Source organism: Halichoerus grypus, chromosome 8 (assembly GCF_964656455.1).
Source record: "Halichoerus grypus chromosome 8, mHalGry1.hap1.1, whole genome shotgun sequence".
Lineage (NCBI taxonomy): Eukaryota > Metazoa > Chordata > Mammalia > Carnivora > Phocidae > Halichoerus > Halichoerus grypus.
The window spans coordinates 26338580-26626937 of NC_135719.1; the positions used below are offsets into that span (position 1 = coordinate 26338580).

The 288358-nt window shown below is 47.0% G+C and overlaps 3 protein-coding genes and 3 long non-coding RNA genes across 9 annotated transcripts in view; 3 read left to right on the forward strand and 3 right to left on the reverse strand.

Moving 5' to 3' along the window:
- The window catches only part of SELENOS (selenoprotein S), a 9875-nt gene extending 2174 nt beyond the window's left edge, over positions 1 to 7701 (reverse strand). The window contains exons 1-4 of one of the 2 annotated variants that reach the window (XM_036092876.2): positions 7547 to 7701; positions 6702 to 6836; positions 4386 to 4492; positions 804 to 972 (exon numbers count right to left, since the gene is read on the reverse strand). In XM_036092876.2, coding sequence (XP_035948769.1) covers positions 804 to 972; positions 4386 to 4492; positions 6702 to 6836; positions 7547 to 7622 — 487 coding nt within the window. In that variant the 5' untranslated portion in view covers positions 7623 to 7701. Of the gene's footprint in view, positions 1 to 803; positions 973 to 4385; positions 4493 to 6701; positions 6837 to 7485; positions 7508 to 7546 lie in introns of those variants that run through there. The other variant, XM_078078967.1, reaches the window with a different exon arrangement.
- Positions 7702 to 12876: 5175 nt separating this feature from the next.
- Positions 12877 to 27340, reverse strand: SNRPA1 (small nuclear ribonucleoprotein polypeptide A'). The gene is made up of 9 exons (XM_036092880.2): positions 27171 to 27340; positions 24929 to 25076; positions 22703 to 22781; positions 18933 to 18979; positions 18536 to 18638; positions 17860 to 17939; positions 17376 to 17451; positions 16605 to 16698; positions 12877 to 13320 (listed from the first exon to the last, which is right to left on the reverse strand). Exons 1-9 carry the CDS (start codon positions 27250 to 27252, stop codon positions 13262 to 13264), a joined length of 768 nt encoding a protein of 255 aa, XP_035948773.1. The 5' UTR covers positions 27253 to 27340; the 3' UTR covers positions 12877 to 13261.
- LOC118536181 (uncharacterized) lies at positions 27308 to 30603 on the forward strand. The gene is made up of 3 exons (XR_004917538.2): positions 27308 to 27596; positions 29283 to 29435; positions 29694 to 30603. It is a non-coding gene; the product is annotated as an uncharacterized LOC118536181 (long non-coding RNA).
- Positions 30604 to 35866: 5263 nt separating this feature from the next.
- Positions 35867 to 217137, reverse strand: PCSK6 (proprotein convertase subtilisin/kexin type 6). Of its 2 annotated transcripts, XM_078078968.1 has the most exons (22): positions 216853 to 217137; positions 170638 to 170742; positions 156406 to 156516; positions 155716 to 155859; positions 154683 to 154759; positions 152394 to 152482; positions 121124 to 121296; positions 116077 to 116289; positions 110435 to 110535; positions 105814 to 105917; positions 103988 to 104105; positions 93705 to 93893; positions 89728 to 89864; positions 60844 to 61023; positions 60636 to 60674; positions 55041 to 55143; positions 53907 to 54103; positions 52226 to 52313; positions 48530 to 48633; positions 43571 to 43700; positions 38228 to 38340; positions 35867 to 37280 (listed from the first exon to the last, which is right to left on the reverse strand). In XM_078078968.1, the coding sequence occupies exons 1-22, from the start codon at positions 217135 to 217137 to the stop codon at positions 37183 to 37185; spliced, it is 2898 nt and encodes a 965-aa protein (XP_077935094.1). In that variant the 3' UTR covers positions 35867 to 37182. The 2 variants fall into 2 exon arrangements, with proteins under 2 accessions (XP_077935094.1, XP_077935095.1); XM_078078969.1 differs by lacking the exon at positions 60636 to 60674.
- On the forward strand, positions 40297 to 64854 carry LOC144382861 (uncharacterized). 2 transcript variants are annotated; one of them, XR_013450309.1, is made up of 2 exons: positions 40297 to 41622; positions 64686 to 64854. It is a non-coding gene; the product is annotated as an uncharacterized LOC144382861 (long non-coding RNA). The 2 variants fall into 2 exon arrangements; XR_013450308.1 differs by lacking the exon at positions 64686 to 64854 and adding an exon at positions 44231 to 49901.
- Positions 217138 to 217254: 117 nt separating the features above from the next.
- On the forward strand, positions 217255 to 227357 carry LOC118530974 (uncharacterized). Its single transcript, XR_013450132.1, has 3 exons — positions 217255 to 217515; positions 222976 to 224189; positions 226053 to 227357. It is a non-coding gene; the product is annotated as an uncharacterized LOC118530974 (long non-coding RNA).
- The last annotated feature ends 61001 nt before the right edge of the window (positions 227358 to 288358 follow it).

Sequence of the window (288358 nt, forward strand, 5' to 3'; positions counted from 1 at the left end):
TCGGCTCAGGTCATGATCCCGGGCTCCTGGGATGGAGCCCCATGTCGGGCTCCCCCTGCTCTACAGGGAGCCTGCTTCTCCCTCTGCCTGCCACTCCCCCTGCTTGTGTGCCCCTCCGTCAAATAAATAAATAAAATCTTTAAAAAAAAAAGAAAAAAGAATGGGATGGAGACAGACAGCGACCATATCACCTAGAGTGCAGAGGGGTGGGGGTTGCACACAGAAAAAAGCACTGAATGAACACCTGTCCGTGTCTCCTTGAGAAAGTTATTTGCAAGAAACAAGGTGGCCCTGGCTAAGAGGACAAAAACCACTGTGTTCTAGCCCCGTGACGCTCATCTGAAAGATGGGCAAGCTATCCCTCACCCTGCTTACCGCTTCCTTTCCAGAGCCGTGTGGGACTAGGGTGAGCTGCTTAAATCTGAGAGTCATCATGCCAGTTACGCACCGGGTCAATGACTGACCTCCCTTTTCGATTTCTTATTCAATGTTTGTTTATTATTATTATTTTTTTTACACTGATGGGACACTGAGGCCAAGGAGGTTACAGGCCTCCTGGAAGCAGGACCTACACCCACATCCATGCCCTGGGACACTGGACAACAAGGGCATTGGGCTCACCAGGTTGGCGACCGCCAGCCATTAAGGGGTGTTTTGCATGTGTTTCTTTTATTTATCTTCATAATCCCAAACTTAGGAATTAGCTTCAATTTATATATAATAAAAGGAAGAAACAGAATCTTATTTTTAAAAGGTAAACCTACCCTGTAACTGCTCGGAATACTTTAGTGTCTGGTACTCACCACCTCCCCGCAGAGGCTTCCTGTCCGATTTTCGTTTTGGCAGGACCGATGAAGTAGAAGGCCCAGGATTGTCTTCTTCGGGAGGCTTTCTTGCAGTTCCTTTGTAACTTTTCCCTTCTTGCATGCTGTCCCACATTTCAATCTTCTGTCTCCTTTTTTGTTCTTCAAGCTGAAAAGAATTGCACATGTTACAGAATGAATTCATAAGCTACCATTTTTCTCAAAGAAAATGCTAATTCTGATGATTTTTTTCATTTAAAAGTCCTTTAAACCTGCGTTTTCTTTAGTTAGTAACACTGCTGTCATCTAGTGCAATGAGTTTAACTCACAGAAACATTTTTTTTTTTTTAGGATTTTATTTATTGGGGCGCCTGCGTGGCTCAGTCAGTTAAGCATCTGCCTTTGGCTCAGGTCATGATCTCAGGGTCCTGGGATTGAGCCCCGCATCAGGCTCCCTGCTCAGCGGGGAGTCAGCTTCTCCCTCTCCTCCCCACTCATGCTCTCTCTCGCGATCTCTGTGTCTCTCTCTCTCTCAAATAAATAAATCTTAAAAAAAAAAAAAAGGATTTTATTTATTTGGGGGGGTTAGCATGAGCAGGGAGAGGGAGAGGCAGACTCCCCACTAAGCAGGGAGCCAGACTTGGGGCTCAATCCCAGGACCCTGGGATCATGACCTGAGCCGAAGGCAGAGGCTGAAGGCAGATGCTTTACGGACTGAGCCACCCAGGTGCCCGTGTTTTTGTAAACTATTAAAGAAAGCAAAAAGTGTCACGGAAAAAAGAGTACCAATTCAGTTCTTTGGCAACTTGCCCACAGTAGGGCATTTTTGTAACACGGAAGAACTCTGACTTGGGATGGGTGAGCGTGGCTGGCAGGCCTGCTCTGTTGCCGCGTGGCCGAGCTACCCGAGCAAAGCCGCTTAATCCCTCTGCTCTGCAGACTGTGAGGATCCAACAAGGGCAGATGTGAAAGTGTTTTGAAAGTCAAGTACTACTGGAAACATAAAGGACAATTAATCTCAGCAGAAAACTGTGCACGACAATGAGCACCCGAGAAAGCCTATAAGCACACAGTGAGCAGGCTCCCAAGGCAGGAGGGAGACCCAGTGCACTGGACCTTTGCCTCTGCTTCCTACTCCTCGAAGGGCAACCTGCCCGCCAGCAACCAGGTGCTGTATCTTACATGCGCACAAACCTCCGTGCAGTACCTTTCTCATTCCCCATGGAAGGCAGACCCGAACTGCTGTTCGCTCTGGTGCCAGTTAACTGCGATGTCACTGGGATATGTGAGGAGATGCCTTAGTCAGCACATTTCCAGAAAATTTCTCCACGGGTTTCAGGGTCTGCTGCTGCTAACCCCCAATACCTGGCACCTCGTGCTTCCACTGTCTGCAAGGACAAGAGGCCCACGACTTGAAGGCTAGTCTATACTCCTAGCTGACATGCAGAACCCCAGGACATGGAACATGGCGGACAAATCCTGGGACCGCAAACAGGAGAGCTGATTCAGCTGTGGGTCGGGCGGCCTCCATCAGTTGGTTATTATTGCTCTGCTTCTAAGTATAGGAGACAGAACCCCATGTCCTATAACAATCTTAAAACCGAAAACAGGCTTTTGTCCCTTTCCCAGTTTTGGGGGGCTCACACTACAATTTTAAAAAGTGATCTTTTTTTTTTTAAAGATTTTATTTATTTATTTGACAGAGAGATAGAGAGAGAGCACAAGTAGGCAGAGTGGCAGGCAGAGGGAGAGGGAGAAGCAGGCTCCCCACTGAGCAGGGAGCCAGACGTGGGGCTTGATCCCAGGACCCCAGGATCATGACCTGAGCCGAAGGCAGCCGCTTAACCGACTGAGCCACCCAGGCGCCCCAAAAGCGATCTTTTAAAAAGATTATTTTCAGCTACATCAGCAAACTGCAAAGATGATCAAGCTATTTTACTAACACACACAAAAAACTCAGACCCTGAAGTCATCAATTCTGACATGGAGAAGGAACCCAACTTATTCTATGGCTCTCGGAACAAAGCAGTAATAATTAAATGGTTGGAGATCAGCAAAGAAAAAAACTAAAATAGAACGGCTCAAAAATGGCATCTGTGTATACTACGTTGCCATTTCAATGAAAAAAAAATTTTTTTTTAAAGATTTTATTTATTTATTTGACAGAGAGAGACACAGCGAGAGAGGGAACACAAGCAGGAGGAGTGGGAGAGGGAGAAGCGGGCTTCCCGCAGAGCAGGGAGCCCAATGCGGGGCTCAATCCCAGGACCCCGGGATCAGGACCTGAGCCGAAGGCAGACGCTTAACAACGGAGCCACCCAGGCGCCCCCAACGAAAAATTTCTATGTGTGTTTATATACAGATAAATATTTCTAGAAAAATACCTAAAAATCTAAGATGGAATGCTTGGGCAGCAGGAGGTGGAGGAACAAGGAGATCAGAGACTTAATTTTCATGGTACAGATTTTTATAATAATTTTTTTTTTTTTTACTTCGTAGGATTTAAAAAGTTAAGTAACAGCAATGTGGCATTCTAGGTTAGTGATTGCGTTTAAACTGAAAAAATGCAACTGAACAGTGAAGAAGGCTGCCGAGACAGGGTGACCAAAGAGGATGAATGTGTGGAGTAGGTGTGGTCTTATTCTGTCCTTTCCTCCTGGGCTCCGGCCAAGCTGGGGAGACCAGCCACGTACTGGATGACCATGCAGAAACCACAACAGCCTCTAGTGATGGCAGAAAGGCACAGGACCTTGGAAACACCAGAGACACAGGCAAAGCCAACAGGAAGACCAATTTCTCTGCTGCCTTAGAGCATGCAGAGGCTTTCTTCTGAGAGGATGAAGAAGGGCCCAGAAACATCTGGATTGAAACTTCTTAAGAGAGCAGAGACTACAACTTGGTTGTTTCAGTTATACAGACTGGGTCAAATCTGGTGGGTGGTCTTGCTCCTGTGAAGAGCAGCACAACCCACCAGATGCTCCGGTCATTTCCAACAGCTGTCCTTGGTTCTTCTTCCCCCCACCCCTCCTACTGCTCCCCAACCAAACCATGTGCCCTTAAAAAATCTTTCAAAATCTCCTGCTCCCCGTCTCACCCCTGGGTTGAGCCCACTGCTGCCCTCCCCCTGGCTCTCCTTCAATCCACTGAAGAACGGCCCCACCAAGTTAGATCATGAGATACATGGCTTGAAACAAACAATGGAGCAAGAAGCTGAATGTATACTCTGTGTGCCCAGGGGCCTGGCAAACGGAACACACAGTTTTGGGTGAGAATACACTGCGAAGAAACCACTGAAAAGCAAAAAGGTAAATAAAAGAACACCTTTTTAAAGGAGTATTTTCCCCATAAACAGTTAAGATATTGCACAAGGAAAGTGTGCAGACCGATACTGAGCTAAGTGGAATCGATTCTGCCATCATTAGTTGTTCCAGTACCTGCCCTAATGGATGGGGGTGGGGAGGACATGCAGGCAAGCGTGCTTATACACACACACACACACACACACACACACACACATATTCTTTTACCCACAAAGCAGCAAAATATTTAAGACTATGTATTCAAACTAAAACCAGCTCATACCTGTCTTAGTTTTTCCTTATGCTTTTCAACTTGTGCATTTAATTCTTCTTGCATTTTCAAACGAGCAGCTGCTAAAGCCTCCTGTCGTTTAACGACAACATCGGGTTCTAAAATGTCAGGAAAAAATTGGAGAAAAATAGAAACTCTTGAGGGTCCACATTATTAGAAGGATACAGAAGTACCGATGTCAGGCAATGCAAAAACGTGTACTTTACGTGAAAATTCTCCTGTTGTGCATAAATTCTACTGCTTATGGGGGCAGAAGACTGTCCTACCGCCGTAGTTCTTAGCCCTAGTTAAAGATCCAGGGCACCAGAAATCCCTATTAGAAACATGCATTTCTGGGCTCCCTCAGCAATTCCAATTCAGAGAGTCTGGCATAGCCCCGTGACGGACATGTAAGTGGTCTGAGGGGCACCCTGAGACTCCGTTCCACAACCTGGACATCTAACAGCCAGTCTCCAGGCTGACCAGAATTCGAGAAGACAACAAGGGAAGATAAAGTTTTCTGACTATTAGCCATCACGTATTTAGCCCAGATCCATACCACAAAGAGGTAAAGATCCTTAGGCATTTTGCCCTTATTTCTACAGAAAAGGAAAATCCTTCCAGTTAGCATTAATGCATACTAGCTCCCCAGCTTTATCTACGTTTTATCTGCTTTGTAAAAACAAAGCAGAATTGTATAAATATATTGTCACGTTCTCTATCTGCTCATCTATTCAGACCACCATGTTAAGAACCACCACAGGGCAACTACACAGTGGTGTGGCTAATTTTTAAAGAAGAAAACAAAGTAGAACTACATGTTCACATCAGCACTCTCCAAAAGTATAAGCAACCATCACTACCTACACGGTGGTGGAAAAAGAGCACGTAACTGAATCCACATAAACTGGGCCAAAGTATTGTTGTGCACGTAGCAACGGGTGTGTGTCTGGGTGTGTGTAGTGGGAGAAATGACTGGAACTCTATCTTTAGAAACAAAACAAAATTACAGTTCCACTTCAGGGAAATGTAAATTTCGGTAACATGTGTTAACTATCGGGTCATTCTTAGAATAAAATCAAGTGTCGATTTTTTTAACCAAATGTTCCTAACAAAATTGTAGAACAGCACAACATAACACTTTTGACTGCACATTTACTTTTCACAGTGCTTCACGAAAACAATTAAGCCTCTTTAAAAATGTCCAGTCTAGCATCATCTTATAAACCTACTCTTCAGTTGCAAGGGCGGGTCTCCCCCTGCGAGCACTTCACTCGTAGAGATGGCTTCCCCAGGTCACTAACACTGCCACCCTCTTGAAACCCTGCATTTTACGCAAATGTACAACTGTAATTTGTGGCTTGTTGTCATATGTACAGCCAACAATCAAAAAGACTGACAGAATGGCAGGACCACAGTTCCATGGGAGAGAGGAGAGGTATGTTTGAGTGAAGGACATTCTTAAGTCTTTCCACTAGTTACTCCTTTTGTGTTACGACATTTGCTTTTCTCCCCAAACTCAGTAAGTGTGCTGAGTCAGAAGAATGATTTGTATTTATTTATTTATTTTATTTATTTTTTTAAAGATTTTATTTATTTATTTGAGAGAGAGAATGAGATAGAGCATTAAAGGGGGGAAGGTCAGAGTGAGAAGCAGACTCCCTGCTGAGCAGAGAGCCCGATGCGGGACTCGATACCAGGACTCCAGGATCATGACCTGAGCCGAAGGCAGTCGCCCAACCAACTGAGCCACCCAGGCGCCCCAAGAATGATTTGTATTTAATTGAGCTGCCATTCTCAAAACGCTTGACATTTCTTTTAGGTATATCCTCAGAAACTAGTTTCTACCTAACGAAAAGGCTACTGTTTCAGAGGGACTATGTTTTCGAAACAGCCAAGAGTAATTTGAAATCAGATCTCATGAGGAAGTTGTGAAAATCAAAATGTGGTGGATATAAAGAACCAAGGCTGAGTTTCTTGTCACTCGCAATGGTTCTAGAGATTCAACAGGCAGACCCACAAGTATGGAGAAGCTGTGAAGTTTTCCTTTCAATCCATCCTATAAATGAAAAACCATTTCACAAGATACGCAGTGAGTGCTCTACACACCATCAAGCAGGTTTTCCATCTCATTAAAATCTCTGAAATTAAAAAAAAAAAAAAAAGCTGTTGCACATTCCCCAAAATCAATTCCAGAGGCATAAAATGGCTTTCCTTTCATACAGATCAGAATCATGAACTTCTTACTCTTCCTAACAGACTAACTTTTAAATACTACAAGAAACAGGCGTAAAGCCACTGTCTTCTCTTCTGTTACCAGGCACTCACCCACGGCAGCCGCAGCTCGGTCCAGCTGCCTCTGTCGCAAGGCCCTCAGCCGGGTGGAAAGCTTCTGAAACACCACGTAGAGAAGGATGCAGCTGAAGACGATGTACCAGCCGTAAGTGGCTAGCAGGGAGCCCACTGAAAAGGAGAAAACAGTTTTCAGGAAACTGAGTCATACCACTACTAGACTTGTCCGTAAAATTCAACGAAGGCAAAGGAAGCGTAGCTCCTGCCCTCAAAACCCTCCGGGTCTAGCCGAGGAAATGGCCTTCTAAGTAGGCAGTTAAAATAGAAGCGAGCACAATTCAGGGGTCACCGAGAAGGGACTTCTCAACCATCCGGGGAGTTGAGGGGCCAGTCCGGAGGATGGAGGGCGCCGCAAAGCGGGTTTTGATGGGTGAAGGGAAGTTTATCCGACTCAGGAGGGCAGAGGCCTTTCAGACCTCAGGAACTTATAGAAAGGGGTGGCCGTGGGGGCCGACACAGCGCCGGGTATGGAGTGGGAGGGTGACGCGAGGCCTGGAGGAAAATGCCCAGGGCCGAGTGGCCTCAGTCTCCGCAACCCAGAGGGGCTTGCTTCGCATAAAGTAAAGGATTCACGCAACAAAGGGCCCGACGGCGCCGCCCGGAGAAGTGCGGCTCCGGGAGGGCCTCCGCGCGCGTTCCAGGCCCTCCTCCCGGACCTGCGTGCGGCGCCGCCCGGCTGCCGGCCAGGCCTCCCCAGGCCTCCCCAGGCCTCCCCAGGCCTCCCCAGGCCCGGCCGGGCGCGCAGCAGAGGACAACGCACCGAACATGGCGGCGCCCGGGGGAGCTGGCGGTACGAGCCCGCGGCCCGCGGCCCGACTCACCCGTGACGTGCAGGTAGCGCAACCCCTCTGTCTCCAGGGCCGGCCGCGCGGACAACAGCTGCCCGTCCCGCTCCATGGCCGTCGCCGAGCCGCGCGGCCAGGCCGAGTCAGCTGGAGTCTTCGCCTTCCGGCCCGCCCCTACGTACACGTGGCGCGCGCCCGAGACCAGCGGCCCGGAGTCCCGGCCAATCGTGACGCGACCCGGCCCTGAGGCTCGGCCAATCACGGCGAGGGCGTGGCCAGCCGGGCGGGGCCGGGAGAGCAGGACCGGGCGGTGGCAGGCGGCCCGGGGCCTACAGCGCCCTGGGTAGGCGGGCGGCGTCGCTGCTGGCGGGGTTGAATCCATGTGACGGATCTCCGGGCCGGCTCCGTCCGGCAGGTTTACCTTTGTACTGATTGCGCACCGAGGTCACGGGGGGTTAGGGGCCGCCTGGAAACAGCATTTGCGCCCACATCCTTGCCCCGGGCCCACTGGGCAACAACTCGGCCGGCAGAATCCCGGCAGATGAGGGTTGCCGCCAGGGTCCGCCCCCAAGGCGTGCAGATGAAACCCTGGCAGCCTCCTCCTCCAGCTGCCCCGGCTGCATTTCAGGCTAAGAAGTCCCGCCGACCCTCACGGTTCTCCTCCCCTCCTGAGCCAAAACCTCTTGGGAAAGAATTAAAGCGGTGGCGCCAACACGTATCGACTCCTACTGGGTGTCACAGGCAGTATTAGTTGTTTATGATAGTTTCCTGGCTGTTTCCTCGCCTGCAAAGCCCTCCTCCACCGCCTCCACTCCTCTCCCATCACTCCGCTCCCGAGCCTACTTTCACCCCCCTACTAGAAATTTGAGCTTGAGTGTTTTTAGAGGAGGCTTTGACGTGAACACACCTAGCTGTGTCTCTAAAGGAGAGCTGAGAATCAGGAATACGGTCGTGAAAAGACAGCTAACGGGATGACGTCAGAGCTTTTCTTCACCTTGAAAATGGGCTCTAGAAATGGGGAAATGGAGGACTCTGGATTTTGTCAATTAAAGCTGTGAAGACAGCCATTGATGAGTTTAGGAGGGAGAAGTTTTAGTCCCTCCTTGATGTTTTCCTCTCACTTGTAAAAGGTGATGAACCATCACTCTTTGTTTTGAAGTGGTTTCTCCCTCGATCTGGCATCTTGCAGGAACTCGATGTGCTAAAACTGAACTATTTCTTGGGATTATGACTGCAATAGTTGGTTTGGGATCAGCTTTAAATATACCTTGTGTATAAGTAGTGATAACCTAGTCAAGAGATGGGGGTTGCCCCACTTGTTTGGTTATGCTCTGGACATTAGGTACACTATACTGTAGGAGAGTCACTGTTCATGGAAGCAGTGGGTGAGGACCTCTTTTCCCTTCAGAGCGTTAATATCCTGAAAAGGGATATGGCACAAGTTTCGATTAATGCTTGGGACGTTCATTTTCTTATAGTAATTTAGTGGTTAAGATTGCTGGTGGCTTGGGTTGGCTAAGAAGGTTTTTAACAGATAGTTCCCTACCCTGACAAAAGGTGTCAGTTCAAGATGTGAAAGTTTCAAGAATGTTGCAGTGAACATCATTTCAGAGCTCCCAGTGTAGCTCCGGGATTAGGATATTTGGAGTAGCTATGGAGGAAGATCCCACCTCGCAGAGATCCTACCTTACTGTTGCCAGCTTTCAAACCAAGTCAATGAACTGAGTCAACCTGCATATCATAAAAATGCCAAAATGTTGCATCTGGTAAAATGGGGGAGAAGAGTTTGCCTTATTTGCCTTGTTTACCCACCCTGCCCTGCAGCGTCTGCAGGCATGAAGATGGAATAAATTTAACATTCAGTTTCTATCATTTAAACAAAAATAGTGAATAATTCCTGTCACTGAGAACTTTGTGATATAAAATAGAAACCAGCACAAAAGTAATGAAAATAATGCATATTTTTAAACACCAAGAATAAAGTACCTTTGCATACTATTATAAACTAGTGTCTTTGTTGACATATGTATTCACAGTATGATGAATAGTATATTCACCTAAAATCTAATAGGTTTTGAATTACTAGGATGCAAGGATAAAGGGGTTTTGCTTCAGTTCCTAGCACAATGCTGTTTTTAAATTCCCATTGATAGAAGTTATTCTTCCTAGTCAGGCTTATGCGTTACCTTTGTCCCTTTAATCTGGGTGTGTCATCTCACCTAGCTTATCTAGAACCATGTTATTTCAGCACACATGTTGTTCAATATAACTGCTCAGGGCTTATTTGCAAAAACAGGACAAAGATCTCCCAACCAGTCACAGACCATGGTAGACTAAATGATTGGCCCCAATTCATCATTCCTTCTAACAACCGTATCCTTGCAATAGCCTCAAGGTGGAAGGAGTATTATTTGCCCATCCTTTGGCTTTGGACTTGGCCAGGTGGCTTGCTTAGGTTAATGACAAGTAGGCAGATGTAACAGTGAGTCAGTTTTGAATGTAGGTCTTAAGAAGCCTCTAGCGTTTCCTCCTTGTGCCATTGCCCATTTAACTGACTTGCCCAAGAATGATATGCAAAGCTGAGCCACCCTAGTTAACGCATAGACCTGCAATGAAAAGCCGAGCCAGCTGTGAGAATAAATGGTGGTTGTCACTTAACAGCCTGAGTTTCGGAGTGGTTTGTTATGCAGCATTATCGTGGCAATAGCTAACTGATAAATTGCCTAACCTCACCTTTTCACGAAAGTATATGGAACAGGACAGGATTAAAGGGTGTTGGTAGCTAAGGGAGATTACAGAGATGGCAATCAAACAGTAGTGTTTCTCAAACTTGGTTGGCCCTTTCAATGACATTCTTGTAGATTCCTATTGTGACATTTAAAGATTTTATTTGGGGGGGGAGGGGCAGAGGGAGAAGAAACTCCCCGCTGAGCAGGGAGCCTGACACGGGACTTGATCCCAGGACCCTGGGATCATGACCTGAGCTTAAAGCAGATGCTTAACCTACTGAGCCACCCAGGCACCCCCTACTGTAGCATTTATGTTAAATATCTACATCTGTAAATATAGATATAGATATAACTACATACATTTCCTAAATTTGTAGTTCTTAGAATCTCAAAACCTACTAATTACAAAGGCTGTTACAGGATTTCCTTCTTCCGTGCCCCGGTTCTCGATCACGCCACTCCAAAGAATGAAGAGGTAGACAAGATCAAGAGTGGTGGGCAACAAAACAAAGTTTATTGAGTGATAAAGTGAGAGTACAAAGCTCCCGAAGAGGGAGGGGATCCCAGAGGGTTGCCATCCACTTCTCCAAGTCTAGGGGTTTTTATGGGCTTTGTGGGAGGGCTGTTTTAATCTGATTAACCCTCCCTGTGTGGTGTAAAATCCTTCTAAGGGTGGTTTCTTCTTGGGGGGGGGGGCACCTTGCCCCAGCCTGCCTTTCTTGCAACTACCCTTCACCAATATTACAAAGCTATTAATATTCAAATCAACATCTTAATGTAGTTCCACAGAAATAAAGTTTGAGTGTTGCCATGACCGTGCTGCTCTCGTACAGATTTCTACTAGAACATGACAGAAGTTATCATCTCTGGCTGAACCTCATGTTCTACAGAACTTGCACAGTGAAACCACAGGGCTTCTGGGAAAAACCGAGTTGAGGCAATCCCCATTTTTCAGGTCCTGAGACACACAGGTATTAGCGGAGCTCTGAGCAAAGGAGCTCTCGCACTCATCTTGTCAACTTTTGCAAAAGCCTCAGTTGGGACAAGAGCATAAATACTGGAGCAAGGGCTCCTTTTGTTTTTTCTTAGCAGCCCTCAAACCCTTAACCATGCGTCATTAAACTGGTGCCAAAGCGATCCCGTTTAGGCCAGATCCACTCGGGCAACGGCACCCAAGTCTTGTATTACTGCTAAGGACTGCCCACAGGCGAAGCCGGGACCCGAAGTAAGCTAGAGGGAGGGAACGTGACCGGAGGGAAACTAACGGCAACCACGTGGTTATTACTCAGGGTAATGACCAGAGGCTCATTCAGAGTCCCCTTCATCGGTAGCTCATAAATGATGGCAGCAGGGAGCCTTCCGACTAGGATGGCAATAGCTTCCCTGGATCTTAAGCATGGAGGAAACTGGGCTCATTTTAGTTGTCCTGACAAGCAGAAAAGGCAGCCTCATGGCTTCTGTCATGAAAGATGTTGTCAAAGCTAAGTTCTACTCCAGCCCAGGACGATCTCTAAGACCACCCCACCCCCACCCCCAAGGCCTTCTCTTCTGATTCCATGTACATTTAGTAACACTTTGGTGAGGGGGACAGCAGAGCATCAGCTGCAGAGTTATCTTCCTCTCAAATTATATTAACTTCTAGTTTATAAATCCATCTATTGTCTATTTGGGTTAGTTCCTGGGTGCCTAAATGTCCCAGGAAATCATTAAAAAACATCAACCTCCCCATCTGTCCAAGTGAGGGTAACACAGCAGAGCAATGCACCCTGGTTTGGGCCATCAGTAAATGGACTACAGGGAACTGTCCTTGAGGGAGCTGAAAGGTGTCAGGTAGACACTGAGGAAGTGGTGAGAGGGAAGTCTGGAAATCCTGAGGAGCCCTGTCTTCTCATGGACGGCATCAGCCCCCACAGGATCTTGCATTTGAACAAGGTGCCCTGGAAATTCATAGCACACTGGGGTTGGAGAGCACTGGTTTAGGGTCATACTGAGGCAATCTGCAGGCCAAGTTCTCCTGATACCCAAGTTCCATGTCCTTTCTGAACGCTCTGCCCTCTCTTCTACTGCATGGAGGTTTAGCACCACTGTTGCCCACGGTTCCATCTTCCCAGCTAGACTGCCAGTTCCTCAAAGATCGAGTTCCTTCATGGCTTACACATCTTATGCACACTTTACAAGAATGACAAAATCAGCCCAGCAGCAATCACCCACAATTGTTCAGGGGTCTACTGACAAGAGTGTTTCTCACATTTTGTTTAAAAAGAAAACCCAGACCAACACCAGCAGATGAAAAGATGGATGGTGACGGTGCTCACCTCCACCACATTGTTTTTATGATTAGCCTAAATTGGCCATAAAAGGGTGTGAGAAATGCAACGAAGCATCCAGGAGCTGTGAGAGGACATTGCCGTAGCCTGCTCATTGGGCAAGACCACCCCCCCACACCCCTAACCATGTCCTAAATGCTGGAACATGCTGCCCCTCTGCTCAGATTCCAACAAGCAGGAGTTGCATTCCCCTACAATTTTTCAAATCAGTAATTAAAACCTGGCTGTCTTTAACGAAGCTGTTGTTATTCTTTGCATGGGGGAAAAAATGCACCAGATTGCAGAGTCTTACCAATAACCACTGGCAGCACACAGGTGATCTTCAGTTTTATTAAGAATTTAAAAATCTAAACATTTTATAGAGGCCTGGGAAGTCTACCTAGAAACACCGCCCTCGGGCATTTCCAACTTCCACATGTCCGTGTACCTCATTGCGCACCGCGCCCCCCCCCCCCATGACAGACAACGTGGCAGCACAGTGAATGTCGCTGTGTTTTTACTATTTGTAGAAAACTTGCATTTAGGTTTCAAAATTAATAATATTACAAAATTACCAGCAGCAGTCTTAAGCCTTTCGACAATGCTTATGAACTCCACTTTGCTGACCCAAACAAGGCTATTATTCCAAGTTCAAAAAGCAGGACTTGTCCCAAGGAGGCGTATTATACATCCTGCAGATACTCAGGCCACATTGCTCAGGACCCATTTGTGACCGTGTCTTCTTCCATCTCCTCTTCACCATCATCAGTGGGGCCTAAAGAAGAACACAAAGCCAGATGTCATACTGAGCTCAGAGCACGTGCTTCTCTGGATGCAAGTGGCCCTTCTGTGAAGCTACTGCATGCTGGTTCCTGGACTAGGTACCAACCCAACCACAGGAGCTTGGCGTCCAGAGACTACCTGTCTTTGGCAAGTATCAGAAGGGATGGTCAATTCCTAGGCAAAGGGTCACAAAGGTGTTTTATAAAAGTCAAACTCACTGTCTGACATTCAAATAACCCACTTTCGTTGCACTGATAATTCCTTTTTTGTGAAAGCAAAAAGCTTATACTTTGTGTTTTGTTCTTACCGCTACCATAGGCAAAGAAAATAGGAATACTCAAAAAACATTTGAATACCTACTACATGCCAGTTAATGGGAATACTCAGTGACTTATTGTCTCTAAATTAGAGTATGGCAACAACCAAAAGTCTTACACTTGTTCATCAATTTATGACAGATATTTGGGTCAATGTATTCTGAAGAAGGAAATGTTTTAACTCAGTGCATGGGAAAATTATTCTTGTTTAAGCCTACTGCTTCTACAGTTAGCCCCAACATCGGATTTCTAGACACAAAACTACCAGGATAAGAATGTCAGTCAAGTTTTAGTGTACTTAGAAGCCTCGGCCCACTGAAATCTATGGAGTACCCTGAATCATGTCTCCCTTCCTCTTCCCAGTGAACCTCCAGATCACAGTGAAAATCCAAGAGATCCTAAGGCCCAGATAAAACATTTTAGGGGAAACAAATCAGCTCAGTAATTCTGTCATATGACAGTCACAATAAGCCACTGTGATACAGCCTCTTCCCCCACCTGTCACCACTGAGCCTTGAAAACCTTTGACACGGTGCGCCTGGGTGGCTCAGTCAGTTAAGTGTCTGCCTTCGGCTCAGGTCATGATCCCAGGGTCCTGGGATCGAGCCCCACGTCAGGCTCCCTGCTCAGCGGAAAGCCTGCTTCTCCCTCTCCCTCTGCCTGCCACTCTGCCTACTTGTGCTCTCTAACTCTCTGTCAAATAAATAAATACACTCTTTAAAAAAAAAAAAAAAGAAAAGAAAACCTTTGACAGACTTCTAATGCTCTCAGGACATAAGACCGCATCCATCAGTCTGCAGGGTGTGTGGCCTACTGCCTGTGTGGCCTACTGCCTGCGTCCTCTGTTGGCTCACCTCACCACTTCTCCCTGTGCCTTGAACTTCACTCCCACTGGCCTCTTCCAGTTCAAGTGGGCAAGGCTCCTATTTGCCACAGGTGCTTTGCCTGTGTGGTCCCCACTTCCTCCCTAGAATGTCACTCTGCCTTTGTTTAGTTCAGTAATTTGCAAACACTTTAGTTTTAGGACCCAAAGAGCTTTTGTTTATATACACTTACCAATACCATATTAGATTCATCAATACTGTATTAGAAATTAAGATCAAGTATTTAAAAAAATAGTAATTCATTAAAAAAAAGTCTCCATTACATGTTAACGTTTATGTTTTTATAAAAAAAAAAATAACATTTTCCAAAACAAAAATATTTTGTGAGAAGCTTGGCATTATCTTCTATTTTTGCCTCTCTCTATCGTGTCTGACGAACAGCCGTCAGCTGGACCCCGGGACTGGCCTCATCAGTCCCCCTGCTACAACACTTTGTTTTCACTGAAGGAAATGAGGAAAATCAGCCTCACATAGACATGCAGCTAGGAAAGGAAGGAGTATTCTAACAGTCTTCGTAGACTTTTTGTGGCTTTTCCTGTTTGATGCTATGCTAAAACTTGACAAAAGTGGTAGTTTCTTAAGGGTTAGTTTGCATTGTGGAGTCCGAAACCTTATCAATGAACTTTTCATACTCTCTTACTTGAAAAATCCATAGATCTACCTTTTCTTTGAAGTGACAAGTTCGCTTCATGTTCAAGAAGATGCCTGCCTCTCAAATGAAACAAATGTTCAAGTGCATGGAGACAACCAACCAACTAGGGCATGCATTCGTGCATACCCTTATCCTGTCACCCAGGATATCAAAAGATATGCACTTAAAAAGGTGATATTTAATAACATTAATCTCTTTGCTTCGTGAAGGATGATCTTAAGTGAAACATTTTACTGAAAGTGCACAGCAGTTTAGAATGAGGACTACTAATACCTTCTAGGCCATGGCCGTGACCTGTGCCGAGGCCCCAGCAGTTTTACCCACCATTACTCTTGCATGATCAGTGCAAATGTTAATAGCGGTGGAAAAAGCAAGTAACACCTCAGTGTTATCATACAAAGTTCTGACCTCACAGATGCCCAGAGGCTCAAGGGCTATACAGTGAGAACCGCTGATCTAATTAATGTCTTACTCATTTTTAGCTTCCGTTCAGACATGACTTGCCCAAGGGAACTTTCCCTGAGTTGCCAGTCTAGATAGAAGCACCCAGTTACATTCATATCAAAACTCATAATATACATTTTTTGGGTAGTTTTCACTTTACACCCCCAGTGCCCAACATCCTGCCGGACACAGAGTTGGCATTCAGATATTAGAATAGGGGCGCCTGGGTGGCTCAGTCGTTAAGCGTCTGCCTTCGGCTCAGGTCGTGATCCCAGGGTCCTGGGATCAAGCCCCGCATCGGGCTCCCTGCTCCGTGGGAGGCCTGCTTCTCCCTCTCCCTCACTTGTGTTCCCTCTCTCACTGTGTCTCTGTCAAATAAATAAATAAAATCTTAAAAAAAAAAAAAAAATTAGAATAGCCAACACTTAGCAAAAATGTATGCTCATGTCAGACCCTGTGCTAAGTGCTACCTATGAACTCTTACTTATCTTCCCAAACACCCTTTGAGGTTGGTACTGTATGTTATCTTAAATTTAAAGATGAGGAAATGGACTTAAGATTAAGTGAGGATGAAGAAATTCACCCAAAGACAGAGCTGGTGAGGCTAAGATCTGAGCTTCATGCTGTTTGGCTCTGAGGCTTGTATTTCTAACCAACCACTAAGGTATCTAACACGCGTGCGCACGCGCACACACACACACACACACACACACGGGTGAAAGTCCACACGGTTCCCTCTGGTGTTTGGTTACGCTGCATGGCTAGGGAATAATGTATGCTTCAACTTTTACATAAAAAACCCTCGGGGTCCTATGCCAGAATATTCTCCATCAAATAACTTATCCTCAAAGATCATATGAAGGGATTTCGCATCCGTCAGAGGCTAACATTCCTGGGTCCTGGCATCTGAACTGCTCTGGAATCCCTTCAAGTACAACGTTAACTGGGCAGCCTGCAGACAAGAACACCGTGTCCTGACCTGGTCTGCGCTCCCTGCCAGGTATCTGGCCAGACTGCAGCAAGCCCTTCAGCCGCTCCACTTCAGCCAGGGTGGATGCATTTGCTATGGCATTCTGGAGGACAGAAAACAACGGAGACGGACCATTAATTGCATCTAATGATCAATCACCCAGAAAACCCTACAGAAGTCCACAGCAACTTTGGGAGCTAGAATATTAAATTGTTGTGTTGGCGCAAGAATTTTATTGTCACGTTGAAATCAACCCAAAGCCGAATCATAAATTCCCAAAACTGGTAAAGGGGTGTGGACCCGCTTACAAGACAGCCAACAATCACTGCAAATGTCCTAAAATTTTAGTGAATTCAAGCACCTATTTGGAACTATGTTACTGGGTAATTTAGGAAGCAATTATTATGAAATTAGGATTTCCCACTGATCATCAAGCAGATCTTGCAGACAGCAATCTTTGAAAATAAAAACTAAGGCAAACACTGAGACAACACACTAAGGTAACTAACTGTTCAAAATAAAACATACCCTGGGAAAATGAGAAAGAACTAGAACTGCCTCTGCTTTGACTGGCTCATGTAAGTAATTGAAGTCAAAGTCAAGCAATAACTCTATGCTACTTCCTTCTTACACAGAATACAGGCAGGAATCTAACTGTTGCTGGGCGGGGGGGGGGGGGGGGGGGCTGGACTACAATGTTTAGAACTTGGTCTATTACATATTTCATGTCCTAAACCCATGGCAACTCTCTCCAGTCCACGAGTCCTAACACGTTATTACCTTGATTGCTTCTACATCCCCTGGAGACGGCCCACCTTTCTTTTTGTCAGTTGGCAAACCAGCACCTGGGTTGAAACTTGGGAGGGGGAGGGAAGAATGCAACTGTTAAACCCGGACCAATGGAAGTTGCTTCTCTTTTACTTTCAAAAAAGCTTTTGAAAGTAATTCAACCAGTGTAGTATCTTATCTTTGTTAACAAACTGATACAAGAAACTCTCTCCTTCAGAAACACCACCCGGTTCTCATCTTCCTCTAGACAAAAAGCAGGAAGCATACAATGTTGCAGTAAGACTAAACACGGAAGGATTTGCTAACCTGGTAGAAATCTCATGTGATGTGTGGACCATTGTTGGTCACGGGCTATCATCACACAAATTCAATACTGTTATTAGGCACAGGTGTTTTAATTCTGTAGGAGGCAAAAAGCCAGACAGATAGTGTTTCTGAAGGTGAAGTGGAGTGAAGTTGGATATCCGTATCTTACGTTTTGCTTCTCCTGGCAATATCCTTTGCAAGCTGTGCACCCCGTTTGCCCTTGAACATTTTCTCTGCTTCCTGACGCTCCTACAGCAACACCACACACAGAGTTAATGGAAATAGGAATACCACATGCATTTAGATGCATTCCTCAGAAAACACGGAAGAAAACTCTCCTGAAATACTGTGGGCTGGTAAAAATGCCAAAAGCCAATTTCAAGTAAAAGGAGACAAAGGCCTTGCCTTCTCTGGTGAGGCGCCCCGAAGAAAGTTCCCCCTCCTAGTTTTAAGGAGGGGCTCTGGAGGAACTAAGAAGGTTTAAAAAGAAAAAGAAAACAAAAACACTCCCAGGAAAGGGAAAATCACTCTAACAATTAAAGCTGCTGAAAAATGGATTACATTAGCTCCCCGCGGGGCATGTATCTGAACGGTCTGTTGCTGACCTGCTCCCGGTGGCCGACCGCAGGCTGCCCGCACGGCCAGCACTACCGGCCAAGACAGCGTTAGCCCCAAGTCCTACTAAACTCTGCTACGCAAATTACATGATTTAACATTTTCTTTGCCACGTTTTTATTACAAACCAATAGTAAAACTCATTAGGCAATTGAAAAAAATCAGTAACAAAAGTATAAAATAAAACACACGAAACTATAATGACTTACAACCAAAAGAACAATACTTACTTTTAGTTTCACCTTCTGGAAATCCAGTACTCTGACTTGCGGAACTTTATAAATTACGTACAGTCTGTAATGCTTCTTATTTGTTACAGGATTTCTCAGAATACTACAAGAAAAGGAGTAACATAATGCCAACCTTGTTCATAGCGCAGCATACAAGAGGTCCATTTTAATAGCACCAGATGAGTCCATAAACTAAGGAAAAGTTCACATTTTTGCACATTTCGGTGTTATTAAGTTAACATTAGGGAAGCTTTAATAGAGCCCTGGACCTAAAGGAAATATTTTCACTCCTTGTTTTTAAAAGGTCCTTCTTACTCACTGATTGCTTTAAGATCAAGGCTGGTAATGGTGTTATGATAAGGGACTTCACTGTCACCACCACAAATCGTTTCCATACCTTAGGTAAGTCAGTGATTTGAGAGATGCCAGAGGGTCCAGATCACCCTGTAAAAGAAATGGCCACAGGTTAAGAACACGGAAACCACAGGCTATTTTGAGACTCTGAAACGGCAGATGCCTTTGGAGCAAGGACTCCTATCTTATCTTTGATTTTTGTACTGCCCGAGCATCTAGCACAATACTAGCACAGCACAGATGCGTAATAAATTCCCACTGATTAAACCGGTAAGTAGATTTGAGCTTCTTAAACTTACAATCTTAGTCCTAACGGTTTCTGTTGCAATAGCAGAAGAGACAAAAATTTTTTTATTTCCTGTAGCAACCTCCAAAGGGCTAGAATTTAAACCACTGATTTAGAAAAGAGATGTCAATGTTTCTGCAACTTCAGACCAAGTTCTTCACACAGGGAACCTCAAACTGGAGCCTGGGGTAACATGGTCCCCCCACTAATACCTGTACGCGCCTGGTGGCAGCGCAGGCGGCGCATCGTCTTGCGGGCAGGCACCTTTATTCAAGCCTCCCTCAAACTGCCTCAGCGTCAAGGACAAGGAGTATAGTTCAAAAAAAAAAAAAAAAAGGACCCAATTATGGGACAAGGGCAGGTTAGTTTTTGAATCTTCCCAAAGCATCCCATAAAATACAGTACAACAAGGACAGCAAAAGCAAAACCTGTGGTCAACAGCTACAACTAACGGAGAGGAAAAGGCACTGTGGCAGGAAGCCTGGAACAGGAAGACGCAGGGACAGAGCACTGCGAGGGCAGTGCGAGGCGCACGGGCCCAGCGTGTGCACAGGCCGCAGCAGAGGGAAAGCAGAGATGCACGGGACAAACCGAGTGCTCCGAAACGACCGAGAGGCAGTGAGAGCAGCCACCAGCAGATGGGCACATGCCAGGAAGGAGAGCAGCAAGGCTGGGGCAAGGCCCGAGGGGCCCAGCAATTTGGGCGCTCACTCTTAATACTAACCACAAATGGTATCCTTTCCAGGACAACACCCTACAAGGAGGAGAAACTGCTAGGACCAGACTGAAATTGAGCGGGACAGGGGCAAGAGGGACAATGAGGAAAAAGTACCGATAAAAGCAAGAGGGGAACAGAGCCAGGAGTTCAGAAAAGCAGCTGCCATTTTTAAACGCTTCACTAACACCCATCAGAGGGAGCTCTAGAGCACGCTACCTGCATAGCACCACTCAAAGAACTACACGGGAGGACCTAAAAAGGGACAAAGACAGACATCGCATGATCTCACTTGTATGTGGAATCTAAAAAAAAGACCAACTCACAGCAACAGAGAGTTGACTGGTGGTTACCGGAGGCTGAGGGGTGGGGGGAAAGGGAAAATGAGCTATTGATCAAAGAGTACGAACTTTCAGTTATAAGATGAGTAAGTTCTGGAGATCTAACGTACAAGATGGCGACTGTAATTAATAATAATATACTACTTTATACTTGAAATTTGCTGAGAATGGATCTCAAGTATTCTTACCATACAAACAAAAAAGTAAATATGTGAGATGATGGGTATGTTAGTCTGGTAACAGTAATCACTTCACAATGTATACATCTATCAAAAATCACATTGTATACCTTAAATACATACAATTTTTATTCATCACCCATACTTCAATAAAGCTGCAAAAAAAACCAAAACAAAAAGGAACGAAAGGCAACTTTTGTTAAACTCACACGCAGACACACACAAACTGTAAAATATAATGATGATGCCTTGATGGGTTCCTTAGACAGAATAAATAAATATGTTGGGAGGTATGAATTTTTTTTTTTTGAAGTCACTATTGTTTAAGAAACTAAAGGTAAAAAAAAAAGAAACTAAAGGTATTGGTTAAGTTGAAACTTTAATATCAATTTTTAATTCCCAGAATACTAAGAATAGGAATAAGTAATTCCTACACTATTAGTAGGAAAAGAATGACAGAGAGACAGAGAGAGAGAGACAGAGAGAGAATGAACACAGTAAAGGAGAGAAAAAGAAATGCAGAATGGGTGGATCAATAATAACCTCCAGAAAAAAAGACAAACTCAAATACACCAGTAATTAAATTAAATGTAAACAGACCAAATACTTCATTTAAAAAAACGACTTCACAGTGTATTTAATGAAACAAACCTTATCATATGCTGTTTTAATCTAAAATATAAGGTACAGAAAAGCTGGAAGTAAATTTTGGATGGAAAAAAATGATCATACAAATACTAACTAAAAGAAAGCCTGTTTTGGCATATTATAGCAGATAAAATAGACAAGGTAAAACAGCACTAAAAGAGATAAAGAGGGGCACGGCACAGTAATAAGGTTAGTTCATCAGGAAGGTATTAACAATTTAAAATCTTGTATATCAACTAAGAGAATTGCAAAATACATAAAACTAAAATGGACAGAACTCTAGGGAGACTGTCAGATCTACTACCATGTGAGATTTTAATATACCTACTTCAGTAACTGATAGCACAAACTCAGCCTTCATCTTTACAGACAATTTTAAATATAATTACAACATACACAAAAATACAAACAGCTCTGGGCACCTGAGTGGCTCAGACCACGATCCCAGGGTCCTGGGTTCAAACCCCATGTCCGGCTCCCTGCTCAGCAGGGAGCCTGCTTCTCCCTGTCCCCCCTGCACGTGCTCTCTTCTCACCATTCTCTCTCTCAAATAAATAAATAAAATCTTAAAAAAAAAAAAAAAATAGAAACAGCTTCTATCATGCCACACATTTCCTATGAATGTGCACTTTGGGTTGAATACCTCATATATTTTAGAAAAGACAGGGCCTCAGACCAGTGCTTTCTTACTTCTGGAGTCAAGTACTCCTTTGAGAATCTGAAGGAAGCTCTGGACCCAGTCCACCAGGAAAGAAACAATCATGGAAACAGGGAAGGGAGGTAAGGTCATAATAACACAAAATCAAGTTATATAATACAGACTTACACATCCAATGTTTAAGTGAAAAATTTAGGTTACAAAACAATGTATACTATGAACTCAATTTTGTTAAAAATTATACATACAGAGCAGAAACTTAAAAAGCATTAGAAGAAATAGGTCACCATAATTACACCCAAATAGAAAAATAAAACTTGCCCCTTAGCTCACAGGAAAACCAATTCCAAGTGGACCACTGATCTCAATGTGAAGAGTAAAACAAGTTTCCAGAATGTAACTGTCCAACAAAATTTAACATGTTACATATGTAACTGAATGTTTTCTAGTAGCCAATTAAAAGAAAAATACAAGTGTAACTTATTTTAGTAGTATATTATTTAACCTATTATCCAAAATATTATCATTTCAATATAAAAAATTGATAACTTACATTTTTGGGGGTACTAAGTCTTTGAAACCTGATATGTATTTTACAGTTCTTAGTACATCGCGATTCAGAGTAGCTGCTTGTGGCTACCATACTGGACACTGCAATTCTAGAAAACAACTTATGTTTACAGAAAACAACTCTTTCTGTAGTGGAAGCCTGACAGGTCATCAAAAATACTAGCAACACAACAAAAGACTGATAAATTGGACGACGCTTAAATTAGGAACTTTTCTATCAAGACACCCTCAGACTGTCAACAGATGAGCTAGAGTGGAAAAGGCTATTTAACTGAAAGAAGCCCAGATCCTGAATTACGAAAAAGACAAAGGATGAGGAGATCCTTCTTTGGGTTTTCTAAACTGTCTGTAAGAGGCATGTAGCACCTTTAATTCCTCCCCCCAAATGCATTCCCCGCACCCCCCATCTGACTTACCAGTTCCACAAGACTGTTGTTGGTGAGAATGAGTTCTGTCAGACAGGGTAGAGCCTGATCGAGCCCCTCACCTATACGGCTAAAACGGGGGAAGAACAGAGAAAAGACTTCATAAAAGTGAAAAGTAGGTAAGCTAACAATTTTATCTAAGTCCTTGTACAAAAGATTTCAGACTCCAAAGGTGGAAGAACTTTAGAGATCTTTCTTCCAACACCCTAACTGACAGAGGGAAAATGAAGCACAAAGAAGAAACCTATCGAGGGTCACAGGGTTAGTTAGTGGCAGAAGTGGGATGATTTTAGAACACATGCCTCCTGAGGACTGCCTGGGGTTCTTTCCATTACCATTTTGTCTAGTGAAAGCTACGGGCAGAAGCAACTGTGTAGAACCAACTACTTAGCTTACTTCATGACTCTTGTGCGGGTAGCACAGAAATACAAGTCATTCTGCATTCACAGCTCAGGTGCACGACAAACAACCACACTACAAGGGAACGGGTAACTCATGAGAAATACGCCTACTTTAAAAACGCAAGTCACTGGGTCGCCTGGGTGGCTCAGTCAGTTGAGCATCTGACTCCTGATTTTGGGTCAGGTTGGGATCTCAGGGTCCTGGGATAGAGCCCTGAAGTCAGGTTCCCTGCTCAGCGAGGAGTCTGCTTAAGATTCTCTCTCTTCGGGGCGTCTGGGTGGCTCAGTTGGTTAAGCGGCTGCCTCCGGCCCGGGTCATGATTCCAGGGTCCTGGGATCGAGCCCTGCATCGGGCTCCCCGCTGAGTGGGGAGCCTGCTTCTCCCTCTCCCTCTACCTGCCGCTCCCCCTGCTTGTGCTCTCCCTCTCAAATAAAAAATAAAAAATCTTAAAAAAAAAAAAAAATCCCTGCCCTCAAAAAGCAGGAATTCTAAAAAAATATTCTCTCTCTCCCTCTGCCCTCCCCCCACTTGCATCTGAGTGCACGCTCTCTCTCTCTAAAATAAACAAACATATCTTTTAAAAGTAAAAATTAAAAAAAATTAAAAAGCAAGCCCCTACCGAGGCATCTGGATGGTTCAGTTGCTTAAGTGGCTGCCTTCGGCTCGGGTCATGATCCCAGGGTCCCGGGATCGAGCCCCACATCGGACTCCCTGCTCCTCGGGAAGCCTGCTTCTCCCTCTCCCACTCCCCCTGCTTGTGTTCCCTCTCTCTCTGTGTCTCTCTCTGTCAAATAAATAAATAAAATCTTAAAAAAAAAAAAAAGAAAAGAAAAAAAAGCAAGCCACTACCTAGTACTAAAGACATTGTCTATAGACCTTCAGTAACTTTTTTTTTTTTTAAAGATTTTATTTTTTATTTATTTGACAGAGAGAGACATAGCGAGAGAGGAAACACAAGCAGGGGGAGTAGGAGAGGGAGAAGCAGGCTTCCCGCTGAGCAGGGAGCCCGATGTGGGGCTCGATCCCGGGACCCTGGGATCACGACCTGAGCTGAAGGCAGACACTCAACGACTGAGCCACCCAGGCGCCCCTTCAATAACTTTTTTTGATAAAATTTACTCAGAGGTGATGAAAAAGGGTTAAAGAAAACCCTCAATTTCAGTAAGTAATATTCTAAAAATCAGTTGTAAAGAAAAACAAATGGCAGAGGATATGAGGTAGAGACACTCAGTCAAAAATATAATTGTTGGGGGCACCTGGGTGGCTCAGTCAGTTAAGCGTCTGACTCTTGATTTTGGCTCAGGTCATGATCTCAGGAATAGAGCGCCGCATGGGGCTTCACACTCAGCGGGGAGTTTGTTGGAGGATTTTTCTCCCTCTCCTTTTGTCCCTCCCCCTGCTCTCATGTTCAGGTATGCACTTTCTCTCTCTCTCTCTCAGATAAATAAATAAATCTTCAAACATATATACACACACACATACATATATATAAATAATTGTTTGACTTTACCTATCTATTTAATATAATCCCTCTGATAATTACAATTATTGTTTTAGAAGCCAAAATATGTACAAAACAGCATGTTTGTAATTTAAATATCTATTACCATGAATATATAAGTATTTCTGAACAGATGCAAATAAAATGAGACCAATACCAAGTTAATCTCTGGACCTATATGGGAAAAGTGCAGCTTGTTTCTCATTTTAAGAAATATGTAGGCTCAACTGGCAGTTAAGTACTATGGCTTCATCAGGGAACACTGCAACATTCCTCTAGGGGAAAAAAATTACTTTCCACTAACAGACACTTACCATATTCTATTGTTGTTCACTAATAATGTTTTCAGTCTTCTCAACAAAGGAAAACCATCCAGTTTCCTGATTTCATTGTCAGAAAAATCAATAGCATCAAACTGGTCTAAGGTAGCACCTAGATTTTCAATGACAGGAATTTTATACCCTGTAAAATAGAAGGAAAAAAAATACACAAGTATTAATATGGTCAAAAGGTGCATTAAAACCGTAGCAGTACTTCATAGTAATTTGATTCAAAGCTTCCATTTATTCAGCAAGTGTTTACCTAACACCTACACTGTGCCAGACACTGTGCAAGTAACTGGTACACAACATGAGGAACAAGAGTCACATGTCCTAGCTGCCACGAAGCTTACCGTCTAGGGAGTGGACATGAAGATGGTCAAGACAACAAGGGCAAGGGCTATGGTAATGAGGGCACTTAGTAATAGTAATATGGGTAGCTAACATTTGCAAGAGTATTTACAGGGTCCCTCACACTGCTCTAACCAAAGCCCCAGAAATAGTTAAATGGCATGAGAATTTACATTGTAAGCTGCTTATTGTCAGTGTCCAAGTCTTGTTCATACATCGTGGAAGACAGTTCTTAACCTCTTTTGCATCCCCACAGGCCAGGTTCATAGAACTTATCAGGATATCCTCTACACCTCCCCCAGATACAATTCAGACTTCAAGGTCAATGGTTTATACACAATAATAAACCACCCTGTGAACAATTCACTCAAATACTCACAGATTTGTTAAAATGGGCCTAACGACTGTTCTAGGTGCTGGCAGAAGAAAGAAATGAACCCAAGCCACGGTTAAAGTACATAATTCAGAGCTGCAAGGGTTACACCAAAACAAGTATCCTCAACACTCAATGCACTTCAGAGACAGCAAAGATCAATCTGTGCCGAGAGCGAAAGTGGTCAGTTATTTCTGGAATCGAACTTTTCTCTAAACTTAATTTCAACAAAATAAAAGCACTGGGCTTGGGGCGCCTGGGTGGCGCTCAGTCGTTAAGCGTCTGCCTTCAGCTCAAGTCATGATCCCAGGGTCCTAGGATCGAGCCCCACATTGGGCTCCCTGCTCGGCAGGAAGCCTGCTTCTCCCTCTCCCACTCCCCCTGCTTGTGTTCCTGCTCTCACTGTCTCTCTCTCTGTCAAATAAATAAATAAAATCTAAAAAAAAAAAGAAAGAAAGAAAGAAAGAAAGAAATTCAAAAAATAAATAAATAAAATAAAAGCACTGGGCTTTGTCAGCAAGGAATCCAAACCGAAAGCAGAACCCGAAGTAGTGCTACACCTCAGCCGATGTTGTCCCTGTGGAGCCAAATCTCAGGCCTAAATTGTATTGTCTTATTCCCAGAGAAACTGCTCTTCACATTCTTCCTAAAGTCATTTCCTTGAAATGCTGATTAGACAATTGCACTCCCAATTTCTTCGCAAGCCTAAGGTTTAAACGGCTACATGAATTTGAATAGTTCAAAGCTTCCACCACCTTACACAGGGCACTCGTAGTGCAAGCCTCCTTAAAAGAATTTTTTTTAAAGATTTGAGAGAGAGAGAGAGCGCGCGCGCACAAGCAGGGGGAGCGGCACGGAGAGAGAGAGCGCGAGAAGCAGACTGCCCGCTGAGAAGGGAGCCCGATTTGGGGCTCAATCCCAGGACCCCGGGATCACGACCTAAGCGGAGGGCAGACGCTTAAACGACTGAACCACCCAGATGCCCCTAAAATGTTTTGATAAAAGGGACATATAAGACAACTGACGCTAATAACAAAGAAATCTTGCGGAAACAATCGCTTTTGTTCTCAGACTTCATTTCCTCCCTCGCAAATTATAGGTAATTAACACGTATCCTATCTATACTCCCACATTAACAGTTCAACGTATTTACTGAGAACCAACGAGCCGCTGAGCACTAGGATTACAGCTTTTAACATTTTCCCAGCTCTCAAACAGTTCAGTCTGTGAAATACGCCAAGTAAGGCCTAGCTGAGGCCCACGGGTGCGGATCAGGAAACGATCAATCAATCGGCTGGGAGAGTGAGCACAAGCGGGGGTAACTGAAGCCTCAGAAGGGCCTAGGGATGGTTTTAGGGCAGCAACGGCAAGACTCAGCCCCGGGCGGTGCTGGCACCGCCCGGCTTGGCGCCCACAATGCAGGCCTGCTGGCCAAGCGCCGGCCCTCCGCGCACGCGGCGGGGTGCGAACCACCGGGCTGCGCGCGGAGGCCCGCCCACCCCCTAGACTTACCCCGGAGGTCCAGCTCCCGGTCCCGCACGGCGTTGGTGTACTGAGCCGCCTGCTCGATCAACTCTGCCGTCAGTTTCACCATCCTGCCGCCTCCCGCTGCCGGTGCCACGGCCCACCAGCTGTTCCCGCCGCCTCCCGCCCGCCAGACTTCCCGGCGTCCCCCGCGCCCCGCCGCCAGGCAACACCAATCGCAGCCGGCGCATGCGCGTGCAGCTCCACATCCAGGCCGAAGCAATCGAAGAGCCACGCCCCCGACCTCGTTCTCTTCGGAGGTTCGGGCGAGCGCTGAGCTTGTCTCAGGCTCTGGGATTTTCCTTGGGGCGTATCTGGAGGAGGGCCCCTGATTCCAGATGTTTGTGTCCGCAAGTTAAGCAAAATGTGAAGGCACCCGAGTGGAACTATCTCCATGCATCGTTGCAGCTTCAGGTGGGAGGAGACGCGGTGTCTGTCCTCACTCCCCACCCAGGAGGGGCGGGCACCCGTGGGATCCAGTGAAGGGTCCAGGACTTCAGGTTCCCATTCCGGGCGGGTGCTTTGGTCCCCCGGGCTACCACGTGAGAACCAGGGCAAGGTCAATCACAGGGCCACTTCACTGGGATCGTCCTACCGCCCCGCGCGCCAGACCCGGCTCTGCGCCAGGGTCAGTTTCCTGTTAGGCCAGTGATCTCCAGACTTTTAAATATTTAATGGAAGCATGATATACAGAAAAGTGCGCAGACCAGGAATTTGCAACGTGACTAATAGCTACAGAGTGAGAACACCTGCGTTGCTGCTTCCCGGTCCAGAAAATGAACACTTTTCTGAAAGCCTCCCTCCCTTCCCAAGGCAACCAGGAATCGAACAGTTATAGATCAGTTTTGCTTGTTTTTTTGTTTTTTGTTTTTTTAAGATTTTACTTATTTATTTGAGAGAGAGAAAGCACAAGGGGGGTGGGGTTAGGGGCAGAGAGAGAGGGAGAAGCCGACTCCTGCCGAGTAGGAAGCCCAACATGGGCTGGATCCCAGGACCCTGGAATCATGACCCCAGTGGAAGGCAGACCCTTAGCCGACTGAGCCACCCAGGCTCCCCAACTTTTGCTTGCTTTTGATACAAATAGAATCATGCAGTGTGCTTGCCTGCCCGGTTTCTTTGGTTTTGTATTATGACTGGAACCATCCTGTTTGCGTGCAGCAATGGTTTGTTTACTTTCGCGGCTATATAGAATTCCGTTGTATATCTTAACCATCTGAGCCACCCAGGCGCCCCTTCCGTTGTATATCTTATACCATAACTTAGCCATTCTGCTGTTGATGGACATTAGGGTTGTTTCCTTTTGGGGCTATTCTAAATAATGCTGCTATGCACTTTCTTGTACATGGATCCAATGCACACGTGCCTGAGTTTCTCCAGAAGTAGAACTTCTGGGACATAGGGTATGGTAAAAATGCCTAACAGGCCAAGAGGCTGAAATAATATACATACTGTAGCTGTGCGTAAGGGTTTCCATGCTTTCAACCTCAGCCTCATTGGTATTGTCAGTATAATTGTGGTGATTCAGGGGAGCCTGGGTGGCTCAGTCAGTTAAGCATGGGACTCTTTGATTTCTGCTCAGGTCATGGTCTCCAGGTCGTGGGCTCTGCATGGAGCCAGCTTGGGATTATCTCTCTCTCCCTCTGCTCCTGCATGTGCACGTGCGTGCACTCTCTCTCTCTCTCTCTCTCTCTCTCTCTCTCTCAATTAATGATAATAATAATCATATAAAAAATAATTGTGGACATTCTGGTGGCTGTGTAGTGGTATTGCACTATTGTTTTGATTAGCTTTTCTCTAATAAGTAATGAGGTTGAGGACCTTCTCATGTATGTTGTCTATTCAGGTATCTTTTGCCAAGTGCTCATTCAAGTCTCTGGTCCATTTTTTTTCCCCCTACTGGATTGTCTGCCTTTTTCTTATTGACTTATGGGATTGCTTTGTATATTCTGGATGTGAGCACACTCTGTGGCTTGCCTTTGCACTTTTTTTTTTTTTTTTTTTGGTTAAAACTGCTTAAATACAAAAGAATTCACAGACTTGTCCTTGTACAAGTCACCAATGCTGCAAAACACAAATTGTAATCCATTTTGTTCTGTTTAGGATAACATCCTATCCCCCAAATCACCAAGTCAATCTGGACTGCAATTCAAATCAAAGGGCTACGAAGGTGGCCTCCTCACTCATTTTGCAACGGGAACAAGCTTTCACATGGTCCAATTCAAGAGGAGTCATCAGAGGAAGAACTTAGCTCAGGTAGCCCTACCTATTGACTGTCTTTTGTCCTCTTTGGGGGGGGGGGCGATTTCACTGTGGTCATGTAGGTCTGGGACAGGAAAAGTTTTTCTGCTTATTGGCCTTTCCACTCTTAGTGGTATTGTTTGATGACTAGAAGTTTCTAATTTTTATGTAATTCAATTCATCTTTTCCTTTCTGGTTAGAGGGTTGTGTGCCCCCAAACATTTTGTTGTTGCTGTCTACTAGCGGCTTAATCGTTTTTCTTTTCACACGCAGCTCTACAATCCCCCTGGAATCGATTCTTTTTGAACTTTTTATTGAATTATGATATAGTCACAGCAGAATGCAACCCAAGCACACCCAAGTAACTGACATCCGGGTCAAGAACAGGACATTGCCACATTCTAGAAGCCCCCTTCTTGTCCTTTCAGTCACATGCTTGCCCCAATAGTAACCACATCTTGCATAGATTGGTTTTGCTTAATTTTATATTCATGCAGATAAAATTGTACCTTATGTGTCTCTTGCTTAACATTGTATTTGTGTACAGATGTAGTTAACCTACGATCATTGTTATATAGTATTTCGTTGTGTGAATATTCCAGTTTATCCATTCTGCTGTTGATGAACATTTGGGTAATTTCCAGTTTGAGCTATTATAAGTGGTGCACCTATTATCATTATAATACATATCTTTAAGTGAACACATATGCTAATATATACATGGAAATGGAATTGCTGGGTCATAGGGTTAACTTACATTCAGCTTAAGTAGGTTCTACTAGTTTTCCAAAGTGGTTGTACCAATTTACATTCCTGATTAACGTTTGGTATTGTTTGTCTTTTTAATTTTAGCCATTCTGTTGGGTCAGTAGTGGTATTGCACTGTAGCTTTAATTGTATTTTCCTAAGTACTAACACAGTTGACAACTTTAAGAAATATCTTTATTGTCCATTGGATCATTGCTTTTGTGAAGTGTCTGTTTAGGTGTTTTGCACATTTTTCTATTGGGCTGTTCTTTTTTTACTGATTTGTAGATTTTTATATTTTTTGGATATGAGTTCTTGTGAGATATGTATAGTGAATATGTTCCCTCTCTCTGTGGATTGCCTTTTCATCCTCATAATGGTGTCTTTTGGTGAACAGAAGGTCTTAATTTTAATATAGTGTAATTTTTGAACCTTTCTCTATGTGGTTACTGCTCTTTTAAGTCCTTTTAAGAAATTTGCCCACCCCCAAATCATGAATATTTTCTTCTAAAAGTTTTGTTGTTTTGGGGCACCTGGGTGGCTCAGTCGTTAGGCGTGTGCCTTCAGCTCGGGTCATGATCCCAGAGTCCTGGGATCGAGCCCCGCATTGGGCTCCCTGCTCGGTGGGAAGCCTACCTCTCCCTCTCCCACTCGCCCTGCTTGTGTTCCTGCTCTCGCTATCTCTCTCTGTCAAATAAAAAATAAAAAATCTTAAAAAAAAATAAAAAAAATAAAAGTTTTGTTATTTTACCTTTCACATTTAGATTTGCAATCTGTCTGGAATAGATTTTTGTGTATGGTCTGAGGTAGGGATTAAGAATATATTTTTTCCCCATATGGATATTCATTTGACCCAGTTTATCATTTATGGAAAAGACCATCCTTTCTCCACTGCTCTGCAGTGCCACCTTTTTCATAAAATAAGTGTCCAAATATGTGAAGCTCTGCTTCTGGACTAGCTATTCTGTTCCATGGGTTTAGTTGCCTATTCTTGCATAATATCATAATGTCATTTAAAAACTTGACGTTACGGGCGCCTGGGTGGCTCAGTCGTTAAGCGTCTGCCTTCGGCTCAGGTCATGATCCCAGGGTCCTGGGATCGAGCCCCGCATTGGGCTCCCCGCTCCGCGGGAAGCCTGCTTCTCCCCCTCCCACTCTCCCTGCTTGTGTTCCCTCTCTCTCTGTGTCTCTCTCTGTCAAATAAATAAAATCTTTAAAAAAATTAAAAAAAAACTTGACATTAGCCTTAAAAAAGGGCTCACAGTTTTTTTTCAAGATTGTCTTGGTTATTCTTGTTCTTTGCATTTTAGTATAAATCTTAGGTCCATTTTGCATCTAAGAAAGAACACATGCTTTGATTTATATTGTACTGGATTTGTAGATAAGTTTGGAGAATCCATGTGTTTATAATATTGAGTATTCCAATCCATGAACATGGTGTAGCCTTATATTTATTTAGACTGTATTTAATTTCTTTGGTGTTTTATAGTTTTTTGTGTAGAGGTCTTATACATCTTTCACTAGACCCAATTTAGGTATATGATAGTTCTTGCTACTGTTGTAAACATCAAAATCTAAAAAAGCATCAAAAGCTAAAAAAAAAATCCTATGTTCTTAGTTTCTGCTACATTGAAGTATAGTTGAAATACAATTTCAACAATTTCTAGTTGAAATACAATTAATACTAGCATTGTATGCAGCGGTCTTGCCAAATTCACTTCTTAGAATTCTCATAGTTCATAACCGTTCTTTTGGGTTTTCTATGTACATAACCATGCTGAGAATAATGGCAGTTTTATTTCTTTCTTTCCAATTCTTATACTAGTTCTTTATTTTTTGCCTTGTTTCTTTGGCTGGGATCTTCAGCATGATGTTGTGGACAATGCTAAAAACAGACATCCTTGAGCAGGTGGAGGGGTGGGGGGAGAACCCTAATCAAGTGATCAGTGTTAATATCACCAATAATGGAACAAATCAAAATCATGATTCACTTACTAGAATGTGATTAGAAGGACACAGCATCAATTCTGGGAGATTCCTGTCCAAGATGCATGACCTGAATGGAAATGTGAGGAAACCTCAGATATATGCAAACTGAGGGACAGCCTACAAATAACTGGCCTGTAGTCTTTAAAAGGTTTAAGGTTGGGGCACCTGGGTGGCTCAGTCATTAAGTGTCTGCCTTCGGCTCAGGTCATGATCCTGGGGTCCTGGGATCGAGCCCCGCATCGGGCTCCCTGTTCAGCAGGAAGCCTGCTTCTCCCTCTCCCACTCCCCCTGCTTGTGTTCCCTCTCTCGTTGTGTCTCTCTCTGTCAAATAAATAAATTTTTTTTTAAAAAAATTAAACAAATAAAACGTTCAAGGTCATGAAAGTCAGAGAACTGATGAATTGTTCTAGATCGAAGAAGACTAAAAAGACATAATGACTAAATGCAAAGAGTGACCTAAAGTGGATCCTTTTGTTCAGGGCATTATTGGGACAATTCACAAAACTTGAATGCAGTCAGAGGATTAGATGGTAATAATACATCAGTGTTAACTTCCTGATCCTGGTGGCTATGTGAAGGTCCTTGTTTATAGGAAAACACTCTAAAGTATTTTGGAGGTAATGGGGCATCATATCAGTAACTTACTCTCAGATTGTTCAGGACAACATTTCTTTGTACTCTCTTTGCAACTTTTCTATAATTTTACTTTGAGATTGTCTCAAAGTAAAAAAGTGAAATCAAAATAATCCAGAACACTTAATTCCAGAGAGGACCACCAGGTGGAGTCCTTAGACCAGAGAACTAGTTTTACTTGTCCCTTCTCTTTCTGGATTAAAAGAAGGGGTTTCTTTACTTTGAAAAAGGAAAGTTGTATGGATTTCCTTTGCTTCAGTACATGAACAGGGACATAAATCAAACTATAGGTGGTTTTATTCATTGTACGACGTCCCTATGAAGTTGAGATTACCTTTTTAAATTTCATTTCTTTTGGGTAAGTTTTCTTAACCTCAGCACTGTTGACATTTTGGGGCTAGGTAATTCTTCATTGTGGGGTCATCCTGTGCACTGCAGGATGTTTAACAGTACCCCTGGCTTCTGCTCACTAGATGTCCTGTTGTGACAACCAAAAATATCTCCAGACATTGACAAATATCCCCTAGGAGACAGAAATCTCCAACAGGTTGAGAACCACTGTTTTTAGCAACAGAATGTTCTCTGCTCTGAGCACTTTGGTTCCTCTTTGCTCAACAGGGAGCCTAGGAAGTATCTGATTACTCCTAGTGTGGCTGGTACATTGTGTATGTGTGTGTTGGGGAAGAGTGAAACTTTGGGTGGTGGGAACTGAACCCTGGGACCCAGGATTCTGGTGGGTGCTCAGTGCTGTATCACCTAGGGGTGCTGTTCTGTGCACAGACAAACCAAAGAGCCTGGGGTGTCAGGAAAGGCCTTGGGCAACGAGCCAGGAAGGATAAGGCCTGGGCTCAAGGAAAGAAAGCAGTAGAGAAGGCTAGGGTGGGCAGAACCCAGATGCCTCCCAGCTTAATGGGCAGAACCTTAAGATGCTGGAGAATGGCCTTGGTTTCTATTATCCTTGTTTATTCTCATTAAAATGTCCTTTCTGCTTCACTTCTCCACCTCCTTCCCTTTCTATCCTCTGATCTGGACCTCCACCCTTCACCTGCTCCCAGGGGCCCCAGCATACCTCAAGCATTCAAGCATACAGCCCTCTTCAGCCATATTATGGTGATTCAAATGCAGTGGAGGGCAGTCTCCCCAGACTCCAGTGCGCCCTACGGCTGGCCCCCTTTACGCCATGTTGCCCTCCTGGTTTCTTTAAAGTTCAATTCTTTCCCTTTCCGTTATAGGTATAGCTTCTGTAAAAAGTGCAGCTTCCCCCAACCCTTTCGAGAGTTACAAAGTGTCAAGTCAGCAGTGGCCTGGGAGGGATGGAGATGAGCCTGTGGGGACCACTGGGAGGTGCCAAAGAATTTGGGGACAAGGTCAGAGGACTATCATCTCCTGGAAATAAAGCTAGGTTAAAACAAATGCATCGTGGCTGGATTTGGCCAACTACAGAATTAACCCCCCTCCTACAGAGAGCCAGCCCCCCTCCCTAGAGACAGGAAGGGAGCCACCTTGCCAGTGTATGGCCCAACGCAAGTCACTTTACCTCTATGAGCCTCAGTCTATGAAACAACAGATTTAGGGGAGATGACCCGTGACTTTATCCCATAAAGCAAAATCAATAAATATGTCCCCGCCTTTACTGAGTCTAAATATCCTTAAGGTTGGGCCATGTGTGAACAGGCATTTTCTATGGTCGGTCCTTTTTAACAAGGTGGTGTTTTGTCCGTAGGACTTTGTGAACAGCTTCTCAGCTTGCCACCACCCTCAGCAGCCCCAGGACCAGCCAGCCCCGCCACTGCGATGAGGGTCGTGCACTCTGAGGCTGCCTGGTTGGCTTCTTATAGTGGCGGGTGTCCTTTGGTGGGTGTCCTTTGGGAATAAAAGCAATTTATTTCTGATTCAGTCCCAAACATGTTAGACCATAGCTCTCAGTGGCTAAAGAGCTCCAGGGGGCTAAAATGGTGCCTTGCACCAGAGATACTTAGCAATTGCTGGTTTTGATTCCATGTCGGTCTCATGGGGGATGTTGAACCCTTACCAATATTCTGCCCTAGTCCTGGCTACTGTCTCCCGGACACACTCACTCAATCCTTCGTTGCCTCACATTGACAGCTCCCGGTGTCGTGCTCATGGTGGGTAGCTGTCAAGGTTGTGTGGCCGACCCCCACCTTCTGAGAGCTACACAGTGCTCCCCTCCTCTGGCTCTGAGGTTGCTGGAAAGTTCCCTGCAGCCGTGTTCTACTATACAAACTCCCTGTGGCCACAGCTGGTGGGGCTGGATGAACACTGATACGAAGCAGGATAACCAGGGCCAAGAAGCAGATTCAGAAAGCTTACCTAGGGAGTTTGATCCGTACCAGTTTTGCCTGGGAGATGTCAGTGGTCTTGTCATTTGTCCTAACTGGAGAGGCCAGGAGGACAGACTACAGGCAATGAGGGTCCAGGTCACATTTAATGCTGGCCCCAGGGGTCCCAAGGCCCAGCTGCACCCTTCCTGAAATTCCGAGTCAACCCTGGAGTCCTAAAACAGGGCCCCTCACCCACTTTTGTTTTTCCCTAAGTCAGTTCTAGTTGGTGCATTTCCTTTATTTGTAGCCATAAAGGCTGCAAATAAACGCCAAAAATGTGCTGGATTCCCAGCAAGTACAAGCTTCTGAGCTCAAAGAGAGGCCATGGTAAAAATCCCATGCAGCACAAAAACCCGTGGGTACAGGGATTTCAGTCACTGTGCAAAAGACAAGCTGTGACCTAACTAAGTCCCACTTGGCAGCTATAGGTGAAGAGGCACGCGGTCCGGGCTGCGGGGGGCGCCCCCTTGACAGGAGGCGGGCATCCCTATATCCAGCCCCACCACCCAACCGGGCTTCTGTGGCCCGAAGAAGGTCGGTTACCAAAGGACACCCTGAGCCTGGAACTCTGGGAATTTCTCCCGTGACTTCATTACACGAACATTCGCTAAAGCCCGAAGACCTTCCACTTAATGACATCAAAGAGATCCAAAACCATAAATAAAGCCATTTCACACATGGGTCAACCCCCACGTCTCATCGTTTCATCGTTGTGCCTTGGAAAGAAATACGGGCTTCTTTGTCATGGGATGTTAACTCTTTTATTAACTTAGGGTTAACATTGTATTTGCTTTGTGAATTTCTCTTTTGAAGTTGTGGATTCAAAAAACAATAGCTGAGTTCCCCCAGCTCCTAGGGGACAAGGCAAATGCATTACAGTCAAAGAGGGGAGCAGGACAAAAATGGAGAACGAGCTCGAAAAAATTTAAGGCAAATGTCACTCCCATATTGAAGGGAACTGATCAAGCAGGTCTGCATTTCAATGAAAATATATGAAATATTTGTCAAAATAATTAACATTGGTAAAAATTAGAACATGTAGCTTATAAAATGCCTACACAGGTTTGGCAGAAATCAATCCAACCGTGTCGTTAGGCTCACAGAACACAGACACAGGAGCATCCACCTCAGGAACAAGTCTCCCAGCGAGCAGAGGCCAAGGGTATTTCAAAAGCAATTCCACAAAATGGGCAGCGATAGGATTAATGACTCTTGGGCTGGGTTTCCATTTGGGGAAGAGGAATTGCTTAAGTCACTGGGGCTCCTTGTGGCTGGCCCCCCGGGATGCCTCCTGGGGACCCTCCTCAGAAGGCTCTGCGTCAGGTCGAGGTGATCATTCGGACCAGGAAACTCCTGGAGACGCGACAGAACGCGGTGACAAGGTGCGCTCGGCTCACCTCCAGGACAGTGCGGTGGAGAAAGGAAGGGTCTTCCCGTCCAGATGTGGAATGGGACAGTCTAAGACTTCGCTGCAGCTCCAGAAGTAGCTGACTGTGGAGAAACAGATGTCCTCCCCAGTGGTCATATATTTTACGCCCCCAAGTCTATCTTATTTACAGTCCGACCAGACCGTCCCCAGAGCGCTCTGTGGCCGGCGGGGGAGGAGGTACGCGCTGGGCCGGGCGTCCCGCACCGGGAGCCCGGGGCCCGGGCCCGGCAGGTGAGATTCACTGAGGCTGCACGAAAGCACGGGGAGAAGAGTGATGTGTGAAGCCAAGCATCTTGCCTTTCTGCTTTGGTCTTGAAGATTCAGTAAATGTATGGTCCCAGAAGCTGCTCCGAAGCTGGAGCTGTGGCTTCCCGGCATTCCTGTTGTTCCCGTTGGGGGGTCTGCCAGAAGAACGGAGCCGGCAAGCAGAGTTTGAGAGGCGACCGCTGTCTGAGGGACACTGCCTCGAGGCCCACCACCCATCTGGGCCGAGTGCTCAGGGATGCCGCAGAAGGACCTTGCTCCCGGGGAGATAAAGCTGTCGGGTGCGGGGCACCCCTGCGACAGGCTCGGGCTGACAGTGTGGAGAAGAGGCGGGTGGACGGACGGACAGGAGGGGCCCCTACCCCGCCAGGAGGCACGTGCGGCAGCAGAACTGAATGAACAGCTTCCGTTCACAGAGCCGGTTGGACTTCACCATCTCACAGAACGTCTCGTCAGCTGGGGTCCCACCAGGAAAGAGAAAGGCGGGACATGTCAGACTCTGGGGCCTGTTAAGATTGTTCCAACCATCCCCTTTCACTGGCCCCCATGATGGACCGGGCGGGGGGATGGAACCGGGGGTCACAGAGGAAGTGGGGACAGCGCCAGAGTGGCCCTCACCATCTTCCCATGACATGCAAAGTCTGGTGTGGCAGAGGGAGCACCGAGCACGCAGGGGTTCATGCCGCGATAGACGGGGGCGGGGCTCGAGGCAGTGTGGAGGGTGGAGGGGGGGCTGCACCAGTCGGGCCTCAGGGCTCCTGTGCACCTGTCTTTCTAGATAACTGTGGTGGGGGGAGAACTAGTAGGAAGACTCTGGGGGTGGGGGGAGGCTAGGAGGGACAGGCATGGAGGCTGCTCCTGCGTCCTGGGAGCACCCCAAACCAGATGGGATAGGAGGGAGAGGAATGTCAAGGCTAATGGGAAGGGGAAGGGGAAGAGGGAGGGAGGCCAGCCCATCCCAGCTGGCTGCTGGCTTTTGAAGCTGCCTGGCCAGTGATGGGACCTGGGAGACCCTCCTGTGACCACCCCACTTTCTCGGGCTGGATATATAACCTGAGCAGGTGTCATCCTACCGAGGGTGCTTCCTAGCCTTTGAAAGCACACAATTCTGCAAACCAAAGAAGTGACCAAACACCAAGGCAAGGAGGCCATGTGGAGATCGGCAGGGCACGTCGGGTTTGTGCTCGGCCAGGGCGGGGCCAGTGACGGCTCCATGGGACAGAGGGAGGGTGAGAGGCGTCCCTGATGGTCACCCAGAGGAGTGGCCCGCACACCCGTTCAGAGGGTCTGCTGTCCTGCATCTCCTTTTCCTTTCTCTTTGACCAAACACCAGGGAGCTGAGCTCCTGCAAGGGCAGCCCCGAGGTTAACTGAGGTGCCCCCCGCTGCCCCGCGGGTGCTCACCGTTGCTGCACGTGTGGTTGGTGATGCACGTGTTCCCCAGCAGCGTGAAGCCCGTCTTACACCTGCTGCAGTTTCTGCTGGAGCCTTCGCAGCTCAGGCAGCTCTCGTCACACCTGCGGGAGGACACAGGTTCATGCTGCTGCTGGGGGAAGGGACCAGGCACCCCTCCCGCAGCCCCCCTACCCTCCTGCGCAGCACCCGCCCTGCAACTGCGTGAGACCCCAGCCAAGCATCTGCACATCCTTGCACCTGTCTGACTGCACTATTGCCCTGGGGGGGGGGGGGGCGTGCAGTCGGTCACGGCCAGTCGGCAGGAGCCTGCTCGCAGTGGGGGGTTGATGGGCCCAGGTCCCGGTGGCCCAGACTCCCTGTGGCTCACCTGGACACCTTCTTGGACACTGTGGCACCCACCCCACAGCTGGCTCCTCAAGCAGCATCAGCACATGCACCCCTGGGCAGCTGCCCAGCTCGGACGGCCATAGGGTTGGCACTCAGGGACAGGCATATGGCAAACCCGTTCCCGGAGTGGGCCTGGGGGACCGCTGCGGCCCAGGAGGCTGAGCGTCCCTCACACTGAAGCCGACCTCCCCGCAGGGCAGGCGGGCAGGGGGAGGCTCTTCCAGTTCCTGCCCCAGAGATGGAACCCGGGGCTCTTTCTAATGCAGAGTTCCGTGACCCCGGGGGAGGGCTGGCACACGGCGGCCCGCAAGCCACATCCAGCAGCTGCACTGCAACAGTCACCCGCTCATCTATACATCAGCTGTGGCTGCTTCCGCCGTGGCAGAACCGAACGGCTGTGACGGAGACCACAGGGCCTGCCGAGCCCAAACTACTGGCCACCTGGCCCTCTACAGCAAGAGCCGACCGTCCCTGCCCCAGGGCCTGCAGCCGCACGTGCTGCCTTTTCTGAGCCCAGCTCCTGGTGACTGCGTCTCCCGGCGCTCCAGCCTGCCGCCCACCTTCTCCGCCGAGGCCCGCCGCCGGTGGAACCGCCCCGGAGGCGGAGCTCAGGCCGGTGGGCGGGGCATCCCGAGCTCGAGCCTGGCTCCCGCCCCTCGGCCCTGCGCGGCCCTGTCTTTGCTGAGGACACATGCCACCTGCCCAGTCGGCGACCAGATGCCATCAACGAGGCTCCTGTAGGCCTCTCCCCGAAGCAGCCTTGGCTTCTGATTGCGCCTTTGATTCTGCCTGCGTGGAGCCCCTGGTGGGTCACGCCCTCGGCCCGGATGAGAGGTGGGCTTTGTTCTTCTGGTGCAGGATGGCCCCCACGCTGGAGTTCAGGCCCGCAGTCTGTATTCCTAAATGGGTGAATCCCGAAGGCAAACCTGCCCTTCTGATGTCCTCCTCCGATAGCAAGAGCTTGGCCACCGCCCCCCACAGACAACCTGGAGGGGAGGGCGGGGCCTGCTCGGTGGGACCCTGTTTCTGTGCACTTTGGGGAAGCCGCTAGGGTCTGGCCCCCGTCCTGCTGCGCCTTGGGGGTGGCCCAGCCACAGACCCGATGCCACAGCACAAGGGATGACTCCCCCTGGGGATTCCTGGCTTCTTTTACCACCACCCCTGTAGGACCAGAACCAGGGCCTCACCTCACTCTTCAATGGGGGATCAGTCCTCTCAAAGGCCTGGGGCCAGCACTCCCAGGCTGTGGCTGAGGGCTGCTTCAACGTAATGGTGAGTGGCGCAGGCTAAGGTAGAGGAATCCACCTGCTTGGATTTGGAGAAGTAAGCCTTCTTCCACCAAGCTCAGGGGTCTCCCTGCCAGCCCCAAGTGGGAACGCAGGTGGGTCAGTCTTCTATGGCTGTGTAACAAACTACCACAAACCTGGCAGCTTAACACAACCCCATTCAGTATCTCCCAGCTCTGCAGGCAGAGAATCCTGGGCAGGCTCCGAGCAGCTCCCGGCTTGGGGGCTCACAAGGCCCAGGTCAAGGAGTCGGCTAGCCTGGGTTTGGATGTGGAGGTCCCAGCTCAGGGGAAGAATCCAGCATCATGCTGTTCCCGGGGAGGGATGATGCCCCTCCAGGTAACCCCCCTCCTCCCCCCCCCCCATCACCACCACCAACTGCCTTGAGGTCCCTGCTTCTCTGAAAGACCCTCTTGGCTCCCTTCTGCCCCGCAGGTAGTCCTCTTAGGCAGGGGGCTTTCAAACACCTCTGGTTCTGTCACTTTCTATGGTACCGACTTCCCCCACAAAACACCATGGCAGCTTTGCCCTGGCAAACTCTGGAAGTGGGCCTGCCCACTGTAGCCCCTCTTCCCTTCTTCCCCGCTCCACTGTGGGGGCCAGGTCCTCTTCCTTCCTTTCGCCTTTAGGCTGTTCCTGGTGAGAGTCAGCACGTCTTATCACACTTCAGTCTGAGCACAGAACAAAGCCGAAGGCAGGCCTGAAGTCTGCCCCACTGATCACCCGCGAGGGGCGGAGGGAGCAGAGGACAGTGGGGAGGCCTGGGGGCATGAGAGGCTAACCACCCCTCAGGCACGTACCCCACTGAATTGCTCTCTGTCTTCAGAGAGGTCCTTGCTTGCTCTTCTGGGTCCTCTTACTAAGCCTTGGGGGTGTCCAGTGACTCTTTTGAGATCTTTATCATGGACTCTTTCCACTTTGGGCCTCATTTCGCAGGTCTTCTTGGCATCCTGGTTGCCAACCCAGCAGGCCTGATTCCTGGCCTGGCTTTTCCACGGAGCTGTCCCGGACCCAGCAGCCAGGGCTAGCCACGGCACCACGCAGCATCCTGGGGCCTGGAGGAGGCCAGACCCTAAAAGCTGCACAACCAAGCAGCCCAAGTCTGTTCTTCCTTCAGGAGGAATCCACATGGAAGGGGTCTTCGGAGCCAGGGGACTCTACAGATGGAAGCTTCCCGAAAGGCAGGCATTTCACCACCTCAGCGCCTTGTGTGGGGCTCCTCCTGGGGGTGTATCTCCCAGATCTGCTGTATGAGCCCCAGCACTGGACTCCCCTCCGGGCCTGAAAGCTTTCCCTCCTGTGGAAATAAGCACCCAGAAGCTGCTATCCCCTGATGTCAGGGAGGGGCTTGGGGGGCTGCCTACCTCCCGCCTCCTGGGCTGGGGAGGCCATAGTTTCTGGGTGCCCCACGGGGGGCCGGTGGCCACACTCATGGGGATGCCCAGCATCCTGTGGGATCCTGCGCATCTGATGAACGAAGGTGATTATCACTGTTTAATTCCACATTCTCCCCGGGCTGCTGTACTTAGTGTAATTACCCTTGAACCAGCAGGCTCGTTAAAATGAAAGGCTTACTTCAGACACCCACGCCGAGGACCCTACACAGGACTCAGCAAAGCTGGATGAAGGTGGCAAGTTTCCTATTTCAAATCAGCTCAAAAGAGGAGGCTGACTCCTGCCCAGATACATAATCCCTTGGGACCTTCTTTGGTGAGTCAAAAAAGTACAAGGACTTGGTGGTCTCTCATTGGCTGACTGTAAGGTTTTTTTTGTTTGTTTGCTTGGTTTTTTTTTCTTTTTCTTTTTCTTTTTTTAAGATTTTATTTACGGGGCACCTGGGTGGCTCAGTCGTTAAGCATCTGCCTTCGGCTCAGGTCATGATCCCGGGGTCCTGGGATCAAGGCCCGCATCGGGCTCCCTGCTCAGCGGGGAGTCTGCTTCTCCCTCTGCCACTCCCCCTGCTTGTGTTCCCTCTCTCGCTGTGTCTCTCTCTGTCAAATAAGTAAATAAAATCTTTATTTACTTATTTGACAGAGAGAGAGAGAGAGAGCACAAGCAGGGGGAGTGGCAGGCAGACAGAGAGGGAGAATCAGGCTTCCTGCTGAGCAGAGAGCCCAATGCGGGGCTTGATCCCAGGACCCCAGAACCATGACCCGAGCCAAAGGCAGACGCCTAACTGACTGAGCCACCCAGGCGCCCCACTTTATTATTTTTGTTTTAAGAGAATAAATTAGAACCCAGAGCAGTTCTCAAACACAGCCTGGGGAGGCAACCCCACTGTGTGTCCCCATCTGTGAGTCGGAAAGACAGGGCAAGGTCTCCCCAGCCCTGCCGTAGTATGCATCTCCAGGGTTCCCTAGTTTTGAGTTTATTTCAGAGGGAAGGCCCCTCCTCCACCCCCATCATCATTATTTTCCAGTCCGCCTTGCACCACCTCATTATTGCTCTCACCTTGAATAAGACGGGCTGCCCTGCCTGTCCTGGGATCTAAGTTATGAAGTCCAGAGGAAAGGCAGTAACTATTCAGCAAGACAAGAGGACACCCAAGCAAACGGCTTCTTCTTCCACGGCTCATGTCCAATGAGAAAGAGAAGGAAAACTACAGGGCTGGAAGCTACCAAACAAGAATGGTGCATAACGCAGACACACATGGAAAGGAGAGTGAGAGGGCTTACAGTCTATGTACTGCATAGGGAATGGTTTTAGAATGAGGACATTGGACCTAAATTTTCTCTAATGTAAAATGAAGAAAAAAACAACAACAACAAAACCAACCACATGGTTTCCTTAATTACCCCCAGTGTGAATGCATCCTGGGCTGTGGCACAGAGGGGAGCTCCCGTGGAGTCTGCCACGGGGGTGTGAGTACCACCAGGCAGGCACCTTGTTATTCTACTTCCTGCCCCGACCCAGCTACAGAGCACCCGGCACTCAAAACTCAGTAAATGAACAAAGGAATGAAAGCCACCAGCCAACTCGTGACCTTGGCAATCACCAGCTACAGGGGACCCCTCCGCTCTAAATGGGTTCCGGTACCCCACCATACCTTCGGCACCTTCTACAGTGATGTGATGTGGCACCCTCCCCCAGCCCCAGGGAAGAGGCCACCAGACTTGGCCCTCTGGCTGCTACTTCACTTGCACAGGCAACCACCATTCCTGGCAATCCTTTTTTGTTTTTTAAGATTTATTTATTTATTTTAAAGATTTATTTATTTATTTATTTGTCAGAGAGAGAGAGAGAGAGAGAGAATGCACAAGCAGGGGGAGTGGCAGGCAGAGGGAGAAACAGGCTCCCCACTGAGCAAGGAGCCCGATGCGGGGCTCGATCCCAGGACCCTGGGATCATGACCTGAGCTGAAGGCAGATGCCTGACAACTGAGCCACCCAGGTGCCCCAAGATTTATTTATTTATTTGAAAGAGAGAGAGAGAGAGAGAGAGCATGAGCAGGGGGAGGGGGAGAGGGAGAGAGAGCATCTCAAGCAGACTCTCTGCTGAGCGTGGAGCCCAACGTGGGGCTCGATCTCACGACCCTGAGATCATGACCTGAGCCGAAATCAAGAGTAGGACGCTTAACCGACTGAGCCACCCAGGCGCCCCATCCATTCCCCAGCAATCTTGGTCTGAGCCAGGAAGACCGTCTGAAAGGATTGCGTACCTTCGGCACACTTTGTGGGGCAAGCCCGTCATCTCCTCTGGATAGAAACCTTCGCCACAGGCTGACACACATTTCCAGTCTTGGAAGTGCAAGTTTGCCGCACAGTGAATACATTCTTCTCTGCTGGGCCCTGGGGGGTGTGGGACAGAAGCAGATGTCAGGGGCTGCCCACCTGTGACCACGTTCCAGGCCTGCCACAGTGCCCTGGGGATCTGGAGTACGGTCCGGATGCCCCATGTCCATCACCGCAGCTGGGGGTCCCAGGTGCCCACCCTCTGTCTGTACCAGGCCATCTTCATCCACGTCCCCATTTCATAGGGAGGGATGTGGAGGCATGAGCCAGGCTCAGCATACTTCCCACTGCCTGTGCCATGTCTGATGGCCCTGACTCCAAGTATTTCCTTGCCAAGAGGCCTCGGTCCTACTGCTTTTTGCTGGAGGCAGCCCCGTGTGGGTTGGAGGACTTGAAATGTGCTGCACCAAACTGAGACATGCTGGAAATGCAGAATCCATAACACACTGGATTCCAAACACTTAGCATAAAAACAGAATGGAAAAGTGCTTATTTTTTATGTTCATTCTATATTGAAATGATAATATTTTAGGTACACTGGGTTAAATAAGCTATGTTATTATCCTTATTTCTGCCTGTTCCTCTAGGAAATTTAACATCGTATCAACGGCTCACGTTTGCAGCTCGTATATTTCTTTGGGACAGATCACCTTGTAGGATGTGGGAAAAGCAAAGGTAGAGATTTGGAGGGGGATGGTGTGGACAGGAAGTCCGTGTGGACAACCAGGCCATTTTTGACAACAGAGAACAAACAACTAAGGGCTTATGGAGTGGGGAATGGCAACCCCAAAAGACAAAAGCTCAGAAGGAAGGACCAAGAGGGAGAACCTGCAGTTCAACCAAGTAGACTCATCAGCCTGCGGCAGATGTTGGTCTAGAATGAAGAAATTGCTATCCGTCTGTCCATTTGTTCATCCACTCATTTAACAAGCAGTACGCCACGGGAGTCTACTCTGCCAAATGTCGCTGAGAAGCACCTGATGGGGTGGCAGAGACAGCAAGGTGGTCACTGGCTGATAGCTTAGGGGGTTGAACATGGGGAAGAAGTCCTCTTAGATGCGTATGGTGACCACAGACCCTTGTTAAACTTCTTCCTTTAATTCCACTGTGGTCTTTGGTTGAGGCCTGGCAGCTAAGGCAGTGATCTTGGGCTCTTTTCCTGGAGTAGCTTCTGGACTTAGAAGGGGCCTCTTGGCTGTGTCAAGGGAAAACCCCCTTATAGACGGGGGTCTGCAGGGTGGTCCCACCAGCCCCAAGGCTCAGTGCTCTGGCAGCTGGTTTCATCTCTCAGAACCACAACTTTAGGCCTGAAAGGGAATTCTGAGCTCATCCAGCATTGTGAGTGGGATGCAGAAGCAGGACCCCTTAGGGGTCAAGGGCCTCCATAATGAACAACTGCCTCCCCACCCATAGTGTCCATGTGGGATGTCCTCCTTCCTTCACCGCAATGCCCCACAAACGTGTAGGGTTTCTGTCCAGTTACGTTATGTCATTGTAGATGGAAGACTGCTCCTGTGCTTTGGCCACCCCCCCCATCCCCATCATTTATCTCCAGGGAGCATTCGGCATTGGCCACTTGGCCCTTGGAAGCCCAGGGCCTCAGGAGCTGTGCGGTCTCTGTGGCTGTCCCTGCTGGGGGCCTCCCCTGCTGAACCCTGTTACCCACATTCTCCTGCCTCGGTCACTAGGGTCCTTAATGCCTAAAGAGCTTCTGTGGTGGGAAAGAACCCCCGTTTGTGTTTGTATGGTTGACCCTTGACCAACATGGGTTGGGGCCCCAACCCCTCATGATGTCAAAAATCTGCATATAACTTTGGATTCCCCCAAAACTTAACTACTAAGAGCCTACTGTTGGCTAGAAGCCTTTCTGATAACATAAACAGTCAATTACCACATATTGTGTGTTATACGTATTATATACTGCATTCTTAGAATAGAGTCAGCTAGAGAAAAGAAAATGGTTAAGAAAATCATAAGGAAAAGAAAATACATTTACTCTACTGTATTTACTGAAAAAAATCAATGTCTAAGTGGACCCACGCAGGTCAAACCCACGTCATTCAAGGGTCAATTGTATTTATTTTTAAAAGTTCAATTTACTAAACTTGAAAGTGGACGAAGCACATTCAGCTGGGGAAGAGGAGAAAGTTCTGGAAACGGATGGTGGTGAGGTACAATGTGAATGACTTAATGCCACTGAAATGTACACTTAAAAACAGTTAAGATGGCAAAATGATGATAGGGATATTTTGCTGCAACAAAAAAAGCTGATTAAACACAAATTTTCAGGACCAACTATTTTCACAATTACCACAATCTATGAACTTGAGAACCCAAAGTCTCTTAAGGATTCTATTAAGTCACAAGTCTTTACAGGCTTCAGATACTTGCAAAGCATCCACAGATCCTAACACTAAGAGCAAAATGGGGTTTGCTTACTCGGGACCCAATACATCATTTGTGAGGCCTACTACAAAGTGAACACGTGAGGTCCTTGTTCCAAATGCAGGAAAAATGTGCTATTAAGGGTACTAACATATAACGTGCTTTCCTTGCTTCTGCAATCTCTCTCTCCAGCTGTCTTGGAGCTTTTATCTGCTATTTCATGCCCTTCTCCCTTGGGCAGAGGCCTGAGGAAGGGATGCCCATGGGCGAGGGCTGACCCTCACACAGACCTGGGTCACCACCACTCAACTCGTCATGCATATGCTTTACCAGCTGCACAGTCCTGACCAGTGTGCCATGCCCCAGCTGGGGACAAGTTGAGCCAGGCACCTCCCCGTCCCACGGGTCCTCTACAGCAACCCATGGCTGTCAAGCAACCCCAAGGGGTCACATCCTCTATACCAGGACTTTGGGTATCTGGACCAGGATAGGCAAGAGGCTCATCCAAATGCTCTGGGGCACTGCCAGCCCCGGGTGGAGACAGATGCCACCATGTCCCACCCTGCACTTGTCCCCGACCACCACCCTGCCCATGACCATACCCCCGTATCGGTGATGGGCAGCAGTGATCACTGAGTTGGGGCAGGGAGGGAAAGGCTAGGTGGGTGGGCCTGGGGCTTCCAGGGGCTGGGGAGTTGACAGCTAAGAACAGCAGCTTCTGACGCAGAATCACATCTGACACAGAGCAAAAAACCTCCAGGCAACTCAGAGCAGAGAAGTCGGTCCTCTCCCGGGGAAGCTGCCAGGGAGTGGATGCGTGCATGTCAGGAGCTCAGAAGGAAGCCAGGCAGGCGGGCACATGGAGGAAGGGAGACACCCCCAACCCCCCCCCAGACAGCCTAGCCCCGCACGCCCTTGAATTAAATGCCTGAAGTGACAGAAAAGTCACTGGGTTGAGATAGGAGAAACTACGAGCATCTCTATAAAGCTATTTGCCAACAGGCAGCCTGGGGCCGCGGAGAAAGAAAAGTAAATTGAATTATTGAAACCAAAAGCGGTGTAAAGACACATTTCTGAATTTTATGGATACGGTGACTCTGAAATTTAAATAAGTGACATCGGCGCTGCTCCTTAATCAACCTGGGCTAAACAAGGGGACAAAGAAAACAAAGAATAAGAATGAGAGCAAAAAAATAAGAGGGCAAATGGCTAGGAAAAACAGCTCAACTGCCAGGGGTGGAGAACGCTTCCAAATGCTGAGCTCCCGCTACTATGGGGTTGTCCCAGGAAGGGTGTCCCAGGAATGCACATCCCCTGCAGGCTTCTGGGGTGCCGGCCCTGGCCACAGCCTCGCTTCCTGTCCACACCTGGAAAGCACAGCTGATGCCCACATGGGGCTCACGTGAGGGTCAGGAGGAGAAGACTTAACCTGTAGTGTATCCGAGCCCACAAAACCCATAATGCACTTCAACATCTAGTGCAAATAACTCTGCAACAGGAAACCCCATAAAACGAGCACATTCTCTGCTCTTCTGCATAAAAACAGTGCCTGGGAGACATCTGTGCTATCATCTTTGTGGGGAACTATAATACACATAAAACCGTTTATAGAAGCCTTTTCTCTTTGAATAAAATGTTCAAAATAAGGGAAGCTAGGTACAAAGAAGGAAGGCTATGTTTTTTAGAGAGCCTCCTTGGCTTCACCACCGGAATCTGCCCCCACCTCTCGGAAGCTTTATATTCTTGCCTTTCTGCGGGGAGGGCTGAGCTCCAGGCAAAGCAGCTCCTGAGCGGTTCGCTTCCCTCCACGGCCCCCAGAGCATCCGCCACCTGGCTGGGCTTCTCAGGCCGGGGAAACCCAGGCTGGCTCATTCAAAGTGAGGTCTTATGGTTTTTCTTTATTTTGAGTTTTTAAAATTGTGAGGAAAGGAACAGAACATCAAATTTACTGTAGCAACCATTTTTAAGGGTACAGTTCAGTGGCATGAAATACATCTGCACTGGCATGAAGCTGTCCATCACCACCATCCATCTCCGGAACTTTTCATCTCCCCCCGCAACTGAAACTCTGTCCCCATTAAACACTAATTTCCGGGGCGCCTGGGTGGCTCAGTTGGTTAAGCGACTGCCTTCGGCTCAGGTCATGATCCTGGAGTCCCTGGATTGAGTCCCACATCAGGCTCCCTGCTCGGTGGGGAGTCTGCTTCTCCCTCTGATCCTCCCCCTCTCATGTGCTCTCTCTCTCTCTCATTCTCTCTCTCTCAAATAAATAAATAAAATCTTAAAAAAAAATAAAAATAAATAAACGCTAATTTCCCCCTTCCCCCTTCCCCCACTCCGGTCCCCTGGAAGGGCCCCTGTGATTGAATGTTGCAATACCCAGCGAAGCCCAGGGAGTCTTGGGGTTTTCCTGGCTTTGAGACAGTTCGCCCAGAGTCAGTGACCCAGGTTCCAACCGTCGGGCATAATGAAAGCAAGGCCCCTGCACGTGATGAACTCACCCACACAGGTTTGGCAGGTGTGATGGCATTCCCCACATTTGATTAGCTCAGAATCAAAGTAGGTGCCTGGTTCACAGTCTGGAATGCAGCTGCCCCGTGCAAGGCTGTTGAAAAGAAAAAAAAAAAAGAAAGCTTGTTTTCATATCCCTTCCAAAATTCTAATGAAATTACGATCCGCTCTCAATCGCCTTTCATGAGAGGGAAGGGAAGTTGCTAAAGCACGGCTCTTTGTGTCGCTTGAGGTTCCAAGCTAACAAAAGCAGGGAAAGAGTGGTCCTAAGTCAGCCCGAGGCCCCGCAGGAAGGGATGGCCCGGACCCAGAAGCCCCAGGCTCCATCCCCAATCCCCGGGGCCGAATCCTCGGGCTCTCTCTCGGCTCAGGCTCTCTCGTGGTCTCTGCTGGCTTCTCTGCACCGCCATGAACCAAACTGGAAGCCAAACCCCGAGAGGAGAAAGTGAGCTTGTGTGGGTCAGCCCCGGAGGCAGGCTGGCTCAGTCCCAGCCTCCACGCAGTGTGAGCACTGACGACGTGTGAATGGGGGTGGCGGTGGCCAGACAGGTCCGAAAAGCCCGATCCATGCCTGACTCCACCCTGCTGGAAACCTCCGGTCCCTCACAACGACCTGGAAATCACGTCCGCTCCTGGGACCCGACAGGCCCCGCCTGATACCGTTCCTTCCTTCCTGGCTCACCCCGTGGGTGCCTACTTCACCTTGCTCACGATGCAGCAGAACCTACGAGTGTGAGGATTCTGGAATCCTCTCTGGAGCTGGACCGCCCATTCCGGGATCCTGCCTTGGCCACTTCCTAGCTGTGCCGCCCCGACCCCGGGTAGGCCAGCAGGGGCTGTCCCCTCACCTGTCTCCTCTCCCGTGCACTGGGACAAGCACGGCTCCCGCATCGGAAGGCTTGTTTTGAGGACTAAATGAGCAAAGACTCGTGAAACCCTGCAGTGGTCATCTGGCACACGGTAGTGTGTCTGCTACAAGGATTTCTTCAGTTCGCAAGATTACACTGCGTTTGATGCACACGTCCTAAGCTGTCTGCCACCAGGCACGGGGGACAAGTGCTCTGGCGTGTTTGCAAGATCCAGAGAATCCTGCGTTTTGTGGGGAGGTGTCAGGGGGTCTGGAAGCCTCTCCGCATCCACGGTGGGTGCCGGCTCAGGGCTCCGGGGCCACCGAGACTGGCAGTTAAATCCAGTCTTGAGTAACTGATGTTTCCCCTCGAACCCTTTCCAGCATTTATCCCCTAAAGAGATGGATGGCTGCGAGTCAGCAGCTCGGCCGCTCTCACCGCTTTAACGTGACAGCGATGATTTGAAGCCACAGCTTAAAAGGATATTGGGCAATAAAAGGAAGCTTTCTGTGGATTATGGCTGACGATGTTTTCCGAGTTTGGGTGCCTCTCTGCATGCTTGTTGTGCCTGGATCCGCTGCTTCCATCTGGGTGGCTCCTCCTTGGTGGGCATTTTCTGTACGTGACCCTATTCCTGCCCTGAGCAGCTGACCTCCTCTCTCCCACGGGACTCACAGGACCCAGAAACCAGCTCCCTGGGACTCCCCCAGTGCTCCCAAGGCAGGAAACAAGTTCCAGTGAGTTGGACCCCAGAGCCTTTCCCTGCCTCCTCCCAACCGCTGACACCTGCCTGGGGTTTGGGAGCCCAGGTGGGAGTGCCTGTTTGGGGCCCCCAGCTGCGGCCCCCAGCTCAATGCCACCTTTCCCCTTTGGGGACCTCCTTCCTTGACCACTTCATCCTTCCACTGTTAATCCTGCCTTGTCCAGCCAACAGGTTTACAGGACCACGGGCGTGATGTGTGACTCTGGGGATCCTGCTTCCCTTGCCTCTCCCCAGACTCCCGGGAGCTTGGGCCGGGGACCCACTTCTCTCCTGATCTTCCTCTCCCTGATCTGGAAGAGTAAGGGCAGGCTAAGGGGGACCTCACGAAGGCAGCGTCGTCGCACTTCCTGGGCAAACAGTTTCTCTCCCCAGTGAGTAAAATGGGAGTAATATTATCAATATCCTAGGGGCGCCTGGGTGACTCAGTTGGCTAAGCGTCTGCCTTGGGCTCAGGTCCTGATCTCAGGGTCTTGGGATCGAGTCCCACGTCATGCCTGCTTCTCCCTCTGCCCCTCCCCCTACTCACACACACACACACACTCTCTTTCTCTCTCAAATAAATAAAATCTTAAAAAAAATAATATCTATGTCGTAGGTTGCTGTGAAGATTTATTTTTTTTTTAAAGATTTTATTTATTTATTTGACAGAGAGAGACACAGCGAGAGAGGGAACACAAGCAGGGGGAGTGGAGAGGGAGAAGCAGGCTTCTTGCTGAGCAGGGAGCCCGATGCGGGACTCGATCCCAGTGCGGGGCTCGATCCCAGTGCGGGGCTTGATCCCAGGACCCTGGAATCATGACCCGAGCCGAAGGCAGATGCTTAATGACTGAGCCACCCAGGCGCCCTGCTTTGAAGATTTAAATGAGACACTATTTACAAGCATCTGGAAGAAGGGCTTGTAAAATTGTTCTCATCAGTACCTACTCCAAAAACATTCAACTCTACTGGTGAATTTCAGTCCTGGCAGCATCCTCATCATCTGGGAGCCTGTTAGAAATGTAGAGCAGTGGGCTCTGCTCCAAGCCGGCTAGACCAGAATCTGCATTTGAACAGGAGCCCTGGTAATTCCGTGCACACACTGCAGGGGGGAAGCATCTCTCTCAAGGACCCTTCCCTTTCTTCCTTAACATGCGGACCCTGGTTCTAGTCCATGGACTATGGGAGTGTTCATAGCATAGTTTTGAATAGAATGTTTTCTAAGCTCTAGACAGTAACTTGGAGGAACACGTAATGTTTATTTGGTTGCATTCAATGCAATTTGGTTGTGTTCAATGGGCTAAACAAACATTTCAAAATATTCCAATAAAAATCATTAACCCAGTAAAATGTTTTTAAAGCAGACGTGTCCTGAGCTTGGGGGGAGAGGGAAAACCAGGTATCTAAAAAGCAACCCCAGGAAGCAAGCTCCCAGAGCAGGGAAGGAGATACCAGAGCTGGGAAAAAAGAGAAGGCAGAGACTAGAGAGGGAGGGTGGGCTTCGCAATGCCTCCTGCAATGGGAGGGGCACGGGAGTGGATGCCCTTCCTGGTGCCTGAAAGCGGGAGCTCCGTTAGAATCCTCACCTTCCCAGCAGCCACTCTGCTTTACATGGTAGGGCTGATTATTGTTTTCACTAGTTCCCCAAGTACTGCATAAAAGGGGGAGATTTTACCTTTCCCCTAACTTTCTATTTTATTTTATTTTAAAGATTTTTACTTATTTATTTGGAGAGAGAGAGAGAGAGAGAGGGAACACAAGCAGGCAGAGGGTCAGAGGAAGAGGGAGAAGCAGACTCCCCACTGAGCAGGGAGCCCGACGCGGGGCTCGATCCCAGGACCCTGGGATCATGACCTGAGCTGAAGGCAGAAGCTTAACCGACTGAGCCACCCAGGGGCCCCCTAACTTTCTGTTTTAAACATCAATCTCCAAGTGGAACTCTGGTTTCTAGACTCAGAATCTTTACCCTGAAGGGCTTTGGGCCTCTGCTTTTATCTTTTAGGAAAAAGTTGCCAAAACTTGGTAAACCAATGACAGAAACAAACAACAAAAAAGCACAAACACTCTGCTGTTCTTCAGGTCTGAAGGGAGGGTTTTACCTGAATCCTTCTTTACAAACAGTACATTTTTCTGGTTCATCAACGCACTTTTTACAGCTTGGGTGGCATTTAAGGCAATTTTTCTGACCTGGAAAAAAGAAGATGAGGAGAAGAGGAAGGAGAAGAAGAGATGTGACTCAATCCTGGGCAGAGAAGACTCTGGCATTTCAAAGCGGGGTTGATAGAACAGCTCGTCACTGGTGTCAGCCTCCAGGAGGGATGATAGAGTGATCAAATAGCCAGAGGCCACGTCCAGACCACAGGCCCACGTGTGGGATCACAGGTCTCTCTCCTCTCCTTTCGGGAGTAAATGAAAGCCCTTACACAACCTCGAGGCTTTGGAGGGGGGACCCTTTCCAGAGGAGACACGCTCTGCTTCTGTTTGTTTCAACCAGGACTGAAACCAATTCCTGGCTGACTGAGCAGAGATTAATCAGGTGTAAGTCTTTATATATATATAAAAAAAAAAAAGGGACAGGGTTGGAGCCTACAAAGGCCTCAGAGCTGCCCACTGGTGCCTTCATAGGGGACCTTATTAAAGACTTGGTAGTTACAAAGACTGAGACATAAATCTAGGACGCCCATCACACCTCCTGGGGAAATGCTGGGTCACAACCCCGCGAGCTTTTGCCTGTTCTTATCTGGTCTTTCCTTCTGGCACCTCATCATCGCCACCTTGCGTCTGGGCCTGGAAGCTCAGGGCTGTTTGCTACACCTCCGTGCCTCCTCCTCGGGGCCCCATAGGTGGCCTTACACGCAGGCAGCAGCTGTTCAGGGAGGATGCTGGGTCAATGAGGGTGGCTGATTCTTGCTTTGGAAGCAGGGTGGGGATGAAGGAACCTCCACCAGGAAAACAGGCCTGGCTGGTAGCCTAGGGCAGGTGTTTGCAAAGGCAGTGAAATGCATCTTGCAAGATAATGGGTTTTTCCTCTAAAGAGATTCTGGTTCTTCGGTGGCTTTATGTGTCTTTAAAGATTTCCTGGCTCCTTCTCCACAGGAAGAACTGTAATGCCATCACAGGCTGGATCAATAATCCCTCCTGCATAGCAAGGGCCTCTGTGGGAAGGCTTTGACCTACACAAATCGCCAACGTCAAAACGGTAGCTTCTTTGAACTTGAGAACTATCTTCCATCTGTTTAACCCAGACCCTGGCTTTTGCCTCTTCTGGGGCGAGGTGCGTTGATGAAACCCTGGCTTGGGGTCCTGAGTCCCAGAGCCCCCCCCCCCATCCACCCACCTTCCTGGGCCTGGTGGAACGGCAGGACCCCTGGTTTTGCGGCTCTGAGTTCAAGTCCCACCTGTGTCATTACTAGCTATGGGCTTTGTGCCGCCTCTCAGCTTCGTTTTCTCATCTGCAAGACCAGGAAAGCATCACCCACGTCTTAGGGGTGTGGTCACTACCTGTAAAATGTGCCACAAAGACCAGCCCATCTTTTCTGAGCCCAATTAACACTGGCCCAGAGGCTCCTCTTTGTCTTTAAAGGACTGAAAACCTTCTGCCCATACTTGAATCCCGGTTTCAGCTCCGCAGTGCTTCCTAGGAAGGCCTTTCTCCCAATGTTGACTACCAGGTCCATAAGCTGGTGCCAGATTCCCTGGGGAAATTCTCCCAGGAGAAGGGACCCCAGCCCAGAGAGGGGGGCTGACTCATCATGCCTATGCACACAGACATGCACTTACTTTCATCAGCATAAAATCCAGCAGGACAGAATGTCACACAGGTGTTCATCTCCTGATGGTGATAGAACCCGCGGCGGCAGGACAGGCACTGGGTTGGGCTCCTGCCCGAGCAGGTCTCACAGCCCTTGTAGCACCGGCGACAGCGTCTTGCTGCTGTGTCCCCAAAGTAGCCCAGGGGGCACACGCTCACGCACTTCCTGTGGGATCAGGAGCCACAGAGGACCTTTCCAACCCCGCCCCGCCACCACCCTGGAAGCCGGCAGCACTGCTGGGTCCTGCTGAGGCAGGGCACCTAGCTGGAGAGGAAATTCTAGCTGTCCCTCCGCCCCCTAAGTCAGCAAAACTCAGAGGGAGACAAAGGCCCCGGGGTGAAGGTTAAACCACGTATGCCCATGGACTTGGTGAGCACAGCTGAGAGGTTCCTAAGTACACCGGAGAGGGGCCGGGACTTGGATAAGAACCTAGGCTGCTTGCCTTTCAAAGTCTCCCCAGAGGGGGCGCTCAATGGCACCTGGATGATGGTATTTGACTTTTGGAATTCGTAGCTCTGCTGTAACCTCACCGCTGGTGCCCTTGGGGAGCTAGTCTCGTGGGCAGTGAGTAAAGGCAGCAAGCAGGCTGACTGCCTTTGCACGGCGCAGGGTGAGTGTGGCTGTGTCTGGGAGCTCGGGGACCCCACAAGGGTCACGCCCGTAGCGCCGCGTGGCCGCACGGCTGACTGGACATTCGGGGGTGGGAGCTCCCCAGGCCTGGCCCGTGGGGCTTTTAGAACAGCACTGGCCTCTAAAATGACATCTGTCCCTAGTTCCCAAGCGGTCAGCCTTGGCCTACTCAGTCTGACCCACTTCTGTTTAACAAAATGGCTAGAAGACAGTTTCGGAGCACAGATACCACCTCGGATCTCTCTGTCGTGGGCGTGAATTACCTGTGTGATGAGGACGAGAAGTTACTAAAACTTACACAATTCCCAAATAGTTAATCGCAGTGGCATCTCCTTTTTTGGGAGGGGTACGACATGACTTCCTAAGTAGGGCACCAGGCTGCGGGGGTGCTAAGCACACAGCCAGGAACAGGTCACCTTGGTGGTCCTCTGAGGGGCTCCAGGACACGCGATCGGAAGCCGCAGCCCGTTACCTGCTGGTCTTCACACTCCCCAAGCTGAAGTGGACACAGTTCAAGCACTGGTCTGCTTTGGGTCCATCACAGCCCTTGTCTCCACACTCCGGATGGCACAGACCTTAAAGAAACAAGCATTTCCTTTCACCCATAGAGATGCTTTGTCAACCCAATTCAGTCCCCTAAGAGCCTGTGTCAGGGCATCACAGCCTAGGAGGGGCCAGAGGAGCTTCCCGAGAGAGTGGTGGGGCTGCTGGGGCTGGACGGAGCGTCCGCCCCCACGGCAATTTGGCTGCGGCTGAGAGCTGAGCCTGGCCCCGGGCTCCAGCGTCAGAGGGTCTGATGACTCAGATGGCAGCCCGAGGAAGAGGAAAAGAGCCCAAGGTAGGTGGGGACCCACATGCACAAGATGAGCAGCGTGCGATGGCAGGAGAGAGGCCGAGAACCCCCTTCCTCAGGGCATTGCCCTGCATCGGGGGTCGTGATCCCGGGACTGGCCATCGCTCCTGATTCCCAGCATGAAGGACAAAACAATGCAGTATGAGGTGTCAAGGGCATGAGGGAAGCTGCTGCTAGGCAGTGATGATCCGACAGGAATTAAGCAGGAAAGGTGGAGAAGAGGATTCCCTACATGCAGTGGCGGGGGGAACAGGATGGATTTGCAAGCTCAGCACCACGGGGTGCGGCTATCTCTCAGTGGGGACGGGATGGGCCCTTTTCTGCAAACCTTTGCAGCTTCCTTTCCTCTCGGCCTCTGCTGTGGGCCACCCCATCTTCCCCCAAGTCCCCCGCAATCCCCACATTCTGACTCTGGGGCCTGCGGTGGAGAGAAATGCGGGGAGCTCGGCGGCCTCCAGCAAGCCTCACTCTTGCGGGGCTGCCCTGCGGGGGTGCCACACGGATGAGCCCATCAGGAAATGTCTAGTGCCCTCAGGCCCGGGTGGGGCAGGGCCACAGGTGTCCCGTTCGCCTGGCCTCAAGAACGTGACCACAGCTTGCCGAAGAAGAACAAGCACTGCGGTGGGACCCTCCGCCTGCCTTACCCCTGACCCTGTTCCTCCCGCTCTGGGCAATGGCTCCAGGAAACCTCCCCATGTTGGGGTGGGGGGAGCCCAGCGGGGTATTATGAGGGCTTTTGAGTCTTTAGAAGAAAAAAGCCTTCTGTAAGGTTTGAGTTGTTGGAAGGGGTGGGGAGCGAGTTCAGAAGCAAAGAAGAGGTGATTTGCTGGCCACCAGCATTTCATGGGGATGTAGGCAGAGACAAAAGTCCCCATTCTCTGCTGCCCACAATGGGTCTTTGCTGAGGTGCACAAAGCCCTCTTCATTCGTCCTTAAAGGGCCTGCAGACCTTCCTAGTGTTAGACCCGGTTTATTTTGCTTCCCTCCCCGAAGGTTTACTGTTGTTGATATTTCCAAAGTTTTCATTGTGGGTCCCACTGTGAACCCCTTTCAAGGCTGCGTTCGTCCTGGGGAGCGCGCTGCGCTGGGCTGGGCTGGGGAGGGCTCTGGAGTCCGTGCCTCCAGTCTGAGTTCTAGCACTCGGCCTGACGGGCCCAAAGCTTATCACTGAGCCTCCCCTCACCCCCACCCCCTTCCCCAGCTCCAGACTGTTGGGCTATTTTGCAGTCAATTCTCATTTGATTTGATTCTTGTCCGCCTTATTCCGGGCCATCTATGGGGGACAGCCTCAGAACACCTCGCTGCCTGCCACATTGTTTTTAATGACCCACTGCGCTGAAGACACAGAGGATTTGGACTACTGGGCTCTGCCCTTCCCACCCAGCCCCTCCTGCAGTGGCCCCGAGGATACATCACCTTAAGGACCACTGTCTTCCATAGTGATCTCTCTCCCAGAAATCTAAGAGACGCAGCAGGTCTGTCTTGTTCGATAAAGTAAACAATTTCTTCAGTCTTAAGGAAAGTTTGGGGGGGACAGGGAGGAGAGAGGACAATTTCCCCACTCTTTCCTGGCATGGGAGACAGGACCTGCAGGAGGCGGGATCTGGACTAGGGTGTTTATTGCTATATTCCCAGCACCTAGAAAGGCATTTGGCATAGGGCAGATACCCAATAAACATTTGCTGAGTGGCTCAAGGGTGAGAGAATGGATGAAAGAAGAGTGGGTGGAAATTGGGAAACATCCACAAACAGAAAGTTCTATGATGTCCCAAGAGAGGGATAGCCTTGGGGAAGGCCTGGTTCATGCTGTGTGGACTGGACTTCACCCTCTTGCTCCCTCCCAGGGCCTCTCTGCGGTGGAGAGGTTAGTTAATAACCCAAAGGGAGCCCTGTGCAAGGATGGGGTCCACCCAACAGTGAAGGCAGCAAAACCCAACCGGGCGTCTAGCTAACCAGCCATGTGCAGCCCCCAGTGAACAGCTTGGTAAGACACTGTCCAAGGCAGGACGCTTGGATGAGTATCGATAAGCACCCTCTAGTATGGCTGTCTGCTTGAGTTGTCTCAAAAAGCCCAGTATCAAGATTCACCTCTCGAGGAAGTGTTCTTAGATTCAATCTACTTGGCTGGCTGTCTTATCCCACTCACTCCATCACTCCTAAGATTGCACGTGCTTTTTTCAGAATGCTGTAGCACATTCCCTGGGTGAGCATATATCCCCAAGTCTCCAGATACAAGGGGAGTGTGATTCATGCACTGACTAGCCACGGACTCCCATCTACAGGGTGTTAGAATGACACAGGCTCATTTGAAATCTCTACCTTAAATCTTTTGTGAAGAAAATCCAGGAGTCAAAAAGCCCCACAAAAAATGTTAGAAAGCAACCTGGGAGTTCCAGAAGGCCTTTGTCATCAGGTGGTGCTTAGACCAGTATCTGGAGGAACGGGAAGACTTGCTAAGTATCTCCGTCTTTCCCCTGCCATTCATGTTGTCCAGGAAAAGCATGCTAGAACCTCACCGGCAAACCACTGGACATGAGGCGGAATGCAGGGACAGAGGTGGCCGACCGCAGACAGGAGTGCGGACGAGACTAATAGACCCCTTTCACTGCAGGTCTGGTCTTCCCTCCTGACAGCTTGGGACACGGGCCTCGGCTCTGCCAGGTAGGCGCTGACGGGCCCTAAGTCTGTCACCCGACACAGTCCTGCACTGGACATGGCACGCGTCCTGTGTATCAACTCCCCTGTGCCCACTGAGCTGTCCTGGAACGTGTCCAGGCCAAGGCTTTGGGGGCTCCTGGCTCCCCTCAGTCCTGTGTGGCTGACTACACTGTCCTGAGCCGTCCTCAGCCCACGCACCCTCCCTTCCTGAAGCTTGGGCTTCCCTTCATCCTTGTCACCTTCTGTCCTTCCCTCGAGGCCACTCTCCTGGAGCAGCCTAAGCACCTCCCCGGGGCCTGCCACCATCCTAGCTCCCCAACCCCACTACCTGGAGTCACCTAGCACGGCCTCCAAGCACCCCCAGACCTGCTGAATCTGCCTCTGGGGGGGGCTCTTCAACCAAGCATCTGAGGTGGGTCACTGGGGTGGCCTCACTCACTGCCATGCCTGGTGCTCTCCAGTGGCCTCCAGCTCGTGTCCCAGCAGGCAGGCCGTCACCACAGGCTCTCCATCTTCAGCACCTCAGCCACTCATGTTTCCCTGGCACCTTACCCAGCCACGCGGCTACTGCCCTACCTTCCTGCTGGACGCCCCAGCCTCCCGATCTCCCAGCCCTACCCCCTCAGTTGGATTTCCACACCTTCGGTGACCTCAGGAACCACAGACTCCACCACTACCGTGGATTTCCACTTGCCATGGCCCTGGGGAAGTAACCTGTGGCCACCTCCTCTGTCCCTGTTCCCAGGGGCAATGTTGGCTGAGAATTTGACCGCGGCCTGTCTGCATCGCCCTTTCCCAGGACGGTTCTCCTGCTAGCTCTGGTGAGGCCCCAGACATCTCACACAGGAGTCTGGGAGGCTGGACTCTGTCTCTGCCCCTTGCTCCCCTCCTCCCCTTTACCCCTTGTCCCCGGGAGCTCTGGCCCCCCACCTCTGCCCCCCCCCCGTGCAGTGCTGGCTAGCGCCCCCTGTTGCTGTCTCCTGGGACCACAGCTGCGTCAGACTCCCCTACCCCTTCGCGACGCACAGGCCCTCGGTGGGGTACCACCAGGCTGCGCTCATCATCCCCGTGCACCTCTACGTCCGTGGCCAGCTCTCAGAACTCTTGAGAACCTTCTCCCCCATGCGACCACTCCTGCTTCAACCCGCCTTACCTCTGCTAAAACTGCAGAAAGCTAATAATCATGGGGCCACTTCAAAATCACCCTCTTTCCCTGAGCTTCCGTACGGGGGCTTATCTGTGACTGAGCTTCCAGGAGAGCCATGGAGGAGCAGCCCCATCCCACAAGCCCTTGACCGTGTTATCTCACATGGCTGCTCCCTCCTCCTCCCCCCACACCCCCCTCACCCTTCTCCTTCTTCTCCTGCTCCTCCTCCTCCTCCTCTTCTCTCCCACCGCCCTCCACACCACAGCACCCTCCTGATCTCACCCCTCTCCCACTCTTTCCCTGTCTCTGGCTCTTCCTGCTGTGACTGGTCTGCCCGTCCCACTTGCCCCAAGACTGTAGGGACCTTCCCTGAGAGTCAGGAACACATCCTCTTCCCACGGAGACACCCTCTATCCATCCAGGCTGGGCTTGGGCAAGACTAAGTCACTTGGGCTGCAGGGCAGTCTCTTTGTGAGATTCCAGGATAGTATAAGTTTAGAGTCAGTAGCAGATTTTAAGAAAAAAAAAAATCAGACCTTTATTAATAATTACTGAATCTTGCCACCACTTATAAACCACAGGGGGAAACAGAGCAGATTAGTCCATCCATAATTCAATGCTCCATTTTAAAGGAACGGGAGAAGAAATTTAAAATTGAATCAACCATAATTTATGCTCGATATGTATCGGTGGAATTCTCTGTTTTGTTACTTTTCTTTTTTCAGAAGCTATTAGATAACTCAAAACATCAATATCCTTAGATATCACCCATCATTTATCAAGCAGCTGTAATATTTAGCTCAGGGAAATATGCCAACCAGAAACACTCGGTTTCTCACAAATCACCGTGGGATGGTTCAGAGGGAAAGGGACCTAACATGCTAATTACAACTGTGCCCGGCCCAGTGGCTGGAACCTTCTTCCCCAGGCTGCTGTCTCTAGGAAGGGGGTTGGAGGTCTAGAGCCAGGGGCCCCCCGCCGACAATGGAGAAGAGGGGTTCCCACAAGGCATCTTTATTTCCTGTTAGATGCTTAACCTGTTTGTGGTGACATCAGAATCTACTGACGTAAGGTCCTGAAACCTTCTCCTGGGCCATCATCCCAGCCTTCAAGGGCGGTCAAGACCTCCACTGCTTGCTCCTTTCCTGGCTATGTTCATTCAACCCAACCCTCCCGGGTCCATTAGGACCCACATCCTTCCCACCTTCTGGCTGTAGGGACAGAAAGTGGATGGACTTGAGAGGGTCGGGAGCCTGAGACATGAGACGAGAGATTTTGAGGATAAGACGGGGCCTCAGGAGGAGGCTCATTAGCCAGGGGGCAAGTCCCAGTTCTGTTGGGCATATGGAACCTTCTGTTTCCCGGCCTGGGAAGGTTGGAGAATACTTACTGGTTTGAAGTATACTTACTGGTCTGTAAAATATTAGGAGAGCCGTGGGTGGAAGGAGCTGTGTGAGTGCAAATTACCATCATTATTACAACTTCCAGGAAAGAAGGAAGACCCACTGTCATAATCCCCATCTTTTGCCAGGAACGATCCCACATTTTAAGAGCCACAGTGGAAAACCAAAACTCAGAGGCTGGCCTGGCCATCTCCTCTGGCTACAAGTTCATTACCTGTGTAGTCCTCTTCGTCCTCAGGAACCTCGGTCTGGGGCGGTGACAGAGCAGCCTTGGGTGGCTCCAGCATGGGGGCCGAGAGCTCCAGCATCCGAGAGCGTGACTGATGGGAGCTGAAGGTGTTGTAAGGGTGCTCGGCGGTGCCGTACAAGATGAGGCTCCATTCTTTCAATTTCCCTGAAAGGTACCAAGCCCAGACTCACTGGACAGCCATGAAACCTCCCCCAGAAAGCTCTTGAGGTGCCTGGCCCAAGGCCTCCCTCCCTCCCTCACAGAAGTGCGAGGTGCAGGGCTCCCACTGCAGGGCTCCGCACCCACCACCTCCCTTCCTAGTCACCTGAGGACCAGGGATGCACTGCGACTGCCCGGGCCGTGTTCCCTGTCCCCCAGTCTCACTGCAGCTCCCTCGAATGGCCTCCTCCCCTTCTTGGAATATCCAGAGAGCAGATCTGGGGCCTGGCCCTGAGCCTTGCCCCATCTGCTTCCAAACGGGACAGCTGGGTTACCAAGGAGTCCTGCTATTAGAAGCCCTCACCCCGGACCACGGGAAGATTGGCCTTGGGCTCCTTCCTGTGTAGCCGGCCCAGGTGAGCAGGGAAGTGTGATGGGGTGACAGTGGTAATGCAAACCCAAATGTCTCCAGAGGCTGGGTGTAGGGAGGATGTCCTCAAAAATGGCGGTATGAATGGCACAGACGCCAGACTATGTGGGGGGAGGGGAGAGGCACGGAGAGGACAGGCTACATGGAGCATATCCAGCCATGCGCAGGGCGGAGTATGGAGAAGGGGGAAGGCAGGGACCCCACCCCACCGTCCGCCTCCACGTGGGAATGATGGCCCGTGTTGCTAGCTCTTCCCAGGGGTAAAGAGAAGTGAGAAACCTCAACTGCAATTTGCCCGTGAAATCCGCAATATTAAAAAAAACGCATCAGAAGCCAAGTTAGACAGGCATGGGGGCCAGCCCAGGTGCCGGCCACAGGTCCGGCCTTCCCCGCTTTACTCTTGTGTCCCTGGGCGGTCAGAGCTGTGAGATCACGTAGAGGAGGTCACTGCTGTCCTTCTTGTGCAAATGAGGGGCCGAGGTCCGGTGTGACCAGCAGGGGACATACTGCTCATGCTCATGGACTCACCGTGGCTCCAGCCCAACACACAGTCATCCAGCTGTGAGCCACTTCGAGGAACCCTCGTGACCGGCCACCGGGACCCAAGCTGGGAACAGTGGCTTTGGCAGCTCCATCGCTGTGTCAGACAGAGACAAATCTCTGTTTTCCTCTTTATTCTCTATCACTGGGGTTCTTGGCCATCAGAATGCTTTAGGTGAGGGACACGAGTGCTCCAATTCTTCGCTATTGATGTGTGTTTTTATTGTCACTTCTGCTCCTTTTATTCCCCTTCTTGGCTCTGCATGGCAGGCCATCTGTCCTTAGACATCTGTCTATACACTATTTTTGCAACATGGGCAGCTCTGCTGGTCTAACTTGATCTCTTGTTTGAATTCCAGGAATATCTTACTCTCCCGAAATCCTAGAACAGGAGGCTCCTGCTTGCCCACAGACTCCAGAAGCCTATGGGCTGTAATCCATCCTGCCCGAGGTGCTACATGGAGGGCAGGGGCAGAACCGGCCTGCACGCACCAGGCCACACTCTGGTGCCGTTCTAGTGGTGTGGGATGCTGATCCGGTTATACCATGCGGCACACAGCCACACCCTACCCGACTGAGGTCCCAGGCCCCCAAAGCCTGTAGCCCTCAAGCTATCCCAAGTCAGGCCCTGCATCCACATGGGTCTCTCCAGGCCTGGCCAGGGCTGGAGGATGCAGGTCCTTCAATTTGCAAACACATTCCTGAGCTACCTCCTAGGACACCAAGGACTTCCAAAGGGCCTGGTTCTTCTAGATGCTCCACGGCCATTCCCCTAACGCGTTCCTAACAGCAGCCCACACGGTTGATGGCACCACGGGAAGTACTTGGCACGGGTGCAAGTGCAGAAAACACAGTCCCCGGTTATGAATTATCATCTGTTCTCAACCTCCGAAGACCAAATTAGAGCCAGATTTCCAAACCACACAGGAGCTGGGCACGTTAACTGCAGGGCAAGGAACTGATTAAGGGGGGAGCATGAGGACCACACGATAGGGAGCAAGGATCTGTAAGCTGTCATTTGAGGCCAGATCTGTTTCCACCCTGTATCATGTCTCCAAAAACACCCACCAAAGGGTGTTGCCACTAAAATTAGATTCGCATTTTCAGATATAGCTTTGGTAGGACAAACAAGAGAGGCCACTCTGAGCTCAGGATCAGCACACACCCAGCAGGGGGAGGGAGAGTGGAAGGAATTCCAAGAAACCAAGACAGTAGATCCTAAAAGTTCTCATCACAAGGGAAAAAAAAAATCACATTTTTTTTTCTTTTTGTGAGTGTGTATCTGTATGAGATGATGGATATTAACCAAACTTACTGTTTGTATAAGTGTGTAACTATTTCACAATATAGGCAAGTCAGGTCATTATAATAAAACAATAAATAATAAAACATTATAATAAAACAACAAACTTGTACACTGCTTGGTGTCAGTCATAGCTCAATAAAACTGAAAGGCAAAAAACAAAAAGAATTTCAAGAAACCAGCAGTAGGAACTGCCTTGGGGGAGGCTAGGGTTCAGGAACAGAAAAGAGACTTCATTTTTACTGTATTCCCTTGGGGACTGTTTGATTTTTTTTTTTTTTTTTTAAAGCTTCAGCATATATAATTTAAGAAGAAATTTAGTTTAATGAAAAAAAGTGGTTGTATAGTCAAAGAAAAACCATTTAAAAAACTGTGGTACTCAGAGCTTTTGGTTTATGTTTCTGAATAAGTAATAAATACGAATAGTTCAAAATCCAAATGTATAAAAGGGAATACAGCAGAGTCTCCCTCCAGCCCCGTCCCCTGGCCACAATCTCTCTTACCACAGGCGACTCCATTACTCGTTTCTTATGTATCCTTCCAGAGGCATTTTATTCTTTTTTTTTTTTTTTTAATATTTTATTTATTTATTTGTCAGAGAGAGAGAGGGAGCGCACACAAGCGGGGGGGGCGGCAGGCAGAGGGAGAAGCAGGCTCCCTGCTGAGCAAGGAGCCCAATGCAGGGCTCGATCCCAGGACCCTGGGATCGTGAACTGAGCTGAAGGCAGGTGCTTAACTGACTGAGCCAAGCAAATATGAGCATATATTCTGCCCTGTCCCCTTTATTAACACACCTGGTAGAACCTTCCGCTCCTTGCTTTTTCCATTAACCATGCATCTTGGTGACCTTCCCATCACTGCATCAGAGAGATGCTGAGTCATTTACTTAATGGTCCCCAACTGATGGACATTTAGGTTGTTTCCAGTTTGCAATTACAAACAGTGCTATAATCTTGGTCACATGAGGAGGGAAGGGATCCAGGGAGGTAGAAAGAGGTCCCAGTGCCAACTCCCTCTATGCTCACCATCCCGAGTCTGCCCTCACTTTGGGGAGATGACACACATGGGTATAGAAAACCACAGAAAAGTAGGAGAACATATCTGCGGCGGGGGTGGGGGGCGGCGAAGGGGCGAGCTATGCCGGACCAGAGACAGGGTCCACCCTCAACAGAACTGCCCTGCAAAGGCAGGAGGATTGAAAAAAGTCGGCTTGCTTTGGTCAAAGCATTTAACCAGAACGTATTACTTACTATTCAAGACACTCGGCATGCCTGTTCAAGTTTGCCCTGATAAAACCCCAACCAGTACCATTAATTCCTTAATTTCCGGGGGGGAGGGGGGGCGGTCTTCAAAGACATCCAAATCCAAATTCTTTGTATTTTTTCTTTCCATCAGATTCCTGAGACTGTAGAAGAAAGAATGACAAATCCACCTGCTTATTAACCACTTGGGGCGGGCACTGCCAGGACTGCCTCCAGATGTCACCAGCAAAGCCCAGGCAACAATAATTGTGTGAGAGGCGGACGGTAATCCTGGCTAATGCCAATAAATGGCTTTATCATCATTCACTATCTTCAGTGCAGCATTTCCCCTCGAAGGGTTGAATTGGTAATGAACAAACAGGATTATTCCTATTATTCAAAGGAAGAGCCAGCATTAAGGGAGACTAGGGTTGGATTTGCCAAGAGGAAAGTATCAGCAGTCATGAAGCTTTTCTCTGCCCGGCATTTTGAATCAAGCATTAGGAATCCTTGAGAGGGGAATTTACAATTGGAGACAAAAGAGGGTAGAAGTGGGGGCAAGGTTTTGTTAGGCTAAGGACTCTGAGCTAATACTTTTGAATTCTTGGGTTTTCTTTGGCCATAAGAAGTTATTAACAATAAAGAACGTATTAATCCTCCCCCCCACCCTTATATTGAAAACATACAGGGAGCAATTCTCTTTAGTCAAAACGTAGTAAAGAAAGAGGTCTAAAAGAAAAAAAAAAATCAAGAAATACTTTTCAGTCTCACCCCCCCCCCCCTCCCCGCAGTGGAAGTTTTTTCCTTGTGAGGGCCAGGGAACCTGACTTACAAAGTTTACAAAGTTTAATGAAGAGGTCTTGGTGGAAGGAATAAAAAAGGCTCACCTCCCTGTTTATAAAAATATACAAAAACACTTTAAAGGGGGGATTTTATGGTATGTGGATTATATTTCACTATATTGCAATAAAGCTATTATATGAAATACACACAACACACACATACACACGTGTATTATACACACATGGAGAGAAACCCCAACATTTACTCAATAAATTTAACACATAATTAAAAATGCACTTTAGGTCCACATTATGGCAACAAAGATGGAGGAAAATAAAGGGAATATAGGAAATGACCTGGAAAGGACAAGAAAGAGTGTACACGTGTGGGCCCCCCCTGTGCATGCGCATGTGCGCACACATGCACACGTGTGCGTGCTCACCCTCAGAGCCCAATGTAAGACAGGGAGATGGGAGAACCTTCTCTATGATCTTGTAGTCATAAAAACCATTCAACACGATATTTTCAGGACCAGGAAAAGGATCTGAGATTCCAAGCTCCAGTGTTCATTTAGGTGAAGGGTAGAAACAAATCTACATTTGGCGAAGAACAATCGTCGTCCTGTATGGCAATGCAGAAAAGAGCATTTTCCTTAATGGCACCAATAAGGTGAGATAGGAAATGCTCAAATACCACCTTTTTAACATTTTTTACTTCTTTCAAAGTCATGCATCGACAGTTTGCCAAGTCAAGTAATGCTACACAGTTTAGACCAAAGACAGAAGTCCTTTACATCACCTTTTCACACTTTGAACTTGATTAAATTTTCATATGCTATGTCCTGGTTTCTCAATTTTAGACACCATCCAATGACAACCTATGTAGGACATGGAGAAGCCCCACTCTCACACCATCCATCATATACTCACGTCCTCCCCCATATCCCCAACACTCTGTTAACACCATTTCTTACTAGGTTTTCAATATCTTCTCCCCCACCCCACTCCCATTTCATGTTGTGGGAGATTTCCTCAGGTCTTCTAACCTGTCTATTGACTTTCTAATTTTTGCCTCATGTTTAAAATTTTCAAGGCATTGATCTGGTTCTCCCAATGTTCCATTTTCTCAAAATGCAGAAACCTGTTCTTGTTTTATAGACGAGATATTTTCTCTTATCTTTCCTGAGGACACCTATGAGATAATAGAATTTATATATCCGTCTCTGCTCCAGTTCTTGGCACAGAGCTCCTGAGACTCTTGTCATTTCCTAATTGAGAAGAGCACTAGGAGCTTCTCTTGTTATAATATTTGTCTTTGACCTTGTCCCTGACTCAGGACACCTAAAATCCTTGTAAATTCCTAAGCATCCTTTGTTCTATGGAGGTGACTCTGGGTGGGCTCCTGGATGGGGGCTGGTCACCAAAAAGACCAAGCTATGATTAGAAGCTTGGAATTTTCAGCCCTGTCCCCCACTTCTCTAGAGAGGGGCTAAAAATAAAGTCAGTAACTGATCATGCCTACATGAGGAAGCCTCCTTAAAATCCCAATAGTATGTGGTTTGGGGAGCTTCTAGGTGGGCAAACACATCCACACCAGGAGCGTTGACACACCCCAACTCCACAGGGACAGAAGCTCCTGTTCTGGGGGCCCTCCCAGACCTCACCCTCCCTATGTATCTCTTCATCTCTTCATCTGTATCCTTTATCATTTCCTTTAATAAACTGGTTGAGTTGGGGTGCCTGGGTAGCTCAGTCGTTAAGCGTCCGCCTTCAGCTCAGGCCATGATCCCAGGGTCCTGGGATTGAGTCCTGCATGGGGCTCCCTGCTCCATGGGAAGCCTGTTTCTCCCTCTCCCACTCCCCCTGCTTGTGTTCCCTCTCTTGCTGTGTCTCTGTCAAATAAATAAATAAAATCTTAAAAAAAAAAAATAATAAACTGGTTGAGTGTAAGTAAGTGCTTCCATGAGTTTTGTGAGCTGTCCTAGCAAATCAACTGACTCCCAAGAGGAGTTCTTTAGAACACCAATCTATGACCAGGGGGTCAAAAGCACCAGTGAAAACCTGAACTTGCTACTGGTATCTGAAATGTATGTGAGTGTGTAGGTGTGGAGGGCAGTCCTGTGGGACTGAGCCCTTAAGCTGTGGGATCTGACGCTATCTCTGGGTAGATGGTGGCAGAATTAAGTTGTAGGACACCCGACGGGTGTGACTAAGAATTGCTTGTTGTGGGGGGAAAAAAACCACAAACCTGGTGACTAGAAGTGTCAGAAGTGAAATGTTCTGTATGAACAGTAGAGGATATGCACAGGAGAAAAACTCAGTAGGAAATAACTGGAGTTTTCCCTACACAGGGGAGGAATAACTAAATTTTTCTATTTTATATGACCAATTATAGTTTTTCTAAAGGTTTCTTTTGCTGCCTGACTTGCTTTTTCCTCTCCAAGTTTCTTCTCTGTTAGGGTTTATTTCTGCTTTAACACTGGATAATTTCCTCAAATGTCTGGTGGTCCTCGAGGGGGTTTTTTCATATTCAGTAGTAAGGTACTCAAAAGCTGATTGGAAGCTGTGTGTGCTGGAATACGGAAACATACTTTTTGTTTGTTCATTCATTTTTGTATATGGCACACTTGCTAGCTTATACAATACGAGAAAAGAAATGTTATCATAGCATACAAGGTGGCTCAGATGTAAACAAGGCTTACATAGTAAATGTTAACACTTCTCCTCAGAACAATGGCGGTCAGAGGAAAATGTATTATCTTTACAGCGCTGAAATCTGATATATTTTTCCGGGATCATGACCTGAGCCAAAGGCTGATGATTAACTGACTGAGCCACCCAGATGCCCCTGAAATCTGAAATTTAAAAAATACTGCCAACCCGGGGAAACCTGGGTTGAGCCTCTGACTCTTGATTTCTGCTCAGGTCATGGTCTCAGGGTCATGAGATTGAGCCCCTGGGTTAGGATCCGCACTCAGCATGGAGTCTGCTTGAGATTCTCTCTCTCCTCTCCCTCTACCCCTCCCCCATTCTCTCTCTCTAATACATAAATACATAAAATCTTTTAAAAAATTAAAAAAAAATACTGCCAACCCAGAATTCTATATCCAGTGAAAATTCCATTCAAGACTGAGTGGAGTCATGGAAACATCACAAGGATTTCCCCAAACCAGAGTCAAAGTCAGTGTGTCAACAAATGAACAATTATACACATTTTTAAAAACAAACAAATCAAATTGGTTGAAATAAAGACATTTTGAAGTAAATCCAACCTGAGTCAACTCATGGCCAGCAGGCCAACATGATAAGAAATGATAAAGGAAATTCTTCAGCCAGAAGGAAAATGATAAAAAACTGGATCTATAGAAAAGAATAATGAGCACCAGAAATGGAAATACATGGATACACAAAAAAGAGTAGCTTTTTTCCTTCTCTTTCTTTCTTTAAAAGACAAAGACTGCTTAAAGCAAAAATATCACTATAAAATGGAGTTGGTAATATATACAGAAGTAAAATATATGACATAATCATAGCATAAAGTTGGGGGGGAAAGAAAGACACTGTCATTAGGCTCTTAACATTTGTAAAGTGTGAAGCCATGTGATAGTAATTCTAAGTAAATTGTAATGTATTTAGGATACATATTGTAATCCTTACAGTAACCACACAAATATGGTTAAAAGTTCAATAAAGGAAATAAAATATAATATTCAAAATTATTTAATTCCCCCCCCCAAAAAAAGGCAGGAAAAGAGAAACTTTTTTTTCTTAAGGGGCAGAAGGGAGAGAGAGGGAGACAGAATCTTACTGACTCCACCCACGTTCAGCAAGAGTCCGACACAGGGCTCCATCTCACGACCCTGAGATCACAACCTGATCTGAAACAAAGGGTCAGACACTCAACCAACTGAGACACCCAGGTGCCCCAAAGAGAAACCTTTTTAATACTGTTGGATTTTGCTTAACACTGAACTTGGAATTTTTGTAGTTATGTTCTTGAGTGAGACTGGCTGAAAATTCTCCATAATGTGCTGCTGGGATTTGGCACCAAGGATACACAGGCTTCATTCAACTACTGGGGACTGTTTCCCTTTTTTCTACTGTGTGAAAGAATTTATGGAATATTGATGTTATTTCTTCCATTTGAGTGTTTAGTGGAATTTGCCAGTTCATCTATCCAGCCTTGACCTTCCTTTTAAATTATAGAAACAATTTCTGAGGATAATTTTAATCTTATTTTTTTCTTGTGTCAATTTTACCAAGTTGTATTTTTTTTCTTGGAATTTGCCTAGTTCACTTAAAATTTCTTTTTCTTTCTTTCTTCCTTCCTTTCTTTTTTTTGGTCACAAAGTTGTTTATAATACCTTCTTACAGTCACTTTAATGTATACAGGATGTGTAATAATAGTCGTCATTTTCATTCCTAAAATGATATATTCTCATTATTTCCCCTTGATTGGTCTTCCTAGAGGCTTATCAATTCTATTCGTTTCCTCAAAGAACCAATTTATGGTTTTCCTGATTCTCTCTTCCATATCTTTGCTTTCTATTTTATTAATTTCTGCTCTTAAAAACATTTCCTTCTTTCTGCTTTCTTTGCATTGATGTTGGTCTTCCTCTACCATCTTAAGTTGGATGCTTAGCACATTCATTTCCAGGCTTTCCTCCTTCCTAATACATGCGGTTAGGGCCATAAATTGATGAGAGAGAAGGCAAGCTGAAGACCAAGCACACGCTGACACCCTGCAACCTCCCCCCAACCCCCCTCTCCTGGGTGGGACAGGTGGGACATTCTTCCAGGAAGCTCCCAACTATCTTAATGTTAACGCCTTGCTAGAGGGAAAAACAACCTGAATTTGACAATGGCAAGGGCACCAGATAACCTGGGAGTCTTCTTTAACATACGAAAATCCTTTTGAAACCTCCCTTTTCCTTACCTCCCCCAACTCCCAAGTATATAATCAGCCACCCCTCATAAACCCCGGTGCCTCAGCTCCTTCTGCCCAGGGGTCCTGTCCCGGTGCCTTAATAAAACCAGCATTTTGCACCAAAGACGTCTCAAGAATTCTTTCTTGGTCGTTGGCTCTGGACCTCACCCCACCAATCCTCACGTACATTCCAAAACCACATCAAATTTCTCTCTCTCCACTAGTCCACACTGGCATCCCACTTGTTTGCATATGTGCTATTCTTATCATCATGTAGTTTTACATATTTTCTAATTTATATTAGTCTTTTTCCTTAGACACATGAGTTATTTAGAAGCATTTTTCAATTTCCAAGTGTATGGGCTTTTCTTAGTTATCTTTTTATTTTGATTTTTAACTTAAGTGTAATGTCAGAGGACAGCGTTTATATGCTACCAATCCTTAGAAATATGCTGAAGCTTGCCAAATAGCCCACTGTGTGGCCGATTTTCATAAATACTCCATTTACACTTGAAAAGAAATTGTATTCTTCTGTTGCTGGGTACAGTGCTCCAACAGGCCCATTAGGCCTAACTTGTCAGTTGCGATGTTCGAATCCTGCATTCTTACTGTCACTGTTTTACTCATCAAATATATTTGAGGCATATTAAATCTCCAACCTTGTGTGTGAGTTTGTTATTTTTCTCTTTGTAGTTTTAACAGCTTTTTGCTTTCTATATTTTGAGGCCATGTTAGAATTGAACCAAATCTTCGATCAAGGTGTAATAATACTCTTTAGTTCTTTTTTTTTTAAGATTTTATTTATTTTTTGACAGAGAGAGACAGCGAGAGAGGGAACACAAGCAGGGGCAGTGGGAGAGGGAGAAGCAGGCTTCCCGCGGAGCAGGGAGCCCGATGTGGGGCTCGATCCCAGGACCCTGGGATCATGACCTGAGCCGAAGGCAGACGCTTAACGACTGAGCCACCCAGGCGCCCCAATACTCTTTAGTTCTAATGATGCCTATTGTCCTGACATTTCTGCTTGTCTGATCCTAATACAACTATACCCGCTTTCTTTTGGTTGGTATTTGCTTGGTATGTCTTTTCCCATCTGCTTTAGTTTTTAACTTTTCTGGGTTTTGTGTGTATGTGTGTTTTCTGTTTTAGATACCATTCTTTAGAGTTCTATGGGTCAGTCCCAGCAGGAAGCAGACAGCATAATTAAACTGGGATAATCCACGGAGGCTTTAATAAAGAGGCTATTTACAAAGGTGTGAACAGAGCAAAACAAAGCTCCAACTTTGGAGAGTGAAGTTCTTTGGGGCCAGTAACAGAAGGTGTGTTAAGCCCTTAGGCGTACTATATTCTACTGGCATCAGGAGGGCTGGGCTGAGACCCTGAGGGCTGCTGGCTGCTGGGGGCAGCTAGAGGGAAATAAAACAAAACAAAATAAAACCTCATAAATAAATATCTCCTTCCTCCCTCCATTCTCCTGTGGAGTTTCCCCTGGCTGAACTCAACGGTAAGCCACAGGCAAAGAGTCTGTGATGAGGCCAGCCTCCTACGTTAGGGTGGAGTGGAGGAGAATTGAGAATGGGGCTGGTGGGCATGAGAAACACAATTTTTGTCTTCCAAAATGAAGCCAATGGACTATTTACCTTGATTGAAACTATTGAAGAGTTGGACTTGTTTTGTGTGTTCTGCATTGGTTTCTTTTTCTTTCTTTCTTTTTTTTTTTCCTTAATTTTCTGTGCCTCTCAGATCCCAGCTTTCTGCAGGTGCTATAAAACTCTCTGGGTAGGCTCCCCAGATCCAGCAAATACCCTAAGGCACAAGCCACCATCATTATTACTCCACTGACCTCTCTGACCGTCAACATTTCAAACAGCATTTAAAATTCTCTTCTGTGGGCAGGCAAGACACTTGGTCTTCCTATGGCCGGAGGTAGGATTCTAGAACATCTTTTAATATTTCAATTCTGTTTTTGACTTGGGGTAATTTGTTAGTAATTTAGAAAAAATATTTACCTTATACTAAAAAGAAATTCAAACATTATGGAGAAAATCAAATCCTAAACAAACTGGGAATGAAAAAAGAAAAGAATTATCAAAACTCTGGAGGAAAAATTTAAGATTATCTGTAAAAAATTAAAGGTCAAATAGCATACCAGAAAAAATATTTATAGGAACCATGACACATCCTGGGCTATTATATCTGTATTTTTACCTTGAGTACATCTCAGCTTAATAACTACAGCACTTAGACCTCTTGGGACAAAAACAGAAATGGCAATTTTCCAAAGAAAAAACACACTTGGTACACAAACATTTGGAAAAGGTGTTCATCCTCATTAGTAATTATCACAATGCAAATTAAGGGAAGATATCCTTGATTTTCTCTAGAGCTGGCCAGTGAGTGTGCCTGGTGAGATTGTAAATTGGTTCAATTATTTTGAAAAGCAAATCAGTAATACGCATCAAAAAGTAGATATGCTTCCATCTCTTATTTGTCCCAGTGATTTACTTCTGGTGAATGATCCCCAGGAAATAATTTTAAATTTAGGAGAAAGCTTTCTGCACTCTGCTGTCTATTTATAATAGCAAAAAAATGGAAAACAGCTTACATGTCCAACAATAGATGTATGGCTTAAATAAATTATGGCATTTCTACTTGAAGTTTTATTTAAAAAAATATAAAATGCTGCTTACAAAGGATATATAATGACATTAAAAAAGTGCTTGATATGCAAATAATAAAAAGAAATACAGAGTTATGAAGGCAGCATGGTTAGAACTATGTAAAATGTCAGGGGAAAAAAAAAAGACCAAGTAGAAATATAGATATATTCTTGAACATGACATGTTTCTGAAAAAAAGGAATAAAGTCATATGTTTAAAAATTAAATACACTTAGGGGCGCCTGGGTGGCTCAGTTGGTTAAGCGTCTGCCTTCAGCTCAGGTCGTGATCCCAGGGTCCTGGAATCCAGCCCCGCATCGGGCTCCCTGTCCGGCGGGAAGCCTGCTTCTCCCTCTCCCACTCCCCCTGCTTGTGTTCCCTCTCTCTCTGTCTCTCTCTGTTAAATAAACAAACAAACCAAAAAAAGGGGTTTCAGGAGAGCTCTTTCTCTTCTCTTCATCATTTTATTTTTCATTTTCAGCCACATTTAGAATTTTATCTGCAACAGTGAAATATTAAAGAAAAACCTCCTCTTTCTGTTATGTTCACCATTGGGAGACACAGAACCGACTGGCAAATGCCATGGTTCACAACCACGCACCACAGCAGCCTTCACCAGCTAAGCAGGAATCGATACTTCTTTTTTCCTTGGACTAGGACACCTGGGGAATGGTGCCACTCTTTGTGGTCCCTTAGACAAGTAGAAGGGAGCCAAAAAGACCAACTGAAATACTGAGTCCTATCAAAGCAAAAGGGGTTAGAAGTGAGACTTCGGGATAGCCGTGCGTATGCTGACCTTTTGGAAACCGTACTGAGCTCTCGGCTTCTGTTTCAAGAGAAGCAGGAGCGATACTCTCTAATTGCACTTTCCAGAAACCAGAGAGTTCAGTGACAAACTTGAAAGCCAGCACAGGAGGCTCGTGATTTCAATCTGACTTCCTTTCTAGCTGCCAGTACAAGAGAGATTGAGCCATTGATCACAGATTGCAAAATTTCAACTCATCCTACCAACGGAGATGAGCTCAAAACAGATGTCAAGTGAAGAGAAGTCAGTAAAATAACAATAAAGTGAGAACAGCTCTGCTCTTAGGAAAAAAGAAATGCATGAAAGAGCTAACTGAAAGGAAATCAGAAAACCATGGAGCTTTTTATGATTAAAAAAAGGGGGGGGGCACCCAGTCACACAAGAGAGACTAATTTCTTCCACTTTTAACCGATTATTAAATGTTTTACTGAGTGTGCACAGCCGAAAACAGAGCTGATTAAAATTATACGAGCTCTTGATTTAAACAAGGTTCATGGATGCACGCACATTCAGTCACTCAACAAATCCTCTTCGACCTTGTTCCAAGTGCTGAGCATCAGGGGCGGGGTGAGACCAAAGCCTTAGCACTGCACTCCCAAAGGCAAACTCTGTCTGTCTGCCAACACAGGAATCACACTGCACCCGTTCTAAATACGATCCTTTTGATCATCTCTCCCTCTCCACTATTTCCTACAGATTACTGAAACTCATGTTTGGGTTGCTACCTGAAAATGTGCTTTATTTAGCCCAGGTTCCCTTGAAAACGGGAGTCTGAGGCCAAGCCTAGGGACTGAGGGCTGAGGCTTTTTTGGGAGGTAGGACCCAGGGCAATGGGAGCCAGGGGAAAGCGGGAAGGCAGGGACCACAGGAACACCAAGCTGGCTCAGGCTTCATAACCAAAGAGCAGGGCTCTTGGCCAGGGGACGTCTCCCACAGAGGCTTTGTGGGACTCTAGGGGAAGGGCAGGAGCTTATCTCCTGTCTCTCCTTGGGTGAACCTCCTGAGCACTTCCGGTATGCCCCCTGCCCCCCTCCAGGCAGCTGGATGCTGGGGAGCAGCATGGCTTCCCCAAGTCTTGCTGAGAAGGACCTGACCTCCTGGGGCCACTGCAGCTTCTAACTGTGTGGGAACAACTGTGCCCTAGCCCAGCCTTCACCTGGGGGCACTGAGGAGGTAAGTTGGGAGCCAGACCTCTCCGCTGGGCAAGAGGCCAGGCCCAAGGGCGCAGGGGCTGAGCCATTCTGGAGAGGCACATAAAAGGTCCAGTGTGACATTTATGGGGTAAAATGCAATCATTACACGTGCTTGGAGGTAGCAGGCATGAAATAGCATGAGCAGTATTTGAAAAGAACCTTTTCCCCTAGGCTTTCTTTGGTCTTCCATTCAAGTGAGCATAGCACCTTTGTAAGATACTAGAGAACAGTAAAAGGCAGACTTGCAAAATTGGGCGCCTGAGACACACACGTAGGTTCCGAGATGGCTTATCACCGAGAAATATGTGTTGGCGCTTTTAATATTTCAGGCTCTATGGCCGAACACCGAACTTCATTTTTTTTAAGAAAGATTTTATTTATTTATTTGTCAGAGAGAGTGAGAGAGAGAGAGAGAGCACAAGCAGGGGCAGCGGCAGGCAGAGGGAGAGGGAGGCTCCTTGTCAAGCAAGGAGCCTGATGCGGGACTGGATCCCAGGACCCTGGGATCATGACCTGAGCTGAAGGCAGACACTTAACCAACTGAGCCACCCAGGCGTCCCTGATCCAAACCTTTAAAAAATCCTCCGGAAGTATTTTTCTCATATAAAATCTTCCTACATTTGAATCTCATCCAGGCCCAGGAAGCAATAATTCTAGAGTATTCATAAGTACTATAATTCCCGTCACACATGTGCAGTAATGGGGACCGAGAGAGGTTCTGGGACCAAGCCAGCAAGTGGCCTCGTTGGAACTCGGACCACACCTGCCAGACACCCTGCTCTGGGCTCACCCCAAATAGGTCCCAACACCTGAATCCTGTGCCCCGACTCCAGTTTAGGTGGCAGCCTGGTCTTCCTCCCGCCACCCACAGGGTCACGGTCAAGTCAACTGGACTGTGATTCGGGATTGATCTTCATAGCTTCTCTGTGCCCCTATAGCGTACTTTGCAGGTTTTGGCAAATGCACCAAAATTCTTCCTAAACTTCTTTGATCTCGCCCCGGCTTCAACTCTCACATTTGTGCTAAGGAGAGAAGCAAAGATGGGATTCCACAGAAGCGAGCAGGTGGAGTCGGGTGTAACTGGGCTGAGCTCCAAAGAAAGCCAAGATGTGTGAGAACTTCGTAAATGGCTCTGGCCCTGGGGAACGCACCCACACACACACAAAGGCCACTGAAAAGCCAGTCCGTTGGTGGGGCAGGATCTCCTCACAGCAGTTTCAAAAGCAAGCTGTTGGTTAGCAAGCTTTGGTTTCTTTGGTTGGGGAAAAAAACATTGCTTAAGAAGAAGAAAGAATAGACATGTACCTGCTGAGTTCAAGGCTTGAAAGAGTTTTCCATTCAGTCCGTTGACTGGATGGTGAGCCAGCTTGCCCTCAGCACAGCAATCCTGGATTCTGTTGTTTCCCAGTTCCTGGGTTCTCCAGAAAAGCAGAGCCAGTTTAATCTTCCTCAAAGGCACTGAGACTGGTCTCTGCCAGTTACCTCTAGGCTGGAACTTCCCCAGAGGGCAAATGGACCAGTTCCTAAAGACTGTGGTTAGAACATACGCTTCCAGCAAGCGAATGGGGGCAGGGGGTGAGGGGGTGAGGAACCTGAGTTTCCATGACAACCCACTATATGCCAGGTTGTGCTAGAAAAGTTCACTCCCATCAGGTGCTCACAACCTGACTGTGAGAGAATTATTATTTCTCACAAGGTCCCCCAGCCAGTAGCTGGTAGAGCTAGTTTTGGGACTCAGGCCATACTACTTCTACATTTCATGTTCTTTTCACCAAATCACACCGTGATCCCAAGTGCAGAATACCACGGACAGTCTGGTATTTGTTTCACAATCTCTGGAACTTCCGCTTGTTGGCTTGCTATCACAGTATTTACCCTCCTGTGTTTTCATTTATATTTTCTTCAATTACTACAAAGACTGAATATTTTTTGTTCACTGGTTATTTGTATTTTTTCTTTATGAATGGTCTTTTTAGGCTCTTTGCTGATTTTTCTACTGGGGTGCTCTGCGTATTTCTTAGTGATTTGTAAGCACTCTTCATATATAAAGGCTATGATAGTATAAAGCTTTGTCTGCTTTCATCTGACTCTGGGGGTTGAGATGCTAGAGATAAAGAAGGTGTCTGCCTGTGTATTGCAATTTTTTAATACCAAATATTGTTTTTTAACTCCCTGTCTTGGAAAAGTGACTTTTTAGCATATTGAGAATTAAAACGATAACTGTTTACTGATTAGCAACATTTAGGCAGAAAAATAGTTTGATTTGTTAAATAAGCAGTTAAACCAATGGCAATTAGACCTTTATCCTTCTGAGTGGGTCTTGAGAAGAAATAAACCAAGGAAATGAGAGCCCCTGATTGTGATGTCTAGTCCTGAGGGAGGGACCAAGGCTCTACTCAGAGATGGGCTGGCTCTGTTGGGATAACGAAGAGTTGGGGGTTGGGGGACAGAGCACATTATAGGGTCTGAGCCTTGGTCATACATTGAATGCATCTCTCTTAAAGATACCCATTCCAAAAGATAGTCCTTTACTTATATGATCCCCAATAAGCAGTGGTGTGCTAAGGCAGGTTTGCATTGATGTATTGATTGTCAACATTTTCAGGAACTTTGTGAACTGATTGATAAATATAGCCATTATTAAAAATATGGGATGCTTGGGTGGCTCAGTCGGTTAAATGTCTGCCTTCGGCTCAGGTCATGATCCCAGGGTTCTGGGATTGAGTCCCGCATCGGGCTCCTTGCTCAGCAGGGAGCCTGCTTCTCCCCCTGCCTGCCACTCCCCCTGCTTGTACTCTCGCACTCTCTCTGACAAATAAATAAATAAAATCGTTTTTAAAAAATTAAAAAAATTTTTAAAAACCTAAATGATATAAACTTATACTTAATAAATTATATTGAAAATAAAGATAACAAATACTCAAAAATCATCACTTCCTAATCATTTTACTGGATTTTGTCATTATCCATGCTTTGAGGGTTACTTACATTTATTCTACTTATACAGTAGAAATACTATCTAGGTGGCTACTTGTATCTCTGACATCCCATTGGAGGCTTGAAATCAGCCATGCTGGGAGTATTTACACGTGGATATTGATAAACACGACAAAACAGGGCTTGATTTACTGCTGATTTTCTAGACTTAAGAAAGTGATGGAGGAGGAAATATGCATAATGCAGATTAAACTTAAAAGTGCATTATATCGGGGCGCCTGGGTGGCTCAGTCGTTAAGCGTCTGCCTTCGGCTCAGGTCATGATCCCAGGGTCCTGGGATAGAGCCCTGCACCGGGCTCCCTGCTCTGTGGGAAGCCTGCTTCTCCCTCTCCCACTCCCCCGCTTGTGTTCCTGCTCTCGCTAACTCTCTCTCTGTGTCAAATAAATAAATAAAATCTTAAAAAAAAAAAAAAGTGCATTATATCTGTAGCCAGCCATTACATTGGCGACAGCATTAAAAAATTGAGGCAATATATTTCCAGTGTTTGAAAACTATCATCCAATTTAGCAATAAGGTTGCCCACGTCACTGACAAACAAGTTCTAACTTATATTTATGCCAAAGGACAGTTGTTCATCAATTGCAACCACAGATTGGTTATAGATACAAGAGTTTGGCAAAAATCAATGAATGCATTCTCTCAGAATCAATGGGCTATATGTAATTTACAACGTGAACAGTGTATTTTATTATTGTTTGCAAACTGTGTGCTACGCATACTTTGTATCAGCAAAATTTATAATACTGCGTGCGCGTGCGCACGCGCGCGCACACACACACACACACACGCGCGCGCGCGCACACACACACGCACACATACACACACGCCCCCTGGGGTGCCCATAGGACAATGGGGGTCCATGGGTGGGTAAATGCGGACAGGATGCCAGGCCTCAAACAACACCCAAATAAACAGGCCTCTTAATTACAAGGTAACAGAGTACTCCATTCAACTGCAATTTGTAAATAGGCTAGAGCATAAAGCAACAATGGCCATGCACCCACCACCTGATTTTGTATAGTGATGTTGAAACACAGCATATGCATTCATTTACATGTTTTCTATGGTGGTTTTCATATTATAATGGCAGAGCTGAGCGCTTGTCACAGAGACCAGAAAGCCTAATATATTTACTATCTGGCCCTTACAGAAAAAGTTAGCAACCATTAGGCTTGAGTGAAGTGAAAGAGACCATCTGTGGATTACTTGAGTTCATCCAAAATATTTCCTAAATATTTTTCTAATTTTAATTTTACGGTATTTTTTGCCAAGCAGAAGTTTCTAATTTTATGTGTATAAATCTACCAAAATAATGCTCTCTTCTCCAAAAGGTTAGCCAATTGCTGAGAGCTTTTATTCAATACCTCATTCTTTAGCCACCAATTTGAAATGCTGTACTTAGTGTTTCTCTATGGGTCTACTTGTGGACTCTCTTTTCTGTTCCCCCTGATTTATCTGTCTATACCAGCACCAGGGTCATACTGTTTTAATTATTTTAGTTTAAAAATACAATTGAGCTGTGAACAACATGGGTTTGGACTGCATGGGTCCACTTATACATGGATTTTTTTCGATAAATACAGTACTGTAAAAGTATTTTCTTTTCCTTATGATATTCTTTTTTTTTTTTTTTAAGATTTTTAAAATTTATTTATTTGACAGAGAGAGATAGCGCAAGAGCACAAGCAGGGGGAGTGGCAGGTACAGGCCGAAGAGAAGCAGACTCCCCACTGAGCAGGGAGTCCAATGCAGGGCTGGATCCCAGGACCCTGGGATCATGTCCTGAGCCAAAGGCAGACGCTTAACCGACTGAGCCACCCAGGCGCCCTTCCTTATGATATTCTTTTTTTAAATTTATTTTTATTTTTATTTATTTTATTTTTTTATAATTATGTTATGTTAATCACCATACATTACATCATTAGTTTTAGATGTAGTGTTCCATGATTCATAGTTTGCGTATAACACCCAGTGCTCCATGCAGTACGTGCCCTCTTTAATACCCATCACCACGCTATTTTTTTTTTTTAAGACTTTATTTATTTATTTGACAGAGAGAGACACAGTGAGAGAGGGAACACAAGCAGGGGGAGTGGGTGAGGGAGAAGCAGGCTTCCCGCGGAGCAGGGAGCCCGATGCGGGGCTCGATCCCAGGACCCTGGAATCATGACCTGAGCCGAAGGCAGACGCTTAACGACTGAGCCACCCAGGCACCCCTCACCAGGCTATTCTTAATGACATTGTCTTTCATCAAGCTACTTTACTGTAAGAATATAGTGTATAATACATATATAAAATATGTGTTGTTTATGTTATCAGTAGGGCTTATGGTCAACAGTAGGCTATTAGTAGTTAAGTTTCTGGGGAGTCAGAAGTTCTTTGTGGTTTTTTTTAAGATTTATTTATCTGAGAGAGAGAGAGCAGGAGAGGGGCAGAGGGAGAGGATCTCAAGCAGACTCCCCACTGACTGCAGAGCCCCTTGTGGGGCTTGATCCCACAACCCTGAGATCATGACCTGAGCCGAAACCAAGAGTCAGATGCTTAACTGACTGAGTCATGCAGGCGCCCTGCGAGTCAGAAGTTACATGTGGATTTTCAACTGTGCCATGGGTTGGCACCCCAACCCTGTGTTGTTCAAGGGTCAACTGTACATTTGAATACCTGCATTTAATTTTTTGGGAAGTTCTCTTGTGATTCTCTGTGCTCACTCTTCTAGATGAGCTTTATATTCATTCAGTTAGGTTCCTCCCACTTCCTTCATTTTATGGTAATATTGATTGAGATTGTCTTTAAATGGTAGACTTGTAGGGCGCCTGGGTGGCTCAGTCAGTTAAGCAGCTGCCTTTGGCTCAGGTCATGATCTTGGGGTCCTAGGATCGAGCCCTGCATTGGGCTCTCTGTTCAGCAGGGAGTTGGCTTTTCCGTCTCCCTCTATGCTCTCTCGCTCTCTTTCTCGCTCTCTCGCTCTTGTTCTATCTCAAGTAAATAAATAAAATCTTTAAAAGAAAAATAAATGTTAGACTTGTGAAAAATGGCTATCTCAATGATATTGAAGCCTGAAACACAGTACAGAGGAAAACCCTTTAAAAATCAATAACCATCTATTCTAAGTGCCTATTGTGTTTCAAGTGCTCTGGTGGGTCAAAAAAAATAAAGGGTTGTGCCCGCAATCATGCCTGCTTGACTCTCAGTCCAGGTGAAGCAGTCTCTCAGGAGAAACCCTTTCTAGAAGTCATGCCCATAGCACACAGCAGATGCTCCTAGTACAAGGCACCTGTCAGACTTCAATATTTGATTTGATCTTTATCTTATAATTAGAACACTTAAAATAAAAAAACCAACCAAAAATATCCTAACGCCCAGATATAGGAAAACCACTGGCCACAGGGCTAAAAAGAGAAACATCAACTAAAGGCTGCCCGTGGTCACCGAGTCCAGGCTCTGCCCTTGCGGCTGCGTGAGCTCGGTCAAGGTCTTCTGCGTAGCTTGGAACTAGCTTCCTCTCCCACAAAATGAGGATCAAAACACTCATAATAAGATTGCCACGAGGAGTCATGTTAATAATATAACACCAAGCACTTGGCCCGGACTTCTAAATTTAATCCTTCCAACAGCCCTATGCAGAAGAGGGACTGAGATTCAGAGAATGGCAATGACCTGTCCGGGGCCACAGCGGGCAAGTGGCAGAATATAGATCTGATGAGCAGGCTGGTTCCAGAGCTGAACCTCTATGGTATGCGGGTTTAAAAACAAGCAAATACACACACACACACTCATACATACATATGTACCCACTTACACCCACACCACACACACACACAATACATATATACCTGAATGTACATATATATACACATGATACCCACTCCATTCCATTTACACACACACAGAGTTTGATGCCCTGCCTTATTCCTAGATAGATTTCAGGGTAAAGAAAATCCAAATAACCTAGTCCAAAGAAGCTAGCTCTCCCATGGCATACTGAACCTTTTTGTTCCTCACACACATAATGGGGAATTAAGATATATTTGCTCCCAGGCAACTTTATCGTTGTTATTCTATTTAATTGTGCAACTTAAATCTCTAGGATAGTCTTTCATTTTTGACCTCTTGGGAAGAAATATTCCCCCTAGGTATATTTTTTGTTTCCCAATTTCATGATGGAAATTTTCAAATAAAGACAAAATAGAGAAGGCAATACAGTGAGTTCCCATGTCCCCATCACACAGGGCCAACAATCACCATTCTGCCCATTTTTCTCGGTTCTATCCCCTCCTCACTGCCCCCACCCCACGTCCCCTGAAGTATTTATTTTTTATTTTTTAAATTTTTTTAGGTAAGCTCTACCCCCAACGTGGGGCTTGACACCAAGATCAAGAGTCGTATGCTCTACTGAGGGAGGCAGCCAGGCGCCCCTCCCCTGAAGTTTTTTTTTTTTAATTTTAAGATTTTATTTATTTATTTGAATAAATAAATAAATTGAGCAGGGAGCCCGATGCGGGGCTCCATCCCAGGACCCCAGGATCATGACGTGAGCTGAAGGCAGACGCTTAACTGACTGAACCACCCAGGCGCCCCTCCCCTGAAGTATTTTAAAGCAAATCCTAGGGGCTCCTGGGTTGCTCTGATTCTATACTGACTTTTAGCAATGAGATCAAATGACACCAGTACCTGATGGAGAATATAGAAGCACTGACTATCATCCCATTCCCCTCTTTGATACATTTTACTGCTCCCCTAGATCAGTGGGAATCTGGAAATGCTGGTGAAACCAAGAAAAGCCTGGCCCATGTGGGTTGCTGCTCTTTTGGAATCAGAGGCAAGACAAGGGGGAAAAAGAAAGAGAAATTTCAATCAGGGAGAAAAAGTGAATTCTCTGCATTCAAAAGAAACGACACAGAAGTTTTAAAAATGCCATCAATTGTCTGAGACAGTCTATTTATGACTCTGTGAATACCAACTTTGTGAAACTAAAGCCCATCGGAGCCCTGGGATATGATACATGGTGTCGGTTACAGAAAGAGGATTGGAAAGCACGCCTGATGATATTTTCCATTTCAAGTCAATGCCTCACAACTCCCCTCATGGGGGAAGAGGGTGGGAGGTGCCCAAGCTCCTCAGGTGGTTGTGAAGGAAGCGTGAGCCTGGGACGGGGACAAACCACAGCACTGGTGAAGCTCTCCGTGCAGGGCATGGAGCTGAACCCTCAGGGTGGAGTAGGGTGCAGAGGCGAAGAATGAAGAAGCATGCTTCAACCTGCACCTGCCCAGAGGATCTGGCGTGTCGCCCGTATGCAGTCTAAGTAAGTGCATGCTGAATGAATGAGAGCGCGCCGAGCACAGGTATTCCTGGTGCCCCTTAAGGCCAAAGTCACTTCCAGCTGAGCAGGGGAGGACCCACAGTGTCATGTGCATCCGGGTGCTTACAGGAGCCCCGGGTCACAAGGAGGTGCTGGGGGCTTCCCCGTGCCTGAGGGGGCCACGCAGGATGCCTACATGGGCAGGGGGGCTAGCCTGAGCGGTGCTCTGCCTTGTGCCCCAGGTGTGACCACCAATGTGGGCTCTGAGGTGAGGAGGGCGGGAGGGGGAGTGGGGCCCTGATCCTAAATTACTTGGCCTGGGTCGGTAGCTTCTACACAAATCCTTAGCCAAGTGTGTTCATTCTCATCTTATAGGAGAAAAGGCACAGCAATAAGGTCAGGTGTCATCACGGACTGAATGCTTGTATTCCCCCAAATTCATACATATATTTATTTCTTAAAGATTTTGTTTATTTATTTGAGAGAGAGAGAGCGAGAGCAGGAGCAGGGGGAGCGGCAGAGGGAGAAGCAGACTCTCTGCTGAGCAGGAAGCCCGATGCGGGGCTTGATCCTGAGACTCCGGGATCATGACCTGAGCCGAAGGCAGATGCTTAACCAACTGAGCCACCCAGGCGCAACCCCGCCTCCCCAAATTCACATGTTGAAACCTGCCCCCAATGTGATGGTATTAGGAGGTGGGGCTTTAGGGAGGTGATTAGGTCAGGAGGGTGGAGCCCTCGTGAATGGGGCTAGTGTTTTACTAAAGGTGACCCCAGAAAGTTAGCTCGCTGAGCTTCTGCCATGCGAGGAGACAAGGAGAAGGCGACCACCTGCAACGGGGAAGAGAGCCCTCCCCGGAACCCGCCCACGATGGCAGTCTGATCTCTGACTTCCCTGCAGAAGGGACCTTTGCTCTGGCCCCTTGCAGGCTGTGGATGGCAACTGGGGTGGTCTGCGGGGTGCTCGGCTTGCACGCCCACCCTGGATGCCGGGCTCCCTGTGGAGTCCACTCTCCCACCCCCGGGCCCACGCCTGCTTCGCGGTGAGGGGCAAGGTCCTAGTGTGCCGGGATCTAGCACTCAGTAGAGTTCAATAAAGGTATGCTGAATGCAAGAATGAATGAAAAGCCACTTGTAAACACAACACAGCTGTGAATCAGGATGCGCACTCCTTTCCACTCCTTGCTTGTCTCCCGGAGGAGAGTGATCCTGGGAGCAGACACACCCTTCCCTTGGCCCAGGAACTGAAGAGGAGCAGGAATGACTAATCTGCTACGCAGTTTTCAAATAATAGTTTTAAAGTGAATGACATAAATCAGGCTCAGTCTGCCAGGAGGTGAGGATTGTTCGAGCTGGCATATTCAGAAGACTCGGTTACTTAATAAACCCTGGTCTTAATTGAGATTTTAAAGTACTATTCCAGAGCACTCCGTTGGAGCGGCGTTGGTGGTTGGTTGGTTGGTTTAAGCAATTAAGTGAGTTGCAGAGATCTGAAGGATATTGAAATGAACCAGCACCTCGCCCCCAAAACAGGGTCCCAGAAGCAGTGTAGAGAAACGAGAACAGCCCTGCTCTTTCTGGCCAGCCTGTCTTTGTATTTGCTGCATTATTCTTGGCACTGAGGCTGGCGGTGACCTGGTACCGAGAGGCCTCCCTGACCCGACAACCAGGGACAGAAAGACATGTGCTCTGGGCCCGATCATGCCCTGGGCACCGACAACACTGACAGGCAGCTCCCAGGCCCACCTTTCTCCTGGGCCCCAGAACGCTGGACTCAGTGGGAAACTGGTCACCTGGTGTCGCCTTCTGTGGCTGAACGTGTCAGCGTTGCGGATAGCCCTGCTGTGAAAGGCAGACTGGTTGGAAGCTCGTTCTCACTCCTTTTTCTTTTTTCCCCTCCCTCCCTTCACCCTGGAGAGATGCTGCTGGAACCAAGACCAAGTCCACCTCTTGCAGAGAGAGGAAGCGCTAATGCCTAGGTGTGCTGAGCGTGCAGCCCAGAGAGAGGCACCCACCCTGCTCGTGCACAGAAGGAAGGGCTTGAAGTAAAGAGCAGTGGTGAGGCTGCTTGCCTGCACTTGTTTCTGTGAAGGCCGGCTCGGGAGTAGCACCTCCCTACGGGGTAAATCTCGTGCGAACGAACCGCCGTAGGAACAGCCACAGGAACGTGCAGACTCTCGGTGACAGTGTGTCCCCGTCCCCCCAAATTCCAATAAACCACCAAAGGTCAGAGCTAGAAGAGCTTCTTCTGGTCCTGTCTCACCCAGCCAGAGACCCAGGTTCTAATCAGGCCCAAGGATGGACATTGGCCTGTGTCGGGACTTCATGCGGGGGGGGCCCCCCTCGGGAGGTAACCCTTGCATTGCTAAGCTGGCGTCTGCTGTAGTACTTAGAGCAGCTGATCACGTGGTGATCACAGAACGCTCCAACTGGACTCATTCATTCACCAAAATGACCACCGCACACCTGTGATGACCCACACAGCAGAGGCGCTGGGAACCTGGCAGGAGCCAGAAGACAAGGTTCGAGAGATGAGCGTGGAAGATGAGGGCAGGAGGCAGGGAGCTGAGGAGGTGGGAAGGGGTGTGGGGAGGCGTGCAGCATATGATTCTCTGCTGGGTACCATGGAAACCCCCAAGCTCGGTACCTGCACTTGTGAGAATCATCATGGTGTAAATAGATCTCCTCCCAGTGCCCACCCCTGGAGGACCCCAGGGTATCCCCACTTGCCCCTTGGGAGAGCTTGTCCACACTGTGGCTTTCACTACCAGCTACTTGCTGATAACACTTAAACGTGTATTTCCAGCCTGGACCTCCGCCCTGATGGCCAGGTACACGTCTGAACCTGGATTTGTCACAGGTAACCCCCACCCCAAACTGAGCTCCTGATCTTCTCTCCAGCGCCCCCTCTCTTGCAATGTTGCACATCCGGGAAACTGTTAAGTCCATTCATACACTGCACGGAACAAAACTTGTGGAGTCATCGACGCCTCCTCTTTTCTCTCATAGCCCACATCTGATGTCAGCACATCTTCTCAACACTGCTTTTGGAATCTGACTGCTTTGAGTATCTCTATTGCTACCACCCTGGTCTGAGTCACCTTCTCTCCTATTGTGATGACCTCTTCACTGGCCTCCTTGCCCCTTCCCCCCTCCAACCGCACTTGAGGGTAGTGTAACCAAGCTGTCAGAGGGAGCCTATTAACCCAGAAGTTCAGATCATCTCTCTCCTCTGCTTAAAATCCCCCAGTGGTTTCCCACCAATCCTTGCGATGGCCTACAAAGCCCGGCGCCATCTGGTCTTGCAGGATCTGGGGTACCACTCAACACACCCCATCAGCACCTGCATGTTGATACACCCACCCACGGGAAGTGCTGGTCCCGGGGGCCTGGGATCTCCTAGGTGCCTGCAATCTCACCACCCACCCCACCCCTGCAGGAGAAGGACAGCCCCAGCGTGTCTGGAAGAGGAGTGAGATGTGGGCAGGCTAGAAATGGGGAAAGGGTAACCTCAGGCCAGCAAGACCCCCTCCAGGATGTGGATGAGCCACATGGGCCACGGCCTCGGAGAGAGGCACTTCCTCTCTTAGATTTCAGAGAGCATCTCGCTCAGCTCTGTTTCCCAGCCAGCCAAGGACACCAAGGCCCAGAGAGCGACCTGACTTGCAAAGTTCTTAGAGGTGTAAATAAACATCTAACCAGAATCACAACAGTGTGCATGTTCTTCCGCGCTACAGACATGGGCCTTGGACAGACAAGTTGTGCCGTATGTACACACAGCCCCACAGATGCATGCATCTGTGTGGGTGTGGTCGCCAGTCTCAGTCGTGCTGGCCCCCAGGGCAAGGGGCGGTGCTGACAGGGGGCGGGAAGTCTGCGGGGAATGCTTGAGGATGCAGGAGGCAGGAGACGTTAATCCTTAACTTTTAACAGCAGGCCAGGGCACTCCCGGGCTTTTAAAAAGAATTCAGGAGCTTCTACTTTTAAAATATGTGAATTCCAGGTGATCTAAAATTTTGCATTTTTGCATTTTTAGACTTTGTTACAGTAATGTCTTTTCAAGATGGTCATTTATTATCCTAAAGGCAGAAAGAAAGTGATTTTTGGTGGGGGGGCGCAGGGGAACCTTATAGATGACTTGATCATTTAAAGTCAATTTTATACATAAGGCAAGTCAATGCTCTTTTCTTCTCCCTGGTTAAAAAAAATCCCCCAAAACTATGCTTCATGAAAAATTCAGAAAAGGACCAGAGCAGGAGAAGGTTCTAGGGTGATCAAGAAGTAGGCCCCTGGGAACAACAGAAAAATGAAAGCAAACCTCAGAGAAAGGTCTCCACAGAGAAGCAAGACTGGAGCCTAGTTCCTGCCCTTCACTTTGAGTCCGAATCCAACAGAGAGAGATAGGAAGACATCAGAGACCACTCTCGGTGACCACAGCAGAAGACGTAATGATTATTCTCATTTTCTCTCCTGGTGTAGCCCCATCACCTCCAGCAGAGCCTGGCCCAAAGTAGAGATTCAATAAAGATCGCTTCAAGAAATGGTTAAGAACCAAAAAGAGAGTGATGAAAGGCTACCTTCCCAGAGGGGGAAAAAAAAAAAAAACAATCCAAAGGCAAAATTAAGAAAACCCTTCCGTTTACAATAGCATCAGAAAGAACAAAATACTTAGGAGCAAATGTCACCAAGGAAGTATGAGACATGTGGACCGAAAACCACAAAATAATGCTGAAAGAAATGAAAGAAGATCGAAATAAAGGAAAAGACATTCATATCCATGGATTGGAAAACTCAATAATGTTAAGATGGCCATATTCCCCAAACTGAACTAGATTCAGTGAAATTTCTATAAAAATTCCAACTACTCCCTCACCCCTGCAAGAAATCAACAAGATGATCCTATAATTTGTACGGAATTGCAAGGGACCCAGAATCGCCCAAACCATCTTGAAACAGAAGAACAAAGCTGGAGAACTCATAGCTCCCAATTTTGAAACTTGCTACAAAAGCTACGGTAATCAAAACAGTGTGGTACTGCCCTAGGGACAGGTGAACAGACCAGCGGGATAGACCCAAGAGTCCAGAAATAAACTCATACATCTATGGCCAATTAATTTTCAACAAGAGTGCCAAAATCATCCAATGGAGGACAGAACAGTTTTTTAAAACATATGGTGCTGGGGCAACTGAATAGCCATATACAAAAGAATGAATATGCACCTTTACTTCGCATTATATAGAAAACTGATTCAAAATGGATCAAAGTCCTAAATGTAAGAGTTAAAACTATAAAACTCTTAGAAGAATATAGATTTCAATCTTGACCTTAGATCAGGCGATAGTTCCTTAAATATGACACTAAAAGCACAAGCTATAAAAGAAAAAATAAACTGAATTTCATCAAAATTGAAAACTTCGGTGCATCAAAGGGCATAATCAATAAAGTGAAAGAACAACCCACAGAATGGGAGGGAAAATTTGCAAATCAGGTATCTGGTCAGGATCTAGTATCAAGAATATTTAAAGAATGCTTACAACCCAATAATAAAAGACAAAAACCCAGTTTTTAAAATAGGCAAAAGATCTGAATAGACATTTCCCCAAAGAAGATGTAAAAATGTTCAATAAGCCCACGAAAAGATGCTCAGCATTATTAGTCATTAGGGAAATTAGTGCAAATCAAAACCCCAATGAGATATACTTCACACCCACTAGGATGGTTATAATGAGAAGGAAATGAAAATAAAAAAACAAGTGTTGATGACGATGGAGAGAAACTAAAATCTTCATATCATGCTGGTAGGAAGGTAAAATGGCACACAGCCACTGTGGAGAACAGTCTGACAGTCCTTCAATCAGTCAAACAGAGCATTACCATACAACCCAGCCGTTCCATTCACAGGTATACAACCAAGAGAACTGAACACGTATACCCACATAAAAACTTACATGTGGATGTTCAAAGCAGCATGATTCACAATAGCCATTAAGTAGAAACAACCCAACTGTCCATCAACTCATGAAAGGATAAACCAAATATTATATACACAATCATATAAAACACTTAAATCATATTTAGTCGGGAAAGGGAATGAAGCACGGATACATACCACAACATGGATGAGCCTTGAAACCATTATGCTAACTGGAAGAACCAGTTGCGAAAGGCAACATATTATGTGATTCCGCTTACGTGAAATGTCCGGAAGAGGCAAACCCATAGAGACAGAAAGTTGATTAGGGGTTGCTGGGGGCTGGGAGAATGGGGATTGTCTGATTCACAGGTATGGGGCATCCCTTTGGAGTGATGACAAAGTTCTGGATTTAGGTAAGTGGTGATTGTTGTACAACGCTGTGAATGTTCTGAAGGCCATTTAGTTACATACTTTAAATAAAAAGGATTTCCATGGTGAATTGTACCTCCATTAAAAAAAAAAAAAAAGACTTACCAGAGACATTACAGTTAAATAAAAGTCTGGAGTTGACAAAAGAGTTGAGATACAAAGTGGAGTGTGAAATTCCTCTGAGCCACTGACCTTGCTTCTCTGGGTTGCGGACCTGGGACGGCATGTCTTGGATTTCCAAGGTCCATTCCCCCTCAGCCTTTTCTCCCCAGCAGTGCACAGTCATGAATTCCCAGTTTGTAAACCCTTCATTGGAATGATCCAGCAATCTGCAATTGGAGACTCAGGGTGAGAACACAAAAGGGTCGGGAAAGGAGTGGTGGGTAGGGGGCCGGGTCCGAGGAGGGCTGTCTCCCGCCTCGGAATTACTCCTTGGGTGACCGCTACAATCATCCCTCTGAACACCACCTCAAGGGCAGCAGCTTTGAGAACGGAAGAAAAAGAGGCCTGGCCCTCAGCTGAGGTAAAAGCAGGTAACTGCTTTCAAACCTTTGCATGACGACCCAGCCCTGGCCAACAGCTTCCCCTCCATTATCCCATTGGGTCCCCCAAATATTCTGAGAGGCAGGCAGGCTGGCAGGACTCACTGTTGCCCAACAGGGACTCAGCCAGCGATGGTCTCCCTCCTGCCATCCTCATTTATAGACCGAGAGATCCCAAGTGTCGTGATTAGTGGCAGGTCCAACAGCCAGTAACCGGCAGAGCTGGGACTCCCTCGAGGGCATTCTGACCCCTGTCCTTGTTCTTTCCAGCACCGAGAAGTGTTTAAGACGTTACCAGAGAAGGCCTTCAAACCTACCCCCACACCCAAAATATTCCTTCAGAAGGTGTGTGATTCCTTCCTACCCCAGTAGGGATCCTCCAGAGCCCAGACACCAATGCCTGGGTGCACAAAAGCAGACGGAGGTTAGGCCACATGCCCCGGGGGCATCCCAAAGGAAGCCTTTCTAAAATGCTGGCCTGTGGAATGAATGAAACCTTCACATCTGTCATGGAGCCAGCTCTTGTGTGCTCTTCTCCAGAAGATACGAAGAAGGAAAAATGTGCCTGCGACTCTCCGGGGCTTAATGGAGTTTCAACAGGTGCATTTGGGGGAGATGACATAACTAATGGGCCTGGTTGTTTTCCAGTGTGTGCAGGAGGGACCCTGGGTGCAGCGTGGGGTTGGCGCAGCAGCTCCCTCCCCTCAGCCAGCCTCCCCCTCCGGGGTTCTGATAAGCCTCCATACCCCAAGGTCTTCCCAGACTGGGACTTCAGCCCAGATCCATTTTCTCTTGTTTGACTTGAGCAGGAAACAGGAAGCAACTCACGGACGCCCTCTTTCTTCCAATACCCAGTTCTTCTCCCTTCCCCTTCCTTCCCCATCTAACTTCGCATCTCTTGGAAGAGGGTCTTAATCTGAGGGCTCTTTGGCTCGTCAGAAGTTCAGATGCATGTTTTGTGTGATGTAAGATTGGATTCCTGATTTGGGTGTTCTCTGAACATCCAACGAACGTATAAACATGCTTATAGAGAGAATGTTCCCTGCGTGGAGAAGAGTGAGGGGAAGGGGCACACCCTGTCCTTTCTGCTAAGAAACTGCAAAGGTCAAGGCTGATTTTCACACACGATGCCAAGCCGAACACAACACACTCGGGACAGAACAAAGACAAACTGTCTTTTAAGGGCTGAAAGACTTAATGAATGTCCACTTAACTCTTCATGAAAAAAATATTGCTACCTGAAAAAGCTGCCAAATTGAGCGAGATGTGAAGGAAAGGTGAAGGTAATAGATCCCCAAATACACACGCTTGATATAATCACAAAATCTGTGCCTTGGAAAGAAAAAAACAAATTCCCAAGACGTAGAAGAGTGCCAAGTGGCCGCCAGGCAGGTTTAATGTGCTTGAGGGCGCAGGAACAGCAAATGGGTCGTCGTGAACCCAACGAACTTGGCAGGACCCACTCTCTCTCATCTGAGGGGCTCACGCTGGGCCTGAGCAGAATGGAGGTCGGAAAAACAGAGTGCAAGCAAGCCAGTGGGGGGAATGCTGGGGGGGCGGGGGGGCCTGGAAAGTTCTTCCAGGTTAGGTAGATGGATGGAAGCAGGACAGGACGGGAAGCCAGCTGCCCATGCCAGGTATTTTCTTCTGCATCATCATATCCAGTTCTTGTAGCAATCCTGCCTGCAACAGGAGTAAAGTGACATTTCCGGAGATGAGGGGTAAAGAGGGGAGAAATGGCTGCCTCCTGGGTGCCCTGCTGGGAAGTGAAGGAGCAGGGGTAGAAGCAGCTCGAGTCTCTGGGCTCCAAAGCCCATCTTTGGTCCTGGTCCTTGCAGGTCACAGCCGCCCCAACCTCGAGGCCTCACGGTGGCTCTCGGTCAACCCAGGTCACCCTCTGGTGCCTATACCCAGCTCCTGCCCCGAAGTCAGGGCTCACCACCTCGGATGCCTCCTTGTGTCCAGCCTGCAGCTCCAGGGAGGTGACCTCGCAGGAGCCCAGAGAAGCGGAGCCTTGCCTGGCCTCGGGTGCCTGAAGCCGACCCGCCTGTCTGCCCAGCTCCAGTCTGGAGTTCGCACGGGGCACGAGAGCCCGCAGCAGAGGACTTCCAATCTTCCAAGGAATGCTAGAAATCTAGACTTTTCTATGGAATCTCTCAAAGTCCCAGTAATAGTAATTTGCACCTCTGGTTGCAAAAGAGCATAACACTGTGGCTGACCAGCTGGTACTCTCAGGCTGCTCACGGCCTTGCTTGTCTCCTCCGGGCAGAGGCAGAGGGTGGCCCGGGCCTACCCCCAGCGGGGAGAGATGCCCCCTGTGGCTCTTGGGCTACGAGGGTGGAACCTAACCTGGTGGGGCCTGAGCCGGATGGCCAAGCCCTGGGAAGCCATGCAGCCAGGATCTGGTCTCAGGGCTGGTTCCGGGGCACCGACCACAAACTCAGTGCTGGCCCGCTGGGCGCTGCCTGTCAGCCCCCTCTGCAGCGGGGTACGGAGTGCAGGGCACAGCTCCCCACCCCTTCACACAAAGGCCGGCATCTGCCTGTCCTTGCAGCAGGCCAATCTCTCTGTCTTCTGCCAAGTAGGGGTGGGGTGGAAGGGGGCTAAGAAAAAGGGCAACTCCTGCCTGGCCCCGAACGGAGGCATTCTCGCGACCCCCATTTCTGAACCCTACAGCCGAACTCTGGCTGCCACCCCAGGCAGGTAACCCGACTGAGGCAAGCGGGCCCAGCGTGGGCAAGCAGGGAGTGGGGCCACAGCCCAGGGGACGGGGACGGGCCATCGCAGGGTACCTCCTGAGGTGGCGGGGGACACAGTTCGGTTGCCAGCTCTTTTTCAAGAGAAGCCAGAAATGCTCGCTTGTCCTGAAACCTCTCTCTTCCCTCCGCCTCTTATAAGGGAGCCGAAAAGAAGCCCCAATCCCTCTCCGCCTCCCCCCAGCTCCCACAAATCCCTTCACACCAGTGACCTGCTAGAGACACAAATGCATTAAAGCACTTCTCCTTGTTTCTGACCTCGTGGAAGAAGTGGCTCCATGACTTTCCATGAACTGTACGTGAAACCCCAGAATTCAGAGCCTGTTTCTTGGGCCTTCAGCTAAACAGGGACCCCCTCAGGCGCATGCATGAGAATCCTGCCCCAGAGCAGCCTCCGGGCGCCCCACGCAAGCCACGTCTCCCGCAGAGCGGAGCCTCCTGCCCGCAGAAGTTCAACCACGCTACATACAACTGGACAACCGTGCCGAAGCTTCGGGAGGCAAGGCAGTCCTCCTCCGATACGCGTTCTCACTTCAGATGCCGAATGAATATGAGAAAAATGATCTTCAGCGCACTTCTAAGAGCAATTAAGTCATAGCCAGGATTCCATAAATCTCTCCGTTAAACAAAGCAACCACAAACCCTTGTCACTCCTGCCGGGAAATGAAAGCTTTCCAGGACGGTGTTGAAGGCCAAGTTTCAGGTTGGGGGAGGGGGGGTGGTACGTGTGAACGTCACCAAGAGGGAGCTGCTGGAAGGAAGAACCAACCAGCCTGGGTGCCCCGCAGGGATGCTGTGACCTCGGGCTGGATGGGCCCTCCTGTTAAGCCCCAGCCCCTGCCCCAGCCCCGCTAGGCCAGCCTGGCCTTACCTCTTGGCCAATAGTTGAGACTTGGTTCCTGAGGGAGAAATGAGGTGGATCTGGAGGTCTCCCCGGCGCGGGTGGGAAATAGAGATGCGAGCCATCACGTGCTCCAGGTAGCCCACGCGCTGGTCTGAGTGGTCGGCACAGGCAGTGGTCAGGGCGGTGGTCCGAAGAGTCTGCACCACGGGGATGCTCCTGGAAGAGGAGGAAGGGGCTCAGGTCTCCACACCAGAGGCTCCAGGTCTCGCAGGGGGGCAGTGGATTCAGGCCCTCCCAGGGACCCCCAGGGACCCCCAGGGACAGCACCAGCCCCTCTTGGATGCTCCCATTGGAGCTATCTTGCCAGCCAGAAGATGTTTGCTGTTCTGGAACTTGCTTAGAGATTTAAAGAATGGCTTTGCATACAGACTCAGCTTACATACCCAGTGATCAGCCCCCTCAGGGCCCAGGAGCCGGCTTCTCTCTAAGTAGCCTCTGATCAGCTCATTGCCTCAACTGCTGGGGGTCAGCAAGGCTTTCAAACTTCAAACCCGACTACTTTGTTTCAAAGACTGGCCTTGATAATATAAGTCACAATGCTGAATAATAACAGCAAACATTTCCCGAGCGGACTGCATGCTGGGCACTAGACGTAGCATCAGTCTGAGAATTTACAAGGATTGATCCATTACATCCAGAAAGAGGTGACACACAGCTACCGAGAAGCAGAGCTGGGATATGAGGTCAAGTTCAAGCCTCCACCTCTGTGCCACACTGTCCCGCAAGGATGCTGGTGTGGATCCACATTTGTGTTCAAGATACCGAGGAAGAGGAGATCGACAAGGTACCCGGGGCCAGAGCTGGGCTCTTGTGCTAAATGCACCAGTCAAGGCCGCAGTGACTGGACCAGGGTCACAGAGGATGGACAGGATCTGGTCCCCTCCCTACTGTCATGCTGGAGACTAGGGTCCCCTCCCTCTCCTGTCCTCTGATGGGAATGGATGACAATTCTCTTAACAAAGTCAAGGCAGTGTTACCACATGGGACGGAATCTGAGGATAAGCATCAAGCCCCAATCGTTCACGAGTTAGTTCCACCAGAATCTTCTAACGCTCCCTGGAGGAGGTGGATACAAAGGCTGCACCCGCACCCAGGCTGGGCACTCCCGTCTATTCTGGGCCACCGCGGCTCGCCCTCACCACTTGCAAACTGAGCAAAGATCTCCCACCGCCCAGCAGCACATTAATTCCCCACTGCTCAGCCAGTGCTCGGTTTATTATGGGCAACGCTTTGCTCATTTCGCCTCGACTTTCCGCTCAGGAGGGGAGGCTTGAAGCATAGGCTCAGCATCTCTCAGGAATTACATCGCTTGGCTCTCCTGGGCCTGAGTCATAAAAAACAATCAAAACAGCTATAAACAGTGATGTAATTCCCTCGGAGACTCTGTAAATATTTGAAAACATGATTTGCATGCATCATAAATTGATTTAGAGATGCTGACTTCTTTCACTGCCTTCTCCCAAATTTTCCTGTCTGTGTTTACAGGTCAGCAGGCCCCCCACTGTGGCAGATGCAGAACCTTTCCTGGGCCCAAGAGGAAGATCAAGTTAAAGCAGAAACAAAAGCCATCACAAAGTTTTAAAAAACCTGCCCCATCCCTCTCACACCTTTGGCCAACGGGGAGGAACAATCACTGACCTAGAAATAGACCTGAAATCCCATCGAGGAATCCTTAATCTTAAGGATAAGGCACAGGATTTCAGAGAACAGGAACAGGGTAGGAGAAACCGCAACCCAACCCCACCCTCACCTGCCCACCTCCCTGTGGCTTGTGGTGTCGACATGGAGAGGAGAAAAAAAAAAAACATCTCAAGGAGTATTAAATACTCCGTGAGATTATTAAAAGCTTCTTGCATTTGACACTCTTATTCTTGCTAAGGGACTCTAGTTGCTAGGCCACCCCTGAGGTCAGAAAGCTTGGTTGGTCTAATGCACGGGGGCTGCCTCGCAGCTGTCCCGGGTGGGGGGGCTGGCTGGGGGTAAGCGGTCCACAGCTCCTTCGGGTGTTAAATTCTAGCCTGGTTAGATTTTCAAAGCTGAGACATTACCCCCAGCTGGGGGGCTAGGAGTCCCTTCCTCCAGGGAACAAGGCTAATTATAACAATTAGTTCTTATGAAATGGCACGGTTACAGGGCACCAGACCCCCTCATTTATGCAAGTTCTAGGGGAGGGTGGGGCCACTCAAGGACAGCGAGTTGTTACCCTCCTTACGTGCAGTTAGCCTTCCCCACATTTTATTTCTGCTCCCGTTGGAACAAATAACCTAATATTCCAAATCAGGAGATTTTCCATTTCCTTTAAAAAAGGGGGTGGGGGATGGGAAGAGACTTGAAAATGTTTCAGGATAGTCAAGCTGAAATTTTTCTGTTTTTCAGATAGAAACTCCAAGTAGAAGAGGGGAAGTCAAATATCAAAAGCCATTACTTTGTAAGGATTAACTCTTACCATCAACGGGGGGAAAAAAAGGAAGTTATTCCCCATCCTACAGTTATTTCAAAGATAACACAGAAAATGCAAGTTGACTCCAAAGCCAGTTTATTTTTTAGTTTAAACAACGTGTGGGGATTATCTTTGTCCCACGAACATGGCTAGGTTGTACTTTAACCATGAAAATTGACTGAGAAAGATCTTCAAGTTCCCAAAGTAACTAAAAATGTTGTGCTGTGATTAAATTTTGTAATTGTTGTCTGTGTATGCAAGGCCATCCTCCGAGGACCCTAAAGGACCCCAAGGGGTTAAAAAATCCCATAAGACCTACCTCCAGAACCAGTGATATTTAAACTATGGAGACTGCCCTACTTTGAACCGATCTCTGAGGACAGACTTGTCACTTCCTGTTGAACCACATTTCAGACTTAATTACTGATACTCCAGATGTTCCTCTTTCATCCTGAAGTCTCTTAAAACAGCTCCCTTCTCCTCAGGGGGTGGAGGGTTCCCAGCGACAGGCAGCCTTGACAATGACTTCCTAGTACCTCCAGACCACAACTCCTTCGACCTCCTACCTCTCTCCAATGTGTAACAGCATCTTGTATCTTGTAAATGTGTAGAAACAAGATCCCCATCTACTCAATCCAAGGCCCTCGCCAAATCACAAAGCTCAGACTCTTCTGACATCAGAGTGAAATCCAGAGCCAAAGATAAATATTTTCAAGGACGGGTTTTCCCTGCTCTCTGAAAATAGAGCGTTCCTATGAAAACTTTCTCAAGCTGAGAGCAAAGGCGTAAAGCAAAGAAGCAATTACCATTCATTTATATGGGGGGAAAAAAAAACAAACCTGTGTGAGCGTTCCCAGACCCCAAAAAGTAACCTCTGGCTTTCCTGATACCTTAGGACACATCCTGCTAACGGAGGCACAGAATAAATTGAGATAAAGCACAGATGCTCAAAGACACCGTTCAAAGCTCAGGCGGCTTGATGCTGAGGGGCTGAGTGTAGTTCCTGGGGATGAAGTTTGGGGGGCCCCCTCTCGCTGCTCAGGGCGCATCCTGCCTTTATCACACACAACTTGCTGTAAAACCCATGCTGAATGTTATTTTTGCTTTCTGTCCCCTTTTTGGGTAAAAGCAGAAATCCTCTTCCAATTTCTTCTAGGTACTAAGGCTTTTGTAAAAGCGAAGTGGTGTAAGGTGAACCTTCAGAAGTGCGAGATACCTACAAACCAAGTGGCCAGGAAAGCAAGGGGGGAGGGGGACCCGTAGCTTACCGGTGGAAACCCTCCACTGTTGCGCTTGTCTTTCTGCCCTGCCTGGGAACCCACGACAAGCCAGTATTTCTCACTCCCACCTTGAATACCTCTCTCCAGCTCAACTACGAGGGCAGATCCGTGCTCTGGCACAGAGCATTTCCAGGGTAATGTCACCTTCCCAAGCTGCAGGGCTGGGGGCGAGAGCAGCCCAGTTCCCCATTAGACAATTCTGAGATCCTGCCGAGTGGGACACCCACCAGAATCGGAAGGCAGGGGTGCCTTTCCCCCTGTTGTATTTGGTATCTGTGTTGGGGAGATGAGGCTGCTGCAGAGCCCAGGACCATTACAGTGGAAAGAACCAGAAGGTCAACCAGGAGACCCTTTCGCAGACCTTCTAAAGGGTAATGAGTGGAGTGGAGAGGGGTTAATTGGGACAGACTTGTTAAATGAAGCTGTATGAGAGCAACTCAGTCTGTTGGAGGACACAGAGTCATCTGAATGGGGACAGTAAGAAGCTTCAGAGTCACTTCTTAGATCTACATTCTAGGATGAACCTTCTTGATAGAATGGTCATAGAGTCTAGGGTAGATAGATTCTGTATACTTCTTATTCATATTCACTGACATTTAGGGTTTTCCTTAGATGAAACCCCTTTCTTTTTTTTTTTTTTTTTTTTAAAGATTTTATTTATTTATTTGACAGAGAGAGACACAGTGAGAGAGGGAACACAAGCAGGGGGAGTGGGAGAGGGAGAAGCAGGCTTCCCGCCGAGCAGGGAGCCCGATGCGGGGCTCGATCCCAGGACCCTGGGATCATGACCTGAGCCGAAGGCAGACGCTTTAACGACTGAGCCACCCAGGCGCCCCGATGAAACCCCTTTCGATCATGAAACCACAGTACATCATTTAGGCTAGAAATAATATTTAAAAAGAAAAGGAAGCTAATCCAGTACATTACTCAAGACATGCTGTTCATGATTAATTTGTAAGGTGTTTTAATACACAGTGTTTCAATTTATAGTGCTTATTTTTCTTCTGTGCAAAACCAGGAGCTCAATTAGCTGGCTCTAAACATCCCTTCCAGCCTGAGATTTGATCTGATGGGGAGTGAAAGAGACAATACGATATAGTCAATTCTCATTATTCACGATTCCATATTTGCAAATCCACCTAAATCAATACTTGCGGTGCTTTTGTGATCACTTGTGGATATATGCAGAACTGCGAAATATTTGAGTTGCCCGGTAAACATGTTCCCAGGTGAGGCCAAACAAGGTGACGCTCTGCCTTCTGGTTTCAGCTCTCATAGTGTGAACAAGTATCCTTCCTATGATCTATTTTTAATGCCATGTTTTTCACATTTTTCTTTCTTTTGTTGGTGGTTTCATTGCTTAAAATGGTCCCCAAGCATACTGCTGAGGAGCTGTCTGGTTTCCTAAGTGTCGGACAGCTGAGATGTGCCTTATAGAGAAAACACGTCTGCTGGATGAGTTTTGTTCAGACATGAGTTACAGCGCTATTACTGGCCTTATGGTCAATGATAATGAATCAGTAATATATATTAAATAAAATGCTTTTAAACCGAAACACACATAAAGCAAACTTACATATGGATCAGTTGACAAAAATGCTGTGACCGGAGGCTCGCAGGAACCTGACCCCGGATGTCCCCTAGCGGCGATGGTTCTGTATTTGCAAATTCGGTGTTTGTGGTGATGTCACAGAACATCACTACCGTGCATAACGAGAACTGGCTGTATTATTCAAATTCGAATAGGAATTTTTGAAGTATATTGCATTTATAATTTGGGGAAAACAGGTTTGTGGCAAAAAATAAGCTTGGCGGGGCAAAAGGGCTGTAGGAAAACAGGCGGCTTGCCAGCGTTCCCAGGCGTCTCCAGGCGTGGCAGGAAGCAGGACCAATATCAGGACCCAGGTATGGTCACCCCCCCAGGGCAGGACAGCAGAGCACGAGTTTTCTTAGGACACCCAGCCATGCCCTGCGTAAGAATGACACGGTGGAAGAAGCCAGAAGCAAGGGCCTCCCTCCTATGGTACCCAGGAGTGCACACCGTGAGATGTCCTGGAGAGAGTTGCCGGGTGGGGTGTGGGGGCAACCTCTACAGTGCAGACCGAGCCCAAAGGTAAGAGGGGGTTTTAGGTTTTAAAAAGATGCTAAACCAGGCTGTGTGAAGTTGGGCCCTTATGGGTGCCAGCCACACAGGTGTTCCCTATCGGGACACAGGAGCCATGTGGCCTTGCCCGCTTGCCTAGCTAAGCTGCTGCGGACAAGAGACCTGGGCCTGGCCTCTGGGGTGCTGGAAGCTGGTCAGGGCTGGAGGAACCTCCAAGTAGCCAGAGTCAAGGGGATGTCCTGTCCTCGGGGCCAGTGTGCCCAGCCGGCTGGGGATGCAGAGGGAAGACAGGGAAAGTGTCTCCTGGAGAATGTGCAGGTCACACTCCACTTGGTTGGGTCCTGCCTGAGTTCCCGTGATGTGTCCCTTCCCAGGGGAGGCAAGGTGGGCTCTGGAGAAAGACAGCCTGGGGTAGCAGCTCAGCCCTGCCGCCGCTCAGCCCCAGGCTACTCCTCGACTCTTCAGTTTCTTCAATATATAAATGGGGGGGAAAAATCGTTCCCAAACTTCACACCCTTGGTGGGTGTTTTGAATGTATGAGTACACAGAAAGTGCTGAGAACAATGTCTGGCCCATAGTAAGTATCTGATAGTCATTATCCATTATGCTTACCTATGTATTTATAAGTAGAGTTGTTATAAAGTGACCACCGCATGTGGTCTGGTTTAACGAAATTAATGTGGTTAATCCATAATTAATTCTTGAACATCTATAAATATACGGCCTGGCCTACAGATGATTCTTAACATTCAAAGCCTTCAGGACCGAAGTATATTTTGGGGTTGTGTGAGTTCTTTCAATGAAAGACCAACCACACTAAACTGTAAACTCTGTCTGGATGGTAACCTTCCAAAACCTACGAAAACTGAAGAGAACTAGATAAGGTCTTCCTGCTTGAAGAGACTCTGCTGTTGTTGCTGTCTTTCCAGCAGGGAGTAGAGAGTCAGGGATGTCAGAAAATGACTCATGGGAGGGGCACCTGGGTGGCTCAGTTGGTTAAGCGACTGCCTTCGGCTCAGGTCATGATCCTGGAGTCCCGAGATCGAGTCCCGCAGCAGGCTCCCTGCTGACCCTACCCGCTCTCATGCTCTCTCTCTTTCTCAAATAAATAAATAAAATAAAATAAAAAGAAAAAGAAAAAAGAAAATCTTTCCTGGGAGCCTGGATTTTTAAAGACACAAGGGAAGTGCCGGCTGGAAACATCCTAAGGGTCAACGAAGATATTTAATAACTGGGCCTTTTTTTTTTTTTTCATTCATAGGAATGATACTGATGTTGATTTTCTTTTTCACTTTGAGAAGGGTTCTAAAAGTATCAATTTTATCCTACTCTGACACACAGACGTAAATAATTTGGCACAGGCAATAGAAAGTTCTAAGTAGACTGAAATCCGTTTCTGCCCAAGACTAGGCAAGGATCTCTCCTACACGCCTTGGAATGTTACAAGGCATTCTCTTTTGCAAGAGTTACCTGCCAAGTTGCAGTGATCTCCCCCTTGCTGTTGCATTAAGATTTAGCATTCATGGACAGTGCCTATGATGCAAGGTGGGTGCCGGAGAGCTGGGCCAGACTCCATGGCCTCTGTTTTGGGGTCAGGGGGTGACAGGCCGTGAAGAGATGGCTCAGTGAGATCTGGCTGCACCTCGGAGCAAGGGGCCTGGCCCCTCTCGTTCCTCACCACCCCCACCCCTGTGGTCCCCTCTCTCCCCGCTTCTCCAGGCAGGCTCTCTAACCTTCTCCAGGCTCCAAGGGACTTCTAATTCTCTCAGGAGGAGGATCTAGACAGAAACAGGCTAAACTGCAAACCCCACAGTCCTTAGAAGTACAGTGTCTGGACTAGAAATGCTGACCCATTGCTCGGGGTCCTTATACGGCTTTTCTTCAAATTAAAGAGAATCAGTCCTACTTGTTTCCTGATGGGGCTCTTCTTGTCTGTCTGCAGCGGCAGCCCAACTTCCCTCCACTGTGGTCTTTCCTGTGCTGTTGGCCTTTTTGCCCCCTTTTAGCCTGAGTGTGACTCGGGTGGGGGTGGCATCGGACAGGACGGTCCAACAGAGGAACACCAACGGGGCCTGGGTGGTCATTCGGGGCCCAGTGGGTGCCACTGGGGCAGCAGGGGGGCTCTGCAGAGAGGGTGGCCCACGGATTCCTCCTGCAGTGGCCATGAAGACTATCGCCCTGAGCCATGACCTGTGCCAGGAGCAGAAGGCTGAAGGGCAGGAGAAGACGGAGAGATCACTACTCTTCGTTCCTGCCCTGGCATGTGACCACCAACACCCAGGTCCTCTGACTTAGCACCCCGGGTAGGACATTACTGTAGAAACGGCAGGTGTGGGCACGACCTCCTCTAGGACGTCCATCCTTGATGCTCCATGAACACAGTTCCCTGACCTTCATCACGCCAGGGTGGCCCTTCTCTGCTCCCCAAGAGGAAAGAGGTAAACGTATCACATATGTTACACATAGGTACACACGGGATGGCCACATAAAGAGGCTCTCTCTCTCTCTGTCTCTGTCTCTCTCAATCTCCCTGTCCCCCACTCTTTCTCTATCTGGAGGCCCTTACGTCCTTGGGAACAATCAAGCGTGCAGTGAAGCAAGTGCTTTGGGAGAGCGGGCTGGCCGAATATTCTAGAAAGAGCCTCAAACTGCTAAATGTAAAGATAAATTTGCTTCTGAAACAGAAGTCTGATTCATCCCCTCTGTTGGAATTTGCAGAGTCCTTTCTTCCCTCCAAGGACAGGAACAATGTCATACTGTATGTTACGGCCAGTTGCCTCAGCTGTCTAGACTCAGTGTGCTTTCACTTAAAAAACAAAATAAAATAAAAATAAAAACCACCCTTCGCCACCTAGGCACCACTCTACCATCTTAAAACTATTTCTGGCAGGAAAAGAATGCTTCATTCAGGAGCCGCCCTGATGGGGAGACCAGTGGAAGGGAGGCGGGCCTGGACGTGGTGGCCTCACGGGGCAGGACCCAGCTCCCAGGAGCCCAGCATCACCTTACCTGGAGTCTGATTCTCCATGTGCCGGGCATTTTCTGACAAGCAAAACAAAAGAAAGCAAAGGGCCTTCTTGATCTCAGAGAACATCGCACTTTCTTCTGAAATGACAGGCTAAGGCTCCCCGGAGAAGATGATGCTTGAAAATGTCAAGATGGAGATCTGCTGCCTGACTACCAGCCCGTCAGGCCCAGGAGGCCTCACCCAGCCGTCAGCCTTCATTAGCAGCAGGATGCAAATGTAGTTTTTCAAAAGCGCCATCCCTGGCTACTCATACAACAAACAATTTCTGAATTCCTACCGCAGGGCCAGGTGGCAGCGAGAAACATTTTTCTCAACATTGCATGGCAAAAGAACATATTATAAGAGGTAGATGCTTTCAAAAAGGAGGCAGTATCAAAGGGAGGGAGCTGCATTTGCTGATAAAGCAAGGGTCACTTTCAATCACGCCAACATTTCTTTTTCCAAACACACATTTTCCCAAAGGTAATAAATAGTTACAGCTAGGAAGGAAAAAAAAAAAAACCATTCCATTCTTTATCAGATATTGAGGCCTAGAGAAACACCATTCTCCTCCTTAAAAAGTATAGCGGCAATGGCAGAACTCAGAAGAAGAATCTGATGTCCTCTCCTAATGGAGTAGGGTTCCTGCTATCTGATTTACTTTGCAACTGTCTTTGTTTTTTAACAAAAATTTCAATGAACAAATGTGTCTGATTTAGAACAACTCACTACAAAGGGCGATGCTGGGAGTCCTAACTCTGGAAAAAGGAGAAGCCAGGGTCCTACAGCACACTGCTCAAGGCTTGTTAAAAAATCCTGGTGCTTAAACGTCAAGAAGGCTATTAAAGTCCAGATTCAAGAGACACAGAGGAGAAGTGCTCTGCACTTTGGATAATAAACCGCCTTCTGCATCGGGGAAGGGGCAGATGCCGCCTCTCTTGTTCACGGCTGATGGAATCACACTGGGGGCTCTTGGGACAAGAAGGGCTGGGCTGGAGCTAGGGCTCCCACCTGAAAGAAAGGACACTCATCACTGCTGCCCACTTCACCCCACTGGGCAGGCCTGATCGCCGATCCGGCCAGCTACGCTAAATATTCTGGGTAAGAATTTCCAGTACGAGGGACTATGGGGCATGTGACTCCCTACTATGGGGCGGTCTATAATTGACAGCAAAAGGCCTCAAAAGAGTCATGAGTTAAGGAGTGATTCTTTTCCAGCTCCAGAATCCATAAGAGAAAACACAGACACGTCTACACACATACTACCATGTGCACACAATGCCCCCCACCACGTGTGCCCACCAATGTGCACAGAAACGCATGTGTGAACACCCTTACACCTTACACTGTACCTTACAGCACAGTCAGCTCCGCACTGACATTCCTGAAAAGCCACCTGGTGCCTGAGCTGAGCCTCACCTGGGTCTCTTGTCTGTGGTGGCGACACACACGTGCTGGGCGGGCACTGCTGTCCACTTCTTCGCCTCCGTGACCAGGGCCTCTGCGTCCACCAGGCCGAATCCATACAGATGGCTGACTGGAAAGACAGAGCCTTCAGAAGCCCCTGCCCCCCAGGAATGGAGCAAGGCCCAGCTCTCGCACTCCGCTCGGCTCCCACGCAGGGCACCAGACCCACGGCTGCCACGGTCCTGGGACAGACCACCTGCACCACTCATGGCAGGGCAGGAACGCGGGCTACCTCCTGGAAAGCCCAGGCTGCAGCCCTTCTGAGGACTGCTCCAAGATCCCAGCTGCGTTAGCCTCCCCCAACCTGTACTCCTTCAGGTCAGGAGTGCGGCCCCCAAAACGTAGCTCATTTTGGTGCAGGGCCGGAAAAGAAGCATGGAGAGGGCCTAGTACTTTCTTTCTGAGAGACAGGGATGGGTTCCCTCCCCCACAGAAGGGACTTGTCGGCATTTGAAGCTCCTCGAATCATAGACCGGACTAGAGAAACAAAAACCTGAAACCCTTTGGTTCATGCGGCCATGATGTATAATAAACCAGAAAGCAAGGCCGGGCTCATCTTTTTTTTTTTTTTTACCATTTTCTTTGCCTGCTCAATTCCCAGGGCATTCTGGGAAAGTGGTATGGCTCAGAACTCAGACCGTGAGTGCTTGTGAGTTGGCCGGATCCAGTGTTTATTGGCCACGGCAGGAGAGTTTCAAAGTTTAATTTAAGAGGCAGGGTCAAGAACGAGATACAATCTATTTTCCTATTTAATTAGGCCAACCCTGAAATGTAGGTTAGCTCTTGTTATAGCACATGACTACCACCAACATTCTTGCAAGACAAGGATGCATTAGGCCTGATCAATGGCTTTCTTATTAAAAGGAGTGTCCCTTGGAACTTACAGTGACAACACTTGTCCTATATTTTACAGAGAGTAGTATCAGGCTCGGTGTCGAAATAGTTGGGCTTGAGCTTCAGAAGGGAATAAGAAGTCCCTCCCTAACATACCCGGGCCAAATGTAAATCTTTTTCAAGTATCTCTGGTAAGAAAGCAGGCAAACAAAGCCCGTGGCACAGTCCTATAATTATCTGCTCGAGAGGCCCCAAATACCTGGGTTACAAGCCCTGACTGTGGGTTGATTTCATGGAACCTAGGTCTGTCAGGCTGGGTTGGGGAAAGAAGCCTTGAGTTACTTCTATAACACAGAGAGAAATTTTATGGTTAGAAAATAACTTAAAACATAACTATCTCAGTGTCCTCATTGTACAGATAAGGAAACTGAGGGCCCGTTTCAAAATCATAGAGCTACTCAGGACTAAGAATGCAAGATGCCCTTAGGTGGCACACAAACAAACAGTATTTATCTTAACAGTCATGGATTTGTTTTGATGTGCATTAAAAAAAATAAAAATCTACCTCAAACCCGTGATTAAGTAGATATAATAAAGTTTCTTTTTAAAATATATTTCTTTATGTAAAAAAAAATGCAAGTCCATGTAAAGAGAACTATTACATCAATACTTGGTACAGGTGGTCTCTGGATGGCAAAAGTCGTGATGTTTAGGGAACCCTGAATTCTACTGATCTTAGGCTTTTTTCTTAATGTCAGTGTGAGGTTACTTTTCTTAATTCTCTAGCTACGTATTTCTCACTCTTGTGATTCTTTGAGGATTTGGAGATTCTTCTGGAGAAGCTCCTGGCACCCCTTTAATAGAGATTCCAGCAGGTCACCCAGTGGGCCCTCTGGGACAGGCTGTCCGGTGTCCGCCCAGCCCAATGGGAGCTGCCACCGCACCTTTATGACCGGCACCGTTGACTTTCCAATCATTGGCTTTCAGATGTGCCGGCCTGGATGTCTTTACCAGCAGATGCTGGACGTCCCTCCAGGTTAACTGGTTACTGCAACGACACAATGACAGACCAGTGAAGCCCAAGCCCTCACGGGTCAAAATGACGGCTGCCCAGGCCCATCGGTGGTGGTGTGTCAGGAGCCAGCCCTGAGTCGGGACTTGAGTGAGCCTTGCAGGCTCCATTCCTCAGCAAGGGTTTATTTCATAACCTCTTTGTAAACAATGGTTTCCAGGGATTAAATCCTAAGATAAAACAGTGCAGCGGGTGACCTAAAATCCATAGCGTTAAAAACCCAGCCCTGCTGCCAAGGTACCTGAGTGTGTCCAAGGGCTACCGAAGAAATTGTGGCAGGGGGAGAGGGACATCCTGATGTTTCTAAGTCCTGGGGGTTATTCTTCATCAGGATGAGCAAATGTTATGGTGCACGAAAGCATGCTTGAGCCTTCATCTGCCCAGACCCCACACCCCCCACTCCCTGCCCCTGGTGTGGACCCACCTGCTACCTATTGTAATTCAAGATTTTAGTAACTCTAAATTTCTAATACATTTGTTTTGGTGCAAAGTAGAAACGTTTCATTGAAAGAACACATGCCCACTAATAAAAATGCATAGATCAGAGTTTTGTGAGTCTAAGATACATTGTCCCGCCCCCCCCCCTTTTTTTAAACACCTCTGAAACCAGGATGCATCTTCTGATGATACTCTATCATAACCCCCTCTGTTCACAGCATCAAGACCAGGTCACAGACAGAGGCTGGAAGGACCTGCACTTGTCTCAGGTCTTGACCCTCCTCTTGACCCAGTGCCTGCCCCACCCCCACAGTGGTTACAACTGTCTTTCCAGGCACCCACTCTTTGTGTGTGTTTAAAAATATACATAAAGGGGGCACCTGGATGGCTCAATCTGTTAAGCATCTGCCTTTGGTTCAGGTTGTGATCTCAGGGTCCTGGGATCGAGCCTCATGTGGGGCTCCTTGCTCGGTGGGGAGCCTGCTTCTCCCTCTCTCTTTGCTGCTCCCCCTGCTTGTCCTCTCTCATTTTCTCTCTCACTTACTTGATCTCTCAAATAAATAAATAAAATCTTTAAAAATATATATGTATACGTAACAGAAAATTTACCACCTTAACCATTTTTCTGTGCACAGGGCAGAGCCATTAGGACCCGCACATGGTGGTATATTCATCACAAACCATCCATCTCCAGAACTTTTTCATCTTCCCCAAGTGGAACTCTGTCCCCATTAGACACTAACTGCCTGTTTCCCCCTGCCTCCAGCCCTTTGGCCACCACCATTCTGCTTTCTGTCTCTTTGAATGTAACAACTCTGGGAACCTCATATACATGGAATCACACAGTACGTGTCCTGCTGGGACTGGCTTGTTTCACTCAGCATGACGTCCGCCAGGTCCATCCACATTGTACGTAGCAGGTGTCAGAATTCCCTTCCTTTGTAAGGCTGAAGAATACGTCATGGCTTGTATGGACCACACTGTGTGTATCCATTCACTTACTGATGGGTCCTGGAGGTATCTCCTCCTTTTATGGTTAGAATAGATCCTAGGGCGCCTGGGTGGCTCAGTTGGTTAAGCGACTGCCTTCGGCTCAGGTCATGATCCTGGAGTCCCGGGATCGAGTCCCGCATCGGGCTCCCTGCTCTGCAGGGAGTCTGCTCCTCCCTCTGACCCTCCCCCCTCTCATGTGCTCTCTCTCTCATTCTCTCTCTCTCAAATAAATAAATAAAATCTTTAAAAAAAAAAAAAAAAAAAAAAGAATAGATCCTACAGTGGCTGCACCATGTCACGTTCCCACCTCTTTGCCTGTTGTCCACTGGGACCTCACCGTGGTTTGAGTCTTGGGGCACACACACATTCCTCCCTTGGGACTCACTCTCCAGGTGCTAGCCCTGCCCAGTCTTCTCTGATTGCTCCAGCATGTTCTTGCCTCTGTGCCAGTAACCTCACTGGCTTCCTGGCCACCTCCCCCCAACTGTGTCCATCAGTCCAGTTTCCAGGCCTTTGCTTGGCTTTCCTCCCCTTCCCTACTGCCCCTCCTGAGGGCCCATGGCCAACGTCATTGTTCAGGGGGGATTCTGAGGCCCCACATGGCCCAAGGCCTCGCCCTCTTGCGTATAGACACAGGCTTTAGAACTCAACCAGAGTAGATGGGGCTGCACCCCTTGTTTCCCGTGTGACCCGGCAAGTTACCGCGGGGCCTATCAAGGATGGCTCCAGCACAAGGTGCCAGGAAGCAGGAGCCGCAGAGCTCAGGACAGAGTGGGTAAAGAAAAGGAGAATGTTAGAAACTGTCTCATTATGAAGACATCCATTTTATTTTGGACTCTGGTAATAAAATCAGAAATATAGTTGTATGAGAAACATAGCTAAGAAATGGCATTGGAAATGTTTTTCAGCAAAGATGGGACTGATGGGAAATCCCAGGACGGCCACAAACCAGGACAACCTACGCACAGTTCGTACCCGCGAGGGTCTTTCTTCGTTTTTGTTACATGCTATCCACAGGCCCTCCCTGACCCCCGGAGACCTCCTCCACCCAGGACGATCTGGCTTTGCCGGGGTGCCTTTTACGGTACAAGTGAACAGAGTCTGAAGGCAATGCTAGGCTTAGGAGCACCAGGCCTGCTCCCTGGACACGTGCACTATCCCGGTCTCCAATCTCCTCACCTCAGGCCCGCAGGGGCCCTTGTTATAACCTGTCCCTTCCTTGGCCAGTCCTGCAGGTTTAAAGGCTCTGAGCTAACGCTGTTTTCAGACTAGCCACCTGTGAATTTATGAGGAGGAGCTAAAAGGGCGAGGACGATGACTACCAGAGTTTTCGTGTGTCCACAGGCCAAGTTTAATGGAACAAGCCAGCATGAAATGAAGCTTGCTTTCTATTTAGTTTTGACTAACAAAATTCCTTGCATGCTTCCAATAAGGGATGGAAGGAACTATAAAACAATGAATTGCTAAGTATGTGAATGCCACTTTCCACACAAGTAAGTAATTATTTAGAATTCTTTTTTTTTTTTTTTAAAGAGCCTCAGGACACAGAAGCCAACATTTTGGCCTGAAAATTAAAAAATATTTAGCTATTCCCTTGTTAAACTGGTAACGTTTGAGTTGTATGCTCTTTTGCCTTGGACAAACCAACATGCAAATATCCATAATTATAAGGATCGAAGCAACCCAAATAGGATTTTTTGAATCATTTAAAAACGTCAACGACAACAACGGACTACTTCAAATGGCGGGGCTGTTCTGAGCCCGTTTTGACGTCTAAACTAAATTTGTTTTCTCTCTTTTCTTTCTGACCCATCTGGACACTAACAACTCCAGAGTTTTTATTTGGCTTGTGACAGATAAAACATCACCACTGCCTTATCAGTTTATCAACTGAAGTTTATAAAGGGCACCTGTAGTGGCCCAAAGTGGGATTTTGGAGCGTGATGCAGAATGGGAGGGAGGCTTGGGGTTCTGGCTCCCCAGCTCTCTGTGGTCCTACAAAGGGCAGGAGACGGTGAGCTTTAAAAAGGAAAAAGAAGGGAAGGAGTCTCTTCATATCATTAAGGGTAGCCTTAAAAAGGAAGGAAATCCTGACCCATGCTATGTCGTGGATAAACCTTGAGGACACTGTGCTATGTGAGCCAGTCACAAAAAAACAAATCCTATGTGATTCCACTTACACGAGGTGCTTAGAGCAGTCAAACTCATAGAGACAAAAGGTGGACTGGTGATTGCCAGGACCTGGAGGAGGGGTTACAGGGAGTGTTATGGGCTGAATTGTGTCCTCCCAGATTCATATATTGAAGCCTTCGCCACCAGTCCTTCAGAATGTGACTGTATGTGGAGATAGGGTCTTTAAAGAGGTCATTAGGGTCACATGGGATCATTAATCCACTATGACCAGTGTCCTCATAAAAGGATCAAAGGTCAAAGGATCTAGACACACACATAGATAGAGGGTAGACTATATGAGGACACAGGGGGAGGGTGGCCATCTACAAACGAAGGAGAGAGGCCTCAGAGGACACCAACCCAGCTGACACCTTGATCTTAGACTTCCAGCCTCCAGAACTGTCAGATCATTCATTTCTGTTGTTTAAACTGCCCAGTCTGTGGTATTTTGTTATGACATCCCTAGCTGACCAGCACAGGGAGTTGCTGCTTACTGGGTATAGGATTTTAGTTTGGGATGATGAAAATGTTCCACAGATGGACGGTGGTGATGGTTACTCAAGGTGCATGTGCTTGATGAAATGTACATTTAAAAATGCTTAAAATGGGGCGGGGGGGGAGGCACCTGGGTAGCTCAGTCGGTTAAGCATCAGCCTTCGGCTCAGGTCGTGATCTCAGGGTCCTGGGATCGAGTCCCGCACCAGGCTCCCTGCTCAGCAGGGAGTCTCCTTCTCCCTTTCCCTCTGCCCCCACCGCTCATGTGCACTCTCTCTCTCAAATAGATAAATCTTTTAAAAAATTGGTTAAAATGGTCACCTTTATGTGTATTTTACTGTAATAAAAACATACAGAAAACAAAGGAAAAGAAGGGGAGGCAAGTGGGAACTTACTTTGCTTCTAAAGCCAAGGCAATGATCCCCGCCACCATGGGGGCTGAAACCGAGGTCCCCGTGTGGCCATCCGTGCAGCGCTGCCGCAGATCTGTGGTGACCTGGGGGACAGGGCGGCAAGAGGCGAAGTCGGCTCTCAAAAGATGTCAGAGGTTAGGGGCGCCTGGGTGGCTCAGTTGGTTAAGCATCTGCCTTCGGCTTAGGTCATGATCCCAGGGTCCTGGGATCAAGCCCCAAATTGGGCTCTCTGCTCAGCGGGGAGCCTGCTTCTCCCCTCCCTCTGATGCTCTCTCGCTCTCTTTCTCTCAAATAAATAAATAAATAAATAAATAAAATCTTTAAAAAAAAAAGGGGGCGCCTGGGTGGCTCAGTCGTTAAGCGTCTGGCTTCGGCTCAGGTCATGATCCCAGGGTCCTGGGATCGAGCCCCGCATCGGGCTCCCTGCTCCGCGGGAAGCCTGCTTCTCCCTCTCCCACTCCCCCTGCTTGTGTTCCCTCTCTCGCTGTCTCTCTCTCTGTCGAATAAATAAATAAAATCTTTAAAAAAAGATGTCAGAGGTCAGAGGCTACTCAAGATGCTGCACCTGGACAGGTGTGGCCCCTGGTCCCAGGGACGGAAGAGGCACTAGGCAGATGCATCTCGCCAGTCAAGGTTTGTGTCTGCTCCTCGCTGCTAATCTGCTTTGCTCTCAAACATAGAACAGGGACCTGCGGCAGGAGTGAGCTAATCACAGGGTGGGGATGGGGAGATAAGGCGGCGGGCAGACAAGCAGCAGGAAACCGCACAACCTCCCGGCTGCAGATGTGTGTGCTGAGACACAAAGGTAAAAGAAGGAAACAAAGAGTGGCCCTCCATGGCAGAGTCCCCACCTGCCATAGCCCATGTTAACGACCCCCAAGTCACCCCTGACATTAGAGCAATTGGAAACAAGGGCGGGGGGTGCCCAGGTGGCCCAGAGACCACCCCTGCCTTTACCCAGAAGATCAGAGATCAGTCACAGAAGGTCACAGATCATTCTCTACCAGGATGTCCTCCTCAGATCGTTGACAGTGTCCTAAAGCACCCAGTTCCATCTGCAGCAGCAGATGAACCTGGAGTGTTCGTGACCTTCACAGGGCCTGCCGTGTGGGACAATGAAGCTGGCCGTTCTCCTTGGGAAGGCAAAGCTGACTGCAAACCGAGGGGGCTCTGCGTGCCTTCCTCTGAGGCACTGACTCCGGGCCGGGTGGGGATATTGATTCTGGACCTCATTAGCGCACAGCCTGATTTGTCCCTTGTCTTTGAACTGACGTGGAGAAGCAGCACCGTGGAATCACCACGCATGGGTCCAGCTGTGCCACACGTGCAGTGCTAGATGGGATTCTGGCCCTCGAGCTACACCCGTGCATGCTGCAGACGGCATTAAGTTTGCTAACCAGCACACCTTAAATCAGCCAGACTATCCTGGGTTGTCCAGTGGGCCCCATGTCCTCACCGGGCCCTGAAAAGTGCAAGAGGCAGAAAAGTGTGTCGGAGAGCCGAGGCAGAAGAGGGACCCAAAACATCTTTGCTGGCTTTGACGAGGGAGATAGAAGAACATAAGCCAAGGAATGTGGGCAGCCTGGAGATGCTGAGAACAGCCCTTCGCAGACAGCCCACAAGGAAACCAGAGCTCAGTCCTATAACCACAAGGAGCTAAAATCTGCCAATGACCTGAATGAGCACAGAATGAATTCTCCACTAGAGCCTCTAGAAAGGAACACAGCCCAGCCGGCACACGGATTTCAGCCTCAGGAGGCTCAGAACAGAGACGCAGTCGAGGCTGTTGCCCTGCTGACCTCCTGAACTCTGAGATAATAATTCTGTGCTGTAAAGGAAATAGTCAACAAAACCAAAAGACAACTGACAGAATGGGAGAAGATATTTGCAAATGACATATCAGATAAAGGGCTAGTATCCAAAATCTATAAAGAACTCATCAAACTCAACACCAAAAGAACAAAGAATCCAATCAAGAAATGGGCAGAAGACATGAACAGACATTTTTCCAAAGAAGACATCCAAACGGCCAACAGACACATGAAAAAGTGTTCAATATCGCTCGGCATCAGGGAAATCCAAATCAAAACCTCAATGAGATACCACCTCACACCAGTCAGAATGGCTAAAATTAACAAGTCAGGAAATGACAGATGTTGGCGGGGATGCGGAGAAAGGGGAACCCTCCTACACTGTTGGTGGGAATGCAAGCTGGTGCAGCCACTCTGGAAAACAGTATGGAGGTTCCTCAAAAAGTTGAAAATAGAGCTACCATATGATCCAGCAATTGCACTCCTGGGTATTTACTCCAAAGATACAAAAGTAGGGACCCGAAAGGCTATGTGCACCCCGATGTTTATAGCAGCAATGTCCACAATAGCCAAACTGTGGAAAGAGCCAAGATGTCCATCAACAGATGAATGGATAAAGAAGATGTGGTACATATATACAATGGAATATTATGCAGCCATCAAAAGGAATGAGATCTTGCCATTTGCAACGACGTGGATAGAACTGGAGAGTATTATGCTGAGCGAAATAAGTCAAACAGAGAAAGACATGTATCATATGACCTCACTGATATGAGGAATTCTTAATCTCAGGAAACAAACTGAGAGTTGCTGGAGTGGGGGGTGGGGTGGGAGGGATGGGGTGACTGGGTGATGGACACTGGGGAGGGTATGTGTTCTGGTAAGCGCTGTGAATTGTGCAAGACTGTTGAATCTCAGATCTGTACCTCTGAAACAAATAATGCAATATATGTTAAGAAAGAAAAAAAGAAGAAGAAGAATGTAGCAGGAGGGGAAGAATGAAGGGGGGAAATCGGAGGGGGAGAAGAACCATGAGAGATGATGGACTCTGAAAAACAAACTGAGGGTTCTAGAGGGGAGGGGGTTGGGAGGATGGGTTAGCCTGGTGATGGGTATTGAGGAGGGCACGTTCTGCATGGAGCACTGGGTGTTATGCACAAACAATGAATCATGGAACACTATATCTAAAACTAATGATGTAATGTATGGGGATTAACATAACAATAAAAAAAATAAAAAAAAAATAATTCTGTGCTGTTTTAGGCTGCTGAGTTAGGGATAATTTGTTATGAGAGCAATAGGAAACTGACAGCCACACCAACAGCAAGGCTCTAGGAGCTGATCTGCATAACCCTAGAGGATGAATTTCCCCAGTCATAACAATCCAGATCCTCTCCCCAACGGAGCATCTTCCTTCATCACATTCCGGCTGACAATCACCCAGGAGACAGGATCCAGCCTGTCTCATGCACACGCAGGTTCCTGGCAGAGACCAGCCTCCTCCTCCCCTACCCCCCCGGAGGTATCCTGCTGTTAGGAAGGGCAGCTGAGGGCAGGGAAGTCTAGACAAGGATGCAACCTCTGACCCCAGGATCCTCATCTGCAAATGGGCCTAATGATGCGTCCCTCACAGGCTTCTTTCTGGTGAAAGTCACAGCTGGTGCCTGAAACATACTTACATTCAGTAAATGGTGGCCAGTGAGGGACACTGAGGGTGTCTGGGCAGGCGGCCATGCTCCCAAGAGCAGGGGAGGCCCATGGCTGGCTCTCCAGCCTCTGAGAACTGGGGAGTGAGCAGAGGGCCCCCCTCCCCTGCAGGGAGGGGATGGCTCAACCAAGGTGGGCAGCCCCTGCTTCCTGAGACCAAACGTCATGCGTGGAACTCTGCTCCAGGTCAGCGAATGAAAGAAAGCCAAGGAATGAATGGGTGAGCGATGCTCTGCCGGGCGTTACTCCTTTTATTAAAAGTCATGTGTCAGCACCAAGCAATCCCTCCTTCCAGGCGAACACGGCTCGGCATTCGCTGGATAGAGAGGAACAGAGAGTACGGGATGGGACAGAGCCTTGATTTCCAGCTGACACCTGCCTGAACCGCACAGCCTACAAGCTGCCAACCATCTAGAGAAGTCCATCCCCTTGCAGGTTCTCCTGGAGGACTCAGAGCAAAAGCTTGGCTCTAGTTGAACTGAAAACAACCACCACCACAACAACAAAAACAAAAACCCCAGCAAAAATGCCATCCATACTCTCAGAGGAGAAGCCTAGCCCAGGAAGTACACTAAGTGATTTTCTCTTTTACCCTCCTCTTAACTGCACCCTTCTGACCCGTATGTTATTGCTCGGAGAAGAGAAGAGAAGAGGAGAGGAGAGGAGAGAAGAGAAGAGAAGAGAAGAGAAGAGAAGAGAAGAGAAGAGAAGAGAAGAGAAGAGAAGAGAAGAAAGAAAGAAAGAGAAAAGAAAGAAAGAAAGAAAGAAAGAAGGAAGGGAAGCAAGGGAAGGATGGGAAGGAAGGGAAGGAAGGAAGGAAAGAAAGAAAAAGAAAGAAAGAAAGAAAGAAAAAAAAGAATTAAGGCATTTTGTAGCTAAGGTGTGTGCACACGCAGTGTGATTAACTAAGCAAATAAAGCAGCAAGTCCTGCTCCCAGGGATGGGAGACACAGGAGTCCCAGCAGGAAGCCTCTGGTACAAAGCATTCAATGACAAGACCTCGGCCTTGAACGCCTCCAGCCAGCAGGCCTGTTTAACAAGACTCCAGCAAGCTTGTGTTCAAATGAGCTAGATTCCTAAATGAACAGGATGCCATTCAGAATCTCGGCCGCCTGTCCCAGGGGCGCGTGCTTCGTTAGAAAAGGAAAACAAATTAAGACCTCTGTTTACTAGCCCGGGCCATTGCCAGGCTGGTGGCCCAGCAGCCGTGTGGCTGACCTTTCAGCAGGTGCGGGGAAAAGCGGGGAGCAGGGAGGCTGCATGCTCCCGCCGAAGAATGTAAAAAATAAATTTACAAATAATTTCTAGAGATGTGGCTCAGCAGCAGGAGAAATAAAAAGATGCTAGTGAGCATGCTTTAAAATTAAACCATGTCTGGCCAGCTCCACGGTCTCATTTTTTTAAACGTCTGAAAACCAACTTAATGACTGTGCATTTGAATTCTGCATTAATTTCGGCTCAAAATCCTCCCCCTCTTTACTTTTCTTAAAGTAGGAAAGCCTGTGGGGAAGGAAGAAAGCACCAATTCCACCCATATGCTGAAAGAAAACAGTCCCTTTTTAAAAGGATAAATCACGCTGGTGTTCACTGAAGTGAATGGAACAGACAGAAACCACTGCTCAATTCGAAGTGGCCAGGGAAAGTCGTTTTGTTGGGGGGAAAGAACCGCCTGGAAGAACACTTGGATCTCTAAAAGGTTTCAGTATAAAACTAAGATTTTCTCTTACTCTATTTGGCACGTTGAAACTGAACCGGTCAGTTGGATCCCCAGCAATGTGACCACAGAAATTTAGAGAGCTAAAAGGAGGCATGGTGCTGAGAAGGTACCCCATTCTTAAATGCTATTTTTAGATCCCTAAAGCCAAGAGAGGGTTTTAATTGGTATTTTGTGCAAAAATTAGAAAGGCAGGCTCTGAGGGTGGTTGCCAAGGGACTGGGGTTTCCCTCAAGGCACGAGCAGTTCACCGATGGGTAAAGTCAGTACTCTGGGACCCGGGACAGACTGGCCTCAACCTGGCTCCTCTTTTTGCGAAGAGGGAAAGAAACTTGCCCCCAAAGGGCCGAAGGCGTGCGTCCTAGGCTCTCCACCTGGCCGAGAGAACTCACGATTTTCCGATCATAAAACGCGCCGCTGCTGTACGTGGTGGCCAGGGTGGACGCACACTCCTCCAGGTACCACGGCTTGTAACCGTTCTCGGTGGTGCTGCTCACGGAGATGGTGTAGATGCTGTTAGTGTAGCCATCACAGGAGCAGTGGTCCCCCTCTCTCCCGCCATTCCCAGAGGCCCAGACGAAAATGGAACCCAGGCCCTGCCGGCCCTAGAGGGGAAGAAGGAGAACAAGGCGTCAGCCCCGGCAGCCAGAACCTCGTGGGCTGGGTCTCGCGCCGGCCTGGAGTCCTTCCTTTGGAATGTCCCTTCCGAGGGTCTGAGAAGGATGTGTTCAGACCATAGGGATGCCACATGGTTCTGTGGGCTCTCCTTTCATTTTAATAGAGCACTTTTGCCTGTGGCGAGAGCCTTACAACGGCAGAATCACAGGATTGCACTGGGGCGATGGCCCAGAAAGCCCTCTCTGCTCTTCAGGGGAAAATCAAGGGCCCTCGTATGAGCTGTTCTACTCCAGAGCCATGCCTGTAATTTCCACCCTGATGACCTAGCATTGCAAAGACAAGCGGTGCCACAAGTATTACTGAGATGAAAGTTGATGGCTGAACTTATTAATTTTTCGAGCTCGAAAGCTGTGGGGAATGAAAGAGCTGGTCCTGTGGGGGCAGAGGGCGAATTTTCCTGAAAACCCAGTGGAAGAAGCACATGTCCTGGAGAGCAAGGTTTTGAAAAGAGGGGGTGGGACCATGAATTCTGGGTGAAGACTCAACAGATAAAATGGGTCATGGTCCAGAATCCATAGCCGCTTGGGGCCATCCTATGAGTTGCCCAGGGTCTCTGCCACGGGTACACATTAAAGTGGTCAGGTAGGGCACCAAGGTGCCTCAGCTGGTTAAGCATCTGCCTTCAGCTCAGGTCATGATCCCGGGGTCCTGGGATCGAGCCCCACATCGGGCTCCCTGCTCAGCGGGGAGTCTGTTTCTCCCTCTGCCCCTCCCCCTGCTCATGCTCTCTCTCTCTCATTCAAATAAATAAATAAAATATTAAAAAAAAAATAAAGCAGTCGGGTGGTCAACGCCAGTCAAAGCCAGCAGCTTCACCTGTATGTAGGTCTTTATTTTTCAGAACATACATGTGAAAGCAAGTCTTTGAAAGACAGTGGCCGTCAGGGTCGGTTCCTGCAGCTCTGTTTCATCCCACACCCACAGAATCAAGGATTTTTGACCCAACCAAGTGCTCGCCCCAGTCCCAAACACTAGTTAAAGATTAACTAACCCAAGACGGACCTGACCCATTCTGTCCGAGTGGCTGGACCCGCTGGTGATGCACAGCCAGCCCAAGAGAACGGCGCCAACACCCATCTCCATGAAACCAGACCCACAGGACTGGTTACTTTGGTGTCCTTGTCAAGGACCCTCCTTTCCAAACACGTGGGAAGAAATTGATACTTATGCTCAACAACTGGCCAATTTAAAGAAAACTTGCAACAAAATTCTGTGATCCCCATAGAGTCCAATGGAAGCCTTGCTGTTGACTGGATGCGTTACACTCACCCAAAGTTCAAGTCCACCCCGGGCTGAGCGGACCCACCTGCTCGGAAAGCCCCATGACTCTCCACTCTGTAGCCCAAGTGGACAACAGTTCCTTGCCCTTTTGTGCCCATTTGTCATGACTCTGACCTTTTCTCCAGTTTCTAACCTGAGGCTCTCAATGGAGCCCCCGGGAGGTCCCTCGTGCTCACCCAGTCCCGCTGCTCAAAGCTGCCTTACTCACACTGCTTTCCACGTCTCCCAGGCGGACCTGTCCGCATGGCCAAGAGCTCCACAGAAAGGTTACTCACATTTAGCCAAAAGGTCAACCTTCTGGAAAAAAGGCACCAAGTACTGTGGAAATGGGTGTGTCTGTGCATATAATTACCTACAGGGAGAGATTAACTGGAGGCTAGTTCAAAGAAACTAAAATCAAAATGGAAAGGTATTTAACCCAACGGAGCCTATCTTTAGTGCATGAGAATCATCTCTAAGACGCTCCCCACCCCACTCTAAATTATTTATGAAAGGCTGTCATTTTGCAAAGTGGAGCCTAGAACCTTATTGTTCCAGCAGCACAGAGAATGTCCCCAGAGAGCACTCCTCATACGTGAGCGTGCACACAGGTCACCCCATGGGGGTCTTGCTACATGGCAGACTCAGACTCGGTAGGTCTGGGGGTGCCCCGAGATTCTGCATTTCTAATGAGCTCCCAGGTGATGCCCGCATGGCTGCTTCTGGACCCCACTTTGAGGAACAAGGGCCTAAAATGCCAAAGGCCCCCATCTCCCACCTTACGCTGCGTAGTTACTCCTAGACTAATCCATTCTCCCAGGTTTGTCAAGGCATCAAACACCTCTCTCCCTCCTGCAAAGAATGAGGTGGAGGAAACACCCAGATCTGAGGTGTGACGAGATGTTTTAGCTGTCTCTGAGGATTATATTTTCACTTCCCATGTCTTGGAAGCCATGGGACAGAAGCTCTAGGGGACAGTTCTACCCTAGCCGTGAACTGGTGTTTCTGTTCAGGAGAGTCACAACCTCAACCCGATCCAAACGTATTTCAGCGCCTCGCCTGGGAGGTGAAGGGTTCATCTGTGAACTCCAAAGCACCGTGCCTGAGGGCTTGCAAATGCCTGGCATCTGGACAAGGCCAGTGTTTCCAGCCTCAGTGATGTTGCCTCTCCCCTTTGGGATGACAAGCCACGCGAGGGGTAAGGCTTCCTAAGGACCGACATCAGGCACATCTCTGGGCCAGATGATGGCCTCCGAAGTCTCCTACCACAAAACCACATCATCTACCAGAGATGAAGTCAGACTTGACAGAAAAAGACTGTAGCTGACAAATGGGGCATCGAGGAGGAAAAACAGATGGGGGGGAAATGTGGTCTGGTTTGAGACCATCAAATTTCGAGAAGGATTTTCAGTGACAACTTCACACAGCTACGATTTAAGGATCCCTATATGACAGATTTTACTTCAGAATGACTGGGGAAAAAATGGAATGACCTCAGTATTTCAAGAAACTGTGACAAGAATGACGGGGAGCCACACGGTCCCCTCTGCACCTTCTTCACTCCCCTGACAGCCCTAGTAAAGCCAGTCCTGCTCAGACTCCGGAATGCAAAGAGCCCCTCTCTGCAGCTCCCGACTTTCCAAAGCCCCACACAGGTTCAGTCGATGCAAAGCTAAGTGAAGTTGCGATACCCAACAATCATTTGAAAACAATCATTGACCTCTCCAGGAAATGGGGGGGCCCTGTCCTGAGACCTCAGATCTTTCGAAATCATCTCAGAGAAGGACACGTTAAGGATTAACACCGTTCCAAGCAGTATCTTCCACACAGAAGATGCGATCTCTAATTGACAACTTAAATTAAAGCTTAACTTTTAGGATGTCCCGCTTGTCATCAAGAGTGAGATCCATGTGATCTAGTGGGTGGTAGGAGCCGAGCACTGGGAAGATAAGATAGTTTTACTTCGCAGCCCCTTGGAGGCAGCAGCTGCCTTGGTCACACCTGAACCTTCCAGCATCCCTGGACCAGCACCTAGCACAGCTCAGGGGCTCAGCAACCTGACAGAAGCAGCCTCTGCATTTTCTTCAAGTCACGGGGGACAAAGGCAGTTGGGTGGTGTCCCAAGCATGACCATGAGGTCAAATGCCAAGGTTGGGGACATGCTAAGAGATAAATACTCAAACCCCATAAAAAAGTCATAGAAAATGACCAAACTCAATTTATCCAAAAAAGCAGTCAAATCCTATTATTTAGAAGAAAGAAAAAAGGGAACAGAGTTAAAAAAAAAAAAAAAAAATTGGTCCTCTATGGGGCAGGACTGGGGGGGGATGGGGGGGAGACAAAGAAAGGCTGCTTTTAATAGGATCCTCTGATAATATTTTATTTGTTCATTAACTACTTATTAATCACATTTTAATCATGGCACATAGGTTATAATAAAATAAGGACTTTTAAAAAACGTTCTAAAGCATAAATAATAAAAGGGACCAGAACCACCCCCGCCTTTGCAGCCCTACTGTCCTGCCTCCCATAGGAGAAGTCAGAAGTACAAATGCTGGCCCAGGGATGCTTGGACTTCCTGCCCAACCCCCACCAGCATCACCAGGCCATACCTTGTACTCTGGGCTGGGCCTTGGGCCACCCAGGGCCACCCGGACACTGACCGCAGCTCCATCTGTCTCCTCCAAGAAGCTGTCCTCGCCCAGAAATCTGCCTCACCAGCTGGCTTATAAGAACTGGGTCATCTCCAGGTCCCTCTCCGCCGCCCCCCTCCCCTGCATGTTTGACTCCCAAGGATCCAGGACTAATGATCCCAGAGTGACTGTGGGTGGGCTTCCTGGCCGGTGGAGAACAAGCCTGCCAGTCTCCTCTGCTTCCCCTCAGCCGGTCAGCGGAGAACCTGTGCTTGGATGTTTGCTCTGTTTAGTCCCTCGTGAGGCTCTACCCAAGAAATCCTAAACATGTTAGGCTGTGTGCTGGGGAGGGCAACAAGGCCAAGACTTCCTGTTTGGTGGTGGGGGGGCTGCTGCTGGATGAGTGCACACTCCGTGATGGACATGGGAAACCCCATGGCTGGGTGTTTCTGTGGGCAGGGGGACCGAGGCCCAGGACACCCCCTTCCACCTACACAAGTAACAAGCCAGGTAGTCAGACTAAGACCCCTAGGGCCCACCTGCCCACACCTCTCAGCTGGGAGCTGTCAGGCTTCTAGGCACAGAGTCCTGGGCCTGGTGGGTGACCAGCGGGCACCTGCTAGAATAGCCTCTCTATGACAAGGTGAAATCCTTCTGCTCTGGTTGGTAGAGAGCCACTCCCCTGAGCCTTGAAATGCCTTCTCCCTCACACTGGTCGTGGCACGGCAGGGCCTTCCTGGCCCCATTTTGGGGGCTCTGGCTTGTGTCACCCTAATTTTTAATTGCTAATTTTATTTATTTATTTATTTATTTTTACTATTCCCTCCCCACCCTGGCGAGATGCACCGTAGCCCTGGAAGACTCACACCTTTTTAATGCCATACTCGAAGGCCTGCTTAGCCAGTCGGCCAGGCCCGTCCACGGTCTTCCCGTCATCATCTGGTCCCCAGCTGGCGCTGTAAATGTCGATGTAGTTGGGTCTGATGCCCAGTGACTTGGCTTCAACCACATCTGTCACATCGCCGTCCAGCATGCGGATGCCTGAAAGCACACAACGAGGCCCCGTGCACGCCCGCTCGGCACTTTTCGGGGCCGCACAGACTGTGACCCTGGGGCGCAGCCGGAGAGCCCTCCACCCCCCCACCCCCGCCCCCCAGCTCAGGAATGTTCCAGCCTCATTCTGGAAAACCTCTTTCCCCATCCTGTGCTGATGTGAAGGAATTCAAATGACATCTGGGGCCACGCTGTGGTGTCCCCAGCATGGGACAGCAACAAAGGAAATGGAACCGTTTGGAAAAGATAGGATGTAAACTGTTGTAAACTGTTTCCTTGGTAGCACGCAGTCACTCTGGTATTGAAAAGTGGAACATAATAGAATGATTACGATGATTATTTCTATAATAGAGCTCCACTTTCCCTGCTGTCAACAGTTTATTTCTCTCTCTTATTTCTCTTTAAAAAAAAAAAAAAAATCACTCCCATCTCCGATTTGTAACCAGGAGTTTTTAACCTGGACGACAGAGGGTCACACCGTAGTCTCTCAAGGAGCAGGCTTCTTATATCTCAGTGTGTGTTCAGGTTTTGTGTGTCCCAGAGGGGTCTTTAGGTGGTGGGGACTACCCCTTCCTCAAGAGCACCCCAGAAGGAGAGGGAGGGAGCCACAAGCCTCTCCCATTGCCTATGTTCTTGGCCGGGGGTCCCCGCACACCCCAGGCCCAAGCTTTGTCTCCATTACTGATCACACTCCACATCTAGCAGGTATGGTGTCCCCAGGCCTCACCCAGAAAGGGGGTCTCAGCGATGCTGGCACTAACTGGGAAGCAGGGGTAATGACAGCCACCAGCACATCTTGCCTGGACACTAGCAGATACGTAAAATTGGACCTCTTGGAGACTCAGTAAACCTGGACCAGCCGACCCCAGACCAGCGCTCTAGGTGACTGCTCAGTCCCCACAGCCACCCCGTTCCGAGGCCCCCAGGAGCTCCTCCTCCACCAGGCCCAGCCCCATGTGTGCGGTGGCCGTGCCAATGAATTTTAAATCTTGAGCTATTTAAAACATAACAGAAAAGAGGACTTTTTCTGATTAGAAGCATCACATATGCTCTTTGCAGAAAGTTTGGAAAATAGAGAAATAACTAGTGATAATATTTTGGTTATTTTCTTCCAGTACTTTTCTTTGGCCCCAGCATGCACTTTCTCTCCAAGTTCTTTTTTTTTTACTACAGAACTTCATACAGAACATTTCCCTGTACCATTAAAGACTCTTCTAAGACACGATTGTAAATGGTTGCAGCTTCCCCTCCCGTGCACCCCAGCCCAGGCAGCACTCTCCCTGAGGTTCCCCTCACCGAGCAGAGAGGCCCCCAGCTCTCCCAGCCTGGGCTGGATCTATTCATGCCACATCCCAGAATCTGCGTCCACATACGGCGGGTATGCCAAGAATAGAAACTCTGAAAACGAATGATTTTAAAAGACAGAACAGTGACTTATCCCCAGGATGAAAAGAGACGGTACGGGGCTCAGGCAGGAAGAACCATGGGAAGGAGACTCTTTGAGGGGACACCCTCCCCAGGTGCTCAGGGACAGATGTTTTATGTAAATTACACTGTAATTGTGGAGATGCTCTGCTGTCACTTTTGATGGGTGGTTTGAGAGGCAGAGATCCCGAACACATAAATTTCAAATGATACCCAATCTCTCACCCAGTAACACATGGGTTGTAGACAAACAACTAAAAGCACTTTACGATTTGTCAGGGTGAGCGACTTCCTACTGACAGAGCACGTGAAGATGATTGAAATGCAGTAAACTCTTCTACCCTATCAATTCATGCTGCCCGGATTTGAGAGTTCAGGTTGCCCTGAAGTGTTCTCCTTAACATCTGCCCTGTTGTGAGCTGAGAGAGAAAAGGTCAGAGGCCCTGGGCAGGGTCCCTGGGAGGCTGAGTAGGACAGTCGTGGTTGTAGGAGGAGGGGGAGCTGCTCGAAGGTGCGCCAGGTTGGCCCTCCACTTGGGTGGGGCACTACAAGCAAACTGGAAACTCCTGCTCCAAAAGTCTGGAAACTGTACTCAAAATCCGTGTCAGAGAAATTTATAGCCAAACAACAGTAAGACTGAGGTCTGGGAGACATCAGGAGTTCAATGACAGTGCCGAGAGCCCCTCGGGAGTGTCAGCCAAACAGGCACAGGCGGTGAGAGAGGGTGCTGGAGTCGTTAGAAGAACTATTTCTTTATGGCCGCAAGGCCTTAAAAATGAGAAGTAGAAATAAATTTTACCTTCAACACTCTGTTCTACCTTCCGGATCCCCATCTATTTCCCTTCCTCTCTTTACTACCTGTGATGGACTAAATGTTTGTGTCCCCCCAACCGCCAAATTCACATGTTGAAGCACCAACCCCCAGTGTGATGAAGGTAGGAATTTTAGGAGGTAATTAGGTTTAGATGAAGTCATGAGGGTGGGGCCCCCATGATGGGCTTAGTGCCTATTATAAGAAGAGTCGGCAGAGAGCTTGCATCTCTGTCTCCACCATGTGAGGACACAGAGAAGGTAGCCATTTGTGAGCCACAAAGTGGGCCCTCACAGGGGAACAGAATGGGCCGGTACCTTGATCTTGGACTTTCAGCCTCCAGAACTGTGAGAAATAACTGTCTGTTGCTTAAGCTCCCAGTCCGTGGAATTTTGTGATGGTGGCCCAAGCTGACACAGATAAGACCTCAACTGCCTGGCTTAGGATGGCCCCTGTTTAGGCACTAAGATGGCGCCACATGGCAATTGGATGTGGACCCCTCATCACTACTCCCAAGGAGAGGCCCGTGGAACAAAACTCTCACCCACACTGTGCCTTGAAGCCGGCAGGAGGGTGATGGGGCATGCCACAGGTGACAGCCCTGCCGTGACCACCAACCAGTGGCTCTGGGAGTTTACCTCATGTCAACCAGGCCTCCATTTCCTGTAGGTCGCAATGAGGAAAGTTATTTTATCTACAGAGGTGCCAGAAAAACCAAAAAAGATGATTCAGGTAAAGTGCCTGGCAGTAAGGACCCAATGTGCATGTTAGTGGCTAGTGGGAACCCACTGAGCCTCAGTTTCCCCATCTGTAAACACAGGAATAAAGACAACAATTTCCAGGGGTTGTTAACAGTAACTAATCCCTTTTTACCTTTATTTTAAAAACATATACTCTTTAATATGTATGAAGGATCATATGTTACATACATGTTAGTGATAAAGCCTAAAAAAATAATTGACACCCATGAACCCTCCATCCATTCAATGCAAATATAAACATGACCCACTGGGGTCTCTACCCATGCCCTGCCCCTCAAAGAGGAAACTGCTCAGAATTTTGGATGATTCCTTTCATTGCCTTTTAAAAACTAGTGGGTTAGGGGCGCCTGGGTGGCTCAGATGGTTAAGCGTCTGCCTTCGGCTCAGGTCATGATCCCAGGTTCCTGGGATCGAGTCCCGCATCGGGCTCCCTGCTAGGCGGGGAGCCTGCTTCTCCCTCTGCCTCTGCCTCTCTCTCTCTCTCTGACTTTCATGAATAAATAAATGAAACATTTAAAAAAAAAAAAAACTAGTGGGTTAATACAATTGCATGCTTGCTTAAACTATATATGGCTAAGTTTTGCTAGTACCGGGAATTAATCCTCTGTTGGTTATACACATTATAAATATCTTCTCCCAGTTGATGCCTTGTCTTCTCACTTTGTTGATGGTGCCTTTTGATAGACAGAGATCCTTAATTTAAATAGAGTAACAACAACTTCCCTTTGAAGATCAAAGGAGTTATAATGGGGGTCAAACTTGTCGGAGTTTATTGGCATCTCTTGTGGGGGCCTTTCTCCCTTTCAACGGTGGGGCTGTCCCATCAGCTCAGCACACCTCCTCTTTTCTGATTTCTGGCTGGACAAGGAGAATCAGGGTGATCTGAAATGTTATCTCTCTCCAGTCACTGGTCTGTGAGCCCAGGGCTTCCCTCTATGTCAGAGACACTGGGCCCAGGTGCTCGCTCAGCCATCAGCCCAAAGAGAGGGGCCATAACCAGTACAGGACGTTGGCCATGTGGTGTGGCAAAAGGTGTGGCCTCTGGCAAGATGAAGAGCAACTCACAGCAGGGGGAAATGGAACAGGGGTCACAGAGCCCTGGGGTGGGATCTCAGCTCTGTCTAACCTTGGGCCAGGATCTCAAATTCTCTGAGGCCTCGTCTTCCACAATATTTACCTGGCAGAGTAGTTGAGAGGATTAAATATATGTTGAGGCCATAGTACCTGGTGCTGTTGGAGAAATGGTAGCTTTGTTCTATGTACCCTTATATTCCACAATGGGCTGGCCAGGGCAGAAGGCCCTGCCAGCCACACAGGCAACCAAAATCAATTCTGATGTTCTAGTGCTGAAATGTAACCTGATATTCTAGACTTCTCCATGCAAGTTATAGGTGTGGGAATGCCTACTTTAAAAAAAATTTTTTTTCAGTATAATGAGCGTATAGTATTATATTTGCTTCAGGTGTCCAATATAGGGATTCAACAATACTATGCATTGGTCAGTGCTCAGGGCCTACTTTTGAACAAGAAGAAAGAGATGCTAGAAGACATCAAAAATATGTAAAAACAGACAACCAGAATAATTTCTCAACACCTCTCATGATGCTTTTCATCTCGGAAGAAGAGCGACTTATGTGTGAGGAAGAAAGTATAACATATTTAGATTTTAATGAAGCATCTATTTTCCCCCAACACTGACAAGTTGCCAACAAATAAAAGGTAAATATTTTCAGTGGAAACCTGCTGTTCCAATATTAGCTTTAAACGTGAATGGTTCTCTGGAAATGCCGAATCGAAGAAAAACAATCATCATTTCTCTGATGAAAAAAGAAAGACCCAGGTACAGAAAAAAAAATTGGGGCCAAGCATTGGTTTGGCAAATGAGCTCCGGGTGGTTGGCACGCTCACGGTGGCAGGACAAACACGTGCCCGACTGTCCATTATGAGGACCAGTCTGTGAGACAAGCACGGAGGAGAAGGAAGATGGTGCTTATCAGGAGCAGACGAGTTTGTGTCTGGGGGAACAGCTCAGAGTCCTCTGGGGGCTCAATCCCCCAGCAGGCAGCTCTGGTTTGCACAGAAGCTGCATCCAGGAGCGAACCCCACTTAGGTGTGTCTATAAAACTGCCTGGACCCAATAATATTTTACATGCCCTGGAGAACTTGCTGAAATTCAGGATGATTTTACAAGTCTCTTGGTCCAGTGTCAATAACCAGCAGCCCTTTTTTCAGAGTGACCTGTCCTTCCTCCTCTCCCCCCGCTACTAATTTATAGTGCAACCTTCCAAATTACAGGCCCATGGACCTGCCGTTGACCCTGTAAAGCAGCCTGAGACACAGCATTCCCTCTGAACTTTGTGAGGAAGCTCCATGTTAAAAGGCATGGCAAGGTCAGTGTGACTGGATTTGGAGATAAGGTCTTTCAAGAGGTATTTACGGGAAAATGAGGCCAGCTGGGTGGGCCCGAATCCAAGATGACTGGTATCCTTATAAGAGGAAATTCAGACCCAGACAACACACAGACCAAGTGATGACCACATGAGGACACAGCGAGAAGCAGCCATCTGTAAGCCAAGGAGAGACACCTCCAAAGAAACCCAACCTGCCAACACGTTGATCTTGGACTTGTAGCCTCCAGAATGGAGTGAAAGTAAATTTCTGTCGGTGAGCTAAAAATAAAGGGCGGGGGGAGGGGAAGGAAGGAGAAGAACGAACACACACACACACCCCCAATACAAGAAGTCAGTTATCAGCCCAGGTTGTCAACGTCTGGAGGAAGGTGGGGGAGCAGGACACGCTGGGCCCACTTTTGTTTATTGAAAAGTAATGTATTTTGCCTTCAGCAAATGAATGGCAATGTAAGAGCAATGAACAGCGGAAAGTAAAACTAGATTGTAGCTTCCTGAGTGTGACAAATAGGCCTCCCCAACAAACTTCGCTCATTAATCCTGAGTTTATTTTAGTAAATCCATAGGGAATTGGTTTTTGGGGGGTTTTGTTGTTGTTTTTTGTTTTTTTGTTTTTTTGTTTTTTTGTTTTTTTGTTTTTATCCACTAAGACTACAGGACATTCTGTTCTACCAGCAGCCATTCTGGGCCAAGTGAGGTTTCAACAGTTGTTTAGAAATGTTACAAATCTAAAAGGTTTCTGTCAACTCCACTTATTGCCTAAGACCGTAACAGGGCTCTCCAATCTCTAAATGTGCCCACGCATGACAGCCTTGTTCTATGAACCCCAGGGAGCTGTGGTCTGCTGAGGTGTCAAGCACATCTACGTTCGCCATTGTGACGTGAAATGCTTAAAGACCATTGGTTGACGACCAAGCCAAGTCTCTCTTGGTCTCCTGCTCTGTTCTTGATCTCCTGATGGAGCCAGGCCATCTTCTTCCAAAGTGGAAATGCAGCTGCATACCAGTGGTAAACCACTAAACCCCTGGGCATGTCCTACCATAGCACCCAGGGTCAATGAGATGAGGCCCATGGCAGCGAGGGTCTTGCATTAACCACGTCTTTTATTTTCTGTGATTCTGATGCTTTGACCTCTTGGGGCCTTGTTGATTCTGGAGGGACTGCTCACCCTCACACCCCAGGGCTGGCCAATTCCTCAAAATAGTAAAGAACTCTCCCAGGAGGCATGTTTTCCATGTACAAACTAATCAATCTAGAGACCACACCTCCAACCATCTCCTTTATGGAGCTTTTGGTGCTCTGGGCCACCCTCCACCTGCCCTAATTACCCCATAACCAGGAACCAGACAACTAAGGACAGCCCCTCAGCTCCAGAGCCCACTGAAATTATTCAAATGAACCACGCTTACTCTTCCATGCCCACTCTTTCCGGCAGAAACCAGAAAGGCTTCAGCCCAAGACTTCCCTTGCTCCCTCTAACTCCTGACCAACCCTGGTGCTTGCCCTCCTGGCCTCCATGGCTTAGAGTACTCTCTCCTCTTGGGAACTGTGAGTCACCAACTCTGTTCGATGGCCATTGTCTCCTGATCTGTTGGCCTCACCAGGCCTGAATAATAATGAAAGCTATAGCTTAAAACAGGTCACTCTTTCATAATCAGCTTCTGTTGATTTTTCAAAGAATGGTAAAAACTAGAAGAGCCTCAGTTCCTCTCTTGAGATTTGAAATCTAGACGGGCTTTCTTGGTTTCCAGCCCAGGGAACAGGGGCCAGAGAATAACAGTGGATCACCCAAAAGCACAAAGAGTTTCAGGGAGAGTTGGCGGCACTGGACATGACAGCATGCTTCTGAGCCAGATGGGGCACCCATATATCCACTCGGCAAATGGGGACAGACAGCAAGGGACCCTGGTGGGATGTGCACCTGTGATATAGTAAGGGAGCACATGCCCTGAACTGGCCTCTGAAGATGGTAAAAGTAAGACATTCACGCTGCCATGAACAAAGGCCACCTGAGGCTCAGCCTGTCACTTAGACTTGAGTGTGCCCCCTCCCTGTCTATCTTTCTCACATACCCTCGGAAGCAGCTACTTCTCATTCAGCCTTTGTGAGGGCAATCTCAGGAGCCCAGATGGTGCACCCCAGGGCGTTCAAGAACCAGTCTTATCTGTCCTGGGGGGGGGGGCTGCAGGAGGGTGGTTTGGGAGGGCATGGCTGTCTAGGAGACACAGGGGTGAGGCAGCGATGGCCGGTTCTTGTCCATCTCCTCCTTCCCATGGCTCCTGCTTAACCTATGGATGCTCAGACCCAGCAGGCGGGGGCCTTTGATGCTAATATGGGGGTGAGGAGTAGGGAGGGGGGGAACCCCAGCTCCCTGAGAGCACAGCTCCTAAGTAGTAGCTGCCCACATTCACTAAATCCCCCCACACCTCCCCAGCACATTTTAAATCCTACTGCAGTTGAGTATCTACTTGGAGCCTTTGAAGATTAATCTGTAGCTTAAACTGTCCTCTTAACAGGCTCACAAGCCTAAACTGCTTAATGGAAACGCTAATGAGACTGAGAATTCTGTGACTCTGAATTAACATAATTAACTAATTTATGAGCCCGGATTAATTTAGCTGTTATGTACTTAACATTTTCATGTTTATGAAAGGAAAAACATGATTCAGCTCCCCAATCAAAATATGGAACAAAAACACCAAGGGAAATTTGGCAGTTGCTCTTTTACTTTTCCTTCCCAGAACCAGAGTAAACACAGGCTGAAAAGATGCGCGGACTTCTGGAGGCCCGAGCAGGGGCGCTTTTCTGTTTCTAAGTATCTGCCAGGCCCGAGGAGGTGGGGAGTCCTCCCAGCTTCCAGCCGCCCTGCTCGCCCCTGCTGCCCGCTCCGGAGCAGCCTTGGGACTTGCCTCTCAGGGCAGGGGTGCTTCTCCACTTCTGGAAGCACGATGGGCTGTACCAAACACGCTGTGTCCCAGGTGACACTCGTCGGGCCTCAGGAAAACGCCTGAATCTCGTTAAGCATCAGCACGGGTGGGAAGCTTGCCCAAAGCGAGGCACCTCCGAGAGCTAATGGGGCGGGGCTTCACTCACCTGCCCCACAGGATGCTGGGAGTTCCCCCCAGGCCCCGCCCCCGCCAAGCCCTTAAGATCTGAGGCTGAGGCTCAGGCCAGGCTCGGACCCTCAGCCCACGGTCTGGGAGGGGCCTCTGAGGACCGGAGGAAAGGCTGCATCCCAAGGAGCGCAGCTTGTAGGTGAGCTGCTGTTGCTGCCGGCAGCCAAGTCGGAGAGCTGCCCACCACCGATGCCCACGGGAAGCAGAAGGGCTAAGAGGGTCGGAGCGTTACCCTGAACAAGAAAGACCTGGGGCTGACTTTTTTTTTTTTTTAAAGTGGTGAGCCCTGGGTGTTATACGCAACTGATGAGTCATTGAACAAACACTACATCAGAAATTAATGATGTACTATATGTTGGCTAATTGGTTTTAAATAGAAAAAAAAAAGAGTAAAGAAAAGTGTACTGTAAAGCTCTGACAGATTTTTTTTCGTTGTTGTTCATTGGTTTGGTTGGGGGTTTTTTTTGTAATGCAAGTGCCTGATTAAGCTTTTAATTGCTTGAGGCATCCATTTCAAAGAGGCATCCACTTCAAAGACTATCTATCTCAAACAAACAAATTAGGAGCCACAGTAGATAAAGGGCCAGGCCACCTCCCCCCACGGAGGCACCTTTGTTTTAAAGATCTTGGTTGATTTTGATAAGGGACCATTTGGGCCACTTGTCTTTTCTCTTCCCAGTACTTTAAATTCACTGATAGAGTGAGCCCATGAAACCCTAGGTCCCAACCCTCAACCCCTAATGAAAACAGAGCCCCCGCCCCCAAACACACCACCTGGGCACCCACTCTCTCTCTCTCTCTCTCTCTCTCTCTGTACCTATGACCTTGGTCTGTGACCCCAGCTGTGTTGTGTCATTTCCAGGTTGTCAGTAATAAACTTCTATTTTTCAGTTTCCTGATGCCTGTTGCTGAAGGGTGTCTAAGAACCACGAGGGTCGGTCCAATTGTAACACTGGTTTGGAAAGGGGAGAAGTCTGTGCGAACTCACCTGGGGCCCCCAGCAAATGATAGCATTACTATCAGTGGGCTGAGCTGGGCACACAACAAAAGGTTAAGTGAGAAGAGAGGCTAGGAATCATGGCCACTATCCTTTGTCTCTGCCCTCCAATGTTATTGCCATTATCATTTGAAGGTTGAAAAGCCTCGTTTATTATATTTTAGGCTAAGAAACAAGGCCAGAATTATGTTTGGAAGGAATATGAATTTGGTCGAGGAAAAGAATACACATGCACACCATGGAACCTTCCTTTTTGCTTCTGTTCCTGCTCACAGGGCTTGGTGGCAGCTGTCCTCATCTGGTCCCCGCTATGTCCCAGCACTAGAGAGACACCACTGCAAGGGACAAGCCAGGCTTCAAGTCAGCAGGCCTGAGTTCACATCTGGGCTCTGCCTCCTAGCAGCTGTGTGAGCCTAGGCGTGGTAGGCGACCTCTTGATTATCGCTTTCCCCAGGTATGAAACGGCTGTAAAAATTCCAACTCAGGATCGTTCTGAGCACGAGATGCAAGAAAAACACTAAGGAGATTGAACCATGACGGAAAACTGAGTGCTCCATCTCCCTCTCCCCAGGGCCCAAATCGTCAGCAATAACATGAAAAAGAAGAAAAAAAGCAAATCAGGAACAGCTCTGGAAAACAAGATCAGAAGAGGAGATCTTTCGAGGAATGGTGGACAGACATCAAGCAGATAGGATCAGCCAGCAGGAGCAATTCCAGAAGTGCCTGACATCCCAAGGCCTGGTGTGTCAGGACAGGAGGAGCCCCTGAGCGGGCCTGGTGGGAGGAGCTAAGGAAGAAGCAGGTTAGCTGCCTCCTCCAGGCTGAGAGCCTGGAGTCGCAGCAGGCTTTATTCAGATACTAACGCAACGCAACGCAGTGCCCTGCGGCCAGAGAGGTGGGACAGTGCCTCCCTTGGCAGAGGGAGTCCCCCCACCACCCTGCCAGAAGTGACACTATCGAGCAGCCGGTCCCTCCCCTCCCACATCAGAGACAGACCGCCGCCATCAGGCCTGACAACCACCACAACCTGTGGGCACAAACACGAGTCGATAACCAGTAATCAGCAAGTAGGAGGAAAACCAATGTCAAGAAAGAGAACCACCACCAAATTAAAAAGCGAAACAAAACGACAATAATAAGAAGAACCCAAGGAGATATGGTTAATGAAGCAAATGTGAAGAAAACTTCAAAGTAAGTATCGCTAATATCCTTCACATGATGTAAGAAAATATTGCATCTTAAAAAAAAAGGCAACTAGAAGCACTTCTCCCCATTCTTTCTGCTAAGAAACAAACATAAGACTCTGAAAGGTAGAGAGAAGAAGGCAGACTACCTTGGGATCTTGGGACCTAAGGAACAACATGGTGGTGAATTCCCTGGGATTCTTTTTGTCTCACATATGCTGGACTTGGAAATGGAGATGCTGGTAACCTAGAAGTACCAATGGGAGCAGACCCCCAAAAAAGTCCCCCAAGGCCTGTTCCCTCTAGCCAGAGCACCAACAAAGAGAGACACAGCAAGACAGAAACTTTACACAATCACCACTCTAGCCAAACACAACAGAAAAGATTGTGGCATTACCTCAACCCACAGCAGCAAAGACCAAGTGGGGAGCCTAGACTTTCACCCTTGTCAGGCTATAATGAGGAACTCCAACACCCGTCCTAGATGAACAAAAGCAGGGCTTTCCCCCTGCCAACCAGAAAAGAGGCTCACCCCCATGGTGTCAGTGAAGGTCCTGTGGGGAAGCTTGGTCTTCCACCCTACCTGTCAGTGAAAAGGTGTCTCTCTCCCTCCCCGCTGGAGTCATTTCAGGAGGCCTGGTGGTGAGTCAGGGTTTTCATCATCAACCACAGTAAGAAGGTGACCCCTCAATGGAGGCCACATGAGGAGCTGGAACTCCCACCCTGCTCAGCACTGGTGAGAGAAGCCCTTCCACTCTTAGATGCCAACAGTGGGTGAATGAGCAGACTTGGATGTCTACCTACACCTGGCAACAATAAAGCAGTGGAGTCCCCTTCCCCCACCTAGCAGTGTCCGAGAAAGCCATCTGAAACAGAAGGTTTAAATAAGATCCAGAGCATCATAATATAATACAAATATATACAGGTTTCAACTGAGAGTCACACATCATAAAAAGAACTAGCAAGACCTCAAATGGAATGATACAAGACAATCAATAGATGCCAACCACTGAGGTAACAGGGACATCAGATTTATTTGATAAAGATTTTAAAGCAGCGATGATACAAATGTTTCTCTGAGCAATTACAAATATGCTTGAAACAAATGAAAAAATATAAAACCTCAACAAAGAAACAAAGTCTCAGCAAAGAAATAGAAGATATACATAGGAAACAAGTAGAAATTTTAAAATTGAAAATACAATAATCAAAATAAACTAAGTGAATGAATTTCACAACAGAATGCAGTGGACAGAAGAAAGAGTGAAATGGAATACAGAATAACTGAAATTGCCCAGTCTGACAACAGAGAGAAAACAGACTAAAAAATAAAACAAAATAATAACAGCAAACAAAACTCAATAAAAATGAACAGAGTCTGAGAGACTTCTGGAACTATAACAAAAGGTCTAACGTTCATGTCCTTGGAGTCCCAGAAGGAGAGGAGAAGGAGGGCAGGGCTGAAAAAGTGCTAGAAGATATAATGGCCAAATTCTATCCAAATTGGACAAGACACACAAACCTTCAGCTACAATAGGCTTTCCTTCTTTCAAGTTTTCTAAATAATGTTTAATGATTGGAGCAAAAATTATAATACTGTCTGATGTGGTTCTGAATGTATGTAGAGATATATTTAAGACAATTACAAACAGGAGAGGGTAATAGGATGTAAGAGAGATAAGGTTTCCATACCTCACTCAAGCGGGTAAAATGATAACACCCAAAGCCTGTGATGTGTATATATAATGTAATACCAAGAGCAATCACTAAAAAAAGGCCATAGGTAGGGGTGCCTGGTGGCTCACTTGGTTGAGCGTCAAACTCTTGATTTTGGCTCAGGTCATGATCTCAGCGTTGTGAGACTGAGCCCCCTGTTGGGCTCCACACTCAGTGGAAGCTCCAACTGAGTGTGGAGCCTGCTTGGGATTCTTTCTATCTCTCCCTTGCCCCTCCCCACCGCTTGTGCTCTCTCTCTCAAAAAAGGAAAAGGCTATAGATAAACAAAATAGATTCTAAAAAGTATTCAAATAACCTATAGGAAGGTAAGAAAAAGAAAAGAAACTAAAAACAGAGAGAACAAACAGAAAACAAAAGATAAAATAGCAAACTTCAATCCTAACATATTAATAATTACAGTAAGTGTAAATGGTCTAAATATAGCAATTAGAAGGCAGAGATTGGCAGGGTGGATTAAAAAACATGGCCCAGGGTGCCTAGATGGCTCAGTTGTGAAGCAGCTGCCTTCGGCTCAGGTCATGATACCAGGGTCCTGGGATCAAGCCCCTCATCGGGCTCCCTGCTCAGCGGGAGGCCTGCTTCTCCCTCTCCACCCCCCCGCTTGTGTTCCCTCTCTCGCTGTCTCTCTCTCTGTGTCAAATAAATAAATAAAATCTTAAAAAAATAAAAAAAATAAAAAACATGGCCCAAACATATGCTGTCTACAAGAAACTCATTTCAAATATAACAATATAGGCAGGATGAGAGTAAAGGATAGAAAAAATATATCACTAATATAAAAACTTAATCAAATGAAAACAGATGTAGCTATATTAATATGAGACAGACTAGAGAGCAAAGGAAATTACCATAGATAGAAAGAGATATTTTATAATAATAAAAGAGCCAATTCACCAAGAAGATTAGTAATCTAAATGTATAAGCACCAAACAACAGAGCTGCAAAATATGTGAACAAAAACTGGTAGAACTTGGAGAAATACACAAAGCCACAATTATAGTTGAAGACTTCAATACTCTTCTCTCAGCAATTAATAGAACAACTAGACAGATAATCAGTAAGTATGTGTAAGAACTCAACAACTCAACAAATGTTCTCATCAACATTTTTGTGTGTGTACGTGTTTTTTTGAAGATTTTATTCATTTATTTGAGAGAGAGGGCTCGAGCATGAGTGGGGTGGGGGATGGGCAGAGGGAGAAGGAGAGGGAGAAGCAGACTCCTGGCTGAGCAAGGAACCTGATGCAGGGCTCGATCCCAGGACCCTGGGATCATGACCTGAGCTGAAGGCAGATGCTTAACCAACTGAGCCACCCAGGCGCCCCATCATCAATGTTTTTAGAACAGTCCAACCAACAACAGGAGAATAAACATTCTTTTCAAGTGCCAACAGAACTTATACCAAAATAGATTAGATCCTGTGTCATAAAACAAACCTCAACAAATTTAAAAGAACTGAACTCACCCAGAATGTGTTCTCCAACCACAAAGGAATCAAACTAGTAATCAATAACAGAAAGATAACAGAAAAATCTCCAAACAGTTGGAAACAAAATAAAATACTTCTAAATAATCTATGGGTCCAAGAAGGAGTCTCAAGGAAAAAAAAATACACGAAATTTAACACAAATGAAAAGACAACATATCAAAATATGGGAGACACAGCTAAACTACTGTGAGAAGGAAATTTATAGCACTATTGTTTATGCTAGAAAAGAGGAAAAGTCTCAAATCAATAACCTAAGCATCCACTTCAAGATCCTGGAAAAAGAAAAGCTAAGCAATCCCAAAGCAAGAGGAAGGAAGGAAATAATATAGATAAGAGCATAAGACAATGACACTGAAAATGAAAAACACTGGAAAAAATAATGTAACAAAGAGCTGGTTTTATGAAAAGATCAACAAATTGATAAACTTCTAGTAAGAATGACAAAGAAAAAAAAAAAAGAGAAGACACAAATTACCAGTATCAGGAATGAAACAGAGAATATTACCACAGACTATACAAACATCAAAAGTGTATTTAAGATAATACTACAAACAACTCCACACACATAAATTTGACAACTCAGGCAAAATGGACCACTTCCTCAAAAAATACCAACTGCTACAACTCACCCACTATGAAATGGATAATTTGAATAGCTCTAATACTTTTCAAGAAATAGAATTTGTAATTCAAAAAAAAAATTTCTCCCAAAGATCTCCAGGTTTGTATGATTTCACTGGAGGATTCTACTAAAAGTTTAAAGAATTAACACCAATTCTACACAATCACTTTCAGAACATACAAGATGAGGGACCACTTCCCATTTCATTTACTGAAGCTAGTATTACCCTGATACAAAAAATAGACAAAGACAGTACAGGAAAAAAGAAAGAAAGAAAGAAAATAATCGATCCAAACTCCTCATGAATATATCCACAAAAATCCTCAACAAAATAATGGCAAAGAGATTTCAATAACATATAAAAAGAAAACACCATTACCAAGTAGGGTTTATTCCAAAGATTCTAGGCTGGATCAATATTCAAAAATCAACCTACCTAACCTACCATATTAACAAGCTAAAGAAGAAAAATCACATAATCACATCACTCAGTGAGGAAAAAAGCAGTGACAAAATTCAATACCCATTCATTTTTTAAAAATTCTCCAAAAACTAGAAATAGAAGGGAACATTGTCAACTTCCTAAAGAGCATCTACAAAAACCTGTAGGTAACATTACACATAATGGTGAAATGGTGAAAGTCTTACTGCTTTCCCTTGAAGATCAGGAACAAGATAAGGATGTCTACTCTAGGTTTTAAGTTCTAGCCAGGGCAATAAGGCAAGAAAAGATAAAAGGCATGTAGATCAGAAAGAAGAAATAAAACTACCCCTATCTGCAGATGACATTATCAAGTATAAAATCTCAAGGAATCTCTCTTAGAACAAATTAGCCAGTTCAGAAAGATTGCAGGATACAAGATCAACATACAAAAAACAATTACATTTCTATACGTTAATGATGAACACATGGACATCAAAATTCAAAATACAATGCTCTTTATCATTGCTTAAAATACAATGAAACACTTAGGTGTAAATCTAAGCAAACACGTACAGTACTTGTATAGTGAAAGCTACACAATGCTGACAAAGAAATCTAAGATTTAAACGAATGGAGAGACACAGTGGATGAGCTAAAAGACTCCACGTAGTAAAGATGTCGATTATCCCAACTGATATATAGGTTTAACACAATCCCTACCAAAAGCCCAGCAAGATTTTTCTGTAGATATCGACAAGATAATGGTAAAAGTTGAATGGAAAGGCAAAAGAACTAGAACAGCTAAAATTATTTTGAAAAAAGAAAAAGTGGGAGCAATCAGTTTACCCTGTTTCACAACTTTTATATTGCTACAATAATCAAGACATGCCACACTGGCAGAGGGACAGACACACATATGGACAGACCGACAGAGAACCCAGAAATAAGCTCCCATTGATTTTTGACAAAAGTGCAAAAGCAACTCAATGGAAGAAAGACGGGCATTTTAACAAACGGTGCTGGAAAAACTGGACATCCATAGGCAAACAAAACAGAAAACCTTGACCTAAGTCTCACACCTTATACAAAATCAACTCAAGATCTCTCAAGATGGAATTCAAAATATAAAATTTAAACCCATAAAAAACTTAAAAAACAACAACATAAAATATCTTCAGAATTGAAGACAAGGCAAAGGATTCTTAGATTTATACCAAAAACCTTGATCCATAAAAGGAAAAATTCATAAATGGATTTCATCAAAATTAAAACTTCTACTCTGCAAAAGTCCCTGTTAAAGAGAATGAAGACACAAGCTACAGAATGGGAGAAAATATTCACAAACAACATAATCATCAAAGGACTAGTAGGTAGGATATATAAAAAACCCTCGACACTGAACAGTTAAAAATCAAACATTACAATTAGAAAATGAGCAAAAGATAGGAAGAGACATTTCACTAAAGAGAATATATAGATGGCACCTCACTGATATGAGGAATTCTTAATCTCAGGAAACAAACTGAGGGTTGCTGGAGTGGTGGGGGGTGGGAGGGATGGGGTGCCTGGATGATAGACATTGGGGAGGGTATGTGCTATGGTGAGTGCTATGAATTGTGTAAGACTGTTGAATCACAGATCTGTAACTCTGAAACAAATAATACATTATATGTTAAAAAAAAAAAAGAAGAAGATAGCAGGAGGGGAAGCATGAAGGGGGGGGAATCGGAGGGGGAGACGAATCATGAGAGACTATGGACTCTGAAAAACAAACTGAGGGTTCTAGAGGGGAGGGGGGTGGGAGGATGGGTTAGCCTGGTGATGGGTATTAAGGAGGGCACGTTCTGCATGGAGCACTGGGTGTTATGCGCAAACAATGAATCATGGATCACTACATCAAAAACTAATGATGTAATGTATGGTGATTAACATAACATAATAATAATAAAAAAAGAGAGAATATATAGATGGCAAATAAACACATGAAAAGATTTCCAACATCACTAGCCTTGGGGAAATGCAAATTAATATCACTACATACTTATCAGAATGGCTATAATTAAAAAGTGATGTTACCAATTACTGGCAAGCATGCAAAGAAACTGGATCATTCATACATTGCTAGTGGAAATGTAAAATGGTGCAGCTTCTCTGGAAAACAATTTGCCCATTTCTTTCTTTTTTTTTTTTTAAGATTTTATTTATTTATTTGAGAATAAGAGAGAGAGCGCACAAGCAGGTGGAGGAGCAGAGGGAGAGGGAGAAGCAGGCTCCCCACTGAGCAGGGAGCCCAATGCGGGGCTTGATCCCAGGACCCTGGGACCATGACCTGAGAGGAAGGCAGACGCTTAACCACCTGAGCCACCCAGGAACTCCCAATTTGCCAGTTTCTTTAAAAAAATAAATACATAACTATTATAGAACCCAGCAATTGCACTCCAGAATATTTATCCCAAAGAAATGAAGACTTACATTCACACAAAACCTATACAAGAATGTTTCTAGGTGCTTTATTATTATATTTATTATATTATTATTATATTTATTATTATAGCCCAAACCTAGAAATAACCCAGATGTCCTTCAATGGGTGACTGTGGTACATCCATCCACGGAATACTACTTTTTAATAAAAAGGAACAAACTACTGGTATACACAGCAGCCTGGATGAATCTCCAAAGAATCATGCTGAGTGAAAAATCCAATTCCAAAGGTTACATAGTATATGGTTTCATTTATATAACATTCTTGAAATGACAAAATTATCGAAATGGGAAACAGATGAGTGGTTGGTTGCCAAGGGATTAGGGAAGGAGTTAGGGTGGGAGTATGTGTGCTATAAAAGGGCAACATGAAGGATTCTATTGGTGATGGAACTATTCTATATCTTGACTGTATCAGTGTCAACATCCTAGTTGTAATATCGTACTATTCTTTTGCAAGATGTCGCCATTATGGAAAACTGGGTAAAGGAAAATTGGATCTCTGTGTATTACTTCTTACAATCCATGTGAATCTACAAATTATTTCAAATAAAAATTTAATTGAAAACATCAACTAGAAGTACTAGATGAGAAAATATTTTCAGAATTTACAAACTGGATAGATAGGGTATAAGAGAGCTGGAATACTGACTTTAGGGATTCTCCCAACACCCAAGACAATGGTGACCAAAGAAACTGGTCTACCTTTTAGTTAAGCTCACATAATTATTGAAGTGTAATGTTTAACTGTTAATAACAATATGGAGTCCTTAAAGGGCTCACTGAGAGCCAGGCAGGAAAATGAAAACAAAGTCACATCCAGACACAAAGAGGTTGAGTCTGAGAACAATGAAAAAGAAAAATCCTGAAGCTTTCTGGAAGATAAAAACAAGTTATCTGAAAAGGAACAAAAATTAATATTGGCAATGGACCCCTCATCAGCAACACTAGATGCCCAAAGACAAAAGGGACAATGTTTTTAAAATTCTGAGTGAAAATTATTTTGAACCTAAAATCTCAACACAGCCAGATTTGTTGGGAGAAAATAAAGCCTTCAAGAACTCGGAAGAGTTATTACCTATATAACCATCCACCTGTATAGGAACACTCAAAAATGTCTTTTAGAAGAATGAATGATTTAATCGAAAAGACAATCTTGTAAAATAAAGAATTTAACAAAAAGAATGACATAAGATCAAAGAAACAATGGTGACCAAAGAAAATGGTCCACCTTTATGGTTAAGCTGACATAACTGCTGTTGCATCATGTAAAACTCTTAATAACAATATGGAGTGAAAATCCTGGATGGCCCCAATTTTGGGAGGTGATGAAGGAGAAGAGAAGATGGCAGAGGGAAGGGAAACTATGATAAGGTTCTTGTTTTGCTCAGGAGAAGGGGATAGGTACTGAGCAATGCTACACAGTGTAGGAAAATATAAATTCTAGTATGTGTGCCTCAGAGGATTAGAAAGACAGAATTAGAACGTAAAGATTTCAAGCCATTAGAATGAAAGAAAACAAAGAAGAGAGCAAAGGGCAGGGAAGTAAAAGAAACAGAAAGAAAAAAAAATAGTAAAAATAAGTCGGTAAACTAAGTCAATTAAGAGAAAGCAAAATTCATTTGCAACAACATGGATGGAACTGGAGGGTGTTATGCTGAGCGAAATAAGTCAGTCAGAGAAAGACATGTATCATATGACCTCACTGATATGAGGAATTTTTAATCTCAGGAAACAAACTGAGGGTTGCTGGAGTGGTGGGGGGTGGGAGTGATGGGGTGGCTGGGTGATGGACACTGGGGAGGGTATGTGGTACGTGCTATGGTGAGCGCTGTGAATTGTGTAAGACTGTTGAATCTCAGATCTGTACCTCTGAAACAAATAATGCAATATACGTTAAGAAAAAAAAAGAAGAAGAAGAAGAAGATAGCAGGAGGGGAAGAATGAAGCGGGGGAATCGGAGGGGGAGACGAACCATGAGAGACAATGGACTCTGAAAAACAAACAGGGTTCTAGAGGGGAGGGGGTGGGAGGATGGGTTAGCCTGGTGATGGGTATTAAAGAGGGCACGTTCTGCATGGAGCACTGGGCGTTACGCACAAACAATGAATCATGGAACACTATGTCAAAAACTAATGATGTAATGTATGGCGATTAACATAACAATAAAAAACTAAAAAAAAAGGGAAAGCAAAATAGGGTCAGTCACAGTGATAAGCCTAAATATATCAAATGTGAACATATCAAATTCCCTCTTTGAAGCAATTCTTAGACTGTACAAGAAAAATAAGTAAATAAAGCCAGATACAGACTGCTTATAAAACTAAGGCTAGAAATAAAGGAATGAAAAATATATGAGGAAAATGATGTTAAGAAGAACAACAAAAGGCATAAAGAGAATGAAACGAAGAGAGGATTTTTTTTTTTTTAAAGATTTTATTTATTTATTTGAGAGAGAGAGAATGAGAGAGAGCACATGAGAGGGGGGAGGGTCAGAGGGAGAAGCAGACTCCCTGCCGAGCAGGGAGCCCGATGCGGGACTCGATCCAGGGACTCCAGGATCATGACCTGAGCCGAAGGCAGTCGCTTAACGAACTGAGCCACCCAGGCGCCCATGAAGAGAGGATTTTTATATTGATTAGAGAAAGATTCATTTCACCAACAAGAGATGATAACTTTTGTGCCCCTTGTAACACAGCTATGAAACTTATACACCACAGCTTGAGGGAAATCAACAAATCCACAATCATCATGGAGACCAACATCCCTTCTCAGCAACTGACCAGGCAGAGAGAACACAAGACTCCCAAACTTTTGAAAGAGCTTGATCAGGCCCACAGGTGACACACATGGATCCCTCAGGTACCGGGAAGGCAGGACAAATGGCTGAAGGGGACACGTTGATTGAACCAGGCAGTGAGGGAGATGGATGAACTGCTCTTTGAAGGAGCAGTCACGGCGCAGCCCCAGCTAACTGTTGCCATGAAGGAATGAGGCCCAGCATGGCCAGACCTCCTGATTTTTTAAGATAAACTCGTATTCTCGTAGGAAATCCCTTGATTTGTAAATGTTTGCGTAAGTTAAAAAAAAAAACATTTGTGTGGGTCACACAAAACACATCTGTAGGCCAAGGCAGTCTGTGGGCCACCAGTTGCGACCTCTGATAGATTTTTGTACTTAATAAGCAAAGAATAAAAATACTCTTCAAAAACCCATTGGAATATTTACAAAAATTGAACATGCATTAGACCACAAAGAAACACTCAACAAATTCCAAAAGGCAGGAATTATACAGAACACAGCCTCTGATCCCAATGCAATGAAGTTAAAAATTAGCAACAAAAGGAGTGCCAAAAAAATCTACCCAGTTGGAAAAAAAAAATTTTAAATCCCTTATAAATAACTCTTGAGTTAAAGAGAAAAGTCAAAGCTCAAATAAAAATTATTCAGAAACGAATAACAATAAGAGTGCTGTTTAATTAAGTCAGAGATAGGTAATGGGAGGAAAGTATATAGAACATTTATTTACTTAGAGCACATCAAAGCCTGAAAATAAAGAACTAATAAGCATTCTTTACAGGGAGCTAGGAAAAAAAACAACAATAATAAAAATGAAAAAGCCAAAGAAATTAATAAACAAAGTAGAATTCATGAGCTAGAAAACAAAAGAATTCAAATAGTAATAATAAAAAAAGATCAAAATCTTGTTCTCACAAAAAACCTATTTCATAAAATAGCAAATTTTTCATTAGTCTGATCAAGGAGGAAAGGAGAGATACCACAAATAAGATTAGGAACAATTATAAGTATGAATGTGGAGGATATATCTTTTTAATTATAAGAATACAATATTAAATTTATAGGTCATATGTTTGAAAATCTGGAGAAATGAATAATTTTGTAGGAAAATTTAATGACCAAAATTTCCTCAAGGAGAAAGAGAAATCCTGAATAGACTTAGCCCTTTGAAGAGTCATCCGGTCTGGTCAAATTGATTTATCAGCTCTAGGAACATTTAAGAAAGCAGGCAATGTCCCCAGTACACGAACTGTTTCAGAGCGCAGTAAAAGATGGAAAACTTCATAATTCACCCTACAAAACCAGCATAATTCTGATACCCAAACTGGAGACGGACATCACAAAACACAACAACTGTAGTTCAAACTATCTGATAGACAAAGATTCAAAAACCACACATAACATATTAACAACTGAACCCAGCAAGCAGTGTATTAAAAGAACAATACTCATAATCATATAGAACTTATTCTAAGAATGGAAGAATGAAGTTTCCACTGTTAGGAAATCTAGGACTGTAATTTACTACAGCAAACAGATTAAAAAGTAAACTTGAAAAGCAATATAATTATTTCAATAGATGCTTTTTAAAAAGCATGTAATAAAATTCAATAAATCCATTCCTGATCAAACCTCTTAGAAATCTAGGAATGTAAAAATTTCCCTTAGTAAAAAGTAATTACAGAAAAACTACAGAAGACATCTACAAATGGTATAATACTAGGAACATTCCTGTATAAACAGGAAATAAAACAACAAAACCTATAAATCACCACTATTTAATACTCAGCAGGAGTCCCTATACATTGAAATAAGACAGGAAAAAGAAATGAGAGTTATTAAAGAGATAAAAACCACCATTACATTTACAGAGAGCTTTTATTTACATCAGTCCAGAAAAGCCAAGAGAACAAAAAATTATAATCCCAACAGAGTTCATTAAGATGGCCAGATACAAAAACCCAGCACACAAAAATCAATAGTTTCCCTATATCTACTTCAATAATAACCAATTGGAAATACAATTTAAAAAACTGACCTAGATACACACCTAATAAGAAATGCATGAGATTGATATGAAGACAGTGATAACACTTTTAAATGATGTCAAAGAAGACCTGAATAAAGAAAAACATACCATGTTCCTGCGTGGGAAGACTCAATATTGTAAAGATGTCAATTCTCCCCCAATTAATCTATAATTTCCATGCAATCCCAATCAAAATCCCAACAGGATTTTTTATGGAACTTGACAAGCAGATTCTCAAGTTCATCTGAAAGAGAAAATGTGCAAGAATAGCCAAGAAATTTTTGAAAAAAAACCGTTAAGAGGAAATTTGTCCTATAAGTTATCCAAAAAATCCTCTTAAACTATAACAACTAATAGTGAAGTCTTGTTTAGGGATTGAAAACAAATAAGCTAATGAAACAATGGAGGATAAGGGTGGCATGTGCAGATCACTAAATATAAACTGCAGGGAAAAATAAAGTTAGATCTCTCCTTCACACCATACACAGGAATAAATTCCATATGGATTAAAAAGCTAAATGCAAAAGACAAAACCATAAAAGCTTTAAGATGAACTCTTCTAAAGCTAAGTTTTTAGAAGAAATACAGGGCAATCGATTTATTATCTTGGGCTTTTCTAAGCAAGATCCCAAGGCCAAGAGTCACGAAAATGATGAACTAATCTAACAATATAAAAAAATTTTAAACAGATTTTTATTGAAATATTACACATAGAAAAAAAGGAATAAATCATCAATGTACAGCCCTACAACTTAATAAAAAATTTAAAATTTCTATGAAATGAAAGAGACTTCCAGCTAAACACAGAGTATCCCACACTCTCCCCTCTGGAAACAATGAAGAAGACACATGGCTCTATGATTCCCTAGGGTGCGTAATTTCTCCATAAAGTAGGTGATGCACCTGAGGACCTTATGACCAGGGCACAGGTGGCTGGGGGTTGGGGGGAGGGTTTGTTTCTTTGCCACACTGCATTGCTTTCACAGCAAAAGTGAAAAGTCTATTATTTTAGAAACAGTGAGGTCTGACCAAGAATTATACAGACACACTATCTTTCCAAGAACTGGCATTTTGGGGCACCTGGGTGCCTCAGTTGGTTAAGTGTCTGACTTTGGCTCAGGTCATGATCTCAGGGTCCTGGGATTGAGCCCCACATCAGGGTCCCCACTCAGTGGGGAGTCTGCTTCTCCCTCTCCCTCTGCCCCTCCCCCAGTTTGTGCTCTCTGTCTCTCTCTCAAATAAATAAACAAAATCTTTTTTTTTTTCTTAAAGAAGAACAGGCATTTTTTTGTGACATGGTTTGTTGGAGGAGAAAAAGTGACAATCAGCTCTGCCCCATCCCCACTGTTGTGAGCATAACAGGAGTTAATGCTAATTCAGTAGCTCCTAAAGCTACCAGACTGGCAGAAGAGAAGGATCTGGGTCCACAAACCCAAGTCCTCGGTGCCTGCAGCCTTGCTCCCTCCCCTGATCCTCCCCACCCCTAACCCCCATATTTTAGCATCTTACTGGCCTAGAGAGAAAGCCTTCATCTGCTCTCCAGCCAGTCATTAATAATAACCAGAAAGTGATTAGCATGGCATCTACGCAACAACGCTGTAAGAAACAAGGAAAAATGGGGCATAACGAGTACAAGAGAATGATGAGAGCATAAACAAACATTTCTGCATAATTTAAAGAAAATATAATTTCTCTCTGAAGCAAGAGATCAAAGATATACAAGTGTTCAATGAAGAGATGACAAGGCAACAGAAAGAGGCCCCAAGTGTGTTCATCCTCAGGACAGAAATAGAAGGAAAACATTAAACAATTTTAGAAATGAAAGCCTTACTAGAGTTTTCTCTAGGAAAAAAGACACTGGTGAAACTGCCAAAGACATGGAGGACAGGCTTGAGAAAAACTGAAAAAACTAAATAAATAAAATGGGAAAGAAATGAAAAGTTAAATATGATTAGAAAGAAATACAGAAGTCAGGAACTAGAAATCCAATATATGTATAAGTGGTACGCACGAAGACTAGAACTGCATATATGGAACCCAAAATGTTCAAAACAATAACAGAAGAAAATTTGCCTGAAAAAAAAAAACCAAAAAACAAACAAACAAACAAACAACAACCCAGATCTTTTGAAGTATATTGAATCCCAAAACAGCTGCTATAGAATAATCCTCACCCACAGGTGGCCCAGCAAAGCTACTGGACTTCATGTTTAAAGGAAGAATTCTACACAAGCCAAGCAGTCAAGCCACCTACAAGGGGAAAAAAATCAGGTTGACCTCAAACTTTTCCAAGCAACAGTGAATCCAGGGGACAAACAAGGTGATGTTTGCTAAGTTTTGTAAGGATATAACAGATAACACAGATCTAATTCAAGTGTAAAGGCAACCTTTGGACATTCTCAAAGATGAAAGAACTAGGAAAATACAGCACCTGTTAGCCTTTCCTGAAGAAGATTCCTCAGTGATGAAATCCAGTGAACTAAGAGATGAATCAAAATAAACAACTCGGGAATAGAAAAGCTGTACTGAAAACGATGGTGGTGAACCAAGACTAAGTAAGTGCGAGAATCATCGTGACAGATGATTACCATTGAACCCTGACAACGTAATGACAATGACAAAAGTCTGAAATCAAGGTGTGAGGGTGAAAAGGTGCTCATTATCTAATGATCCTCTATGGAAAACATGTAATTAAAAAAAAAAAAAGTAACCGTAGACTCTTAAAGATTTTCATAATCTTGGGTGTTTTTTTTTTTTTTTAATAACTTTAGAGGAGTATTTGAGAAAATGTTTCATCATAGTGAAATATTTATGTGAAGCCCAGCAATTCCCTCATTTCAAGTTGTTTGTTTTTCTTCTGTTAAATTCACATAAGTCAAATTAGACATTAAAAAAGTAACCTTGGCCTCTGAAAGATTTTCACAATCTTGGGATTTGTTTTGTTTTTAATACCCTTAAAGGACTATTTGAGAAAATATTTCATTACAATGAAATATTTAGGTGAAGTTCAGCCATGTCTTCATTTCAAGTTAAGTTTCTTTTTCTTCTGTTACATTCACATAAATCAAATTAAGCATAAAACTAAACATTAAACAAATATGTAAAGTTTAAACATAAAATTAAATCTGGAGTTCAGCAGTTACTCAGTTTGATTTAATTTCTCGTGTTAAGTTTGCATAAAATTAAGCTTAATATATTTTACTAAAAACAAGTATGGTATGATCAAATGTCAATGAAATAATAGTCATTCATCCACCCACCCACTCATCCATCCATCCATCCATCCATCCATCCATCCATCCACCCATCCACACATCCATCCATCCATCCATCCATCCATCCATCCATCCATCCATCTACATATCCATCCATCCATCTGTATATATGGTTTAAAGATTTCTGTTAAAGAGTAGATGTAAAGAGCTGGGGCCAGAGATAGGTTGGTTTGATCTTGGGGCAAATTACTTAACCTCTCTGGCCCTCATCACTAAAACAGGGATAATAGCAGCATCTATAACATAGTGTTTTATGGAGGTTATATAAGAATACATATACAGACTTCAGATCAGTGCCTATTATCTAGCAAACATTTAGTAAGTACTAGTTATTCTTACTTTCACCAGGCTCTAGATATTTTACCTTCTTTTCTGTACTCCTTCATACTTTGATAAATCATTACATGTATTTTGGAGCTATCTTGACTTATTAGTAATGTTCCAGCAAGAATATTACTTTAAAGATAGGATTTGGACAGTTCTACTAATTCTTTCATTTGATTTAATTACTTTAATGTAGTAGAACATATAAGAAATGTACAATTTTACAAAGCAAGTGGGTAGAAAAAAATTACTCCGTTTGTATAAATATGTAATCAAATTTTTAGGAGCCCATCTGTGGTGATTTTAAACCATATCCACAAATTCTTTGACACTTTTCCATTCAAAAGGTGCAGGCTAATTCCTCTCCCCTTGAGCGTTTGTTAGACTTAATGATCCATTTCTCTGAAGTAATGGTACGTGACTTCTAAGACTAGGTCATAAACATTGCTTCTTCCTTCTCTCTCTTGAATCACCTTAAATGAAAGAAGTTTGCTGCCAATAACAGCGCCTGGGTGGCTCAGTTGGTTAAGTGTCTGCCTTCGGCTCAGGTCATGATCCCAGGGTTCTGGGATCGAGCCCCACATTGGGCTCCCTGCTTGGTCGGCAGCCTGCTTCATCCTCTCCACTGCTTGTTCACACGCTCTCTCTCTCTTTCTCAAATAAATAAATAAAATTAAAAAAAAAAAAAAAAGGAAGTTGGCTACCATGTTATGGTGATGCTCTAAGAACCCTATGGAGAGCTGCACATGGTGAGGAATCAAGGAAGAAGGGCTCCTGCCACCAGCCAGCAAGGAATGGAGGGCTCCAGCCAATAGCCAAATAAGTGACCCATCTTGGAAGTGGATCCTCCAGCCCTGTCAAGTGTTCAGACTATAGTCACAGCCAATAGCTTGACGGCAACCTTATGAGTGACCCTGAGCCACTATCTCTGCTAGATAACACGTGTTTGTTGGTTAAGCAGCTACATTTTGCAGTAACTGTTACGCAGCAATAGTACCAAATACATCATCTATTCGGTAAAGAAACCCCAAGTTATAGTTCTAATAACAGCAGGGTAGATTCCATCACACTAACCCCTCTAAAAAATAATAATGAAATTTTCAACAAAAGATTTATTGAATAGAAACATGACTTTACAAGGGCACTGGAAAGCAACAAGAAGAAGGCAGAGGCAGGCAGGGGATTCAGTTCTTGAAAGAAGGGAACCATATTGGGTAGGATGCAAGTTTAAATAACTTTTCTTCTGAGGGAACTCCCCAATTCTCTTGGTATGGAGAGACTAGAACTTAAGCAGGAAAGTGCAATCTAATTCTCCCGGGGAGGCATGGGATGGAGTTTGGGACTGCTAGAGTAGCTGGAAATTGAGATAAATCCCAGAAAGGAGAGAGCCACAGAAGAGGACATATAAACTCCCCTCAAACACTTGGCTGACCCCTGAACTAAACATGTTTGGGCAAGACTCTGAGAAGTTCAGGAGGAAAAGACCAGCTGGAGGCTGAATGAGCGGAGTGGATATTTCAGCTGCTGCCTATTGCAGGGGAGTCAATTTGGAGTTTGACTCTTGTCAAGTTAGAGGTCTTGGTAAACATTTCAATCTTTCCACTGAGACGCCAAAAGGGTCATGATCTAAAAAGTAAAGACTATGTGGTTGGGATAAAGAATCTTCCCTAAGGCTAAGGGCAAATCAGAAAGAGATCAACCATAAAAAAAGAATAATCAAACCTCTACATGTTCCAATTGAGCTGACTGCTAGAACAAAACTCAGCAGCATTCAAAGATCACAGAATCCAGAGTCTCTACAATGTAGCACAACAATGTCTATTGTACAGCAAAAATTTACTAGCCATTTGCAAAGAAAGAGGAGTATATGACCCATTGTAAAAAGAAAAATCAATCATTAGAAACACTCAGAAATGACCTAGATACTAGAATTAGTACAAGTCTTTAACTCTTACAAATATGTTAAAGAATCTAAAACAAAAGATAGAAATAATGGGTGAAGAAAAGAAGAATCTCAGGAAGGACCTGGAAACAATAAAAAAAAAAATGTCAAGTGGAAATCACAGGACAGAAAGGCAGGAGATCTGAAAAGTTAAAAAAAAAAAAAAAATTCATTGGATGGAATTAACAACATATTGGATGCAACAAAAGAAAGTATTAATGGACCCGAAGACGGTGCAATAGAAATCATATAATTTAAAGCAGAGAGAGGAAAAAAGGACTTAAAACAATGAACACAGCCTCAGTAACCTGTAAGGTATATCAAGCAATCTAACAACTATAACTGGTGCCCAAAGAGAGGAGAAAGAAAATAGGGTTGAAAAAATTAAATAATGACAGAAATTTTTCCACATTTGACTTAGACCAAAAAATAAGAACAAGCCAGCAGGAAGCCAAGCAAACCCCAAACTAGATAAACATCAAGAAAATTACACCAAAGGACATTATAGTCACAGGCAAAGCACAGATAGAAAAAAAGAAATCACATTATGTAAATGGGGAACAACAATAAGGATTATAAATGACTCATCATCAGAAACAATGGACACCAGAAGAGAATGGAAGAACATTTTTAAAGTGTTGAAAGAGAAACAGGTCACATTGGAATTCTATGTTCAGCAGAATTTCTTTCAAAAATGAGGATGAAATAAAGACACTTTCAGATGAATGCTGAGATAAATTGTCATCAGTACACCTGCACTTCAAAAAATACAAAAAGAAATTCTCAGGCTGGAGAAAAATGGAAACCACATAGAAATCCGAAGCTAGAAAGTAAGGATGAACACTGGGAACGGTAAATATGTAGGTAAATATAGTCCTTTCCAATAATATTTTAAAGTCAACTGTTTAAAGCAAGAATAACAATAGCACAGAGCATGAGAGTGAGTGTGAATTCAAATAATCTGTTTTAGGTTCATTTGTAATACGTGAAGTAGTACAAGAGTGATTCCAGATAGATTGGAGTAAGTTAGGAAATACACTTTAATCTCTTGAGCAACAGCTAAAAAGAGAAAAAATTAAAGGGTAAGCTCATAGTCAGTTCCACTGGCATCTCAGAAATTTCTGCTGTGTGTTAGCGCACCCTACGTGGCATGCCTCCACGCTGTGGATCCTATTTTTCCCTCAGCACTTTCTCTGTTCCCAGTCGAATTCTCTCACGTTGAGCTCATGCCTTATCCTCATGCTTCTGCCCTCACTGAGTGCTTGCCCTGCCATACTTAGGACCCCCTGTCTGCCTCTGTCATTTCAGTACTTGGTCTTGTACTATCTTTCGTGTTTTTGCACTGTTCATCCCAAAGACATGCGGAGCTCCTAGAAGGTCCCAGATTGTGTCTGTCTTATCCTTATTCTTCCCCTCAGTGGCTAGCACAGTATTATACGTATAGTTTATACTCAGAGATATTAAATAAATTAATTAAAAAAAAAATTCCTGTTCCCAAGCCCTGGTCGTAGAAGTGATCTTTTCAGAATCTGGGAAACTGGGGTAACAATTTTGCACGGAGTATAGAGTGAGAACCAACCACACTCATGTGCACTTTGTCTGGAGGTTCTTTTCCTCCTTAACTCCACTGGCTGCTCATCACGGCCCACAATGTGGGTGTTACCTACCTGCCTGACTCCAGAACCCTCTAAACCAGCACGTCTCAAACTGACATTTCTTGTCACACCCTCTAGGGATTTTGTTACAATGTAGATCCTGACTCAGTAGGTCTGGGACAGGGGCTACAATTTTTTGCACTTCTAACAGCTCGCAGACAACGTCAGTGCTAGTCCAGGGTCTTTGGGGAGCAGGGTTCAGACAATCCCAAGGGTGGGGTCTACCCCTCATGCAAGGCAAAACAAATCACTTTTATTCTGCCTCTGAGTTTCAGCAGGAGGGATGGAGTTGCTCGGAGTCCCCCTGCACACTTAGCCCTCAGCCAATGCTTTCCACACACAGTGTCTCAATTCATGGTCATAACAGACCCGGGGAGTCAGCTGAATTACTGCCATTCTTCCTCCACAGATGAAGGAACCGAGGCTCAGAGAGGTTACACTGGCTATCCAGGGACACACAGCTAGCGGGTGGCGGAATTGGGATCGGTACCCACGTCAGCCTGGTCCTACAGTTTATGGAGAGACTTCTTAGGGGTATTTATTCATCAAAACCTCCAGGGTGATGCAGGGAACCCAACCTCTCCCCCCGTGCGGCTCATAGGAGACCTGAGGGGGCTACAGTCACCCCAGCAAAGGCAAAGCAGCAGGGAAGGCGGCATCCTGGCACACCCACTGAGTGAGCATGAGCACCTCCAAACCGAGAGAGTCCCAAGTGAGGACACGGGTGCCCCAAAGCCACCTGGATGCTCAAGGACCATTCATGCCCATGGCATGCACCTGCTCAGCTCCCAGCTCAACGAAATGCTCCTAAATGATACTCCAAAGTACCTGTTGATCGCCAGTTTGGATAGTCAAACTGCCAGGCTCAGACGGGGAAGAAGACATGTAACTGTTTGCTCTAAAGCCTCATCCTAGCAAGAGAAGCCTGACTCATAAATGGAGAAGTTAAACAGGAGAGGCAGAAACACCTGGGGTCAGGCACGGCTCCTTACAGGGACCCGGCAGACCCGGTCCCCCACCTGCTGGGGTGAACAAGCCAGGGGGCGGAGGACTGGGCATGGAGCCAAAGGGAGAGAGGCGGGAAGAGGCTTTGGGGTGATGGAAGGAATGCTGCAAGCCCAGGCCTAAATTGGGAGGACCACATGTGACTGGGGGACACCACGACAAAGGTCCCCCTGAAAAGCTGAGGGGCGGGGGCAGGAGAAGTGGGCCAGCAGGCTGGAGCGGGGACTTCCGCTGTGGAGGTGACAGGGAGCCACTGCAGGGCTGTGAGCAGGAGGGAACCAGCGTGGCCTTTTCGGAGGGGCGGTGTGGTTGACAGTGGTGCTTCAGACTAGCAGGGCCAGAGAAGAGAAAGGCGGCGACTTCCCGACGGCTTTTCGGGCAACACAGTGAGCAATTCCTTTGCCCCGAGGCCCGGGTCACGGGGTGCTGGCTGCCTGGCACCAGGCTGCAGGCCGGTGCGGGGGGTGGGGGTGGGGTGGTGTCTGACGCAGAGGGCCAAGGCCCGCCGAGGTGAAGCTGCTGAGCCTGGTGGGACGGGACAGCCCAGCACCCCTGCCGCGGGCCCCGAAGCTCCCCGGCCGCGTGCCCCCGGACCTTACCTCCTATTTTGGCATTGTATGCTATGCCCACGATGCAGTAAGAGTTGTTGGCTGAAGCGGCGACCTCTCCCGCGCAACGAGTACCGTGTCTGAACAAAGCAGAAAACAAAGTTAGGGCTCGGCCCAGCAATCGGTAGTGGATCCGGGGCATTGCTCAGGTGTCCTGCGAGGAGAGTCAGTTAGCCTCTGTCCTGCCGCCCCTCTCATCGCCACCTCTCCCCTGCAGGTTCGCTCCTCCAGCAGGGAGCCTCAGGGCCGGCTTTGCCCAGCCCTGGGCAGTCCTGCCCCTGCCACACCCCACACCGGCAGGCTAACAAGGCCTTCCGGGCCACCCTGCCCAGGGCGAGCACTTGCTCAGGGCCGTCTCGTCCCCATAACCCCAGGACGAAGTGAGGGGCTTCTGCTGGGGCGGGCCTCCTCCCGAGCTACGCATTCATGTCACTGACAGCGCATTGCCTGGCACGCTGCAGGGGGAGCATAGACATCCGCCGGGCTGACAGGATGGAAGGAGAACTAAAGGGTCCCCTGTGCACCTGTCACCCCCATGCTCACCTCGGGACAGCCCTCCCCTCACCTCCACAGCCACTTAAGCAGGAGCCGAGGAAGAACGCTCTAAATTGGAACACTCACCAGTGGTGGGGGGACTACGAAGAAATTACCAGTAAAACAAATTGCTTTCCTCAGTAATGACCCCATTTTCCAATGTGCTGCATCGAGGTAATTTCTCTAGCAGAGAGGCCAAAATACAGGCAAGTTTAAACAGCCCATCTCTGAGAAGAGTCCACGGGGATTAGAATCATTGATTTAAATTTAAAACCACCTTTAAAAATAGTCCCAGGTCTGCGTGCTAGCCTTCTGGAAGGGAGTCATCTGTCCTTCTGTGGACCTCGTGCAGCCCCCCAGCCAGGGCTGTCCCTAGTGTCACGGAGCTCCATGTCACCCAGATTCAAGCCTGCCCTTCATGGGTCACTGTGTCCTGTCTGGATCATTCCTCCCTGCCCCGTGGATGTGTGGCTGGGAAATGAGGCGTCCTGCACCCCAGGCGTGCTCGTCGCTGAGCAGGAAGGGCACCTTGGGCCATGACCTTGGGATGTGAGGCAGGGAAGCAGGCCTCAGGGCTGGGGCCTCCACGGGCTCCGGGGAGCTCTGGGCTCTGTTGTGTTGAACACAGCCTGGCTGAGCCTCCCTGCACAGCACAGCATGAGTACCAGTATTTGAACCTCACCATGGAATCTACAGAAAAGCAAAACACTACATGGGAGGGAGAAGGCACCTTGGCAAGCCTTGTGTCAGCTGGGAGACGAAAGAAGGGGCTTTTGTTCTTTTCCTCTAAATTTTTCTGGAGGAACGGTAAGAGCTCGGGGCATGGGGCATGCCAACAGAGAAAAGACAGGCAGGACACAGCGAATGAACGCCCAAGGCCAGGTCTGCGAAGCTGGACTCGACCCCCCCAGGGCTGTCACTTACAGCACACAAGTCACCTCATCTCTCCAGACCCCACTGCCTTCGTTTGCAAAGTGATGAAAACAACTATCTAGACTGCACCCCCATAGTTTCTGCACCTGTCTGCTCACCCCTCCCACAACCCTGGGAGGTAGGGAGCATGGTCTCCACGGGAAAGTCTCTAAGACTGAGATGGAGCCACACAGCCAGGGATGGTAGGGCTGGGATTTGAACCCAGATTTATCCAAATTTATCCAACACCACTCATGCCCCTTCCACTTCTCTCATAAGGTCATAGACGGAGACAAGAGAGCGCAGACATGGGAGCTCAGTGCTCAAATAGGCCAAACCGCTGTCTTTTTTTTTTTTTTTTAAGAGTTTATTCATTTGAGAGAGAGAGAGAAAGAGAGAGAGCACATGAGTGAGGGGAGAGGCAGACTCCCCACTGAGGGGGGAGCCCGATGCGGGGCTCCATCCCAGGACCCCGGGATCATGACCTGAGCTGAAGGCAGATACTTAACCATCTGAGCCACCCAGGTGCCCCCAAACTGCTGTCTTCACACAGCTGGTCATGGACACAAGGTTGGAAACCGGAACAATGTTAGTCAAATACCCGTTTCTAGCCGACCAGCAGAGGTGACACCCCTCAGGAAGAGGCGAAACCCACAGAGGCCGTCTTATGCCTGAAGGGCTGTGCCCAGACTGGCTTCTGGCTCCTGGGTAAGCCCCAGACACCGGCCAGGCAGCCCCATCACCTTTCTGGAATCCCTACTGGGAGCCAGTTCAATAGTGATTCTGCAGGGAGAGGGCCAGGGAAGCAAGGAAGGAGGAGACAAAGTGACGTACTTATTTTCATTGCTGGCGTCATAGCGTGGAGATGGGTCATAATCATTTCCGTTGACATCATAGCTTGCATAGGAATCCTAACAAAGAAATCTCAGTGACTGAAGAGAAACGGCATAGCATGCTTTAAATGATTTTTATGCCTCTACTAGAAAGTAGAGAAAAACATATACTTGGTACTCTCTTCCTGTAACTATCCTCTTACATACATTTTTATTGCGGTAAAATACACCCAACGAAATGTAGCCTCCTAACCATTTTAAAGTATAAAGTTCAATGGCGTTAAGTACATTCACACTGTTGTGCAGCCATCACCACCCTCCATCCCCAGACCTCTTCATCTTGCAAAGCTGACACTTGGCACCCATCAGACGCTAATTCCCCACTCCCCAGTCCCCCAGCTCCTGGCAAACCCCCATTCTGCTTTCTGTCTCTAAGAATTTGACTGTTCTAGGTGCCTCCGATAAGCACAATCATACAGTATTTGGGTTTTTTCATGACTGGCATCTTCCATTTAATGTCCTCAAGGTTCATCCGTGTTGTAGTAAGTGTCTTTACACTTACAAAGACATTCGATCCTCACAATAACCTGATGAGATACCATTTTACAGATGGTGACACTGAGGCCCAGAGGTGAAGCAATTTGCCTGAGGTCTCAGAGCTAGTGAGCTGCAGAGCCAGAATAGAAACCCAGGCAGCTGGGTCCAGAGCCCAGGCTTTAACGATGTCATGTTTCACGCTGCTCGTGTTAGTCCGATGACCAGCTCCACCCAAGTTTCTGAATTCTTTAGGACCCATTCTCAGGAGTACATGTGACTCTTCAAACATCTGGACCAATCCTTCTGGGCAACCCCTGGCTCCAGGATGGCAGAGGGAAGTGTGTTTCGCCAACCTTCCCCATCATGGTTTTCTGTATCATTTAATATAATGGGGGGGGGGCGTGGGGGAGAAATGGCACCTTACGGTTTTTAAAATTTGTACCTATTGAATGACTAGCATGGTTGAATATCTTTGCACGTTCCTAGGCTTGACTTACATAGTTTGGTGCCAGGTCGGGGTGATTCCGCTCTATGCCATCATCAAGGATGGTGACCACCACGTTTTTCCCAGTGTAGCCCTTCTTCCACGCTGCCTGGACGTTCATTTCTGATCGGCAGCGGCTGTTCTTGTCACCACAGTGCTGTATGCACAGAAGACACAAGGCCCCCCCCCCCCGCCCCCCAGCACGGACTCCTTGAGGCCACACTGTGGCGTAGGATGGACACACTGTACCGCATAAACCCAGCAGGGATGTTCCTAAGTATGTAAGGAGGAAACACTTCCCCGTGCCCTACAGAGCAGACAACCCCTTTCTCTCACCCATTTCCAGGAAGAGTAAATGTGAAGTGCTCCCTGTGCTTTTTCCACACCTGGCAATCTATCATTTTCCTAGGGCATCATCTTCCTGTGCGGGCTCTTAGTCTTCACTGTTTACTTAGTCCTAAGCTTGCATGAAATCACTCCTCCGCCCAGAGACTCCCCCACCACTCCCCTGGGGCATTTTGCCTCATTCTTAAACCGTTCACAAGAACGTCTCTGCTACACAGCCTTGAAGTAGGGGTTTCACACTGATAGGAAGTGTGTCTGTTTCGGGTTGCTGTGAGGATTTAGCTCTGCTGGGGGGAAATTAAGCCATCTCGGCAACACAGCAATGCAAATGCCCTGGGGGCAGCAAGGCCCTACTCACCATGTACCACATGTTGGACCAAATGGGGTCGTTGAAATAGAGGGTCTGAGGGTCACTTCGCACCTGTCTCTTCACCCTGCGTTTAACTTCTTGTTGTTGGAACCATTTCACCTGGCAGGGAGAAATGCAGTTACTATTTATTTTATTTATTTTTATTTTTATTTTTTTTACAGTTACTGTTTATTTTAAAGGGGATCTCATGATTGTGTCTGTTATCTCTCGGTAGGTGCTACACAAGTGTCCTTTTTCATGAATATCTGTCTCACAGGAGTCTTGGATGGTAAATACCAAGGAGACATTTTTCACTTCAAAATGACCACATTTGAAAGATGAGAACTCATGGCAGGGGAAATAGGTTTTGAAATCATTCTACTAAAAAAATAAAAAAGAGAGAGAGAGAAAGCTTGTAAAGTTGCCAGTGAATTGTCTGGTGACCCTTGGCCCGAATATGAAGGAAATACATGTATGAGAATGGAAAGAGTGTGAAGAGGGGAGAAATTGATCTAACGGTTCTTGGAAGTTGGAAGCAAGATGTTCTACAGAGAGGACAGGAATCAGTAAATTACAGTAATCCAGACGTTGGAATTTTTAGCAGCCGCGGGAAACATGGTACCAAAATAAGCACAGAGAAAAATCTAGAAAGAGACACGGCAAAATGTTAATAGCCGCAATTCTTTGGTGGTGACATTATTGCTAATTTAAAATTTCTAAATTATTTTAGAAATTTAGAAATTTAGAGTTTTATAAATTTTCCATTGGCGTGATCTGCCTTCACAACCAAGGAAAATAGTCTGAGAGGGAGTATACATGATATTTAAGAGCAGGAATCCAGGAGCCTAGTGGCCTAGATTCAAAACCCAGGCCCACACTCAACCAGCTGTAAGACTGAGAGTGGTCCAATAACCTCCTGGCCTCAGTTTGCTCATCTGTACAATGGGCACATCATGGGTTGTCATGAGGGGGCATGGCATATGAACTGGTGTATATAAAGCACTCACTTCAGTGTGTGTGTGTGTGTGTGCGCGTGTAAGAGTTTTTCAAGGTAGAAGACATTTGTTTTGTTTTATTTTTACTTTTAAAAGATCATGGGGAACAGAATTCCCATGCCCTGAAGCAAAGCATTTTCTTGGTCCTGCTGCTGTGGTCCCACCTGATTCAGTAATGGCTCCCTTTGGGGCCTGGTCTGGCTCTGGGGTGGAGATGGGCAGGATGAGGGCACTGGGGCTCTGCTCTCGGGAGTCTGTGCTCTAGGTGGGGGCTCCCACCAAGCAGCCCGGAGTGTGATGCAGGCTCTGAAGTGGCAGACAGGTAGGGAAAGTGGAGCAAGGAGGAGAAGGAAGGGGGGATGGGAGCCTCAAGGGTGGGGGCAGTGGGGGCCCAGGCACGGCTGGTGACCCAGGCTCAGACCCAAGGCTGGCATAGCCACCCGTGGGAGCCACCCGAGGCAACTCTGGAAGGCAATAAAAGGCACCCAAGGGCAGAGGGGCAAGATGTCTTCCCTCAGACCTCTCTTGGCCTCAACTTCCCCACACTGTCCTGAAGGGGGTATGCAGAACAGCCCCACATACAGCCTCACATTTAAGGGTGGGGATTGATCTGAAAGGCAACACTGGTCAACAGGACAAAATGCTTAGAAAGGAGTATCACAGCCTGTCCCACTGCCAATGTGCTTTGTTCCTGAAACACCAGCAGACAGACCAGGTTCCTTAGAAACACCACAAACAGCTCAAAAACAATTTTGGGCTAGGCACTAAAACTAACCTTGGCCCCAAGTTCTAGATAATTTATGACTGCCGTGGATAGATACTTCCATGCAAAATAAAACTAGACAATGAGACATTTTGTTCACAATACCCTCTGATGGCATTTTCAACCTCCCCATACATCACTGCCTGAACCAGAAAGATTTACTTGGTATAAAACGCTTAAGACAATATTTCCTAATCTGCTAAACACTAATTACAAAATAGAGTGTTACATGTACCACTAATGGCCCCAAGCTCCCCGGCGTGTTCCCAATCCATCTTGCCCCACTGACTTACCACCCATCTTACTGACATCCAGCATCTTTTGTCCACTGCGGACACCAGGCCCCACTTCCAGTTACAGAGGAGAAGGAGGTGAACTCTCCTCTTCCAAGCCCAAGTGGGTGACTCGCCCAAATCAGGGAGGTGACATGGGAAGGCAAGTTGCCCTAAGTCACAAGATAGTCCCCTAGTGGGATGAAAGAGTATGGGCATCCTGGCCCCCAGTCATGGCTGGACTCTGGGTAAGAACCCAACATTAACACCGAATGCTGAGGGCAGGCGATCACGGCACGGGTCCGTGGCACAGTTGGGGGCTCTCCCTCTAGCATGGTCTCAACGGAAACCCTCTCTCCTGCGACAGGTCATGATAAGTCTTTGACAACCAGCGAGGCGCTGTCAGGCCAATGGAACCAAATATAACAAATTATTCAGATGGAATCGCAGGTGACCTCACTGTCACAGGCTGATTGGGCCAGTGATCCCTGGGGTCTGGGCTTGCTTGCCATTTTCTTTCTCTGGGCTCCAGTCACTGCCTTGTTTCTCAGCCAAGTGCTGGGAAGTACAAGGGGATCCTAGACACTTGTATCTCGTCATTTGCCCAGTCTACCTGGCCTCATTCCTCTGGACGGTACGGCCCCTCTGGTTGCATATTCAGTTGCTCGCTTGACAAAGTTGCATTGAGTGTTACTGTATGTCTGATGCCTGAATAGCACTGCGTCCCATCCAGGACCAAGACACCCTCTGCTGCAGCCCCAGCTCAGATACAGGGTTCTGCAGAGGCCCCTCAGGCTGGAACCCAGGAGCCACCTGGCCTGTCTAGCAAGGTCACAGGGGCTAACCCAAAACCACGTGACTGAAACTTTAGCTCTCCCGTCAAATAGTATCTGCGCCTGTCCTTGTTAAAGGGGTGACGCTCCCACAGGCATGTCTGAGGGTCTTTGTCCATGAACACTGATGTGATTTATGAGAAAGGGATGGGTAGTTTAGGATCTCCAAGGAGGCGTCACTCATGGAATGATTCTTCTGCAGAACTTGGGAACAAATAGGGCAAAACAGTGAAGTGGTCCTGATGGTGGGTGTCGAGGCTGGGAGGGAGACCCGACTGAGGCTATTTTCCTTGATGCATGTGATTATCTTTCTTAGAAAAGGCAACCCAGGATCCTTTGTGGGGTTTCAAGTATTCTTCATACTATTTCTCTGGCAGTTTACCTGGATGGCCCCTTTACATTGAAGATTCACTCATGGTCTATCCAGATCCCTCAACTTCCTGGGGAGGCGTTCAGACGTTCTCTTGGTGAACAATGCAGGGGAGGAGACAGTGTACTGTACACACGATCTACCTTTCAAGGCCACAGACAGAGAACTCAGAAAATCAGTCCTAAACTCAAGTAAGTCTGCAAAGGAGTGGGCCTGGAGCATACTAAAATACATTCAGGGCCTAAGTACGCCTGGTAAGGGTTGAGCCCAACCTTCTTATGAAGACAATGGATCGTGCATCAAACCTTCAGATCACTGGACTGAAGGAAGAGGGAATATTACGCACAAGAAAGTGCCTGCTCATTCTACTTCACTCCCCACAGGCTTTTTTTTTTTTAAGATTGTACTTATTTACTTATTTGAGAGACAGAGAGGAAGGGCAGAGGGAGAGGGAGACACAGAATCTCAAGCAGACTCCACACTGAGCACGGAGCCCAATGTGGGGCTCGATCCCATGACCCTGAGATCATGACCTGGGCTGAAATCAAAGAGTCAGATGCTCAACCAACTGAGCCACCCAGGCCCCTCCATAGGTTTTATAGTAGGTTGATGGTGGCCTCCCAAAAGGTATGTCCACCCAGAAGTAACTAAGTAAAGGATCTCCAGATGAGATTACCCTGGATTATTTGGGTGTGCCCTAAATTCCAATGACACGTGTCCCCATACAAGAAGGCAGGAGGATAGCCCTCGGGAAGATGGAGACAGAAGCAGAGATGGGAGGGATGCAGCCAGAAGCCAAGGAACACCTGGAGCCAACAGAAGCTGGAAGAGGCAAGGAAAGATTCTCAGCTGGAGCCTTCAGGGGAGTTACTGCCCTATGGAGACCTTGATTCCAGACTGCTAGACTTCAGGACTGTGAGATCATAAATTTCTATTATTTTAAGCCATCCAGTGTGTGGCCCATTTGTTACAGCTGTCCTCAGAGAGTAATACAGCTTTAAATAGTGGCCTTAATCAGGGCTGGGATTTTTCAATGTTTAAGAATCCATGAGGCTGTCCTGGTAATGGAGGATCTGGGATTCCCAGCTCGGCCAGGCCTCCCCTCTCGTCGCTGGTGATGAGAACACATGGGACCCCAGAGGAGGGGCTGCTGTGGCTGAGGCTGCCCTGGGAGGTACCCTGGGCCAGGGAGACATGCTCGAGGCAGCCGCTCTTTACCACTATTTTCAACCCCAGAACAGCTACCCTGGTGTTCCCACTGGGGCCAACTCTGGCTAGAACCACCTCCCATACAGATCTGTAGCTCTCGCCCCGACCACTCCCTGCCCGACAGGTCACACGGCCCTCCTCACCTCTCCCCTCTGAACCTCACTCTACCCCCAGGCTACTCTCGCCTGGCCTTCCACAGCCAGCAGGCCTGGCTGTGCCATGAGGCTCTGCGCCTTCTGACTGGCGTGCCCTTCCCCCTTCCCCGGGCCACTTACTTATATTCATCTTTTGACCTCCACACGTGCTGGAAACCTTTTCTGACATCCAGGCTGGCCATTGAAGGGATCCCCCTCGGGGCTCCTAGGTTCCCCTGCATGTCTCTTTACCACTGCCCTCACCCCCCAGTGTGCACACTGTTACTCAGGAGCCCTTCTTTCCTCTCAGGAGGGATGACTGAGGTCACCCTTTTTTCCCCAGCTCTCAGCAAACACCTGCCCTGTAACAGGTACTAGCTCAGGAAAGCTTTGCTGGACCAAAGTATCATCGTCTTTCTTACGGAAAAGGCAAAATGAAAACTGACAGAGGATGAATACAAACTCCGGTGAGTCTCTGCCTGAGGTCGAGGGCTTGTCCCGCACCTCGTTCTTCCGGCACTGGCCATGATTGGATGTATCTGGGGGTCCGTCTGATCGCCCTCTGCTCCCCACTGGCCTGTGGGCGGGCCTGGGTTTTCCTCACCGCTGTATTTTAGTGTGCCAGGCAATGTGTGGGATATAGGAGTTCACTAAATGCTTCTTGAACGCAGGAGTGAAGTTCAATGAATACATTTCAGATTACAAATATAACCACAAGTAGACCATTAAAAACACATTTCAGAGGAGAAAATGCAATTGAGTCTTAATGACCACCCGAGGACCTTGATTGATTTTTTTTTTTTTTTTTGTGGAAGATCAACCATAAATGATTTGGGCCAAGAGCAAGGTTTGCCAAACATGTGGCCCAAACACAAATCAGCTCTCCCAGCGCACCTGCATAAACCTGTATAAAATGTCGTGATTTCTTCAAAGTCATGTTTTGAAGGTGGAACTTCACGCTGACCCCTTTCCTTTTACCTATTTTTTGGGGGGTATGTTTCTTGCTAAACCTACAGCATATTTATCATAGAAAGTTATTTGCTGTGGGGAAGAGAATTCTAGGCATGCAGAAGACTTCCTCATCTTCCCAAGGTTACCGTGAATAGCAATGCTTTCTTTTGCCGGGCATGCCCCCACCCCATCTTTCTTCTTGAGAAGTCAAATTAAAATTAGTCATCTGGGAATGCCATTCTATAGAGAAGGTAAAATGTAAAGATGTGTATAAAGAGGTGACATAAATGAGCAGGATCCCACTAGATGGCCTGTGGGTGTCACGGGTGATCAATGCTTACTGAACTGTAAGAGTGTCCAAATGTCATTCTGGCAGGCGTAGCTTGGGCAGCCCTGGGCATATCCTCTTCCCTGTGGGCCACAGGCATGCTGCCAGACCCGAAGCTGGCCTAGCACAGCAGTCGTGGGCTCGACAAGTGACAAACGGTTTGTTTTGTAGCTTCCTCCCATAAGCCCATGTCAGCAGCGAGAGCATGAAAGCCCAGCTCTATTCCACCCAAAGCCACCATGTGCTCACGCCCTGCTGCAAAGCCCTCAATGGCTCATGGGGGCCCCACTATGGCTTCAGAAGCCTCAGGAAGTTGGTAGGAGCTAGAAAGTCCTAGAAGGGGGCTCCAGGGTCTTTGCCCTGAGATTGAGCTAAGGCGACAAAGGCCATTCACAGAGATCCTTGCTCCCACACCCTCTCAGGACCCCACTACCTCCAGGGGAAGGGCACGCATTTGAACTGAGTTGCTAAACTCCCTTGAAGTGCCCACTGGTACGCTCAGTTTATTGAGAGTTAATTCTGTATAGGTTTTGTGTTCCGTGCACGGTTGTATCCAGAGCGTGGGAGACAGCTCCTGCCAGCTCGCTTTTTTCTTTCTCCCTTAGCATCATCAAAGTGAAGGGCAGCCTCTTCTGTAATTGCTAAAGGACAGGGAATTCCCTCTACTGCTTGCTTGTGAGTAAGCCAGCCCTGACTGCAGGCCAGGAAATAGCTGTGGAAGAAGTCAGAGGCCAGACCCCCGAGGGCCAGGTGCCACCAAATCCTAAGAGAGAACAAGCTCACCAGAAGGAATGTAGACGATAAACCTCTGTCTTCACTCTGCCTGTGGGAGGCTGGGTGGCCTGCCTGGGCTTCAGCCTCCAAGCTGTAAGGTCAGGGGGTCGGGTCAGCCCATTTCTGAGATGCCTTTGTACTCCATAGTCTCTGATGCTTAAGATCTTGGTTCCTGTCAACACTGACTCCTCTCAACACCTTGGCCCAACGTTCATTGGGGCAACTTTCAACCAGGTAAAGAGCTAAGAAGCTAACCCATGGAGTGGAGAATTGAAAGAAAGAAAAATAATACTCCCCGACAAGTGCAAGTCACCTTACAGCTTGCAAGGTGGCCCCTGTCACATGATGGGCAACGGTTAATGCACACATGAAATGAGCCAGGAGCTAAGCTGGGGCCTTCTTCCCCTAGGGCCTAGGGTCCCTCAGGAATGGAAGGACAGGCGAACATCCCAGGGAGCCCCAGAAACTATAGGCAAAGTAGTGTGAACATGAGGACATGATTTCTTTTTTCCTCTGGAGAGAGAGAGAGAAAGAATCCAGAACTTTCATCAGCTTTTCAAAGGGGCCTGTGATTCCAAAATGGGTATGAACCATTGAATTCAGCTAGGCTCATGGAGTAGAAAGTGGATCAGGGCTTTCCATATGAGGAATTGAGAAGTGCAGTCACACTTATGTTCCTGGGGGTGGGGGTGGGGGGCAGAGGGGCCAGTCCCCCAAGCAAGCAATGACTGGACAGCCTCATTACCCTCAGTGAGACGCCCGAGCCCCTCTGAGGGTATCACCTTGGGGCGGGGTGGGGGATGCTGGGCTGCTCTGGCAGTTGCTCAGCTGGAAACCCAGGAGCCAGGGCAGTCGATGAGGGAGAAGAGAAGGAAGATGAACCAACAAAATAAAGGGTATCCTGATGGTATCCTGACTCAGCTTAAAAACCCACCATCCTTCTCCTCCCACGTCGCAGAGGCAACTGGGGCCTAGCCCCCAATCCACTTCCTCACCCACAGCCAGAGCTGAAACAATGTGTAGCCCATCTCCAACCCTTGCCATCCAAGCCAAACCACATGGGCCACGACTGTTTCACGTTGGTGAGAAATGACAGTACTCATTCTGCCCGTTTCGGAGAGTAGGAAGTGTGAAAGTACTTTGGGAAATGGACTCTCCTCATTCATTTGTAAGTTAGTTCTTACTCTGCTGAAAGGAAAGAGAAGGTAGTCCTGTCCCCCCTTGAGTATCACCTGCCTCTACTCATGAACAATGGGGCAGGTGGCTAGAGCCTAGCGCCCCCCGCCCCCACAGCGTTCACCAAGCCGACACTGGTCAGCACCATCATTACTGCCATACACAATGCAGTGTGATAATTCGTTCAAGCCCTTTTTCGGATTTTTGTCATCATGTTACAAAGGCGGGCCACAATTCACTTCTAATGTCGTTATTTAAAAAGAAGGGGATAAGCAAATGATAACAGATACAACTTGATTATGTGAACCTACTCTGTGCAAACTGAGATATGTTTCAATAAACACTGACTAAGCGTCTTTCTACTATTTCCTGGGTAGTATGCTAGACTCGTAAGGCAATAAAACAACTGAGATGTGGCCTTGGCCCTCGAGAACTTTATAATCCACTGGCAAGAGATGGGCTCACATGCTTCTATCTGCAAGCCCTTCCACCTCAGGTCGTCTTACCTTCCCATTGCCTCTCCTTGGGATCTGGAAAACTGCACACTATCCCCAGCCTCGTGCTCCCAGCCCCCTGGGAACCATCTGTAACTCCCATCAACCTCGGCCCTGTCGCTTACCAGATTCCAAGCACACTAAACCACTCATCACTCCCACCAAACACTGCCGTGCACTCCTGTGTGCTCCCACCTGGGCCCTTGATCTTGGTACTATTTCCAAAATGGCCAGGAAACAGATGTTTACAGGAACAAAAGGGAGGAGGCCGTGGTCAAGTAAATCCGACAGCTGCCGAGCTGGATAGGCTTCTTTCCTGCTCTTGTGTGCAAGAGCCTCAAAGAGGAGGACAGCACAATTTCTCCTACGTCCACATGACCACTAAACCCTTCAAGATGGTGCATCACCTGTGACCGCGGGCAGCTCGGAATGAAGGCTGGACGTGGAGCCCCCACCTAGACCCTCTCTGGCCCTGCCACGCTCAAGTGTCCGACTGGGACGAGAGTAGTGAGATAAACAGACATGACCCCTCCGCTCCTGGAATCCAGTGAGGAAGTCCCACAAGTCTAGAATATAAACATACAACTGGAGGGAGAGCAAGTCAAATCGGAGGACGCTGAGCTAACTTCTGGTGGCAGGCACACAGGAGCTGAGGCGAGCAAGGAAGAGACAGGGTCTGCAGGGGGAAAGAGCCAATGCCACGTGAGGGGGGCTGGAAAGGCCAGTGTGGCTGGGGTCCAGGGGCCACAGAGAAGCCGGCGGAAGAAGGGAAGGACCTCCCAAGGGCCAGTGGCAGCATCCCATATGTGTTTCACAGGATCTCTTGGGAGGGTGGCGAGCAGACCGGTGAGAGGTGAGGAAGCCCAGGGAGGCCAGTGAGGGGGACAGGGCAGTGGTCCAGGTGACAGAGGGCCTGGGAGCGACACGGGACAAGGGGAGCACGGAGTTGTATAGGAGACGGAACAAGTGTGGCGTGAGGGAAGTTGCTGCTCACGCCGTGGATGCAGATGGTGTTTCTCTCTGAGACAGAGGCAGGGTCAGAGGTGGTCAGCTGGGTCGGGGACGCGTGGACTTTGACATGTCTATGAGGCATCTAGGCGGAAGCATCGAACGTGCTGGTGGAATAATAAAGCTCCGTGTTTCTGAAGTATATTTTAAAATTCTAATTTTTTTTTTTTTTTACCAGTTCAGAGTAGCCATTCCACTCGACCCAGTCAGGTCGTCCTGAAAACATGAAGAGACAGCTGGAGATGTCTCTTGTCCCCAGATGGACAAATCCATCGGACCCTGGGTGGCGGCCCTCCCCTGCCCTCGGCCCCCAGCTACAAGTTCATTGACCCTGAGAGCAACGTGGTCACTTACTGTCTATGTGCTTGAATTTGCCAGGAACTTTTTGTTTGCACTTCGAATGGCTCTAGCACACAAAACTCTCAGATAAAACTCCATCTGTGGTTAATGGAAAGATCTGCTTAAACGTTGCATCACTGCTGGAAAGAAACCTGAGCTTTGATTAAACTCTGGGGGCAAAGTCCCATCCTACAAAACAGAGTGCCTACTCTGGTCGTAGAAACCATTTCCAACTTCTGAGCTTAAAACACTGACATGCGGCCTCAAACCGAAGGCTCCCACCGCCCCAGAAGGAGCCACGGAGGGCCTGCCTGGTAACATCTTTATCCTTCCATTTCCGTCATCAATCTGGCTGAGAACGGAAAGGAAGGGAAGGGCTGGGCCACAGTCATCGCACTAAAATGTAAGGGTTGGAAGATGCAGCCAGCCACGCCGAACTATAAGCCAGCTTGGAACAAAATCAGAATAAGTAATTTAAAAAAAATTTGTGAGCCCTTACAGCCATTGGCTGATGCTTCTGTAACATCCACCCTTCTCCAGACTTTTGGCAAAAGAACAAGTTAAAAACAAATGCTTTCAGTTTGCTTAAATGACAGCCCTTGGAAAAACCCAGTGACTGATACTGCGCGCGCGGAGAACAGTCGGGTTGTTCTCCCAAGGAGAGGGCTGATCCACAAAGCCCTTGGAGCAAAATGGCCCTTTTCCGAGGGTGGTTAGAAAAAGCATCGAGTAAAGGTAATTAAGAATGTAAAGAAAAATGACGGCACAATTCTGGGACGGGATCTGTGCAAAAAAAAAAAAAAAAAAAAAAAAGGTGCTGAATAAATGCATGTGTCTGTACACATGCATGCGAAAAGGAGTCTTCAGTCTCCAGTATTCCCTCCCCACTTGTGTTTTGTTTTGTTTTGTTTTGTTTTAACAAACGTACATTCCATCAGCTCTTTTGTGAGGTAGGGGTGGATTGTAAATTCCATCCCTTATCAAAGCGCTTTTTATACAATAGGGGCTGGAGCTAATTACAATAAAATACCATCTGCATTCGATCGCACTGTACTCGAAGCCCTGTAACGTTCATTTCCAGTGTGGTCATTTGAACCTAACGGCGACTTTGCATTCCAGTGTCTCTGAATAATATTAACTCATCTTGTCCTTCCCTTAATAATACTAATCACACAATCTCCACATGCCTAGGTGTCGCAGAAATGCTTCGCTGGTGTAGGAAAGCGTTCTGGAGCGCTGCAAGAAGAGGGGACACGAAACACTTGGGTAAAACAGCTAGTTTTGCCCAATATTTCATCAGAATGACGAGGCCGAGTAAATATTAGTCAGTCAGACTGACAGCTAATTGATGTGGTTTGTATTCAACTAGACTGATTTAAACAGGGGGATTTCGCTTGCGATTCTGAATTCATAATTGGGTCAGATGTCTCTCTGCTTTCCCCGCGGCTACAAATTTAATTAGTGCTGCGAGAAAGCAGTTTCCAATCGCGCGGAAGTCGCAGGCAGGGCTGGAATGTGCAGGCTGTTTACCTTTTCTCTCTTTCTTCTACAGTGGAACGATGCTTTGATAGCAGCCGTGCCAGGAGCTTATTAAGCTCTTGTATAAAAAGGACTTTTATTTGAAAGAAGCCTAACTGCCACAGTCTTTGCTAAGAGAAAGTCTATCCTTCCTTCTCGTCCCTTCAAGGACACGGCTGATGGCTGGGAATGGTTTGCCCTAGTCCCAAACGGAAGGGAGTACTCTGGATGCACCTCAAAAGCCCCGCACCTTAGATGCTGCAGCGGAGGCGGGTCTGGACACACCCACCCCGCGCCCTCAAGCCTTCCCCGGGCTCCTTCTCTGCTGCCTCACAATCTCATGCCCGATTCCCGTGCCCTGCTCTGCTGGGAGCTCACCCAGGGCGGACACCAGCTGGGTGGGCATCTCTGCTTCCCTTGGGGCACAGGGCCTCGTGCCCAGCAGGTGCACAATCAATATTTGGGGAAGGAAAGGAAGTGCAGTCAAGTTGAATACCTTTAAATGTTTTTTTTGGGGGGGGGTTTAGGTGTTTTGTTTGTTTTGTTTTGTTTTTTTAGTTTTTTTTATTTATTTACTAGAGAGAGAGAGAGCATAGAGGGAGAGGGAGAACCGGACTCCTCACTGAGCAGAGAGCCCAAACATGGGACTCGATCCCAGTACCCTGGGATCATGACCTGAGCTGAAGGAAGATGCTTAACCAACTAAGCCACCAGGCACCCCTGTTGTTGTTGTTGTTTTAAGATTCATTTATTTATTTATTTTGAGAGAGAAAGTGAGTGAGTGGGGGGACGGGCAGAGGAAAAGGGGAGAGAGAATCCCAAGTAGACTGTGCTGAGCACAGAGCCCAACGTGGGGCTCCATCCCAGGACCCTGAGATCATGACCTGAGCTGAAATCAAGAGTCGGACGCTTGACCAACTGAGCCACCCAGGTGCCCCGGATACCTTTAAATGCTTTAAAATTTAGTCACTTAAAAAAAAAAAAAAAAGGATGTCTATAAAACTCAGGGCCTATCTGAACTCTGCCGTAGTTCTAACAATGGAGAAACAGCTTAATTCTCAGAACGCCCTGTGGAAAAGGGGCCAAGAAATGCACTGCCCCATTATCTTCTCATTGCATGCTTCTGTTGGGGGATGGGGCGCCCCCATTCAAACGGCTTGCCCTTTGTTGTAACTATCTGCGCGGTCACAATTTAATAACTCTGAAGACTTCCGACGAAGAATAAGCATGTCGTCTTCACAAGACTGAGCACACTGTTTGCTTGGAAGTGAAACTGTGGAGGGCCTGGCAGCAACTCTCTTCCTAGCTCCGAAGTTTCTCAATGCTTTGACCGATGCTGCTACTATGAATCTCAGCACCCCCCTTGCAGCCTCAAAGAATGCACGTTTCTTTGGTGACCAGCACAGAGTACCCCTTCCTCTCAGTTTTACGCTGACGGAAGCATTGGGTCTGCTCATCCTTCTCCAATTGTCCCATTCTGTGGGGATCAGCAACCACAATCTGGCTCTGCTTCCAAGAGGAAAAAAATATACCAGCCCCTTTGAAAAACCATTCCTTCCAATTCCACGGTGTGAACGCACGTAGGTATAATTATAGCCCCCTATGACCAGGTGAGCTGATGTACGTTAAAGTGCTCAAGCACACAGTAGTCCCTCAATGAACATCGACTTCTTTTTCCCTGCTAAGAAGGAATAATGGGATTGGCATAATGCTTCATATCTATTTCCTTCTATCTATCCACCTATCCATTCGTCCACCCGCCTATAAAATCAATTCAGAAATATGTACAAGACACGTCTGCCTCGTCACAGCCCAATTACATGAATGAGTTCCACGAGGACCAGTTTCTCACGTGCTTGAAATCAGAACACCACAAAGTGATACTCTGGAGAAGCGTGTTTCAGGTACTGTGCCCAGGGATAGACCATCTCTCCCGCGCAACCCCCCACCCCCACCCCCCAGCTCAGCCATTATAAAAGGAGCCATGACGGTCAGTGGGGTGACCTGGGACAACACCAAGAACCCATTTCTCCATGGAAACTTTATTATAAATATTATGTGGGAATAAAGAAATAGTATTGTGTACCAGCTTGGAAACCCAAACTAAGATTTAGCACATTGCTTTTAAGAGAAGGCGATTTCCACGTTCGAAAACTATGATTTACCAACGGCCTCGTTTCTTTGTTGGGACTGCTACTGCTTCTCACGTGAACTTCATCTTCCCTCCTAGCACTCATCACCCTGTGACAGATCACCTATTTCTCTACTTACTGCTTCATTTTCTATCAGCCTGACCACCCACTCCAATGGTGCTGCTATGGACAGAGCCTGACCCATGGCTGGTATTCCAACGTCACCTGCTGAATGAAATGAAGTCCTCAAAAGCTAACCTGACCATCTTGAATTGTTAAGCTTACCAAGTATCTGTTGACTGGCGTTTGTGAAATATTAGTCTCAAATCTATTCAGAGAGGATGTATAATTCATGACCCAATAAACATGAATTATATGAAAACAAACTGTTAGCCCCTTGGCAAATTATACTTGTTCTAATCTCAAAGATCACATGAATTTGTAAGGGGAAAACAGTTATATTTACTGCCCAAGTTTTTAAATTCATGGTAACCATTAAGACATGTGTTACGACAGCCACAAAAACATCCATCAGCCCGATCTCTGATTTCATTACTAAAACACTAGCTTGAATTGCCTAGTCTTTTTGCTTTTGTGGGTAATATCCATATACTTATCTCCTCTGATTACTGTGTGTTTTGTTCATTTTTAAAGATTTAAAATATCAATAGATCTATACTCATTTGATTGTTGCTTGAAACTGAAGTCCAGAATTGAAATTCTCCAGTCTGACAAGGGACCACATATTTCGAGCATTCAGATGGTCTGATGTGTTGCTGTACGTCTGTCTTGCTTTATTCAAAGCGGATAAGGAAAACTAATGACTATGTAGCATCACGTTAAAAATCAAGACTCAGTTATTTTTAGAACCACAGACCCAAACTAAAAGCAAACAACACTCCAGGCCTTAGGAAAGGGCCCTGTCCTGGGAGCAGAGATCTGTACCTGGGGGTCCATTCTGAGGAAGGTATGAGGGCCTCTGCTACTCAAGGTCGATCTTTTAAAGGTTTTGCTATGATAAAAATGGTAGTAATCTTCCAGGTTTCCAATCTGCAAAACAAGAAGCAGGATGTTATCAGTTAATACAGTCTTTTTAAAATTTTTTTAAGATTTTATTTATTTGAGAGAGAGAGAGCACACGAGCAGGGGGGAGGGGCAAAGGGAGAGGGAGAAGCAGACTCCCCACTGAGCAGAGTAGATGCAGGGCTCGATCTCAGGTCCCTGAGATCATGACTTGAGCCAAAGGTAGACACTTAATTGACAGAGCCACCCAGGTGCCCCCAGTTAATAGTCTTATAACCAGCTTCAAAAATCCTCCATCCCACAAAAATCTCCCCCTTCTCTGAGAGACTCATTCAGCTCCCAAAGGACACACACTCTCCATTACGCTTTCCCACTCATCTCTCTGGCCAATATTCAGCGTTTACAAACATGAAGGTGGATTTAGATACTCCTTTTGGGACAAACAATGCAGGGTAGTATTTCCAATGAAGCACATGCTCTTCCAGATCTTGTGGTAAGTTCATAGCCTTTAAAATTTGTACTCTCTTGGCCAAGTTTTGTAGACAAGAATTAATGTTCACTTAGGGTCAAGCATCCCTGAAGTAGCTAAGTTAGTGTCAAATCAGGCCTGCACCAAAATATTCATTTATAAACAAACTCCATACTCTCCACCCCACGGGTAAACTGAAATATCTAAGAACGAACGTTCGCTCCCAAGCGCAACAAGGGAGCCAAAGAAAACACGCGGGTCCATCTGCTTGGGGATTGTGAAAAGGTCAGATGAGAACATCCAAACGCCCAGGGTGTCCCAATTTTCTGCCAGGGGTGGTTTGTCGAGACAGAATGCAGCTTGAGGGCTGGACAGAACCAAGAGAAGCAATGGATGTGGCCTTCAGGACAGGCGGGCCCTCGTGCCTCAGTGACCCTTGAGTATCAGGACGTTGTTCTCAGAAGACCTGTTTCTTGTTCTGACTTTTACTCGTTGTTGAAACTAGCTTGTTGGTCACCGTCCTTGAAAGCAGAGCTTTTTAAATGAGACTGGACCGAATATTACACAGACTTTCGAGCTGCCCTTCTCAGCCAAAACTATCCTAGTTTCTTTTCCAGTTTCTGATCAAAGGACGAATTTAGGACAATTTGTAGTCTAGAGTGGCACGTATGTGGTGATTCTGATACAAACATGGTTCAAACCCTGCCTTCCCCCTTTACCACCACTGGCCATGTGACCTTGGGCAAGGGCATTCGCCCCCTGTGAATCTTGATTCTTTCTGTGTAAAGTGGGGCTCAAACTACCCAACCACTGGAGTTAAGAATAACTAAAGTCTGCAAAACTCACAACAACCTTTAGCTACACCCACCTCACTCAAGCCATTTTGTCTGCTGCGACCTGACCCCAGGAGGGTTGACCGGCCCGGGGAGAGACCTGGATGGATGTGGATGCTCTGAGTGGCCATTTCCACATCTTTCCACAAGGCCAGAGTCCTCCAGCACTCCCGTCCTCATTTCCAGCAATCCCAGGCAGCCTGGCTCCCTCCTGTTCCTGAGTGGCAGGAGATACCCTGTTTGTCCTTGAAATTAAAATCCTCCTTTTTCACTTAAGCTTGCTCCCGTGTGTTCCTGTCACTTACGACTATTGAACACTGAATACTATGATAGTCGTGAGGACTAAATAGGTATCCTCTGTATTGTGTCTAGAACCTGGTGGGTGTCACCCAGTGCTGGTTGGTGTGCGGAGCTGGGTGGGATTCTCTGTCTGACTCCTCTTCACGGCAACTCCATTCTCCTCATTGGGACCAGGATGCTTTCGATTTTGGCCAAATCTGGGTCTGCATTCTAACTCGACCCCTTCCTGCGGGGTGACCTGGGCTTAAGACCCTCTTTGAGTCTTAGTTTCCTCATGAAAACAGGAACTACTGCCTTGAAGTGTTGCTCTAAGACTTAAATTACATAAATCTAGAGAGAGCAAGCAGAGTGCCCAGCAGGTAGTAAGTGCTCAACAAATGGTTTTCCACAATGAACATTCTCAGTTCATTTTCTACCTCGAGGCATTTTTTTCCTACGACCATAAACCTCATGATTTTGGCCCTATTTTGCACAAAAGCACTTTTATTTCTCCTACAGATAAGTCACCTTGCTCACTTCTTCAACAAGAGTTCATTGCCATATATGTCATGTATGTCGAAGGCTCCTCCTCACACATGCCAGAGCTGTGATTTAGAACCAGAAGCAATAATGGAGTCTTAACTTCGAGCTGTGTTTAATCAGCCTGTTTGCTTCTGAGCTGCCACCATCCCTGGGCGATGTTTCACAACTTCTGGTCTTTTAACTCTGGCCATTCAAGTCAATTCCCATTCAGGGACATGGAGAAACTAAGAGGTGAATCAAATTTGCTGGCAAAGGGATGGATGGCTTGCAGAGCTGCTGACCCTAAGCAAACCCATACCAGGGCGGCCCTGAAAGCCATTCAGGGCAGCACCTGGCCTTAGGGCAGCCACGCTGGGCCAGAGGCAGCCAACCCCAAGGCCATCCAGCTCCCTGCCTCTGAGCCACCATGACCATCCTTAGCAACGGCTCAAAGGGTCTGAGCTAACGAGAGCTGTTCTGCTTGAGCAATCCTTTGGAAGAAGAGATGCTCCCCCATAGTGCTGACCGAGTGGCATCAGTGACCAATGCCACATCTGTTTGGAAACTTCTGTCCAGCCCAGCATGGGGGCTGAGGGTCTGGGAAGGTCCACTCCCGGTGCAGAGGAGAAGGGGACACCAGCCCAGGTTGTCCTCCTGCCCCTACAAAGCTAGCTGCAGAAGAAGCTGGAATGTGTTTCAGAAAAAAAGGCGAGGGGGTCAGGGCATTGCCTGTTCATAAATTTGAAAGCAGCTGAAGGGTCCTTCTGAGATTCTGGGTACCTCTGTCCACCCTCTGGGTCCTTATGGAGTAGGGTTGAGGGGGAGGGAAGCAGCCACAGTCCTTCCTCACAACCAAAGATTTGAGGCCAGATAGTGTAATTCAGGGCAGCATGGGACAGAAAGCATCACCCGATACTGGAACTACCGTGAGGGGAGGAAGAAGAGCCCAGATCCTCAGGAGGGAGAGCCTTGACTCCCTGGTGGGCACACACAGTTTGCAGACCAGATTAACGTGATGCCCCTGAGGTAGGGCTACAACTGTCCTCCCAAAGCCTGTAGAGAAGCTGTGGTTAATAAAATACCAATTCATTCAGAGTAGGGAGTGGAAAACTACGGCCCATAGGCCAAATCTGGTCTGCCTCCTATTTATCTTATTTTTTTGGAGGTAAAATACACATAATATAACATTTACCATGTTAACAATTTTTAAGCTTGCATGCAGCTTAAAGACCGCTGAGTACAATGTTGTGTGGCCACCACCACCATCCACCTCCAGAACTTTTTCATCTTCCCAGACTGAAACTGCACCCATTTCACTAACTCTCATTCCCCCCTCCCCACCATTCTACTTGCTGTCTCTGTGAGTTTGATAGCTAGGGATAGCTTGTATGAGTAGAATCATTTGTGCTTTTGTCACTGGCTTATTTCCCTAAACATGATGTCCTCAAGGTTCATCCATGTCATGACGTTTGTCAAGATATTTTTCCTTTTTAAGGCTGAATAATATTCCCTTGCATGTGTGCACCACATTTTGTTTATCCATTTACCCACTGATGGATACATGGATTGCTTCCTCCCTTTGGTTGTAGTGAATGATGCTGCTATGAGTATGGGTATGCAAATAGCTGTTCATGATCCTGTTTTCAGTGCTTTGGGCTATAGATACACCTCGTGTTTTTATCAATCAAGCTTTACTGGAGTATAGCCACACCCATTCATTGACCTACTGCCCGTGGCTGTTTTCATAGTAAGATGGCAGAATTGTGGGGTTGCTACAGAGACCCTCTGGCCCACAAGCCTAAAACATTTCATATGTGGACTTTACAGAAAGAGTCTGCCAACCTATGATTTAGAGCATTCGCTGCTGGGCGTATTTTGGGAGTCCAGCAAAGGCTCTGATGATGAACGTGGCTTCATGACGATGAACAAGTCCTTCTCTGGTCCTCAGCTCACCTGCCACAGCAGCATCGACCCCAGGTATGCCCTTCCCAACTCGGGGAGTTGCTCCTTAATATCTCTGGGTGCCTACGGGAGCTAAGAGGACAGGATGGGTGGGAAGCCCCCATTCTCCCATCCGAGTACTAACCAGGCCCGACCCTGCTCAGCTTCCGAGATCAGATGAGATCGGGCACATTCAGGGTGGTATGGTTGTAGACTGGAAAGCTCCCATTCTCGAGCAGGGTCACTGGGGACATGGCCACTGGCCTGGTTAAACATGAGGGACACCTGATCGTTCTGTGGCCCTGACCTACAGATGAGGGTATGGGAAAGAAGCACGGGCACGGCCCCATTTTACAGATGGGAAAGAAAATAGGCCCAGGGAGTTAAGCCCCATTGTTACCCTCAGAGTTTCCCAATTCCTGAACCAGCAATTTCCCCTCTCAACCCACAGATGAGTAGGTGACAAGACCTGACACCAAATGACCTACAGTACACAAATTCGGGTTTAGGATGATTGCAACGCATTTGGTACACCTTCAGGGTCAAACTGACAAGAGCCGGAATCATAAGAATGGATAGAAAAACAGGGGCAGCATAAAGACTTTTTGAATTCAAGGTAATCTCCTAAGTGAGGAAATGTCCTTATTTTGATTTGATTTCTGCACTAAGTAGCTTCTCCTACCGGTTTGGCAGGCCTGGCGATCCCATGCCATCCCGCGCTATGGCCCCGGGGTGGTGTTTACACCAGGCCCCCCTGTGCTCCCGTGGTCACCACTCATGTGCTCTGTGCACCATGTACCGAGCCAGGATGGAAGCAGCCTACCTTTATGAACACGGGGTGCAGGGGCTCCCACGGAATCCTGCTGTTTGAGGGCCCCGGTGGCCTCCCCTCCCTTCCCCTCCTTGAGAACGGAAGAGAAATTCTTCTCCCAGCATCCCAGGCTGCCTCCCCGTCCTGCTCAGCTCTGAGAGCTTCCAGAACCCAACTGGCTCTCCATCGATGAAGCTGATCTCTAGTCTACAAGGTGTCTTTTTTTTCAAGTCATAACATAAAATTTCAGTAAGTGCCTTTTCTTTCTTGTCCGTGTATTTTCACGATGCATTAATTAGAGCCAGTCCCTCAGTACCCCATCCAAGAAAATGAACAATCTGCTGAATATGGAACGCTCGTGTCTCTTTACTCAACAGTGATATGTAATTATACACATTAGTTGATAAAATTGGTAACATCATTAAAACATCATTAAAAACCCTGCTAAGTGTTCTGGGCCAGAGCATTGCAAGAAATGAGATCAAAGAACCCACAGTGAAAAGAGTTGAGCGTGGTTTCTCCTTAACATGGTACTCTATTAGCCTCTAAAAAAAAATTTAGATAATGGATGCATACAGTACGAAATATGGACAATACAAAGGTGCATAGAGTTTGTAGGGAACGGCAATTCTCCCTCCTTCTCCTGCCTTCCAGCCACTGAGGGTCCCTGACTTTTACTGGCTGCCCCTGGCTCATAAGAGCAGCTGACCCTTGCTGAGCGCTCACTGCGTCCCAGGCAGGAAACTCACAGTTTAGATGCATTCACCTGTTTGATTCTCACAACAGCCCTAATGCAGTAGATGTTATGATTATCCTCATCTTGCAGTTGGGGAAACTGAGGCACCGAGTGGTTAAGTAAGACCACATCTTTAGTAAGCAGCACCGCCAGGATTTGAGCTCAGAGTTCACACTCACAACCATCACCCCTTTGCCTCTTGACACATTTCCGGCATCAGTGGCCACGGGGGACCCCATTCACCTTGGTTTTCACCCTTAGCAGCAGGTTTGTTCACAGAGGGCCAAGCGGCTCAACAAGTGTCCACTCTCCTTCATTTCAAGCAGAAATCATGAGAGCCATATATTATATTCCATGCACGTATCTATCCCATTACATCCATACGTGAGCGTATGTGTGCATATGTACATATGGACATGTGTTTATGTATTTATACGTGCATATATGTATCTGGATGTGAATGTATGTATTCACATATGTGTATACACATGCATGTGTGTATATGGAAGTGCAAATGTTTATGAGTGTATATTTGTATGTATGCAGATACATACGTGTGTAGGTATATGGATGTAGGAGCGTATACGTATGTACACATAGGTGTGTGAGCGTGTATATATACGTGTATGTGTGTATTCAGATATGTGTGTATATCCACGTGCGTAGGTATACAATTGTGTGCGGGTGTTTATGTAAGATTCACGAACAAATGGCTCTGAAATACAACCAGGCAAGTCTTCGGCTTTCCCACAGCCCTCATAGCCACGTGGACCTCCTGAGCCTACTGCTAATTGCCCTAATTCAGAAGTTCTGGGTTCGTGGCCTCCACCTTGGTCAGAGTCAGCGGACAGCATGAGCACAGCGGCTGTGGACCAGCCCCCTGCGCCCCCCCAGATGAAGGTTCCAGTTCTAGGGGTCCCAGTCGCCACTGCCCATCTGGATTCTGAAACTTCTCCCTGGCAGACGCGGAGCTGCATCCAGGGACCGTGTTGAATCCCTTTCCAGGAGGCTGCCCGTCCCTCGTCCAGCCAATCCCCACTGGCCTTCCAGGCTCGGCTCAGTACCAGCTCCTCCGTGAAGCCTGTCCCACCCGCGTGGGTGCCGAGCACACCTGTGCTCTACAGGCTGAGTCCTCGGGGGCCCAGGCCATACCCTAGCCATCTCTCTCCTTGTTCCTGGCAGAGTGTAGTAGAGGGGAGCAGCCCCCGTGATGTGCATGTCCCAGATGACTCAACCAGAGCAGCCATCCTGGGGTCGGCGTCTTCTTGCCACCCTCACTTGCTTTCAGATCTGCTCCTCCTCCCGAGGAGTCCCTTGTCTTGCTGAACGGCACCATGTCCTCCACATGTGTCCAGTGCCACCGAACCCTCTGCAAGTGACCTGTTGAAGGGTTCAAGCCTGGCTGAACCCCATCGCCACCACCCCAGCAGAGGTGGCCCCGTTGCCCTGCTTGAACCAAGGCAGGTCCCTGGCCTCTGACTCTCTTCTGCACCATTACATTGCCATTCCCACTCCAGCTCTGCCTCCTCTCAGTGGAGGAAGCCTCAGCCCCTCATGGGGCACATAAAGATCACCACTGGGCCACGCCACCTCTCGGCCACGGGCCTGGCCCCGCCTGCATCATCTCTGTCCTCCGGTGATGCTGTGTGCGGGGGACTCTGCTGTCACCTGCTATTTCACACCTCTGAGCCTGCTTATACCAGCCCCTTCCCACAAATAAGACCACCTCCCACTCTGTTTTCAACCGTCCTCTGAGCTACCACTGCCTCCAGGAAGGCCTCCTAGACCTCCCAGGCCCAGGTCTGCCCTGGTTGCTGTCACCACCCTCCTTCCATCCTTCCACTGTAAGCTCTCAAAGACAGGAATTGTCTGTAAATCCTCAGGCCTTGGCCATGTCAGGAACGTGGCAGGAGCTCAAAAATGTTCAGTGAAATGAACAGACTTCAAGTGACACTGGAAGGACACACACGTCTTCCCCTTTCCCCTTACATATTAGTTGTCCAGTGTGGCCCTGGGGCCAACTAAGACCCCAGCCCCGTGACTGTTGTTTTGCCATTAGGGCTCTCTCTAGCCCCCCTCCCAGGACAGTCCTGAGGCTGTGGGGTCAGGCAGACCATCTACCAGCTGTGTGGCCTGGGCCGGGCCCCATGCAGCTCCTCTGAGCTCCCACGGGTGCAGGCAGAGCGAGGCAGGCCAGCCATGACTCTGCACTCCATCCAAGTGGCCTGGCACCCCTCATTCATGGCGAGCTAACCGGCCTTGGAGAGGCAGCCTCTCGAGGACTACAGGTGGGATGAGTGTAAACAGCTTGCAAAGCCAAATAAGGAAGGGGCAGAAGCCAAGTGTGGTGGGGGAGAGGCCTGGGCTGGGGACGTTTACAGGAAGAGCCTCTCTTGTCCTGTTTTCTCCCCCCACCCCGCCCCCCGTAAATCTGAGTACATCCAGCTTCAAATCACTGCTTATATAGGGCAGGCGTGAGGTCCAGGGGATCTGCGGATGCTAGCAGCTGGGGTGCACACTGCCTTCCTGAACAAAAAGATGACCTGTCATTTTTTGCAGCTCCGAAGGCACGGTGTAGAGCCCCATCTAATATATTACATTTGATTTGCAGCAAGTCACTGATGAGCAGGCCAAATCCATCCCAAATGACATCGGATTGTTCCAAAGGTCCACCCGCCCACTCGGCCCTCCAATGAACGTGACCTCAGACGCAGGTGCAGTTCCCTAAGTCCTCAAGTCAGCAAGCCGGGCTGGGGGGCCGGGGGGGGGGGGGATTGGCTAAGTGCATGCTTTGGTCAGTGCACAAAAATGCCACCCCACCTCCCCAGGCTCCCACGGTTAAATCCGCCTCACGGGAACAGCTGATAAGCAGCCACAAAATGTCACAATTCAAGGTCTCAGAAATGAATGGGCTGTAGATGAGACTTCTGACTTTGCAAAAAAAAAAAAAAAACCTCTTCACTTTATCACTCCCAGAGCCTGCCCTTGGCTGGAAACAGATGTTTCAAGCCCCGTCCACTTGCGGGTGCAGCGTGCCGGCTTCTGGAGCTGCTGGTCTTTATGGCTGGCATCTTCCGGGGGGGCCCTTGGCTTTGGGGGAAGAGTCTATGTTTCAAAGTCATGGGCGTCAGAGTTCAGTTATATAATATTATTGATCCCACTTGATCTGCTTACGAGAAACATAACTAATTAGAGCCTATAAAACCCTACACACCAAATTAATTCTGTCTTGCTCTGGTGACTCCCCTACCTGAAGAAAATTATAAATATAGATGGCCACTGAACCTATATTTAGCCAGCACTGAGTTACCTGGTATTTATAATTAAGGAAGTCCAGAGAGGGAGAATGAACATTTTGTTGTTATTTTTTAAAGCCTTAAAAAAAGAAAAAAAACCCTGCTTCCCATTTCGGTCACATATACACATAGCGACATTCTGTTACTGCAATAATTACAATTCTGACCCAAGTTAAGATTATTGCACAATTTCCTAGTCTCCTAAAATTGCTTTCTTCAACACATATCCACCCAGAGCCTGCAATTAAGCTGCTCAACTTCCTACAAATTCCTGAAAAATCATTAAGTTTTACTTAGCAACCTTCATTTTTCTCTTCCCTGAAGTTGCCAAACCAAATGGTCTGGCCTCCTATGAGGAGGTTTAATTTATACATCTGGCCTCGACCTCTACCTTTAACATCCACAAAGAGCCATCTAAAAAACTCTATACAATCTTGACTTTGAAGATCTTCCTTTTAAACCATTTACTGGTTAAAGGTTTCTTTACAGGTGTCTGGAATTAGTCATTTTACCAGATTTCTAAACCCAACCCTCCTTTTGTATTTATTTTTGCTTCATTTTGACTGAAAAATAAAAAGTAAGACTCCTCCTCCTGAAAAAATTCAATCCTAAAGCCATGTGGGGTACAGCACGGCTTCTGGTGCATGAAACTTCTAGAGTTTCAGTTTGGGAGGATGAGAAAGTTCTGGAGACTGATGGGGGGAGACCTGGGGCAGCGCAGAGCAGGTCGGTGCGGGGGGAAGTGTCCACGCTGGGAGGGGGCAGCCCAGTCTGCGTGTCAGAGCCCAAGTGGGTGAGAAGCACATCCACATGGTGAGATGTAGACAGAACACATGCACACTGGTTACCCACAGGGAGAAGGATCAAATACGGTTAACACACTGGGGCAACGAGAGCATTTTCTCACTGTTGGAGAAGAAAACTGTTAAGAACTCTGTGGTGTTGGATTGGAATTGGATAACCGTGTGAATTTAGTTTTCAAGATAGATAAGTAGACAGACAGACAGACACACACACACACACACAACCTCTCCTCACTGGACAGGCCTGTGAGCAAGCAGCAGCACCCAATAGCAGTGAACCCACCCAGAGCCCGGATCTTGGCTTCTAAATACCATTTTGTACTAAAGGGAACCAGGGCTTCTTGGAGAAATGGCTGACTCCAGAGTCAGGGCAGGGAAAATGCAAGAGGAAGCTGTAAGACCACATTTTGGGAAGAGAGCAAGAAAGGGCTCCAAGAACCCTGGAGACACATCACTAGTACACAGAAGCAGACTTGAAAGGCACCCACAGGCCAAACTAGGGGCCAGTAAATAATCGCTTTGCTCTCGTAGGTTGCAGTCCAAGAATAAAATAGGAAACCATGAGTCCATACAGATATACTTAATAACAAATCCCAAGCTGTATACCAATTGGCTATTTTTACATGGTCTCGAAGTATCTCTCTGCAAAATATTTACTAATTTATAAAGGGGAAAGGAGAAACTTGACAGGCAGACAAAGCCCCTTAACCGGGTGATCAACAGGCGCACCACCAGCCCAGAGGCAAACAAACGGGGTCGGATGCAGTGACTCACTTCTGTGAGACTCTTGCCCAAAGTGCAGAACCTGAACCTCACCGTGAGCAAACGTCAGACAAAACCCCAACGGAGGGACCTTCCACAATATAACTGGCCTGACATTGGCAAGTGCCAAGGTCACAAAAGTCAAGAGAACGTTGAGGGAACCACTCTAGACCTTGAGACAGTAAGGAACAGTGCTGTGTGAAGCCATATTGGAGCCCAAGGCCGAGGAAAAATCAGTAATGCTGATTTTTATTTAATTTTTATTTAAATTTCTGAGATTTTGTTCACTGTGGATTTTATTAATTTCAAATTTTAAAATATTGCATAAAAATGTTATTTACCTCGATTACTGAGTTTTCTTCTGGCGTCTGTCCCTTATACTTTGTGCCCAAGGTGAGTACCTCACCCCTCCTCACCCTAGGCCTGACCCCACGAAAGAGCCCCGACAGATGTATGTCACACCTGACTGTGAACAGGACCCTTTCCCGTGAAGACCACTGTTGGGACAGTTGGCAACAGTGACTAAGGTGCGAGGATCAGATGGTGCAAGGTACCATCCGCAATCCCCTCGTTTCCATGATGCCACAGTCCTGCGCAGACTGGCCCTGTTTATGAAGAAAGACGTACCAAAGGATGAGGTGTGATGAGGTCAGCTCAGTGATGTACTCTCAAGCAGCTCAGAAAAAAGCTGTATACTGCACTCCCAATTCTTTTTGAGAGTCCATGATTATTATGATTATTTTTAAAAAAGAATATTTTAATTGCCAGATCTCCTGAAAGCTTCCAGAGAAGCCAACACTCAGATTCTACAAGAGTTCTCCCAAGTTTTTAATATCAGAAACTAATTTTAAAACGTTAACACCACTGTGCAGCCTACAGGCCTCAGGGATCCCGTGGTCCCTGCAATGGAGAGACCCAGACATGTGGTCTAGACTTCCCTGACTCTAGGAGGCCCGCTGCTTACTTTTCTCTTTCTGAGTATGCAAGACATAAGGGCATGGCCTTATCCTCAGAAAGTCTCACCTGGAAAATGCACCAGGGACATGCTCAGATTTGCTCTTAGCAAAAAGCATCTCGGCTTGTGAATGGAATGAAGCATGTGACTTTCGGCACCAATGGTCACGCACAGCACACCCGGCAGGCTGGTTACACCGAAGATCCAAGAGCAAAGCGACACTAAGAACCCAAGGAAACCAGGTGGGGTCCATCTGGGGATCTCCAGAAAGAGAGGCCAGCGCTGGGCTGTCGTTTGGGGCTGCTTAACTGAGGAAGGTCAGAAGGCTGCAAGGTTTGGGGAGGCGGAAAAAAAAGAAAGGATTTTTGTCCTTATGAAAGATATGTTTAAAATTCAAACTTTAATATCTAAAACAGTCTCACTGGAGAGCAGTTATCCTAAGGGAAATTAAAAAGGATTTTAGAGAAATTAATCTTCAAAATTTTCACTTTAAAAATAAATAGCTCCTATACCCCAAAAAAGTGAAAGCAAGGACTTGAATAGATATTTGTACACCCATGTGCGTATCAGCACTGTTCACAATTGTCAAAAGGAGGAAGCAATCCAAGTGTCCGTCAATGGATGAATGTGGTCCATGCATACAACGGATTATTATTCAGCCTTAGAAAGCAAGGAAATTTTGACCCACGTTACAATATGGGTGAACCTGGACGACATTATGCTCAGTGAAACAAGCCAGTCACAAAAGAACGAAGATCGTATGATCCCCCTTTGATGAGGCACCTAGGGTGGTCAAATTCATAAAGACAGAATGTAGAATGGTGGCTGCCAGGGGCGGAGGGAGGAGGAATGGGGAGTTAGTGTTCACTGGGTAGAGTTTCAGTTTGGGAGGATGAGAAAGTTCTGGAGACTGATGGTGGTGATGGTTGCGTGACTATGAGAATGCATTTAATGACACCAAACTCTACACTTAAAAATGGTTAAGATGGCAAATTTTATTATGAATATTTTACCACGGTAAAAAATTATATCTCTTCCACATTCTCTCCGCACCTCTCCTAAAACTGACTCCTCTCCTGTGTCACGCGGGGTGCTGGGGACCTCAGCCCCAGTGACAGAGGCATTTGGAGACGCACGAAGGAGAGGGTGCAACCAGCCCCAAGGAGCAGATACAACAAAGCTGCCCAGCTATAATTACTAACTACTCTTGGTTCCAGGCAGCTCATCCCCCTCCTGTGTTTCTCTCTATTATGTGGTTTCCCTTCCAGGGGAAAAGGATACCGGGGAGGAGATAACACTCTTGGAGACGGGCCAAGTTCACCTGACCCCATCACCCCAGCTTCCTTTTATCCAGATGTCCAACCCCAGGGTTGGCCTTGAAGGTCTGCTGACCAGACAGCCCCATACCAACCTCCTAGGCTGACCTCGGGGGTTTTGCCCTCCTGAGACAGGCAGCTTACGTTACATGAAGATACGGAAAACTTTAGTCCAGTCGCATTGGTGCCCGAGCTCAATAATGCCAATTAAAAACAGGCGTAAAGAGAAACATGCTCTGTCATTTGGCTTCTGTGACTCAACCCCAAGCCAGTGATTAAAAATGAAGAAGCCACTGATGAGGCAGCTGTCATGATTTCACCAAAACACGACTCGAGGGATACCCTTTCCCGGTTGCAAAGCACATCCTCGTTTGTAAACTAAAAACGGGGCTTGCTGCGATCCTTTTCAGGTTAGCCCTCTTCCTGCGGCGTGTGGGGCTTTTCGTGCAAGCCACTGTGCTAAGGAATCAGGGACCCAGAAGGGCTGCCCGTCACTGGCCCCCAGCTTCTCCTCTCTCAAGGGAGGGGCTGGATTCACTTTTCTCTCCCTTTCACGCTAACATGATGGTTTATGGAATATTTGGCAACAAAAAATTTCGACAGAACCTCTGTATTCAAAGTAAAACTTCAGAAGCGAGAGGTCATTGTGGGAAGGAGAGTGGAAGAAAACATACCCAGCCCTCTCACCTCTGCCTGTGATTCACTGAGACAGTGCACGCGACAGTGCCCTGTGGACAGGGGACCGGATGAACAGCCCCTCCCCCCACCCCCAGTCGCCAGCTCTTCTGCAGTGACCCTGCTGTATATTTACTGCGAGTGTCTTAATTTCTCTGCACCTCTAATTCCCTTTCTGTGCAATGGGGATTAACTGTCCCACCTCCATGGTTGTTGGGAGGGTAAATGCGGTTGGCACATGGCAAGCTGTCATGCAGATCGCTCTTTTCACCTCATTTCTTACAGAAAAGAACATGAGCGCATCTCACTTGCCACAAAGCCAGTTGCAAAGTCGGTTCAGGAACAAATCCCATTTGCCCTTTGATTCTAATTAAAAAAAAAAAAAGTGGACTTCTTTATCAGGGGTTCCTGTGGGGAAAATAATCTCTCCTAGACGGAAGCAAAAAGGTCAGCATGTGTGGTATCACCCTGCTGGCCAGGCCTGTGGGGCATGTGGGAAGAGCAGCTGTGCTCTGGGCACTCAGGAGCGTGCACACCTGCCGGGACGCAGCGCCACACGCATGCGGCTCTTACCGTCCTGGCGCGTGATATTCTCCCATGTCGGCCGGTCCAGGGGTTTTTCAGTTCCCTGAGACTAACTTTTCTCTCACCCCTTTCATTCCTCTCAACTGTTATAAAATGCGGCTGCCAATAAATGATCGATTCCAGGCTGACACATTTTTTTTAGGTTCTAGACTTCTGATTCTGTAAAACGAATTCATGCCTTATGTCATCATTCATGTACCCAAGTCTGCAAAGATAAATTCACTTCAAGTGAGAGACGTGCTCATTAGGTACTGTGAGATCCTGTCTGATTTATGGTCACCACTTGCTAAAGCTGAGAACTGGCATTTCTAACGCATACCTTTACCTGCAGACACTCCGATGACACATCCCCTTAACAGGTGGAACTGGATCCAGCAATTTTCTTGGCGACTTGCAATGCAATGGCTACACACCTGCTCTCAGAGGGCTTAGTGGCTGTTCTTCATGAGCTGGGTGATCAGTGAGGACCTGACAGGGCTGGGCTGCTTGTCCGCTCCCTCCCTGGGAATGACCGGCAAATTCCCACTGCCCTGCCCCCACCCTCACTCAACGCTATTTCTACCAGATGTTGCTGGGAGGTGGAGCTAGGGTGTGGCAGAGGGAATGCGTGTCATGAAACCCAACAGGACACCAGCAATCTGTGGTCACTTTCCCCCTTGCCCTGCCTGTGGCCCTGTAGGGAAGGGGCCAGTTCTTCCTGTTTTTCAAGAGAAGCTAGAAATTCAAATATCCTATCTGAAATCTGCCAAGGTTTAAATGTTGAGAGCTATCCCAACTTTCTAAAAACATTCTAGTCAACATAAAATACACCTGGGGGGCTGGCTCTACTCATCCCTGGATCACCACGGGGCCTGGCTTCCCTGGAGGGCGCTCCACATGGCCCTCAGCAAAGCTCCTGGCTAGTGCTGGCTCACCCATCTACGGACCATCATCCATTTCCAGGGACCATGCCCTGCTCAGCATTTCACAAGCCATTCCCCCTCAGGGTCCCTGCTCAGCCAGAAACAGACTCCAGATCCCACGGTGTGTTTCACAGTACCAAAGGTTCCAGAATTCTCTGTAGATGGCCTCCTTTTGAAGACTTCCATTCTGTTCTGTCTCCCCAGTGACAAGTGCAGACACAAACTTAGTCAAACGATCACTCGGATTTCTCAGTGAGGGGTCTAACTACTCCACGCGCCGCCTTTCTAACCTCTTTCTTTTCCAAATCCAGGCTAAGTTTAGCTGCTTTTCGTATACCTCTGTCAGCATCTACATAATTCCCACATATCCGCCTTACTTGGAAAAGCACAAATTGCCTTCCATTTCATTTGATTACCCCTACAAGCCCATGTAATCTTTCCTCGGGAATTTTTATGCACCTAGCTATTTACTACTGGCAGTTCTGCTGCTGTGGTTCTGCATGCCACATTTTCAAACAGAAGAGTTGTGCATGTGGTTTCTCCTAGCCAAGGAGAAAGGCTTTGGGATAGAAGAAAAGATCAGGGGAACAAAACCCTAAAACTCAACTTGTTTGACGGGTTGTCTTGACCCCAAGTCAAAGAAACCATCGCTACCTTGCTCCCGGCAACCAGAGATCCCAGAGCTTAATTGGCCTGCAAGTCATACCAGCATGCTGGGGGCACCCCCAGGCTGGCTAGGTGCTCACACAGCCAGCGCCTGCTGCATCCAGCCAGCCGTCCCTTCTGCCTGTCCAATGTAACAGCCTGACTTCCCTCACTCCAGCTACCCACACGTGAGTCCCAAATTCAGACACCAACTGCTCCTCACTCATCCCACACACTCAAATCCTCTCCAGGTCACCTCTTCCACCCACCACCTCCAAAGAGCCCCACCCAGCCCCACTACTAGCTCCTCCCACTGAACCTATGGGAATTGTTATCATTTTAAAAAATTTTTTAATGGAATGGAAAAATTATTTGCAAATCATATATCTGAAAAGGGGTTAATATCCACCATACATAAAGAACTCCTACAACTACAACCACAGCAATTTAAAAATGGGCAAAAGATTTGAAAAGACATTTCCCCAAAGAAGATATACAAATGGTCAATAAGCCCATAAGACATTACTAACCACTAGGGAAATGGAAATCAAAACCATAGTAAGATACCATATCATACATCTTAGGATGGCTACTATCCAAAAAACCAGAAAACAAGTGTTGGCAAGGATGTGGAGAAATCAGAACCCTGTGTGCTGCTGATGGGAATGTAAAATGGTACAGCAACATGTTTCTTCAAAAGTAAACATAAGTTTACCATATGATCCAGCAATTCCACTTCTGAGTACATGCCCCAAAGAACTAGAAGCAGGATCTTAAAGAGATCTATGTACACCCATGTTCATAGCAGCTTTATTCACAGCAACCAAAAGGTAGAAGCAACAAGTTTTCACTGACACATGAATCAATAGCCAAAATGTGATATATACATACAACGGAATATTATTGGGCCTTAAAAAAGCAGGAAATTCTGACACTTGCTACAACATGGATGAACTCTGAGAACATGATGCTAAGTGATTTGAGCCAGTCATAAAAGACAAATACTACATGATTCCACCTCTTTGAGGCACCTAGAGTAGTCAAATTTATAGAGACAGAAAGCAGAATGGTGGTTGCCAGGGGCTGGGAGTGGGGAGAGTTAGTGCTTAATAAAAAGTTTCAGTTCTGCAAGATGAAGAGTTCTGGAGATGAATGGTGGTGATGGCTGCCCAACAATGTGAATGTAATTAATGCCATCGAGCTGTACACTGAACAATGAAGATGATAAATCTTACGCTGTATGTATTTTGCATACAGGTTTTTTTTTTAAAGGCCTCAAACAAATATGAAAGTCTTCTACCCCTTTGGTATTTGCTATACACGCCTGTCTTAGTTGAAAACTCCCACTTACCTGATAACTTTCCCTAATAAATAGCACTTGTCCAGTTTTTCTCACCCTTGTTTTCCTACGTAAGTATTCATGGCTCTTATTTTCACTCTTAGAAACACATGGGTTGGATGGTAAGTTCTATGGTCATCCTCCCAGGAAATGGTATCTCTATGCTTTCAAGGTTCACTGTGTTTCTTCTTTCCAAGTCCACATGACCTACTGTCACCACTCCTGTCCCTTGCTATACTCCTTATTACCATTATCAAGGAGCTCACCCTCCTCCTTTGTCACCATTTTGCCACCAACACATGACTGACACCCAGGTAAATGACCTTCCTAATACCCTGGCCTCAAAATTCCTGACTACCCTTATCCTCTCCCTGACCCCTCCATTCCAGCAACTGCGAGCATGGCCCCAGACAGTCTCCTCCCTCACCACGATTCTACCCTCCCACTTATTATGACCTGAGCAGTCTGGATTCTTGGTCCATCCTGCCCTACCTGGTCCTGGGCCTTTCGGGCAGCTGTCTCCACCAAGCTCTCTTTAGAACCCCAGATTGCCTGTCCCTTCACCTTTGGTCCCCTTGCTTCTCCAGTCCCCAGGCATGTCTGAGGACATCCTTACCACTCAGTCACACCATTACCATGCCAGTATCACCCAGCTCAAATCACCCAGGCTTCTCCTATCTTCACCCCTCAGACAACTCTCTCCTGCCTCTCTTCTAAAGAACAGCCTTTCCCAGGGTCTCTTGTCCTTGCCCTAGTCACCTCCCTTCCCTCTGGCCCTCTCCCCAGAGCCTACACCCCTTCCTTTTCTCAAGAGTATTTATGTTATTCCCTCTGCCTAGGCCCTCCTCCTACCCACTAATTCTTCCAGGGACAGCCCAAATACCTGCTCCTCCTTAAGGAGTCATCAGATTCCAGAGGCCATAAGGCACACAGGTATTCCTAACCAACAGACGGTTACACATAGAAAAAGTCAATGGCGGTGGATGGGATCTGAGCAGCTCTATCCAGAGGTGTACTCTGGCAGACTTAGAATTCTGCACCTAACATCAGAGGACAATACTATTCTCCAGACACACAGGACATTTTCAGAAACTGACAGGTCTAAAGCAAATAGCATATTTCTTCAAAGTTTCAAATAACTGGTTTCCAGGACAGCATAGGTCTCTGGTCATGGTGTGATTAAGTGAGACATCGGTAATATAAAGAGGGATTTAAAAATCCCACACATTTGGAAATTAATGAATACATGTATATATAACTCATGGGTCAAAGAATGCATCATTTTGGAAATTTAAAAATACTTAAAATGTAATGATTGAAAACACTAAATATGACAACTCATGGGCATTAATGACCATGACACTAGAAGGGAAGGGTCAACCTTAGGTGTTCATATTAGGAGTAGACATGCTGAACATTCATGAGATTATCTAACAAAAAAGTTTAAAAAAATAAACTAGAGAAGAAAAAAGATAATAAAGTTAGGAAAACTCTATAAAACAGAAAATAAGTTTATAATAATAAGACTAAACAAAGCCAAAAGTAGTTCTTTAAAAATCCAGCAAGATAGGCAGACCCACGGCAATACTAATTTAAAAAATGAGAAGGCACAAAGAATATTATAAATAAAAACAGAGATACAACTACAGATAAAGCAGAAAATTAAAAAATAATAAGGAAGCACTATCAATGATGTTAAGCTAACAAATTTGAAAACTTAGACAACATGAATCCTTGGAAAATATAACTTATGAAAACTAAAAAGAAATGCTCATAAGACTAGTCAGACTTTCCATTAAAGACACTGAAGCACTAGCTAAACATCTTTTCTCTTTCCCACAAACAGGCCTAGAGAGTTTTATAGGTAAACTCTACCAAAATGTCAAGGTGTCAATAATCCCAGTCTTGCAGAAACTCTTCCAGAGAAGAGAAATGGTAAAATCTAGTGAGGCCAGATTATCCTTAGTGTTAAACAAGACAAGGACAGTATAAGAAAAGATTGTAAGTCCATTTTACCCATAAATATAAAAGCGAAACTCCTAACTAGAATATTAGAAAACTAAATTCAGCAGTGAGTAAAGAAGATAATCCACCATGACCAAGTTGAGTTTATTCCAGAAATGCAAGGGTATTTTAACACTAGAAAATCAATAAATGTAATTAACTACATTAACAAATTAGAAATACAGGAAAAGTTTTTGATAAAATTAAAAACCCATATGAGAAACTCTTAGCAAGTAGAAAGAGAAGGTAACTTCCTTAACCTGTTACAGAGTTGTCTATAAAAAACAAATAGCAAATATTAATAGGGAAGTACTGAAAGCATTCTCTGTAAAATCAAGAACGTTATCTATAAGCAATGTTTTTATTGCTCATTATACTGAAGGTACTAACCAGCACCACCAGCAATAAATAAGTAATTAGCTTAAATATTGCTCAGGAAGAAACAAAGCTAACATTATTCATTAGTGAAATGACTACATAGGAAACCATAACATCTATAGACAAATTATTAGAAAAAATAAGGGCGTTTATAGCAGGGTGGCTGGATATAAGGCCAATATAAAAAAAAAATCCATTGCATTTCTATACACTAGCAACAACTGTTAGAAAGCTTAAGGTACCTATAAGATGTGTAAGTCCTATACATAGTAAATTATTAAACTTTACCAAGAGATATTAAAGGAGACTTAAGCAAATAAATATACCATATTCATGGATATGAAGACCTCATATCATAAAGATATAACAGATATATCAAATAGATTTATATATTAAATAACATTTTAGTCAAAATTTTTTTTATTATGTTAATCACCATACATTACATCATTAGTTTTCGATGTAGTGTTCCATGATTCATTGTTTGCATATAACACCCAGTGCTCCATGCAGAACGTGCCCTCTTTAATACCCATCACCAGGCTAACCCATCCTCCCACCCCCCTCCCCTCTAGAACCCTCAGTTTGTTTTTCAGAGTCCATAGTCTCTCATGGTTCGTCTCCCCCTCCGATTTCCCCCCCTTCATTCTTCTCTTCCTGCTATCTTCTTCTTCTTTTTTTTTTTTAACATATAATGTATTATTTGCTTCAGAGGTACAGATCTGTGATTCAACAGTCTTGCACACTTCACAGCACTCACCATAGCACATACCCTCCCCAATGTCTATCACCCAGCCACCCCATCCCTCCCACCCCCCACCACTCCAGCAACCCTCAGTTTGTTTCCTGAGATTAAGAATTCCTCACATCAGTGAGGTCATATGATACATGTCTTTCTCTGATTGCATTTTAGTCAAATTTCTGACAGAGTTTTTGTCTGGTTTGTGGAACTTGTAAAATGGACTCAAAGTTAATATGGAAGAACAAAGGGCCAAGAATAGCCAGATACTCCTGAAAAAGAATACTTGCTCTACAAGATATCAAGCCTTATTATAAAGCTACAGTACTAAAGTCTGTGAGGCACTGCATCAGAGACAGAGAAACTAACCCATGGCACAGAAAAGAGAGATAAAACCCATGCAAATACGGAACTTGATTTATGCTGGAACATCAAAAATGAAAGGAAGGACTTATCACCTGATGATGCTGGGAAATTCCTATGGGGAAAAAAATTCCTACTTTTCATGTAATGTATGGTGATTAACATAGCATAATAATAAAAAAAATTCCTACTTTTCATCAAACACAAAAACAAATTTGAGCTAGATTAGGTACTTAAGTGTGATAAAACTAAAACTTTTAGGACATATGGAAGTGGGCCAGATAGCTCTATTTGCCCCTCAAAATCTACTTTTCAACTTCCTCCTCCTGGCTCTCTGCCCCAGGAACATGGACTCCAGCAGTGGGTTCCTTTGCCCTCTGCTGTGGGTTGGGTTTGGTAATGAACTACCCTGGGAAGAGATCAAAGGGAGGGCAGAGGGGAGTGAAGGTGTCCTATTTACTCCCCTGACCCTCCCTACAGGGTTACTTCAGGCTAGTTGTATCTCTCCCTGAAGGCCACTGCACTTCTTAGGGCACCTTGTCAATACAGTCTCTTCTCTTTATTCTTTTGGGGCCATGGGATGGAAAAAACTCTGCTATTAATAGTCCCCAGTAGTTTCTTGGAACAATGCCCACACCTTTGAAGAAGGTTAATCTACCTAGTAACCCCTCCTCAAAGGGTTACCCTAATTTGAGTGTGTCCTACCTTTCTTATTGAGACCCTGACAGATAAAGTCATCATTACTAGAAGTGGTCTTAAGATAGATCCTCAAAATTGGACTCTGGGATTGGGTTGTGCATATATTCCAAGAGCACTGGGATCATCACCTTGCTGAGGGCAGGGGTGTGTGTGTGTGTGTGTGAATAACGATAATCCACAGCATTTGGATTATATGCAAAACCAGAGCGTTCTTGATTACACATAATGATACATGGGAATGAAATACAGGAGGAGGGTGAGGCATTGGGAGAACAGGGGGTGTGGCAACAGCAACTTGCAAAGGTTATAAGGTCAGGTAGATTCTGCATATGGCCCTACAGAGCATATACAGGGGAAAAAGAGAAATAAGCTAAAAACAATCAATTAAGAGCACACTCAGAGAACCAGAAGGCCCCCATGGCAGCCCCAAGAGTGTGATTTTAAAGTTCCAGAGTCAAAAAGCTGTGGAAATGCTCGACAGTCCTAGGTCTCTTTTAAGTAGGAAGGATGGGGAAGAAGTGGGCCCATCAGACACAGGCAGACACAGGCTGCAACAGAAAACTCTGACCTCTTTTGTCGGCACACACAACACTCATGCCACCTGTGAGGGACAAGACCTCTGTGAAAAAGCCTTGCAACGGCTGCTACTAGGCCCCTGCCCTTTTTCCTTATGACCCAGTCCACATCCCTCACTGCCCAGACCCATAAAATGAGCTGGATCCTAGAGGTCCAGCATCTGCTTTGGGAGGGGAAGGCTAGTGGGCCCTGCAGGAGCCTGGAATATGTGTCAGAGTAAATTCGATGAGCATGCAAGGAAGGAGGATGAATGTAAATAGCCCAGATCTGGACGAAATTTGAGGACATGGGTACTTTCCCCACCATGAGAATATTTCATGTGTAACTCAGATACCTAGGAGGGGTTTACCATCTATAAGATTGGCTAGCCGACATTAAGAATGAACAAAAACCAATAGCTGGTGAGGCCAACCTGCTGGAACTTTCTGATCCCTGTGGAGCAATGGCTTGTCAAGCTCTAGCAAGCACTGAATGCCCTGGAGGGCTTGTTAAACCCCCATTTCTGGACTGACCCCCAGGGTTTCTAAGGAAGTAGGCATGTAGTAGGGCCCAAGAATTGGCATCTCTGGCATGGTCCTAAATGATGCTGCCACTGGTGGTCAGGTGGGAATCGGGAGAATGGGAATGTTGGAGGGCTATGTTATGTGAAACATGCTAAGCTACCCCTACCAACTGTCCCTTTACCAAGAAGTTAAGAAGATTCCTGGGTAAGGCACAGCAGCATCTCCAAAGAGCTCTGTGGTGGCTGCCCTTTCTATCCTGTGGATGACCAAAGGATGCTCCAATGGTCCTGGGTTCCTTCCCTACTGTCAATGGGAACCATGGGATCCTAAGAGGCAGAGGCCAGTGGTAGGTACAACTGACAGAGGCAAGGAGGGTGGGATACAGTGATGGAGTATAACTGATACGCTAAGAGAGGAGATAAGATGAAAATATCTAAAAGTCTCCATTATAATTAGAGAAGGTAGAAAAGTTGGGGTGGGGGGAAGACAAATGGAAACAGAAAACATGGTAGGTATTAATCTAATGATACCAACAATCACTTTAACTGTGAATGGTCTAAATATACCAATTAAAAGAGAATGGAAGAATAGATGGAAAAAACAACAGCTTTTGTGCTACAAAGGGCACTATCAAGAAAGTGAAAAGACAATCCACAGAAGGGGAGAAAATAGTTGCAGATCACATATTTGAAAAGGGACTTGAATTTAGAATATATAATAATAAAAGATAAGCCAATTATAAGTGGGCAAAGGATCTGGACAGTTCTTTAAAGAAGAGATACAAAAGGCCAACAAGCACATGAAAAGATGCTCAACAACATTAGCCATCAGGGAAATGCAAAAAAAAACCACAATGAGCGCTAAGATGGGCACAATAAAAAAAGACATAATAACAAGTGTTCATGAGGATATGAAGAAATCGGACCCCTTGTATACTGCTGATGAGACTGTAAAATGGTGGAGCCATTTTGGAAAATAGCCTGGCAGTTTCTCAACAGGTCAAACACTGAGTTATCATATGACTCAGCAATTCCACTCCCAGGTATAATCCCAGAGGAGTAAAAACATACCTCCACACAAAAACTTGTGCATGAATGTTCATAGCAGCATAATTCATAATGGCCAAAAAAGTGGAAACAACCTCAACGTCCATCAATTGAGAGACAGACAAAGCATCCATATACTGGTACATCCATACTATGGAATATGATTTGGAAATAAAAAGCATGAAGTACTGAGACATGTTACAAAATGAATGAGCCTTGAAAGCACACTAAGTGGAAGAAACCAGTCTTCTTCCAGAAGCCAGACCACCTATCGTGTGATTCCTTTATATGAAATGTCCAGAATAGATAAATCTATAGAGACAGAAAGTAGAGTTGTCTGGGGCTGGGGGTGTGGGGCAGAATGGGGAATGACTGGTAATGGGCATGGGGTTTCTTTCCATGGTGATGAAATGCTCTAAAAGTGATTGCAGAGATGGCTGCACAACTCTGTGAATATACTAAAAGCCACTGGAGTGTATATTTTAAATGGGTATATCATATGGTATGTGAATTACAACTTAATAAAACTATTATAAAAAAGAGAAAAGACTGATAATACAATTACATAAAGTTAACTCAATTTAATCAGAAGACACCTATACAAGTTTTTTTAAACATTCACAAGCTGGAAAATGCTATTTCCTACACTTGTAACAGACAAAGGGTTGGTATCCCCAGTATATAAACCCAGTCATCCCATTCTAGGCAACTACCCAAGAGTCTGGTATAGGTGCACCAGAAGTCATGTACAAGATTATTCTTAGCAACAATGTTCTCAATAAAAATCGCAAACATTCACTGCCAGGAGAATGGACAGACAGATTGTGATTTGTTGGCCAATGACTATTGTATCGTAGTGAAAATAAATGAACCACAGTTAAACAGGGTACCTACAATGTGGCTGAGCCTTAGAAACATGATGTTCAGGGAGGGAAAAAAACCAAGGCCTAGGCCACAGGTCCTCATACATCATTTTTATAGAGCTCAAAAACAAAACTGAGCAACGCATCGTCTAAGCCTATCTACACGTGCGATGCACCATTTGGACAGCAGTCACCCTATGGAGCTGGACAGGTAGTGGCCAGGTGGTGTTAAATTAATTAAACAGGAGGCCATTAGACTGAGGTGGTTCTGATTCCTCAGCAGCCTACATAAGCAAACCAAAACCTAAGCCTGTAAATGCCTCAAGGCTAAGAAATCAAAACCCAAGGACAGCCAATCACAAACAGCCAACAAGGCAACAACTTCGGCTACAGCCAATCAAATCATTTCCTTGGTTTGCTTTGGCATCTTCTTCTCTCTTGCTCCTATCAGTAGGGCACTCCTAACCACTTCTGGTATGGTGCTGCTCCATTCAAATAGATTTTTGCTCAAATGAATTCTTAAAATTTTTAATATGCCTCGGTTAATCTTTTAGCGGTGGTAAGATAGAAGAGAAATATATAGGTAATACTGACGATCGTCTAGTTTCTGGGCTAGGTGGTGGCTTCACAAGTGCTATTATTATGCTTTTTATAAATAACATACGGGAACTATTTTCTATGTATCAAATAACATATTTTATTTTTTTAATAAAGATTTTATTTATTTATTTATTTGACAAGAGAGAGACACAGCGAGAGAGGGAACACAAGCAGGGGAAGCAGGAGAGGGAGAAGCAGACTCCCCACTGAGCAGGGAGCCCGATGTGGGACTCGATCCCAGGACCCTGGGATCATGACCTGAGCCAAAGGCAGACGCCTGATGACTGAGCTACCCAGGCGCCCCTCAAATAACATATTTTAAAGATAATGAAGTAGAAGTATGTGTGTTGTCAGCTCTGGTTCTGCCATGTCTAATCTGAGGAACTCACTTAACTTCTATGTGCCTCAGTTTCCTTATCTGCCACCTGGGTGGCAGGGAGAGGTACCTACTTTGTGGGGTGGCTATAAGGAGCAAATGAGAATTTCTGGCCCAGTAAGAGTTTACCATCCTTGTCATTGTCAATATTATCATCCTCACCATCATTATCCCTATTATCATCATGACCCTCACCATCCTCATCACATTATCCTCATTGTTCTCCTCAGCCTTCTCCTCACTATTTTCCTTTGGAAAGTGGAAGTGATCCCCCACTGCCCAGTCCTCCAGTTTCACTTGCACCCCTGCTAGATAATTCACCACATTCTACTGGTATATGGTTATTGGTACAGGGCATCTCCCTTGCTAGAGAGCATCAAGGGATGGGACCATCTGGCCTGTCTTGGGCCCCTCTGCATTCCTCACAGCAGTTAGGTCGGGGCCTGCCCCTCACTGAATTGCTGCTTCATCTGAGCACCATTCAGAGGTAATTTCTCTCTTGTGATAAATAACACAAGGCTCTCTCCTCCCCCTCTCCTTCCTGATCATCCATAAGATAGTGGGAGCATACTACCGTCATTGTTAAGTGTGGTTGGCTGATCCTACCTGTTTTCAACAACTTCTCCACTGCCCACCCTTCTAGAGAGATTGTAGAATCTAAAATCCTGATTTCTCAGACTCCCTTACAGCTAGCAGGGCCATAGACATAGTTCTGCCACATGAGATGTCAGCACAAGAGTCCAGGGAAGGTGACCCTTCCTGAACAAAAAGGGAAAGACCTTCACTCTTTGACCTTTTGCCCCCCAACCCTACCTGGAACTTGGACATGAGGCCTGAAGGTGCCCCAACCACCATGCCACGGCCACCAAGGCAGAGACCTCCTGCTGAGTGTGGCCGAGTAGACAAAGACACTACCAGGCACAGCGCCAACCAGGAGGGCCCATTTCCAGACCTGCTGTGTGAAAGAAAGGACCCTGGCCACCATCTTCTGGATTTGCATCTGAATGCAATCCTTGTGACCATCTGATAATGCCCCAAAATTGGTGGCACAGGGTGTATTATTCCCCAGCAGCATGCAAACTATCGGCTCTCAGACGGGGAGCTTATAGATTACCAGTTAAATTAGATTACAGCAATTTGATCGTTCCAAATTTCAGCTCTCCCATCAGAAGGCGGGCTGTGACTCCAGGGCTCCCCAAGTACATAGCGTTGCACAGTGCCTCCAAAATCCAATACGGAATCAACCCAGGCAAAATGTGGGGGAGAGGGCTGAAGGGGGTTCTTGGAAATGGGGGTGGCCACCCACCCTCTGGGCCCTGGGCCGGTGGTCCCGGCGTGGGTGGTGTGAGGCTGGAGTGTCTGTCACCAAAGGAGGCCCACCTTGCACCTGCCCTGATGATGACTGACCCCCTCAGTTACACAGAGGCTTATGTCTACACTGCGATCCAACAGCCAGATGAGAACACTGTTTGGGTAATGATCATTACAATCATACTTTACAGGATGAATATATGACTCTACATCCGGAGACAAGTGACTCGCCAAATGTTGACCAATTTGTAGACAAAAGTGTTGGAATTAGAATCCGCCTCTTCTAATTCCTAAGTCTGTATTTTTGCCACTGGCTCTGTCTGCAAGAGCTACCAGATCAAAACAGCTGAAAAACACGCATGTCTTCATGCATCATGGGGAAATTTGGCTATTATGGGGGGGTGGGGAGCAAGAGAAGAAAAAACAACCCATCACCTGCCTCCTTGTTCCCAGAGTCCCATTATGCCTCTGGCTCATTTAATTAGGAGAGTCAGTGTTCTGTGCAATCTATCCTGAGTGATTGCCCAGACTAAAGAAAGTTTGGAAAAATGCATAAAAAAATCTAGCGTCTCCAGGCACCCAGTTCTCCTTTGGGAATGATCGTGGACATGTGTCAGCTATAATTAGTAGGCAAATGTGCATTGTGGAGAGCGGCTCCAGGCCCTCTATGGCCATGTTCAGGCAACAGACTATTCCTTCATAAGCTCTATGTGGCTCCCAGATGCTCACATAGGCTAACTGACATGGAAAGTTGCGGTTAATCCAAAGTCTTATTTTATTTATCCTCAAGAGAGGATCATTAATTAGTTCCAAGCAAGAGGGCTCTCTTTTGCATCAGTGGTGGTGGGCACAAGCCCAGCTGAGCATGCCAGGAGCTGAGGAGGGCACCTTCCACATGCTGTGGGCCAGGCACCTCCCTGGGAGTGAGCCCGTGAGCAGCCTGGGATGTCCTGGCTTTGTAAACTATGGCTCATTAGCTCTTTCTTTCTTTTTTTAAGATTTTATTTACTTATTTGAGAGAGAGAGAGAGATCACAAGCAGGGAGGAGGGGTAAAGGAAGAGGCAGGCTCCCCACTGAGCAGGGAGCCCCATGTGGGACTTGATCCCAGGACTCAGGGATCATGACCTGAGCCGAAGGCAGACACTTAACCGACTGAGCCACCTGGGCGCCCCTCATTGGCTCTTTCTTAGCCTGGCTTCACTTCTGCCCTTCCCATTCTAAACTTTTCGCATCAGTGAATCTTCTCCAACCAACCCCCCCCCCCACCCCGGCCAAAAGATGAAAGGTTAAAAGAAGCACCCTATTTGCAATCTTCTCTGGGTCACCTTTTACTAGCTCTGAATCCCTAGTCTGCCTCCAATGCCTCACATTGAAAGGACATGTTATTTCCCTCCCTTTTGGTATTAATAATCACCACAATGATAATATTATTAGCATTAATATGCACTGAGTGTCCGCTTCAGGCCTGGTGCCGTTCCAAGCGTTTGATTGTTGGAGGTGCTGATAACTTCCACTTTTTCAGTAGAAATTGCTGAGGCACAGAGAGGTTGAGTTACTGGCACCTTCTTTCATGCCTTAATGCATTAGATTTTCATCTTCGAGGGTAGTTGCGTTGCTTTCCCTTTTGAGTGTGTGTTTTTAAACTCCTTACTTTAAGGAATCCTCATTCATTCATCTCATTCATCAATTCGTTCATTTGAAAGCGCTTGTTTGATTCCAGGCTGTCTAATATATGTGGCCGCTTCCTTTGTGTCTTGTCCCATTAATGTGTTATCACGGGGATCAAAAATCTCCCGTTTTATATGCAGGAAATAAGGGGCAGGCAAATTATGGCTATTTACATATTTTATCATATTTGATAATTTTATTTAGCCAACTCCTCAACGCATATTAAGTATTTAATTAGTTTTATTTCCTTTTACAACAGTGACATTTTATTTATTTGTCTCTATAATGTAATTAGTGTAATCTCTGTCTTTGTTTTCCCCTTGAGTCAGTTTAACACTTTCTCCTTTTCATTATGAAATATTTTTATGTTTCCTTCCAAGTCCTCTCCTCACCAAGTCCTTCTTTTAATTCACTTTCCCTGTGCCGTGTGCTCGAAGACGATTTTATTTCAGAAAAATGTCCCATCTTCCTCTCGGTACTGAGACTCTCTTCTCATTTTACCATTGTTCTCTATTTTAGCTTAACGTCCTTTCATTTCTATTATGTGTTACGTGTTCCAAGTTTTATATCCCTCTGGCATTCATTTTAATAGAATTAGGAGAATCTATAAATAAAAGCAGCTTCTTAGAATAATGCTTTCATTCTTCTCCTCTCTCCCTACCCCCACTCCTCACACGTGCCCTAAATTTACCAGCAGACCAGGAGCTTCCTCTCCCAGAGGTTCTCCCGCAAGAGAAACTGATGGCTGAGTCTCTGCTGCATCTGGTCTGGGACAAATCCCCGGGGGGAGCACAGGGGCCAGGGGCCAGCTTAGGACACCCATCCATGAGGACCCTGTACGGAACAGCTGCTAACTCCTATTAGCTCTTCCGTTCGACAGCATGAGGGAGGCTGAAAATTCTACATAAAGTCAATAATTCAAATCCCGGAACTAGAAAAACACTGCAGAGCAAGACGAGAAGATAATTAGCAGGCAAGCAACCCAGACGACCATGGCCGTGCCAGGGCTATCTGCGGCGGGCTTATCTTTCCTCTGCAGGAAGGTCCTTAAACTGCAGGACTCCGCTCATTTACATTTACTGGGATGCTCCTCCCCAGGGCTGAATCTTTCTGTCCCTGGAAAACGAAGAAGCGAGGGGCTCAGGGAGCCACAGTCATCCTTGCAGATGCCAGCATGACCAGAACATACCTTACAAAAGCCTATGCCCCCCCCAACAAGTCAGATTCCATGGGGCTTTCTTTGACGACCTCATTTGCCCCATTAAATCTCTAGGCTTTTAATCCTCATCTCCAAACACAAATTTATAAGTATATGTCTCCAAGGACAGTAGATTTCTCCCAAATCCATCCTATCCCCACCACTACCCTAGGAATCTTTTTCTCCCAACATTTTCTTCTGCAATTTTTCAAGCATACAGCAGAGGAGAAGGAATTGTACGGCAAACACCCACACACCCACCACCTTGATTCTACCATTAACGTAATTACTACAATTACTCTATCACATTTCTCTTCATCTATCCATGTCTCTCTCTCCATTTGTCCATCCATCTTATTTCTGGTGCGTTCCAAAGTAAATTTCAGTATCAATATACTTCTCTCCTAAAGACTTCAACATATACATCATTATGAAGGGTTCAGTATTCGCTTATGGCTTTTCCCCTGTGAAGTAAAACTGACATATGATAAAATGAGCAAAAGCTCATTGTACATTTGTTGAGTTTTGCTAAATGTTTATACCTACGTAACCCAAAGCCCTAGCAAGCTATACAACTTAGCCAGCGCCCCAGAGAGCTCTCCCATGCGCCTTTTCAGCCCATCTCCACCCCTACAGATTAGTTTTTTACTCCACTACAGATGGGTTTTGCCTGTTCTAGAACTTGCTGTAAATGGAATCAGATAACTCTTTGGTGCATGGTTTCTTTTACTCCGTATTATGTCTATGAGCTTGTCCCTGCTGGTTGTCTGTTCCTCTTTTTGCTGAGTAAAGAGGGCCCATTACATGAATACATCACATGTATTTATCCATTCTCCTACTGATGGACCTAAAGAACTTAAAAAATTATAATAAACAAGCTGAACGTTCCAGGGCACCTCATAATCCTCTGGTGGGGGGGAAGCCCAACAGACACAGAACCTCAGATTACAGAGAAACTTTGGACAGGGGGACAGGCAGACCGGGGACATGCTTGGGTCAATGGAAGCACCTGTTGATTTGATTTTCTTACCAAAACACCATGACCTGCCAGGAAAGCCAGAGCACCGGCCATAGCAGTCAATACATTGTCCGCTGCTATGAAGAGTGGATGCGGAAATCAAACTGAGCTTGACAGTAAGGAACCTCCCCCAAAAGACCTCAGGACAAGGACACACCATGTGAAATGGACTTGTCAGGTTTGGTAAGATGGCTACTCCCACCCAGCGGCACCCATCATCCCTATGATCTTTGAGCATCACTTTTGTGCCCACAATGCAGACAGAAACACAGCCCTGCCTTAAGACTTGCAATTCAATTCCTGCAGCCTGACCACACAATTCAAATAAAATCTAGACACTGAGGGGAGAAAAGTGGTGGCGAGTGCACACACAGGTTCCCCCGGGCTTGGAGGGAGAAAGATCTCTTGGTGGCAGCACCCGGTCACTGAAAGACTCCTCCCAGGAGGTCAGTGTGCAGGAGCAACTCAGGGAGGACGCTGAGTAGCCCCCCGCAGGAAGACAAATGCAGGCTGGCACAGCCATGCGCACTGACCAAGTCTAAGGCACTGTAAGTGACTAACTTCAAGAAAGGAAGCAAGGGCTGGAAGGTAAAACCAACTTTCAGTAACGCAAACAAATTGGCTTGAAGATAGGCTTTTCTGTAGTTTTATGCAGCCACTGAATTTCTGACACAATTAGGAAACAGAACCATATCCAGCGGTCTTTGTGAGTGAATATCAAAAGGGAAAAGCAGAAAGATTCTCCTAGTTAGGTTTTGGATAGGTACCTATTTAGAATAGGAACGCCATTAAGACATGGCTCACCATTATGTGGATGGCCCCCAAACATGAGCCTTAAAAAGACAGAGGCTTCTAGAGTTAGGGGATCTGTATCTACCTCTGGGGGGTTATCTGGATTTGAAGACTATTTAATGTGAGAAGGAATCAATTTGGTTTCACAATGTTCCTGGTGTGGCCAGATATCAGAGGAAGGTAGAAAACCACATTTCTTGTAAAAGTAAAAAAAAAAAGTAAATCCCACCCTCCCACGCCCATCCCTGGCCCCGGCCCCACAAAAGTAATCCCAGAAAGGACAAATGAGCTCATTTTGTATGAGAACATGAAACTGCAGGAACAGAAAGCATTCATTCCCACAAATGGGCTTTTACACCTTGCGCTAAAAAAGAAAGGGTTGTGAGGGTCCTGAATTGGCAAAGTTGTGGTACATAAACTTGTTTAAGCCACTGAAACAAATCCTGCTTCTTGTTCGTGGCTCATCGTGTCATGTTCCTGCAAACGAGAAATTAAGAGACATGTGTGAAAAAGACGGTTAATGAGCTCAGTCGCGAATGGTTACTTTGATAGCAGGATAGAAATAAGGTTTCTTTTCTTTTTTACAGAAATTAGCTTTATCAAGGGGAACACAAATAAGGGGTTTTTTCTTTTGTTTGTTCAAGTTTAAGAAAACAGCAGAAGATCAAGATGTGTGTTAGACCGAGGGCAATGGTGGCCAGAAGTGGACTTATTTTTCCGTGCTCAAGTCTTGTCCTCCGACAGACACACCTAAATAAACTACGGCTGGAACAAGGAGGCACAGATCCAGGTGCGTGGGATCTAACGGCTACAAAAGCGCACGCCTGTGCTGTGACCCTCCTAGAGGACACGCGGCAAGCTAAAGCTGATGCCAAGGCACACATCACTGGAGGCGAAGCCAGCCCGACGCATCTCTGCTGCTCACTACCATGCACGGGGCCAGGCTTGGAGCCTGGATAAACAGCTTGGATAAAAGAAGGGGCAAATGAATTCCTCTACCCTCTAAAGGCATCAGGGTGCTTGCTGAGCTCTTGCTATGCCCCCATTTTTTTTTTCCTCTCCTTTTCCTTACTGTGCTGGTTATTGTCCCTTCTCTGCCTTACCCTGTGCCCTTCCAACAACCCCACCTGGACCCCACATCCTGAGGGTCTGGCCAGTGGGCGGAGCCCGATGGAGCCTACCTCCTCTGCAGCTCCAGCTCCTAACAGTGCTCTGCTAGCCTGTTTTCTCCCTTGGTCCTTTCGGTTCAAGGTGAGTAGCAGCTCCCCACCCTCCCACCCCCACCCCCACTGCTGGTCTCCAGGTGCCTCAACACCTTTTGTTGGTTCCCCGTTCCCCATTTGCACCTCTGTAACTAGCCCCTCATGAGAGTCTTTACCTAAGCCAACAAGGTGAGCTGTTTTCCAACAGGATGCAAACGGATACGCTCAGTCGGGATGCACCTGTAAAAACCGCTCCTTGTTTCTCTCTGTGTAAAAATCCGGTGGGCCCTCCAAAGTGTGGCTCAAAGCCTTCCCTGAACTTCCCAGGTGAAAAGCAGCTCTCCTCTCCTCTATTATCCTAAAGCATCTAGCCCCCGTCTCTACATTAAGTTCACTGTTCCTCACTTAAGTGCCTGTCTGTTGTAGGTAAGGACCCCGACTGAACAAATGATACTCACTGAATTATATCAAGTGATGAGCCCAAAGCCTTGCAAACAAATAAAACTTCAGGTTCTACTTCAGAAAACAAGCAAGCAAAACCTTCTAAATAGTGTTCAAGGAAAAGTGACAGATGGGAGAAATATCTGCAATGTATTTACAAACAAGAGATTAATATCCACACTATAGAGACGACAGCACCTACAAATCATTAAGATAAAAGAAAAATAACCAAAATGAAAAATGGGCAAAGAATGCAAATAAGCAATTCAGAGGAGAATTAAAATGACTAATAACTTTATGAAAAGGCATTTAACTTTAACAGGAATCAGAAAAAAAACAAATTAAAACAACCACAAGACCTCATTTTCACCTGGAGGACCCAGCAAATCCTACGACAATTGATAATCTCCACCCAAGATTAGTGAGGACCCCTCATGCACTGCTGGGGGCAGGGGGGTTGGCACCGCCTGCCTGAAGAGGCACCTGCCGAAGTCTAACACCACATAACATGCGTATGTACTTTGCCTCCACAGTTCCCCAATCTCTGGAGCCAGATCATCTTGCCTCAAATCTTGACTCTAACACTTCCATACTGTGTAACTATGGATGAATTACTCAACCTCTCTGTGCCTTGGTTTCTTCAACCGTAAGATGGGGACAATAACAGCATCTATTTCAATCTAAGAAGATTAAATGAGTCAATACCACGAAAACACTTGGAAAATTATCTGGCACATAATAAGGGCCAGATAGGTGTCTGCGATTATTACTTATTGTTATAACTATTACTTGGTCTTGTTATTATACACCGTACAGAAATTCTCATACGTGGGCACAGAGAGGCATGAATAAGGATGGTCACCACAATGTTGTTTATAATACCAAAAAAACCTCCCAAAAACAAAAAAATAAAACCAGAGGCAAATCAATAAACATTAATAGTTGCAATGGTAAAATAGCTTAAAACTATTTTAAAATAATGGAGTATATCAAACTCAATACCCAAAGAACAAATAATCCCATCAAGAAATGGGCAGAAGACATGAACAGACATTTCTGCAAAGAAGACATCCAAATGACCAAAAGAACATGAAAAAGTGCTCAGCATCACTCGGCATCAGGGAAATACAGATCAAAACCTCAATGAGCTACCACCTCACACCAATCAGAATGGCTAAAATTAACAAGTCAGGAAACGACAGATGTTGGCGAGGATGTGGAGAAAGGGGAGCCCTCCTACACTGTTGGTGGGAATGCAAGCTGGTGCAGCCACTCTGGAAAATAGTATGGAGGTTCCTCAAAGAGTTGAAAATAGAGCTACCCTATGACCCAGCAATTGCACTACTGGGTATTTATCCCAAAGATAGAAATGTAGTGATCCGAAGGGGCACGTGCACCCCAAAGTTTATAGCAGCAATGTCCACAATAGCCAAACTATGGAAAGAGCCAAGATGTCCATTGACAGATGAATGGTTATAGAAGATGTGGTATATATATACAATGGAATATTATACAGCCATCAAAAAATGAAATCTTGCCCTTTGCAACAACATGGATGGAACTAGAGGGTATTAGGCTAAGTGAAATAAGTCAATCAGGGAAAGACAAGTATCATATGATCTCACTGATAGGAGGAATTTGAGAAACAAGACAGAGGATCATAGGGGAAGGGAGGGAAATATTAAATAAGATGAAACCAGAGAGGGAGACAAACCGTAAGAGACTCTTAATCTCAGGAAACAAACTGAGGGTTGCTGGAGCGGAGGGGGGTGGGAGGGATGGGGTGGCTGGGTGATGGACATTGGGGAGGGTATGCGCTATTGTGACCGCTGTGAATTGTGTAAGACTGATGAATCACAGACCTGTACCCCTGGAACAAATAATACATTATATGTTAATAAAAAAAATTTTTTTAAATAAAAAATAAAATAATGGAGTAGATCTCTATGTACTAGAGTAGAAAGCTTTCCAGGATATCTGGTTAGACTTAGGCAAAGCTAGGTGCAGAAAAACATGTTTAGCATGACCCCATTAATATAAAACAATAAAACCTTCACGTACATGTGTGTTTCTGAAACAGACACTCCCATGCGAAAGTGTGGTGGCGTCTGGGGGAAGAAGGCCATTGGAGATGGGACGAGGGGAAGAAGATTTTGCAGTTTTGCTCTTTATACTTCCGCACTGTTTGAATCCTTTACGATGGGAGAATATATAATACACATGTGGTTTTATAAAATAAGAAAAAAATGCTCAATAAAATCCTTGTGACTTGAACAAATGGTATCAAGTCCTGGACCGTCCACAAGGCCGGTGAGGTGGGATGGGGAGCCGTGGGAAAATGTGCTGGGCCACTGCACCCGGTGGGGGGGCCAGACATGTCAGTGGGAGACGAGGCAGTGGCAGAACCCCTTCTGCCTCCCCGCATGGTGCTCACATTCCAGACCAGACTCCCCAACGAGTTGCAAAGAATCCACTGACCTAAAATGTCAGGGGAAAGATGAAGTAAGTATGGGCCAGCCACTAAAGGATGTGCTGAGCAGCCATGAAAAATTATGCCATAGAGGGGCGCCTGGGTGGCTCAGTCGGTTAAGCATCTGCCTTTGGCTCAGGTCATGATCCCAGGGTCCTGGGATCGAGTACTGCATCGGGCTCCCTGCTCAGTGGTGGGGGGGAGACTGCGTCTCCCTCTGCCTCTGCCCCTCCCCCCGCCTCGTGCTCTCTCTCTCTCTCTTAAATAAATAAATCAAATCTTAAAAATAATTATACCATAAAGTAGTTCTAGGCTTGGGAGGTGCAAGGTACCAAACTGTACACTCCTATACGTAGACGACATCCATGGATGTGTGCAGGCGTGTGCACACACATATACACGTATGTGCATACTCCTATACAGACATATGCGTGCACACACACGCGCTCACACATACATGCGCGTGCACGCACATACGCACACGTGCGGTTTAAAAACAAAAATAATGAAAGGACATAGTCCAAATTGTGAACGGTAACTATCTTTGGGTGGGAGGACTTATAAAGGATTTTTGGAGTTCTCTTTGTTCTTTTTCATGTTTTCCAAATATTCTACCTATGCGTATTCCTCTTATATAATACCAAGACAATTTAAGTAATGACAATTAAGTAATCTAAGTAATGACACAATTTCATAACTGGGCCGTGCGAGCCTCTGCATATCCTTGGGCCCTCATTGAGCCCCTTCTCTCCTCGCGGGGGTCTAGCTTTCTTGTCGGAGATCTGGTGGCACAGTGCTCCACTCTCCTCCTGGGGTGGGAAACACATGGGTCTCTGGTAGGTTGGGGGGAGGGTGTCCAAGGACAGCTCCCTGCCCTTGAGACTCCTGGACTCCAAAGTCAAGAATGCTGTGGGCAGCCTTCACTCCTGCAGAGGTAAACATGCGAAGTGAAGCCCCAGGCCAGAGACCTGATGAGAAGGAAGGGTCCTTCTGGATGGGACTGCGCAGACACCTCCCCGGGTGCCCCTTCTAGCTCAGCCCTCCATCTGCCTGGACTTACGAGCTGGAGAGCCCCACCTCAAGCTCCAGGGCCCGCTCAGGTGCCGCCGGCTCTCTAGGCACGGTCTGTGAGTAAGGCCTGGAATCCAAGTGGTCCAAGTTGAAAGCCTTGCTCTGAAATTTACTAAAGCTGCAGTAAGTCACTCAACCAGCTCGGAGTCTCCGTTGGCTCATCTGGGTCACTCCTAGGGCGCTGGGGTGATGATCAGAGCAGGGCTTCTTCATCTGTAGGGCCAAGAATATAGGAGTTGGCCGGTGGTAGTGGTAGTTGTTCTGGGGGTACTGGAATGCAGTGACTCGGTTATACCCCTTCTAATGAAACAGTCACCAGGTATCTGAGAGGTGGTGGTGTGGGGGCAGTGAGTGGGACAAGGGCCTGAGGAAGCAGAGATGAACAAAGATGAGGACCACGAGACGCTCGCATGCCATGTCTGTGCATGTGGTGGGTGGCAGGGGTCCAGCTGAGACCCTCCGTGGAGCTCTGAGAATACTGTGCTCAGGCCTGTCAGGGAGCAGACAAGTCAGGAAACACTACTCTGACTAATTCTGAAGACCAGCATTCTCCAGGTGGACCATACAGGGAGTGGGCACCCAGGTTAGAACGACTACAACAAATAGCAGGTGCAAAAGAAAGAAAAAAAGTATAGGGAAAGTTTCCAGAACGTCAAAGGAGTGGCTGGAACACCTGACAAAAGGGAAGCGTTCTGGGTTGAGGCCAGAGGGGACAGGGCCATGACCAGTGGATATGTCCCAGTTTCCAGCTCAGAGGACAGAGGATGAGAAAGGGCGAGCCTTCTCCTAGTCAGGGGGAGCTGCGGGCCCTTCCCTGACAAGTGAGTACCCCACCTGCCCCTCTGTCCACCTTCCCAGACTGTCCATCCTGGAGAGTCTGACAAGATCATGGGAGTGGACTCGCCCCCTCCCCTGCCCCAGTGGGTAAGAAGGAGGCTCTGACTGAATGATCACAGGAGATCATCTCTGAGAGGTGCTGACACAAGTTTCTGAAACAAAGGGGAGAGTGTCTGGAAATCAAGGGCCCTTCCAAAACCCCGCCTGCCACCATGGGACACAGATTTATCCACCCCTGTGGCAAATGCCGTCTGGCTCACCACCCAGCGCTGCAGGAGTCTGATCCGGTTGGGCTGTTTCTTCCCACTGCGAGGTCAGACTCACCCAACAAGGACTCTGTAAGTGACTGATGTCAGCCCGCGAGGGCAGTTCAAAGGCCCAAAGGAGGGGTAGGAAGCTGAAGCTGCCCGCCCCCTCTCTGGCCCCGATTCTGCGAGCAGGTCGTATACCGCCAGGGGGCGCCACCCGTCGGGCCAGAGGCTGTTGGACCCTGCGGGGAGCATGGTTGGTTTGCACCCAAGCAACCCGAGGGGAGACAATGAGACTGTTTCTTCCTCTCAGCAGTGGTACCGTCTTGACACTGAGGGCATTGATGGGCTGGTTACCATGGGAACCTGAGCTGCCGAGCCCATCCCATGGAGCATGAGGCGCCCTTCCAACAGCTGATGGCTATTCATCCCTGTTCTTCGCCGCGCGGGACAGAGGGCCTTGTGCCTGCCACCGGGTCTTCCAAATCCTCCAACAGCAGAGGCACAAGGACATGGCGAAGATCTGGGATTTGACAGGATGACAGGACCCATCGGGTCTGAAGCTGCCATGGTGGGCTGCAGGCCACTGCTGGGCCATGCTCCCCTTGTCGCTGACCTGACCTAGAAGCAAACTAGAGCATCACAGAGGGTCGCCCCCAGGCATGAACACAAGCACCAACCCGGGAAAGGCCCGTCTGCTGGGTGACTCCAAAAAGAAAGGGATTAAAATGTAAAAAACGTGGGTGGCGATGGCTCAGCCAACTGATGTGGAGACGTAGGAGGCGACCTTGCTCCTTCGCCAGTGCTCACCACCTCCTCCACTGAGAGGTTCTTCCGAGGCAGAAGCCACATCTCTTATCTCTGAGGGGCCAGCACCAAAGAGAGCACGCAGCAAACTCTGAGTAAATGAGTGCGTGTCCTTTGGCTGCCCTGGAGGGACCCCTCCGCCATCAGAGAAATGGCAGGACTGGAACCGATCTTTGAGAACAGCCTGGAGGACCGACAGTGGATTGACTTCCCCGGGAAGCCCAGCGCCCAGGGGCAGAAACAGACAAGCCAGCAGGCAATGTCAGGGCAACGGGGCTGGGGACATCGGGCAGGCCTGCAGATGGCTGGGAAGGACGAGGGACTGACCAGGGGGTGGGAAAAGCATCCTAGGTAGAGAGAACAGTGTAAGGAAACCTGAATGGAAGCAGGAGCATGAAGTGGTTTGGCAGAGCTGGAGCTGGGGGCAGGGCGGAGAGAGGCCCTGTAGCAGGACACCCAGGTGAGAGGTGACAGAGTCCCCAGTCTGTGCTGGGCAACAGCCACAGGAAGGCAGGGGGGCCTGAGAGCCGTCCACAAGACCCATGACACAGGCTGAGGTACAGACCAGACAGGAGGCATGGAGGAGAGGGGTGGGGGGGGAGGCGGCGGTGACTTCCGGGCCTCGAGCTCAGGCACCCGGGTAGATGATCCCTTCTGTAGACAGGGACCGCACAGTGAGGAGAAGGTCTGCAGCAAGGGATGACTAGTCCGGCTGATAATGTGCAAAGTTTGAGCAACTGAGGGTAGCATCCATCCTAAAATGACTGGAGGCATTGGGGCATCTTCTTTTTTTTTAATTTTTCATTTATCTGGGCGGGGTGGGGGGGGGCACGAGTGGGGGGAGGGGCAGAGGGAGATAGAAGCAGACTCCCCGCTGAGCAGGGAGCCTGATGCGGGACGCGATCCCAGGGCCCTGGGATCATGACCTGAGCTGAAGGCAGATGCTTAACCGACTGAGCCACCCAGGTGCCTGGAGAGATGTAAGTTTCAATACTGATGAGAAGGCGCCAGTACAACTATTCTGGAAAGAACAATGCAGACATGCAGCACTGTGTGTGTGTGTGTGTGTGTGTGTGTGTGTGTGTGCACGCATGTGAGCCAGGTGGAAAGAAGGAGAAACAGTGGCTAGTGGGGTCCACATAGGCTCTTTGTCAATGGCAGCGGATTGCTGAAAGGCTTTCTGGCCTGGTGGCTCACCCTTAGCTGAGAAACAGGGATGAGGGCCATCTGCCAAAGGTGATGATGGTGGAAGGGGGGTCAGAGGGGATGGGTTTGGGCCCTGGCCTGTCAGGCACCAGTTTGTGACCTGCACAAGTCAGAACCTAACTGGGCCTGAGCTCTCCTCATGGTTAAACAGGCCTGGTGCAAGGCTCCATGAGCGAGAACACCCAACACAAGGAACACTGGCTTGGGCACAAGCACGTGCCAGGGCTTCTGGTCAATGCCAAGGCCAAGCCACAGTCTGAGAGCCAGAAGGGAGGGGGAGGCAGTCGCGATAAATATTACTTAGAAGCCCTCTGCGTGCCAGGCCCTGGGAGAAGGAGCGGGGGGACACGTCAGCCACCTGTCCTGGGCTGTGGAAGATCAGAGGAACTACGTTTTAGAGGCAAAATCTGTGCAGAGGCTCAGAGACCCAAAAGAGCCCAGGATGTTCTCCGTGTGTGAACAGTCCTTTGTGGCCCTTTTGCCACCCAAAGCCCAAGGCCAGGCAGAGACCTCAGACAGGTTCTTCTCAGATGGGGCTCTCCACCCCATCCACCACTCTGTTTGTCATGTGCACCCTTCTGTCTAGAGAAACCCAAACTCTTCCAGTGGACCAGGCAGCTGAGCCATCCCTCTGGTCTGACTTTGAGTCTCCTCCTGGCCACCTGGCTCCACGCACGGTCACTCAGCTTCAGGCAGCACGGCCCCGGTGGCTTCCGAGGGCAGGCCACTCAACTAAAACCACGTCCACTTAAAACTGTCACCATCTGAAGAAAGATGTCAAATGCCAGCATATGAGACCACGAGCTTTATAATCCCAATCTTGTCTGTACCCAGAACCTTGTCACACCCAGAACCTCTCCCTTTCTGCTCCCAGGCCAGCCGTGCGCATGGCTCCTGGCTCGGACCATAAATGCAAGACAGCCTCAGACCAAAAATCAAAACCAGATAACAAGGTCACGGGTGACTGCTACTCTGGGCCTCCCCTTGTCCACCTTGAGCTCCTGACACTCAGATGGAAACAAATGCTGGCCCATTATTTTAACACCTGGCTAAAGTTTCAGCTTGTTTTTTTATCGTAAGAACAGCTGTCTGCAGCATGACAATAGTCCCCTGCTGACAAGTGAATTAGGCAGGCCCACCTGAAATTCTGAGCCACGTATGTCCCACTCGGTAGCTATTTTAAGCAAAACTATTTAAGGCAAGTTCAAAATCATTTAAGGCTCTTAGATCTTTTTAGGAGCCCTGGCAGCCAGCCTGCCTTTTTATGTTCAGACTCAGAACCAACAAATTAGCTCAATACCCCAGGCAAAGCAAAAATGCAAGGGAAAGTATGGTGTCTAAGCGCCACTTTTAAGATAAACATCACCTCCAAAAGCTACAGATGCTGAGATGTCGCGATTCGGTCTGTGAGAATTTCTTGTGGCCATTCCTCTTCTGCACTTGGAGTCATCAGTGTCAAAGGCTGCAATGTACATAGGTTAGAGTGAGGGCCACGTGGACCCCAAGATGCTTTGAAGGAGAAAGAAGCCTGGTAGGAGAGCAGGGTTCCAGCGCTCTGGGTCTGGCTCTGTCCAAACGGCCCTGTGATCCGAGCCAGGCCTTCTGGTTCTCTGAGTCACCAGCTGCTTGACAAGCCAACCGGCCCAGCTCGGGCCGTCTAAAGCAGGGGCTTCTGACCCCAGGCCCACAGGCACCTGTGTGCCCACACAGACAGGCTTCAGATGATCCAGGAACACCATGACGTGTGCGTATGATGTGCATTTTTCTTTTTTTTCTCCCTTGCACAGGTCACATGTACCTACATATAAGTGTATTTACATGCATGTGCGTAGGTGTATGTATGTGCATACGTACATGCATATCTGCACACGTGTACATCACTATAAATTTTGATAGAAAAGCACAAAATGCTGAGACACAATTTTGTATATAATTTGTATGTTACATACACAGATGTACGTACCTACAGATGTATATTATGAACTAGAACACCGTGGATAAAGTTTCTTCCTTCCTCTCCCAGTTCCTTCCCCAGCCCTCCCTTCTTAGAGGCCACCACTAACCTGAATTTGATGTGGATGCTTCCTACATGTGTAAGCATTCATAAATAATACAGAACTACTTAGTGTGTTTTTTAGAGTTTACCGCACCGTGCGTCTGCAACGTGCCTTTTCACTCGCCATCATTTTTGCGATTTATCTATGTAGACCCGTATCCGGTTAATGCCTTTCTAACTATTGTACAGCATTCCATCATGTGACTATTTTGATTTCATTCTCCATTCTTCTACTGATATATATTTAGGCTGTGTTTCCCTTCATTTAAAAAATGCCTCTGGGCAGCACTCTGCAAGGCTCCTTGCGCCCTCGTGCAAGATCTTCTCTCTAGTGGAAGCCCAGAGGTGGACCCGCTGATATAATTCTACCTCACTGCTAAGTGCCCCATTGCTCTCCGAGGTAGTTCTACCGATCCCCACTTCTACCAGCAGCATCAGGAAGCTCCATGTGCTCACATCCTCGCCAACGCTTGATACGAACACTTCTCCACATCTGCCAATCTGATGGCGTGAAGCGGTCTCTCTCTCGTTACTGCCTCACGCTGTGTTGTCCCCATAACTCCCAGGAAGGCTGAGCGGCTTTTCTCGAGTTCACTGGGCCACTTGACGTCCCTCTCCCAGTTTCTTCCCCCTCCCTGCTCAGAGGCTACTACTAACCTGAACTTGAGGTGGATGCTTCACACAGGGCATTGAATTCCCTATGCATACACTTCTCCATTTTTCTACCTGGCATTTCACTTTTACTTATTGACTTATTTGATTGCTTTTTATTTTATTTTTTAAGATTTTATTTATGTGAGAGAGAGAGAGTAAGTGAGAGAGAGAGAGAGCACAAGCTGAGGGGGGAGGGGCAGAGAGAGAGGGAGAAGCAGACCCTACCCCCCAGCAGGGAGCCTGATGCAGGGCGTGATCCCAGGACCCTGGGATCATGACCTGAGCCGAAGGCAGAGCTACCCAGGTGCCCCGATTTAAAGCTTTTTAAATAATCTATGCCCTAACCTGTGTGTTATACGCCATAAATACTTTTTCTATTCTATTATGTGTTTTTAAACTCTGTAATGATGTGTTTGTTATACAGAACTCTTCATGGATCAATCTCTTCCTTTATTAGTTCTTTTCATGTCTCCTTTAAGAAATCCTTTCCTGTCCCAACATCATAAAGGTATTCCACTCTGGTTATTTCTAGCTGGATTTACTGTTGGGTAGTGTGTGGTGAGGTCAGGATCTGATTGTTTTCCTGAGTCATTTCTCTCAGCACCACTGATTGAAATGCCCATCCTTCCTCATCCATCTGTAACTCTTCTGTTCGCACATACAAGTTCCCACACCTGCGCGGGTTTGAGCCAATTCCACTGCTGGATGAGACCATCCCCGGGGCCAACGTCCAACTGTCATGATCACCCCAGCTTCCTGGGAAGTTTTGCGCTCTGGCAGAGCACACTCCCCTCCCTTCTCAGGGTCGTCTCAGGGATTCTGGGAACCTACTCTTCCATGTGAATTTTAACATACATTTGTATGATTTCATATCCCATATAAAACCCTGTTGGCACATCAATGAAATTACATTGAATTTAGAGATTAATGGGGGGGGGGGCATGTGATAATCAGTCCTCCCGTCCATGAACATGGCTTATACCTCCAATATTCAGACCTTTTCTTCAATATATCTTTCAAATATTTTATAATCTTCTCCTGGTAAGTTTCACATTTTTTCAAAAATTCCTAGGTATCTAACGGCTTTTATGCTAGAGTGTATTATCATTTCTTTTATCTTCTCAACAGCTGCTACTGTCGATCAAGCACCCTGTTCAATTCTATGACTACTTATAATAGTCTCTAGGTTCTCTTGGATTATCCACATAGTTATGCCATCTGTCAATAATGACATTTGACTCTTCCAAACTTTTCTTCCTTTCTTTCTTTTCTTTCCTTTCTTTCTGTCTTTCTTTCTTTCTTTCTTTCTCTCACATTGTGGTGCATTACCTAGGACCTCAAGTATCATGATGAATAAAGAAGTAAAAAAGAGGTTAGTTTGTCTGGTTCCTGATGATGCACATTTTTCAAAGAAGATCCACAGCCATGATCAATCTGAAAGGCTTCCACGTTCAAGAAAGGTGAATAACCTTTCACCTGAATAACCATCTCAATTACCTTTGCACCATGTAAAATACACGGAATCGGGTTATTAGTTGCATGAAAGGGAGTAAAACATTCGAACCAGCCGTCAGAGCATCGCAAAGGCCCACGAGAAAAGCAGGGCTGTGAGTCAGGGCAGGTACCGGGCATAACACTAATTGCCCATTAAGGGTTTGGGGAAAGAGTCACACAGAGGACACTGAGACCAGAGAATGTAGCAGGAGACAAAGAGCGGGGAGCATAATTGTCAGAGGCGACACGCACTGTGTAGACACAAACAGCTTCCATGCCTTGCTTCCCCTCAGTTTACTTATCCATAAATCAAAGCTAATAATATCTACATCTTATTTATGAGTCACAAATTTTCCTGGCTGAAAAAGGCAAATAAGGTTTTTAAAGAGTTCTTATTGAGTAGGTAGAGGGTGGAATGCTCCAGGCCTTTTCCACATTAGTAGTTTACTTGGGGGAGGGAGGGAGAAAAGCTGGTTTTGGAATAAAGAGTAATAGGCTCTCCCTGAGTAATCTCTCACACACACACCTCTGAGACTGCCCCGGATCCCCAACCAACTAATCCCCTCCGTTTGCAAAGGTCTCCACAGCGGCACCCCCACCCCCAGCACCCTGCCTCCCAAGCTGAGCCACCAGGCTACGTGCAGTCCACCCTGGCTGCACTGGACAGAGCTGGGGAGACATGGAGAGACTCCCCCAGAATGTCCCAGGTCGGGGCAGGTACATACCTGAAGGAACCTCCCCCACGGGCAAAATGAGAACAGCAGACTGCGTATGAAATTCAACTCGGGCGGGTCGGACAGAAGTTGTTTCAAAGCCCTGGCATTTTGGATTCCGGTGGACAGGAACCACGAGGGGGAATCGCCGTGCGTGCCTCTCGTGGAAATATCCGGGAGCCTTACAGTTCAAGTTCCGTACCCCACCCCCGCTCCTTTAATTATAGGAGTCAGAAACCCAGGCACTTTGTAATTTACCGTGCAGCTCAAGAGTCACTTTTAGCTGAAGACAAATTGCCAGGCCACCTGGGCAGAGCAGTGAGGTGGATCAGGAGCCGGGGGGCCTTAGCAATCAATGGGGATGGAAGCCTGAGGACCACCTTCCTCGGTCTGGACCATCAGCCAGGGAGATTTAGGAACCACAGGCAGAAATGAAGCCAGTGCTGCCCAAAGGCAAAAACTTCAATCACGGGATGTTTGCAGAGACCTGAGCAGTCCATATAGATAGACAGATATAGATACACAAAAGACAGGACGGCATCTTCCCAGACACACTCGGACCCGCCATGTAGGTACAGAGCAAGCAGCAGACTCTACTTTTCCAGAAGGCCACACATTTCACATTAGCAGCGTCTGTGTGGGACTTTGGATGCAGAAGAAATGTCATTTACATTAGGGCCACACCACACTTTGCTGGCTTCTGTCACGGATAATGATGAAACTAAATTTAACACCGCCTGGCACCACATTTTGAGTTATGAGCTGGCGCTTCCCCGCCGTTTCGCTTGATCCTCTAAGTGTATAGTTTGTAGATTTGTTAACTGCGCTGAAAGGTCCCCTGGTGGGACAGCACATTTCAGTCCCCTGCAGCCCCTCCACCGGCCATAAACCAACCCTTTGCCCCACTGCCACTCTGTGGGGTTGGGGCAGGGGAAAGGGATCTACCTCGGGGGTCCTTTGGAGTTATGCCACCTTCGTGCCCAGGGCTTGTCCTCTCTTGCTAACCCAGTAATAGCGACAGCCCGGGCCGTGGGAGGACTCTGGGCTCACTGAGCAGGGTCGAGCCCTGGCCTGGGGTTTTGCTGCGGGCCAACACTGGATCTTCCCAGCAACTGCAGCCGGTATGACCGACACCGCCCCTACAGATGAAGAAGATGGGGAAGTGACTTGCCTAAGGTCATACAGCTAGTATGCGGACAGCTGCCATTGGAACAGCGACAGAAGCCGAGAAACAAAGCAAATTCCAGGGGCCTGGAGGGGTTTTCAACGCAGGACCCCCTCCCCCCCACCCCCCTGCCTCCAGGCCCCCTGCGCCGGCTGCGGAGTCCTGAGCTGCCGGCAAAGCCTCTGACGGCTGCCTCCAGGCTCCGGCACCGGGCCGCCCTCCCTCCCCTCCGGGAGCCGCGGGCACCGAGGGAGCACGGGACACCGAGACTCTGGGCCATGCGCCTGTCAGCGCCGAGCGGCGGCCGGCCGCCCTGGCGCGCGCTCAGGGTCTGGAGCCCCGCGCCGCCCGTCGAGGGCAGCGGGGCCGGCGTGGCGGAGCCGGGGCTCCGAGGCCAGGGAGAGCGTGGCGGGCACTGAGGACAGCGCTCGCGGGCAGAGCGCGCGGCGCCCGAGACTGGCTCCCTCTCCCGCCCCGCCGGGCAGGTGCCCGCGCCGGGCCGCTCGGCCCCGCGGAACTGCCCCCCGGGGCGCGCCAGGCCTGCGTGGACGCCCCCCCCACCTCCGCGGGCCACCCGGTGGGCCCCGCCGAGCGTCCCCGGGCGCCTCGGTCAGCCACCCCCCGCCCCTCGACCTCGCGGGCCGAGCCGTTCGGGACCCCTGCCCGCGCGCGGCCGCGGCGGCGCCGCGAGCCGGAAGGAGGCGCCCCCTCGCGCCGTGCCCACCGGCGGCCGGGAAAGTTTTGGGCGCGCGGGGCCGGCCGCACTCACCTGGCCCAAGTTGAGGTAGCCGTGCGCCGCGGCCACGCGGTCCGCCGCGGCCGGGCCGCCCAGCACTTGCACTGCCCAGTGGTTGGTGTAGACGGGGCGCGGCGGCGGCGGCGCGGAGCAGGCGGCGGGCAGCGCGAGCAGCAGCAGCCAGCGCCAGGGGCGCGGCGCGAGCGGCCGGAGCCCGGGCCCGCCGGCGCCCCCCGCGTCCGCGGCGGTGGCGGCGGCGGCGGCGGCGGCCCGGGGCGGCGGCCGGGGCCCGGGCGCAGGCGGCGCGCGCGGAGGCATGGCAGCGGCAGGCTCGCGCGGCGCCCGAGCGGCGAGTGCGCCGGGGGGTGGGGTGCCGCCTTTTAAAGCCGCTCCGCGGCGGGGAAGCGCCGCCGCCGCCGCTGCGGGCGGGAGCGAGGGAGGAGGAGGCGGCCGCGGCGCGTTCCCGCCCGCGCGGCCCGGTGGCGCCCCTGGGCCCGCGCTCGTGCGGCCCGCACCGGGACCGGCGCAAGCTGCGGGCCGGGCGGCGCGGGAGGCCCGAAACGCCCCCCACCGCCACCGGGGAACTTCTCGCAGACTTTTGGGGCTCTCTGGACAGGCAGGCCAGGGCGGCCCCGAGCGGCGGCCTCGGCCCCGCGTGTTCTCCCAGGAGCCCCGAGGGCCCCAGGGGCAGCTCAGGTGAGTCCAGACTGGTGAGCTGAGGCCCTGGCGCCCTCCCACCCGTCGGGCATCCTGGAGGCCTCGTTCACCAGGTCGAGTTTAATCTCCTTTAAGGGTGGCCTTGCTCATCTCCGTGTGAGATGGTGGGCTTGCAAGGGCTCTGGGTTCTAAGGGAAAGAAGCCACGAGGAAAGGCAGAGTCATGGCCCGGTTCAGAAGGAGGCCTGATTGAAGAGGCACGTTACGTGGGGCAAAGACAGTCGACAGATCAGCTGGGTTCAGTGAGTGCGCAGGAGAAACCCACGGGGACAGCCCCGAGGCTACAGCCCACTTCGGGAGGCAGGTGGACAGGTGCATCCCCAAGCTGTCCACGTCGTATCTGCGTGATCTCGGCACGTTGCTGTCCTTGTTGAGCGTGGGGCTCCACCTGTAAATGGGGATGACAATAGTATCTACCCCATAGGGCTGTTTTGAGGGTGACATGAGCTCTCGCGACGCAATAAGCTGCCCGTAAACGTTTGTGTTTATGAGCTCAGGGCCCGCCACACGGTAGGTGTTCACTTGCGTAGACTCTTAAAAGCTCCCACTGAGCTGGGACCAGTCAGTGGGAAAGTGAGTTGAATCATCCTTGCCCCTGCTGCCCGGAGCAGCCTAGAATGCACTAGCTAATTATTTGGTGCACCCTGGAGAATTACAGAAATGTTCACACCGTGAAGGAGCAAATGGTGAGAGGCGAGGACCCCTTCAGGATCTCTTCTCCCATTACTTTCAAGACCTATCGGTCCCAACTGGCCTCATGTGGGAAGCAAGCCTATACCTGATTAATACAGGAGAGGAAACAAAACATAGGCCCAGGAGGCCTTTGAGGTGGGAAGGCAAAACCACTGATCTGATGTTCAGTGCCTGGAAGAAATTCCTGTATAGAGCTCACTTGAGTCTGTGGCTTGGCACACAGAGGTTAGGCAATGAGGGGCAGGAGGGGTGGGGAGACAGCAGGATCCATGGAGGTGGCTTCCCCACGTCCCTTCCAGCCTCCCTCTCAGGAGCCCTTTGGTTTCGTAACTCACATGATTCATCCTTTCTGCAGGCGTGAGTCACCCTGAATGGAGGTGGGAGAACGGGAGGTGTGGTGGGAGGCCCAACAGGGACAAGCCAAATCCTTATTCACAAGGGCTCCTACCAGGGGCCCCTCTTGGAACCCAGGGATTGATTTCCCACACGTTTTTCTCTTTTCTGCACTAGATGCAACTTCTCCCACCTTCCTTCCCCTGGCCAAGTGTGGTCAGCTCCCTGGGCAAACACTCGAGGCCTGCACCACACTGCAGAATGCAGGCCCTTTGCATCCCTAGACATTTGCCCACCCCTACCCACTTAAGAGACAGCAGGCCCTGGGGTAAGCGAGGCTGCCCTATCAGGCAGACACATAGCCAGAACCCTCAGCCTGTCTCTTCCCGAGGTCACCCTACCTGTCCCCTGAGAAGGGACGCTGGACTGAGCCAGGGGGTTGGATTAGAGGCCCCACTCTGTAACTTACCAGCAACACATCTGGGCGACACCTGTCACCTTTCTGGCCCCTGTCCCCTGGACTGTGTCTCGGCTCTGTCCCAGATCCTGTGTTGTACTTCTTCAGGTAGGTGGTCCTCTTCAAAATAATGCTACACTGCACATAATCTAAGTTATTATGAAGCAACTCGTCCCTCCCAAGAGGGTCCCCCCAAGACAGCAGTGATTTTGACAGGCAGAGATAAGGGTTTTTCCATAATAATTTGGTAGATTAAGGGATTCAGCCCACTGAACCGAGGAGCCGAAAATGCATCAGAATTTTTACTTGGTGGGATCTGAATTTATTTTATTAACAGATCTGGTCCTTTCGGGCTAAACTTTGCATTTATTGTAGAAGTGTCTGGACAACTGTCTTGGCTTCAATATTAGAGGAAGACCAGCTTCCCAAAATGAACATCCTAAATCAAATCACCTCTTGTGGGTTTCCTATTGATTTACTTGGTGACAGGATTAGCTCAATCACAGAAGTACCAGCCCTTGCACTGTGATAGGATCTGTAATAAAACTTGGCTGGTCTTCCTGCAGGGAGGGAGATTTACTCCTTCCTGAGGCTCCAGCTCTCCAGATGGCCTGTGAGGGTCCCACAGCTCGGGGCAGGGGCCAGGGTGGATGAGGGTGAGAGGGCTAGTGGGGACAAGACATGGGCCAGAAAGGTGATTTGGAGTCTGGTCGTATTTCAGAAGTTTTTTTTCAAGATTATTTTATTTATTTATTTGAGAGAGAGCAAGAGCATGAGCAGAGGAGGGAGGCAGAGGGAGAGGGGGAAGCAGACTCCCCGCTGAGCAGGGAGCCCGACACGGGGCTCCATCCCAGGACCCTGAGATCATGACCTGAGCCGAAGTGAGACGCTTCACCGACTGAGCCACCCAGGTGCCCCCATATTTCAGAAGTTTTAGAAAATGCTAATACAGAGATGTGATATTTATACTAGAAGCTTCCCAAATCAGACAAGAGGACGGAGGGATCAGCACTGGGAAGATGTTATTGAATTCCGTGTTCTCGGGCCCACACTTGAGCCCTTCACAGCAAGTACAGCATGGCACAGCTGGGGCCAAGGAATGCCCAGCACTGCCAGGACCGCTGGGCAGCAGAAGGAATCACACAGCCTCCTCGGGTATGTTGAAACAGAAATTCGATGCAGAAGTTGCATCTGTTTAAGCAACAAACGCTTTACTGAAAAATTGCATTTTGGAGCTGTGCTCAGTCCAGTGGGCCAGGGGGGGCCTCCCTCAAAGAACGTCCGATGGGCACCACCTTCAGGATATTGGAGAAGAACATGCACTCAAAGCCCAGCTTCACCACGATTCATGTGCTACCTCTGGCATGTTGCTCTAGTATCTTCTGCTGGAAACGGCAGTCATGGTGCTGTCCCCGGGGCCGGGCCCCGGGAGGCCAAGAGGAGCTCATGCATACAGAGCCCCTGGCCCAGCACCTGCTACTGCTGAGTAAGCACTCAACAGTGGTGACAACGGGGACCAGGCTGCTGCTGGGCACCAGGAGCCCTAGAGTGAGGAGGATGGGATGGGCAAGGCTGCACGCTCTGTCCCTCTGTGGGATTCACGGGCATGTGAACATTCAACCCTTCAGCCACGCCTAGTTGCACATTTTCTCAAATTTTAACATCTCGGACGAGGGAGGTCCTAGGAAAGATAGGACCTCTCCCTACCTCCCACCCCTTCACCCCAGTTCCTGAGAAACTCTTCCCCGGTCCCAGGTTTCTACAAACCAAGGGTCCCCCAGCTGGTTCCACTTTCTCCCATTCACACTTCTCTTTTCTCTCCTTTTCATCCATCCCAAATCCCACCCGAGGCTGTTCCCTCTGAGTGGGTCAGGGGTCTTCCCCTTCTCCGTCCTTCTCGGAGCTCTGCCTTCCACACTGTGTTAATGCCCATAGATCTTGATGTCTCCCCAGTGTAGGCTCTGATTCATGTTGGACTCTACTCCTTTTGTCGGGGGTGGGGGGTGGGGGTTGTTTGACCATCAAGCAGCACAAAGCCCACTCCACTCCCGCCCACTCTTTGCCTCTCTGGTTAGACTTTCCCTTTATATCTAGATACTCATTGTCTTAAGAAAGAGCCTTGTAAAAACTGCTTCTCCTGCAAAACAATTATCTCGCAATTATGTATCTTAGTGTTCCTTTCATAAACTCCCACGTGGAAATTTAGTGTCAAACAAGGAATTTAAGAAGCAAAAAAGCAGAAACTCCCTGAGAAGCTGTTCCCCACTAACAATGAGAGCTTTGCAATTTATCTGGTTTCCCCTTTTTGCTTTGGCTTCCAGGAGGCTCAGAGCCACGTGTGATAGAAAATCACAATTGTTTATTTCCTCCTCCCCACAGCAGTTAGAATGCCTTTGGGTTTAAGTGCTAGAATACCCAACTAAAATGAACATGAACAGTAAAGATGGAATTTGGTGATAGGTAGAACCAGGGTTGCTAATTCAGCAGCTCAGTGATGTCAGGGCTCAAGATAGCTTTTCTGGGGACGCCTGGGTGCCTCAGTGGGTAAAGGGTCTGCCTTCAGCTCAGGTCATGATCTGGGGTCCTGGGATCGAGCCCTGCATCCAGCCCCTCATCGGGCTCCCTACTCAGTGGGGAGCCTACTTCTCCCTCTCCCACTCCCCCTGCTTGTGTGAGCACACGCACACACACACTCTCTCTGTCAAATAAATAAATAAAATCTGTAATTAAAAAAAAAGATAGCTTTTCTGTACTTTGCCTGGCTTTCTCCTCTTGCGCCTAAATCACTCCCTCAGACTGGAGCACTTTGTTCTCTCAAGATAGCATCCAAGGAAAGAAGGCAGGACACCCAGCTTATTTCCCCTCAGGCCCTACTGATCAGAACTGGGTCACAAGCCCACCCCATCTGCCAAGTCATCATTGACCACATGAATGGGTTACCCAGGTTGGTTTGTAGCGGTGTTGGTTTTTCTCCTAGGGCAACATTACTGCCCCGGAGTGAGCAAAACCAGAGATCTGTTTGCGAGGGGCTGCTCTAGGAAGGCTGTTGGGTGGGCACCCAGCAGGTTCTACCATCTTTTCTCTGTTTCTATTATATCGCCTTTCTATAGATCTTGCTGGCACAGGGCGGACTACAAATGAATATTTATTGAAAGGAGGGAGAGAAGGAAGGAAGGGAGGGGGGGCTGCCCCGAAGCCAGCCCCCCACCCTCGTGCCAAGCAGAGCCTCAGGATCACATTGCACTTTACCCAAGTCTGGCATACCAGCAGCAGGATATACATCTTATTCCTGTGTGAAGACATCACTCCGACTCCAGGCTGAGTTTCGGGTTCATTGCCTAAGTACTCTTCCCGAGTGAGAATAAATTAGAAGTTGGCTCCCTTCATAGTCACGGCAAATGGGGCGAGCCAGAAGATGAGGTGGGAGTCAGGGGTTTGCAGTCACAGGCCAGGGAGAAGAAGAGCTAGACACGAGTCCTTTCTCGACAAGAATCGTTTTGGGAACCAAGGTTTATAAATAGATAGTGGGGAGAGTGCATGCCAGTAGACATAAATGAAGTAGCCTGGCTGCAGAGGGTGGCGGAATTGGCTGTTTGGATTCCTTCTGGAAAGTTCCCCTTCCTGGAAAATAGATCCCACCCTCCAGCTTCTCTCTTCCTCCAAGGAAACAAAGGCCAGAAGGCACAAACACAGTTACTTTTCTGCCCTCCTGCCCCTGGGGAAGGGGGTCTCCCTGCCCCTCTCCAAAGCCACGCCTCCCTTGCCTGGTCCTCATGGCATCCCTCCCTCTGTGGGATCTTGCTCTGCTGGTTGCCCACACTCCTGACCCGTTCATCTTTTCCTCTCCCCAGATCGTTCCCTCAGCAGCATATTTACCGGAGCTCCTCACCCTACACAGGCACCATCACCCCCTTGGCCCTTCATACCATCTCTCTTGCCCTCCTCCTTCCTTCACAGGCAAGGTCCTGGAAAAAGTTACTTCGGTCTTCACCTGAGTGTCACCCCGGATCCAGCTCCCTCCTGACTCAGCAGCTGCACGCGCAGTGGCAATCAACCAACCAACTGCAGCTGGAGAAGAAAGAAAACCACCCTGGGTCTCCCTGGGTGTTCCTCATCACACAACTCCGCAGTCATGTTGAAAACCCAAACCCACTGTTCTCAATGGCTGTTTCTACCTTCTTTCTGCAACTCCCACCTGCTCCCCCCCCCCCCCTTGCTTGCTTCCTTCTTAACTCTTTCCAAGGAGAGACCTCCCCGCCCCACACCTGCCCTGCGGCTCTGCCTCGCCCCCCACCCCACCCCCGCCCTTGCTGTAGGTGGGCACGCCCTGCTCCCTTGGAGCATCTCTACTCCAGTCTCCCCTGACCCCACCCCATCTCACGAGGGTGTCCCTGAGCCAACTGCTGAATTATCTCTGTGCACTTCTCTTGGCTGAGTTTCTCCTGCGGAATTATCTCTGGTTCATGACAAACATGCTATTATTCCATCCATCTTTAAAAATTTTTTTTAAATTAAAAAACCTTGGAAAAAATGGAAGCTACCCTTCAATTTCCTTTCTTCCCTTCATAGCAAAACAACATGCTCAAAAGAGTTGCCTTCACCCACTGTCTCAGCTTCTCTAACTCCCTGTCTTAAACTCACTTCAATCAGGCCACACCCCCATGCGCTGTCACGGTCACCAGCACCCCCTGAGCTGCTAAATCCAGTGGTCCATTCTGAGGCCTCGTCCTAGAAGCCACACCAGCAGCGTTTGGCAGGCGGAGCCCCTCTTGTCCCTCAAGCATTTCTCCTGAGACCCCCAGGACACCCTTCCCCATCTGCCTGCTTCTCTTCCCAGCTCAGTGGCTGCCCCTCCCAGGCCCCACTGACGTTTCCTTCTTAGCCTCCAGTGCCCAAGCCCTGGTTCTTGGGCTTCTCTCTCCTCGACCCTCACTCCCCTGGTGATGTTAACCATTCCCATAACTGCGGGGCCTGTTACATGCTGACGGTTCCCATTGTGTGTCGCTAGTTTGGACGTTGCTCCTGAGCTCCAGACAGCCGACGACTTTTCCACTGAGGTATCTAAGACACATCACAAACACCGAGCTCCTGATCTTCCCCCCTCCTCCCCACCCCTACTTTGCCCCATCACAGTAAAGGGCATCTGGTTGTTTCGATGTTGGAAATCCGAGGTGAGTCTGACCACTTCCCACCACTCACTGCTACCACTCTTGTCCCTCGCCTGGCAGAACTCAGTGGCCTCCTAAAATGCCCCCCTATTCTGCCCTTGCCCCCTTGAAACAAGCCTCAACACAGAGGATCACGTGAAAACCAAGGTCAGATAGGCTGTTCCTTGGCTCAGAGTTCTCCCAAGGCCTCTAGTCTCATGTATAGCAAAAATCAAAGTCCTTCTGAAGCCCCCAAGGTCTCCTATGATCTCCCCCCACCACACCCCGTGGGGTCTGTCAGATCCTAGAAGAGCATTGAACTAGGAGGTTCAGGCTTCCTGACGGAAGTGACTTTTAAGCTGAGCTCAAAGAAATAAACAGTAAGGACCCAAAGGAGGGGACCATCAATCAGGTCTAAGTGGGAAACTAGAAACCACACCAATTATTCACAGTAAGGGAATTGGTGACACCGGCGAGAGAGAGAAGCTGAGGTTAGCATGTTTCCCCCACCCCTAGCTGGGTTACCCAGGTGTCACCCACCTCCCTGCAGGGCACCCGACAGTGGAACCAGTGTGTGCAAAGGCCCTGAGGCTGGAGGAAGGTGGTGTGGTAGAAAAGCTAGCGAGGCAGAGGGGAGGAAATAAAAGGGGACAGGAAGGACAGCCAGAGGCTAGGCTGTGACGGTTCATCAACCCCGGCAAGAATTTGGACTTGATCCCAAGGGGAGTGGAAGGCCGTGGAGGAATGCTCCCACCGCTCCAATCAGCCTCTCCTCAGTGGTTCTCAAACCTGTATCTGTCTGCAGCCTTACTCTGTCTTCAGAGGGCCACAACCTGGTTCCCACATCTTTCTCTCCGTACCCAACACCTTCACTGTCTCAGGCCTCTTAAACCCAGAGCGACCTACATCAGCCTCCTCACCTCCAACCTGCCCAGACCCTGCCCTTGAAGGTCCCCTGTGGCATTCACAGATGTGCCAATCCCTCAGTGACACCGAGTAGTTTCTGCCTAATTCTGGCCTCTCGTCCCGTCTTTCCTCCCCTTCTCCATGGCCCCCATCCCTGCCGAGGTCCTCGTCGTGCACATGTGGGGTGTCGTGATCACTTCCCACGTGGTAAATCTGGCTCCAGCCTACCGTCCCCCCAGCCCACTGACCCGAGGCTTAGTTCCCTTAGACCATTTCAAGTCTTTGCAGTCATCAGGGTGGAACCCAAGCTCAGGGACCCAGCCCTCACGGCCTTCACCAGCCGGTGTTATCTTTCTTGCTCGTCCTGCCCCGCCATGGGGCCAAACGCTGTTCCCAGCTAACTAGCCATTCAGGCCCGGGCGGCTTGGCTTTCACCACTTCCTCCCTGGGCATGCCTTTCTCGGCTCTCCGCATGCTCAGATTCCTGCTCGCAGGCCTACACCACAGGTCCCCTCCTCTGTGAAGCCTTCCTTAACCGAAAGTACCCCTCCTACGCGCCAGCCCTCCCCATCTTTGTCCCCAGGCAGAATTGCTCACCCTGGCTATATTGCCTTATGCTTTGTGGCCCAACCATGATGACTGGTCACGGGATCTCTCACGCCCGGCTCAGTGCTCAGCTGGGCGTTTGGTCTCAGTAGCTGCTTCTCATCTCTCGGGGCTCCCTGGGCCACCCTTTCCTCACTGCTAAGATGAATCTTTAGCCCTGGTGGTCTTGCTCTATGCCTGTTTAAACAAGATAGGACCTCGGATCTAGTATTTTCCTCTTCCAGAACCTTGGGGAGGGGATTGGCTGGTCTGATGTGGGTAGGCACTGCAGTGAAGGGAATCCAATAGGTTTAAAAAAAAAAATCAATTAGAGTCCTGGATTTTTTTCCTACAAATGTGATAGCCAGCTATAATCCTAAATGTCACCCTTTCCAGGTTATCTTTCCCTCAATATTACGTGACAGTGATTTTCCTGAAAGAGTCAAGAACGGAAGACCTGATTGTAGATATCTAGGAGCCCGCAGAAGACACAGGGCCAAGGGCGCTAGAGCTGGGTCCCAGTTTCTGCCGGACGGGCCTGTGACCAGGGCAGACTTTCGGCTGGCTGAACTGGGACCACAGGAGTGCAAAGGGGCTTTATGACAAGTCAACGCGGAAGCGAAATAGGGTCCGTGTGGACGAGAGAAGGCTGGTGACCACAAGGCCCCGAGAAGCAAGACTCACAAAGGCATTCACGTTCCTTTCCACATGCCACTTTGATTTTCTGCTGATTTTAGTGTAACTTCCTACGGGACTGCCTGAGGGTGGGCCTCTGCGGCCCAGTTGGGCAGTGGTGAGGGGTGTGGGCTCTGGGCTGAGCGTGGAAGCCAGCCTGGCCCTCGCTGGCTGTGTCACTTCCGACAGTTCACTTATGATCCCAGGCCTCAGTTTCCTCCGCCGTTCGCGATACTCTAAGTGGTACGTCCTTGTGGAGAGCGAGTGAGGTGATCCGTGCAAGATTAGGACAGACCTTGCAGCCCGCAAGCTGGCAACGAACCTCCCCGGGATGTGTGTCCTCGGTCTGGCAGACACTGGCAAGGGGTTGTGGCGACAGCAGAAGCGTGGGGTTGGTGGGCCCCGTGCCGAGTTACATTTAGATGTTACTAAAACCTAAATGGTCCCTGGTATCCTGCTTGGATCTACGTGGTAGATTTAGGGCTTCCAAAATCCACTCGAGGCTTTTTACATCCTCCTCACTATTTATAGTCTAAGTTCTCCCAAATCACCAAGCCAGCCAAAATCCTTCCTGCTGTGTTTTCTCTCCACGCAAGCTCACTGGCAGCCATGTGATCCGTGGCCCCAACAAGCCCCTTACTCTGTTTCCTCGAGGAGAGAGACGTGGGATTCCTCTGCCCTTCGCAGGCTCGGCCACACTGACAGCTCGGGGGAGCCTGCCATCCCTCCAGTTCCCCCCACGGAGGTGAACTCCAGCAGCCATACCAGTTTCTGCCATCTGATACTGTCATTTTTAAAGGTGGGAAATTTGGTAAGCAAACAACATTCTGTGGCTCGGATGATTTTGTGTCCGGCTCTTCTTCCTCTGGATTGGAGCCAAGTCCCTTATTCTTATTTTTTCTCTGCCTCCTTATAAGCCCTTTCTCCCTCCATCCTGTAAACTTGATCTTGCATTAGAAACCAAATGGAGCAGCGTGATTCTTCCTGAGCACGTAGCCAACGCGGGTCACAGGGGGTCACCGTCGTAAAGAGGGAAATCTAATTCATTCCTCACCCTTGGGAACCTTCTCACTCACGGCCAAACTGTGCCTCTCGAAGTTCATGGAGGACTCGCGGCACACGACAGGCCACATGACAGGAGGTCATGGTGTCAGGTTCTGTCCCACAGACTAGGTAAGGAAGGGTCCGAATGGAATAGGAGTGCCCAGGCAGGAATATGAGAGGCAGCATGCACTACGGTTAGAGCAGAGGTTCTTGAACTGACCATCTCGGTTTTCATTCCAGCTCTGCCACTTCCTAGCTGTGTGACCTTGGGCCAATCGGTTAACCTCTCTGGGCCTCAGTTTTTCCAACCGAGCATAAAATGGGCATAACATTCGTGTTCACCTAGAATGAGTCAGCGTAGACAAAGTTCTCTGACTTGGGCCTGGCAGTTAGACAGCATCATGTAAGAGCTATGATTCTAAGACCAGAGGTTTGGTGATAACTGATTGCTCCTTGCAAATGTAGATGGTGCTAGAAGTGTCTGTGTGTGCGTGTACAGCTGTGGTTAGCACAGATGTGTTCTGGGCTGGCTGGCCCCACGGCGCTGGCCTCGAATCTCCACCAGAAGAGATGCACAACCCCGGCAGCATCAGCTCCCTCCCGATGTGTGCCTGATAAGAAGGAAGGGACCAGGCAAGGAAGGGGGGGAGAAGGGAGGGGCCGAGGAAGAGAAAAACACTCACATTATTTACTGAGGCCTCTACAAGGCTTGCGTGTACATCTGCGTCTCATTTGTTTTTAAAACCACCCCGTGCAGTGGTGATCCTTCTTCTCTTTCTACAGATAAAAAAGTGAGGACTCAGAAGGAAGACGGGCCTTGCCTAAGGCCTCCCACCCCCTGAGGTTAAGTGAGCTAGCAAATGTTCTCATCGGGGCGGAGGGGGTGGCCGTGAAGGCAGGACACAAAAGACAGAGGGAGGAAGCTGCGTTGTAGCTCAGAGGTCCCTGTCTCTTCCTGCCAAACAGCAAGGGAAATCCTTGGATGCTGATCAAGGCACGAGAAGCCCTGAGGAAAAGGGAAGCTGGCCTACCCATGGGTGAGTCGAAACAGAGGGCAGACGTGGGGGAGTCACTGGTCATGTGTGTCATCCCCGCCCAGGGGCTGTGCTCCTGGGGCCTGAGGAGTCCCTCCAGGACTGCTCTCTGGGGATCAGGAGGCTGCACTGTTGCCCCCTAGAGGAGACAGAAGGAGAGAGAAGCCGTGCCTGAACTCCCCAGCCCACTGAAGCCCCTGAGGGAGGCCAGAGCATCTGAGGTGGGAACAATTTGGGTGGCTGCCAACCCAGGAGCTGCCTTGATTATCTGTGTCACTCTTCAGACCTCCCTGTCAGGGAGAACTCAAAAAAGTGAGTCCCTTGGGTGGTGGCAAAACTGCCCCTTTGGACTAGAAAGACCAGGGATACACCAACACCCTCTTGCAGAAGCAAGGATGTGGCCACATTGGAGGGCATACATTGCCTGAGTCTGGGGTTAAATGTCTTCATAGAATAGTTGAGGGATTAGCTGGTGAGGTTGACAGATAAATACTAGATGCCCAGTTAAATTTGACTTTCTGATAAACAACTTAAAATTTTTTTTGCAGTATAAGTATATCCCACTGGGATATACTTATACTAATGAAATGATTTGTTATTTATCTAAAATTCAAACCTACCTAGCTGTCTTGTGCTTTTATTTGTTAAATCTGGGGATTGAATGCTCAAGTTGGAAATGGGAGGGCAATCACTAATATTTTAAAAAGAAGTGCCAAGCTGAAGTTTTGTTTTAAAAAATTCAGAATACCTTCTGATGGGGCCAGGAATCAAGGTAACTCGAACCATTAAAAGTGCCTCACTTTCATCCTTTTGATACCTCCCTGCTGAGGGATAAGTCATTCTTTCTGTCCAGGGTCTAGAAATTTCTTCCTGTCCCCAATGTCTGTTTAGAAGTCAAGTCTACCCTTGCCAATAGCATTTGGGTACTGAGTTGTACCTTCTTTAAAAAAAAAAAAAAAAAGAAAAGAAAAAGAAAAAGTCTTCTCTCCAGGCCGGCATTCAGATGCCCATGAGCTCTGCCATCAAATATGAATATTCTCTTAAAAATAAAAATTATGGTGCACTAAAAAAGGAGCATGTTATGTCAGCACTGGTGATGAGACAATTTATTACCGTCTACAAAAAGAAGGCTCAACTGATGTGGTGGAAGCTGGCTCAGTGAGCTGTAAATTATGAGCCATTCTCTTAGTGGCAGAAATAAAGCCTCTTGTCAGTCACTGCACTCTTCCCTTGACAGTCCAGCAGGCTGCTGAGAGCAGGCAGTCAGAATTATATGCCCATTACCTGTGAGAGCTGCCCCATTCTGCTTCTCCGGGCTCACCCCCCAACACTCCTGTGCGAGCCCTTGTGCGGTCTCTACTCACATCTTTAGGACACATGTCCTTTTTGACATGAAAAAAGTAACAAGTGTGTATGGTCTTCTAGCAGGAAGAAAGAAAGCAAGAAACCAAGACCTGAGTTCAGTGGAAAAGGAGCAGGATTCCAGACCAGAGGCCTCAGCAGAACTCCCTGCCTCGAGGGAGACTCCGTTGGCCTCTCTGAGCTGGGCCTTCCTTGGCTGGAAGATGGAGTGGGGCTGAAAGGGCAAGGCAAGAGGTAGCTCAGCTTCCGCACGTGGTGTGCTGGGGTGCTGCTTGTGAGGTGGTCTGCCTCTTGTGCTGGGAGGGGCTCACAAAGGACCAGGGGGAACCTGTGGGAGACGTTGAGAGAGGCTTCCTTTACCTAAACTCCAAGAAGGTGAACTCACAGGGACTCCCAGGGCCAGCTACACAAATCCAGAATTCCATGTAAGCAAATCCCGCTCCCACGGACCCCAACCCTGCCTCGATGAAGCTGGTGATTGCCCCACATCCTCCACCCCCCAGCCGTGGACTCACCACCTTCCAAGAACAATCTGTACCATTAACCCCTTACTATGAGGGCAGAATTTTAAGTACCCCTCAGAAGAGTACTCTTGGGAGCTCACTGCCTGAGACATAACTGGACGTGCACACCATGAACGAGTAACATGGATAATTGCTAGGCCATAAATATGGTTACATGAGTCTATTGCATATGAGAATAGGGTTACATGTTTTCATAGAATGCTTGAGGGATGAATTGGCAGGGTGGCCAGATAAATACTAGGTGCCCAGTTAAGTTTGAATTTTAGATAAACAATGAAAAAAATTTTTATTTTAAAAATTTTATTGATTTATTTGAGACAGAGTGAGCGAGAGAGAGAGCATGAATGGGGTGGAGGGGCAGAGGAAGAGGGAGAAGCAAACTCCCCGCTGAGCAGGGAGCCAGACATGGGGCTCGATCCCAGGACCCTGGGATCCTGACCTGAGCTGAAGGCAGATGCTTAACCCACTGAGCCACCCAGGCACCCTGAAAAAAAATTTTCTTGAGTATATATCCCACACAATCTCTGGGATATACTTATATTAATATAATGATTTGTTATTCATTTAAAATTCAAACTTACCTGGCTATCCTGTACTTTTCTTTGCTAAATCCGGCAACCCTTGGTGGGGGTCAAATACTCCAACTGGAATTGGGGAGGGCAGTGTATCGCTAACATTTTAAAAAGAAATGTCAAGCTAAGGTTTTGGTTTTAAAATTCAGAACACTTTCTGATGGGGCTAGGAAGCAAGGCAACCCAAACCCTGAAGGGTGGCTTGCTGAGCTCAGGTGTGGCCCATTAGGCATCTAGACAGATCAAAATAAAACAAAAATAAGTAAGAACAAAGAAAGAGACAGAGAGGAAGAGAGCTCACAACTAGGTGGGACATCTGAGACCATCCTAATAACCCCAGGGGCCTCAGGCAGCAGGATCCATGGGAGAAATGGTGGCTCGGAGCGTGCACATGTTAGGGAAGCTTTGTGAGCTAGTTAGTATATCTGGAAGGGTTTGGGGGACCTGGAGAAGAACCCCTTTGCCTTCGCATCCCAGCCTCCGTGGGCTCCGTGGTGGGGAAGGGCAGAATTGAGAAGGGCCCATTCTCCAGAGCCTGGAAGGGCCCAGGCCAGGAGCACCAAGCACCAGCACCATTTGCTACGCTCGTTCCTCAGCCTCCTCTCTGCGCCCCACTCTGCTCTCACCATCAACTCCCCCGCTACCTCGGCCAAATGCGCAGTTGTCCAACTCACAAGCACCCATCCCAGACAGTTCTTATTTCTTCTAGTTTGTCATTTCCCTTAACGTCTTATCGGTCCTCCTTGATTTTTCAAAGATGTTTTTCCTTTCTTGCTTGCTGCTTATTTCCCTTTCCTCCCACCCCCAAATGGTTTTCTGATGGTCAGCGAGACCCTTGTCTCTCTGTATAACACAAGGTGGATTCCCAGTCCGTCGCCCTATCTGGCCTGTAAGGCAGAACCTTTCCGTGAACTTGATTCGGATGGAGCACCTAAGAGCAGCATGGCCACTGGGGGCTCGGCAGCAGCTGTGTGCTACCACAGCATGAGATACTCTTTGCTTGTGAGAACCAATTTGTTAGGGCAGCTCAGACACCAGGCAGGAGGCCATGGGGACACACACTGCCCTCTGCAATGAGGAGTCCGGCACGGTGGAGAAAATGTCACTGACACTGTCTTCTAGCTTCAAATGTTACGTTGTTGAGGTAAAGTGGGAAAGGGCAGGGTTATGGACAATTTTTCTTTTTCTTTTTAGGTTGCGAACTATTAACTGTAGTTCAGTATTAACCAGCCCATTTAAGGGTCTATAGAATAATGACAATGTTCAAGCCAACAATGTCAATGTTGCAAGCACTCCCAGGGCAGTCTGAGTCATGGGTTAAATAGAATCCATGACAGAGTATTTTACTGAACTGTTTTCTAATTACCTGAAAATTGGTCATTCGTGTCTGCCATACACAGTGATGTGCCAACCACACGGTCTGAATAATCTGTACTTTGTCAGGTTTACAGAAGGCTGGCTGTACCTGCCATCTCTGGGCCGAGAATTCTTTCTATTCTCAATTATTTTGTGCTTTTGCCCAGAGAAAAATGATGGATCAAGGCAGAGAAGCAGGTAACGGGCCATCCCCAAATAAGCACGTTCAAAGACAAAGAGTTATCGAAATGTCACAAACTTTTGCTACCAGCCCATCATTTGAATGCTTTTCCAGCCAAGGGCATCTGCAGTGACATTCTCCCCTCTCTGAGCTCCATCAGGCAAGGGGAGACTCCCTGCTGACCATCACCGGGAACACGGACTAAATTCTGACAGGGTGGGTTATTCCTGAGCACCTGAGGAATAGTTAAGATGTGTCATGTCAGGGGGCGCCTGGGTGGCTCAGTTGTTAAGTGTCTGCCTTCGGCTCAGGTCATGATCCCAGGGTCCTGGGATCGAGCCCTGCATCGGGCTCCCTGCTCAGCGGGAAGCCTGCTTCTCCCTCTCCCACTCCCCCTGCTTGTGTTCCCTCTCTCGCTGTGTTTCTCTCTGTCAAATAAATAAATAAAATCTTAAAAAAAAAAAAAAAAAAAGATGTGTCATGTCAGTAGGTGTCTGGGCAACTTTTAGATCAAGCATTAATAGCCTACGATGGCCCCAATAATTCTCTCACATCGTGATTCTGCTCTTACCTTCTTAGTATGCTTTGCATAAAGGCAGTGTGGCTTCTTAGTTTATGTGATGCAGCAGTGCACACTGACCTCCATGCAAATACACTTCACCCGGGGCCTTTCCTATAGATGCCAGGCAAAATGTCCAGCCCCCAGTCCCAAAGGGAAGAATAACCAAGTGGTCATGAAAACCAAGAAAAATGCAATCACAGTACAGTTCTAAGTGTCAGTAGAGAAGACAATGACACTGAAAAGAACCTGAAGGAATTAGTAGTAAGATGGCCTGCAATTTTTGGCCAGGTGAGAATTTTTCCTAGTGTAATATGTAAGTGATCTTCAGAATTCTGCCATCATCCTAAAACACCAGATTTGACTGAAATACCAGAGCATTCACTGATACTGAGAGTCAGGGGTCCCCCAGGTGACCCACACCATCCTTATGCAACTTGCCTATCAGGGTGGTAAGTGTGATCATGAGGAGTTAGATCACTCTGGGGACTTGTGCCCATGTGCGTGAAGTTTCGGAGTCAATGGGACGCTGTGCCCAAGATCTGGGCTATTAGACATGGTCCATGGGAGGTTTTGCATGGCATGTAAGAAGTCATACAAAATAGGAACTTCCTCCCACAACTAAAGGGGAGGGAGACCTGGGAGAATAGGAAGCCATTTGCACCACGCCAAGTGGAAGTTCAAACAGCCGACTCAACAGGGAGTCTCTCTGTTGGGACTCAGAGGTGGTTACATGGTTATGGAAACAGAAAGCAAAAAGAGTCTCATTAACTATAAGTCCCATGAAGGGTCAGTTGTTAAACTCATGTCACATTTTTGTTTCCTTCATATTTAGACAAACATGAGTTTCTGACATAACTTTTTGGTTTTCTTGGGATTTTTATTTGCCTTAATTTTTGTTTCTTAAGAAAAGAAACATGCCTTTACTAGATCTTCATGATTTACAAATCTCTTAATCATACTATTTCTTGAAGCCTTTTGCTGGACTATATCCTGCAGTAACAGAAAGAAAGCTGCTTTGGACACAAATTTTCTGAATACTTATAAATCTAAAACTCTATTTGCTTACATGCATAACAATTTTCTGGGTATTGAATATTGGGTTTTAAATTATATTTCCCAGAATTTTTTATTCTACTATCCAAAGTTCCTGATAAGATATCTGAGGCCAGTATTATTTTTGCTCTTTTGAGGGTGACTTTTTCTTTTCTTCTGGAAGTTTTAGGAGTTTCTCTTTATGTTTCATGTTCTGAAATATCTTGAGTCTGAATCAAGGCATAATTCTTTTATTCTTCACCTACTTGGAACTTGGAGGGTCTTTTAGTCTGGAAACAACTATCTTTCTTCAGTTCAGGGAAACTTTCTTCTATTATGTCTTTATTCTTTTAATTTTAATAAAAGCTGTACATTTACATGATTAAAAAAATTAAATAGTTTCACAAATCTTAAGTTCAGTTTCCTTCCTACCCCCCAGAAGCCACTACTTTCAATGCTTTTAGCTTTCTGGTATTTGCTTCCATATTTCTAAATAACATACTTAAACTGCTGTTTATTGATTTGTTTGTTTTAAAAATATTTACTTCAGGTAATGGACAGTAAGGGTTTAGCTCTCTTCCTCCACTTCCATACCCTTAAGCATATTTTTTTTTCCTTCCTTTTCTTCTAAAAGAATGATGTCATAATTTTTGGACAAATTAATATTTAGAATTTATACTGTTATGGCTGTAACCCTATAGTACATTAAAATTTTCTTTCCCTTCTTATGCATTCTTTGTTTTTCATTGCAGTGTTTTTTAATTCACTTAATTTTTTAATGTACCTGTCAAAAATCCATCCTCAAGCTCTTCAACGGAAGAGAAAATCTCCTCTTCCCTGAGTAAGAAAATATGAGCAATTGTAAAAAATTTGAGATATTGCATGTCTGAAAATGTCCGATAGTCCTTATTCTATCCTAAGAACATGTTCAGAGTTTGACTGAGGATATAGAATTCTAAGTTAGAAATTATTTTCTTTTTCTTTTCTTTTTTTTTTTTTAAAGATTTTATTTATTTATTTGACAGAGAGAGACACAGCGAGAGAGGGAACACAAGCAGGGGGAGTGGGAGAGGGAGAACCAGGCTCCCCGCGGAGCAGGGAGCCCGATGCGGGGCTCGATCCCAGGACCCGGGATCATGACCTGAGCCGAAGGCAGACGCTTAATGACTGAGCCACCCAGGCGCCACCTAGAAATTATTTTCAATAAGAATTTTGAAGGTCTTGCTCCATTATCATTTAGCTTTTAGCATTGCTATTGAGAAGTCTAACGCAGAACTAATACTAAGCCTTGTGTATGTGACTTATTCTTTCTCTCTCAGAGGTTTAGTACCTTCTCTTTGTCCCCAGTGTTTTGAAACTTCCCACTGATGTGTTTTGTGTGACTCTGTTTTCATTCATTGTCTTGGGCACTTGGTGAGCCACTTGGTTAAGAAATTCATGTCCTTTGTGTCCAGGAAATTTTCTTGAATTGTTTCTTTGGTAAATTGCTCCCCTCCCGTTTTCTTTCTTCTCTATTTTTGAAAGTCCTATTATTTAAGTTCTTCTACTTCCCGTCTAGTCTGATTTTTTTTTAAATACTTTTTAGCTTCTATTTTCCATTTCTTTGTTGTAATTGTTCTAATTATTGGGAGATTTCCCCAGCCTTCTTTCTAGGCTTCTACTAAAGTTTTCATTTCTGCTTTTTAATTTTTAAATTCCAAAATCTTTTTTGTTTTCTAAATATTCATTTCTACAGCAACATTCCTTTATCAGCTTTACTGAAGTACAATTACTATGTAATTGTCCACATTTAAAGTGTACATTGTGATAAATTTTGACAAATGTATATACCCATGAAACCATCACCACAATCAATATAATAAACATACCCATCACTTTCAAAAGTTTCCTCATGCCTTTTTGTAATCCTTTCCCCCTGCCCTTTGTACCCCCTCATCGCATCCTCAGATAACCACTACCCTGCTCTCTGTCACTGTAGTTTAGTTTTCGTCTTCTAGGACTTTATATAAATGGAATCGTGCAGAATGTATTCTTTTGTTTGTTTGTTTGTTTGGCTCCTTTCATTCATTTCATGATTTTGAGATTCACTCATGTTCTATGTATCAATAGTTCATTCTTAATTGCTCTATGTGTTCCATTGTATATTGCTTATACCACAATTTGTTTATCCATTTACCTGTTGATAGACATTTGGTTTGTTTCCAGTTTGAGGTTATTACAAATAAAGTGCTATGAACTTTCATGTACTAGACTTTATGTGGACATATGCTTTAATTTCTCTTGGGTAAATACTTAAGAGTAGAATGCCTATACCGTATGGTAGGTGTGTGTGTTTAACTTTTTCAGGGGCTTCCAGTATTCATAATCTATTGCTATGTAACCAATTACCCCAAAACTTTCTGGCTTAAAACAACACAGTTTATTATCCCAGAATGTTTGTGGGTCAGGAATCCAAGCATAGTTTAGCTGAGTGCAATCAAGGTGTTAGCTAGCCCTGAAGTTTCATCTGAAGATTCATTGAGAAAGGACCAGCTTTCAAGCTCACTCATATGGTTGTTGGAAGGATTCAGTTTCTTGAGGATTGTTGGGCTTAGGGTCTCAACTCTTTGTTGGCTGGAGATCTCTCTTAGTTCCTTGCCATATAGGCCTCTTTGATATGATGACTTGCTTTATCAAAGCCAGCAAAGGAAAGAGTCTGTTAACAAAATGGAAGTCACAATCTTTTATAACCTAGTCATGGGAGGGACATCCCTTCCATGCTGTTACATTATAGTGGTTAAGAGAGGGACTTACACAAAGCCAGACAGCTAGGAGGTGGGGATCATTTGGAGCCCTATCAAAATCATGCCAAACAGTTTTCCAAAGTGGTTGTATCATTTTACATTCCCAAAAGAAGCATATGAGAATTTTAGTTACTCCTGTCCTCACCAACATTTTGAATCATCAGACTTTCTATTTTTAACTATTCTAAAAAGTGTGTATTAATATCTAATAGGGATTTTAACATACATTTCCCTACCGAACATCTTTTTTATGTGCTTATTTTCTATCATCTATCTATCTATCTATCTATCTATCTATCTATCTATCTATCATCTATCTATCTATATCTATCTATCTATCTATCTATCTATCTATCTATCTATCTATCATCTATCTATCATCTATCTATCTATATATTTTCTCTTTTTTTTGGTGAAGTGTCTTCTTAAATTTTTCACGCATTTAAAAAAATATGGATTATTTGTTTATTATCACATTTTGAGACTGCTTTATGTGTTCTGGATACAAGTCTTTATCAGATACAGACTTCCAAATAGTTTCTCCAAGTCTGTGGCTTATCTGTTTATTCTCTTCACATCTTTCAAAGAAAAGAAGTTTTTAACTTTAATGCAATAAAACTGGTCAGTTTTTTCCTATATGGATTATGCTTTTGATGCCTTATCTGAGAAATCTTTACCTGACTCAAGCTCACGAAGATTTTCTCCTATGTTTTCTTCATCTAGCTTTGTAGTTTTAGGTTTTACATTTAGGTCTATGATCCTATGTGCACCAATAATCAAGGTTCTTTTTTTGCATATATATATTTAATTGTTTAATAAAAGTAATATATCCTTTTCCCCTTGAATTATCCTGGCAGTCTTTTCAAAAATCAATTGCCCATGTATGTGTGAGTCTATGTCTGGACTCTGTACTCTCTTCCATTGATCTGTCTTTACACCAACACTACACTACTTGATCATTGTAGCTCTATCATGAGTCTTAAAATCAGGTAGTGAAAGCCCTTTGTTCTTCGCTTCAAAGTTGTTTTTGGCTATTCTGGGTCCTCTTCATTTCTATATAAATTTTAGAAATAGCTCATCAATATCTACAAAACAATCTTCTGGGATTTTTATTGTGATTGTGTTAAATGTATATATCAATTTGGAGAGATTTTCATCTTAATAATATTGAGTCTTCTGATCCACGGACAAAGCATATCTCCCCATTTGTTTCAATCTTCCTTAATTTCTCATCACATTGTTTTCTTGTCTTCAGTATAAAGGTCTTGCCCAGGATTCTCAAACTTATTCCTAAATAGTTTATATTCTTGATACTATTGTAAATGGTATTGTTTTTGGAATTTTGATTTCTAACTATTCATTGCTAGTATATGGAAACACATTTAATTTTGTTGTATGTTGATCTTACATCCTACAATTTTGTATAATTACTTCTTACCTCTAGTAGCTTTTTTGTAGACTGGTGAAGATTTTTTGTAGACTCATGTAGATGATCATTTCTGCAAAGGAAGACAGTCCCCCCCTCCCCGCACAATCTGGATGCCTTTTATCTTTTTCTTGCTTTATTAAATGGGCTAGAACTTCCAGGACAGGGTCAAATAGAAGTAGTAAAAGCAGACATTCTGAATTGTTCTTAGCCTTAGAGGGAAAGCATTCATTTTTTTTTAATTTAAAAGATTATTTTATTAGAAGCACAAAGTAATAATCATCAAAGAAACTTTGTGGGGAGCCTGTGTGGCTCAGTTGGTTAAGCATCTGAATCTTGATTTCAGCTCAGGTCATGATCTCAGGGTCGTGAGATAGAGCCCCACATCTGGCTCCACGTTGGGCGTGGGGGCTGCTTAAGATTCTCTCCCTCTCCCTCTGCCCCCCCCCCACACTCTCTCTCTCCCTCTCTCTAAAAAAAAGCAAAGGAAAGCAACTTTGTGAGGGTGAAGTGAAGTCTTCTAACAAAACACAACATACTGAAACATTACATTGTGCCTGCTTTCCTTTTTCTTTTTTAAATAGATAGGGCAGGGTTAGGTTCACAGCAAAAATGAGTAGAAAGTACATAGTTCACCAAATCTCCTGTGCCGACGCACGTACAGCCTTGTCCACGATCAACACCCTGCACCAGAATGGCACATTTGTTACTGTCTTTTTAGTGTCCCTATTGTTTTGCTTTTTCCAGAATGTTGTATGGTTGGAGTTATATGGTAATTATCCTCTTCAGATTGGCTTCTTTCACTTAGTAATATGTATTTAAGTTTCCTCTGTGTCTTTTCATGTCTTGATAGCTCATTTCTTTTTATTGTTCAATAATATTTCATTGTCTGAATATACCACAGTTTACTTATGCATTCACCTACTGAAGGACACATTGGTTGCTCCCAAGTCTTGAATTATGAATAAAACTGTTATAGATCCATGTGCAAGTTCTGTGTGGACATAATTTTTCAACTCATTTGGGTAAATAAATACCAAGGAGTGAAATTGCTAGATTATATGGTAAGTGTACATTTAGTTTTGTAAGAAACTGCCAAAATGTCTTCCAAAATGGCTGTACCATTTTGCATTTCCACCAGGAATGAATGAGAGTTCTTATTACCTCACATCCTTGCCAGCATTTGATGTTTTCAGCGTTTTGAATTTGGATGCTAATAGGTGTATAGTAGTATCTCGTTGTTTTAAGTATTCAGTTTTCACCATTAAGTTTGATGTTAGCTATCAAATTTTCATAGATGCCCTTTATGAGATTGAGGAAGTTCTTTGCTATTTCTAGTTTGTTGAGAGTTTTTATCAGGAATGGATGTTGGATTTTGTTAAACACTTTTTTTTTTAAATAAACTGAGATGGTCATGTGATTTCTCTTTTTTAGTTTGCTAATGTGATGAATTATACTGATTGATTTTCAAGTGTTAAACATTGCATTCCTGGGATAAACCCTATTTGGCGATGATACATTATTTCAATTTTTTTGTTAGATTCAGTTTGCAAAATTTTGTTAAGTATTTTTGTAAAGGGTATTTGTCTGCAGTTTTATTTTCTTGCAATATCCTTGTCTGGTTTTGGTATCGGGGTGGTGCTGGCCTCATAGAAAGATTTGGGGAGTATTTTTTCCTTTTCAATTTTCTAGAAGAGTTTGTGTAGAATTGGTATTATTTCTTCCTTAAATGTGTGGCAGAATATACCAATGAAGCCATCTGGGCCTGCAGTTATCTTTTTGGGAAGGTTTCCACTTACAAATGAAATTTCTTTAATAGGTCTACTCATATTCAGAATATGTATTTGTGAGTCAGATGATCTGTTTCAGACTCAGATTATTTCTTTTAAAATTTTGTATTGTGATAAAATATTCATAACATACAATTTACCATTTTAAACATCTAAGTGTATAATTAAATGGCATTAAGCACATTCATAATGTTCTCAAACCGTCATCACAATCTATGTCTATCTATGCATCTATCTTTTTTATCATTCCAAAGAGAAACTCTATAACTATTAAATAGTAAATCCCCTTTTCCCCCCTCCCTGGTAATCTCTATTCCTCTCTATGAATTTGCCTATTTTAGGTACCTCATGCAAGTGGAATTATATAATATTTGCCCTTTTGTATTTGGCTTACTCACTTAGCATAAAATACTCAAGGTTCATCCACATTGTAGCATGTATCAGAATTTTATTCCTTATTACAGCTATCTATTTCTCTTTGAGAGGGTTTTGATAGCTTATGTCTTTCAAAGGATTTGTCTCTTTCTTTCAATTTTTGGATTGATTAATGTAAGATTTCCTAATTTTCTTTTAATATCCATAAAGTCTGTAGTGATGTCACCTCTCTCATTTCTGATATTGGTAATTTGTACCTTCTCCCTTTTTTTTCCCTGATACTCTGGCAAGAAGCTTCTCAATTTCATTGACTGAATCGAAAAACAAACTTTTGCTTTCATTGATTTTTTTGTTTTTCTATTCTCTAATTTAATTAAACTCTTACCTTTGTTGTTTCTTTTCTTCTGCTTTGAGTTTAATTTGTTCTTCTTTCTCTTACTTCTTATGGTATAAACAGAAGTAATTTATTTGGACTTTTTTCTCTAATGCAAGCATTTGGTGCTAAAAATTTCCCTCGGCATACTGCTTTCATTGCATCTCATAAACTTTGATGGGTTGCATTTTCATTTTGATTCAGTTCTCTTTGGATTTCTTCTTTGACCCATGGGTTATTTTTAAATATGTTATTTAATTTTGAAATATCTGGGCATATTCCAGCCATCTTTGCATTACTGACTTTTCATTTAATCCCATTGTGGTCAGAGAACATACTTTGTTTGACTTAAATCTAGAGTTTTTTTTTTATTACCAAGAATATAGCCTATATTAGCAAAATTTTGCACTACAAAATAATGTGTATTCTTTCATTAGGTGTAATGTTCTATAAATATCAATTAGATCATGTTGGTTGAATGTCTTGTGCAAGTCTTTTATATCTTTGCTGATTTTCCATTTACTTGTTCTGCAAATTATGGAGAGTAAGATGCTGAAATATCTAACTATACTTTGGATTTGTCCATTTCTCCTTACAGTTCTATCCACTCTTGCTTTATATATTTTGAAGCTCTGTTGTAATGTACATTAATATTTATGTTTGTTTTGTATACTCTTGGTAAATTGCCTCCTTTATTATTATGAAATTACTCTCTTTATCTCTGATAATATTTTTTGCTCTGATATTTATCTGATAGCCGTTCCTGATTTCTTTACATTGGCATTAGAATAATGTATTTTTCTGTCTGCTTTTCACCTTTTATGCCTTCTTTCAACTTTTATTTTTAACTCATTCATGTCTATAGTTTAGTGGGTTTCTTATAGGAACCCTATGGCTTCCTATGGCTTATGGCTTAATAGTGCTTTTTTATCCATTTGACTGTCTCTGCCTTTTGATTGGGGGTGTTTATAACATTTACAGTTAGTGTAATTATTGATAAAACATATCAAAACCCAAACAGGGTTTCAATATATCACCTTCTTATTTGTTTTCTATTTGTTCCATCATTCCTTTGTCCCTGTTTTCTTCTTCTGTCTTTTGGACTGAGTATTTTTATTATTTAATTCTATCTCCTTTGTTGGCTTATTAGCTATAACACTTTGTTTTCTTATTTTAGTGGTTGCTTGAGGGTTTATAGTATACGTCTTTAACCTTATCACAGTTTAACTTAAAGTCATATTATACCATTTTATGGATAGGATAAGAACTTCATAATAGTATAATTCCATTCTCCCTCACCTGAACTTTGTGCCATTGTTCTCCTACATTTTATATATGTTATAAACTTTATCAACTATGGTTACCATTTCCATATTTAAAAATTAAATAGTATTTTTAAAACAAAAATAAGTCTTATATTTATTCACATATATATCATTTATGGTGCTCTTTATTTCTTTATGCAGGTTCAGTTTCACATCTAGGACCATTCTTTTTCTCCACATGACTTCTTTTAAAACTCTTATAGTGTGTCTGTTGCTGATAAATTCTTTCTGCTTTAATATGTCCAAAAAAGTCCTCATTTTGCTTTTGTCTTTGAAGTATATTTTCATTAGGTATAGAATTCTAGTTTGACTATTTTTTTTTTCTTTCAGTACTTAAATATGTTGCTCCACTGTCTTCTGACTTGCTTTGTTTCCAAAAAGAAGTTGCTAACACTTTCATTGAAATGCAATGTATTTTTTTCTGGATGCTCTTAAGATTTTCTCTTTGTCTCTGATTTTAAGCAGTTTGATTATTATGTGCCTTTGTGTAGTTTTCTTTATGTTTCTTGGGATTTAGTGACTTCCTTACACCTGTGGATTTATAATTTTCATTACATTTGGGAAATTAGGGCGATTATTTCTTCAAATATGTTTTCTGTCTCTTACCCCCACCTCACCCTGTTATCATCTCCTCTTCAAGTGTGGATTACATATATAATAGTATCTTCAAGTTGTTCTGTGGTTCACTGATGCTATATTCAGGGTTTTATTTATTTATTCATTTGGATCATTTTTTGTTATGTTCTCAAGCTCTTTTTCACTAATGTACTATATTTTTCATCTTTTGAATTTTGACTGGTTCTTTTATGTCTCTGATATCTCTGCTTAGCATGTTACATCTTTCCTCTACCTCCTTGAACACAGAATATGGCTATAATAACTATTGTCTAGTTTTATCATCATGATCATTTCTGGGTTTGTTTCTATTGATTTTTCTCTTCATTATGGGTTATATTTTCCTGCATGTTTGATAAGTTTTTAGATGATTCCAGACATTGTGAATTTTACCTTATTGGGCAATGAATGTTGTCCTACTTATATAAATATTCTTTTTTTTTTTTAAGATTTTATTTATTTGACAGAGAGAGAGAGCTAGTGAGAGCAGAAACACAAGCAGGGGGAGTGGGAGAGGGAGAAGCAGGCTTCCCGCTGAGCAGAGAGCCCGATGTGGGACTCGATCCCAGGACCCTGGGATCATGACCTGAGCCAAAGGCAGACACTCAACCGACTGAGACACCCAGGTGCCCCTTATATAAATATTCTTAAACTTTGTTCTTGCATGCAGTTAAGTTACTTGGGAACAGTTTGATATTTTTGAGGTTTTGAGATATATTTTGCTAGGCTGCACCAGAGCAATCTTTGCCCCACTACTAAGGCAATACCTTTTTGAGTACTCTACCCAATTCCCCATGAATCATGAGGTTTTCTACTCCGGCTGGTGACAATATGAAGTGTTTCCAGCCCTGAGTAAGTTCCAGAGTTGGTCTTTCTGCCCTTTTGGGGTAGTTCTTCCTTAGCCTCATGTCATTTCCTCACAGGCATCCACTTATCAGTACTCACTGAAGACTGCTGGGGGTCTTTGAAGATCTCCAAAGCTCTCTATCTCTTGCAGTTCTCTCTTCTTTAGTATCTGCCCAGTGAACTCTAGCTGCTTTGACCTTGCCAGGCTTGCAACCCTATCTCTTCAACTCAGAGAGGCCACCAGGCCCAAACTGAGTTCCTCCTCCCTGTGCTGAGACCTGCAAACTCTCTCCAGTCAGTACTCTGGGCCAACCTAAAGGCTCACTTCTTTTGTTTTCCCTCTCTCAGTTATCATCCCCAATGTTGCTTGATGTCTAATGTCTAAAGGTCAGTTTCATCTATCTTTTCAGATTTTTAGTTGCTTCAGGAGGGTGGACAAATCTTGTTCCTGTTACACTATCATCAGCTAAAACAGACATACAGTAATCTTGTTTGAAGGATAAATTTATTTCTGAGATTTCAATGATTATTTTTAAGCTTTCTTCAGCCCGTTGCATTTTTTCTTTTCCAGGTTTCGTTTTTCTTTCTGTTTCTGCTTGTCTTCTTTCCTGTTACAGGCTTTCCTCACATGTTGAGTGATCCTTGCTTGCTTGCAATAATATTTTGCACATGTGAGGGAGGCCCTAAGAATCTGACCTACAGGGCTTGCCAAGTACTTGGATTCACAATGGGTGACCTGGTTGAGCTATTTTATTGGGGAAGCCCCAGTTGTCAATAGTGGAGAGTTTATCTTTTTTCCTGCTCAGAGTCCCCAAAGGAAAAAAAAGTCTCCATTTTCCTGCATTTTGCATCATCTAGGTTACCAGTGTTTCTGGCGCAGAGGCAAGTAAAGGAACTGAGAAGTCTCAGCCTTCAGTATGTCGACTCTGTCCTAACCTCTCCTCTTTAGTTTTGGAACCCTACATTCTTGGTGCCTGGTGTTCCTGAGTCTAGAGTCTCCGTGGTTCAGTTTCTCAAAGTAGAAAGCTCTGACCTTCTGGGAAGGAAGGGTGATGGTGACTTGAATGCACAGGGTGAGGGAGGGGATCCTTGAAAGTCTATCTATTTCTTGTATAGATTTTCAACCAATCTTCCTCATTTGAACCTCTCTCAACCCCTTCATTGAGAGTTAACTGATGCTTACAACTCCTGAGTTCTCTTCAGTTTCTGAATTTTCCCAGAGCTAATGTAGGCTTCACCTTTCTTGGGTCTATTAACAGTTACCACTCATCCAGATGCCCCCCAGCTTCTGATTATGTGGATGGAAAATCACCCCTAAATTTCTCTGAGGATACTAACTTGATTTGTCAAGGTGTCTCTGTTTCCTGGGTTATCTTTTTTTTTTTTTTTTTCCTATGGGACCAGATATTTTGTTCAATATTCTTGGTCTTTTTCTTTCAAATGGCCAGCTTTCCCATGGGCCTGGTTATCCTTGGTCTTCTCTTCATATTTTAGGATGAAGGACCATATCTATAGTAGCTGGCATGTTGTATCTCTTCAACAGGCCATACACTTTAAAAAAAATTTTTTTTTTAATTTAAATTCAATTAGCCAACGGATAGTATATCATTAGTTTCAGGTGTAGTGTTCAATAATTATCAGTTGTGTATAACACCCAGTGCTCATCACGTCATGTGCCCTCCTTAATGCCCATCCTTAATACTCCATGCCCCCACCCACCTCCCCTCCAGCAACCCTCAGTTTGTTTCTTATAGTTAAGAGTGTCTCATGGTTTTTCTCCCTCTCTGATGACTTCCCATTCAGTTTTTCCTCCCTTCCCCTACAGTCCTCTACCCTGTTTCTTATATTCCACATATAAGTGAAACCATATGATAATTGTCTTTCTCTGATTGACTTATTTCACTCAGCATAACACCCTCCAGTTCCATCCACGTTGAAGTAAATGGTAAGTATTCATCCTTTCTGATGGCTAATATTCCATTCCATTCCATTGTGTGTGTATATATATGTACATATATATATGTCAATGGACATCTCAGCTCTTTCCACAGTTTGGTTATTGTGGACATTGCTGCTATGAACATTGGGGTGCAGGTGTCCCTTCAGGTCACTACATTTGTATCTTTTGGGTAAATACCTAGTAATGCAATTGCCGGGTCATAGGGTAGCTCTATTTTTAACTTCCCGAGGAACCCCCATACTGTTTTCCAGAGTGGCTGTACCAGCTTGCATTCCCACCAACAGTGCAAGAGGGTTCCCCTTTCTCTGCATCCTTGCCAACATTTTTTGTTTTCTGTCTTGTTAATTTTAGCCATTTTGACTGGTGTGAGATGGTATCTCATTGTGGTTTTGATTTGTATTTCCTTGATGCCAAGTGATGTGGAGCATTTTTTTATGTGTCTGTTAACAGGCCATACTCTTGAGTTAAGGAAAGGCTTGGGTAGAGGCAATCTGTGTAGGGATGGCCCTGTGAATCAGTAGACTTTGCTTTAAGGTTCACAAATAGCATTTTGGTGCTCTTGGGACCATCTCTGGATATTAGGATAGGAAGCACCAATACCTACACTAAGCACCATGGATCTCCTTGGTCAAATGTCTTTAGGAAGAGCCTTCTGCTTTGTTAGTTTGTCAGTTTGCCTAGGGATAAACATGCGATTGTCAGTTTCTCCCTGTGAAGTAGGGAGGGGTTTGGGGAAGGGACTGATTGACACCACTGTTTTGTTAACAAACCTTTAATTAAACATCCTGGTTGATTTCTTTTTTTCACTTTTCAGCTGTGATATCCTACAGCCTCTCCATGTTCTGTTGGGAGGGTTGGCCACAGCTCTGAGCCTACCGCCATGTTCTCTGAGCACTCATGCTTGGCTCTGTCCCATTGGTTATCTGTGCCCTCTGCTCTCCTTCTGCCTGTATCCATTTTAATGTCTTGTTTACCTATAACCCCTTCTTTAACCCCCCTTCCTGTTTTGGGAGATTATTTCATTTTGTACCTCTTTATTGGGATTTGGAAGAAATAAGAAAAATCCATGTGTAAAATCCACCATCTTAAATCAGAAGTCTGTTTTCCCCTAGTTTTATGAGCCCTTAAGCTTCCACAGAATAAACACACAATTGCTTTTTCCTTAACCCAGGAAAATGTCTAAGTTGGAGTCAATGAACCTTCCAAGTTCTTGAGCCAACCAGTGCAATGTCTCTGTGATGCACAGACTTTATGTCCACCAATTTATGGGGGTAGAGCAGTCACCTGGCATGGATCTAAAGCCAGATTTGCTGTACCAAGATCTGTGACTCCCAAGGATTACAAAATGCTGAATTATGACAATGTAGACCCGATAAGGAAACTGAAGCTGCATCTTGGAATCTGAGTTAGAGCCCGGCACATTGGTCCTAGGGTGATTCTACCTCACAAATAATACATTATCCGAGGCCCTGTGCTGGAGGGGGATTGCTGCAATATCTGTCTAAGGGACCTGTTGCTCAGGTGTATGGAGTTCCAACCCACCATCCAGGTGCTGTGGTTTCACTGATGCCAGAGAGTCCTCACAGGTGATGTATCACACAACAGGGGGATGGCCCCTGGAGGAAATAAAAGATCTGCAAGAAAACTCTTAATAATTACTGGAGAAAAAAATAGCTACCATGCTGCATATAAAAAGTCTTTCCCTCTCCCTCCCATCAAGTAGGAGAGAATATAGATACTCACTTCCCTTCTCCCAGATCATCTCCTGCTCTTGTATAATATGTTTAGATGTAAGTAAAAGAGTAATTCTTCAGTCCACCCTCCAATTAAAGAAAAAAAAAATCCTTATTTCCTGAGTATCTCTGAACTTCCACAGATTTAAAGATGGAGAAGCATTAAAATGTCACAATCTCCTGAACTTGGTGCTTTTAAATTTCCTGTTTCACAACTCCTGAGATGTAATTTTAAGTGCAAAAATACTGTCAGGGAGGATATTAAACAACTCCACACCTTCAGCTGTTCTGTCTTCAGCTATTTACAGATATGTTTCAAAAACATACCATTTAAATATGAACAGCAACTTCCTGTTAAACTTTGGATGTAGCAACCAGAAAGAAATATGGCCCCCGGTGGTGAGGGAGGAAAAAATAGTTTCTGTATACAAAGCCCTAACATAATAAACAAGCAGAAGCACTTCCTGATAAATAGCGCCAAGCAAACATTCATATCCTTGCCTCCGCTGTATTCAAAATATTTTTACTAGACCAAGTGCAAAGTATTATTATCATTAATATTAAGTTTATCCTTTTTGGAACTGATCCAGGTTCCAGTTCTACCAGAAGGTCTGGTAGGAGCCAAGGGTATGGACGTTTATCATGGCAGTTACTTCGATTTTAATTCTCTTCATATAAATGTTGCAGAGCTATGGATGGATATTAACATTACTGTGCTTGATGAAACCCACGCCCAACAGCCCCTGGGGCCCTGTAGCAACCACCCCACAAAATCATCAAAACGGAAATTCCCAGGCAGGAACCAGACAGAAGGCAGATCCAGCGACAGTCTCGGAAGGCAGCACCAGGAAGCAAGGCAAGGACAATCGGAAAAACCTCTGGGTCCCCACAGGTTCCCTCTAGCCACCCAGGAACCCGTCAAGGGCAATAAGCACCCAGGACCCAGGACCCTAAGGAAACTACTCATTTGTGTTCCCTTTATTCACCAAAGCAAAATGCAAATCTAGTTGTTCTCTTTATTTAAACCAGAAGCAAAACACTTTTTTACTGATATGTTACCTATATGCAGACAAGTATACACATCATACGTGCACAGTTGGATGAACGTTCACAAACTGAATCCAGCCCTGTAAACAGCACCCAGACTGAGAAACAGAACACGAGCAGCTCCCAAGGAGGCTCGTGTCTTCCTCGTGTCCCCTTAAGGTCACTCGCTGCCCTGCTCCAAGGGTGACCACTCTCTGGGCATCCTTTTTTACATATATTCTTGAATGGGAACTGGAGTTCCAGAAATGAGATGAAGTAAATTAAGTGCAACTTTGTGTCAGTGTACTGGAATTGAGGACACAAAGCCCACACATGACAAGGAGTGATGTCCCCAAGGATCTCTTTCAGCATTCCCCCGGGATAGGTGAAGGCTTTGTGATGGGGGAAGGAGAAGAGCAAAGGGGGAATGAGGGAAACGGTATGGGAGAGGCAGAGCCCCATAGGATGTCAAGTCTCCCCTGGTCAGATGGGCCAGGCAGGGTGAGGGGACACCAGGTAGAGGTGACAGCCTCAGAGTTTCATGTCTCAATTTGCCACTAGCTATCTGGCTCAGCAAGCAGCTGGACAGCAAATGTATCTTGCTTGGACACCATCATAGGACCCCGTTGAGCTCTGACTATGGCCCATTGCCCCTTCCAACCCCAGACTGTGAGCAACTCCCTAGGCAGGCCACAGTCCTGTCCTTGGGAAGCTTAGAGTCAAGTTGGGAAGACAAACAGGCAATGGGGTCAACACCACCCAGTGCAGGGTGAGGCATGTGTGATGGGCAAGCACAAAGGTCACTGCAAGGGCTTGTTTTTCTATGTATTACTATAACTACTCAACACATGTTTCCTGAGTGAACCATCATATGAATGAATGAATGAACAGAACACCTCTCATCTTGCCTGTACCCGGAACAAGCCTGACATCCAGCTGGGTTGACCTGCAAAAGAGTGGTCAATCTGAGGACCAGGAAGACTGAGTAACCCTCTCATGGGGCCAGCTGCACTGCAGACAGAGCTCAAGGAGGAGCTCTGGTCAAGGTGAGGCTCCTGGACCTACCAGGGACTTCGGCTACCAGAAGACCCAGTTAACGCTGGCTTGGGCAATAAAGACATTTTGTTAATTCATATACACACACACACAAAACAAGAATTCGGGAGGTAGGCAGTTCCCAAGTGTGCTCAGTTCCCCGCAATGTATTGAAGGCCTCTCTTCCATTCTTCCACTCTGTCCCCTCAGCTGCTGGTGCCCCAGTAAAGACATGATATTCGTCGTGTCATCAAATGCTCCTCAGCTTTTAGCAGGAAGGGAAAAGCAAACGTCCCCCTATTTCTCATTGGCAAATATGACCACCTGACCTACAGGGAGGCTGGGAAAGGGAGGATCTGGTCACTCTCAAAAGCTACTCTCCCCAGATCTTTGGGGGTGCAAGGGACATGATTAGATTCTGTCAGCACATCTGAGAGCCTCTGGGCATTGCCTCAGTGCCTCCAAGAGCCAATGTGGCCCATTCAGTGAAGAACACAGGAGCCCAAGGGCCAGGACTGCTGTGTGTCCTTGAGCAGGTCACCTGAGATTTTGACCTCCTCTTCGTTCCAACGGCACAGCTGGACAGCAGAACCAGTAAATCCTTCCCAGTCATGAAAGTCAAGGCTCCGTATTTCTGTTCCCTCTTCTTGGATGAGATGCCCCAGTGGAATTGTGTTAGATTGTTCTGAAATGACAAGCTTGTGAAGAAAATTTTTCTAGGAACATAGCTCATGCATTGGAGGTGGCATTGCTGCATATTCTGGAAATGATGTTAGTTGTCTAAAACACACAAAGAAGAACAACGCGGTACAAAGATCATTGTACTATGGGTTGAATTGTGTCCCCGAAAAAGATATGTTGAAGTCCTAACCCCCAATACCTGTGAACATGACCTTATTTGGAGATAGGGTCTTTGCAGATGTGATCAAGTTAAGATGAGGACATACTGAATTGGGGGGGCCCTAATCCGACATGACTCGTGTCCTTATAAGAAGAGGAGAAGACAGGCACACTCAGGGAGAAGGCCAAATGACAGCGGAGACAGAGATTCAAGTATTGCACCTGCAAGACAGCGAACACTTGGAGCCACCAGAAGCTGGAAGAGGAAGGACGGATTCTCCCCAGAAGCTTCAGAGGGAACGTGGCCTTGCTGACACCTTGACTTTGGACTTCTAGCCTCCAGAACTATCAGATAGCAAATTTCTATTGTTTTAAGCCACCCAGTTTGTGGTACTTTGTTACAGCAGCCCTCAGAAACTAACACAGATAATATTTAAATATCCAAGCCTTAGCAGGACACTGAGGAGTTGTCTGTATCCTTCTCTATATTCCAGGAAACAGGTAGGAGAACAATGCAATGGAATTTGTCTTTACCCCAGGCCAACGTCACCAGCAACCCTGGTGGTGGAGGAGTTAAGAGCCTGGACTCCAGAGCCTGAATTCAAACTCTTCTCTGCCCTATACTGGCTGTGTGACCTTAGGCCAGTCACTTAACTTCTCTGTGCCCCAATAGCCTCGTCTATAGATAAAGGAAATAAAATTGGGTTGTAATGAGGACTAAATGAGTTAACATGTGTAAAATGTCTAGAACAGTATCTGGCACACAATGAGTGCTTGCTGAGAACAAAGGTTGTCATGTCCTAGACGTCTTGTCTGTACCCTTGTTTACAGCCTAGCTACAATGGGTCACTTAATGGACTGCTTTAAAGCAAAAATGGATAGACACAAGGCTGGAAAGACCAAGCCCCAGTATCTGGAGTTATAGCAAGTTCAAGAGTCAAAGCTAGACAAGAAAAGCCAAGAGCAAAGTGTGTACAGAGTCAGGACCAGGATACACAATGTACTGGAAATGCCAGGGGATGGGCTGGAACTCAGATGTTGGAGGACAAGACAGGTGTCTGCAAGTCCTGGCAAGCAGGACCTGGAGGTGAAAAGATGTGGAGCCCAGCAGCCAGCTCCCTGGCAGAGGGTAAAACAGGGGGCCCTTGCCCCCCTGGAAGTTCTTGGTGGAGGTGGAGGGCCTAAGGAAACCCCAAACAAGGGATAGCAAGGGGGCTGCTGCCTACTAGGTGACTGTGCAGGACATGGCACCATCAGCCCCCATCAAACTGGGAAGTGGGGACTGGTTGGGTAGGGAAACTCGTCCAGGGTCACATGGCTATGGACCAACAGGTATGTGAGTGCCTGGCAATGGCTGGCCAGCCCCTCCTGCTGGTGCCACCAGACATGCCATGGGCTACTAGGGGCACCCCTGCTGTCCTGCTTCTGTGGTCAGCTAGACAAGGCCCAGGGCCACCCAGCTGCGCACTAGTCACAGCCCAGCAGAGAGCTGCCACGGGTCTGAGGAATAGCCAGCTTGCTCCTCTCAGGGCATCTGAAGCTGTACCCAGCCTCACTTTCCTGCCCTGAATGAGCGAGAAAGAGAAGGCAAACGTACCTTTGGCCAAAAGTGTAAATTTGAGAAGTAAAACAAACAACATCTAATTTGTCAAGATACACACAGCCTCGTGGTGGTTACTGTAAGACACACAGGCCCAGAAAAATCCCTAGCAGCCTCTTACAGCTCAAGGAAACAAAAATTCTGTGTAAATACCTTTGGAAACAAATGGCAAAGGATAAAAACAAAATAGAGCACAAAACTGTTCAGAGGCCATGGGGCAGCCAACCCCCTCTCGGGGACTCTGGACCAATAGCTGTCTGTGACATAGTTCTGGGATTCTTGGCTTTGTCTCCATTCTTGAAAACAACTCATTTATTCACCATCATGACTCTTGGTAATATGCTTCATCTTTAATTCTTCATTTGTCATCTTCAATCTCCTCTGATTCTCCACTATTAAAAAATAAGCATTTCATTCATTTCCCCTAATCCCACCTCCTCCAAATCATGAATTTTAGTTTTTATATTTGTGACACTGACAGCTCTAAAAGTAGTGTTGAACACGTATTGCTTTCCTGCCCACTGTAGACAATGCTGAGTGTTCCCCATCTCTCCTTTCCTGCTTCCCTCTCTCCCTCCACCCTCTGGGTTCTCCTTTTACAATATCAAAGATTTATAATATTCTGTTTGACAACCGTAATTAAGTTTTCTGTTCTTTGTTAAGTTTTATCTATGTGTCAAAACAAGTAAATGACATCTGCAGTTTTAATAACTCTGTAAGCGCTATTCCTAGCAGACAAGTTGTTTCCTTCTCTATAGGCCTGATGGCTTTCCCCGACCACACAAAGGAGAATGATTTGAACATCAAGGTCAAATGGATTATTTTTCTTATGTGCATTCATGTTGCTCAAGATCACGCCACATTTTTAGTTTGTTCATTATTAAACTGTCCCCTCTGTAAACAACTTTATGGTTTTTTCCTAAATATTCTAATTGCTTTTCTTTTTTCTTGTTGACAAAGAATACCTGCCTCCCAATTCTCAAGCTTTTCAATCCTGCCATCTGTGTTGTTTATTTGTTCACGGGCACAGCTCCAAAGTTGTCGTTCTTTATTCCCATCTGTACCGCCAGGATTGGAGGTCTGTGAGCTCTATTTCCCAGGAAGGTTTTGCCAGTAAAAGGCACTAGAGGCTGGATGGGAGAAAGCATTTCCCTTGCTCTATTCTGGTGGCGGCAACTGTATGTGACCACAGTCTGTGGATTGGTAGTAGGTGTGGCAATAGTGGTGGAGCTGTGGGTTCCATGCTCTGCAGCAGCAGCCAGAGGGCTAGCCCCTGGCTTCCAGATGAGTGGCAGTAGTACTCACAAGCTCTAGATAACCCCACTTTCCATTTCAGGCCTATGCCTACTGATCTCTGGGAGTTAGGGACTGAATTATGGCTCCCCAAAATTTATATGTTAAAGCTCTAACAACCAATGTGACTGTATTTGGAGATTGAGTCTTTAAAAGGGTAATTAAGGTTAAATGAGGTCATAAGAATGGAGACCTTATCCAATATGACGGTTGTCCCTATAAGAAGAGGAAGAGACACCAGAAATCTCTCTCTCTGCACAAATGCATAAAGAAAAGTCTTTGTGAGGACTCAGTGAGAAGGTGGCTATCTGTAAGCCAGGAAGAGGGTTCTCACCAGAAGCCAAACCTGCCAACACCCTGATCTTGGACTTCCAGCCTCAAGAACTCTGAGAAAATACTGGTTAAGCCACCCAGTCTGGGGGGTTTCTTTTATGTAGTCTAAGCAAACTAATACATTGAATAATATCAATTTCCCATTTTTATTCCTCTAACTTTCAATATTTTCTTTTCTCTTTGCTTTTTAGTTTTTGAAGTTTCTATTGACATTTCTTCAAGCTCATTAATTCTCTCCTTGGCCATGTGCAGTCTACTGACGAGCCCATCAAAGGCATTCTTCATTTGTTATGGTGTTTTTGATTTCTGGCATTTCTTTTTGATTCTTTCTTAGAGTTCCCATCCCGTTGTTTACATTACCAATCTGTACTTGCATGATGTCCACTTGTTCCACTAGAACTTTTAGCATATTAATCATAGTAGTTTTAAATTCCTCGTCTTATAATTCCAAAGCCTCTGCCATATCTGAGTCTGGTTTTCATGCTTGCTCAGCCTCTTTAAATTCTATTTTTTGTCTTTTAGTATGTCTTGTAATTTTTTGTTGCAAGCTAGACATGATGTATGGGATAAACGGAACTGAGATGGGTAGGCTTTTACTGGGAGATTTTATGTTTATCTGGCTAGGAGTTAGGTTGTGTTTATTGCTTGCTGTAGCTGTAGGGGTCAGAGGCTAAAATTTCTTCTGGTGTCCTTGTTTTTGTCTCTCTTGTAGTTTTTGGGTCTCCCTGGAGACTTCTTAAATAAAGTCTGAGATGTGCAATTCCTTCAACTGTATTCCTTGGTTATTATCCAGGAGCCCTGCTGATGTGGTGGTAAGGTGTAGAGGAGGGGAAGCATCTCATAGTCCTATGGTCAAGTTTCAGTCTTTTAGTAAGCCTATGCCCCTTGGCTGTGACCTTCTTGAGTGCCTCTCAGTCCCCCCCGCTTAGGTGAAACAGAAAGGCTGAAGGGACTGGAATTGGGTATTTCCCTCATCCCATATTGGTTAGGCTCTAGCAAAATGGTTTCTCTTGAGGGCAGGCCTTGTTAAGAACAGAATGCTCTGGGAATATCTCAGAACGGTTACTTTCCCAATTGTCCTGCTGGAAGCATAAGGGAATTTTTCTCTGATCTTCACTGTGAGAACCTATAAAGAACCTTGGAGGTAAAACTCATAAAAGCGTGGGAGCCTCCTTAAGACCAGGACTCCTGAAATTTTTAACTCTCAAATCCATCCACACGGAGTCTCCAGCAATTCATCAGTGACAGTTTAGGCTTTTCTAGCTGGGTACTGGTTCCATGGAGGTTTTCACTCCTGGCCTTCTGCTCCAATATACTGTGATTCCCTGTATATGCCTGTCTGTCTCTCCAGTATTTGGGGGCAGTGGTTTGCCTGTGACCCCAATACTCCTACAGATCTAAGAAGAGTTGTTGATTTTCCAGTTTAGCTTTTTTCTTGTTGTGAAGATGGAATGGTGATTTCCAAGCTCCTTATGTGCCAGACTGGAAACCCTAAGTTGCTTTCAATACTTTTTAGAGCAATTCCCTGATTACAAACCCCCCTCTGTTGGAAATAGCTAGAGGATTTTTTGTTTTCCCGACTGGACACTGACCCCCATGCTATCCTACGGCACTGACTGTCCCTGCCTGGAGACATCCATATCAGAGCCTCCTGGGATCAGGCTCAAATCCAGACCCCATGTTCTCAAGGCCTGCTGCATCCTTGTTGCCTGGGGACTTCCCTTCCTTGGGCTTTTGGGGTAGAGCTCTTGGATACTGTGTCTTCCATCTTGGTTTCTCTCTTTGTTTTGTTGGAGTACTCCCTCAAGAAACTCTATAAGAAAATGTTGCAGATTTTGACTTCTTAGTCACCTGAAAAATTTGTTTGTAAGTTCAAGTATTTTAAAAAATTGTTTCACTGGGTATAGAATTTAATGTTCAAAATACTTTCCCTCAAACTTTTGAAGGCCTTGCTCCATTGTCTTCTAGAACCCTCTCTCCCTGAGGAGATCTGATTTTTAATTCTTTACGAGCAGTCCATCTGAATTTTTTTTTCCTCCCTGGATGCTCTTAGCATCTTTTTGTCTTAGTATTCTCAAATGTCTTAGTAGAGACTGTGTCTGAATGTGGACACTTTATTATTGATACAGAATTGCACCTGATAGGCCTTTTTAGTCTGAAGACTTCCACCCCTTGCCTTTGGGAAAGTATTTCCTATTACATCTGAGATTATTTCCTTTTCCTCAGTGTCCTCTGCTTGCTCCAAACTCCAACTGTCATAGTCAAATGCTGGCCATCTTGGACTGATTTGCTACTCCTTTTTTTCTCCCTCTCCTTCATGTTTTCAGTTCCCTTATTATTTTTGTCCTATAATCTGGGAAGCTTCCCAATTTTATTGAAAGTTTTATTTAAAGAATCATATTCTTAATTTCTAAGATTTCTTCTTTATTATGTAATTATTTTTTTTTCACAGTATCCAGGTTTTGTTTTACAGATTCAATAACTTCTCATATCTCTCTGAGGATATTAGAATTTTTAGGAATTATCTTCTGATCCCTGAGTTATTTATTTTTCCTATGGGGTTGGTTGTTTTGCTTGCTAATGTTCATATTTCCCTTTCACGCTGCTGGTCTTCTTATGTGTCTGGTGATCCTTGATCTTTCTTTTATATTTGAGTGTGAAGCTCCAGGCTGATTGTTCTGGGTGCTTGGTGTGTGGATCCCCTGGGGTTGTAGCTGGTCTGTACCCCATGAGACCTCTCCCTTGCCTGGGGTAAGTGACAGGGAGCTTTGTATAAGTAGATAGGGCTTGTTGACTGGGATGAGCAGTTGGGTAGATGGCTAGTATGTGCTAAATGAGGAAGGCCTTATTCTAGACCAGTGGCTCTGCATCCTGGCTGGACCTGGTAAATTTTTTTAAAATCCTAATGCCCAGACTGCATGTAGAATCCATTAAATCAGAATCTCAGGGGTGTGTGTGTGGGGGGGTGGGGTGGGGGATGGAGCCCAGGCAACAGCATTTTAAAAAGTTTCCCAGGATTCCAATAGACAACTAAGGTTGAGAAGCTCTACTCTGATCAGTGACTCTCGACACAGTCTCCTGGAGGGTTGTTAAAACAGGAATGGATGGACCCCAATGGAAAGAGTTTCCTATTCAGAAGTTCTGGGATGGGCCTGAGAATTTACATTTCTAGTTAGTTCCCAGATGATGCTGTTGCTGGTGGAGGAACATATTTTGAGAAGCACAGCTTTAGAGCTAATCAGCCCACACTGGAAATCTAGTTCTTGGGAAGTGTTTTCAATTTATCTAAAAAGGAGCCCTTTTTTGGCCTGAGGTCATAATTGCTCTGTGCTTTGAGGGGGCGGGAGGCTGATTGACTTAGCAGCTTCATAAACAGATTTCCAATTAGTCCTGCCCTTTCCAGCACTTCTCTCCACCACCCTCCCAAGCCTGCCAGCTCACAGTCTGTGCCCCTCTGGGGTTCAGGGAGGGATGGGGCCCACCCGCCCCCAGCCTCCATCTGACAATGTTCTGGGCCGAGGGCTTTGCCTTTCTTCCTCCTCCGTCCATACCCATCCATTGGCTTATCAGCACAGAGAATCATATGTTCAAATCTTTTGACTGCTAATGACCCTGAGTCCAGGCCAGCCTGCACGGAAGCCTGCTCATCCTCTACCGCTGATCCCCCTTTGCATCCTGGACACTATCCCGCTTCCCCAGACAAGGCTGCTTTCCAGCTTGCAGGCATGGCTGGAGCTGGAGCATACATGCAGCTGGCCTCCCGTGTCCAGGCCCTGTGCTTCCCAGACAGGGTCTAAGGCAATGTCTTTGAGCACTGTGAGATAGCAGTACCATTTTCTCCCTTTAGAAATGAGGACCGTGAGATGCGGAGAGGCCACACAGCTGGTAGCCCCGGACTCCCAAGCAGGCCTGTGACACCTGTGCTCTTAGAAGGATGCTCCTCCCACAGGAAGTGGCCCCAGAACGCAGGTGGTGCCCCAGCTGGCCCAAGCGGGAACTGCGACTTGGCCACTGAGACCCCTTCTCCCTGTTCACAAAAAGGTACTTGTTTTAAAAAGGTGTACATAAAAAAAAGAACATCTCTTTTGGAAATTAAAGTGCACTGAAGTTCGTTTTATTCTGAGAAAGCTCTTAGCTTTGCCCGTAGCTCTTGAGAGAAACGAAAGGGAATTTAAATTAGTTTAGCCTTGAGAAGATCTCAGTAGCTTTTAGGATATGCATAATTGTCTGGGCACCTCACAAATCTAGGTTAGAAATCTCTGGCCGAAGCCGGAGAAAGACAATTCCCTGTCTTCCCTTCTCCCGTCTTCCACCTGAGGTTCCTCAGGCTCCTTGCCGGGAGTGCAGACCTCAGCTAGGGAGGCTAGTTCCTGTCCCTTCCTCTGGACAAGGGAGGCCATTGGTTTTCCTGCCCATCTCTATAGAGAGCTACAGTGCTATTTTCATCCCAACCCTCAACCAAGGAATGCAGAATCTGAAGACACTCATTGCCTTGCGCCGCCCACATAGTGTCAGTTTGGGGCTACATCCACAGTTTTCACAGCTGAGTCCAGGTAAAGTTGTGGTTTCAAGGAGAATGTTCCAAAGTCTGCAGTTAGGACCAAATGCCACACGGGGACAGGAACACCCAGCACAGGACCAACTCCCAAGAGCCTCCAGTGCTCCATGCCCACCCACCCGAGGTCGGCCAGTCTCACCCATTCTGCTCGTGGGGAGGCCTCCGAGCTTCTCCAGCCATGGGGGCCAAGATCACGTAGCCCTCCCTGTGTGCTTCATCAGCCATCTGAGCTCTTAATCCTCTTTGCTGAGCTCATAATCAGCCTCTGGAAGAAACTGCCATGTCGCACATAAGCCCCCCCATGAATGAAGAGGGCAAACGGGGAGAATGGCTTAGAAGGGCGCTGTATGCACAGTGACGGTGTTTCCATAACCCATGGGGTGGGCGAGCACAGGGGCGCACACGCGTGCCCACGCCACACTCAGGCACGCCCAGATTGGAGAGAGGGCAGCGGGGTGCGCCCTGGCTGTCCACGTCTTCCCAGCACCTGAGAGATGCCAACGCTGAAGGGCATCCTGCTCCCCAGGGAGCCCGGGGCGCACCCACAGAACCTCACCGAAGAATGCCCTAGAACCCACTGACTCCCTCAGGGTTCCTGGAGGTGGGACAGGCAGCCACGCACCAGGGAATGAAAGAGAGAAATGGGGTGGGGGGGGCAGGGGAGAGGGCACAAGCAGAGCAAAGAAAAAGTGAAGCCAAGTGTTTGACATTTCACACTACTCAATACGCAGGGAGGCAAGACCAGCTTGAGCCAAACAGCCGCTCAGGGACAGAATAGCAGTCACTTAAATATTTAAAGCAGACGCTCTGTAAGCGGCTGTGGAGGCGGGTCTTTGTTAATATTTAACTCCGGCTGGGCAGTCGCTGGGAAAACAACTGTTTACAGGGGAGATGAACAAACATCCCAGATTGCTCAAAGCTGCTGGGACACTTTAGGGGACAAGCAGCTGCTGGTGTTTCTAGATCATAGCAACTCTAGATGTTGGGCCCGCTCCACCTTGAGGCCACAGGGGCGGGGAGGCGCATGACCATCCCTGGGGTGCGGTGAAAACCATAAACACGCATCATGGGGTTGGCTGCCGGGCTCCAGAATCGTGGTTTGCCGGAAACCCAGCCCTGCAGCTGGGCCTGGGAGGTGGCTCCAGGCTAGCTGGCCAGCCCCTCGCTTGGGCAGCTGCACCCCGGAGCCCCTGGCTAGGTTGTGTCTCTGGCCCCAGGCACTGTCCCAGAAGGCCACCTCGAGGACACCACGCGACAGCCAGGGGCAGGTGCTCACAAGTGGAGAGGCTCTCACTTGTGGAAAGAATCACAGGCTTGCTTAAAAGTCCCCCCAGCCCACACTTGAGCCTTCAGGGACACCAGGTCAGACTGTTTCCCAGAGATGACAGCCAGCCTATTATCGGGGACCGTAGGACAGGAGTCTTCTTCATGCGCCAGGCCTCCATGAGCCGGACTAGCTTTGCCTCGTCTAGATAAATCAGGCCAGAAGGGAAGGATAGTCCACTTACCTCAAACCTTATTCCCACTGGGCCTATTTTCCCACTGCTTGATCATTCCCAACACCCTCCATGGAGCCTCATGGAGCCCCTGTACATGAGTCACTCTTGGGTTCAACTGGATGTGAAATTCCAGTTCAGGACCAAGGAATGCTGCCATCTTGAATTCGGATGTTGGTCTCCAATGTGTCATGGTGGACACCATGTCTAACTGAAAGAAGCACACTCCCTGTTTCATCATCCAGGGCATCGATTGTGAAGTTGCCCAACCGTAAACCCACAAGCCTGGGCACCTCCTGGCATGTCACTGCCCTCCTGCCCAAACCACAGTTGGCTTTGACCCATGGACAACTCTCCAAACGGTTGTTTACACACCTGGCCATTTATTATAAAGAGTGAAATGCAGACCAGCGTCTCACTCTGGCAAATCTGTTATGAGAACTGGGGCCCCACACATTAATCCTTGTTAAAATAACTTTCAGTTTATTAGAGCAAATGTTCAGGTAGATACCTGGCCATGGGTTTCACAGCAAAAATATATTTTTATACTCGGAGAACAAGGGGCACAAAGCTGTCTGAGATATTGGAAGAATCTTTTCGGTGTCCACAGCCTACTTCCAAAAATTAGAAATCTGTTGGAACACTGGAAGGGGATAAAGCAAATCAAAACAACACTAACACGGTCAATAATTATTCTCTCTCAGCAAAAGACAGGCCTACAGGGTCTAGAAACATCTAAGTGACCGCTGAGTGGTCACTTGATCATTCTTGTGGATGATCTTTATTTTATGGTGGTCCAGCACCAGGATGGCCTTCTCACTTTTGACGAATCAGCCATTTTGGCAGAGGGCAAGACACTGCTTCTTTCTGCAGAAACCTAAAAGGCCAGAAATGTGCCCTCCCCCCACCCCCATCCCCTGGAAGGGCAGCCAGACCCAGCAGATGCCCCAGCAGGTGCACTTGGCCACAGGGAGCAGCAGTGTGCTTGGCACCAATCACACATCCTGGAGAGGGACTTGGACAAACGGTGTGGTCACCCAGCACCTCTGGGTTCCTGACCATTTTCCCAAAGTGATTTTCCAGCCACTTGGTCTTCTTTTAATAAATGCATCTCCCGATGACTACCCAGAGTTGATGGGCAGCCAGGAGCCCTTATCAGTACGGCCACGGTTCAGCCCTACATTGCTGTTGGAAGAGGACCCCTCATGTCCTGGCAGCCTCTTACTCAAAACCACCAGGGGCCTCCTTGATATAATGCTCACCTTCTCATCTCTTTGCCCATGGGAGACACAACGTGCCCGGCACCTCCTCCCACCCCTCCCTCCTGGGCCTTCTGATGGACCCACTTGATACAAAAACAGCACAAATTCTGACTGATCAGAATTTGACAGCATGCTCATGCCGGCTGGGTAGCACTCCTGTCTGTCTGTCACAGGGGACTAGAAAGGGGATGCCAAGCCTGGAAGGGCTATAGTGAACTTCTCTTTTAGCCACCATATGCAAAGGGCTTTTCCGAAGGCTGAGTCGGGGCCAGAGTGCCAGGCTGCACGGCTCCCACAGCAAATAGTCCTCTTGCTTTGTTGAGTGACTAAGGATACACATGGTTACACAGGGCGACTTTGTCCCAGCCAAGTGTGAGGTCACCATTGGCTGAGATGAAGCCCCCCCATCCCCAGGTGGAATCAAGGTTTAAAATAAAAACCAAGTTCAGGTGTTGCAAAATAGCAAAAGTGGGAATTCATAGGCTCCTGAGTTTGGGAGTGAGATTTATCCGGCTGGGGTTGGGAGGAGTCATCCACTGGGGCTCCCAGAATGGAAAACATCCTGTCATTTTCCTAGGTCAACGGAGGTCTCTCCCGTTTTGATTGCCGTCATTCATTCGCACTCACCAGAAGCAGGCGAAGCACCTACTGTGCGCAAGCCCAGCTGTGAGCCCCCAGCCAGCGGGGAGGAGTGGGCACAGGCCTGGCGACAGGTGTGGGAGGGGGCGTGGCCAGATGGCCTCCCGCGCAGCCGCTGTTTGGCTCCAGGCTGCCAGGCTCTGCAGAGGAGAAGGGGAACCCCAGACAGAGGTAAAGGTGTTTGTGGGGACTGAGTTTGAAAGGGCTGCTGGGTCTGCTGGGACAAATGGGAGCCACTTCCATCCCGCATGAGCCACCCTGAGGCCTCTTGAGGCTGCGCTGGAGATGATCCTATCCCTCCCGTCTGCTGGTTGCTCTCGGCCTGGCGAGCAGGTAGGTGCCACTCTCTGGACTGGGCTGAGGGTTACTGCCCCTCTACACTGCTTCTAACATTTTATGCCCTCCACATCCTAGGATGATCAATGTGTGTCCTTTTATTTGCGTGTGTCGGTGCATAGCACAGTATTTTTTTTATTGGTTACCTTTCTTAGATTATTTTTTAAAGATTTTCTTTATTTGAGAGAGAAAGAGAGAGAGAGAGAGTGAGCATGAGCAGGGGGGAAGGGCAGAGGGAGAGGGAGAAGCAGGCTCCCCCCTGAGCGGGGAGTCCGATGCGGGGCTCGATCCCAGGACCCTGGGATCATGACCTGAGCTGAAGGCAGACGCTTAACCGACGGAGCCACCCAGGTGCCCTCTTCATTAGATTTTTTAATTTTATTTTTTTTATTGTGGTAAAATACACCTAACATAAAACTTACCAATTTAACCATTTTTAAGTATACAGTTCAGGGGCATTAAGTACATTTATGTTGGTGTGCCACCATCACCACCATCCGTCTCCAGAACTTTCTCATCTTCCCAAACAGAACCTCTGTCCCCATTAGACCACCAACTCCCCATTCCCTCCTCCCCCAGCCCCTGGCCACCACCCCCCCTACTTTCTGTCTCTATGAGTCCGATTACTCGAGCACCTCGTGTAAGTGGGATCACACAGTAGGTGTCCTTTCATGACTGGCTTAGGTCACTCAGTCTAATGTCCCCAAGGCTCATCCGTGTTGTAGCAAGTGTCAGAATCTCCCTCCTTGTTCAGGCTGAATCATACCCCATTGTATGGCTAGCCCATGTTTTGGTCATCCGGTCATCTGTTGACACAAAACATTGTTTTGAATTTTTAGTTTACATAAGAAAAGTTACTCTGTTGGCCTTGTTTGGTTTCTTTCACTCAGTACCTTGTCCTTAAGATTAATTCTGGTTCTGTGTGCACATCTAGGCTTTTGCCTCTAATGGGCCCAGGGCCTAGAGTCCCAGGTGCACCTCCACGGTTGACTCACCCCTTCACCTGAGACAGATGCCAACGGATGCCGGCCCCTCCCCACCGCAAACAATCCTGCCAAAAACATCTATGTACGAGTCCCATCTATCATTATCCTTTTTTCCATGTTTATATTTTTCTCTCTGCTTCTTTTTATGACTCCTTGTTTCTGCTTTATATTATTAATACCCTCCCTTGGCTGAGAATATGTATTACACTTATTTAAAATTGTGGATCTGCCTGAAAGTTCTGCTCCATTGGGTGATGGCAGTTGGGGCACGGTCTTCATGTGACAGATGCTGTACTTCTCGGACTTCGTTTTGCCCTTGGCCTCTGGGCTCCTGTTCTTCTTTTGGGGACAGGTAATGGGGAGGAGTTGCCACCCAGGCCCTGATCTGGGTGTTTGTGTCCCTCCTGAAGTGGTTGGTGGGAGGGAGGGATGCGCCCTGAGACCATAACATTACTACCAACCACCCTTAATTGTTGTTGCTCCTCTGGAATTTTCTTTGACTCCTAGATGTCAGTGGCCCCTGGAGGAGGTGGGCTTTTCAGGTGCCGGGAGCAGAGCAGGAGGTGAGGAGGTGTCTGAGGAAGGCTGACCGGACAGCACCCGCTTTCATCAGCTCCTCACGCGGCAGCACCGGGGCCAGTCGTGACCGGACCCTCCCCAGTACAAAGCTACTGGCCTGGGCTGCTGGTCTCACAGGTCTCTATCTCAGAGGGGCGGACCCCGCCCCCCAAGGCAAAGTGGGGCAGGGACAGAAAATAGAACTCCTGGGCTCTCCCCCAGCCCCCTCCCCTGCTGCCCTCTGCCGTGGTGGCTGTGCCTGCCCCCTCAGCACCCCCATCACCACCACCCCCCCACAGTTCCCATCACCCTCGGGTCTCCTCAGGACTTCTCAGGTTTGTGTTCCCTCCTTCTCCTGAGCTGTCTCCAAGGCTCATGCTGGTTGGGGGCAAGGGTAGCACCTGTTTGGTCTCCATCTTGTCCGGACCCAGAAGCCTGTTGTCCAGGCTTGTGCCGGAAGTCTGACGGGATTCCAAGCTGTGGCAAAGGCACATTAAGGTGGTTGGATGAATAAAATGAAGCAGCAGATGGAGCCTGTTTTGAGCCCGCACTCAGCACTTCTTTGAGGGCCTCCCATCAACCTCCTCCTTCCCCGACCCCTGGCTCTGCCCCTCTCCCAAGAACACATTTCCCCCCATCAGTCCTGACTCACCTGGCCGGACAGGGGGTGACAGGGTCTGGGTAAAGTCACCTAACGTGAATCCAGTTAAAGGCAGACCACATTCCACAATCGATAGTGGAAAAAAGGCTTGACGGGAACCTTCTTTATTTTATTTTATTTTTAAGATTTTATTTGTTTGAGAGAGAGAGAGAGAGCACGAGCAGGGGAAAGGGGCAGAGGGAGAGGGAGAAGCAAACTCCCTGCTGAGCAGGGACCTTGACGGGGGGCTCGATCCCAGGACCCCGAGATCATGACCTGAGCCGAAGGCAGATGCTTTACCAACTGAGCCGCCCAGGTGCCCCGGAACCTTCTTTAAATTGGAAACATTTGTGACCATTTCTAAAGATTTGTAAGTGAAAATTTCATTTTGTCCTATATTTTTAAAAATTACCTGATAGGCAACTATAAGCTACTTCTTAAAATGAAAGATGAAGGCATCTGTTGTTAATTTTTCTGGCATAATTTTGCAAGCTTGTATAATATTAATAGCAAATACTTCAATGGTATTTACTACATGCCAGGCACTGTTCTAAACTATGGATGTAGGTAGATAGATGAGAGAATAGATAGATCAATCAATCTACAGTATGTGTACATATGTATATACACGTATGTATATTATGTATATATTCATTTAATGCAAAGAATAATCATAGGAGACAAATACCATTGCTGTCCCCATTTTACAGATGAGAACACTGAGGTGCAGAGAGGCTAAGTTACTTGCCAGCACGCACAGCCCATGGTAGGAGGACGCAGTCCCAGCATGTCCCCACCTGGACTTGGTTTCGCCCTTCACTTCCTGTTTGATTTCTGCAACAGGCTCATGAAGAGTGTCGGCCTTGCAAAACCTCACACGTCTCACCAGTTCCCCCTCGTGCCTCTTTGAACACAGTGTCCTTGAAACTGTTCCCTTTGGAAGGGCTTGCGGAGCTGTCTGTCACTTTGTCCATCCTCTCCTCATTGATGGTGGCCGGCCTGCCTCTTGGACTTCAGCCTGAACGGTTTTGTGTGTGACTCGAGAGCCCCGCAGACTTCGCACGTCTGCTCTTCGGGGGGTCCGCCCTGAGCTGCGCTGTAGTCTCCCACACCTGATACCCTGTAATCGTCCAGAGCCGGAGCCACCCTGGGTGCCGGTGACTGGGCAGGGTGAGGGTGGGAGGGGTGCTGTTCAATCACTTGCAGAGGGAGCCCACTTTGTGTCTGCTCCATCTGGGCCCTGGGGACGCAGGGGTGGACAGAACAGACACAATGCCCTGCTTTCATGGAGCAGACATTCTGTGACACTCGAACAGGGCAGGCAGGCAGAAACAGGACACTTATGTAAAACACACACAGATACATGATCAGGGAGAAATGAAGCAGGAAAAGAGGATAGGAAGTGCCCCCCTGGGGAAGCTGCAATTTAAATAGGGTTGGTGGGCGGGTGGGTGGTGGGTAGGGGCTCCCTAAGATTGTGAAGGGAGCCCTGAGAGGGACAGCAAGGCGGTGAGGCGGGGGACAGCCAGGAGGCCATCGAGGCTGGGGGGAGGGTGCCCAAGGCCGGCAGAGCAGGGCAGGTGATGTCGCTGGGGAGCAGGGCCAGGTCATGTCAGCTCACATGATTGTAGGGACTTTGGCTCTGTCTCTGCATGAGCCAGGGAGCCGTGGGGGACTTGGAACAGCAGGGGGACAGGTCGGCCTCCGTGTGAAGGGGCAGGATGAGGCTGGCGCGGACCCATGCGTTAGCCTGGATGGCAGCGACCGCCTGGCCCGGTGCCGCTGGCAGCACGCAGAGGGGTGAGAGCCCGACTGCCTTCTAGAGAGAATGGAGAAGCGAACCAAAGATGGCAGGTGTACACAACTCCTTGAGGAATTTTCTGGAAAAGGGAGAAAGATAGCAGTAACTGAAGGGAAGTGAGTCAAGGGAGGATTTTGTTGTTGTTGTTTTGACATTGGTCTTTAAGACGTGAGAAAAAGAGAAATAACCACGTGCTTCCAGCTGGTGAATGTGATCCAGGAGGGAGTTCAAAATCGCTGGGGCTGGAGAGGGAGGCCTGCTGGAGGGGTGTCCTCCAGCAGCCAAGAAGAAGTGGGGTCTCAGGCCAAAAAGAGGTGTTGGTCTCCACCCCCAGGGTGGACAGAAAAAGAGGCAGAGCCTATGGGCCCCGACTTGGGAGTGGAGGGCTCGGGCCCAGCGCCGGGGTCCCTCAGCTCTCATGCAGCCCAGTCCTCTCTGCTGTGCGGCCTGCTACGGACCCTTCCTGGAGCCGCCTACGACTGGGCAGCAAGGTGCTATCTGGGGGCTCACAGCAAACCTCGGCTCTGCTGAACCGAGGGGGACGTGGCAGGCGGTACCCACGTCGGGGTCCCCCCTGCAGGGACACAGGGATCTGATGACCGCCCAGTGTGGCGGAGGTGGCAGAAGGGGTGGTGGGTCCTGTCACGGCAGCGCCGTGACCTTGCACAACTCCAGCAGGCACCCTCAGGGTGACAGTATCTTTAATGGTAGGCAGGAGCCCAGCTGGTCCAGTCCCTGGATCCCAAAGGCATCGTCTCCTGCTCTTCTTCCCTGCTCTGGATGCTCACTGGGATCCATTGCTCCACGCCTTTTTGAAAGGTGCTACCTGCGGACGTCCTTCTTGCAAATCTGCAAGGACCGGGGTCGGGATGAAAATCTGCAAGCTTGCTTTCTTGTCGGCCCCTAGTTGCCCCCTCGGACATTCTAGCGGGGGAGCATTCTCATCCCATTCTGGCGTTATCCCCTGGGCTTCCCTTTCATGCCGGCCCTTCCTGCGTCCCCAAGACAGCACCGCACCCCTCGGACTGTAGCCCCATTCCCACCCACCAGATGAGCCCCACTCGGGAGGGGGACTTTGAGGGGCTGCCTTCAGTGACACTCAAACGAGAGAAGGGTTTCCTTTCCATTGTTCCTGTCTTCCCATGTAGTGTTTTCTTTGCATTTACATGATGTTTTCTCTAATTTTGGCTTCAGCGTTAGTGGATCGCTTCCGTTCCTATTTCAACTTTTTAAAGAGAAGCTCAAACTCGAATACAAATGAGGAATGTAGCTAAAAATGGGAGATATGAAGAGTAACTTTTTTTTTTTTTAAGTCAGTGCAAATATTTTTGGAGTTTAATTTTCCTTAGGAAAAAAAAAAGAACGACTTGCCGACAGAAAGTCTGCATCCTGTGTTTGAGCACCCGTGGCCTCTGATGTCTTTATTTGTAAACCTAACATGGTGATAGATGACTCCACGCACCCGCGCTTCCCTCCCAGCAAAATGAGAACAATGGTCCCCTCTTCCTCCTGCCAAGGCTTCCCTGCTTCTCCCTCTTCTTCACGTCCTCTCTTCTCCTCCCTTTCATCTTTGGTGATTGTGGGCAATAAGATGACATCTTACAGGAAACAAAACACTCAGACAGTGACAGTCTATAAAGCAAGAGCCACTGCCACTTAATTACAAAGCAGATTTCAGCATAAGCATTCGGAAAGTGATGCACACAGGTAGGAAATGCCATCCGCTACGAGCGAGCAGAGAAACAGGGGAGAGAATGTATGAAAGGGGTACCAGCAAGCTACAGTGGAAATCTGTATGTTCAGTCTTCGGTGCATGCTGTTCATGCTCCATTACTCCATAGATGCTAAAATGGTGACAGAGGTATAAATCCTCCTTCTAGGTCATTTGGGCCAACCCGAAGATGGTCGATCCACATGGCCAAAAGTCTTCTCTCCATTCATAACCAGTGTTTTCTGGTTGCCCCAGAAAGGTCTCCCAAAAAGTCCGGGCCTGGGGTGAAGGCATCCAGCCGTTTTTAGGAGGTGGGTCAAGGGTAATAGTGCATTGAGCAGGCTCTCAGCCCAGGATCATTTGATTTTCCTTGGTGGAAATCATAGAATCCCTAAAGGTCAACCACAAGTTACTGGCTAAAGAAACCATAATATTTCAATAAATCTGTGAACTGTGCAGCCATCCAAAGTGAAGACTGGCATGGGAAGCCATTAATAATACATTTGGGAAAAACACAGGCTAAAAAAGCTTATTTTGGGTGATAAAGTCAGAATAAAGAATACCTCTTGGGGGTTTGTGGGATGTATTGACAAGCAAGGGGCCCTGGGAGGCCTCAGGCTGCTGGGAATGTTCTCTGTCTTGATTGGGTGCTGGGTTCATGGGTTTCTACACTTATAAAATCATTAAGCTGCATAGTTGAGATTAGAGCACGTCACTGTGCAAATGTTATACCTCAATAAAAAAAAGTAGCAAACTAAATGTTCTGCAAAAATGGTATGTATAGTATGAATATTTTTTAAATTTAACATGGTAGATTGGATTTTCCCAAAATGGCAATAGCAATATTCCTGCATGCTCTTCCAGAGCCCCATCTGGAGTTAGAGTCTATCTCCTCTGCCCTTGAACCTGGCAGGTCTTTGTGACTGCTTCCATTAATAGTATGCGCTGGAATAGTAGCTCCTGAGGCCAGGTCAGAAAAGCTGTTCTCACCTGGCTCTCTCCATCTCTCAGGATACAAGCCCTTGGAACACAGCCACCATGTTGTGAGGAAGCCCTGGGCACTTGAAGAGGCCGACAGCAACTTCTTGCCAGCACCAGCTTCCGGCTATTCGTGGGGGAATGAGCCTTCCTGCGACTTTTCAACCCCCAGCCTTCTAGTCTTCCAGCGGAGGAGGCCCTAGACATTATGGAGCAAAGATGTATCATCCTCACTATGCCTGGTCCAAATTCCTTTCCTGACCCACAGGATCATAAATGGCTCTTTTATGCCACGAAATTTGGGGAACCGTTTGTTACATGGCTGTTTTAGTCTGTTCAAGCTATCTATAACAAAAAATACCACAAGCTGGGTGGCTGATAAACAACAGCTATTTCTTACATTTCTGGAGTCTGGGAAGTCCAAGATCAAAGTGCTGGCAGATTCAGTGTCTGGTGAGGACATCCTGGTTGGTTCACGGATGGTGACTTCTCACCCTGTCCTCACACAGTGGAAGGGACGGGGGAGCTCCCTGTAGTCTCTTTTGTCAGGACACAACTCGCATTCACGACCTAATCACCCCCACCTCCAAAGACCCTGCTTCTCAATCCCATCACCCTGGAGATTTGGTCTCAACATAGGAATTTGAGCAGACACAAGCTTTCAGACCATAACCATCATAGCTAGAAATGGATGGTCAGGTGTATGTGTGTATAATTGGAGGACATTTCAGAATATCTGAATAGAGGGATGGGAGCTGCTATTCATTTATTGCTTTCTCCTATTTTCTAGTGTTTCTGTAATAAGCTGGTATCATTCATGTTATGAAAAGAAAACTTAAAACAATATGGATGAATTTCTCAAGTGGAAAGAGGACTGCAGCGTATATTCAAGGCTGTTATGCCAGGTCAGCCAGCACCCTACTGCCCTCCTGGCACCGGGGCAAGTCCAGTGGCCAAGGGTAGAATGAGCTCCAGCTAAAGAGAAGCAGCCTCCGCTCCAGGAGGAGAGGCTTCTGCACCTGTGTTTGTTGGCTGGCGCTCAGCTTGCAAGGGAGGTGATGGTGCGCATGTGCGGGGCGCGCGTGGAGGTGGGCGGGGCTCCCGCTGGACCAATCATGCATTCCTGGCTAACCACTTCCTCTCCGAGCATCTTCCAAAAATCAAGCTAATTAAGGAGGCTTGCTTCAAATGCTGCATCTAAGATCAGTATTAAAATATTCATATAAACGCCCACATTTTGAATGGTAGGAATGTATATTGCCAGATGATGAGACAAACAGACTTTAATACACATTTGGTGGGCTCAGCACGTCCCTGGCCACGAAGTAAGAACGTCAAGGTCAGGCCTGCCTTGCAGTGTCTGGAGAAACAAGGGAGACAGAGAGACCGTCACCCTTTCTTGCCCTTCCCCCAAACCAAGGTGATGGTGTGCACCTTTCCATTCCCCTCCCCCCACCTCCCATTTCCGAAATCCCCTTAAAACATCCTCCGTCTTCAGTGTTTACGGTTCAAGATAGCTCCTCATTCAAAGTGATTTTAACTGAGGAAGACCGCTTGGCTTAGGATTCAGACTTCAGTAGAAATAGGCTAGTTAAGGCTTTCTTTTCTTTCCCTCCTTTACCCATCATTATCTATTTACCAGGACTCTCTGAAAAGCCTGAACCAGTCGAGGTGGGTTTTGTTCTTGATCTACACACCTGACGAGACATGGAGTCCAGGGGATTGTCCTGCTCTTGGTTTCTACTGAGGCTCCACAAGTTTGTCACAGGGAATGATACTGGGGGGGTGGGGTGCAGAGGGAAGGGCAGCGGGGGCTCAAGGGGAGGCCTAACCAGAATGTCCACCTCTGGCTGCAGGCAACTCGCAGCCGGCTGGGAGGAGTGCTGTTCACAAGAGCACCGATGGGGGGTTGGGGGGGGGCAGGTGGAAGGGCCACGGATCACGTCTCTCCGGCTGAGGGCACAGACTGTGGCAGGGGACTGTTGGAGCCTGCCCTGCAGCTCATCAAGGCAGGGGCCGTGTCAGGACCACCCTGGGGCAGAAGCACAGACATGCTGAGGCATGAGGGCATCAGAGGCCTGGCAGAGAAGCAGGGGGGCTGGAGCTCACTGTGGGCCCAGGGCCAGCTCAGGGGCTGGGGATCCAGATCCAAGTAGGCCTGGATCTGCGTCGGTCGTAGTACTCCAGGGCAGAAACTAGAAAACCGGAGTGGACCAAAACAGGGCTGGCCTGCTGGAGGAGGGGAAGGGGAGGAGGGCTCTGGGGACAACCAGAGGCTTGTTGGCTGACTGGGGGCAGCCCACCAATGGCTGCCCACTCTGAACTGGAATCCTAGGGACCCTTGTACCCACTCCTACCTTGCACCACAAAAGTCCAGTGACTCTGACAGCGGGGCTCCCGGAGCATCCCCAAATGCCCACCAACGGTCCTAAAAAAGTGGCCCGGGGTCTCTGAGGACAGCCTGGATGAAAGCCCAAGGATCCAGGCTGTGTTTTGGGGATGAAGAGCCCGATGGAGCGGGCATCTCCCCAGGCAGAGAGACCACCAGACCCTTGTGGAGCTGAGGAGCAGAGAGCAGGACAGGAAGAGGCAGGCCTGCACAGGGCTGGGGGTCTCCAAGACAAGACCACTGGGATGTTCTTGGGCCCCTCCCCAGGGAGAAGACTGGGAGGAGTTTTCCATGCTGGTGCTGGGTCACCTGTGGCAGGTGGTGTCCTCGTGATGACTGCCCCCCCGGAGCTCCTTCTGTGTCTGGCACCTCATTCTTGGCGTCTCTGTGCCCCATAGGGCACAGATCTGGGGCCTCGGGGGAGACAGGTGAAGCCTCGTGCATTCTCCTCCACCAGGAATCGGGCCCTGGGGACCCCAGTGAGACTACTCTGTCCCCATCGATCAGATCACTGAGACGGCTCTCCGCAGGACTCGAGCATCCTCCCTTCATCCTTTCCTGAGAGTGCCTACCACTCCCCTGTGATTGAGATCATTGTATCCTGGACCAGGATGCTGGCCAGCCCCTGCAGGGGGGCGCCTGGTGGGCACCAGGAGGCAGACACAAGTGGAGAAGGCCGTTTCCCTGCAAAAGGGCTGAGGCTCCAAGTCCTGCCCGTTGTCACCAGTTCCCCGTGACCCCCTACTGGAGCACTTTCTCTGCCTTCCCACCATGCCCATCTTAGCCTAGGCCAAACCTCAGGCCAAGGTCACCCCCACCCCACTGTCCTGTTTATTATTGTTCTCACGGCTCTTCCCACGCTCTGAAATTGTCTGGTGAACCTGTCTGCTATCATCCATCTCCCTTCTAGGCTGTCGTCTGGGCAGGGACAGGGACCTGTTGTCCACAGCCACCGCCACGCCCCCACCCCCCAGCTCAGGGCCCACTGCTGGGCAGGGCTCACACCACCCTTGTTCACGGGGAGGCAGAGCAAGTGAGTGACCCAGGCCCCAGGGTGGGTGCTGTTGATGTGCTGACAAATAGCATACAGCCACAAAAGTCCTAACGGGCTCAGTGCCACGGGCATGTGACAGCCAGCTTCAGTCTGCAGCGCTCAGCGGCATGGGGTGTCTCTGCTGGCCACGTAATGGGCCTCTGGCGTGGGGTGTGAGGGGGCCACACACAGAGATTCTGAGTAGGGTTTCCATGGGCAGGAAGGAGGTGGGGGGACGGCCCGGTGCACACCTGGGGCTCTTATAGGGCAGGCTGAGGCCACCTGCCAAGATTTGGGGTTATCTGGGCCTCCTTCCTTCCATCACTGGGTTCCTTGCACACCTCGGGTCCCTGTTACGCCCTGCTGCTCCTCCCCGGGCCCCTCCCTGCCCCTCCTGACCCCCCTCCTTCTGCTGGGCACTGGCCTGTGCCTGAAACCCCAGGGCTGTGCTCTGTCCAGGACCACGTGGGCACAGCCCCCACTGCCCACAACCCCAGGTTTGCAGGGAGAGCGCCCTTCTCTGCTGCGCCAGCCCTGGGGCCTGACCATGGTCACTGTCCGCGCACATGGCCCAGCCTCTCATGCCACCTCCTCCCATGCCTCAGGCTGAAGGACCTCGCCTGAGCCCATCTCACCCCCGGTACTCCTCCCTTCTTCCTCTGCACTGCCCAGCCCCCCAAATCTGTGTCCTGAGCTGGGGAGACCAACTAGGGCAAACACCTGGTTAGGTGGTTAGGTGGCTGCAGTCTGCGGTCTCAGGGAGGGGTGTGAGGGGGACTCTGGTCATCACCTGGCCTTGGCCATGCTCTGCCGCTTGTCCTGAGGGGGAGGCGATCTTCCTCTAAATACAGCCCCCTCCCCAGCCAGTGTATCTGAGGTGTGTCTGGGAGCTGCTGGGCGTTCCAAGGGGGGTGGCTGTGGTCTCAGGTCAGACTCGCTAGACCCCAGTAGCTTCCACCTCACATAGCACAGCTGTGGGGCTGGTCCCCTTGCCAGAGCCCCGGGTCCTTGCCCTGTACAGAGGGGCCTCACCTGAGCCGGCAGCCAGGGCCCAGGGGCAAGTATCTATCTGTCAGGCCAGTCCAGGTTGGTTCTGGAAGGACTCTGCCCATGAGAGTGAAGAGCATGGAGGGCAACCCCGCCCATCCGGGGCTTGAAGGGCAGGAGTTGGTGATAAGGGGTGGAAAGGAGTAGACCCGAGTGAGGACTCACAGCTGGACCCAGAACCAACCTGGCCGGAAGGATTGGCCCTTCTCACTCCTCCCTCTTGCTCCCGGGGAGCAGCCTCTAGGGGCCTCACCAGTCCCCTCGGTGTTGGTCCCACCTCCACACTTCCCCATGTCCTCTGCCCCTCAGCCTCCCTCCTTCTCCTGCCTCTGAGGAGTCTCGTCCAATCAAGGCCATGTTCGTGATTCTCACCCGAAGAAGTGAACCAGTAGCAACAGCGGACATGTGTTGGCCACGTAGTGCGGGCTGGGCTCTTTCCTGACGGTGGCTCACTCCTCGGTGTGGGCAGAGCCACCTTGCCTTCCACAGGCGAGGACGCCGAGTTCGGGAAGGCCAACAGCCCAGTAGCCAAGGGGAGGGCACCGGAGCCCACACCCTACGTTCCCCAGAGCTCGGGGCTGGCTATTTCTTACTTAGCTCAAAAAAGGAAACAGTCTAGAGGCCATGACAAGTAGCCTTTTTATTTTAGGCGTGGTCCTGGGTAGACTTCCCCACCGGAGCCCCCAGGAGCCTAGCCAACAGTGTTCGGTATCCAACAGGGACTGAGGATTCTAACAAGGACCCAGAGCCCCGCAACACTCAGTCCTGGCCAGAGCTCCCATCCACGTTCACCGCCCCGGTCCACAGCAGTGCCTGAAGCCAGAAGGATTTCCGATGAGGTTCTCAGTGGATACCAACATGTCACTACCCAGGAGTCACACCGCCAACCCTCCGCCAACTCTTTACTTCCCATCTGTCCCCACCACCTCCCCCAGCCCTGCCTGTACGCCGACGTGGCCACCACACAGGCTGAGGACTGGGTGGCACAGAACAGTCTCCGCTTCCTGGCAAGATAAGAAGAAAGCCTTATTGAATAACGAAGACTGTGGGGGTCTGATATCCCACCCCATGGCCGTCCGTGTGGGTTCAGGCCCATGGGAGTCTGTACTGCGCTGCATGGCTTGGCCACTGTGGCCAGAGGCCTGCCCCCCGCCCCGCACCCCCCGCCCCAGTGTCATGGTGTCACTGACCCTCCTGCCCATGGAGACTGTCTGGACGGCCAGTTTCAAGCGACCATATGTGTGGGTGGAAAGAAGTCTGCAGGGAAAGCCAGTCTCCAAATAACAATATGGAAAAAATGTTAAAGAGACGCGCACTAACATGGCATCTCTGCAAGCCTCATTCATTAAAATAAAAAGTAAGGAAAATTGGCATGGAAGTAAGGAAAATTACAGAGTATTTCCTGCAAGGAATATATGGGACATCCTTGGAAATTTCTTGAGGCATAATAAGTTTACTGTTTCTCTTCTTAAAAAAAAAAAAAAACACAACAAAAACAACAATATCTCGCTGTGGCTCACCTGTCCCCCCCCCCGCCCCCCCTAAAAGCAGTTATTTATGGCAGTAAAATATTCCCTGTTTAGGGCAACTTAAGAGAACAAACACTGCTGTTAGAGTTTCCCCTAGCAGTGAAGAATTTGGCACTCAGTCAGGATCTGAGGTTTGGGTATTTGCTTGCAGCCATTAATTGCTGTATAAAGCCTTTGAAAAAGCCCTGTATCTGGAGTTTTCGCTATAAAAGCCCATTTAGAACCAGTGGGAAGCTGGTCTTCAAGTTCTTGTCGACAGAGACTCCAGTCCCCAAGCAGGAACTCCCAATTACACATTGACTGGATAAACATATGGAAGCTACCTGGGGGGTCATTAACTGTGAAAATCCCTCTTGGAACCTCCCGTTGTGGGATGCCCAGATCTGGCCCCAGCACTGCTGCCTTTGTGCCCACAAGGGAGCCCAATGAGAATTGCTGTGAGGTTGAGGACAGAAAGGTTTCTTTCTCTCCTCCAAAACTAAGAATGCCTTGCCCCACCCCCTTATTTTAAAAGTTACTAATTAAATGCTTTGGCACATGCCAAGGGAATTATTTAGAAAACAAACACCTAAAATAAGCCTAGACACAAATTCCTCTGCCACAGGAGATGCTGCCTACACTACCCTCTGCATGAGAGGGGCCGGGAGAAACTGGGGCTTCTGAGACAACATATTCCAGACGTGCGCATTGCTTGGCACGAGAAGCAGTCGGGGTCAAAATAATCTTTTCGCAAAAGCAACGCTCTCCTTTGCCCATTGTAATGATGGCCACTGAAGTGGAAAACCATGGAAACCACAATGCTTGCCACTCTGAGCCTGCCTTATTTCCCCACAAGATTTTGAGTGTTGACCCTGCTTCTTCCTTTTGCCACTACATTTAATAGAGTCCTTGATTCCTTCAGAATCAGGCACCCCCTCATGTCAGGACCCAGTCTTTGTGGTCAGGATTCCACTGGGCCCAACAGGCTCAAATATGAAGTGGCTCACATCAGTCTGTCGGGACACCGATGTTGGGGTCCTTAACAGGGAGTGAACACTGATGGTTTGGAAATGTTTTCATGAATCAGGTCACTGGGTGAACTTGTGACAGAGGGATCACTGTCTGTAAATTCATCAACAGCTTTCCAATTTCCATCCATCAGTTCTGTTGGGCAATTTTTAATATATATGGCCCAAGTGAACATTTACACTAAAAAAATTCTTTTGAGTAATGGCCAATAAGCATAAGAAATAAGGCTCCACCTCACTAGGTGTCAAAGAGAGGTAGCATCTAAAACTCCATGCCATTCTAACAGTAACATATTGCAAAGAGTTGAAGATAAGCTGCCTTTGGTATAGTTGGTGACACCCAGTGCTGGTGAGATATGGAGAAACAGACTTTCTTGTCCACAACTATGAGCAAAGATTGTAGCCATCTTTCTGGAAGGCATTTTGGAAGTGTTTTTAAAAGGCTCAAAAATATGCACACCAATTTACACTTCTAACAGTGTTGGACTAGCTGTTTCAGACTAAGTCTTCCACTAAGAACAACTAGAAAAGTGGACAAAAATATATAAAACACTTGCTTGAAAGCACTGGAGTGACCCCAAGATAGTTAGAACGTGTAAGGTCAAGATCTTGGAGAGAAGGAAACACAGGAGGATAAACCTGACATTTAGTGCCTCTTTCTCTCTTGACAAATTTGCCAATTCACAAGCAGCTCAGATATTGAAAAGCTGATCAACAGTGACCGAGAAGCTAAGAAATGGAGTAGAATGAGTGGCAGTCTCATAGGACAGGGGGACAAAATGCAGTAGAGAGTATGCAAAGGAGGAGTCCAGGTGGGCATCCCAGGCTTTCATTTTGGAGCTCTGAAGAGCTACCTAGAATGACTAACCATCCTGGTTTGCCTGGGACTGTCTAGCTTTAGCACTGAAAGTCTCTTGCTCCAGGAAGCCATTCTGTCCAAGGCAAACTCGGATGGCCGATCACTCTCAATTCATCCTGCGACTAATATTGAAGCCCAGCTTCAAACCAACTCAGTCCCTGATTCAATTAAGTAATCTGCCCCCTCCTGGATGTCCACCAGAAGCACAGGTAAATCTTCTCAGGAGAAAGATACCATTCAGGAACTCAAATTTACTCTGCAATTTGTCATTCACAATGTCCAACATTCAATAAAAAATAACCGGGTCTGAAAAGGACAAGGTTGCACCAAGAGAAAAAAAGTGGACAACAGAAACAGATCCACTGGAGATTCTAATATTGCTCTTGTCAGGCTTTGAAAAACTAAAATAACTGAGATTAATATGTTCTAGAAATTAAGTGATAAGGTGAATATTTTCAGTAGCATCCTGGAACCAATCCATGAAAATTTTAGAACTTAAAAATATGGTAGCTAAAATTAAGGCATGAGTTAAGTTTAAAAATTAGACACAGTTGAAAAAAAATAAGTGATGGTGAAGGTAGGTTAGAAAAAAATATATACAGACTGAGGAGGAAAAAAATTTTTAAATATAGAAATATAATTCCTATAAAAATATAGAAAATAATTTAAGAGAAATATATATATATATATATATATATATATATATATATAGTATATAATTAGAGTCCCAGAAGGAGGAAAGAGAAAGAATGAGGGCAAGAAATAATATTTAAAGAGATAATGGGCGAGAATTGTCCAAAATTGATGAAAGACAGAAAGTCACATATTAAGAAGAGCTATAAAGCCTTATATTTTCTTATAAAGATAATCCTGAAAGCTGCTAAAGGATAAAAGCCTTATTTCCTTCAAAAGAATCAATGAAAGCTAGTGGACAATGGAAGCGTATCTTCAAAGTACTGAAAATAAATTTCTGCCAACCTAAAATTCTGTGTCCAGTAAGAATACTTTTCAAAAGTGAAGGTGATATGAAGACATTTTCAGACAAGTGAAAACTAAGTTTTTCACCAGAGCTCTGGCATTAAAGAAACTACTAAGGGGCAGAAAGAAAATGATCATAAATGAAATAATAGAAATTCAGCAAAAGAATGAGAAGAAATAGAATGTGGGTAAATGAAGACCAACTGTATGAAACAATAATAATAATGTTTTGGGGGAAACTACAGGACATTTCATAATGATGAAAGATCAATCCACCAGGTAGACCTAATAATTCTAACATAGCCTTAAAATTTTGTAGCAAAAATGAAAGAAAACAAACAAACAGAAAGCCAGATGAGTCTCCCACAATACTGGGAGAGAAACACACCTCTCTTAGTAACTGAAAAAACAAGTAGACCAAAAAAAAAAAAAAAGTCAGTAATAATTTTCAAGATTAAAACAACACATTTAACAAATGATCTTATCAATACATGCAGAACCCTGCACTCCCAGATTGCAGAATGTGTGTTCTTTTTTTTTTAATTTTTTTTTTTAAGATTTTTTTATTTATTTGTGAGAGAGAGAATGAGAGACAGAGAGCATGAGAGGGAGGAGGGTCAGAGGGAGAAGCAGACTCCCTGCTGAGCAGGGAGCCTGATGTGGGACTCGATCCCGGGACTCCAGGATCATGACCTGAGCCAAAGGCAGTCGCTTAACCAACTGAGCCACCCAGGCGCCCAGAATGTGTGTTCTTTTTAATGGCACATGAAATAGTAGCTAAATATGACCATATTCTGGGACACGATGCAAATCCCAACATATTTCCTGTCGCTGAAATCATGTAGAGTGTATTGTCTAACCACGGTAAATGAAGCCAGAAATCAATAAGTAGAAATCCCCAAACAATTTTACATTAAGTAATATGCTTCTAAATAGCCCAGAGGTCAAAGAGGAATTCATGATGGAAATTGGAAAATAACTTGAATGGAATGATAATTAATAGGACAGAACAAAACCTATGAGGTGAAACTGGAGCTATACTGAAAGGGGTATGTTTGAGAAGGAAAAAGGCTAGCAGTTAATGACCTAGGACAAATACTGCATGATTCCACCTCTATGAGTCACCTAGAGTTAGAGTAGTCCTAGTTATAGAGACAGAAAGTAGAATGGTGGTTGCCAGGGCCTGGGAATAGAAGGCGGAGGTGTTGTTTAATAGGTACAGAGTTTCAGTTTTGCAAGAGGAAAAGAATTCTGTGGATGGCTGGTGGTGATGGTTGCACAAGGTCAATGTCAGAAAGCTACTGAATCGTGCACTTTAGGCAGCAAGATGGTACATTTTATGCTATATATATTTTACCACAATTTTTAAAGTTTTAAATGAATGAGCTAAGCAGCCATCTCAAGGAGTTGGGAAAAAAAAGCCAAAGTAAGCATTAAAGATGATAAAAAGAAAGGGATAATACATATAATAGCAGAAATTAACTACACAGAAAACAAATTTACAATTAGAGGTGACTAACAAGCTAGAGTTTGTTTTTTTTGTTTGTTTGTTCGTTTGTTTTTGTTTCTGTTTGTTTAATGAGTGATAAAATCACTAGCAAGTTGGGTTTCCCAGGAAGCATATCCTTGGATGAAGATTAGTACGTGGGAGATTTATTAGGGGGTGCTCCCGGGAACCAGGCCTGGGGGAAGGGAAGGGCCAGCAGGAAAGCAGGATCAGGCAGAGGGAAAACTTGAGCTGCAATTTAGTCTCAAAAGAGTCCTCAGTCAAACATCCAGGCCAGTCTGAAGCTGAAATGACTGAAGAGTTGTCCCAAGTTGGGACTAGGAGCCAGACCTTTCTATCCCATGTTCATCAGTCGTGGCCTGTCGGTCACCCTAGTAAGGGTGTGTGGCCTTGGGTAAGGTGCTTCTCTTCAGTCAAGGCAACCCTCAGAGGGGGCTGACAGTAGAGGGCTGTGTGCCACCAGGACCCAATGCAGCAGGGGGGGAAAAAGCACTTCATTTCTGATGGGGATTCTAGATTGCTCTTTGCTTTGTGAGCAAGAGATGAAGAATGTGGGGCGCCTGGGTGGCTCAGTTGGTTAAGCAACTGCCTTCGGCTCAGGTCATGATTCTGGAGTCCCGGGATCGAGTCCCACATTGGGCTCCCTGCTCAGCAGGGGGTCTGCTTCTCCCTCTGACCCTTCCCCTCTCATGCTCTCTGTCTCCCATTCTCTCTCTCAGATAAATAAATAAAATCTTTAAAAAAAAAAAAAAAAAAAGAGATGAAGAATGTCACAAATTACCATTGTCAGGAATGCAACAGAGAACAGTGCTAAAGATCCCGAGGAGAGCTGAAAAGAAAGCAAGAGGATTTTATGGATGAAACTATGCCAATCAATTTGGAAATGTAGGTGAAATAGACAAATCCTCCCCCAAAATAACTTTTCAAAACTGACATGAGAAGAAATGGAAAATATGAATAATCTTATAAGTATTCAATGTATAATTAGAGAACCTTCCTATAAAGAAACCTCCAGGTCCAGATGGCTTCACCAGTGCATTCTTCCACATATTTAAGGTGGAAATATACCAATCTCACACAAATTCCTCCAGAGAATAGGAAATGAGGAAATACTACCCAATTTGCCATCAAGCAGGCATAACCTTGATAACAAAAACCTGCCAATATTGTTACAGAAAAGTAAAATTACAGACAAATCATTGTCATAAACATAGGTGTAAATATCTTAAACAAATTATTTGTCAACAAAGTCCATGGTGTATAAAAAGATATTCCAGGAATATAGAGTTGGTTTAACATTTAAGAAGGCAATGTAATTCACCACATTGAATAAAAGAGGGAGTCCTGTGGGTATCTCACTGTGTGAAGAAAAGGCATTTCATAAAACCCAACACCTATTCCTAGTGAAAACTCTATATAAGCTTGGAATAGAAGGGAATTTCTTATCAGATAAAAGGTATTCACAAAAAAATCCTACTGCAAACATCAAACTTAACCATGAGATATTATAAGCTTCCCCCTTGAGACCCTAGGAGACACAATCTGGACTAGAGAGGAGCAGCTTGGATACCCACTCAGCCTTTGGACAGGTAGACTCTTCCATACTTCAGAGGTCATGGGGGGCACATCAGTGGTGGAAAGGAGCGCTCTGGCTGTAGGAGGGGATGCAGATCTGTGAGAAGTGTCAGGGGATGTGACACAGCTAAGATGTAAAGAGTGAGCTCTGGGCAGGTGGTGATGACTCTCCCCAGACCCGACACAGCTGGCCTTTTGAGGGGGGAGTGACTGCACCCCAGGACGTTGTTGGAGCACAGGGCTCAGGACAAACGAGGTCCCAGCAGATTGCAGTTTGTGCAAACGGTGACTCTGAGGCAGCACAGCCTCCTCAGCTGAGTAAGGCCAAGGGCTTGAGCTTCTGGCCAGGCTGTAGCCCCATTTGGGTGTGCTGCGGGGCCAGGCAGGTGGTGGTAGACAGTAATCAACAGCAGCAGGGGGTGGCCACTCAGCAAGTCCCTAGGAGCCTGAGCAGCCATCTGTTTACACTCACAAACCCCACCCGCACGCCCCCCACCCCAGGGGCTCTTCTTGACCCTGGGGATGGGGAGAGGCATCTAAGTGACACCAGACTTCTCACCTGCCTTGGCGGTAGTTATTGGGGGCAAGGCAACTCAGACAAGTAAAGCCTGCACATCTTTTGAATAAAGGGAGAGTCCATGTTGTGCTGCTGAGTTCTGTGGCGGAGGGAACTATAAAATCCCCTGGCTGCTGCAGGGACCTTCTGAAACCAAGGGAAGAGGGAGTTTTACCCTTGGACAAGCTCTGCCTCGGGACTTTGGGTCCCTTTTATTCCTTCAGAACAGCCTGAGAAAACCGGATTCAGTGCCCCAATGCATTGGCTCCTATCTCTGGGTGTCGGGGGCGGTGGGGGGAGGGAACCCTGGGTCCCCTTGTCTGTGAGCAGGAACACGGTGACAATTTGCAGATCAGGCTGCTTCCACAGGGAACTTAATGTCCAGGAGAATGGATATGAATACCAAGCAGATGACCCAAGTATTGGCTAAAGGAGACGGAGTGGATATAGAGAAGAGAAGAACAAAAGGACATATGCAGGTTTTAAGGGGAAAATCACTAAACTAAGCTCTTCAGAGTGAGGCCCTTGAGCTTCAGAGCCAAAGGCTGTTCCTGAGCCTCGGGGACACACTCTTGCAGCCTGGCACCCCTGTTGCAGCATTTTGGTCTCCAAAAGAGGCAGTAGAGATGTACCTTCTCTCAGAGATTCTTCTGCTCAAGGTTTAGAACAATCCATAAAACCAATTAAAGCAAGATGGCGCCACAGACACTCCGTCATTTCCTTTTTCCAACCCAAGGGACCCAGGACAGAGGTCCCAAAGAGGAACGCTCCATGCCCCTCCCTTCTGGGCCAGCTTCCAACAGTTCTCCCAGCAGGACCCCTCCTCTCCACCACCTACCAGGGGACTTTGCTCCACCCTCTCCATTTGTAGCTCTTAGGGACTGCCCCTTTGTAATAAATGCTTCCTTAAATCTACAGTATTACAGATCGTAGTAGAAAACATTTTAAATATGAGGAAGCAACAAGCTAAAACATAAATCCCTCCCAATGCTTTTGATATTTATCCTTTCAGAGATTTTTCTGTATATGTATTATACCTATACTTAGCTTTTATTTTATTTTTTTTTAGAAAAATGAGCTTATTTCCAACATATAGCCATATATTTTGCTTTTGTCATTCAGTATCATGAGAATTCCATGTTATTACATGGATGAGTTATAATTAATACTTTTGACAGCACAGTGTTCTATTTTCTGGATTATTACAACTGAGCAAGCACCCTATTGTTGGGCATTTAAATTGAAAATTGCTCTGAAAATTCTTTTGCTATTGACACTCAATTATTTTACTCTTTTCCATAATATTTATTTTTATAAGATTTTATTTATTTGATAGTGTGAGTGTGCACACATGTGTAAGTCTTTTCTGTAATATTTCTAAAAATTGTCATAAACATTCTGATTATTTCATTTTCCTGGCACCTCTGGAGTCCCAACCACTGTGTTATGACATTTGTTCTCTTTCAGGCGGATAAATATTTACTGCACATCCATAGTTCTTGGAGGGCCCAAAAGACATATGATATGTGGCTCTGATCTCTAAAGAGATAATAGTCTTATTAATAATAATTTTGATTGTATTAGTTTCCTTTTGATACTGTAACAAATTGTCACAAGCAAAGTGACTTAAAACAACACACATTTATTACCTTACAGTTTTGCAAGTCCAAAGTCCAACATGGGTCTCAGTGGATTAAAACCAAGGATTTGGCAGGCTGCATTCCTTTCTGGAGGTTCTAGGGGATAATGTATTTCCTAGCTTTTTCCAGCGTTTGGAGGCCGGCCACAATCCTTAGTTCTTTGTCCCTTCTTCCATCTCCAAAGCCAGCAGCATTATACCTCTCTGTGCCTCCTTTCTCTGATCACAACTGGGAAAGAGTCCTCAATTCTAAGGATTTGTGTGATTACATTGGGTCCCCCTGGAAAATCCAGGATAATCTCCCTGTCTCAACATCCTTAACCTTAATTGCACCTGCAACATCCCTTTTGCCCTGTGATCTAACACATTCACAGGTTCCGGGGATAAGGGTGTGGACATCTTTGGTGGTGGCGGGCCTTATTCTGTCCACCCCATGACAACCACTACAATTTGTTGAGTAGTTATTATTGTCAGTGCTAAATGAAACACTTTACAGGGATTATCGCACTTAACCCAGCCCCTAATCCATGAGGCTGATACTATGATTTATCCTCACTGGACAGATGAGGGAACTGAGACCAAGAATAATGATTTGGAAGTTAAGGCTAATTCTCAGGAGTAACACAAGTCAGTGAGGATTGTGAGTCTTCTTGCTTTATTTATTTATTTACTTACTTATTTACTTATTTATTTCCTTATTTGTTTGTTTATTTAAAGACAACATTAAAACTTCAACATAGACCCAGAAATTTCTATGGAATTTCTGTTTATAAACACTGAGCTGGCCAACTCCATTTTTAATCCACAGTGTTGGTAAAGGGTTATGAAATCCTCTTCTGAAAAGCTTTTGTGCTGGGTCAGGCCTGAAGTCACCCCACCACTGAGGCAGGGGTTTGGGCCACCATTTTGCCAAGACTGGTATATTGTCCATGGAGCCAGACATGGCTCTGTGTGACTTATAGACCCCAACTAATGCTTATGAAAGCTGCTAGGTTGCACTTAGGCCATCATTTAAAGAGGGGTGAGGGGGCTGAGTGACTCAGCTCCCATCTGTTGGAGGGAGATGGGTCTTATTCAGCTTTCGGAAAGGCTTCCCAACAGTCTCCTGTCTGTGGACGTGGGAGTTTAGCTCATTGCCCTAGCCACAGCACAACGGAGACTGGAACGCAGGCTCCAGAGAGAATAATCATATGCCTTCAGACCTGTGGGTCGGTCATCCAGAAGGGGGATACAAGAAATATAAAAGGAACAAGTCTGAGTATCCTCCTGGTGCCTCCAGGGCAGGTGGACTTTCTCTTCCTCAGAGGAACTAAAATGAGGGGATCTTGGCATCCCTTGGGAGCAGGGTTGCCAGATTTAGGGTGGGGAAATAAGACACTGGCTACATTTGATTCGGGTTGAATTTCAGATAAACAATGAAGTATAAACCTGTGCTTGGTCCACAGCTTCAGCAAAGACAGCTACATGGCATGGATCCCCCGAGTGAGGACCAGATGGAGGAGGTTGTATTTCACCTCTGGGGCCACGCAGAGTAGAGGAAGAACAGGTCCAGCAGGTGACAGGAGAAATCACAGCTCAGGATCAGGAAATCAGGGCCCTGTTATAAAGCAGGTGTGGATCAGAATAGCTAAAATTAACAAGTCAGGAAACGACAGATGTTGGTGAGGATGCGGAGAAAGGGGAACCTTCCTACACTGTTGGTGGGAATGCAAGCTGGTGCAGCCACTCTGGAAAACAGTATGGAGGTTCCTCAAAGAGTTGAAAATAGAGCTACCATATGACCCAGCAATTGCACTACTGGGTATTTACCCCAAAGATACAGATGTAGGGATATGAAGGGGCACGTGCACCCCAATGTTTATAGCAGCAATGTCCACAATAGCCAAGCTGTGGAAAGAGCCCAGATGTCCATTGACAGATGAATGAATAAAGAAGCTGTGGCACATATACACAATGGAATACTACTCAGCAATCAAAAAAATGAAATCTTGCCATTTGCAATGACGTGGATGGAACTAGAGGGTATTATGCTAAGCGAAATAAGTCAATTAGCGAAAGACAATTATCATATGATCTCACTGATATGTGGAATTTAAGAAACAAAACAGAGGATCACAGGGGAAGGGAGGGAAAAATAAAACAAGATGAAATCAGAGAGGGAGACAAACCCAAAGAGACTCTTAATCATAGAAAACAAACTGAAGGTTGCTGAAGGGGAAGTGGGTGGGGGGGATAGGGTAACTGGGTAATGGGCATTAAAGAGGGCATGTGATGTAATGAGCACTGGTGTTATATAAGACTGATGAATCACTGAACTCTACCTCTGAAATTAATAATACATTATATGTTAATTAATTGAATTTAAATAAAAACAATAAATAAATAGATAAATAAATAAATAAATAAATAAAGTAGGTGTGGACACAACCCCTTGGGGAGAGCATCCAATGTCTGGTAGAATGTGGGATGGGGGCACAAGAGAATTTTTGTGAACCTCAAAGGACAGGATGACCTCAACTGACACTCAGGCTTCACAGAAGAATGTACTAGATGCTGTAGGCACACAAAGAAGGGCATAACTCTATGCCCAAGGGGATTTGAAGGGATTCCTTTCAAAGCAGGGTGTCAGAGGAACTAATAGCGGGGCTCAGGGAGACAGAGAGAGCTGGTGGGGGGGAAGTCACGAGGCAGAGGACCGAGGAAAGCACTCGCTTCATGGGCAGCTCCTGAGTGGCATATTATTCCCTTGGTGGGCGTGCAGCCTGCATGGCAAGTGTGGGGATGCAAGCAGGGTATGGATGAGTGGTTGGGTTGGATCAGCATACCTGAGTCTGCTTGTGAACAGTTTCAAATGCCCTGCTGAGATAGTTGGACTTTGTTCCAAAATTATGGATGGAGGGGGCAGGGTGTGACCAGACCAGTGATAAAAAAACAAACCAAACAGAAAGCAGCTCCAGTAGCTGAGGGGAGGACTGCACGGAGGGCTTTGTGTCAGCCGCCCGAGAGGTAATGTGTCATTTTTCTCCCTGGCCTGGTCCTCATTTCCCCAGCTTTGGAAATACTAAGGAATGGAAACTGAATTGGACTAAAATCCCTATGGGTTTAAATTATTTGATTTTACATGCCATTTGGAATTCTCCTATTAGGAAGTATTTACACTTGAAAGAGAAACTTCAGTCTTATATCATAATGGCTAGTCATACAAGAGGTTGTCAAGAACTGGTTAACTAGCAAATGTGTTGATGGGACAAGCCCAGGTCTTAATTGGGAGGAAGCAGCAGGAACTTTGAGGACAAGCAACAATGGCAGAGTCTGTCCCATCTGCCAACAGGCAGCCTCCAATTCCAGGAAGAGCCCGAGAGGAGCTGGGAGTTGGTCAAGGAGGAAATTTTATTTTGGGTCATTATGAGCTCTCCATTAATACTTAAAATGGGAGTGTGTTTTTAAATGGATCAGTTTACCAATGAACAGTAAAAGCATTTGAGGATGCTGTGTATATCTGAGAAATGGTCATACCTGGAAAGAACAAGACAGATACTTCCAGCTCAGCTGTGAAGGAAAGTGTGTCCGGTGCACAGAAGCAAACTGATGGATGTGTGTGGTTGAAGCAGCCACTTTGTGAATCCCACTGGGGCTTCTCTCACTCACTTGATAGCCTCTTGGGTTCTCCAGGCAGCTGGGTTACCCTGCCGATGTATGGTCCTGAGAAAAACTTTCGCTGCTCCCCAAGATGCAGGCATTCAGTTCATACTCCCTAACTCCAGCATCTGGGTTCCGAATGGATGCTTCTTTGAGGGGCCACACCTGTTCTCAGCCTTCTTCCTGGCTCAGCCACAATCTTTGGGCTTATGACCAGAAGCTGGATGCCCAATCCCACTAGAGAAAGCATTGGTTCTGGCACTATAGCAAGGGACAAAGATTTTAAGTAACAAAGTCCAGCTTTTGGTACATTCTCTCTTTCCAGTGACCCATTAAAAGCAGCTTTTATTGAGGAACCAGTGGTCAGATGTCTTCAGCTTTAAAAATGTCACTCCTCCCTGAAAGTTGCCATGGCATGAAAAGCCAACTTTTCCAGGATTATAATCTTGTGACCACAAAGGATAAATAATCTTAGGAGAGTATTCTCTGCATGAATCAGGGGTCTCTTTCTCTCTCTTGTGGGTGCATTAGAGATGTTACACAAATTCTTTCATCCTCGCGGAGCCCCACAAGCTGGGCAGGAAATGGGGAGGATTTGATTCAGGAGCACTGTGGTTATTTATTCCCTGCAAGCCCTCCAGAAAAAGCTGTCGGGTCTGATTCAACCAACCAACAAGCTATTTTTGAAAACTGGTTAACATTTTTTGACTGTGTAATACCAGCCTCTGTGCACGTATCAACAGGTGGGAGCAAATGAGGGCACACGACCCACCATTAAGTGAAGATGCTCCCTGGAGTGTTTGAACTTGGGCTAAGGCCCCAAAGCTGGGGACAAAAGGAAGGAAGCACCTCCCATATTTCAAAAGAGCACCAAAGAGCTACCAGAAATCCATTCTGGGATTTGCTAAGTCTACACTGGTTTTGCAGCCCCTGTCCCCGTGGCACCAGCCAACAAACTGCAGAGAATTGAGAGAAATGGGGTCAGGGAGGGATTTGATAGGAGTGGTGGGGTCATGACCTGGTCAGGTGGTGCTGAGAGGAGTCCCTCAAACCATGTCAAGTGGTGCCAAGAGACTTCTTTAGAGATCAGGGTGCTTGCCAAAAGTGGAGATGGCCATTGCATTTTCTGGTTAAATGTTTGCTCGCTGGGTGCAATTAATCAAGCTGTACCTGGTGGAAGATTTTCTGATATATTTGATAAGTGTGCCTTGGTGTCTGAAAATGGAAATGAGCAGAGGAAATGATGCCTGCTTCTCTCTTGGAAAACTCCAAGGTTGAGAGACTGGCTGGACCAGCCCAAGACTGCAGGACGAGGGCAATGGCAGTGGTGGGACAGTCCACACCCAGGCCATTGGGTACGATGGTGTAGTGTGGGTAGCCACAGAAGGTGTCCAGTTCGAGCAATCTTGAAGGTGCCTTGTCCCAGGGAGTGGTCTCCTGGGACAAGGGGACTCCAGTAGAAGCTTTGAAGAGCCCACCAGGTGCAGGGGGTAAGGGAACTGTGTTTGTTAGTCAAGGTCCCAGCAGAATTTCACCCCAGATGGTTAGCATGAAGAGATTTGTATAACTCGGGTTTACTTAGGTAAAATTTATGTACAATGAAATTCATCCTCTTTAGACACATCATTTAATGAGTTTTCCCAATGTTTACAGTTGTGTAACCACCACCACAAACACAATATAGAACATTTATATTGCCCCCAAAAGTTCCTCATGCCCCTCTGCAGCCAATCCCCTCTCTTACCTCCAGTCCCTGGCTACCACTGGCAGGTGTTCTGTCTCACAGTTTTGCCTTTGCTGGAACACCATGTAAACGATGTCATAGAGTATGTAGCTTTTTGTATCCAGCTTCTTTTACCTACCATGATGTTTTTGAGATCCATCCATATTGTTGGGTGTGTCAGTAGTACTTGTTCCTTTTTAGTCAATGGATAGCGTTCCATTGTATGGATGTACCTTTGTTTATCCATTCATTTGTTGAAGGACTTTTGATTGTTTCTACTTTTGGTGATTTAGAATAACATGGCTATAAATATTCAATACAGGTCTTTGTGTATATGTATGTTTTCATTTCTCTTGTATAATATTTAGGAGTGGAAATTCTGGGTTGTAAGGTAAGTGTATGTTTAACTTTCTAAGAAACTGACCAATATTTTTCCAAAGTGGTTGTATCATTTTGTATTCCTGTCAGCAGTATATGAGAGTTCCATTTCTTCCCCATGCTTGTTAGCACTTAGTATTGTCAGTATTTTGAATTATAGCCATTCTAATAAGTGTGTAGTAG

Bases quoted from the DNA above. Each gene is read 5' to 3' on its own strand.
- SNRPA1 (XM_036092880.2), bottom strand. From the start codon at position 27,252: ATGGTGAAACTGACGGCAGAGTTGATCGAGCAGGCGGCTCAGTACACC. The intron at 16,699-17,375 runs GTAATAACGTGT...TCTGTCCTCCAG, and splicing joins GGGATGTAGAAGCAATCAAG to AATGCCATAGCAAATGCATC. The intron at 13,321-16,604 runs GTCAGGACACGG...GTTCTTCTTTAG, and splicing joins TGGCAGGGAGCGCAGACCAG to GCCCCACTGATGATGGTGAA.
- PCSK6 (XM_078078968.1), bottom strand. From the start codon at position 217,137: ATGCCTCCGCGCGCGCCGCCTGCGCCCGGGCCCCGGCCGCCGCCCCGG. The intron at 93,894-103,987 runs GTGAGGCTCAGC...CTCCTCTTCCAG, and splicing joins ACCACAGACAAGAGACCCAG to GAGCATCCCCGTGGTGCAGA. The intron at 43,701-48,529 runs GTGAGTTCATCA...CACACCCCCCAG, and splicing joins CACCTGCCAAACCTGTGTGG to GGCCCAGCAGAGAAGAATGT.